Source organism: Scleropages formosus, chromosome 2 (assembly GCF_900964775.1).
Source record: "Scleropages formosus chromosome 2, fSclFor1.1, whole genome shotgun sequence".
NCBI classification, from domain to species: domain Eukaryota; kingdom Metazoa; phylum Chordata; class Actinopteri; order Osteoglossiformes; family Osteoglossidae; genus Scleropages; species Scleropages formosus.
The window spans coordinates 16,182,404-16,430,498 of NC_041807.1; the positions used below are offsets into that span (position 1 = coordinate 16,182,404).

General features: G+C 47.2%; 9 protein-coding genes across 14 annotated transcripts; 4 read left to right on the forward strand and 5 right to left on the reverse strand.

Annotated features, from left to right (window-relative positions):
• Positions 1-9,209: 9,209 nt before the first annotated feature.
• On the reverse strand, positions 9,210-16,206 carry pus7l (pseudouridine synthase 7 like). Of its 4 annotated transcripts, none has more exons than XM_018747049.2 (9): positions 14,563-16,206; positions 14,267-14,426; positions 12,692-12,887; positions 12,500-12,598; positions 12,295-12,376; positions 11,867-12,150; positions 11,559-11,612; positions 10,177-10,472; positions 9,210-9,466 (listed from the first exon to the last, which is right to left on the reverse strand). In XM_018747049.2, coding segments are annotated over exons 1-9 (2,004 nt in total). In that variant the 5' UTR covers positions 15,395-16,206; the 3' UTR covers positions 9,210-9,465. The 4 variants fall into 4 exon arrangements, with proteins under 4 accessions (XP_018602565.2, XP_018602568.2, XP_018602569.2 ...); XM_018747052.2 differs by lacking the exon at positions 9,210-9,466 and having other exon boundaries at positions 9,777-10,472; positions 14,563-15,521; positions 16,048-16,206; XM_018747053.2 differs by lacking the exon at positions 9,210-9,466 and having other exon boundaries at positions 9,777-10,472; positions 14,563-15,521; positions 16,135-16,192.
• Positions 16,207-16,335: 129 nt separating this feature from the next.
• On the forward strand, positions 16,336-25,188 carry irak4 (interleukin-1 receptor-associated kinase 4). The gene is made up of 12 exons (XM_018747479.2): positions 16,336-16,518; positions 17,368-17,529; positions 18,031-18,176; positions 18,315-18,479; positions 20,403-20,563; positions 22,042-22,106; positions 22,414-22,528; positions 22,643-22,752; positions 23,762-23,948; positions 24,068-24,130; positions 24,308-24,466; positions 25,021-25,188. Exons 2-12 carry the CDS (start codon positions 17,369-17,371, stop codon positions 25,090-25,092), a joined length of 1,404 nt encoding a protein of 467 aa, XP_018602995.2. The 5' UTR covers positions 16,336-16,518; position 17,368; the 3' UTR covers positions 25,093-25,188.
• Positions 25,189-25,329: 141 nt separating this feature from the next.
• On the reverse strand, positions 25,330-35,808 carry LOC108931601 (twinfilin-1-like). 2 transcript variants are annotated; one of them, XM_018747481.2, is made up of 10 exons: positions 35,676-35,808; positions 33,696-33,773; positions 33,203-33,381; positions 31,992-32,087; positions 31,435-31,539; positions 28,657-28,782; positions 28,321-28,471; positions 27,825-27,946; positions 26,196-26,406; positions 25,330-25,591 (listed from the first exon to the last, which is right to left on the reverse strand). In XM_018747481.2, exons 1-9 carry the CDS (start codon positions 35,698-35,700, stop codon positions 26,236-26,238), a joined length of 1,053 nt encoding a protein of 350 aa, XP_018602997.1. In that variant the 5' UTR covers positions 35,701-35,808; the 3' UTR covers positions 25,330-25,591; positions 26,196-26,235. The 2 variants fall into 2 exon arrangements, with proteins under 2 accessions (XP_018602997.1, XP_018602996.1); XM_018747480.2 differs by having other exon boundaries at positions 25,331-26,406.
• A 2,875-nt stretch (positions 35,809-38,683) lies between these two features.
• tmem117 (transmembrane protein 117) lies at positions 38,684-74,696 on the forward strand. The gene is made up of 8 exons (XM_029249724.1): positions 38,684-38,997; positions 40,284-40,589; positions 53,281-53,413; positions 62,723-62,822; positions 64,662-64,759; positions 68,919-69,078; positions 71,566-71,695; positions 73,007-74,696. Exons 2-8 carry the CDS (start codon positions 40,310-40,312, stop codon positions 73,666-73,668), a joined length of 1,563 nt encoding a protein of 520 aa, XP_029105557.1. The 5' UTR covers positions 38,684-38,997; positions 40,284-40,309; the 3' UTR covers positions 73,669-74,696.
• Positions 74,697-81,968: 7,272 nt separating this feature from the next.
• Positions 81,969-143,390, reverse strand: nell2b (neural EGFL like 2b). Its single transcript, XM_029249953.1, has 20 exons — positions 142,956-143,390; positions 142,520-142,648; positions 136,088-136,238; positions 134,367-134,540; positions 133,985-134,081; positions 131,867-131,939; positions 131,665-131,747; positions 131,175-131,303; positions 130,376-130,478; positions 127,973-128,064; positions 126,605-126,707; positions 125,944-126,072; positions 115,933-116,058; positions 103,065-103,187; positions 102,490-102,585; positions 89,635-89,775; positions 88,237-88,430; positions 85,932-86,108; positions 83,386-83,610; positions 81,969-82,463 (listed from the first exon to the last, which is right to left on the reverse strand). Exons 1-20 carry the CDS (start codon positions 143,005-143,007, stop codon positions 82,422-82,424), a joined length of 2,439 nt encoding a protein of 812 aa, XP_029105786.1. The 5' UTR covers positions 143,008-143,390; the 3' UTR covers positions 81,969-82,421.
• An 8,664-nt stretch (positions 143,391-152,054) lies between these two features.
• On the forward strand, positions 152,055-159,455 carry prl2 (prolactin 2; the record flags this gene model as incomplete). Its single annotated transcript, XM_018747155.1, has 5 exons — positions 152,055-152,082; positions 157,629-157,807; positions 158,077-158,184; positions 158,389-158,568; positions 159,258-159,455. Coding segments are annotated over 5 exons (693 nt in total), but the record flags the coding sequence as incomplete, so codon positions are not given.
• Positions 159,456-160,710: 1,255 nt separating this feature from the next.
• Positions 160,711-166,810, reverse strand: dbx2 (developing brain homeobox 2). Its single transcript, XM_029259700.1, has 5 exons — positions 166,522-166,810; positions 165,448-165,546; positions 162,133-162,317; positions 161,035-161,215; positions 160,711-160,877 (listed from the first exon to the last, which is right to left on the reverse strand). Exons 1-5 carry the CDS (start codon positions 166,808-166,810, stop codon positions 160,711-160,713), a joined length of 921 nt encoding a protein of 306 aa, XP_029115533.1.
• An 8,353-nt stretch (positions 166,811-175,163) lies between these two features.
• Positions 175,164-176,411, reverse strand: szl (sizzled). The gene is made up of 4 exons (XM_018747156.2): positions 176,131-176,411; positions 175,827-175,996; positions 175,623-175,715; positions 175,164-175,474 (listed from the first exon to the last, which is right to left on the reverse strand). The coding sequence occupies exons 1-4, from the start codon at positions 176,409-176,411 to the stop codon at positions 175,164-175,166; spliced, it is 855 nt and encodes a 284-aa protein (XP_018602672.2).
• A 13,872-nt stretch (positions 176,412-190,283) lies between these two features.
• LOC108931406 (NUAK family SNF1-like kinase 1) lies at positions 190,284-204,684 on the forward strand. 2 transcript variants are annotated; one of them, XM_029249533.1, is made up of 7 exons: positions 190,284-190,691; positions 196,505-196,625; positions 198,982-199,133; positions 199,856-199,921; positions 200,230-200,349; positions 201,945-202,077; positions 203,527-204,684. In XM_029249533.1, exons 1-7 carry the CDS (start codon positions 190,476-190,478, stop codon positions 204,591-204,593), a joined length of 1,875 nt encoding a protein of 624 aa, XP_029105366.1. In that variant the 5' UTR covers positions 190,284-190,475; the 3' UTR covers positions 204,594-204,684. The 2 variants fall into 2 exon arrangements, with proteins under 2 accessions (XP_029105366.1, XP_029105370.1); XM_029249537.1 differs by lacking the exon at positions 190,284-190,691 and adding an exon at positions 190,703-193,561.
• Positions 204,685-248,095: the final 43,411 nt, after the last annotated feature.

Sequence of the window (248,095 nt, forward strand, 5' to 3'; positions counted from 1 at the left end):
ATTGTTAAGGTTAATAAGTTTTCCTTGAAAAAATAAAATACGAAAACATTCGTTCGATTATTGAAGGCTCCCATGGTCAGTGTCTGATCATGTTTGAGAAAAATCTACCCAGAGTTAAATCATACTTTAAAAAAATGCATTTATTTATAATCTAAGAGGAAGAGTGCAGAAAATTCACTGGAAAATATAATTATTAATGACTCCTAAATAATCATTAATTCCTAAAAGAGTTTGAAAAGTAATCTATTACTTTTTCCTGCAGTCTAATTTAATTTGGTCAATAGGTGATCATACTACACCGATACTTTTCAAATTAAACATTGGGATGCCAACAGTGCACAAAAGGAACCGGACAAACTAAGCCACTTTGACATCTTAATGTGAATGAGCCTTAACTAAAAAGGCCAAGTTAGTTTTTTTATCCACAGCCATCAGAGTGTTAATGAAAAGGATGGAAAACGTCTTGTCATCCTGGCCTTAATGCTTAATACACACAGAATGGGGAATTCCTTTAGGAAACCTGTGCAGGAGCGTGACATCCGCCTTCTGTTTGCACGTTCTGGGCCCATGCTTCCTGCTACAGGTGATGAATGTTCCACTTAACATCACGACTCTTTGCTCTAAGCTAACAAAAGCATGCTAGCATGCAATCCTCACAGTCCTGAGACATGCTAACAAGAAACTGGATTTTATCTGTCACCCTCCAGGTCACGGTCAAGAAGATTTGCAGAAAATCTGCGGGGAAATTTCTACCCCCATTCCGGAGCATTCCGGAGTTCTATAATAACTGCCCTTGATGGACGTCCCCTCCATCGGGGTGGGGATCTGAAGCTCCGCGGCTGCTGTGCTTAGGTGACACCCAACCCAGCGACTCTACCATGCATGGTTTCAACACGTGGAGTCAACATGCACCGCGGTCTCCCACGCAACCCTAGTCAGTCCGGGCAGGAAGGCGACGCTCACTTTGCCTACACGTTGCAACGATTAGTCTCTCCACAAACACGAGAACATAAACAGTCCATTGTGGATCACAGTGTTCTGAACACAAGCAGAAGTCCAGCCGCATTCTGCGGAAATCCGTAGAAATTAATCGAAGTCACTGAGAGCTGTCCTGCACGTCACTCATATGGGTCACTCTCGAGAACTCTAAACCAAACCAGATGAGAAAACTGTCTCTTATGCTAATGAGAATCTTTAGCATTTTGGCTCACAAAGATGGCAGCCACGATGATTTAGCGAAAGTTAAAGGCCCTTTAATGTCTGTAAAATGCTTAATTCATTGTTTTTTTTCAACTTCCTTAAGACTTTTAGCAGGAGCCCTTTACAGTAATGAGAACCATTGGTGTTGTAGGGATTACAGAGAAAACTGAGATTTTCAAGGTATGAAAACAAAATATCATCTCACCTTATCTTCATCTTTAATTTTCACTTCTTAATGAATCATCGAGAAGGAATTGAGAAGAATAAACCTTATTTATACCTTGTCTATAACTGTGACAGGCACTTGAATAGATGTAACGCTGATGAGAAACATGTCCGAACGCCATCGTTTCACTTAAATTTTATTTTTATATTTTTATTGGTAATAGTGAATTCAGTCTTTTAACAATATGTATGAGTTATTTCACATTTTCAACTGGATTTTAATTTGTGTTGCTGTAAAGAAGTTATTAAAAAGTATATGCATTTGGTTATTGATATTTTAAATCTAGATACATTTAAGTAATATTTTTAATAAAAATGGTATACTATACAGGGGGGTGCGGTGGCGCAGTGGGTTGGACCACAGTCCTGCTCTCCGGTGGGTCTGGGGTTCGAGTCCTGCTGGGGGTGCCTTGTGCTGGACTGGCGTTCCGTCCTGGGTGTGTCCCCTCCCCCTCCGGCCTTACGCCCTGTGTTACCGGGTAGGCTCCGGTTCCCCATGACCCTGTATGGGACAAGCGGTTCTGAAAATGTGTGTGTGTGTGTGTGGGGTATACTATACATTTTAATATTTTTACCTCTAAAAATATGAGGTGTCATAATGTAAATACGTTTTCAAAATGGTGTTGATTGCCATCTCATTAAAGACTTAGTAACTGAACATATCACAGAGATCATTTATAATTGCTTCATGAGACTGTCCTATACAATCTCTGAGGATATTCTGGTCCAGTACATTTTCGACAAGGACCACCATATGCTGATCAACAGGTGGACGGAGACGCTTGAATCGAACCCCAAAGACAACTTCTTTACTCTAAACTTTGAGCGCTGTGCTCAATCTACCCAATGCCACCGACTGATGATTTCCTACCAGCCCCAACACTCAGGGCTGTTGGGTTTTCTGGCTGCAATAATCCACCCAGCTGGATGGAAAGAGCGAGCAGCAAGCAGACACCACCCGGGGTTTTTATGACCCTGGAAAGACACCAGACTTGAGAGTGGCACTTGTACACACCAGGCGTGGGAAACTAAGAATGATGAGAAATAGCCAGATTGGTAGACATGCTCTTAAATCATTCAACAGAAGGTAAAACCAGCCCCCCCTCCCAGAAGGACAGGCTCCATTATTCTTTCCTGCTCCACCAACTATAAAATCGAAGTTGCAATATAGTCACATAAAATTACATTGCCTCAGTGATGACTCCTGCCAAGGAGTGAAAAAGAAATAAACCATGATGAGTTTGGTATCTTGGAGCTGATCTGTTAGAATTAATTCTGCAGAAGGCAGGTGAGGTTTACATACAGCATCGCTTTCATAAATCCTTGGAAGAACATCGTACGCCAGTGAAGAGCACATACATCGGGGGTGAGGGTCAGAACACGCCCACTCATTGCCATGCAGTCTTCCCCTTTACCCCCAGCGAACATTCATGCTCTTTGACATAAGTACCACATCTTGATCTGATTTTGAACTGCAATAATCCCCAGCGGATAGAATGAGCTGAGAGTTCTATAAAAAAAATCTGTAAAATCCATTCGCAACAACTGCGCCTAACTGCGAATGCAGACTTAATTAGAAGACTCTTCATATTTCACAGTCTGTAAACAATCGTGAACTGGAGAACCCGCTTTCCATTCAAAGGCCTTGCTAAAAATGATTACAGGGGTTTCCTAACCACAATAAACTCTTCCCGCAGTGGTTCGGGGCTCTTCTTTGCAAGGATGCCCGTGCACGGATAACACGGCAGCCAATGCACTTTTGATGTTCTCTTTGATGGCATCTCATGGTAATCTGTTTGTGTTCCAAGGCCAGGAAACCGGGGACAAACATAACTCCTGTTAACAGTCCCTGCACCTTCCAGATCCCCAGCCGCGATCCTTCGCGAAGCCGGGTTAAACACTGTGGCTCTCTGTATCAGAAAACACATGTTCGAGAGTTGTCTGCCTCTCTATATCTCCACACCTGTCCTGAGTAGTGTGAGTTGGACAGCGATGCAGTGGTGTCCGTTACAAACAGAAGTTTCCTATCTGATGGTTTGGCAGAGACCAGCTCTGCAGTGACGAGATGTGGTGCTCCAACAGAAACTGGTCAGTTTTGGGATGTAGGTAGAGTAAACATGGGAATGAAGAACCTCTAGACAGTACCGCACTACGATACTGAATAACTGTGATCAAAGCGACATATGCATGAGATCATGTTTGAAGACAAGTGGACCACAATGTTGGTCGAGGGAGTGCTCTTTCCTGCAGATGACCCCTCCTACGAATGGTTTGACAATTAAGTAGAGGCGCAATCCCACCTCATGGACTGGATGAGAAAACATGGGAGATCACGAGAGAGGACCTTCAAGCTGGACCCTTTTTCCAGACACTCTTCAGATTGTGGCGATCTCTCTCACTGCCCAGAACTTCGTGTGGTGCAACTGCCGTGAACAGATCAAACGCAGGTATCAGCTGGTGCCCCGGACAGGTAGGATGATGCTCTGGCTTGGAATCCCAGGTGAAAACCTGGTGCTGGAGCACCTGTGACTGCTGCACCCACCTGGGTCCACTGGTCATGAAACAAAGCCCCCCTAAGTCCCAAACCCTGCAACCTTATGGTCAAAGTCAAGCTTGTCAACCATCAAATTATCTGATGCCTGGTAATAATCAAAAACTTGACCAGATCTTAAAGGCAACTGCTTAAACCTAAAAAAGATCATTAATTTGTCTGGATCTGTCAAAAATATAGAAGCTGCAGCTTCTTGTTGAATCAGTTTATCTTTTAGCACAGCGGGATATGATGTCGGGAGAGTGTGTGCTGTCCTACTTGGAGATCTGCAGCACAGAGGACCCCTCTACCCTGCGGCATTATGACTTATGAGTCCTCCTTTTTCCCATTCTGCTGAAAGCCACACGCACCATGTGCAGCTCTGGCAGGACCTCGCTGTGGAACGGTTTACGATGTGAACAAAATGACAAAACAGCACTCAGCAAAAACGTATAGAGGGAGCATATGGTTGCTATCATTGTCATGCTTTGCATGATATTTTTCAAGGACCTTCAAATAGTGTATGAAAAGATATATTTTTTGTCTCAAGAATGGGAGAACCGAGAGGGAAGCTATGCTGTAGGCCGGGGGGGTCGGACCTACCGGCGGCGAGGAACGTTGGTACGGATTCATCCGTTCTCATGCCACGACTCGCAAGCATTGGGGTGGTTCTCTGCAGTGCGGAATTAAGGTGGATATCAACATGCATTTGCCCGAAGATCTCTATGAACATGGGCAGTGTATATGTCACCTACAAGGTATTTACGTTTCAGGACCTGGGCAAGAATAAAACGTATGAACAGGTAAGCAGGCCTATGAGGACAAATGTTTTCATTGTGAGAAAACAATTAAGTCAGATGTTTTTGTATAAAACCACAAAGGATGGGGTTTCAATTCGACCCCGCTAGGAAGTCATATTCGTGAAATGGCTTATCTGTGATTAAAAGGGACTCTCGTTATTTGTCGTAGTATTTGGAAGAGCTGAACTTCCAGCACAGCCTTATTATTGTGCTACACAAAGGATCTTTCAAACCGGAATAGCAAGAGGCAACAGAATGTACACAGAGATTTCAGATGACTTCATATAATGTAATAAATTGCTTTGCCCTCTCTTTTAAGAGCGGCAACAAAACCGGGGAGTGAGAATTATGCATGCGAGTCATCAGGAATTTTGACTGTAGCCACCGGCTCAAGTTACAGTAAATCCAGCGCACAAAACGTAACCGAACCCGTCGAAGAATTAACCTCGCAACATTATGTCACACGTTCACATATCTGAAGTCAAGCGAGACACAGAACCGGAGGCGAAGAACATTCATTTTAAGGAAATAAGAATACCATAGAGTACCGAACCAAGCGACATGTTCTTACTGGTTCTCTGGGCAAAGCAAATAATTTCTTTTAGGTGAAAATTGTACCGTTCCAGCTCTGAAACACCTGTTTCCCTTTTGTCTCCACGTTTTGAAGCCATCATATTTTCCTCTCTTTTCTAAAGCTCTTTATCCTCCTTTGAAGGTTTTTGCCTGTCTTGAAGGACAACATCAGATCCCCATCTCAGAGCTCCTCACCTTATTTCTTTAAAGAACCAAAAAGCTTCCTGTCCTCTTTTCCACCACTTAAAAAAATATATAAAGTTTAAAAAAACACAAATAAAGTGCTCTTGCTCAAATGCACTCCCTTTCACGTGCTAAAGACAAGCGGAAGACGAGCAATAAAGGCGGAGACGTCTTGACTTCATTATTTATTTCCAAGCCCACCTGGTACAACTATTATTAGGATCCAAAACAATATGACTTCAAGCAGACTTTGAAGTGATAGGACTGAAGCACATTTGTTCACATACTTTGCAGCTGAAGTAGAACAAATACTGTAAATAAATACTGTCATAAGAATAAGGCGCGATGTTGGCGTTTGCTGAGAGCGATCGCTTTGATGTGTCAGTACGTTCGCGCACGATGGCTAACGTAACGCCGTAATCGTTCATGCGAGCTTTATCTCGTGTTTTCTGTGACCACACTGGAGGGGGGAAAACTACACCTGAGGTTACAGGCGTGACCTACGACCTTTGACCTGTGTTCAGATCAGAGGGACTAGCCTTCAGGCTCCGTGTGCAAACACTCCTTTTACCGGCGCTTGTTCAATAATCAGCCGTAGAGACAGCGTGTGTGTGTGTGTGTGTGCGTGTGTGTGTGTGCGCACACGCACAAAACCCTACCTGGCCTTTCTCCCTCACGGCTACGTCAGCGATAAGCACCATTGTGTGAGCGGATGTGTTTTGAGTGGCTCAGGGGTGTGAATCCCACGACCCTCACGAGGCTGTCAAAGGCCCGGCTGCGGGCGCCTTTCATCTCCGATCGCGGGGGTTACGCACCAGTCGGGCTTTGCCTAAGACCCTCTGAATGGCCTGGACTGCTAATGACCGGCATCCCAAACATCACTCCCAAGGATTTTTACTCATGTGTTTATCTCATTATGCTGCAAGGAGAAGCCGCGTAAAATGTTTCAGAGACAAACATGAACATGAGAGCATGCATAATAAGTGACTCTCTGTGTGTCGCACTGCGCAGGACACAATTACTGTAAATCAAACCAGTATGATACAGTATGATACATTCTAACCTCATGCTCCATCGTCACCATTTTCAGGATATTTCCATTATTAGCACCACGTTACTGCTGCCCTTAGCTATGTAGGAGACACTGAGGGCAAATGACAATACCGGTAGCACTTGACTTATGACATATGCGACTTGCAGCTACCGAGACTTATGACGACTGTCCGATATGACACGTTACATTACTTTACAGTAGACCTAATGGTGGCGATAATGATAATGGACGACAATGGACGATTCCCTCCATCTGCTGTACAGTAACATCAGCTGGCTGCATTGCTGCAAAGTACCGTATTTGTTATTCACTCAGCGTGTTTGTGTGCAACTCCGTTTTATTTGCAAAAATTTTTTATTTAAAGAATGTCTCGTTTGAGATTCCACTCAAGCCACGTTTTTTTAATGATGGCTTGCAAGTGAAAACATGAGTGTTCTGGCATTGCAAAGATTAACAGTGCAGCAAATAATAGTGCAGCATGAAATATACTCTACTGTGTTAATGTTTATCATAATTATAATGCAGCAACCCATGCTACGGATGGGCACCCCCTAGGTGTGGAATGGAAAGTGAACTGTAAACTGTGAACTGTCATTTGTACAATGGGATGCTGGGAAATGTAAACAGTTTTGCAGCTGTTGTGCAGCGTGACCATATGCTGCATTATTGAAAATGTGGGCTAGGGGTTCTGATTCTAGGGGTTAAGCATTTGTCTGAAAAAGCAATCATTCTCTTACTTATCTCTTGTTCTTGCCCAGTGTTCCAATAAATTCTTTGCTGCGGATGCCTGCTACATGTCCATTTACCCCATTGGAACCCAAAGCCATACTTACTAAAGTGGTGTCAGGGGTGGGATTAAGGGAACATATGTGTGAAATTTGTCCCAAGAGAACCCCTTCGTAAGTCAAGGAGCACCTGCAAAGGATTATTAATAGGTGTTTCTGTGGCAGGACGAGTCCATCCCTCCTTCCTCATCCTAAAAACACTAGCCTGTAAGCAGAAACCATGACTGTTACAGACTTTCCCTCAACACATCATCTCTGAGAGCCCCACTAGCCTTGCAAGTGGGAAAATGGGAAATGTTTAGGAGAACAATGTTCCTCCAAACATTCCTCTCCGCAGATATGGCCTGAGGGAACGGACGAGGGAACGAGCAGACGGGTTGCGTCTCAAGCCTACACCCATATACACAAGTTGAGCCAGAACTTACAGAGCTGGAGTACAGTGACACATCACAGCCTGCCAAAAGCAGAAACAACTTCTCTTGTTATTTTAACAGAAGACCAGGGTAATTTTCAAATGTAAAATTAGACATAAAATCTAATTTTACCGATATTCCCACCCACTGAGTGCAACGTACAGTAAATTTGCACCAGGAACAGAAAAAATTCTACAGCGTCCCAAATTCATTCAAAAAATATTAACGAATCCAACTGTAAACGAACAGCTAATTTCACATCCCTCTTTTATTTATTTGCGTATCACAAAAAAAGTCAGTGGTAACAGTAACAATTGCAACCCTTCACAATTTTCCAGTAGCTCAGCAGTAGATTCTTGGCAGATCGCTGCCGCCACCTATGGGCTGTAACGGGGCCTACAGTCTGCCGTGACACCACAGCACCATTGGCTCGAAAGTTCTTTAGATGTTCACTGTAGAAAAGACACCAAAAGGAACTGCCATTAAGACTGTATTGTGTAAAAAAAATGAAGACATTATTGCATATTACTGGGCATCTCTGGAAAGCCAATTCATATTCTGAAGCCTTCATCATGTCACAGCACCGCTACCCATCACGCCCCATGACCACTTGTCATCATTGAAAGACATGATCTCTCCATTCAGGCTGAGCCGAGCCCAAAACCACCACCTCTCCAGAGCATCGACTGCGTGCGAACACTTAGGGGGGGAGAAAGTGCCGTGTGTGATCTGAAAGAACGCAGACACTTCAAAGCGCATCGCGCGCAGGTGCGAGGGCCGCCGGACTGAGGGCCCCGTGATGCCGCCTCCATGAAACGCCATGCTCCTTTGAAGGGTCCTGGCACTGCAAAGCCAACGTGTTTACACCACAAACACAGCCCCAGTCTGTACGCGGCTCGCAGCGCACAACTGTGTTTTCCGTGAGCAAATCTGGTTCTTTTTCTTCCCTGACTCACACACAGGCAGAACAAAGGGCTCATTAATTCTGTGTATCAATCAGAACTGCTCCCTAGGCCAGAGCTCTCAGAGCTCTACTCTTCTGGCTGTTTGCTGCTCCTTAATCATTTTAATTATGTTGTTCTATATAAAATAAGCATGGTTTGTTAAGATCTTTACAGGCGTATGGCTTTGCGTCTTAACAAATTCCTTATGTTTGCCCAAGGTTATCGCACATAAATGCGTCCCCCGTCGGGCAGTCTATGATTAAAGTGTAAAAGAAATAAATTAATAAGAAACACGTTAAAAAGATGGGCAAAATTACATCATGACTTTGCAGGACTGTTGGTGATCACAGTCCTTTCTGAGACTTTCGTCCACAGTCACCCATGTTACTGTCATGTGTTTGTGCTTCTAGCTCTTCCAAGGTGGTGCTATTATACCGCACCCCCACCCCACCCAACGTGAATTCTGCAGGACCACCCATTTCCAAAGAGAAAGAGCACCTGGAACTGATCATCACTTCTTGCGGTACAAACAGCAGCCTGACAGGTATGTGGAGAATGCAAGATAGAATGCAAATGATTAATTTGCTGTGGATTCTGCCGGGGAGGTTCCACCCAAGAGCTAAAGAATGCACCGCATCCTGGAATGGCAAAGTAGCCCTGCCCTGCTTTCGGCAGCCTATGCAGACCTCCGGTCAAGTCCTTCATCCACAAAAAGCTCCACTTGCACGCATGCTGGCCAGTCAAGAGCCAATGAAGGACCTGGAGAGAATAAAGTTTGTGTTTGTGAGGCTTCATCCTCTGAAACTGTTCTTTTCCAAGAGTCAGTTTTCTGGTGGAGGGAATCCCATGTGTAACAGGTCACTCAATGTCTAATATTCTATCATCAATACTATTCTATAGCCTAGTCATTCCTAAAGATGAGATGCTTTTGGTAAACGTAATGCTGAGATTTATTTATTTGCACCATGAATGTTTATTATGGGTAACTCTTCTGGTTTTAATTTCTATTTGTTCTACTCTATTAATTTCCATTAAAAAAAAAAAAAAAAGGGGTAAAGGAAGCGTGGAATGTGAATTTGCCCAATACACCAGCATTATGCGTGACAGTATGATGTATCTTAAGTACATAAATGAGCATCTTAAAAATCATCAGATTATGTTGAAATTTGGCTCATATTCATTTTATACTAAAAGGAACAACAAGAAGAGCTGAAAAAAAAGATTTTGTTTATTGGCACCCTACTGGCCAGTTTCTTTTAAATGCAGAGATCAGTTGGGTATTTGGGTACATCACCCATAGAGGGTCGAGTACTGCAATACGTACTGCTAGGAGCGCTAACACAAGGTGTGTCCCTTAGTGAATTATTTCTGCAATTCTGTAATTTCTCCCTCAATTCTGTAATTACTTCACTCTGCAGAACATACAGGTTTTTTACAAACCAGAATAAATAAAAACATGCTGCGCATACTAGGCCACACATTTCATGATTTCCCGGAGACAGACGGTGGCGTAGCAGGAGGAGTCCAGGTCGAACGAGAGAGCGAGGCTGGGAGCGGCGGGGTCGTCCTCCAGGTCGCGCAGCTCCTGTGTGACATTTCGGGGGACAGCCAGCACGGGCCGGTAGCAACCTGGAACGTTTAGCTTCAGCGGCGTGACTCGGAAGCGGCAGTCGCGCAGGCCATCCGATGCCAATCTCTCCCTGTACCAGGCGCCCACCGCATTCTCCGGGTACTTCACCGTGTTCCCAGGCATAGGCAGAACCACCTGATAACACAAGGAGTGCGGTGACATCAGTCTGAACAGCTATTACTAATACTATTATTTATTATTTAGCATACACCTTTGTCCAAGGCAACAGTGCAGGATATACAGGTGGAGTTACTTACAATGGGGTTCCGTCTCTAATTCCACAGTCACAAATCACCTTATACTGCATTACTCTAAACCATTAGGATATATAAAATATATAAACTGTTGACATGTATGAATGGTACATTGTATAAAGGATTTTGTTCAACATATACTTTGTTATATGGTTTACATTTACATTTATTTATTTAGCAGACACTTTTCTCCCAAGTAACTTCCAATGAACTCTATGTAGCGTTATCAACCCACACACCTTATCCACCAAGGTGACTTACACTGCTAGATACACTACTTACACTGGGTCACTCATCTGTAGTTACCAGTTTCACACAACAGTCATGTTAAAATAATAGCAATATAGAATAATAACAACATAAATACAGTACTGTATAATTAATCATTAGTGTTATAATCATTTCATGCTGCATTATGAATCTGATTTGTTTCACTTTTTCATTTCTGCACCATCACAATACTCTTGTTTTCACTTGCTGACTGTTGGGAGAAAAAAGTAACTTGAATGGAATCCGAAACAAAAAGTTGTGTAAATAAAACACAGTTGCCGACAAACATACCGTGTCAATAAGAAATGTGGTGCCAATTATACAGCAGAGCATCTGTCGTTAGGTGTTACAACCAAACGTTGTAACCCAAAAAACAATAGTGTATAGTTGAAGGAACAGCCATTGTAAGGAAGGATTGTTGTAGGTCACATATTGTAATTTGAGGACTACCTGCACTGCATTAAGGCACTTACAGTGATTTACCATTTCCTATTTATACAGCAGGGTATTTTTATTGGGTCAGTTCAGGGTATGTACCTTAATCAACGGTGCTACAACAAAAGGGTGGACTGCAAGGCACCAGCTCAAATCACTTCCCTACCCGCTGGCCCACCTCGCATATTACGCCACGACCACTTTGCCAGACTAAGGTAACGAACGCAGTCAGAAAAGATTCACTCGAGGGCAGGGAACACACCTGTCGAAGAGAGAAGACATCATCGTTCTCTTCTGCCGCCGTCACAACATGAATCTATGAAACAGAAGGATGTCAGTTGAAAAAACACAGATGGAAAAAGGGTTTTTCTAAATTTACTGCTAATACAGTCATTTCAGCTGTGCTGTTTGTATGGTTACACACACACGCAATCAGGCATTTCCAGAGCAGAGCTATTTAAACACAAATGCAACACAAAAATCCAAAGATGCAAAGTAATAAAACCACTTCTTCATTACTGTCCTGTTAACCAACAGGTGCAGAGTGTTTTTAGGAGGCTGTCCTACTACCTGAGGTGGACTTTCATTCCCTCGCTCTCCCGGTGCTCTGCTGTCCAACACCAGGTCTCCCTGGACGACGCGATGGCCGAACTGCTGCAGCCTATAGGTGGTGCCCTCATTCCACAGTCGGCTGCAGTAGGCGTGCACGTAGAAGACGCGTGTGCTGTGGGGGAGACTAAGCCAAGCGCGGGTGCAGCCATCGGGCCCCGAACCGTACCGGTGTAGCGCTCGCAGGAGGAGCCGCTCCCTCGCCTTGTGCTCGGGCATCAGGGTCAGGCTCTCCTTGGCGTTACCTGGAAACGAGCACGAGAAGTGGCGTCAATATGGCGGGGGGCCAAGGAATCAACCCACGAATGGTCAACACTGTCAAACATGGTCATTGGGAGGTAGATTGAAAAGCAAGTCAAGGCCCTTTTCCATGCAGTCCTCCTGCTCACCGGTGTTCAGGAAATGGCGCTTGGCAACGTTCTGGGGGTCGTCCCCTTCCTCCGGGGTGAAGAAGAGTCTGACAGCCACATCCTGAGGAGCACATTCAACAGAAAAGACGTCACCTTCGCTATTGTGCCAACCGAGCCAACTGAACGAGAGCCTCGGGAGAAGCGGGAACGCGAAACGACACGTGTTTGATGTGGAAAGGTGTACCATTTCATGCTTGAGCAGTGCTAGTCCAACCAGGTCGGCTCGAACGCTCTGTCCGGTTCCGAATCTCTGTGGCCCGTAGTAATTCACAAAGCCGTTCGCCTGCAAAGAAACCCTCGCACCTCAGCAAAGCCTGTTATTGGGTCAAGAGCAGGTCTCAGCAGGGATCCAGAATGGGAACGATGGCCGAGTCACCTTCACGTTGTCCAAAGCCTCGAGGACGATCTGCTGTAAGGTGGATCTGCCATCACCATGGTGAACCCGCACATCCCTCACAACAAGATCAAAGTGATTCCCCAGCAACGCGCCCAGTCTGAGGGGCTCGGGCACGGGCCGGATGTGGGACAGCAGAATACCCTTCTTCTCAAACGTGGCGCTCATCTCCTCCAGCCTGCCAACGTTCACCACACACTCGTGAGACACCTAGCCAGCAGTACACACTTCTCACCCGTACGATTTACACTGTGAAATTTTGCCCCTTCGTACGGCCGGGAAAAGCAGGGTGTCAGGAAGACCTGAGTGGGATTAGGTGCCGAACTCCAGGGTACAAAAGCAGCTCCGAGGTAGAAACCTTTGAGATCCCAAAACCTGCTAACCAAGTAGCTGCAGTTGCGGTCAAACATACTGGCACCCGTTGTAATTTTCGCAAATATCTCACAATTTTCTCTAAAAATAAGTTGACCAAAACATCACGTTTCACTGTGGGGAAGGTGTCCTTTTATTTGAAGGTTTTGTTTTGTTCTGTGACCACAGACATGGTGTATTTTACCAAAAAGCTCTAATTTGGTCTCATCTGTCCACAGGACATTTTGCTGGACTTGTGTCAAACTGCAGTTGGGCTTTCCTATGTCTCTTACTCAATAGAGGGGTCCACATGGGTATCCTACCACATACAGAAAAGAACGCCGAACTTTTCAAAAGTACTCAGCAAGGTATCCATATCTAAGTCCCTCTGAAAACCTGAGGAGACACCTGAGAACAGCAGCTGGGAGGAGGGACCCTTAACACGGAGGTACAGGAAGGTCATCGATGTCTATAAGAAGCGCTGGGTTTTGACCGAAAGCTGTGCTACCAAATATTGAATATGAGGTGTCAATGATTTTCCCATTGCTATTTCTTTTTATTTTCTGATTTAAAGGGTACATTACATTTCCAATAAAAAATAAAGCTTTTGTAATATTAACAGTGAAGTAAAGAATTCCAGAGATAAAACACTTTGGTCAATGTCAAGTTATTTTTTTTTTTTTACAGATAATTGCAATTTATTGGCAAAAAAGGTGCCAATATTTTTGGCCACGATTGTGTAGGTGGCCCTCAGCTTACAACATACGTGACTAATAACAGCCCGGACTTACGACTGCTATCCCATCAACCTTATTTTCAAATCTCAACATCTAACGACGAACGCTCCATCTGCTTAATATTTAAAATGGCAAGAGGAAAAAGTGAGTGCTCTGCTGGTGCAGAAAAGAAAATGCAAATGAAAAAAAGTTACTGAAAAGAAGGAGAATAATAATATTAAAAGCGCAGCACGGAAATATAATTATAACACTTAATAATCGTGACTAATGTCTGAAATTAGTGAAACAATAAAACCCTGTTGTAGAATATAGCATTCATACATTTTCATTGTTTATACTGTATATCTTTACGGTTTAGGTGATACAGTACGACGGGACTGGAATGGAAGCCTGTCGTAGTGAAGTCCTCCTGTACATGTAAATGGAAAACACAGCGAAGGAGCCTTTGGGAATCGGCAGGTTGCTTCACCTTTGAGGGGAGACCTTCTTCACTACCATGGACTGGTAGGTAGTCGCACGCTTGTCTTTGATGCCAGCGTAGGTGAAGTCTGAGGGGAGCACACCCAGCCACGTGGCCATGTAGCTTATTGCTTCCAGGGTTTCCAGATTCTCTTTTCTCAGAGTGAAAGCTGGAGGATGGTTGGTGTGGAAAATATAGAGATAAAAGCTGATAGCAAGCGTTGCATCACATCCGAGTCAACAAGGTGGTTGTGCCAGTGAAAGGAGTAATCATGAGTTCCGATGATACTCAGCATGTCGTCTTACCTGCATACCTGACACCTTCATCCTCACGGTCAGCAGCTGTCCTCTTCCGAGTCTGCGTGCTCTTCTCTCGGAACCTCACCGTGATCGCCGTTCCCTGCGAGCCATCGCCATTGCTGCTGCTGAAGCTCTTGGTTTCCACCAACTTACCAAAGCACTTGCTGAGGAAATGATGCACCGCCTTCCTGTGCTCCTTGCTGTCGTCTTGCTTGAAAGTGAAGACTGAGCCGGGCACTTTGGCGTCTAGAAATCTGAAGAAGTTCTCAGACTCTTCCTGGGAAACCAGGCAGGAGAGCTCTTTGTAATTGGGATCCTCCTTCACCAGGATTTCGCTCTTGTTTGTTCTGGTCATTAAATGGGGGTAATGGTGGCGAACTGCCCGGTGAAGGCTGGCCCTTCGCCGTTTATCCGGAAAGGTGCCCAGCGACAGTTCTTCGCCTGCCCCGGACTTGGAGACGAACTCTTCCAGTTCTTCATTCACAGAATGTCCCAACACCAGTTCCAGGTCCAGGGGTTCTTCGCACACGAGCGTTGGGTCGGAGTCTCGACCGTCCACACGCGCCCCCGACGTTCTCTCCGCCACACAGTTGCGAGCTGCTACATCGCCGCTCCGGTCCTCGGTCTTCGGCCCACGGCAGCAAAGCCGCGCGCTGCTCTCAGGCGGCGGATAGCTTCTCTTCCCTAAATAATCTTCTGAATTCACCAGCTCTCCGTTGACATCGATTTCAGTCACCACAAAGTCGCTGGTGCAATTCTTTATGGTTCCGTAGAAGCCTTCGTGGGCCGAAATGTAGCAGAGCATCGAGCTGCCATCCGCCCTCGCTCCTTCTTCCATTTTATTATTCAGATCTTACCAGTTCATTAAACTTTTATTATGGAGGGATTTCAAAGCCTCAAAAACAAAATGTTCCAGACAAACACCCGTCCAGAATTCTGCAGCTGTGTGCACTCACCGTTCTCACCTAAGAGCACGAGCATGGTATGGAAAATACTTTATCAACTCATGATGAATAGCAAAAAACATGTAAAAACAACAACAACACACACTACATGATGATCATGATCATGGCAAGAATATCATCATATGTAACGTTAAGGAGCAAAGATCACGGGTGAAGCCATGAACAGAGATGCTGATCGGGTGTTTGGGGGAATCACGAGTTATAATATGGACGCAGGTTTATTAGCAGAATTATTCACGCGCGCATGATTTTCCGTTATATTTTTCCATCGTCTTTTTGCCGAGGACGGTCGGGTCGCGCGCCCGTCATCGCTTAAGTCAGGCGCGCGCAAGATGCGAGTGCGAAGTGCAGTGTCTTGTTCTGACTAGTATACGTATGTGGTTAAAACAGTTCGTATTGTGTTGTTGCATTTTTATTAATATATATTTCTTACTAAGACTAAGTTAGTAATAATACTCCAGTAACTTGGATCGTGATTTCAATTTGCCGAGTGAAGCAATTAAAATAAGAAATAAAGCATTATTACTGGGAGATGACCGAGATGATGCGCCGCCGTAATTTCTCGGTTTACTTCTGTTAAAATTCTTCATTGGCGTTTCCAACCATCGCTCACCATTTAAACCGTACACATGCGAACGAAATCGCGCACGCACCGCTTCAGCGTGGTCAGCAGCACGCCTCAAGACTTCCGCGTCACGTGTGTGTTATTGACGCAATTAAAGGGGACGTCCATGATTTTTTTTTTTTTTTTTTTCTTCACGACAAAAACTCTTAAAGGTGAATTATGTCTCATCGCGGCAGTGAACGCTTACAAAGCAGAGACCTTCCGCGTCACATGCGCATCGAACTACAATTAAAGGGGACGCCTGCAATTATTTTACCAGACAAAAAAACCTTGAAGGTTAATAATGAGTTTCTTAACTGAGGAAATTGCCAAATCTGGGAAAGTTGGGCTTCTATTTACTGCAGCATGGAAGTCGTAACACCGTCGTCAAAGGTGAGTCCGCGTTAGTGAACGGTTACGGTAAAAAATTGTGTGTCAGCTGAAGAAAACGAGGTTTTTAAGTTTTCAAAAAAATCGGGACGTTTCAATTTCACGTGAGGAAGTCAGAAAAAAATGGCCAGCAGCGAATCATGAAATACTGAAGAGAGGAGGAGCGAGGAGACGGAGTCACGGACGGTGGTGCACGATGAACACTCGCTCAGTTCTCCCGCCTCAGCTACATTTCAAAAATTTTGTCAAATGTGCGGTTAGCCGACACTTTCTCAAAGCAAAGTACGTTTTGAAAACTTTCGGTGAACGTTACGTGGTACTAACTTCGCAACAGACGTGATCATGTAGTTAGTTTCGAAGACAAGATGAATCATGTATGTCTTTGGATTGTGAGAGGAATCAGGAAACCCACACACAGACAACATCATGCAAACAACACAGACTGAGTTGGGATCGAACCCCTGTCCTCTCACACCACCCAGGCACTGTTTGCGCAGTCGCACCATCTCTACTAGCAACTGCCTTTCAGAATTGGTAGGAAAGTCAAATGTGATTGTGGTAGATGATTTGAAGCCAGTTTACGTAGCAGACAGGTTATCAGGGACACGTGGATCCGAAAAAGATGCGTTTTGAGACCCTTTCTGAATGTTGAGAGGGACTCAGCAGCTCTGAGTGACGGAGGGAGCTCTTTCCACCACATTGGAGCCAAAGCGAGAACCTGCGGGCTTTTGGTTTTAGATCTCTCTGGCGTGGGACCGCCGAGCAGCCTGAGGTTGCGTTGTCTGTGTTATTCAGGTGACGCCTTGATTTTTAACAGTGAAGTGAACTGATGTGAACTTGTTCTTATCCCAGGATGAGTGAAGCAGTCGCTCCATCAACCTTTGTGCGGAGCCTCGGCTATGGGACCCTACATCAGCTGGCTGACTTCTTGGACCCCCAAGACAGCTGGAAGAGGGTCCTCATGGAAATCAGAAAACCCACAGGAGAGCCAAGGTACAGCCAGCTCCACCTCAGGTAGGCTGCCTCAGCCAAACACATTTACAAGTATCTGATGCTTTTGTCCACCGCAACTTACAATGTTAAGGTGTCCAGAGTTATTCACTCATTTATACAGCTGGGTAATTTTACTGGAGCAATTTAGGGTAAATACCTTGCTCAAGGGTATTACAGCTGGAGGTGGGATTCAAACCGGGGTTCTTTATGTCCTAAGACATCAGCTCTAACCACAATGCCACCTGCTGCTCCATCATGAGTGTGGAGATGATTCATCAAACATGGCCAGAGTGTCAGAAGACTGGTAGTACAAGTGATGCTGAATGACAGCTCATTGTAGAGCTTTGGAGGACAAATGGAGAATGGTCCATCCTTTTGTGTGCTTGGACAGGTTCCTTGGAGGATGTTGGAAAAACCCTAATGTAAAACCTGAGAAGTGCAGCATGACAGCTGGGTGGAGTTCTTACTGAGAAACTGCTGTCAGCTGTTGCTTCAGTTTTGTCTTCCCACTGTTGTGTCCAGGAGGTTTGAGGGCGTCGTGGCCATGGGGAAAAGCCCCACAATTGCCCTGCTCTCCGACTGGGGCACCACCAACTGCACGGTGGGCCAGCTGGTGGACATCTTGGTAAGAAACCAGCTCCTGGCTCCAGCTCGTCTACTTCTGCCAGGTAGGTTAACTGTCTTTCTGAATGTTGCTGCTAATTAAATGTCCTGCTGGGACACTGTAGTTCCCTGTCCTCCTTCAGTCCACCCATCCATCTCCGTTAATGTTTGGTGCAATGTATAAATTATTTGGGCTTTTACAGATTTAGCTGTGGGGATCCCAGTTGTGCCATCTCCGAGTCCTGGATGGCAGGAAACAGTCGGACTGAGCAAACAGGTAACTGTCGCCATGGGCCGGGCGGAGGAGCGCCAGCTGGCGGACAGCACCAGAACTCAAGTGGAGGACAAAGAGTCACCCGATGACAGAGGTGTGTTACTCCAAAGTACCTGGAACTCAGCTGTGCAGTCAGGATAATGCATTTTATAAAAAGGTACTGGCAGGTGGGTTTTTAAAATTATTCCTTATAAATGTCTGCCTTCAAGATGCATGGAACTACAGGACTTGTTTTTAGAACAGGGGCATCGAGCCTTTTCCGGTCAAGGACCGGACCAGAGTTATGCTTGTGAACTGGTTCAAGATCTGCAAGTCGTACTTTAGTGATGTACTGAATCTTAAATGTATGAAATGAAAAATAATTTACTGTACTTTATTTAGATGTGTTCTGGGTGTGTGATTCAATACAATTTGTAGCATTTATGCTAGGAATAGTACATATAATTTGACAAGTGTTCTTGCAAGACACTTGTTGGACACCCCTGGACTGTTTCTGTCACTAGCTTAATTGGAGTTTTAAACCAGTTCAGCTGAACTGGTCATTTCAGGGGTTTGGCATGCAGCTGTGTGTTAAATAAAAACATGTTTGCGCTGTCAAAACAAGTACAAGTTAAAGTGCACCTAAACCACATGTACTATCAAGCTACATAAGATCTGTCCAATACAAAGTAACACCACATAATAATGACAGGTTTTATTATTTACAGGTGACTTCATTGCATATTTGGTTCTTGGAAGTGTGTGATGTAGATGAACTGTGTATTAATTACATTATACACTGCTCAAAAAAATTAAAGGAACACTTTGAAAGCACATCAGATCTCAATGGGGAAAAAAATCATGCTGGATATCTATACTGATATGGACTGGGTAATGTGTTAGGAACGAAAGGATGCCACATCGTTTGATGGAAATGAAAATTATCAACCTACAGAGGGCTGGATTCAAGGACACCCCAAAAATCAAAGTGAAAAAATGATGTGGCAGGCTAGTCCATTTTGCTGAAATTTCATTGCAGCAACTCAAAATGGTACTCAGTAGTTTGTATGGCCCCCACGTGCTTGTATGCATGCCTGACAACGTCGGGGCATGCTCCTAATGAGACGACGGATGGTGTCCTGGGGTATTCCCTCCCAGATCTGGACCAGGGCATCGCTGAGCTCCTGGACAGTCTGAGGTGCAACCCGGCGGCGTCGGATGGAGCGAAACATAATGTCCCAGAGGTGTTCTATTGGATTTAGGTCAGGCAAGCGTGGGGGCCATTCAATGGTATCAATTCCTTCATCCTCCAGGAACTGCCTGCATACCCTTGCCACATGAGGCCGGGCATTGTTGTGCACCAGGAGGAACCAGGACCCACTGCACCAGCGTAGGGTCTGACAATGGGTCCAAGGATTTCATCCCGATACCTAATGGCAGTCAGGGTGCCGTTGTCTAGCCTGTAGAGGTCTGTGTGTCCCTCCATGGATATGCCTCCTCAGACCATCACTGACCCACCACCAAACCGGTCATGCTGAACGATGTTACAGGCAGCATAACGTTCTCCACGGCTTCTCCAGACCCTTTCATGTCTGTCACATGTGTTCAGGGTGAACCTGCTCTCATCTATGAAAAGCACAGGGCGCCAGTGGTGGACCTGCCAATTCTGGTGTTCTATGGCAAATGCCAATCGAGCTCCACGGTGCCGGGCAGTGAGCATAGAGCCCGCTAGAGGACGTCGGGCCCTCAGGCCACCCTCACAAAGTCTGTTTCTGATTGTTTGGCCAGAGACATTCACACCAGTGGCCTGCTGGAGGTCATTTTGTAGGACTCTGGCAGTGCTCATCCTGTTCCTCTTTGCACAAAGGAGCAGATACCGGTGTATATTAATAATGAGAGCAATAGTCCTGCTGGTTTAGAAGTTGTCCTGTCAATGAATGTGACTCTGCCAGAAGGTGGCAGCATTTTTTCAAAATGCAGCGTAAGTGTTAGATTGTGTATTGCCCTGACTAGACTGTGCTGCCGTTCTGGTGCTCAGGCTTCCACAGGTTCTCCTTCCAAGAGCTGCTCCAGATGACTAGTAATTTTGATGATCGGTCTGCATCTGAGGGTGGAGGCAAGTTGGGGGAAGGTGGCTTTGGGACCGTGTACCGTGGAAACTTCAACAAAGTGGATGTGGCGGTGAAGAAACTGAACTCTGTAAGTTCCAGACCCTCCGCATCATCCTCGCCATGTGTTTGGTACTGACATTGAAATAATCCTGCGCCGAGTTCAGACAACGGGATGATTCAAAGCCAGATGTCTGGCTCTAATCTGTACCCATGAGTTCTGGACTTCAACTCTGGTCATAGCTGCTATATACGCTACTGGTCAAAAGTTTTATAACACCCCCATTTTTCCAGTTTTTATTGAAATGTAAGCAGTTCAAGTCCAGTGAATAACCTGAAATGGTACAAAAGTAAGCGGTAAACTGCCAGAGGTTTTAAATTTTTTTTTTTTTTTTTTAAAATCAAAAACTGAAAAATAATGTACATTTCAGAGTTATACAAAAAGGCCTTTTTCAGATAAGAAGTAATGGGTTACCAACTTAAAGCTATTCTGCAGCAATGGAAGTAAATTAAGCCTTGAAAGTTGATGCTAACAATTCCTACACATGTCCCAACTTTCGTTGATTACTTACAAACCCTCTGTCTGTATAAATGTAGTGTTGGAACAGACTGTTACTACACCCTCTTAAGCATTATTTGGACAGCATTGTACTGCAGGAAGTAGTATATTGCTCTCATAATGGCGAGAAAAAGGCAATTAACAAAGGAAGACAGACCACTATAATTCCTTTCAAATATATACACTACCAGTCAAAAGTTTTAGAACGCCTCCATTTTTCCAGTTTTTATTGAAATTTACGCAGTTTGTTTGGCTCAATGTACTCTGAAATTGAAGCAAAAACAAACAATGGGACATTTTTAAAAAAAAAAAAAAAAAAAAAAAATCATGGAATCCTTTTGTTTAACAAAATTTAATCTAAAATTTTTGACTCACAAGTAGCCACCTTTTGCAGATATAACAGCCGAACACACTCGTGGCATTCTTTCTACAACGGAATTCAAATATTGTTTGGAAAGTTCCATCCTTTTGCCTACTCGACAGCATACAAAAACCCTACATGATGAACCAAAGATTTCAAATTTTGATTCATCGGTCCATAAGACCTTCTTCCAGTCTTCAGTAATCCAGTGGCGGTGCTTCATGGCCCAGGCAAACCTCTTTTTCCTATTTTAGCAATGCTTTCTTACTGCCACTTGACCTGTCAAACCTGCAGCTTGAAGTCTTCTCTTCACAGCTGAAACTGAGACTTACTTTCTTCGACCGGAGAAAGCTTGAAGCTGTTGTCCTGTGAGCCACCTATCACGCAAGCTGTTGACTCTCAGAAACTTGTCTTCTGATTCTGTTGTGGCTTTAGCTCTGCCAGACCTCTTCCTGTCAGTTTCCAAGTGCCTTTTGATGGTGTAGGAAACTCTACTCACTGACACCTTGGCTTTCTTTGCAATTTCTCTAAAGGAAAGACCTATACTTTTAAGGGTTATGCCTTAATTTCATAACTTACACATGGTCACATTTACTTTTTTTTTTTTTTTTTTTTTTAAATATATACTCTGTGTGTACTTTCCTTTCAGATGGATGACATTTCCCCCCAGGACCTGAAAACTCAGTTCAATCAGGAAGTCCAGACTCTGCGGACGTATGCACCCACTTCCTGTTTCTTCTGCAGCGCAGAGTGCCGCTGTCCCTTGAAGGGGTTGGGGGGGAGAGTGAAAGCACTGCTTCCCTTTACTGAGGCTTTAACACATACTTGACACCTCAGCTCTCATTTTTGGTAACACCAAACATATGTGCAGATGTGGATCAAAAAAAAAAAAAAAAAAAACTTATTAACCATCAGTTTCAGCCTGATTTTTAAAATCTTAGCAGTTAATTTGGATGAGCAGAAGTTCACATCACAGCTTTGGGGGTCCTTCACTGACATATGCGACCAAACTCCTGTCCAGGCTGAAACACAAGAACCTTGTGGAGATGGTTGGCTTCTCCTGCGACGGCGATCACTTGTGCCTGGTGTATCCTTACATGTGCAACGGTTCGCTTTTGGACAGACTAGCTTGCCTTGTGAGTACAGACATGTTCCTCCACAAAATGAACAAAAACTACCTGTGGTGTGAGGCCGCCGAATACCGCGTTCACTCTATTATAATACATATCGATGTTGTATGTCCGTTGCAGGGTGACAGTCTTCCTCTGTCTTGGACCCGAAGGTGTTTGATTGCTGCTGGCACAGCAAGAGGCCTAGAGTACTTACATAGCAACCACCACATCCACAGAGATGTGAAAAGGTGTGTGTTCACTGGTAGCACTCCGCTTGCGTCTCTGGGATGGCCTGCATGGAAGCGGTTCAAGCTGTCCAGTCACAGAGCTGGATTTAAGCAGCAGATGAGCTCGATGGTTCCTCTGTGCCAGGACATGTGGAGTGGCTCAAAAAAAAGGGATCAGTTAACAGGATGCGGAGTAGATTTTGGACCACATTTTGGTAGATACTGTTCCAGCCCACATGCTGAATTTCAATGGCATTCTTTGCTCGCTGTACAAAATCCATGATTCTTCCCTGCTACGCATCAACTCTCACTCACACACACACACACACACACACACACACACATTTTCAGAACCGCTCGTCCCATACAGGGTCACGGGGAACCGGAGCCTACCCGGCAACTCAGGGCGTAAGGCTGGAGAGGGAGGGGACACACCCAGGACGGGACGCCAGTCTGTCACAAGGCACCCCAAGCGGGACTTGAACCCCAGACCCACCGGAGAGCAGGACTGTGGTCCAACCCACTGCGCCACCGCACCCCTCACACACATCAACTCAACATTACTAATTTATAGCCATCTTTGAAGCAATGTGAGGTTTAACTTTCACCAGTCATGGCTGGGCAGCGCTGCATGGCAGCAAGCAGATATTGGGCCTTTTTCAGGTGCTTTTGGCACTCTAGTGCCTGCTTTTCTTCTCAGCTGGCACCTGACCTCAGCGCTCAGCTGGTCTTGGGATGTGCTGTTGTTTGCACAACTCTTAATGCATGCAAAATTATTCATATCAGCTTTTTACTTCAAACACATTGGCATCAGCTCTTTTGACATGGCAGGCTTCCTGTGCCTGAAAGGGTTAGTGCACTCAGAGCAAACTGCCTGCTAGTCTGGCGATACCTCCTTTGTTGTAACAAAAGCTGAAACTGCAGAACAGCAATATTTCTGCACAATAGCCTGTAGCATTTGTTAGATGCCACTTTTTTAAAGGAGTTTCCTCATGTTAGTAGAATGTGACCCATTTTGGTTGGCTGGCAGCGCAAACATCCTCCTGGACGAGACTTTTGAGCCGAAGATCTCGGATTTTGGTCTGACGCGGGCCTCCGAGAAGAAGAGCGCCTCCACCGTCCTTACGGAGAAGATCGTGGGAACCACGGCGTACATGGCGCCCGAGGCGTTGCGGGGAGAGATCACCCCGAAGTCGGATGTCTTCAGCTTCGGTGTGGTACGTAGCCTGCTGTCACCACTTGAGGAAGCTGTAAGGCTTCAGCTCTGTCTGCTGTAGTTATGTCTGTCCTTCACCAGCAATTTTCTAGGGGTGTCCTCATTTTCTGACACTGGCAGGTACTGCTGGAAGTGCTGTCTGGACTTCCCCCAGTTGACAGCTCCCGTGACCCTCAGTTCCTAGTAAGTATGTATACATGTCCTTTCCTTCCCACTCATCTTTGCAGTCAGTTTGTATTAGGTTATGGTCCATGTGTCCATTTTCAACGGTCAAGAAGCAAACAAAATGGTTGTAATTCTAAATGTACTTCACAGCAGGCCTCTGCTCTGCACTGGCTCAGCGTTCGTCTTTTCTCATAGATGGAAATGAAAGAAGAAATTGAGGATGAGGAGCTGACGCTGGAGCACTTTGTGGATAAGAAGATGGGAGACTGGGGCCAGGCCTCTGTGGAAAAAATGTACTCAGTAGCCAAGGACTGTCTCAGTGAGAGGAAGAACAGGAGGCCGCAGATGGAGGAGGTGCGTGTCCTGCTGGCTGCGCTCATGGAATGAGTGACACCTTATGCGTTAATTATACCAGTGGTGTAAAATAGCCTCAGTGTTACTGCATTAGGCAGAAACCTGAATCTGGATTCAGTTGGAATCACACATGGACAAAATAACTTTGTTGTTCCACTTCACTAAATTAGGGATATTTTTGTTTTAACCACTACATATTTCCAGGTTTTCATTTAGGGAAGATTTAAATGCAAGATAGTAATTAATTTTGGATGCATAAAATATTTGTCCAGTGTAGGGATCCAGTGGTCTGCAGTCTATCCCAGAAGCATAGGGTGTGAAGCAGGCTATACCCTGGAGGGGACACTAGTCTTTCACTCACAATAAGGCCAATTTACCATTACCAATCCACCTGAATTGTATGTCTTTGCAAGCATTTCCCCCCCAACCATCACATAGGCTGAGCTGGATTTGAACCCACAGCCCAGGAACTGTTATCAGGGCTATATGCTGCACAACAGTGCCACTGCCTAATGGTTTTATAAAGATGGCAATTTCTGCTCTTTTTTGGACAGGTCTTGAGGGAGCTTGAAAACATTCTTACCACCATCTCACTGGATCAGTTGAGCTATGAGAAGAAAGTGTAGAAGACACCAAATGCTACCTAAGGGCAGCTTGTGCCCCTCTTCACAAATTCAAATAAAGCAAAGCACAGCTCTGCAAGGACAGGCCTTTGATTACTGTGAAACATACAAGGAAAAACTAGTATATAAATACCCCAGTATCACTGAACAGCAAAAACAGAAGGCATGGCAACAGATTCTTCACCAAACAGTACTATATGCACTCATGCGCTGTGATTTAAATTATTTATTTTTTCTTTTTTAAACAATTGATTTTTAGAAAAGAAAACATTTGTGACGGATCATATTTGGACAACAGAACCATGTAAATATGTAAGGTAGGAGGTCCCTAGAACAGAGTGGTTTGCCTCTGGTGAGTCAGTAGCCATGGATCCAGGCTGAGACCTGCTCTCCTACTCCACAGTACATGCATTGCTCCAGCACAGTGTGGGAGGCTGAAGCAGTGGTCCGCACACATATTGCATATGCGAAATGTGCCTGCCGTGTTAGAGGCGGGGCACTCCTAAAAAGAACAGACATTCTCTCAACCACAGGTGACGGATATCCATTGTCACACGTTTGAGGTACAAGGCCTTTTACAACACAACACAACACCTGTGTACAGCACATGGATAGAAAAATAAGCCTCTCGGCAGACAATGTGTGTAAACCATGGTTATTTTAAAAATGCACCTTTCTCCACCACTACAAAACAGTTAACAGGACAGCTGCTGGTAGCAAGGTTATGTTATTTTCTGCCTTTGTAGCTGTTCTGGTAAAGTTCAATAAATCTTGTAAAAACAAGATCGCCCTGTTTGTAGAAAACATCTAATTAGTTTCACTTCTTGTCTGTCGTTTTTATTCTCTTTAAGACACATTAAGCTTTTTGTTACACCTCACACCTCAGCGCTGACCACCTAAAATATTTTGCCCATCTTTCTAAATATTCTGAGAACATTCTTTTGTATCATAATGCATGTACATACTGTATTGCAACCTACAAGGATAAATTCACATACGTCTACACTTAGTGTTTCCTGTGTGCATAGTTCAATCTAACACTGATTTGGGGAAATTCAGAAGAGATTATAAGGGGGCTGCTTAATTTCAAAATGATGTCTTCTTACACTACTTGGAATGTTCCATTGCGGACCACGGCAGGGCTGTTCAGTCCTCTTCATCATCTCCCTCCCCGGGCCCTCGGATCATCCTTCGTCCGCCCCTCTTGCCAGCAGGGCCTTTGGGTTTAGCGAAGGCCTGCTTGTGCGCGTGTTGCTTGGGGTGGACTTCCTCGTACAGGAAGTCACTGGTCAGCTCATCACCGCTGTCGATCTCCAGCTAACGACACAGGGCAGCAGTACAAAGTTTTCTACAAGTCAGCTGCACTAAAATCATAAGGACATATGTCACATGCATTTTATTGAGTAAATTCCAAATTACTCTTGTACCCCATGTTATGAACATCCAAGTTACAAATTTTCAGAGATTCAGATATTTCCTAGTTTATTTATTAACAGGACTTTACTGAGTGTATTTTCTAAAATTTTTATGGGGGGACATGGTGGCTTTAGCCTGTGCCCACTATGTGGTGGGTCTGGGGTGCCTTGCAGTGGACTGGCTTCCCGTCCAGGGTGTGTGTCCCATCACCCTTCGGCCTTGCACCCTGTGTTGCCGGGTGGGCTCGCCGCAACCCCGCTTGGGACAAGCAGTTGTAGCAATTGCAAAAAAAAAATCTACTGCAGAGCAAAAATGGACAAAAATAGCCTGTATTTTCAATTTCTGCCATTACAGGGCAAACATTCAAACGCAAATGGCACTGTGGGGGGGGTGTCTCCCAAGGATTTCACACTATACAGGTGCATTTTGAATCAGCATATTTAATTTATTGTTGCCATATCCAAGAAACTATAACTATCTAGAAACTATACCGTGAGTAAATAGAAGACCATGTCTATTATGCTTTTTTGATTGAAAACTGAAAATGACCTGGCAGTGGTAGACATGTTTACATGATAAACTGGTCACTTCCTTGTGGCCAATTCTGTGACGTTTACCATGAAACAGATGCCAGAACTGAAAGTGAAACACTTTTTAATATGTTCTCTCCTCGCAATCCTCCGTTACACTGCAACTCTTCCTCCTTTCTCTACCGCACCGTGGTGCCGCAGCTCGGATGTGTAAAGCAGAACAAAGCAATGAATAGGAGACTGAACATTACGTATTTTTTATTTTCAGTCATTTTAAAGAAGACTCAACTTTAATGTTGCTTCATGCTACTAAAAAAAAAAAAAAAAAAAAAGTACCCTGTCTCACCACCTTGTGTTTCTGGAACAGGGTAACACTGACCCTGTATTGTATGAGCCGTTTATGAAAATAGAATAAAAAAAAAAGTCTTATGGTAAATTTTTAGTTCACTATAGCTTTATCTGATGTTTATCAGATGTGACCTAACCGTAAATAAATCGAGGTATTAAGCTGTATTGTTAAGCATTCGTTGATTGTGCCGTAGTGGATGGGCTTACAAACAATTCCAAGTTACAAACACACTTTGTCTAAACTGTTCGTAAAATGAGGTACAAGTCTATTAAGTCATTCCCCAAAATTATGAAGTATTTGATTCAATTTTAATTTTAATACATACTGAGACTCTTCTGTGTGTATTATATATATATATATATATATATATATATATATATATATAAAAAGGCAGTGCCTGTAAAATTTCTCAGAAAAAAAAGAAAGAGAATGCTCCTTACCTTTTTAGCAATATCCATGTGAAGATTATTTTCAACCATGTCAATTAGGGGGCTCTTGCAGCTGGAGTACAGCATCCTCTCTTTGATGCTGCATTTATACCCAGGCATGGAGTAGATGAAAACTGTGACATTGAATATGGACAAAAAAAAGTTACATCAAACAAGCGGCTGGGACCTACTGGGCAACACGCCCCCTGCGTGAAAAATCCCGATCGACCAGTCAAGAAACACCTGCTGCAAAGCCACCACCTCCCAGCCCTGTTTTGGGCCTTGAGGCAATCATTCTGCTGCAGTGACAGCACACAAAGGTGTTTCAGGAAACGAAACGTGTTCGGGGCCCTAACTTTTGCAGAGACATGAGTCACCGAGCTCAGATATGAGTCACGGCATTGCCCCGCTGAAAACCGGCAAACCTGCTAACTCGATAAAGAAGGTCAAAGCAGCACATTCAGGATAACAAGCGAAGTTTCCAAGGAAAGCGCCTCAAACTCCTTACCTGTCGATTCCAGGTAATCGCCCTCGTGGGAGTGCTTGTAAAGGAAAAAGTGGTAGCGAGCAGAGTCTTTCGGAATCCTTTTCGGCAAGTCTTTAATTTCCGTGGGAGCGGTGCTGGACAGCTTTATACTTTCCTTTGCAAAATCGATTTCCTGTCGATGAAGCACATAGTCAAAACATTAACATTCATTAAAATTTTGGATAAGCACTCTTTCCAAATTAAAATCATGGCAGTTTTTAAGAGGATATTATAGTTAGCTTGTCGTTTTTCTTTTCGACTGTTACGCTGCTATTGCCGTAGAATTGCTGGAAGGGAAGGGACTCTGCGTTTTCTTACAAGTTGCACGTAGTTGAGCTTCCTGTCCCTGAACTGCTCGATAGCGCGAATGGCCTCGTGGTCCATGGGGAAAGCCACACCCTGGAGGGTCTGCTGCTTGGTGTCCACACTGATGTCCGTTTGGACCTGAACGGGAAGACCGATGGAAGACGCACCCACACATAAGCACATTCTTCCGTGTGTGTGTGTGTGTGTGTGTGTGGGCTAAGGGTCATTCATTAGTTACTAGTTAGTGAATGAGTAGACCTCAGTCCAAAGAAATGTGCCGATTACCACGCTGGACAAAGTTTCTGTTTAACCGCATCCGTTCATGTATAGCGTCCTCCTCGAGAGTATAACAGGAAGGTCTCTGCCGACACCTGAACCAAGAACCCAGGCTGCCGAGCCCTGCTCTGCGTTCTACAGCGTGACGTGGGGCATCACCCAATCTAGGATGATGAGCAAAGGCAGGAAACAAAAATATGCAAGAAACGTGCAACAATGTTGATGTGCGAGACAGCGACGTCGCTTCGGTGACATCGCTGACGTTCTGACCAACATCTACACATCACGCAGTTTAGCACCGACTGATGCTTCACTGGGGGTCTCTGGCTTCAGCACTCAATTTTCTCCCACATTCTGGGCAGGAGAAGCCTAGTAATCCATCCTTTCTCCACTGGAGTGCAGCTCGCACGCACGCACACCGGCCCAATGACAAAAACACTACTTTCCCCTCCCGTTCAGCCGCCGCTTTTACTACAGCACCGTCTCTCTCTGCAGCTGCACATCGCAGAAGAAACGCAAAGGCTGCTTCCTGCTTCGCTCTTCTCTTTACACGTCGCTCGCCTGTAAGAGGACCTGTGGGCAGCCAGTACTTCCTTATATGGAATGGAAGATGGTTCCTGTTCATGTGAGACAGCGCGCACGCAGAGCCACCGTGCAATTTAGGATCACCAATCTACCCAAAACACGTCTTTGGAAGGCGGGGGGAAAAGCATACGAACGCGGGGAGATGCAGGGGAGATTTACTCTCAAGGGGCTTCTATACAAATATTTATTCCGCTTACAGTACGTTGGCTTTGGCTTCTTTTTCTACGGAATTACAATATATTTCCAGAACACATTTAAACCTACCACAGCACATCCCACAAGGTTTACGCGGCGACAGGGTTGCACACGGTTTTTGGCATTCCGCAGTGCGTCGGCAGCGGCGCGACGTCACACAAAGCCATTCATACACCGGTTCACCCGAAACACCTGTTTCTGAACTGCGGGGGAAGTCAGTGTGCAGTACGTAACGGCTACGTACTCAAGATCGCAGGTAGACACAGTATTACTGAGTCCATTTTACATTCATTGATGCTTTTCTCCAAAGCGACTTACACTCTTAAACTACTGGTAATTTTCTACCCATTTATACAGCTGGCTATTTTTTTTTTTTTTTTTTTTAAAGGAGAAATTTAAAGTAAGTACTTCACTCAAGGGTACTACAGCTGGAGGCGAGGCTTGACCCTACAACCTTTGGGTCCAAAGGCAGCGGCTCTAACCGCTACGCCACCCCCTATGTCAATGGAAGTGGCTGATATTTTAGCATAAATGGGTGTGAGGTTTGGAGCTCAGTTACACATATTTTTGCACCTTAAACCTAACGCTAATTATTTACGAGGATCAACTTAACGATGGGTTTTTTTTTAGGGTCGAATTGACTTCGTAAGGCACGAAGAGCTGTACTTCCTACATCACAGGCTGATGTTTCTGATGAAGTGCAGCGGAGTTTTGGGGAACAGACAAAGAAGCTTCAGGCTAACCTCCAAACCCGTGAGACAGAAAAGCAAAACGTGAGAATCATCTGCGCGTGAATCCAAAACGCCCACCTCTACGTACAAAAACGTAATTCCACCTCACGGCCAGCCTTCTAAACGTCTCTCTTCTGCGCTGTACTTTAAAGAGCGGTAATGGACTCTAGTACTCCCTCGTTCAAAGCGCACGCCATCGTCGAGGCTTCGCCCAACTACTTCCAGGTGTGCCGTGTCATGGATTTGTCTGCGCCGCTGCACCGATTATGCTGAAACCGGCATCGGCACCTCCCATGCGATTGATTGCTTCCTGTCAGCATAAGCTAGACGACGATGCTGACCTCCAGGTTTTCTGCGGGCTCCTCATCCAATACCTCTGAATCAGCCTCATTAATAACCCCTGCTTTCCTCCTTCCTCTAATTAAAGACATTAGAAGAGCTTCAAAGTACAGGGAGCAAGCGGGAATTGCTTTAACCCCGACAATGTACAAAATCAAAATTCATAACATCCTGTACGAGCGGCGCCGGGAAAATTAAGACGGTGATGACTGGTGTGTGTGGCTTCATTCAGCGCAGGCATAAATAAGATAAATACAGACTGTAAGTACCATAACTGTGAGTCATTATGATCAAATAAGCAAACAGTGCATTTATATGGAGGGGGGACGCGGTGGCGTGGTGGGTCCAGCCGGTGCCCGCTGTGTGGCGGGCCTGGGGTTCGAACCCTGCTTGGGGGTGCCTTGCTGTGGACTGGCGTCCCATCCTGGGTGTGTCCCCTCCCCCCCTCCGCCCTGCGTTGTCGGGCTAGGCTCCGGCTCGCCGCGATCCCAGTTTGAGCAAGCAGTTGTTGACGATGGATGGATGGATGGACGGGTGCATTTGTATGTATGAAAGTTAGTGTTAAATTGTATGCATGCGTGCAAGTGTGAGTGAATGAGTTTGTGTGAGAAGGCACGAGTGTGTGAGTGTGAGTGTGTGTATATATATACACATTCAGGGCTACCTCATTGAGCTTGATCTGTCTCAGCTCCTCCTCAGCGGCAGTCAAGGGCAGAGGAGCAGCCTGGGAGGTCAAGTACTTCTTATACCCATTCAAAGACACATCATCCTGAAAGCAGCAGACAGATGCCTTACAATTTAGGGCTTCTACACGACAGGACTACATTTTTCAGACTTTAGGCCTCTGAACTTGTTTGTAAAGTTACACTTTTTCATATTTTATGCATTACTGATTTGGGTATTTGTCATAATAGGGAGGAAATTACAGAGGGGTTATTTAAAGGTCCCGAAGCAGCAGCAAAGAATTTAAATGAAGTTTACGTCATAGTTCATGAAACAAAATCTAGTTCCTGCCCAGGTCTGTTCAACATTTAGTTAAGATATACAGTAACAAGGCAGAAGAGGCATCTAGTCAATAAACCTACCACAGTAAAAATAACCTACCACAGTAACCCACACGTTCTTTACACCTTATTATCACTTTGCTCTCTTAACGGGAAGCGTTACAAGGGAGACGCAGCAAAAAACAAACTTTAAAACACATGCTGTTATACGTCGTACCTTTACGGTACCAAAAATCTCATCTTTAATATGTCCACCACCGAATTCTTTTTTCAGGGTAGCCCTGGTAGCAGCATACAGCATCTTCTGCCGCACCTGCGGGAAAACAGGAACAGGAGACCATGGACCATTAGCATAATGGGCGGCGTTCGTCCGAGCGCTCCCCCCGTCACACAACGCAACAATGGAGCCGAGCGCTGGCCCTTACAACTGCCGCTGCCACCGTCAGTGGTTCGTTTAGGGAAATTTCGGAATAAATTAGCATTGCAAGCGCTGCCGGCACAGATGAACAATTGTTCCTCTTCATTTGCCTTTTTACAATCAGTTTCTCCAAATCTCTGCTCAGTCACACCACATATCAAAGCCCATGTCTAGTTTCTGGTCACATTCTGACTGTTAGTCCTGCCGAGCCCCAGATTTGTCTACCGTACCGGACACATTTCCCAAACTGTACAGAACATTTGTATGTTAGAGCTGCCGACTTGGGATCTGAAGGCTGATGGTACAAATCCCACCTACTGCTCTTGTGCCTCTGAGTAAGTTACTTACCCTAAATTTCCCCAGTAAAAATACCCAGCTATATAAATGTGTAAATAATTTTAAGTAGATTAACACTGCAACTCTCTGTGGAGAAAAATGGCAGATGAATGAATAAATGGGGGCGCAGTGGGTTGGACCGGGTCCTGCTCTCCGGTGGGTCTGGGGTTCAAGTCCCGCTTGGGGCGCCTTGCAATGGACTGGCGTCCCGTCCTGGGTGTGTCCCCTCCCCCTCCAGCCTTACGCCCTGAGTTGCCAGGTAGGCTCCGGTTCCCCGCGACCCCGTATGGGACAAGCGGTTCAGAAAATGTGTGTGAGAGTGTGAATAAATGCAAGCACGTACAAACTAATAAACGTAAACATGCTACAATGCCGAGCCCGATGCGCCTTCCAAAGGAGATTCGGTAATATGCAGGAGTCCGGCATGGGCAAGATCCTAGAAATACATCCCAGATCCTTTTCTGCTGGATCTCAGGAGGTTATTCCACTTCTGACGCTCATTTGTAGCTGAACGCAGGCCACGAGTTGCCAGGGTTGAGCCCCTCGGCTCCAGAGCAGGAATCCACCGACAAGTCTCATCTTGCTTCCTTCTCTGCCTGGATTACGCAACGTTCCACCTCAAGCGTAGGTTGTTCTGCGGATTGCCGGTCCTTCGCGCGACACCATTGACTTACAGGCGAATGGTCCGGGGACCAGGCCACAAAGATCCACTCGTATCCCTGGTTGTTGCTGGAGTCCAGCCTGTAGAGAATGTAGGAGGGCATGTCATCCTCCAGCAGAGGGAGGACACTCGCGTCATACTCCTGGTCCCACGTCTTGGCGGCCCTCTTTGTGCCGCCCAGGACCAGCTGCTCTGAAAGAAGAAGCATATTGTATAGACGCAGCATACTGCCGGAACCTTCGAGACAAACCTTGCACACGTGTTTCTTTTCCTTATGTATAAACTGCACTTACATCCAGCCATATTTTACAGGGTAAAAAAGTAAAGCGTGGAAAAAAAAACGAAATACTTCGAGTAAGAATGGTATGATTCTCACTGAATGTGTCAGAGCAGGAGTACAGGTGTGCGAGCAGCGTACAGAGAGGGTGAAGGCGGGAGAGGAAAAGCTGCCGTGATGTCAGGAATACCATCAACGAGGGGATTTCACGGAGAAAAACCATATTTACCATCTTCGATCACAATCTTGAGGACCCGATAATCCCCGTTCCTGGCTTTTGCGAAAATCTCTTTCAGTTCCTCGGCAGCTGTGAAGACATCATTGCAGCGTGAGGAACGCGTGCGCGCACACACACGGAAGTTCGGCCCGCAGGTGCCATCGCCGGCGCACCTGTGTGTACTGCGAGCGCTGTGTTGGAGGCGAGACGCCGGCGTGTTTTAACCCTCCAGGGCTTCTTGAAAAACACTCCTTTACATTTATCTAACGCTTCTCTCCAAAGCCACTTACAATGTTAAGCTACTTTACCATTACTTACCCATTTATACAGCTGGGTAACTTTACTGGAGCAATTTCGGGTAAGTACCTTGCTCAAGGGTACTATAGCTGGAGGTGAGACTCGAACCTGCAACCTCTGGGTCCAAAGGCAACAGCTGTAACCACTACAGCGGGATTTGAACTAACAACCTTCAGTTGCAAGGCACTGCCTATAACACTATGCCCCTTTACTCTAGTACTATATACCGCAATGTACAAACAGGGAGTAAATGACAGTCCGCCGCCATACAAGACCCCACGTGTTCAGAAGTGTTGACGTGATACTTATGATAAGAGCTGCGGAGAACAAGGTGAAGTAGGACGTGCAAAAACGTTAAGAGTGCACATCTGGTCGCGTCCACGAGGGGTTTGCGTTCGAGCCGAAACGAGCGAAGGCGCACTGAAACAGAAGCTCGGAGACGGGTCTCTCGCAGACCGAAGACGTGACGCCGACAAGCGATCGGAAACTGCAGGTTCTCCCTTCCATCTCGTAAAGTTCCCATTAGAAAACGAGCGACTTTCCCAGCGCCACTAACAGATCATAACTGTTCACAATATCCAGCAGAGCACAGCAGGGCCAGAATGATGTTCGAACCAACAACCCTGCTGGTGTCAGTAGACGTTTTCTTTCTTTTTCCGTTTCTTCCCTTGAAGAAACAACCTTGCCCGCTCCTTTTTGGCAGTCCAACCCATTCGCCGGGGATGTGTTCCAATTCCCCATCATGGGGAAAACTTGCACTGCGAAGGTTCTTGGTTCAGACCACGCTCCACTACTACTGCTGCTACAGTGACCTTAGATATTCACTCTGAATTATTACAGTAAAAAAAAAAATAAAAATCCAGCTGTGTAAATGGGTCATAGACTAAGCCACAATGTCAAAAGGAAGGCCAAAGTGACACCTATAATAATAATTATTATTATTATAATAGAAAAAAAACAAAGTTTGAAGGCATTCTGACCCCCACTCCCACTCAGCTGACACGATCCACCTTCTTTCGCAGAGCTCAGTCCCAACTGTCTCCGACTAGTACCAGTTTAGGCTGGACTAGAAGTAGAAGCAGAAGCAGAACACACAACCATCTGCCAGGATTTTTGCCTCGTCCATTATCGTGTCCTACGGGGGCCACCTTGGACCGGAACACAGGGGCAGGGCCACCTACCGTGACCTAGCGAGAGAGGGGAGAGTCCGGACACAGACAGACGTGTCCCTGAGTTGAGGTCGCGATCCTCATCCTGCGATCCGTCTGAGACTCTGACCTGCGCTCCTCCTCCTCCTCCTCCTCCTCCTCCTCCTGCCGCTGCGCTCCGATCCGATCGCCGGCGGCGGCGCCGGGAAGCCCGAGCAGCTCAGCTCGCCGACCAGGAGGAGTAACTTAGCGCGGACACACACTCGTATCACATTGATTGAATGTTTGCATGGATCCACACCGCGACAGCACTTCGGCGACGCTGCTGGGCACCGAACCATGATGATGATGATGATCCGCACACACCGACCGACCGACCGACCGACACCGACACATCGGATCCGCACCACACGACACGCGCCCCACTGATTAGTCTCACACACACAACGGGTAAACTAAAACACAAACGGGCGAACGAACGACGAACCCCCCGCGGGTGTGACCGAGTAGCCCGGCACGCTCCACCCCGCGATGGAGCAAAACCCACCTTGGATGCCCGTCTGGTGGGACATTGTGCTTCAATTTCGAGTTGCTTTTTTTTTTCTTTCGCACGGCCGCTCGCTGTCAGGAAGCAGGAGAAACGAGGAAACTACAGTAACCCGAGCGGGCTCCGGTTTGACGTCATCGCGCGCAGGCGGCGCCGCCCCGTGTCATGTGACCAGCCGTTACGCACGACCAGGAAGTGAACGGCGCGCGCTCACGTCCGCGTGATCTGATTGATGGAACGTTTAGCACGAAAGCTAAGAGACTCAGACTCGCCACAGTTTGGGGACCAAAAAGATAAAACCAAAAAACACACTAGATTTTTCCTAAAAGAGTAAATTTAATGTTTGGACATTGTGCATTTCGTTCATTAATTTACTGAAGCATAGTTTAATTCAGAATGAGAATGAGTTTTATTATTGGCCGGTGTGTGATATCTCCTGACGTACAATTTGTGGTTCTCGTTCCTCCAGTATTTACAAAGAAACAGCTGACACAGAATAAATAAATAACATTTTTACAGAGTATACAAACACAAGAGTATAAAGAGTAGAATAAATACTAAAAAAAAAAGTAAATAATTAAATGACAAAAAGTGATGGGATATTGTTGTACTGACAGGAGACCTATGGGGAGTGTAACTGTTCACGAGAGTGATGGCCTGACTGAGGAAAAAAACTGTTCTTGTATTTGGAGGTTCTGGCGGGCACTGCTCTATAACACCTGCCGGAGGGGAGAAGTGTAAAGAGTTTGTGCCCGGGGTGTGTGGGATCAGTGGCGATTTTGCTCTGCTTCCCCATTTTAGACTTGTACAGGACCTGAAGTGTAGGCAGGGCTGCACCAAAGACCCTCTCAGCCATCTTCACCGTCCTTTATAGCCTATTTCTGTCCGATTTGGTAGCCGAGCCAAACCTCACAGTTATAGCAGTGCACGGGACAGACTCAATGACAGCTAATTGGTAAAAAATGCATAGATGACGAGATGTGTAAAAACGAGAGAAAACGGGTTTCTAGTGTTCTTCGGCGTTTGTGTTTCATTGTCTAACGTGAGTGTTGACTTTTTGTGAATTTTCTGTTTGACCTCCTCTTCCAAGTACTGCAACCCTTTGAGTTCTATAATGTGCTTGTGTGCATTTGCCTCTGTTGTTGTCACCAGGTCCTCATCTACAGCAGTTTAAAACTACTGTATTGTAAAACTAGAAAAATAATATATATAAACTGCTGAGTATTGTAAGTTTGTGTTTTTGTGTCGATTTGCCTAATTTCTCCACTAGTATTAAATTATACAATATAGCCTGTAACATTGGGGGTCTACATTTACTGTCACTTGAAAGTAATGTGAATATTTTTTTTGTAGGCTACAGGAGATTTGCGAGAGTGACAGAAAATCAATTCAGTGATGCACAGCTGGGTGCTGCCAGTTAAATGGCATAGCTGAAAATGAAAGCGGTAAAAGCACTTCCACCTGTAGAGATGGATTAGTGGCAGTTAGTTTCCACTTCCCTCGGCTTACTGTACTCGAACATGAGAAAGTAAAGAGCCGAGGTCCTGCGCACAGCATCAGATGGCCTGCGTCATCACTCATATATACTCGCTCATATCTTCACAAACACAAGGCACATTGCTTAAAGCACTACTTGTCCATCATATATCCTGGGCTTCATAAAGCTAACGGGCTGCCTTAAAGTCCTAAGATAGTTTCAAGATGAATACTATCATGCTGAAAAACAGAAGAGTATAGAGTTTTAATGACACGATGGACAGCTAGGAAAACAAACACATAGATATTGTATATTATATTATCAAATCAGCCAGACCTCTCATTAAAAGCACAAATGAAGCCAGGCCTCTCATTAACAGCACATTTCAACCGCTACACCCCAACTAGACCGCTTAGCTCGTCTACTTCTGCTCACTTGGTGGTCCCGCGCACAAACGATAAAGCATGGAGGTTCTCGGTTCTGCCTCCGTTGTGGTGGAATGACCTTCCTTCTCACTCAGAACTGCTGAAACTCTGTGTACATTCAAGAGGGATCTGAAAACTCACCTTTTCTGGACTCACTTCACCCAAGATCTCTCAAGCTCATGTATGGTATAAATGTTCATGCACTGTGACTTTATGATCATGCCCAGATAAACCTTTACGCAGCTGCTACTCCGGCATTGCATGTAAATGTTTGTGCACCTTTTAAAATAATAAAAAAAAATTCTAGGAAGGTGATCGGGATTCGTCTACCCTGAGTTTTATGCACCTACTCGTGTGATGAACATCAGTGCATCAAGTGGAAAGTAACAAACTAGGTTTACTTAAGAATCAGATGTCTGCAGCTATGTCTCTTTCTCCTAATGTAATGTACAAATTGTGTTTTCGCTGAGATGTACGTCGCTTTGGAGAAAAGCGTCTACTAAATGAATAAATGTAAATGTAAATGATAGGACTACAATCATCATACTTTAAACACACCATGTTAATATCAGATTCTGTCAAAAAGAAAAAAAGAAGTAAATTGAAGAAGACAGCCAACAACCAGATGGGATGGACTCCACTGTAGCAAAAGTGGACACAGACCCCTTTCAATACTAAAGACACAACTAGAGGACAGAAATTTCTGGAGGCACTCCATTTATAGGTTGCTAGGACTTAATATCCACTCTGTGGCACTTAACAACAACAGCAGCCACTGTGTTGTATTATTTTCATCTTGTTCACATCATATTGAGAAAATTTTGTGGGTGTGTGCGTGTGTGTGCGTGTGTGTGTGTGTGTGTGTGTGTGTGTGTGTAAATACACAGAAGGCATCGCCCCTGCCCTTGCCTATGGGAAGCCCACTTTATTAGTTCCATCCCAGTGCATGGATGGTATGAGCCTGTCGGGCGGGAAGTGTTTGTGTGTGTGTGTGTGTGTGTGTGTGTGTGTGTATGTGTGCGTGTGGTTGTATGTGTGTGCTGCGTGGGGGTGCGTCTCCAGCCATCGCCGTGCTCCTCTGACAGGCTGCAGCAAGATGCTTTGGCCGTGCTGAGCAAGCAGCAGCAGCAGCAGCAGCAGCAAGAGCGGCAGGCAGCAACATCGCCTCCCTGCGACACGTCTGCCCCCGCCACAATGCCAGTCCCAAGGGGACCCGGGGGGACGCCGCTACCCCAGGGACAATCACATGGATAATCCCCTCATCCCTGTGCCGGGCGTGTCCTCCTGCCACGAGGCGATTAGGGCGCTGTGGGCTCTCTTGGTGTGATGAGGCTGCAGAGCGCCAATCGGGGTCTGTCTGGCGGTCCACGACGCGCACACTGAGCAGGGGGAGAGGCAGGCAGCGAGCAGCGCGCAGCAGGTCAGTGAGTGTGTGCGTGTGTTTGTGTTTGACGGCATTGCACATGCCGCTTCAGAAGAAGCTATCGCAGCAGCCGGTTCTGCAGGCCACTTCTGTATAATGCAGCGGTGTAATTCCACCATCGCAGCATCGTTGCTGTGGTTGCAGAGGAACGACATAGAGTGATGCCTGGATGCGGGAGGTGGAGCGACGTCTCTGCGGTCAGTGCTGCAGCTCGGAGGCTTGCGAGCACTTAGGCGATCGGGCACGGAGCATCTTCAGGAGGCAGCAGCCGTGTCTGAGTCCTCTTTGAATTCCACATGTCCTCCTGGAATTAACGAACTACATGGCAGGAGAGGTGCTATTTCTAAATTCTGCTCTCTGCATGTCTTCTGTTATTAGTCAGAGGACCAAAGCAGCTCTTAAGGTGGTCTGGGATAGACACTTGCAGGATGAGGTGGATCAGTGGATCAGTTTTCACTGAAACAATGCTTGTAGTATGCAAATCCACCCCGCTGACACACTCGCTGTTTCTAAGTCCCGATGTTGTTTGCGGAGTGACTGGTGCCAGAGTGACTGTGAGTCACCATCAGGAAGAAGCAGTGCTGCCGCCAGCTTTGCGTTTCAACGCTGTCACTTATCATTTCTTTGTCTTTCGCCAGAACTGAGCCTAGGGAATAAACTTTATGTCATTTCACATATCAGTCACACACAACTGAGATTAAATCAACACTCCATCGAAGGAGAAATGACATTGAGATAATCCGTACTTGTTGGCTCGAATGCTGTATGGACACCGAGAATTCTTGTGGCGGCGAAACGTTCGGAGGAGTTTGGCGGGAAGGGAAAGGGACCCGTGAGAGTAGGGTGGTGTTGAGGTACTCTCCTGTTCCCCCTCTCAACCCCCACCCCCACCAACACAAGTTTAAAAATACATCTGGCTGACCATGTGGAACGGAGCTTGGCCTTCGGCAGAGACCAGAGCTACACTGAAGAATCCTGCGGGGCGCTGACTGGTCCAAGGGGCAAACGGCTGGATTTGGAAGGCCCAGCCTATAAAATTAGTAGCTGCTGTGGACCACACCCTTCGTTTTGACCGGAGCTAAGAGCTCTTCACGGCTCTCCAGTGCTTTTGAAGAACCCTCACAGCATGTTCGAGGGCACTGGGAAATTACAGAGACGAGTAACCCATGAGCGCAGCTACACGGCGGCATACGTAATTTGAGATCAGCTGGTCTTTTATAGGCTATGGACCTTTCTTAGAAGTCTCCAGAGTGGACCGTAATGTCTCCTGTTTTGTCCTGCAGGTGGACTGTGGGCGAGGTGCTGCAGGATGGACATTGATACTCGCTTCCGCTACTATTTCCAGCACCCGTGGTCTCGGCTGCTGGTGGCCTATCTGGTGACTTTCTTCAACTTCCTCATCTTTGCTGAGGATCCCGTCTCCCACAGCCAGACAGAGGCACACATGATCGTGGTAGGCAACTGCTTCTCGTTCATCGTGAACAAGTACCCTGGCGGCGGGTGGAACGTCTTCAAAGTGCTGCTCTGGCTGATGGCCATCGTTGTCGGCTTGTTCGCTGGGAAGTTCTTCTTCCACCAGCGGCTTTTTGGTAAGGCCTGTTGTATTCACACAAGCGTATTTTCACGCAACACAGAAAATGGATAGACTCACAAAACAGAATTTCAGGACATATTTACTCAACTACTCAGTGTCAGTGATTCCATGCCTGGTAACTCTTGGTCCTTATTCCTGCGGTAACAAGTGTAGGAGTTAGGCAGTCTGCTGGGCTCCTGCCTCCCACCCAGTAAGGAAACTCCTGGCAGGATGTTTTTTCAGACTCCTGCAAGGCACCAACCCCTTTCTGTCACTAATATGAGTCACTGTGTGGGACATTTATATGGAGTTACGTAGGTCCAAATTCACTTGATGAGATGGTAATGACAGTAATTCACAAAGTCACCCACACAAGCACTTCTTCTAGAAGCTCTCAGTGATTCGCTCTGCGTACCCTGCAACTGGATCTGAAGCACACCTGATATTCGTGGTGCAGACGCCGTAATTTTGGATCGGTGCAGCATTTCCGCTGCAGTCTTTTTTCCTGCTCAAACATTTCTATTGACCGCCTTCTCTAAGTAACAAAATATTAGTTGAATTAGTTGAATTTGTTGAATCCTTCATTTACACCACAATTTTGTACTGGCAGAACAAATCCTAATCCATATTAATTTGCAAGTGCCAACATTTGTGATTCAGAATTAATTATAATCCTCAGATAGTCAGAGGATTTATCAAAGCCACCCAGGGGATCGGGCAAATGTAGACACAAGAGATATTTACAGCGTTACAAAACAAGTGCTGCTGCACACACCTTACCCATGAGTACCTATCTGGGTCAGGACATTTCAGCTGAGCTGCTCCAAAGCCCTGCCTCCTACACACGTCTAGATGACCCTAAGCAGGGCTTCAGCGGAAACCCCGGAGCACTCGTCGCGTAGCCAGGTAACGTCGGTGCAGAGGGCGACTGCTCCTGGCAGCACAAGGAGCAGATGGTGTATGTGGGCTCAAAAGACAGACGGGACCCAGAGCCGTCAGCTCGGTGGTTAATCGAGCACTTATGTAATGCTTAGAGTCAGCAGGTGATGGCTACAGGGAATGCCCGCGTCTGAGTCGCAGGAGAAATGTCCACTGACACATGTTGTTCGGTAGTACTAATGCACAGGTTTAGGGGCTCAGTCTGTGCCTCTTCCTCCTACAGTGCTGTGAAAAACGTTCTGATTTCCTCTTTTTCAATGGAAATGTCGAGGCAAGACTTCGCACGGAGCTGTTCGTGCTCGAAAACCTACAAATGTTGCCGAGCTAAAGCAGTTCCGCATGTCTGGAGTGGATCAAAATTGCTCCACAGCAACGTGGGACCCTGCTCAGCAGCTGCAGGAAATGTTTAGTTGCAGTCATTGCAGCTAAAGGTGGCACAACTAGTTATTGAGCGTGTAGGGGCAATTACTTTTTTTCACCGATGACTCTACATTTCATGCTCTTCCACATCAAGGAAATGACATAAAAACAATAGTAGAGTCACTCTTTTTCTCTTTGGCTCCATTCACGTACTGCTAGAACCGAGAAAAGAGGAGCTCATCAAATTTCTCAGCAAAATGCTGCAAAAAAATTGACAAATACTTTTCCACAGCTGTTTATATACACGGGACCACAGGTAGCACAGCCGTTGGAGCTCGAGGTCCCGGGTTTTGAATCCTGCTCCTGCTACTCTTGATTCGTAAAAACTGCCGAGCAGTACGACTCTTCATAGCTTCTCGCAGAAACCTTCATAAAGGCATCGCTTGAATAAATATGTGTAATTGATAAAGAAGCGCACCCTTCTTTACGTGTCTTTTGACGGTGTACCCTTCACGCCATGTCACGCATCTCTTCGGAAAGGCAAAGCGAAATGTAAACAAATGGTGATTTAATTTGCAAATGCTTTGCATCAGCACACTTGTGACAATGGGGAAAAGCCATGTCCTACAGGCCCTCGCTTCACGGATAACTACTCCCTCCTTCCCGCTGGCAACGTGCTTCCTGTTTTCAGGGGCCCCGAGTGCGGTGAGCTGTTTGCCCAGGCTTACCGTGTTTGCTCGCGGTTGGCCAGGTGCTCCGGGGAAGAACAAACTGCGTTAATGTGCAGCAGGCGACGCGGACACAGCGCTCGATATTTAGACGTACGGTGCAGCGGAGAGCCGGACTTGCGCTGATTTGTGCAGCCCTACCGTCTCCGCATCTTTTCTTGCCAAACAATTCCGTCCAAGCGCGTGTTTAAATTAAAGCCACCTTTTCTCTAATATCAACATTTTTAGCCGAGGGCTGTGGAAAAAGCTGAAAAGTTGTCTTCTGATGGATGCAAATGTAGCAGTAATTACATGCAGGAACTGTAATGTCAATCGATGCAATAAACATCTGACTGAGACGAGAGAAGTTTTCTTTGCCCGCAAGACTCGTGTAAAAACGGAGTCCCGGCGTTACACAAGTATTGATTTCTGTGGCTGATTCCGAAGTTATTCTTCCGTAGTGCCACCGAGATATTTTTTGCAAAGCTTCCTGCCGCTGGCTGAACGCAGCGTTTAACGGTGCGGACATTCGGCCGCGGGGCCGTGTCAGCCGTCATCGAGGCCGCAGCGGAGTCGCACCTTCGCTGCTCCTGCTGATGGCTTTTAAGATGAACAAATAAGTTAAATTCCTCTTCTGGGGAGAGTGAGTTGAAATTTGCCGTAGACACGCAAACGCACCCATATACAAGCGTTCGGTCACAGATACACGCAGAGGAGCCCTGAGACCCACAGACACACATAAAGACATATCGGGAAACACTGTGGCAGTTGGTCCAAATTATTCACGCTGTGCTCGTCTCCAGTTTGAGACAAACTAGGTACTTTGTGCAGAATTTTTTTAAGGGAGAGAAACTATTGGTGATGCAAACGGCCAAAAGCTCAGATTCTCAGCCCTCATTCTTGAAAACGGCATTTTTTTTTAAGGCAAAAATGTATTTCATTTGCACAAAAGGGAAAAGATGATTTTTGGAGTGTTTGGCTTCTACCCCCCGCTGTAACCTCAGGGATGCCATCTGGGGCCCAGTAAAACACACTCATCACCATATCCTCGGGCCATGCGCTGCATGCATTGATGTACAGCCACATACTGGGTCTGTAACACTGCCCTCAAACATCATTTAACCATTTTCCTGCCATTGCCTTTTCCAGGGCAGAGCACTTCACCGTTTCCATGTGACCTAACTCTGTTTAAGAGGAGTGTGTGATGCAGTGCAAGGTCTCTCCCCTCCCCTCCCCTCCTCTCCCTGGACTGGCCATAGGGGGAAGGTCAGATGTGCGTGTTGTCGGTCAGCATTCTTGCAATGAATGCGGTTTGTTCTCGTCTGGCACCGACATGCCCTGAGGGTCATCCCCGGTACGGACGCTGGTCCCCACGTGGCCGAGACCGAACCCTCGTGGTTTGAACAACACAGGCAAATTTTCCTGCCGCATGGGAAATCTGAAACCGGTCCTGCTGCCGTTTTCATCACTGCCCATTCCGGGCTGGCTTTAGCAGAAATTGTCCCCCTGTCCACCATGGTCGCTGTGGGGTGATGGACTGCCATGAATCATCTTTAAAATCAGAAGACACCTTGCCCAGCACCCTGCCTTGGGGTGTCACCATGGAAACACTTGCACTCGCTGAAGGTTTACACTTCCTGGAGTTCATACACGAATACTCCCCGCAAAGAGTTAATGGGCATAATGGAGATGCCTTTAGGGACTGAATATATACAGTGTATCTTTACTCGTAAATACAGTATTTTGCCTTACTGAGGTGACTATAAATTGTATTTGTTCCCTGCGTGTGTTTAGGATGTTTGCTTGCGGCTTTAATTTGCTCCATCTCCAATGGTGGTCTCATTTTGGATGGCTGGACGACTCAGGAAAGCAAACGACCTGTGGCTGGAAGAAAGAGCTTCTCCAGCAGGACGTCTTCTCATGGATCCCTCTCTCTAGTGCCTGTCCGGTTTTGAGCCAAGTCACCTGTCACTTGTCACCGATTGGTCGCATTTATTTGATACAAATACCTGCCGCGGAGTCATTTCATTCTCAACACTCGTATTAACAGCGAAATCGTTCCTCGGCCCCCTGTTTGTGTCCCTGTGGGCACAGTGTGTACGTTAAATTAACAGCTGCTTAGAAATACCTCTCTTGGTTACATGAACATTAATATTCAGGTGCAGTGCATAAGGCTCAGATAAACAGCAGAAGATGGAAATATAAAAACCAGAAAAAAAAAACTGACCGAAAAGAAAATTCTCCATTTATTTTGCTTGGAAAATTGTTTCAGTGCATCAAAAACAAACTTTTATGACTCAGTAAAGCTCTGTTTGTCATTTATACTCATATTTCAAGCTAATGACAGTGCACTGATACAACGGTAAACTGCTGTGCCTTTTTTTCAGAAGTCTATCCTTTTCACAGCAGCCGTATTACTCAGTCCAACAGTGTTTTTTGCCCCGAAACATGGTCATTTTACTTCCACCAGAAGTATTTTACCCACTGCATGCTACATCTTTAAATAGTATACTTCTTCCATAATAATTATTATAATAATTTCCTCTCGCATGGACTGTCCCAACCAGTCACAGGTATCAATTAAAGTTAATATAATATGGCAACTGAACTACAGATTTCACACAATAATAATAATAATAATAATAAATTATAGGAAAGTACAGGACAGGGCAATACTCTATTAATCCCTCCTGGTAAATTCACAGCAATATTAAGATACTTGCAATTATTTATGCATTTCTACAGCTGGGTAATTCTCCCCGTATCAATTCAGAGTAAGTTACTTGAAGGTACAGATGTTATCTACATTCAGCTACTGGTGTAATTTATACTGGTTCATATGGTGGTATAGCTTAATGGACTGCACTCGAGAATCACGTTTCTGCATCCAAATATCTCCTTCTGTTGGATGAAGAAGCTCTCTGAGATGTACGTCACTTTGGAGAAAAGCGTCCGCTACATGAATAAATGCTAATGTCAACGAAAGACTCTTTATATCATAAACAACCGCGAGCAAAACTACCGCAGTGCCTCCGCCCAGGGTCTGCCCTGCCTCGCACCTTACGCTTCCTGGATTGACTCTGATCCTCCGTTGGGTCAGTGGTTACTGATGGCAAAAGAATGAATTAGAAAAAAAAACATTACATTAAATGACAAGCTAGAAATAATTCTGTACTACATAAAATATGTCGGTGTTACTGTCATGCACACAAATGTGTTTTATTCTCATACTTATTTCAATTACTCTTCTGCATAAGAAATGGCACCATGGACCCCCCACAATGGAAATTCACCTATCGGGCTCATTTCGCAGAAGAAACGAGCCCCGCTGTGACAGATGGGTGCACTGAGTTGAAGCGCCGAAGCAAACAACGGGAAGCTGTAAATACCACCATCGCCCAGCGTCCGGGCAGCTGGCGTCGCTCTCAGAGCGCTTGTACCACACCGGCGCTCCGCTGTGGCTGCCAGGCGCTGGAGAGCTGCCTCATTGTTTGCTCGGAGCTCTTCTGGGACTCTGGGTCCTTGGAGGATGCTGTTATAACCGCCTCGTCTCAGGGATAACAAGCTGAGGTTGGAAACAGCTGACAGTTTCACATGTGTTTGGCAAATGACTAAGTGGCTCTACTGCTGCAAACAGATAAATGACTTGTCTGGGGAATAGACCTGCTGTGACACTGCGAGCAGACCTGGCCCGATCCTTGGTCTAGACATGGTCTGAAAGTGGAACCAGCTGAAAATCTGCACCGGAGATGAAACCAGGGCTGACGTGCGAGCTAATCTCGGACCGAAGCCAGAGTTACGTCAGCCGTCGTGCGCTCAACCTGTCATGGGGACCAGGACCAGGTCCGCCCTAGCGTTCAGACCAGGACCGGATGCTCGGGCTTCGACTCCGACCCGCCGGGTCCTCCGACAGCACCCGCGAACGCATCGACGCCTGGCAGGCGTCAGCCAACCCTTGAGGAAGCGCTCGCTCGCCAGGATGTAGAGGAGCGGGTCGAGGCAGCTGCTCAGGCTGCACGCGGCCTCGCAGAACTCGTAGCACACATAGAGCACCAGGACGTTGCCGGCCTCCACGTCCTTCTTCGCCCGCATCAGCACCAGCGTCACCACCATCACGTGGTAGGGGACGAACGAGACCACAAACACAACGATGGCCGCTGACAGCAACAGCAGCGGCTTGCCCGACCTCTGCCCTACAGCCCTGCTTTTGGGCAGGTTACGCAAAACCTTGATCGTCATGGTGTAGAACGTCAGCATGACCACGAACGGCAGCAGGAAGCCAACGAGGGTGCGCGTGATGAACGAAGTCCTAACGTAGACGGAGGGCGTCTTCGCGTGGTCCAGGCAGAGGGTCACGTCGCCGGACCGCTTCGCGACAAAGGTGAAGAAGATGTCAGGGAGGCAGCTGATGAAAAGGAGGACCCAAGTGCAGATGCAGCACAGCTTGGCCTTCCCAGCATCCCACCACTTCAAAGACCTAATGGGATGCACCGTGCCGGCGTAGCGGTCAAAGCTGACGAAGGTCAGGAAGATGATGCTGCCGTAGATGTTTATGTTGAAGGAAATGTTCTTGGCCTTGCAGAAGGTCTGCACGTCCCTCAGGCTGAGCTTCTGGATGTTGAAGTAGATGGTGAAAGGCAGGGTCAGGATCCACGCCAGGTCACAGAGCGCCAGGTTCAGCAGAAGTATGCTGCTCGTCGTCCGAGCTTTCCGGAGACAGGTGAAATTCACCAGCGCGGCGATGTTTCCCAGAATGCCCAAGGGCAGGGCGACAACGTAGAGCCCAAATAAGACGTAGCAGTACCACTGGACATCGGTGAAGTTACTGCAAAATCCCGCGGTCTGGTTTAGGTGCTTCGGCATCTGGTGGTCTGAAAGAGCCCAGAGGACATGAGCTATTTTTCACCGCTAAGGCGGAGCGTGTACCACGGTACCATGTGACATTTTACAAACCGGAGCAGCATTTTAGATTTTCATCGGTATGTAAATAAATAAAAATAAAAAATAAACGACAGTAGGCAGCTGCAACAGATAAATTTTGTCTGAAAGTACACGCTGCCTTTGTTTTTGCGCGACACAATGTGACTTTAGCAGCAGCTGCCTTTGGACCCGAAGGTTACAGGTTTGAATCCCACCTCTAGCTGTAGCGCCCTTGAGCAAGGTACTTACCTTAAAACTGCTCCAGTAAAATTACCCAGCTGTATAAATGGGTAAATCATTGTAAGCTGCATTGGAGAAAAGTGCCAACTAAATGAATAAATGTAATAATAAAACAGACCTGAGCCCTGACCTCCTGAGAGCAGTGTGTCACCTGCCATTGCAGGGCTTTCTCACAAATTACGCCCAGATGATTTACTCTGAATAATGACTCTTTAATTCCAAGGTCTCATTCAGATTCTCCCAATGATTTGGCCATGTGTACATTCAATTAGTACTGTCTGAGAGAACAGCACTGATATTTAATATTTACCTTTAGGGGAAAATGTACACCTCTGTGTCCAGACACTGACTTTTTAAGATAAGCATTTTACTGCTTCTATTTATGTGTTTATATATATATATATATATATTAAGATATAGTTCAGGCCTAAAAGCATACACCTAGTTCATAATATAGAAAAACTAAATCTGTATTTAAAAACAAATTCGGTTTTCAGTATTGTTTTGATATACAACTGGCCCTTCAAATGTTAGTGAAATAAATATGTAAATTTAAAATACTTGGCAATAATAATAATACTAATAATAATAATAGTAATAGTAATAATAATAATAATAACACAGCCAACAAGGGAATAAAATCCAGAGAGAAAAGGGTTAAAATAATAGGAAATTATATTTTGAAATATTTTGTGTTTCCTTTTTTGATCTACAAGTGCAGTGAAATTATTAACAGATTACCATTGTCAATTATCTTCCAGTGATCAGTAGTTAAACTACAGTCTTGACCAGTGTTTAGTGAAGGACTCCTTGGCAAACATTACAAATGTATTATTATTCTGAAAGGCACGTTTCGATCTCAAAATTTAACTTACGACAGACAATTCAAATGCAAACGTAACCCCCGTTGATGCAAAAAAAAGGATAAAAGATGGTTTCTCACCATTGATGGAGTCATTGGCCAGGCGGTGAACCATGGTTGCCCGTCACTTAAGCCCGTCCGCAGGACACTATGCAAATGCCACTTTCCAAGTGTCCCTGGTTCAGTCACCTGTTCAGAGCTCCACCTAACCTCATTCACACTTTTATTTACCGTAGTTACATCACTGCACCATCCACGGCACCATCCGCTATTTACCTCCACCACATACAGTCTTAACAAATGATCATGCATAATGGCTCCTGTGCCTCGTAAATCCGGGTATTTTTGTAACCCAGTCACTTCTCCAAATATTTTGTAAATACTGTAGGTCCTCACTGTAGGAACTGTACACCAGCAGGCCAAGCGGTGTCCAGCCACTAGATGGCGGCCTCACCAAGGGGAAAATCAGTCTACGTCCCTACCCTCGCCTGTAGTCATAGACTCCGGTAATGACCGAAAGAAAAAGATCGCTGATACAAGCGGCTGAAATGAGTTTTCTCCGCAGGGTGTTGGGACTCACTCTCCGTGACAGGGAGCGAGGAGTTCGGACATCCGGGAGGAACTCAGAGTAGAGCCGCTGCTCCTCCACATTGAGAGGAGCCAGTTGAGGTGGTTCGGGCATCTGGTAAGGATGCCCCCTGGGCGTCTCCCTTTGGAGGTACTGTATGCCAGGCACGGCCAACTGGGACGAGACCCCGAAGTCGGCCCAGGACCCGCTGGAGGGATTATATCTCCCAGTTGGCCTGAGAGTGGCTGGGGATACCCCAGGATGAGCTGGAAGAAGTTGTGATGGACAGGGACGTCTGGGCCTCTCTGTTCTAGAAGGACAAGCAGTCAAGAAAATGGATGGATGGATGGATGGATGGATGGATGAAGGGTGCAAAGGACTACTGGCTGCTTTCACAACTGCAATAAGAAGTTAATAATGTAAAAATGAAAACTCTATAGCTTACATTACGTAATGTTACCGTCCCCTATCTTTTTACACAGTACAGTGATTTTATATAAAACACACAGCGTACTGCTTCTTTGTCTCTGGGTAACGTGAAGCATTCCTGGAACCACTCTGAAGACAGACTAGAGCCATGCGAACAAGGTTTCCCTCCGATTTGGATCGTGTCCCACAGGCTCTGACATGAGCAAGATGTTGTGGGATCTGTGGGGATGCGCTCTGCACTTGAACGTGTGCGCGTGTGTGTAGCAACACTAGGCGTGAGAGTCACACATTGCAGGGCTCTCGGTTTTGGGAGGGCGATATAATTCAAACTTGTAGGCTGCATGATCTGAGATCACTGCGGCAGGTCCCACACACACCGCCGCGGAGGTGGGCTCTGCCGGCGCACACGCGTGACACCTGCCACTTGTGCACGTGCGGCAGCGTGGCTCTCGGAAAAACGAGGCCAATGAGCATTTGAGGGCTTGCTGGAGAGGGGTAAATATCTGCAGGTCTGTTGAGCCGCGTCTGCACCCAGAAGGGGCGTAAGGCAATTTCAAAGCGCTTGGCCTCCTGTAACGGGAAAATAAATGGACCAATCAAACGCTGTGTATTTGAGCAGAAAGGCGGCCTTGTCTCCGGGTTCGCAAGATTCATAACTCATACAGAGACTCTCTGCCCTGAGAGGGCGGTGGTCCGCAAAAACGCCGCAACAAAACTCGGTATCAGCGTCCACGTGTGCTGAGTAATGAAAGTTACCGTGTGCTCAACCACAGCAAGAGATACCGTGGTAAGAAACAAACACGTAACCTGAATTCTGCTCATTGAAACTCCTCGGAGGAGCCTGGAAGTTGCACTCTTCAGGAAGGTATTTTACCCGAATTCCTGTCGAACCAAAGGATTTCAATGATAATAATTTTAATACTTAATTTAGCTGACACTCTACCTCCAAAGGTTCTTACAGTGTGAACCTCCAATACAAAGCCGCTTACAATGATTTACCCATTTATACAGTTGGGTCATTTTTACTGGGGCAATTCAGGGTAAAAACCTTTCTCAAAGCTGCTACAGCAAAAACAGGGATTCAAACCCAGGTCCTTCGGCTGCAAGGCAATGCCTCTGCACCAGCAATAATTAAAACAGCAACACTAATGCCAAACTCACACCATAGTGAAAATGTAGTAAGGAACTGAAAACACATCATTGACATCTTTTACCATTAATTTCACGCGTCTCATTTACAACCCTAATCTTTTATTATCGAGGTGACACTAGGTGGCCTGGCGGTTAAAGGACTCATAGCCGGCGAGGTTAAACGTTTGCGTTTGCGATGCGGCGGTGCTGTTGCACCCTTCACGCTTTAGGTGCTCGCCCTGTGCCGCTTCGCTCGATACGAAGCCGAGCGAAAGTGTAAAATCGAAGCCGTGCAAGTCATGCTTGACAAGGGCATCTGCCAAGCAAATAATGAAAGGCAGTAATGAGCTGGCTTTTCGAAAGCGCTCTAATGCGGATGTTCTAGCGAGATGCGGAAATCTTTTCTGAGCAGCACTTCCCACCCGGGTTCTGCTCTCAGATGCACCCAACAAGGATTAACATATATAATATAAAAGCAGGCGACAGGTTTAAAAGAGGGTTTTTTACGGCTGCAAACAAGCTGTGAAATCGGGGGCCCCTGTGTGCCGCGGTCCCTCTCCGGAAAAGCGGCTCTTCTGTCGGAGCTCTGAGCCCAAATCCCACTTCTTACACCACTTAACCTTTAATGCACGTGTGGCCTAGTTCTTTATGCATATTAAATTATATGTCTGTGTAATTATACATTAATGGGTGTTAAACCGTCCATGGCCCAGCTAACTGGCTTTACCTTGCAGGTGTAATTAGATTAGATGTAGATGAGGTGTAACCACCGTTAAGCGCGCAGGACCGTCAAACGCTGCTGGGTCGTCCTCCTTCTTTTCGCCTCCGCTCTCCGGAGAGGGCCGGATAGCGTCTGTGAAAGGACGCGGTCGCTCACGAGAGAGAGGAGCGCCATTACCGATTCCGAGCAGGCCCTCCCGAATCAATCTCATGCTCCATCGGAGAGAAATTTCCCTGTAATTTGGTTCCAGACTAAACAGCACCCGGGTGGCGAGCGTCAAAGGAGTCCCGCCGTTCTGCTAAAGCGGGTTCGCCGCTGAAAACGTTCCCGACGCGAGTGATCGGGCCCCACTGAAAGGAGCTCTGCCCGCAAGAGGGGGTAACGGACGCCGTTCTGTGGACCGGATGTCAACCGGGGACCGCGGAGCACGCGCATATACCACGCACGCACACTCAGCAGACACACTGCAGAGAAACTTTTTGTTTGTCAAAATACACAACCTTGCATCCTGAGAATGCTGCCTGTTTGGGGGTCCGTGAACGCTGGCATTCCTTCTACGCTGGCACTGGGTTTGAGTGGCGGAGAGGACAGCAGACCTTTTATTATTGTTTGAAAAGACACAAGTACTTATGAAGACAAGAAGCAGACCCACACATTATTATTATTATTATTATTATTATTGATTCAGCTGACTCTTTTCTCCAAAGCAACTTACAATGTTAAGTCTTCTATACTAGGCTGCTTACAATTATTCACCTATTTATACATGTGGGTAACTTTTTTCTATATTAATTCAAGAGTTGTACAGCAGGAGGTAGGATTCAAACCAGGGTGTTTTGACTGAGAGGTGGCAGTGCTGAACACAATGCTACCTGCTGCCCCAAACCCCCCCCCCACTGCTTAACTGCTGTTTATTAACTGTACACCGCTAATAAACGTTCCACATGTAGAGTTCATCAGGCCAGGTGTAAGTGCTCCCCATATGATTTTGCCAATGTTTTATTTACTTTTGGGTGGCATGGTGGCACAGTGGGTAGTGCTGATGCCTTTGTACCACCTGGCCTTCGGGTTTGAAGCTGAATCAAAAAAGAACTCCCCTTAATGTGTGTGTGAGTGAAAGAGTATGTGATTGCTCTGTGATGGACTAGCATCCCACCCAGGGTGTACCTTGCCACACACCCTATGCCTCCAGGATACACTCTGGACCACCATGACTCTGAACTGCATGTATGGCTATTGGTACTGGATGGATGGATGGATGGATGGATACTTTACTTGTTTCTTGATGGCACAGAGCATGAAAGCACACGAAGAAAGGGTCTCCACCTTAAGGCTTTCAAGTCACTTCCTGTCATTTCCATTTTGAATGGAATCTCTTCTGATTGATATGTTTCATAGCGTTTTATGTTGAGCAGATTTTTTTTGATTCTGTTTTCTAGTGAACTCTTCGCACCAGCGTGACACAGACCTATGAACAAGGTTATAATGTTAAACAAGGTTACTAAAAATGATACAAAATTACAGATGTAACACATATCATTAACAACAGAGTGAGCCAGGTGGCAATGGTGGAGAGGAAAACAAAAACACTCCCCATCACAGCCAAAAGGAGAAAAATAAGCCTCTAGGGGTCCAACTACCAGAGGCTGCCCACCCCTCCTGGGCATAAAATACAGTCCATAGCAGCTGTAATTTGTTGTCCGAGCACAAGGATGCTGGTCCCGTATTCTAATAATGTATGATCCAGAATACAAGGGATGGACACATTTTGAATGCATCTGTGAAGAAAATTTCACACTCATAACAGGTTCATTTTTCCCCATGCCCTAGGTCGATATCTGCGTCTCAAAATGTTCAGAGAAGACCACGGCTCGTGGATGACCATGTTTTTCAGCACCATCCTCTTCCTCTTCATCTTCTCACACATTTATAACCTATTCCTCCTGATGGCTGGAGGTATGGTGTAAGTATCTCTCCGGACCTCTTTTTTTGTGTCTGAGGAACAATTATTGTTCATTTATCTGCCCGTCACGTCCGAACAGAAAGGCATTCTCCTTCTGATGCTTCGGCCAGCTGTCCTTTCCTCGTGAGCACCGTCCTGACAATCAGCGCTCAGGGACTTGATGTCCCTCTATTACTGAAAGGTTTAACATGCCGTGCTGTCATCTTGGCTCTAATGAGGCCCTAACTTGAGCCGCAATGGCTGACTCTTCACAGTTCTTCAGAAGAACAGGACTTAATCACAGTAGCGCAGGTGGAAGTTAAGATTATAGAATACGGCCCCCCGATCCCCTGCCTCCGAGTTTCCTGCTGGTTTGTTTTGGCTTTTTGAAGGTCAGCGACATATTCTACAATGACAAGTTACCAAAGTTGCAGAGACAAAGTGTTTCACTTTGGCGCCGTGCTGTTTCGCTGTTGACCGGGAAAGAAAAAGAAAAAAAAAAAACTGCGGTCACTGACTCAGTAACAAAAACAACAGGCCGAAGGGTATCAATCACTTAACACGGCCGCAACAAGGTGTGTTCGGTCGAGCTCATCCATCAGGGCGGAGCGATCCTGCCGCGTGCGGCCGATTCCACAGAAGCCATTACAGGAAAGAAAAGATGATGGTTCTGTACGCAGGGGAAGGGGATATACCTCCGTAATCATGCCATCAGTCACAGTGGTCACCGTAGCGACAGTGACATCCATCACGGGCACTCCTCGGGGCTGCTGGGAAATGCCATCCCTCACCCGGGGACAGCGGCTATGACGGGGGCACGGACGAGGTCCTCCAGGAGGGACAGTGTCCTCTCTTATGCAGAACAAGGGAACCTGTCCTCATAAACAAAATGTAAATACACACATTTCTCTAAACGTAGCACTAATGAACGGGCCTGCGTGTTCTGCAGTCGTCGTGGCGACATCCTTAGTGCTTTCTCACGTCCATCTGCGAACATTACCATTGCGGCAGACCCTACAACGTTGAATTATGGGTGGTGGAGTGGGGCTCTTCTGTACAATGCGAATGTGGAGTCTTTAAGGTGGTCAGACAGGTCGCTTTTTGAGCTAAAATGAACCGGCGCTAGATACCGCAGCAGGCGGCACGGCGCCTAGAGCTGTAAACTTGCCAGGCAACGCTCCAGGTTCGACTCGCCCCCCTGCTGTTGTGCCCTTGAGCATTTTAAGTACCCTGCACTGATGCAGTTATGGTACCCTGGTGTATAAATCATTGTAAGCAGCTTAGCATAAAAAGTTAAAAGTGTCCACTAAATAAATAATTATTGGAACCAGACGAGAAACTCTTTTTTGTTTTTTTTTTTAAATAAAATGCTGTCTATGACAGATAGGTGGCGCTGCTGCAGAGCGAGAGAGCACAGCGCTCCGGCACAGTCCGCTTCCATTGTCCTCGCCGTCTTCAGAAGCGATCCCCCGCGCACGCTCCCTCGGGCTTCGCGGGCCGTGCGCTGGATCGATGGCTGACCACGCCCCGCCCTCCCCGGGCTCTGCTTTTCCTCTCTGTCGCCACTAATTAGCTCCGACGTCAACGGCAGCGAAGGAACTCGAGTTCTGCCACGCGGCCGGGTACCGAACGAAACTGCCTGCTGCAGAGGTCCAGAAGGGGCGGGTGGCAAGCACAGAAAGGCCATGACTTACATTCAAAACACTAGTGTATTCTTCCTCACTAGTGTGCTTTTCTCTCACGTTGAGGGAGCGTTGTGTGCGTCTGCGTCGTTACGGTCAGCAACTGCGGTAATTATTACCAAGTCGTTAAAAGTCAATGGCTCTGATCATTATTACTGTTGAGGTGCGTTTAGCTTTTTCGCAATTTCATTATTATTAAATCCATTTTATCATTATGACTCACTCACTTTCATTAACCGCTTGTCCTAATCAGGGTCAAGGTGGTCCGGGGCCTATCCCGTTATCGCTGGGCATAGGGCGGGAGGGGGTTGGGTGGGTGTGCACCCTGGGCAAGACACCAGTGATTGTAGATTATCATAATTTACTTTTAATTACTCCTATATGTCTTTTATTGTACTACCCGATTACAGACTATTGTATTCCTTTTCATTAGTGCATATACGTCTCTGCTGGCCCGATGTGGAAATTTCTAGAAAGAAAGCACCTCTGCTACAGGTAAATTAAAGATTAGATGCAGAAGAGCCTCGATGTTCCTTGGTTTAGGTACGAGTGGATGAGAGCCTTTCGGGGAGTATAAAGAAGGCGAGGAGCTGTGTAGGCGTGTGATGGATCACACCTGGTGAGATGCTCCAGAACTGTAACAAACCATTTTCAGGCTTTATGTTGCCTAATTCTTGAAAGAAACTTTGAATCGCCTGAAAAAAAAAAGATCAATTCCAATGTGACTAATTACGTAAAGAACGTCTGTATCTGGACAGCCTTTTTTGTCCCCTGTGCATTCAGGAGGAGGGTGTGTCCATCACATCTGTCTGCCCACTGGTGGTCTCTAAAAGCCCCTCGCGCTGTAGCCCACGGGGCCCTCCTGCCGGAACCCCCGGCCCCCTGCCTCTCTTTGTTATCACCCCCACAACAGGGGGGCCGGCCGGCCGGTGTCTGAGTCTCCCGCCGGCACGCTCCACGCGGCCCTTATGCTGCCCTTCCACTCATTTGTATTCCTTTCTTTCCGCTGACCTTTCCGGTAGCAAGATGAGCCGAAGCGACAGCTCAGTGTAATCGGCGGGGGGGGGGAGGGGGGACATGTCACCGGTCCAGACTGATGTCAGCCATGCTACGTTTAAATTAATACGTTTAAGTAACGTAAGAGAGACCAAGCGGCTCCACTTTCAATCACGTGGCGGCTGGTGCTTTATGCAAAGGGGCAGCGCATCGTGAGTTTACTAAGGTGGACTTTAAGGGTCTGCAAACCCAGGCGAGGGGGGGTGGGGGCTCTCAAACAATGAAACCACGGAGCGGATCACAGAGGAACGGTAATAATCCACACTTGTTAACAGATCTCACATCTGGGCCATTTGCATTTTAATGTGACCATCGGAGCAGCCTGTTGTTGGCAAACCAGACGAGTGTGGCGGTTCAGCAGGAACCCCTCCCTCCACACACACACACACACACACACACACACACACACGCACACACGCAATGCTTTAGTCCCACCGCGAAATCCTGTTCTGACATCCCAAAATGCCATTAACGGAATAAATCACGTTCTAATTAGCCGCTGTTATTTAATTAAGGCCGCCCACTGCACGGGCCCCTCGTTAATCACGTCCGACTTGGAGGGGGTTGACGCTCCATGCTCGGCTGGGATTTGGGACCGCTGCTGGCGGGGGGGGGGATGCTTGGAGGCCGAATGCCTGTCGTCTCCACACCCAGGAGGCTGGGCGTGGGGAGGGGAGGACGCCCATCCCGCACTTGCACCTGCAGGCGAACGCGACCGCTAGAATCTCTGGAAACAGCAGGATTTGGGGCGCGTTTGACAGGCGGCTCTTTGTTCCTTTATCTCCACGTTGCCTGTTCCCACTATTCCCAGTGCACCGTGGCTTTGGGAAGCAACAACAAAAGCCTGCCTGAGCCACCGCGCCTCGTCTGCAGAAGGTCTGCGGTGTCACACGGACGAACGCTGGAGCTGTAGTTGCAACTCGGAGCATGCGCGAGGAAGAACTGCATGTGAGTGAATGCGTGCGCTTGTGTCACAGGACTTACGAGGTTACGGGTTCTCTTCCGACGACCTTGTCAGAAGTGGACGTTGTCGCTAGTTGCAAATCCACTGATACCGCATTATATAAATCATAAGGATATATAAATTATCACACATGAATGTTATGTTATCTAAGAGGGTTTTGTTAAAAGCGTCAGCGAAATTAATAAATATAAATGTTGTTTTTCCACTGATTTCACACAAGGGTACTACAGCTGGAGGTGAGACTCGAACCAGAAAGACTTGAATCACAAACAAGACGTTCAGTAAATAAAACATTTTTGTAAAGAAAACGCAATCGCCGATAGACACACTGACTGGGTCAATAGAAAATATGGTACTTTTTGGAAGTACAGTCAGCTGATGCTACCGTACAGCAGATGAAGTAATTGTTAGACGTTACGACCCAACATTGGGACTTGAATAAGCTTAATGGGAGGGCCGTCTTGAGTCCCGTTCATCGTAAATCCCATATGTCATCGGTGCAGGACAACCTGCATTTCCCAGGATGAGGGTACACCTGAAACTGTTGTACGGTTTCTTCGTAGATACCTGGCAGTCTTCGCCCGTCGCCCCAAGCCTCAGTGACGTTGCTCCAGCTGTGCGGCAAATGGGTTCGAGTAAAAGCTGAGCCTTAAACTCGGACTGTCACTTTGGTGTCACTGTAGTGGAGCGCAGCCACATTTGGCAGGACAGGAAGGGCGTCACGAAAACAGCCATCGTGGGTCATCGCATTTACTTTGAAAGAGTCCTGAAAATCAGCTGCACCGCAATTATTCTAAGTGGCTTCAACATTTCGTACTGCTGATCACCTAATACTTCAAAATAAACATTTCACACTTTTTAAACTAATAAAAATAGGAAACAAAAAAAATCACTAGCATAATCAGATTAAAATAATTAATGTGACGCAGTCCTGCGGTTGGGGTTCGGCAGATCACTGCTTTCCTAGGAGAGGAAGACGCTTTATTGTTCGCTGCTTCAAGGAGTTTGATTTGTCACCCAGACAAAAGGCCGTATTTCACAAGGCCGTCAGTGCTGAATGGGCCGTGTGACAGCAGGGAAAGATTTAATCAATTAGAGGCCCCTCTTCCTTGTGTTGATTGACCTATTCGGCGACATATGGAAAAACACAACGTCCATAAGTGACGTCCTTGCAACATAATATGAGGGAGCCGAGTTCTGAAGCCTCCTATATGGTTTTGTATGGCCTGGTGCATTAACCGCTTTCATATGCAAATCCAGTGCGGCACATGTTAATTGATGTTTTGTGCCAGAGCTGAGTTAATCAGAACCACCTGAGCCCCATAATTAGTAGAAGAAGGTGTGATCTCAATCTCGTACTGGCAGCTGAGGGCCGCGACCAGCGCTTCCAATCAGCCCCTTTAAACGGAACAGACTCAAACCAGTTGGAACAAGCGTGATATATGAGGACCTGTTTTCATTATGCCTTTTAAAATTTTTTTGCTTTAAAAACATGATTCCCCCCTCCCCCCTGAAGAATCTCACGTACACAACTTGCAGTGGAATTCATAAATCTCCCAAGACTGTAGCAGAGACTGATGCTCACATTGTTATTCATGATAGCCATATAGAAGCCCCCGCAGCGGTAGGGGGCATCAGGTGGGGGGTTGAGGTGTCTGTTGCAGAGAAGCTGCTCGCTGTGGGGGTAGCTGAAGGGTCCTGTCGCTTCAGGGGTTAAGGGGATGGAGGCTGATGGGAACCCCGCCCCATCCCTCTCCCCCCATCCCCAAGCAGTGGCCCACAGTAAACACTGCAAAACAGCAAAACACATGGCCAGCGCTTCATTAGAACCTGACCCTGAGGAGCAGTGAACACACAACCTGCAGGTACATTTTAATACATCATTACAAGCAGTGGCAAAATATTAAAATAAAAGTTACAGGTGCAGGTACTAGTACCTAGGAGATGATGTCAGGGAGATAGTTTTTCCCCAACAGATTTTTGGGCCATTGGGTGGCGCAGTCGTTGAAGCCCTCAGCCTAGCGTTCGAAGGATCTGGCTTCAAGATAGCACTGAGCGAGGTACTTACACTGAATTACTCCAGTAAAAATTACCCAGCTGTATAAATGGATAAATAATTAGCTTATTAGCTCATAATTAGCTTAGTGTAAGCTGCTTGGAGAAAAGTGTCAGACAATAAATAAATAAAAAAAATAACCTTTACCAAGGACTTCAAGGAGATCTATGTTTATCATGTGAGCAATGTTCAGATTTTTCAGTAAAACCCATCTGGAAGAATACTGCATCTCTGATACTTCAGCAAGGGACAATCTTCATATGTATAAAAATACTAACAGTTAGCCGGTGGACTAATGAAACGTCGTCCAGTATCGTGAGGATTTACGGTTATTTTTCATCCTAGCCATGACTGTGTTTTGCCATGGTGAACTCCATCATTAGGTCAGCTGGCTTGTAGGTCATTAAACTTTCATCCGTAATGAATAAGTCAAAAACTGCTGGCTTTCATCACAGCCCCAGGCCTCCTCCCCTTTATGCAGAAGAAAAAAGTCCAGACTCCGTTCTTTCTCGACGCAACATTTGTCCGATTAATTATCCAGGACTGCTGGTTGCGAGCCACGCCTCCTCTAATATGAATTATCAAGTGGATTTAGCAGCTCTGCAGTTTGATGAATCTCACAAGGTATCGATTATAATTCCGCCTCCTGTAAGCGACCCCTCCAGGGATCTTCGTGGAAACTGAGCTTGGCCCTAGACCGACAGCGTGTGACCGACGGTTTTTAGATATAAATCCGTTCTCCGATCAGACGGGATGATCCGTATCCCTATCGTCTCTCGATTTCATTATCAAACGCCTGCCTGGGTATTCCAGCCCATGGAATATTGATGATCTGACCACAGCACAGCTGTTAAGCAGCATTCTGAAGCACAACACCCACCCCCAACACGTGGGGCGGCACATGTAGGTCACGCTTAGCCGTCCTTAAAGGTGCTGGGAGAAAATGGCACTTTTAATATCCAACGTTAATAGAACTGCAGAGAGGGCGACTCTTTTTCCAGATATGGTAATGTTTCACGAAAGCACCGCAACGCGCTGCACGCGCTGTTCGACGGGGGTGCGAAATATTGTGTCGCGTAGCGCGTTTAAGCAGCGTTACTTTCCTTGGGTCTGTTACGCAAGAGGTTGTCTCAAAATGTACTTTAGGATACGCGGTTTGAAAACATTTCTCCCGAAGCTCCTGCATTTGTGCTGAATATTTTCTTTCTTCGAAAGAAAGGAGCGGTGATTGAACAGGTGAGACGGCGCACTAAGAACGCGGTAAAATAAACACTGGAAAAGAGGGCCGTCGTAAGGGGCCGCCACCGAAAGCCGCGCGAACGCATGTCTCTGCCTACCCGTACGCTTGTAAACAAGATGAGAGCGCGGTGCTGTGCTGAGGTTACACTAATAGAACAGCAGCTGACCTCTGGCCTCATGAGGTATTTCAAACAAGTTGTGGAGACCAGCACAAGGGCCCCTCGCCGAAGCTGCGTTTCCAGGGTACCCCTTCGGAGCAGCTCCGGCACGAGACTCTTCACGTTCTGCTGCAGGACTAGCGTGCCTCTCAGACGGCGCTCTAGAGGGGGAAAAAGAGAAATAACGGCTTTTTTTTAACGGAGTACGTCAAGTGCCGAGCGTCAAACTGGCAGCGAAACAGACAAAGTGAGCCATCCATGAAACTTTGGAGGCGCACAAGTGCGTTGCCATAGCTTCTCGCTCTGAACACAGATGGCGAAATGTACTTTGCGGTGAGCAAATCTGGATTATTCTGTTTTTCGGATTTTTTTTTCCCTTCTGAATTAGTATTACAGTTTGCACGAAGGGTGATGCTGAATATTTCATGAGAGGCCGTTCGGGCCTGATTTTGTGTGATGTGCGGAATATGTGTGGGCAGGTTCCTGCTGTGCCTCTGTCGTCTGAAAATGCAAAGCATTGTGGGGGAATGGCAACCTTTTGTTTTATTTAAACAGCTCTGCTGCTGTCACCCCACATATTAAACGGTCACATTTGCGGCTAAATGAGATTTGTACATTAACACCATACAAACACTGTAGCTATATTTCCGTTCAGTACCGCAGGGTGGTGAATTTAATAGCTATGAAGAGGCATAAAACCATCACCAAACGTGCACATTTAGAGGGGAACGCTGTTCTCTTCGGTTAATCCAAATGAAGCCATCCAGCTCGAACAAATGTTCGGATATACAGTCGGGACAAGCCGTAAAAAAACTCAGGATTCCAACATTCGGGTGCAAACGCCCTGCCCACGGTCGTCTCCATTTCCCCAGTCTGCTTCCATAGCGCCGCTAGAGACACCTTCCCCCCCAGGTCTTGTTCCGCTTTCATCTCGTTTGGGAGGCGAGGCCCGGAATCACACGTAGGATGTGACCCACTTTCCCCCGAACGTCGGCACCCTGAGACGAGAGCGCCGTACGCAGATGCCCCCCCCGCGACAGCCTCCTGTGGCCCCTGCAACACGCTGGGTGCAGACAGCCTGTATTAATGGATGTCATTTCTCCTAAGACTACACTGTTTCCGTTAAGTACCTCATAAATAATACACGCGCTATTATTTATTCACGGCTAGTAAATATTTCTGTCATTTCAGACACATGACAGAATAACACTGATGTACTGCAGGCGAGCTGACTCGGGGAAAAACAAGTTATGGAAATGAAACCGCAAGACAGACAACAAGGTATCTCTCCGTGTCCTTTGTGAGGGACGGCTGGCAAGTCCACTGTCCATTAGTGCTGGATTCGGAATACAGCGATGGGGCAGCAGGTGGTGGTGTGCTTTAGAGAAGTCTTGACTGCAGTTAAAGGGCCCAGATTTGCATCCCCACTCCTGCTATAATACCCTTGAAAAAGGTACCTACCCTGAAATGACATGGTCAGAATACACTGCTGTATAAATGGGTAAATAATTGTAGGGGGATTTGTACTGTACACCTAATATCTAATATTGTAAGACGCTTTGAGCAAAAGTGTAGGATAAATGGCAATATGTTAAAATTATGACAAAATTTGTATGAACGGGTAAATGTTTGAGTGCCTTAGTGTTGGTCACAGAAAAGCATCAGCACACTGACATTTACATGTACTCATTTAGCAGATGATTTCCTCCAAAGCTGAAGTACTTCTTTTCTAATTAAATGTATAGCGTTTAGACTTTTGCACTGAGTATCGCATGCAACCGAAGTGAGACAGCAGGGAGGGTCTTTGGTAGGAAAGAAACACTACCGCTTGGACACAAATAAACAGCCTGGTGGGTGTGAGAACTGCTATGTGGTTAAACCTGTGACATCTTGACCCTTGGCCACACACACACATATTTCTGATGACATTTGGTTTTAGTTATTTAATATTTCGTTAGATTGCAGTTTTCTGTTGTAAGGTGAGTAGGAAGTGTGAGGGAAGCAGTGGCGAAGTGACACCCACCGTACTCCCCACGTTCGCAGGCACAGTCTGAAACTGAGTTGTTCTGACAGCTACCATGAGTTGCTGACCATGTCCCCCCCCCCCCCCCCTTGTCCCCACCACAAACCACCTGCCCCATCCTACTTCTCCCTCTCTCTCTGTCTTGGGTGAAGCCCGTACATGGTGACCGAGTACATGGGGATCCGGAACGAAAGCTTCATGAAAATGGCTGCAGTGGGGACCTGGATGGGAGATTTTGTCACCGCATGGATGGTGAGACCTATCAGCCACTATCTATGCCCATCCCCCAAGGCCTCTCCCCAAGGCCATCCTGTCACATTCTGCTCTATGACCCCTATTGAGCTTGTTAAAAATGATTTGGGGCCAGCACTCCCACCAACAACCCCCCCCCCCCCACACACACACACACACCAGTGCAAATGTCTCAGACGTGTTCTTGATCTCTGACTTACTGTCCTCCTGGCTGCGAAGCAAATTTTGCAACATCAGAGCAAAATGCTGCACCATTTTCTAACAGCCGCCTTTCTCGGTCATTTTAGTCCCATAAATCACGGAAGAGCCAGGCGGCTTTAAGGGCCGTATGTCTCCGAACAGTCTTAATAGACTTCATCCGCCTGCCTCTGATCTAGGAGCACACGTGAAAACCGAATGATTGTATGATTGATGTCCTTTTTACTGAGAAAATAAATCTGGTACAGAATAAACAGCTTTGGAAGTGTTACAGCAAACAATCAATAGTGGCTTCCCCTCCCCAGAAGTTGAGTTCTTCTTTAGGGTGGTCAGGCCCCTTGTTCGATGAGTAGCTTAAGGTGCCGTCCATGGAGGCCATAAAAAAGAGCCTTGCTGGACCACCACTTTGGCCTCGATCGCCAGCAGAGGTGGCTTCAGCCTCACTATTCGTGGCCGGAACCACGCAGGGTCTGTGGCGACTGTGCATTAACATATCGCGCAGCTCGAGGAGACAAACAGAGCGGAGTCCTGACAGTGCACTCTAATTCAAAAGGCGCTGAGGAGGGCCTCTGCATCTCCAGCAGGGGTTGTCGAGGGGGCTGACGCGGGATACGCGGGCGTTAGATCGGCTGACGCGGAAGTAGCATGTTCTGCAGCTGTGTTTACCTGCTTTCAGGAGATGTGACCCACGCACGCCGCCGACCTTGCCTCGCGTACGTACGTCTCCTTGGAAAGTCCATAATTGTATACCGCACTCAAAATTCAGAATTCGCAACAATTCGTGCCGAAGGCTGAGAAAAAGCAGCCCGCTTTATTCACAACTTTGTCACCCGGCTGTCAAGAAACGGCAGCCAAGCATAAATTATAATCAAAAGGGCTGTGATTCTTTAATTGGATTTAGTTTCATTTCACTGTGTATTACAGACGTTCGAAGGCCGAACATTTTAATAATTTTGCCTGTTGGCATTTGACAGTAAAAGGCACAGAACAGTCTTATAGTGATTTTTAAGAAGTGAGTTAAACTGGGGGCTGCTCACCTATGAAAATGTATCCTGTAATTGGTTTTTATTACGTTCCTCCCAACATGCTCCATCCAGCAGGCTGTAATTACGACGAACAGTCTCGTGGGTGAACTGAGATATTAATCAAACTAAATTGTGTTTTTCGGAGTTCTGTTTGTGACACGCAGCGATGGGGGGTCCGTGCTGCTCTTGACTCTCCAAAGAATGATGACGCCCTTAAAGCTCGATCTGGCCACATTGTGAAATAACCACATTACTGACCATAAAGGTCTTTTGAAAAACTGACAATGAAAGATGAATAGGTTTGGTACATAAGCTAGGGACATTTTAAATGAAGGCAACATAATATAATGTTTCAAATATAAGAATATATATATATATATATATACACACACACACACACACACACACACACACACTATGTATAGTATCAAATCCTGGATTATCTCATCCTACAAAACATTTCCATTATTTTACTGACACATCACTGTGTTCCCTTTTTTAATGAAGTAAAAAAATACCAAACACTAATTTAGAATATTGAATATGTTAAAGTATAAAGTGTGCTGTATCTATCCTTCACCTCCATAAGGTCACTGAGATGCTCTGTGGTTCACAGGTGACTGACATGATGCTGCAAGATCAACATTACCCAGACTGGGGGAAGGCCGCCAGAAGTTTCTGGAAGCAGGGAAACAACAGGATTGTCCTCTTCTGGTGCGGCATTTCGGTCTCTCAGTGTGCCTGTGTTTGGTGTGTTATGTGTGGACATGTTGCACGTTAGCTTGTGGGTCAGAGCTAGCAGGCAGATGTGGAGATGCGCGGTCACCGGTGTGTCAGATTGTGTGCCTGTATGCCAGACACTGTGTGTCCATGTGGGCTTCCACACATTTGTGGCATTTGTGGGTACGTGTGCGTTACTGCGTAAAGCAGGCAGGACGCTGCGAGGATGTGGCTGTGACACGGACGTGCCCCCCGATGTCCCCGATAACAGTGTTAGTCACCCTTTCCCTGGCGTTACTACCTTAATTACCCAAACAGGGAGAGAAATCAATCACTGCCACAAGGTCAATGCGTCGGTCACACGCAGCTCCTCGCACCCGGAGAGCTCCACGGCTCCGTCTCACGCCTGTGAAGTAAATGCCAAACAGCAGAGGCAGTAAATTTAAAGGACATGATCTCTGTAGTGAGTCAGTGCAGAGTAAAAGAGTACCGTGTATCGTACACTGTAGGCAGAGGCTATCAGTTCTCAGCAACGCAACTGCTGTTGTACATTTTCCAAAGGTAAAACACATGAATTGTTGCCAATTCTAAGGTTCATACAAATGTCACAAAAGCTGGTAATTTTGGATTAGGTGGCAGATGTACTGCACAGGTTTACTGTAATTGAGGTTCTTTTTAACATACATAAAGGAAGGTGCCAAGAACCCCTGAAAAAAATGACATTTTTAGTCAAGGTGTTACAGCAACCAGTGTACGCTGGCCAAACCCTACAGCGAAATACTCTGGTCCAACATGATGCCTTTGCAGCTGTAAACGAGGGACGATAGGTGGCGTAGTGGTTTGAGCTGCGACTTCTGGATTTAGAGACTGCAGGTGCAAATCCCATGTCCAGTTGTAGTACCGCTGAGAAAGGTGTTGCCCTGAATTGCTCCAGTTAAAATTACTCAGCTGTGTGGTTGCAGGTAAATCATTGCAAGTAGCTTAACACTAAGTTGCTTTGGAGAAAAGCGTCAGATAGAAAGGTCAACCTTCCACGGGTCATTATTCGCGCCACTAAACTGCTCTTGCGCGTCCTCCTGGTTGAGGATGGAAGATGAAGGCAACACTCGTCGATTCAACTGCCCCCCATCCATCCACCAATCTTGCTGTCACGTTAAAATCACTTACCCACACTAAGCTAAATAAAATATAGATCTTACATAAACTTACTTTTGTCTGGACTGCAAACTGGGTTAGAACTTACAAGTGGGAAAGTAGGTCAGACTTATGACTGACCGAACCGTGCAGTTCAACAGTCTCCAAGTGTGCATTCATCTCACGGCATCCGACAACAAGGTAGGTTCCATGTGGAGAAAGTGGGACGCATTTATAGTTGCAGCACATGCAAATATAGATTCCTCTTCTTTACATGCACACCGCACCTTGACATTCACAAATTACTTGAGAGGCTCCTGTTGCATTTAGCTATTTTATGCATACTAAATCAAGCTTTGTCACTAAGAAATTTCATAGTTCATGCCGTTTAAAATTAATTTTCCATCCCTAATCTATGATTTAAAACCAGTTCTTAATCCTAAAAATTAGACTATAAAATGTACACCGCCACATTTCCTACTTTTACACTTAGGGACTAATGATTTAAAACATCACTGGTAATTATAACTATATATACGCACTACTAATGATATAATTTCTTGATTTTTACACATTCCATTTGTTTTTTTTTGGCAAGCAAAAGAATATTACATCTCATTTCAGTCAGCACATCACCCAGATAATGACGAGAAGTATTTATAGACAAATAAAGCCACACTCCATAAGCAATGGGTGGTAGAATGCAACCTGTCGTTGAATTCCAAAACAGGGGCAAGTAAATATGCATGAAACAATTTTTGTGTTTAAATTTCAATACAACAAGCTCTGTCTTCCTTCTTCAGTTGTCCTACTTTCTCCCGTGTTTCCATCTTAAGGCATAGTATAACCACAAGGTTGAAGGTTTAAATCCCACAGGCAAGTTGTATATAGTGATGTGAGCATTACGTTAAATTCAGTGCTTCAGTACATATCCAAAGGTATACACTCATCTAAAGTGCTTCGGATAAAAGCGGATACCAAACATTCAGTATAATACACTGATGATGTTATCCACCGGTCCAAGAAATCTCGAGAAAACATGCTCATGCTGGAGCTGGTGATTCTGCAATCACTTCTTCGGTGTAAAAAATGTTCAATAAAACAGGATGAAAAGCCCTGAAGATACACCCATTGGTTCCTTTCATCTCTGCTGTTTGAAAGCTGTGCTTGGGAAACTTTCTCTGCTGCACCGAAATGTTTTCAAGGTGCATTTTCACTTAGCGGTAATTTCTAAGACCTCCTAAGTTATTCAGTGAAAGCTGTCTGTGCCCAAGCACCATTTGAAATTGGGAAAGATTTGTCATCAGTTCATAAGACGCAAAGAGCTGTGACAGACTGGACTGGTGCATACCCGTGACAGCATGTACCCATCCTAGACTCCAGACCGCTGAGATCCATATTAGGATAAGCGGTTAGAGAGCGCGAGAGAGAGAGAGAATTTGAGAGTCAGAGATAAACACAAGCAAATATCCTGAGTAAATGTTTGTTTGTACAGAGGTGCCTGGTAGTATTGTGGTTAGGACTGTTGCCTTTCAACCTGAAGGCTTCCGTTTCAAATCCCACAAATGCTGCAGTCCCCTTAATCAAGGCACTTCACCTGAATAGATACACTAACAATATCCTGCTACTAAATGGGCAAGTCACTGTAAATATACCTAGTATACAACATAAACATATAAAACAGCATAAGGTATAACCACAAACAAACATGTCATGCAAGTTCAGATGACATTTAGACTCCCACCACTTCCTGTATTCCCCCGTTTGCTCACTTACATTTATTCATTTAGCTGATGCTTTTCTCCAAAGCAACTTACAATGTTAAGGTTACAATTACTTACCCATTTGTACAGCTGGGTAGATTTACACTTATCTATTTAGCAGACACTTTTCTCTAAAGTTACTTCCAATGAACTCTATGTAGTGTTATCAGCCTACACCCCTTACTCACCAAGGTGACTTAGACTGCTAGATACACTACTTACACTGGGTCACTCATCCATACATCAGTGGGACACACTCTCTCTGTCACTCACACACTATGGGGGAACCTGAACAGCATGTCTTTGGACTGTGGAAGGAAACCAGAGCGCCCAAAGCAAACGCCACACAGACTGAGCGGGGATCAAACCCAGATCCTCTCGCACCACCCAGGTGCTGTGAGACAGCTGTGCCACCCAATTTTAATTTCACCGGAGCAACTTAGGATAAGTACCTTGCTCAAGGGTACTACAGCCAGAGGCAGGGATCAAACCTGTAACGTTTGGATCCAAAGGCAGCAGCTCTAACTACTACACTAACAGCACCCTTCCATTCACCATGGGCAGCTAGCTGGTAAGATTCCGCCAGAGAGGCTCATGGGAAATGTAGTTTTGTGGACCACACCCCACCCACTTACTGAGGAGAGCACATCCCGCATGCCGTTTTACAGTCCGTCACATGGCGCGTAATTGATGCAATGTGAAGTGAGTTTGAGCCATCAGTAGCACGACTCTCGAGAGAAGCCAGTTAGGAGGGGAAGGGAAAGCCATAATTGAGACATTTTTACTGCTACAATTATATAACAAGCCCGGCGAATGAATTATTCATCATTATTCCTTGAAGAACCACTCCATCGGTGCATTTTTCTTGGAATAATTTCCTTCATTACATTCAGCAGAAAAAGTTTCGACCGAAAACTAATTAAAGTCAAAACTTTTATTTTGCCTCACCTAAGCAGAGAGGTCTCTTATATGAATTCGTAAATCGGTGTATTTTTATAGGAAAGGTTTCTTCCGGCAACTTACGTGTGTTTCTGAGTCAAGTTGCTTTAAGTGTGTCTTTATCTTTTATTTCTCTGCACCAGGAAACATGCGCATTATAAATAATAAGGCGTTTGACCATTGCGGGTAATTCTTGACATATGCTAAACTGAACATGTGCTTATCACGTTTTCATCCTTGTAGAAGACACAAAAAAAAAAAAAAGCGACGCCTTGGAGCTCTGAAAGGACACGCGTGTGTCTGTGTGTCCCTCGCAGGGCCGTCCTCATCTCCCTCACCTCGGTGGTGGTGCTCGTCATCAGCACCGACTGGATCAGCTGGGACAACCTGAACCGAGGCTTCCTGCCCAGCGACGAGGTCTCTCGAGCTTTCCTGGCCTCTTTCATCCTGGTCTTCGACCTCCTCATTGTCATGCAGGTGGGACTCCCCGATGGCCAATTAGGGAGCCTGTAGCAGGACGGCGGGGCGTGGTAACCCGCGAGCGCGACTCCGCCAAGTCGCGCGCGCCAAACTGGGGGAGCCGCTTTGGTCGCCCGCGGGCTGCAGCCCGCCAAGGCGCAGCTCGCGTTCCCACACCGCGGCCCACGTTCGTAACGGCGCCCGTCGCCCCCCTCGCCCGCTTTCGCGACTGACGCGCTGCTTTCTTGTCAAAACGCGCAATCCTCGACGCCTTGACTTCGAGGAAAAAACCGGAGTGGCTAGGGGTCTCTGCGGCTCATGCATATGCAAATATATTTGTCCCAGGAGAAAGTATGCAAAGCAGGGTTTTTAAGGGAAACCTTTTAAGTGAGAGCACCCAAGCCAAAAGACACGGCTCCGGAGGAGCTTGTATTCCAGCATGCAAATTAAATTAAAATTCTGTCAGCATGAGCTGCTGCTAATTCATAGGAAATTAATTATCCTGCTCCAGTGTATGCCACTTCTGAACTTTTGTATTTTTCAATATTTAATGAATATATATATATATTTTAAATAGCTTAATGTGGAAAAACGTACACTTCCCCTTAAGTTAATGTCCCTACCAGTCGACTTGTCTTCGTTTTCAGATAATCGCGATCCTATTAAAAACTCGAAAACACAAAACAAAAGATCAGCTCCCTTTGTCTCTACAGATCTGCTCTTAAGGAGCTTTAAACAGCAACAATAAGGTGACAGCAGCCAAGGTTTGAAAGCTGTTTTAATCCACTAGACAATGGGCTATTTTGAGCCGTTTCTGGATGCTTGGGAAATTTGTTTGAACTGTATTTTTGGCAACGTTTCCACGCAACGTGCATTGATAGATAGAGGAGGTAAAGTGGCGCGAAGATGAAAAGGGCCGCGTGGCAGCGTGCCTTCTCAGAAGATTCCCCGCAGTCGGGGAGACGTTGTAAGAGGTAGCCTTCGCGTTCCAAAGCCTTCGCCGTGAGTCGTTCGCGTCTGCAGAGGAACACGACTTCGGGTTTATCGGCCACGCCCGCGCTTCGTGTTTTGCAGCAGGCCGACGTGACGTGGACCGAGCGCGTACCGCCGTCACTCCGGCCTTCCTCTCTCTCGCGCATCTGCCCGGGTTCTCGCCCCCTCCCCTGTCCTGTCCTGTCCTCCACCCGCTGCACACGCACAATATCGAAATAATGCGGCAGGATTAGTCATCATATTCCACACCGCATCGCTCCAGATCGAGCCGGCATCCGCCTTAGGTGCGCAGGCCCAGTTTATTAGTGTTGTTTATGATTTCAATTAGCCCTTGCCATTAACCGTAGAAGGCCGTTCCAGCCGTCCGCCGGCCCCCGGGTGCAGTCAATAAAACTTCCTGTCCCCTGCGACGCAAACTGCTTCGTTCACCTTCATCTGCCTCGTGCGCAGCCTTTAATCTGCTTACGCATCTCTGCGGGAGGATTATTAATCTTTTAGTCGAAAACAAATCACCTTTTTTTAATTAATCACCCAGGCTCATGTGTCCTGCAACGGTATTTATACGCTGCAGCTGGTGTCACGTATGAATATGGGGGTAAAGGGCGGATTAGCTGACACTGCATACGTCTAAATATATAAACCCAAGTAGTGGGGCCATGTTGTAAACATGCTCGTTCAAAGCTCGCCCGTTTGCTCGCCGGAAGAATTTTCCACCGCCACTTATTTTTGAGAGGTTTATCTTTGCAGGCCGAGCCAGACCTAGCCTTGAGGTTTATGCGCAAAACTCCTCCCTGACGGCAGACACTGGAAATTGAAGACGAAATTGTATCTGTAAACATTTATCTGGAATATAACTCATGGCAAAGTGCAGAAATTAAGGTCCCCGTGCTGTACGCGTGTGCTTTTGAGAAAGAGGGAATGGGCATGTGGCGCAACTATAAATACGTTGTTTGATGTCAAAGTTATTTCTGAGATTGCCGGAAACGTATTTTGACTAGGCTCTCTGATAGTCCTCACACATTATTTAGGGGGTACTGGCACACGTTGCGGACACGCGACCCGGGTTTCAGCTCTAGAAGTTGTGTGCGACAGTGTTTTACGACATCGCGACAGATGCGCATGTGCGCGAAGGCACCGCGTGAACATACATCAATGAGACAGCACTAAATGTCAAACATGTCAACGCTGTGTAAATGTGATCTATGCCTCCTCGGCTGTAAACATGAGTGCCGCGTGGCTCTGAGCACTGAACAAGCAAACAGAGCGCTGCCTTATTTGTGTTCTTTATTACCCATGGTGCTTTGTTTAAATGTTAACATGACTGGCATCAGCATTGCATGTCTTGGTTTTAAAAAGACAGTCAAAGTCTTCTGTTGAATATACCCTACGTCTACCGTGTGGTCTGTCCTTCGTCCGCTGATCGAGGCTCTGAATTAGTATTACTGTGTTTTCAAGTGAACGGTCGGTATGGCTGCACTCATGTGAGAATGCGTGTTTTGGGATGAATTTCAGGACTGGGAGTTTCCACACTTCATGGGCGATCTCGACATGAACCTGCCGGGACTGTCCACCACGCAGGTCAAGGTGAGGCTGCCGGTGTGCAAGAGCATCTTCAAGGAGGAGTATCACATCCACATCACAGGTACTGCCCCAGGGCCGCCGTCCTCGGCGCGTTATCACATCACAGCTCCTTTTCAGGACGAAAGATCTCGTCATTTCCAAGGACGGAAGCAAAGGATGGAGATCTTCGCTGCGGTCTGTGTGTGTCAGCCTACATTTTTAAAATTCCGGACTGGGTGGTCTGTGTCCTAGTTTACCGCGTTCTCGGAGGACGCCCGCTTGCCACGTATTTGAAGTCACCATCTGATGAGCAGGTTTTAGCCAAAGTCCGATCTGGGTTGAGCGTAAACGTGTCCCCCAAACGCATTGTTGCATTTAAGCCAATCGCTACTTTATCAGGAGTTATTGTGTTTCAGGCTTGACAGCTGATGCAGAGAAAGTAATGCGCTTTTGTCCACTCTTCCATTCCTACATCGCTCAGCAGCCTAGGACAGGCTGTTAAATAAATCACTGGCATCGTACAGCAATCCAGCTTAACGGAAGCAGTGCTCCTGCTACTGCTTAGACTTAGAAGCTGATTAATGTGTGCCTTACTGCAACACATTTACCATATAGTTATCCACTTTGATAACTGTGATTTTGATGGAAATGCAGCGTAATAATAAATGACTAATAATACTGTTTAACTTTGAAAGTGTTGTTCTGCATCTCAGTGGTGAAGTAGTCTTCAAGAACAGATGCCTGGCCTGTAGCACAAAAAGATTGATAAGGCTGGCACCAGTATGGAGTGAAGTGGACCGGAGAGTGGAAACAGTGTCCTACGTCTCTAGGAAGTGCTGCAGAAGAGATGGGAAAACATGGCATCTCATTTCCAGATCAAACTTGTTAATCGTATGAGTCATGATCAGAAACTGAAAGTGCTCCTCAAGCTGTGAAGTATGTGACTTACGACAACCTGGACTGAGGCTGGCGGCCCCATCAACAGTATCGTATTGAGTCCCGACGTTCTGTATGATGACATCAACTGCGTGTTACTGTTTGGGTCTCAGTCAGTGTTTGGGTGTCCAGCAGCGACTGTGTTTTGCTTACAAAACTTTTTGTTTGTGACTCCCTTTGAGTTACTTTTTATTTAAAATTGCTAACAAGTGAAAAAGTAAGCTCTGGTGGTGCTCAAAAGAAAAATCTGAAGATAAGAGACCTAGAAATGACAGTGGAAACAACAGTGCAGCATGAAAATATACCGTACTCTTTATTATTACTTTTATTCTATATTTGTTTTTTTATAACATGAATAACGTTAAAACAAGATTACTGAAATAGAAACTGAGAACCACCTGCAGTAATTGTAGCCTTGCGTTTCTGTATACATTCATGCATTATCTCTCTCTGCCAGGTAAGTGGTTTAACTACGGGATCATCTTCCTGGTGTTGATCCTAGACCTGAATATGTGGAAGAACCAGATCTTCTACAAGCCCTATGAGTATGGGCAGTACGTGGGCCCCGGTGAGAAGATCTACACGGTGGAGGACCCTGACACGCTGGGTGATTTCAACCGCAGCACACTAACTTGGGCATGGCGCTCCACCAATGTTGACCCCTCCACCAACCGCACCTACGCCCAGCACGATATGTTCCTGCATAGTCGATTTGTGGGTGCCAGCCTGGATGTCAAGTGTCTGGCTTTCATCCCCAGCCTTGCCGCCTTTGTTCTCTTTGGCTTCTTCGTCTGGCTGCTGGGCCGTTTCCAGGACAGCGAGCAGGGCCCTCAGAACCAGGACCGCACATATGAGCGCATCAAGAGGAAGTCGCCGTCCGAGTACAGCAAAGAGATGGGCACCACGCCCGAGGAGGTCCGCGTCTCAATGGGCGAGGCTCTGAGGAGGAGCAACCCAATGCTCCTTACAGTGGAGCCCCCACACTTTGCATCCCTCTCCAGCAACTCTGTTTCTCCAATCTCCACGGAGACCCAGGAGACCCACCCGAGCATAGTCATCGACAGCGTGGCCCCCGAGGAGCCCGCCGTTTCCTTCGATGCCGGTAAATCGTCCCCCTGATGGGCAGAAAGAGAACCGGAGGGCTATCATCTAACACCTGACGGCAGCGAGATTCATCTGCTTTCAAGCCGTAGGTGTTCAATTCCTGATTCCCAGACCACTGTGAGCTCTGGAGGGTGCTTCTCTCCAGAGCGGGGATGTTCTGGACTTCGAGCTCAAACCCGACTCGAGGAGTTCGAGGGTGGGAAAGGAAAAGCTGTCGACCAAACAGAGGTCTGCAAAAACTCTACCGCCAGTTTTTGTTCTGTTTCAGCGTGTTTGTTTCGAAGGGATCTTTTTGCACCTTTTAGGGTTAAATTATCGTCCGTTATCCTACCTCGCCACAGGTACACATCTTGTTGGTGCTTTGTAGTTATATTTTATAAATCAATATATTTTTTCTTACCCCTGTGTTATGGTGCCTAAAGGAAGTATTTATACATGGTAGGAACATTAGCAGAACTGTTATTCAATGTATTGTAAGATTTTGTCAGATAACGCTGTGCCTTGACTTGTTATTTCCATGAAATGTCTCTTCTACTGTGTTATATAAGACCCACAATAATGTTTTGGGTTCTGGGTCGCTGCTGGCAAATCGCAAATTATGGTAAGAACACCCAGATGCCAGTTTTCCAATAATGCTTTACACATAAGCTGGTTTTCCACAAAAAATGGGCAAGTTTCTGATCTTCTACACACATGAGATGAAATTGCTCACATCCCTGAGATTATGGCCAGTAAAATATTTTGTGCAGTATCATTGTCATGCTTGTTTATTGCCTTGATGAAGCTCCACACTCAACACCCATGTATACATTTATTGCTGCCTGGTTGCTTATTAAACTGGTGGCTTCTTTTTTTCCTTGTCATCGGTGCATTTGCCTTCTTGAGACTGACATCCAATCTCATTCTGGTGGGTCAGCAACTCAGAATATTCTTTATTACTCCCTAAAACAGCTTCTTTTTTAATTTATTAAGTGTTCCTGCTGATAACTGATCAGATCATTGTGAACCTTTTCATTGTTATGCTACATTGTGCTTTGCAAAGTTTCCAGCTCCTTGTAACAGTGCAAATAAAGTGTTCACTGAAGTGTTTCCTGCCATCCTCCTTTATTACTGAGTACCCCATATTATTACATTGTCACACATCGTCTGAAGCCGCTTGTCCCACGTGGGGTTGCGGGGAGCTGGAGCCTAACCCGGCAACACAAGGAGTAAGGCTGGAGAGGGAGGGGACACACCCAGGATGGGACGCCAGTCCGTCGCAAGGCACCCCAAGTGGGACTGGAACCTCAAACTGCCGGAGAGCAGGACCCGGTCAAACTCACTGTGCCACCCCCCCCCCCCCCCCCATTATTAATACATTAAAATTAATATTAGGTACTGGTATTATTAACCCGGACACAGAAATGTAACAGCATGAACACTTAAGGGATCTTCATTATTCTTATGCCAGGTTGTACTGATTGAAATATGTAAGAATGTGAAGAAGGACTTTCTGCCACCGGAATAATTTATTGCGCTCTAATTCACATTGATTTATTTAGCTGATGCTTTTCTCCAAAGCAATTTACAATGTTAAACTACTTACAGCAATTTACTTGCAGTTTTCATATAGATGGGTAATTTTTGACTGCAGTAATTCAGGGTAAGTATATTGTTCAAGGGTTCTTCAGCAGGAGGTGGGATTCAAACCTGTGGATCCAAAGGCAGCAGCTCTAACCACTGCGCTATCAACTCCCCCAGCGGCACCAAAAGCTGAGAGCTATACGTGTAAAAATATTTTAATGTAACAAATCTGTAAATTATTTCCAATGGCAAACATTTGATCTTCCTGTAAATCACTGTACAGGAATTACAGTAAACCGGAAGTCAAACTGACCAGTGTTGCATTTCACACACTGGTTTACAGTGGTACTCAGCTTGTTATTTAATAGCCCACCTCTCACCTTTGTCAAAGGCAACTTACAGTCTCAGGTAAATAAGTTCCTTGCTATGCAAACCTATTTACATGGCAGGGTAATTTTTACTGTATCAGTTCAGAGTTAATACCTTGATCCAGGGCAGTACAGCAGGAGGTGGGATTCAAGCCCAGGTCCTCTGGGTGCTAGCCAGTGGACCTAAGCGCTATGCCTCCTGGTGGCCCACAGTCTACTTTCCAGATTCATTAATTGGGAGTCTCTTTGAGCAGTTAAATCAATATGGTTTACAGAAACTTCAAACAAGAGCGAGGCTTTAGGCTGAGCAAAAGCTTTTAACCCAGGAGCATGATGTACAGATGCAGAGCACTTACCACACAGGGACAATGCGGATGATTCTGGAGACATTTCAATCGATCAAAGACTCGAGATCAAAACCTGGAGCTGTGAAAGTACAGGGCTGGAGTGGCGGTCGCACACATCCCTTTGAACACCTGTCAGGATGCATCCTTGTGCAATGAGGAAACACCTAGAAGGCAGTAGGGGGTGAACAACATCTGAAGGAGCGCGGACTTTACTCTGACCTCATCTTGAGTCTTCAAGTTACTTTGCCTTGAAGGAGATGCTGTGAGGTCATATTTAAAGTCCATTTTTTAAAGCATGATGACTCTTTTGTAGTGTGGACAAGAGGGATGAGCAAGAAGATGAGGTTGCGGCACAGAGTATGGGCCGGCTGTGGAGCCAGCGGAGATGTTCGCTGTGTGTGTGGTCCATCGAGTTTGTACCACGCACACTGTGTGGGATGCTGTTCCAGAAGGTCCTCGTGTCTTCCGCCATCTCCTTCCGCTTCCAACCTTGGGTGAGACACAGAGACGCTCCCTGCTGCGGTACAGAGACTCGGCCCCTGGCTGAACTTCCCACGTGATCAAACGGCCGATTAAAGACAAACAGGGTCATGTCACACTGACGGGCAAAGTGCACGACCACACTGGCGCCGGGTGTGAATAACCAGACAGCAAGGGAGGCTCCATGAGTCCATCATACTGCAGTCACTTCTAAGTACTTTGTTACAGTAAAAATAACAAGAAAATACTTTTAAGGATCAGCAGGTGGTGTAAGGGTTAAAGCTTGAAAGACATGGGTTTGAATCCCTCTTCCACTGTAGTACACTTAAGCAAGGCACTGTAACCGACTTAGTAAAAACATCCTGGCAAATCATTTTAAGCTATTTTGGAGCAAAGCATCAGATAAAGAAATAAATGTAAAATGAAATCATGGTAAGGATGGCATGGTTGTGATGGGGGTTTTATCCTGGCTCAGTGTGTGTCGAGTTTGTGTGTTCTTAAGTTCTTTGGGGTTTCCTCCAAGTGGATTGGTGACTCTGCCGTGCCCTAGATGTGTACGTCTGAGTGAATGAGGCCGCGATTACCCTGATGTACTGTGTCCTATCCAGAGTGTACCCTGCCTCTCATCCTATGCTTCCAGGATAGGCTCTGGACCACTGTTATCCTGCCCTGGCCAAACTTTGGTGGGCAACTGTCGGAGGTTGAAAGTAAGAATTTATATTAATGTTCTCCCTTGTCACAAAAGCAGGGAGGAGGAAGAGAGAAAAAAAAAAAAAAAAAAAAAAAAAAAACTACAAGAAAAGAGTTCCAAGTGATTTTTTTTTTTTTGCTTTGAAAAGAACTGCTTTTCCTGGGTGTAACTTAATAGCAACATCACACATATTCCACTAACTGTACATCCCAGCACTGAGGCTCAGAAGGTTCCAGCAAGCTGTGACAAAAAAAAAAAAACCTGTAAATGGGTGACACAGCAACCACTCATGACACTTAAACCCAGAGGGCAACCCCAACAATGTTCTGCATTGAACTAGTTTCCTTCTGTCACTGATCACCCTGCTTCACTTCTCCTTCTCGTCAATCTAAGGAGGTATTTGTTGGTTCGGTGAAGAACAATAGTTAACAGCTGTAAATCAATTAAACAATCGACAGCCTTTGAGTCGCTGCCACCTTGTCACAGTCTATTTGAAACCTTCAGCAGAGATGCGGGGGCTTGAGACAAATCGTTACTAATAGGACTATCCGGGTAAGAGCAGCAAACAATGGATATTGACACCTGTGTTTAATTAAACAAACACAATGAAACATCCAAACTGCGATCAATGATGTAATCTGACTGTGAAGAAGGTTTGCTGAGCTGCTGCTTAGAAGATTAGTTTTATGTTTTCGCAAATCCCATCAGCTTTTGTCGTGTTGAAATGGTTGTTAAATTTTAAAAAAAACCTTTGGGACGATGTTCGATTGGTCTCCATCTGTTTTCTTTGTCAAGTTCTTCTTTTTGTGATGTTGTAGTACATAGACTTGTTACTCTTACGTACTTGGAAAAGAAATGTATTTTAACGGATGGTCCAAACCAGGAGTTCTCTCTGTTAATAGGTGGATGACTGAAGTGTTTAGATTTCTTCTGCTGGAAAAATTGTTTGACTTGTGTGATGACTCTAATGTCTGGACATCCTTCTGAAAGTTATTAGAAGGTGCTACATGGTCACACCTGTGATAAGTGGTACCCTTTTGACTTTGAATCCGGCTCTATATGTGTGGACATACTTGCAGTGCCTTGGTGTCTCTACTGTTTGTTATTATGACTGTGTGAAGTCAAACAGAAAATTAAAGAGTTTAAAAAAACAGAGAAATAAGCTGAAGCATCTCAAAATGCAAATATTTTAGTGGAAAATAATGCTTAGTAAAATCTGTAACCATATGGTTTAAATCTTTCTTGTAACAAGAAAGAATATTCTTAAAAAGAAAACTATTAAAGTTTAAAAATGATAGAGGCTGTAAGGTTATTTTACCTAAAATGTGCTGTACTCTTAATTGCAGATACATGTATAAAGTAGTGAATGGGTTAAAAAAAAAAAAAGCAAATATTTTGGAGGGAACTTTCTGATGCTATCAGCTGTAATGTCATATATATTGCAGTTACTGCATACACTGTCCATCTTTCCTTTACAGTAATTATATTCAGTTGATCTTAAAACCTTAAAGGGTTAAAAATGTAAAACAAAAAAACAAGCAAAGAAATATTTTGGAGGGAACAAGCTTAGTCTAATCTATTAGAGTTATATGTGTTACGGTTACTGTCCATACGTTTCCTTATATTCAGTCCATCTAACAGTAGCTATGAACATTTAGAATTTAGTTTTAACTGCAACAGTTGTAAAGTACGATGTCTCTGTTTTCCAGCTGTTTTTGGGGACTGAAGGTGGAAAATATCGTTGAGCTCTGGCTCACAACGTAGAAACGCGAGTTCGTTCCGCAGCAGTTGCGCGGCACCGGGCCGCCTCTGCTGTCGGTGTCCTGCCCTTGACATTCCGCTGCCGTGACAAAGCGACGATGCGACAGAGAAAGAATCCCAGGTTCTGCCAGTTACTGTGGCGGGGAGGGAAATGCGCAGGGGAACGACGGCGCTCCGTAAACTCATCTCGCTCCTACAAGTACGACGTGATGCCATCTGTCTTTGCCGCACATGGTGTGGAGATGTCAAGGAACGCTGAAGTGACCTCATAGGACAGTCATTAACAGAGCTGAGGAACTTCTGCCATCGTGTACGCCACATTTAAAGGTTTCCGATATGCGGTACGAACAACGGGTGTCGGCTTTGCCGGGACTTGAAAAGCAGAGCTTCGGCCGCGTACAAGACGCGAAGCCCTCGCTTTGTCTTTTGCTTGATTTTCTCGTCAATGTTTTTCTGTCCCTCTGACAAAAACAACAAAAAACCTTCAAGTTACGCAAGTTTTCTGCATAGATTTTCACATGTATTTACATAAAGGTCAAGAGCATGATATATTCATTTTATTCACTCTGAATAAGATTCTCTTGCTGAATAGCTTAAGCAGGCTTTTCATTCAGCTCTCCCGGGTGCTTTTGCTCAAAGCGCAGATGTTGCTTTAGGAGATCGCATGAAGGTCAACAAACTACAGGTTTAACAAAACAGGGTTTCAGCACATGAGCCCATATCCTCCACCTGTCTGTACCCAATGGCTTTTAACTGCTACCATCCTGGAAATTCTTGAAAGATGAAGATGTAGCGTTTTGGATATTCAACTTATCGCAGCCGTGGCTGTGAAAGAGTTTGGACCCCGCCGTCCCATCGGCTGAGCTGGGGATTAATTTTGCTCAGGACCTCCAATAATTTACAGTGCATTTATGAGGGGTCAAACCTCCTGCCCACGTCCCTATGTGTGTGTCACTGGCAGCCCGCCACCGTCGGCTGGGATTCATCCTGCCAGCACAATTCCACGCTGTACCCTTTCCAGGCGTATACTTATCACTCCAGGTGCTGGCCGCCAATATTTCTGCCGTCGTCCGGGGTTCCGAGCCTCAGCTGGCGAAACCAAGAGCCAAGATTCCTATCAGTGAGACCCTTCACCACGTACAGGCGTTTGTAGAATGTCCGCTGTGCTTTCCAACCAGAACTGACTTTTTTTTTTTAACTGCTAATTAATAAATTAAATGTTCTAGTGAGCCTTCCACAAGGAAATACATGTCACTGTAAACAGATTAACCAAATCACACCAGCGATTGAACTGCAGCTATTTACATTTCCAATTAAAATTAGAAAATATTATTGCCATGGGCACACAGTGACTGTACTTATTTTGGATAAATAAGACCAGTCTCACAATCTCAAAATATTTTTTTTTTCCCCACCACTGCGAACATGGTTATATATATTTTTTTTTTTTTTTTTTTTTTGTCACGGTGTCATTTAAATGGAATTTTCTGTAAGTTCCCCTGCGCTCTGTGAAATAAACAACAACGTAATGGAGATCTCCCGAGGTGGGCGCTGCAGACAGACTGTCCTCGGAAAGGGCATGGACACCAGCGCATAAAGTCCATAACAGCTGCTCGGAGACTGAGGGAGGGTGGACGGGGGGAGGGGTTTTTGGCCAGCGTGGCCGTGCACTACTGCAGTGCTGCGGACCCACTGCTGTGTACCCACCCCTCCCTACCACCATCCCACCACCCCACGGCCTCAGGGATGAGAGTGGAGAGGATGCTGGGGGCGGACTAAGAGCTTCAGAGGCACGTGCTTGGAATATCCTTCAAAATGAGATGTGTTGAAGAAAAAGCATGCTGGGAGATGGGACTCGTGGTGAGACAGGGGACGGTGACCAGAATCGAACCTCATCTGTACAGTTCAATTAACCGATCAGTGTCTTTGCAGATATTTTAATTTTTACACAAGTTACTGAGTGCCGTTGAGTGCCTTTTACATTATAGATGTATAGTTTGCATCATCTGCAGGTTTTATAAAGAAAATTTCTGACTCCAGAGGGCCTGGGTTCAGCTCCTAAGGTTCAAGCCCATGAATGATAGTAACATCTGAAATATGTAGGAGGCCAGTGATGCTCCATCCAGGAAACAAACTAGAAAAGGTCTCAGCAGTCTGAGGAAGAGGACTCCGTGGAGAATCCTGAGTGTTGTAAGCAACTGAGGTTTTGAACAGATGGTTCCCATTCAAAAATGTGAGAAGGTAGTTCAGTTCTGCTCACAGTGGTGTAGAACAGAATGATGTCAAGAACGAAGCTCAGCTGAACCCAGTTAACTCTGCCCCTCAATAAAACAAAAATGATTCCTAGCATCCAGCTAAACACATTACAAATGAAGCTCTGTGAAGATTTCGGTCTTGAATGAATAAGGTCTCGGGTGTCGGGCTGCTCTCTCCCAGTGTGTCATGTGCGGTCCTCATCGGTAACCTCTCATCGTGTCTCCAGGTTTTTCCACCGCACTGGACGCGGTACGCTGGAATCAGTTTCAGAGGTGGCTCAAGTGAAGCCTGATAACCACATGTGGACATAACTCCCACTTACCTTACAAGAGCAAGGAAAACTGCTTGGTTGGAAAATAATGACAGACATTTATCTGCAAAACATCAGCACGATGGTTAAGAACATGGACTAGTAACATGGAAATTTCTAGTTTGAATCCAAAATAGGGCTCTATGGTCATAATACTCAAGAAGATACTAAACTGTTCTAGTAAAGCTACCAGTTCCAATAATGTCCGAAATGAGTTGCTTTGGATAAAAGCAGCACAGAATTCAAACTTTGTTTACCTCATGTTTCACTTTGAAGCCTCTCTGGCAAAGGATGCACTTAAGGACAGCTGAGGCTCTTCCGAAAAGACCGACAGTCATCCTGTTAAACCTTTCACCGTAGTCAGTGCTCCTTCTTTTCAACTTAAGCACTTGACAAATAGCTCTGGTATTTTCAAATTCCACTCCGATATGCTTCGCGTCTGCGTTCACGAACGGTCACACTTGCCAGCAAACAACCAATAACGGCGCAAGACAATTACTACTGTAAATGGACATGTTTATTTCACCATTACACAATAACAAGCCACAGAATAAATTAAATGGGAAATAAACAAAGAGCTACCAAACAACAGAATGTGTGTTTCATAAAGAAGAGGAACTAAACGGATGGTGACTTTCACTACTGAGAACACCACGATCCATAGGAATGGAAAGAATTAAAAATCAGTAAACGGTCAACATCGAGTACAGTCATGCCAGTATAGGGTACTTTGTACAGAGACTTACAGAGTTTCTCCTTGATGTGTGTTTTTTTTCCCTCAACGCGAATGGCTACCTGAAGCAACGTCGACGGCCTCCTGCATCAGAGGCCTGGTGGTTCTCTGCCATCCGTTCGGTATGGCGCACGTCTGTATTTGGTATAAAGAGGTCTGTGGATTGGGAACGGAGTTGTCGCAGGGGACGCTGTACAAATGGGCCCCGATGCCCCCACCCCTCTGCCCCGCCCCGCCCCAGCGCAGCACGGCGTGGCGGCTATAGGCACATGGGGTCGACCGAGCAGCAGACATGTCCGTTCTGCAGGGAGAAAAAAAAAAGAGAGGAGTGGTGTCATGTCACGATGGACCGCCAGATGCCAGGGAGCAGCCCTACTGGAGCACATCTCTACCAAGTCTACTGTAAGAGCCCAATTCGACAGGGTACTGCTACCGCTGTGCGACTGCGGTGCAAAATTAAAGACCTCATACCGCATGTTCTGCAGAGGAAAAAAAAACCTGTATAAAATGGACAGGCATATCAGTAGTTCATCTGTACCGCTGCTTGGTCCTACTGGAGTGCCAAAGCATCAGACTGAGGAAATGTATTCCACAGCGGGTTATGTTTTCTCTGAGCAATAAAGCCCATCATTATGCCCACAGTGGATCCAAGGATTCCTACGAAATGAAAAGCAGTGGCAGTGGGTTTGCTTATGCGCCGCGTATTACAGCAGAAGCATAGGCTTGTGGCCGCGCGTGTTTTACGCACCATGCATTAGAGCAGAGACCCAAATCTCTAAGTGCACAGAATGGGCAGCACAGTGGTGCAGCGGGTAGCACTGGTGTAAACCTGCACCTGGACCGTGCCTTTGGATATGGACTCAATCCCTGGTCCGTCTGTGCATTGCTTCCACGTTCTCTCCCTGTTCGTGTGAGTTTCCTCTCGCATTAAAAAGACATTTGGGTTTGCGACTCTGAATTTCCCTTGTGTGCATTTCTGTGTGTGTCACACTGCTTTGGATGGGCGAATGACTGTAGAGAAAGTAGTGTATCACAGTGAGTCCAGCATTATAAGTCACTTTGGATTAAGGTACAAGCTAAATACCCACTCTACGGAAAAAATGACTTTCATACAGCGTGCTTTGCAGCAAAAAAGTGGAGCTACAGATTTATTTGCTTAATACATCATATGAAATACATCCACGTGCGGCGGCATGCGTGCGCGTTTGTATGCTCTTCCCCACCTTGCACTGGCAGAGAGTGCATTCCGTGCCATGCTTGATCCAAGAGGAGCCGCTGAAGCGGACCAGGCCGTGCTCGTCTGTGCATGTCTTGGTGATGTCATTGCGGATGGTGTCAGCCTGGCAGGGGTCGGTGACGCAGCGCGGGCAGCACTCACCCTCAGGGATCAACGTGAACTCACAGTCCACAGGAGGGCACGACAGGGGCCAGCAGTCCACCTCGCCTTGCTATGGCCGAGATGAGACAATGTGCTGTCAAGGGGGGCATGAGCAGCAGCTATTCCTGGTGATCACGGCAACTAGGCGCTCCTCTCTGTGTTCTCTGTCTTTAGAGGTTAACATCTTGGTCCCCTAAACAAACCCCCTGGTCACTCCAGCCGATAAAGATCAGTACTTTTCTTCACTGAGGACTCCAGGTACACACCTCAACAGATTTTGCTGGGTATTTCCATGAAGTCGGAAGGAAAGGGTTATGCACCCTGACCAGCATCGTAAAGTTTTGTGGAGCATTTACTTAGTACAGGGTGACCTGCATCAGTGACATATTTAATTCTCTACTAATACACCTTATGGCAGGAATGCAGCATGCCACCAAATCTGGAAATTTGACTGCCAGCTCACACTGCGCACCACGTGACTGTCAAGGAATTTCAAAACACTGAGGGAACAATAACAGGAGGCTCCACAGATTGAAAATGGTTGGAGTTACAGATCTGTTGCCGAATGTAGTTTACTGACAGTCTGCAGCACTGTCCAGTGCAGGTGTGTATGTGTGTGTGTGTGTGTGTGTGTGAAGGGCATGGTGTACATTCCGCCAGCCACCTGCCAGCAGGGTGGGTGCACTACACAAAGGGGCGGGTACCTGCTTCGTCTGCTGCATTCCGATTGGCTGGTATCATAGGATCGATAATGAGCTGAATTCCAATCCTGGGCGTTTCCTGGGCAACAGAGCTGCTGAACACCTTCCGTCGCAGATGCAGCTACTCTCGTCAAGGGCTTTTTCATCTATGTTGCCCTTGCAACTAATTCAGTTTATCTATCAGTGTTTGACTGCTGGCATTGTGTCTAAAGATTAAAATGGTTCAGTATTTCATTTGCCTATTACAGAGAAAGCTGCACTGTGAATGAAATCCAATTACAGAGCGAAGAAGAAAAAAGAAAACAATCTCTAAGGCTGCAGCTATTTGTTCGCAAACATAAATTCACCTCGTTCGGTCTGGAATAATGTGCAAATTCTATCAGCACTATGAGGAAAACGTAATCTTGCAATACATGCCAAAGCTTTTCTTGCTGCTCGCTGTAGCACGTATTCAGAGATAAAATCACTAACGGTGCTTAATATTCTAAGGTGTCAACTGCCTCAATGGCGCTTAGTTCATTCTCAAGGTAAAACAGAAGTGACAGAAGAAGTGAATTTAGCAGTGATTCTTTTAAAAAGCCTCTGCTTCAATACTGTTTCCAGTCATAAAGGTAAATGGCTTTTCTTCTTCAGGGTAAGTGAAAAAAAATTATATCGGTTGTGGGGGGGAGGGGGGGGGGGGAGTCCCTTAGAAAGTCAATACAACATTGCCTAAGTGAATGGCTTTTCATTGACGCTCAGTTTTTTTCCCCATGTGCTTCTGACAGTTTGCGAGACTGGGTTTAAGTTCATATATTTTCCTGCGCTTCGTTATACATCGCTTGTGTGACGACGCAGGCTTTTCTTTGAACCCGTTCTCCATCTTAGAGTGGGGGGGGGGGGGGGGGGGGGTATTTATTACACCTCGCAGGCAAATAAAGGTTCTGGCAAATAAAGGAGTTCAGGAACGCACATCACCACGGACAACACACCGATGTCCCAATCCCACCCGGCAATATGGTTCTCTTAAACTGCGGTTTGCGCTAAATACATCGCTGCAGCTCTCCTGAATCGTAATGCCGCCGCGGGTCTACATTCGCATTCCTCTCGGCCCGATGTGGCGGTTCCGTTTGATTTGCTAAAGAGGAGATAACCACTGCGAGTCTCCTGAGGGGAGAGGGAGAGAATCCGCCACGCAGATGATATAAGCGCTACAGAACAGGAAGCTGCGAAGAGAAAAAAACCCGACAAAACGCTGTTTGTCCCGGACGCTAAAAGCGCGGCACGAATACCAAGCTCAGAATTAGCATTTCATAAACATATGGCTTGGAAGGAAGAACGACTGAAAGGCAAACAGGACAGGGATCATGTAAGGCGAAGACTACAAGGATGATGTAATGCCTTGACAGGTTGAGGTTCCAGAAAACTCTTTGAGGGCCATTAAAAACAGTGGGATTGAGCGGGAACCATTCAAAGAGCAGCTCTGTTAACAGCTAATGTCTGGAAACAAGTTTTTAACTGCGTCCTTCACGGCACAGTAACACCTTACGACCAATTCGTCACCTCGAAGCGTTCCATGAAGTGGAACAAGATCCAAGGATCATGATACTTTGGCTACAGTGAGAACAGCAGTCCTTGGGTGGAGCCTCTCCTCGTCTCATTTGACCCCCACCCACCAGTGGGGCAGCACCCCCGTCCCACTCCCTCTCACCAGACACTGGCACTGCTGGCAGCTTTCCACCCAGGACGCCCCAGTGCTGTAGGCCAGGAGTCCATTCTGGTGGAGGCACTGGCTGCTGTGGCGCGGGTCGCACTCCGGGCAGCAGAACAAGTCCACGGTGGGATTGTCACAGTCGCACACCATCCTCCGACACATGACCAGCCCGCTCTACGGAGAAGAGAGGTGACAGCTGTCATGTACACGATCGGGCTGATCAGATCACAGCGAGAGAAGATTCATCTCGCCGTGACTCGGGCGGCACCGAAACGACTTTAAAGGTGAAACAGTGAGACAGAAAGGGTGGCAAACATTCAAGTCTTCAAGCAACAGACAGCAAAGCCACCTGCCAAGGTCCAGTCCAGCCAACGGACAGCGTTGTTCGAAGATTCACCAAAACAGATCACATCCCCAATCGTGTCCACATCTTCTTTTGTGGATACATATGGTAACCTTACTGCAACGGGTCTATAAGTTAACTTTCACTTTCTATCAATTTGCCATCAGTACACAGTCATCGAAAATGTGGCCCATGTGCGAATACTGCCGTTGACCTTGTGGTTCATGTCCTTCGTCACAGTGGCTTCAGAGAAGACGGAATCCTTCTTGGACAATTATACACTAATTTGATTTCCGGTCCCCTGTCACTCCAAACTTTTTTCACTTTTCTGTATAATTGAAAACGAATCACCTAACTGGAAATTATATGCTTTCCAACATGTCTGTGTTGAAGGTTTGCTAATCTAATGAATTATTTAATTTTCATCGCTCAAAGGATATTCATCAGGCACCTGCGACTAGAGAGATTACAGAGATAAAAAACAACTTATCAGATAATCAGTACCTTTTTAATGTTGTGTTCATGCCGCGATTTACATAATCGGAGATTAGCCTATATCTTCTTCCATTTCTTTTTTGCTGTATATATGTACGATGATATGATTTTGAGTGGCATATACCAAGAACACTGGTGGCATTCCATCCTAAATCTGGGGTTCTGCTCTCTATGTTAACTTGTAATTTTCACATTTTATTATACTGAAGCCATTTTTCTGAGAATTTGCAATAGCCTGTCCAACAATTCCACTAAATTAAGAAAATACATTAAAAGTAAAGATTATTATATTCCTTTCTTATCTTCTAAAATACAAGAATGTATGTTCTTTAAATTATTCAGCAATTGCAATGAATACAGATGCTCCCTGACTTACGATGGTTCGACTTCCGATTTTTCGACTTTACAGCGGTGAGCTGGTGATAAACATTTAGTAGAAACCATTCTTTGAATTTTCATTTGTTCCTGGGCAAGCGATATGTGCTGCGAAACTCTCTCGCGATGCTGGGCAGCGGCAGTGATCCGCATTTCTCGGTGGTCAGCTATAAAAATACCTCACTGTATCTACATTGTGTTTTGTGCATCCATAATATCACAGGAACGCCCATCTGTGTCTCCTGCTACTGGTGGGAAAAAGAAGTGGAGGGCAATTACTCCTGAGGAGAAACTCAAGATAATTGCCCAGCATGCCGGCAGCAAGCCCGTAATGGCCATCGCACGTATGCTAGGTTATAATGTTTGGTAGGTTAGATGTATTAAATGAATTTTCGACTTGCGATGGGTTTTGCGGAATGTAACCACATCGTAAGTCAAGGACCACCTGTATACATATTTTGTTCTTAAGCTTGTGTTAGGGAAAAATACAGGCCATTTACAGATGCAAGAAATAGTTTGTGAACACTTTGGGATTACGTGTACATTTGGTCCTCTAGCTGATGTTTTTCTTCAAAGCAACTAACAATGTTAAGCTACCTACAAGCATTTAGCCATTTACAGAATCGGGCAGTTTTTACTAAAGCAATTAAAGGTAAGTACCTTGTTCAAGTGCCCTGTACCTAGTTCAGCACTAATGTATCTGGTTAATATTCAGAACCAATAAATGAAAATATCAGATTTCATTAACATAAATGGACTTGCAAAGTTCAGCTAAATATTTTCATTAAAACAGATGTTTCTTAGCACAAATTCCATTTACTGCAGTTCGACAGCGAGCCTCTACTGTTTGGTGGGACTGCATTTAATTGAGTTATTCAAAGAACATCTCAGTGAACATCACCAGCACATTACTGTATTTATCCCCCCATCATCATGGTAAAGCACCTACATTGTGCTGACCCTCACGCCGTACCACACCTGTGCTACACCCAGCCAGACACAATAGCTACCTGCACCACCAAACACCAAGAACCCCCTGGTTCTACACCTTTTCACATGGATCAAAGCCACTTAGTGTCCAGCACTCACCTGACAAGAGCACACGGAGCACCTGTCGTTCTCTAGGACCCAGATTTGGCCATTGTGTTTGACCTTGTTGTCGTGGATACAGTCCCCGGTGCAGTTCTTCCCGTGAGGGCACCTGCAGTCGTACCCACCCTCCAGGTTGAAGCAGACCGTGTCGTTGGCACAGCTGTTCCTCCCAGTCCCGCATTCGTCAATATCTGCCATGGGGGGGTGTGGAATTGAGGGCTATTGCATGATGACATTCACATCATCCTGCCACTCTCATCTTCACTCACACAGCGTTAAATTGAAACGGATGGCTGTTACCCCCTGCAGTCTGCTCAGCTGCCAGCACAAACCACAACTGAGGAATTGTTTGTGAAGGGGAGCATTCCGGCCTCGTGGAAGATCCCTTTCCACTTAATATGACTTCTAAAACCAGAATGATAATTACCTTATGGGAAATGGGTCCACAGCGCTCGTGTCTTGGCCGTGCTATACTCATCTGCACAGAAGATTACTATCTTGTCAAATTTCTATTTGGTGTTTGCCAGTAGTGATATGCTTTTTATATACAGCATGACAAGCACAAAATAGGGACTTTCTCTGTTCATGAGTATTTTTATTGTTTTGATCAGCTGAAAGACTGACACATGCAAATAGAAGACATTCAGCCTCACTGGTGAGGAGAGCATCACACTGTGACTAACATTCCATAGGTCCAGGATGAGTGGCTTGACTATAGCACAGATCAAAATATGATTGAGCCTCAAATCTAACCCATCGCAGGATACCTCCCCAACTGTGGACACACTGAAAGGTTGCTCTTGTGCTTTGAATCTACTAGATCACCTACTAGTCGCTGGAATAGAACTGTTATCTTCAAGTACTGCTTGAATTCTGTTCCTCGTATCTATTCCTTGTATCTACAGTCCGCAAGTAAGACAGAAATTCACAAGTTCTAACTGAAGAAAAAACCTTCCTCAGGATATATTTATGTATCAAGACTAATTCCGAAGTTGACATACAACACCAACCAATAATACTGTATGTTCTTTACATTCACTTATTTAGCTGTTGCTTTTTTTAAAAGCAACTTAAAATGTTAAGCTACCTACAATTATTTTACTGCTTCATACATCTGGATAGTCCTTACTGTAGCAATTTCGGGTAAATACCTTCCTCAAAGGTATTAAAACAGGATACGGGATTCAAACCTGCAACCTCCACAGTCAAAGGCAGCAGTTATAACCACTACGCCACCTGCTGCCCACTTTCAAAGGTTGTTGTGACCACATAAACTGAGAACGTGGCAGTAAATGTGCGAGTTCTGTCCCACGGACCACGGATGGTGAGACATGCACCGGTGCGGTGGCAGAACTTTTCAGAGACGTGTCCGTGAAGAAATGAGAAGCGGCTCACCTTCACAGGACTCCCCATTGGCTGAGAACATCCCGTTGTCGTGGTAGCCATCACGACACTCGCAGTGGTACCAACCGGGCAGGTTGATACAGGTAGCTCGGCTATCGCACTCCACAAAGCCACTGGAGCACTCATCAATATCTGTTGCAAACAAACACACACAAAGAGAGACAAATGAGGAGCGTTTCCCAGAAGGGACACTGTTCTATTTTTGCTTTAGCTACCAGATGCACGTATCTGATACTTCAAGGAACTTTCTCCTTTTTACTTCTTGTTTTCCTGCTTTTGAGGCAGTCGCACCCCTGCTGTTGTAATGCTGATATTTGATGCAAACTTGTGTTGGCATGGAACACTGAGTATTGCGCTTACTGTGAGACTTTATCAATACTACATTACATGGTATCGACTCTCTCTTTACATAAACAGAGGGCATGGAAACATTCTGATAAGATCCCAGCTTCAGTGATTTGTCATGATAATGACACAGCAGTGAAAGGGGAAGTTCACAAGGGCAAGGCCTGCAAGTGATATTTTTACTGTAGAATGTCAGCGACATTCCAACTACACTGCTGAATAATACTTCCATTGCAATCGCTGCACCCAAACAACACAGGAAGTAGCATCCATCCACCACTGCCACAAAGTGGTACTTGTTGCTCATTAAACCACCTGCAGGTACCATTTCTGTGTTCCCTTGCAATTGCAGAAAAAGCGAGAGCACTGTCTTGCGTAATTGCCACCGCTCACGCACAGACTGAAGCATCCCGAGAGTGTGTTTGGACAGCAGTGAGCGAATGTTGGTCTCATGAGTGCCAGGCCATCTGCTGTGTTGCTGATTCCGCTCTGAGGAACGAAAGCTCAGAAGCTTCACCACCAATCCACCCACCACCAATCCACCATCTTCCACTAAGTCCCCACCAATCCACCCTCATCAATTCTCTGGTCAGTTTCCACCAGTCCATCATAATCAACCCGCAATCCTCAAATCAGCTCGGAGAAATCCACTTCCCACTCATCACTGTCCCACCAATTCACCATCATCAACCCATAACTCTCAACTCATTTTCCAGTAGTCCAACACCAACTCACCACCAAGGTACTAACTTCCAATCACTCCCTACCAGTCCACCATAATCGCCCCACAATCCTCTAAATCAGCGCCCATAAATCCACTACCTACCCATCACCATCTTACCAGTCCACCACAATCAGCAGATAATTCTCCACTTGGTTCGTACCCGTGCAACACCCACTCACTCGAAGCACTACTAGTCCCCATCAGTGCGTCGTAATCAACCCATAATCCTCCATTGGTGCCACAAATCCACTTCCCATCCACCAAGATCCCACCAATCCACTCATCGCCAATGTACCCATCCTCCAGTCAGTACCCCCAGTTTAGCTTTTTGAAAGACAAGGTCAAACTCTTCATCTACGACCTTGGATAGAAAAGGACAAGCTGGGTGACCTCTCCCAGGGAGTGCTTCTAAGTGGTGACGACGGGGTTAAACCCTCAATCGAGACTGAACTCTCGTGTTCACATTCTTGAAGACACAGGCCTGCAGTAGTTCCAACCTTAATGTCTTCTGCTAAACCAATTTCTGTGATAAACAATGTAATGGTAGGCAATTCCTTACAAGGACCAAAGTAAATTCAATATCATGTAAAACAACTGGATTTATGATGACAAAAAAATCTAATATCTGAGATAACAGATGAGAGGGACCCATCACATGATTGCAGGGTAAGGATAGATGTAACCCTCTAGGTTTTAGGGTGATTAAATGTCCCCATAAAGGCAATGATGGTTTCTTTATGATCCTCCGTGATGCATTAGCCAGGTCCTCATTACGAAAATGGCTCTTCTCAAAAGGCTGGGTTTACTCCACCACCCCTTCATCGGATCCCGTCAAACAGAAGAACGGATTCTTCACTGGGTTTGCAAGTAAGAGGATTAAGATCTATTGTCTAATGAGGTTTAGCTTTTTATTAATTTCGTGTGGATAAATAATTAATTACATGTCCAAGATACTGCTTAGAAGACACTTAGTCAGTGTGACTAATTTATACTACCTGCAGGCTTCTGCTACCCTCTCAGAGGGAGATGAAAAAATTTCCTATTTTTGTGTAGGATTATTTGGAAGACGGTGCATTAATTACAGCTGCAGTCCACATCCTACTTGCAAGGTGAAATGGGTTCATTTTATGGTGTCTCCAGGTTGCAAACTTCATTCGCTTTACTTGAACCAAAAGGCATTTAAAATCCTTTAAGGGGAAAACAACCAGGAGTAAAACTTCAATAGGAAAATAATATTCAGTAACAAGCAGTGTTGACGGTTGCTGAACTTCACAGCATTTTCCAAAATGGTGTCTGTATTTTTGCTCTGAAGCTGACATTTTTTTGTGTAGAAATATATATTTGTCTAAGGGATTTATGAGTCCTTTGGGAAATATTGACTTGGTTCATATTTACTAGTTGCCTTCAGGATATTCTCAGCTTGAATTGTCCTTGAACTCATTTATCAAGATTTTACATGGTCAGGATGCAAAACGAACACTGTTCTCCTTTCGCCCTTTGGCAAATGCCCTCTTATTTACATGCCCCTGTACGTACAGAAGGCATTCTGCATTTTAACTGACTAAACTTCAGGCACAAGAAGTTAAGGAGAACTGGGTCTCCCAAGGCAATACGTAGAAGTGAGATATAAAACTGCATTATGCAGATGCAGCTGACTGAGAGCAGGATGACTGAATGTACTGTACTCTGAGGAATTTCCATCTTCTTTCGGCCTCAGTAAACAGAACCCCCCCCCCCCACAACACCACCCTGACACTTTGCTTTCCACAACATGCAATTTCAGCTGACAGAACACACCAGCTTTGACTCTGCAAAGTGATGCACTTCCTGCATCAGGCATCATCTTGCCAGAATACGGTTTACTGAAACAATTTAAAACCATGACCCCCCCTCCCACCTCCACTCCCAAATGTCTTCAAAGAAATGGCACAATGAAAAAAGAGCAATTACTATTTATAAAATCCAGGCTGCCTTGGAATTATAAATATGCATAAGTGAGCTCCTCTCTATATTCTCATCCATGCTTAGCGCTTGCATAGATCTGATGAGAAATGGCAAGTGGTCCAAGTGTCCTCTTTAGCGTGAAGAGCAGATGCTTTGCAGAGGAGAGGTGGTGAGTCTGAACTTCTCTCGGTGCATTTAAAAAGACAGCCTTGTGTACTCTGCTCTGATTTCTCTGTCTAGGTCCTAAAGGCAATCAGGCGTTTGGGAAGCGCTGTACCCGGGAAGAGCGTTGTAAATCGTGCTGTCCAAAATTAAAAAAACAACAACACTAGCCCTGCATAACATTTTCTATTACGAGAACAAAAGCCTGGCACAGTGGGATTCAAAAATGAACATGAAGCCACAAGTTTGAAGAACTGGACTTTCAAACACAATATATCCTTGCATAATGGATATGAGTAAGTACTGCTGCTCTAACAATAAATAACTCTAAACACGGCTCTGCAGTAAGCAATTACTCTTTCTGTCACAGCAGTTTTAAGAACCCATTTAATGCTGGTTTCATTCATTTTTCATTCTCTAGTGTTTCTTCATGCAGAGTTGCACTGTGTTAAGTGTAGTTCTGCGGGCTGTAAATCCCTGTAGTATTTTGTCAAGAATAATTGTGACCTCAGTAAATTGAGCTCAAAATTTTCCACTTAATTCAGAAAAAAAGAATAAATACACTAGCAACCAAACTGACAATAAAAACAAAACAACAAGTATCACTTTTTTCAGAAGACTTTGTTATCATTTAACGGCATTTTCCCACCATCTTCTTGAAAAGAGTATCAATGTCTGCAGTACATGTTTGACTTTTCCTTGATGTAACATGATGACCGAACCATATGCTGCCAGTATCCAGTCAATACCTGCAGTGCTCCGTCACATGATGGTGATACGTGAAGACCAACATCTCAGTCTGGCTCCGCCCACTGGCTCCACCCACCCGCTACTGCACTTCCACACTAATTGACACACGCACATGGAAAAACACCGCCCACGTCAAGCTGACACCAAGCGCGGTTATACAGCACCTCCCGTTTGAAGCTGTAAAAATCTTTGTTGTGTCAGAATGCCGCCGCTCAAGCATGCCGATACCGTGTCTTCAAAGGTCACAAACAGACAGAATGTGCACCAAGCAGCGCTAAGCTGACTCCATCTTCACTACACAGGATCATGGGTAATTCTTCACAAAGTTTGGAAGAGGGAAAGAAACAAAACAAAAAAAAAAAAAAAAAAAAAAAACACACCAAAGACCAGGCTCCATAAGAAGATGTACAAAACCCATGACAGTGTGTGCTGTATCAAAGAGAATGACAAGCTAGTTATTCTTCCCACCCCTGGAATTCTTAGAAAACCAGAGAAGTTAGTGCGACATCATCCCACGGGTACCGCTGAACACACAGATACACGCATCTCTCACCTTCACACTCCTGCAACATGCAACTTGTAACTTACACTTTACACTGCCAGTCTTATGCAGGTTAGTTATGACTATAAAACATGTATGTCTGAACACAAGGGGGGTGTGGTGGAGCAGTGGGTTGGACTGGGTCCTGCTCTCTGGTGGGTCTTGGGTTCGTGTCCCGCTTGGGGTGCCTTGCGACGGACTGGCGTCCCGTCCTGGGTGTGTCCCCTCCCCCTCCGGCCTTACGCCCTGTGTTGCCGGGTAGACTCCGGTTCCCCGCGACCCCATATGGGACAAGTGGTTCAGAAAATGTGTGTGTGTGTGTGTGTCTGAACACAATCCTGAATATGATTTCAGTGCTACATTTTAATTTCTTTGAAAGCCATGTTTCTTGAAGGCATCTCTTACATTGCATTGGTATATTTCAATTTCATCCATCTAATCTAAATTGGTACTACACTGTGAAATTCAGTCATCATGAAATACTCGTGTTCCCTTTATACTGAAGGCTTTCAGAATCTAACATTACATAAACGGAATAATGTTACAGACAAGTTAAGAACTGAACTACACTCAGTAATTTGGTTTACTTCTCCTTCCACTGCTGAGCTGTTTAAACGCCTGTAAAATCTAAATGCGGCTTTTATATACTCCTGTTCAATTTTTAATGAGTATTCATATTTTCATTGTGGCATGGTGGCACAGCAGGTAGCGCTGCTGTTCAAGTGAAGATTCGAATCCAGCTCAGTCTGTGTAGAGTTTGCATGTTCCCTTCGTGTCTGTCCGGGTTTCCTCCCACAGTCCAAAGGCACGCACTTCAGGTAAATTGGGGATGCCGAATTGCTTAGGAGAAAAGCATCGGTTAAATGAACAAAAGTAATGTAAATGTGAGCAACACGGACAGCTCTGCAAGGTGGGAGGCAACAGGAGGCTTTCTCGGACTGGAACGGTGACACATGGACTATCTCTCTCCCAGACTCTCCCTCTGCTGAGCCAGGATGCCCCTTGCACACGCCTGTGCATTTTAAGTCCCCTGGTGGGAGTACTGATGACACACTGTAAATAAGAAAGCCCAGTAAAGAACCATACTGGGCCGTTGCTGTTCACTGGCGGCTCCTCAATCCCTTCGTTTACCTTACACATCACAAGAAATTCACTACCACGAAATATAAGCACACACTGCATGCTTTAAAGGATACTACATTTATAATAAAGGACAACCTTTGCGTCTTTTACACCTTCCCCACGCTTTCTGAAAGGCAGCGATTGCTGTTGACGATCGCTGTACCGTTGCGCTTGGTGACGCTTTAGTGCACGACTCAAACTGGCAAGTCAGCTCTCTTTTATTGCACAAAATAAATGCTAATTACTTCTCAAAAACTTTGTATCGGCCAAAAGTCCGTAACTGTAAAGTTTAAGTAGGGGACCAGCTGTCATCATAAGACTTGACTTATGTTTGCTGTTGCAAATTTCAAGCGCTTCTCAAACATACTGTCGTTCCAAAATAGCTGTTGAACCTGCAGCCTTTTGGTCCAGTGTTCCCTATTGCGTAGAAAATCCAAGTAGTCTCGTAGGAATCCAGGCATGTTAAAAATGTACTGTACTGGTCTAAGAACACAGCATTTATTGCATATTAGTAGATGGGAAAGCTAGCAAAGAATCAAGACCATTTCAATCGTAACACATATTTGGGCTTCTGCACCACATCCAAAAGGTTTCCTGCCTTCGAAGAGAACAGCAAACTAACTCCAATTGTCCGGGGGGTGGAGGCTGGTGTCGAGCACAAGGAAGCAAGCAAGACGGGAAAGGACACATGCCACGTTATAGGGCCTCTTATTCTGAGTGACGGTCTGGAAACAAAGACTCTGCAAAAATCCCTTGGTGAAGCGTAGAAAGAGGCCATTCCCCCGCTTATTACTCAGCACCTTCTCGGGTCTTTTCTTCCTCTAAGGGAAAGCAGGCATCAGCTACATTGGTGGGCTGCAACGCAGCTGTCCACAACTGTACCTTGTAGCTCAGCCATCGAAGAGCCACAGTCGATGAGTTCTAGGCTCCCCAGAATCAGCAATGAAAACAGGTCATTAACAAACAGACTAGCGATTACTCTTCAAACACCAAGGTGTTCTGTACCCAACCACAATTTTTCACCATTCGAGGCTGCGTTAACATATTAGTAAAGCACTTTCAAGGTTTTGCATAAGTCTTGTGATGTTTCATGACAGAGCAGTTAATTCTAACGCCGTCTAACATAGGTAGTCGACCCGTGCCAATGTTTCACAGCAAAAGGGGTTGAGAAACCACAGTACACTGGCGACTCCGTTTACAGAGGAAGTAGCAACTGTTGTTAATTTGTTCTGTCTGTAAATGCAAAGTCACTTTTACCCATATGCCACAATCACTGAAAGTTATACTAATAATACAAATGTCCCTCGATTTATTTCGGATTAGGTTCTCTAAGTCTTGGATATACTTATAATAAATAAAACTTAGTAAGACTCTGTGCTTTAATACTTTCATAACTTTGAGTTTCATTAAAATTCAAAATAAAATCATTGAAAATAACACCTTCTCTTTACAAAGTCCCATTTAGTTGGTCTTTGTTCAGTTCATCCCATAAACATATTCAGTGTTGCTCATCTTTCTGCCGATCACCAACACTCAAAACAATCTGTAAACACTGTAGGAGGGAGCTCAATTAAGATGCTCCTATATTTCTATAGTGACTGGGCATGTTTTAATAACATCTAGGCAGCTGGGCCAAAAAACAGGTTGCACTTGCTTTCCTGCAGACACAAATATTAGAAAATAAGTGAAGAAAATGAAAAAAACAAGTCAATAAACTGGAAAGCGTTTGTATCTTCAAAAGTTTGTGGAATTGAGTCAGTGACACAAGGATCCAGCACATTCTGAATAACAAAAATGTTCTGTACTGACTGTACTCAGAATTACTGGCACGTAGGTTAGACACTAAGCACTTTGCAAAGCAGCTATTTAAGCATAAATAACATTTAACATGTACAAAACTTTCTTGTTTCGAAGGTGAACACTCACAGCACGCTGTTAAAGTCACATTTGTAGTGTCGCAGTTGTACCGATGACTAATACAATGACAGGCATCGCTCCGAGAGTAAAGTGAGAGCTCTTCTCCTTCACCTCTGGGATGTGCCATTAAGCAGCAGACAATAATTAACTTCTGCAAACCGCTAGCACAGACGTACATAAGCCACGTACTTATACTGAAAGCCCAAGATTAAAGAAGGTATACTGCATTCTTTAAAGGATCTTAAATTTCTAATAAGGGACAACTAGCTGGAGTTGAGATAGCATGTGTGGCATCGGCTGAGATACTGATATGAAAAGAGGAAAACTTTGTGTTGCGGTGCTTTTTGCTATAATTTCTCAGTTTATCTATTATGCCTCCCCCCTTGTGACAATCAATTTAATTGTTCTGCACAGGTGCTGAATTACCTGGTCACAAAGTAAGTAACATTAACATTATGATCATGCAGCAAAGGGGTACAAATAATGGTACATGCTGACTTCTGTGATTGAAAAGTCACATACTCGGCATGATCAATTTATTGAACAGCATCAAGACATTACTGGATAGCAGGAAACTACATAGATTTTTGTATCATTTCAATTATACTTCCCAGAATACATTAACAAATCTTTTAAATTATATGGCAAGACTTAGATTTTTTTGGGTAAGTCATTAAAATATCTGATAACGGTTTCACTGGAAACAACACGAAACCAAGACTTTTGATTCTACATAATTAAAGGCTGGTTAGTGAGAGACACTATGAATCCCGAGACATCGATCCCGTTATTTTCCACTGTGCTAAAATGTATTACCCTGGAATATGACGAGCGCGTACAGGACAACGTACCCTGATCTTTAAAAGAGCTCAAAACACAAGTTCCATTGAGCAGACTAAAAAAAATTGTCACGGTGAAAAGTGTGACTTTATATGAATTCTATAATCACGGTTCAGAAACAAGAGTCATGAAAACCAGTGCACTTTAAACTCATTTTAACAGCAGAGTGCTATTTAAAGCACTGTAGCTTCACTCAGTTCATAAATCTCCTTCTCCCATTTTCTTGGACGTTTCTATCATGTAACTTTTGAGCTATGCTTTTCCAGCAGGAGTCAGATGCATATTTTAACCCACAGACCCTCGGTCTAACTGGGTGTCGTCGCCATAGCATGTGAGAATATTATTCAGCTCTTTCTTGCTCCATGACTTACCAGATACAGCTGGTTGATTTTACTATTCAAAACTCCAAACGGCCTTGAACAAATTCCTTTTTTTTATTAAGTGTGTAACTTTATGTACCCATATAACGTCACCATTAATTAATTTTTATTCCTTTAGCTGACGCTTTCCTCCAAAGCAGCTTACAGTGTTAAGCTACTTACACTCATTTACTCACACTGATTTAGTCATTTAAACAGCTGGGCGATTTTTTTGGACCAACTCTACGCTAGTACATTGATAAAAGGGCACAACAGCAGGAGGTGGAATTTGAACCCTGCTCCTCGTAAGGTGGCAGCTCTAAACACTACACTATCCCTGGATCACCATGCCATAAACACTATCAATTCTGTGGGCTCTACATAAACAATGAAATCCTTTGATGTGAAGGCAGAGAGGATTCAATGATGCTGCAAAGGCAGGAGTTATAATGACTCTTTCCTTAGCATTGGGCATCTGGTCATCTCAGCTGACTCCTATTTTCCCCAAAGGGTGAAACGCAGGAAAGGTACAAATCAGAGCTGGTTAATGAGGAGATGTGAAGAAACCTGTCAATGGAGCAGTCTGAGTCACCTTTGGAGCCATGTGGGTAACAAATTGGGGTGGAAGCACAGCAGAGGCCATCTGGGTGAGTAGCGATCCCGGAGTAACCCGAGCTTTTGCCTCCCATGCTGGCAGCTCCCTCCTGGCACGCTCAATGTTACACGGCTCCATCAGGTAGCCGGTCTGCGTGATGCTCCACCCGTCGGCCAGACCGTCCCTAATTGCGTTGGCTTTTCGAACCCGCAAGGGCGAGAAACCTGTCCCCTTTGTGACGAGAATCCCTGCCGCTAATTAGGGCCGCGGGAACAAACATGTCAGCACGTCCCGGCGACCTTGCTGCACTCTCTCTTTTGCTGCTCCGTGGACACTCTTTCTTTGCTTACTCATGGCACATGATGACAAACCTCGGAAAGCCTGGACAGCCTATTTCTCTGCCTACTGCAAAACAGAAGGGACCATATACAGGGAAATAAATATTGCCTATATGGAACATTGATCGTACAGTATCTATCAACCTCTGAGCCCACTGTCAACTGAGAGATTATTACAGAATATCACTTTCCGAGGCACCGCTGTTCAGAGTCAGGATATTCGGTGAAAACACAGTACTGGGACCCTGTATTCATTTTATCTTCAAAAATCCATTTACTGAGCCTTTGAATAACACTTTTGCTTATAATCCAGATTGCTTTCCCTAAAGTCACTCCCTGAAAAAGGTTAGCTGACTCATCACATTTAAATATAAAAAAAAGACATACAAAGATGAAAGATCTTCTTGCTGCCAGGTGAGCCTACTTTTCCTGTCTTTTCATGGTCAATGAAAACGGCATCTCAAAGATAACAGAGATCATCACTGATGGTCAGGAAATACAAGGGAGATCAAACAACTTGGTAGTACTGACATAAATGATTATTAGTCCTGCCTTAAACAAAAACTCCCGGCTGACCCTAAAGGATCGAACAGGTAAAAAAGTGCTTAGCACAAAGCGATGCCTGGCAAGCAAAATTCATCCGAACACAAACAATCCACTGACGCCCGTCACATCATCAAAAAATTATTCAGCAGTACGTTAAAACCTTGTTTTGTCAGTCATCCAGTTCCCTTGTTTCTTATTCCCAGCCGTGTACAGGTAAGCAATAAATAATTCATGTCACGTTATAGTTATTAGAACTCAGCGCTGTCACGGCAACATGGCACCCGTGTTCCGAAACGTGACTCTTTGTTTTAATGACCCGGCACACAGAGAACATGGAACCGCTTATTCCAAGGCCTGCTGTTCCTGTGCGTTAACTTAGCTCATGAAGGTTGTTGGGTTTTTTTTTCTCGCTCCACTGCACACCATTTTGAGATTTCTCTCAGTTTCTATCCAGCTGTCATTACTTGCCTGCCACGAATCCTCAGAATATCCTGCGGGGCATTCCTAAAAGGCCCTGGCAGCCTCCGCAGGCTAAGTACGGCTGGGAGCAGAAGAGTATGAAAGCTTTTCCGTGTTCGTTCGCCAGTATCGCTCGATCCCCCCAGCCTCCGCTCCCTGGAAGCAGCAGACTAACATTTCTCTCTCTCCCTGGAGAAGATACCCAGGGGCCACCACGTTTCATTGCGTATTCCTTCAGCGCACGATGAGCTGGAACGCAAGGGCTCATGTGATGCAGAGAGAGGACATATAATCAGTTTGCTCTCTTTCCAACCACCTTTGTTAATCTGAGTGCACCTGAAAAACACTGATATACTGCAATGTATTGCACTTTGATAAATGTTTGATAATATATGTCATGTCGTCAGCCGGCGCTATCAGTAAAACAGAGTACAGATGCAGTGCGTTGCAGTGTTTGAGTATGAGCACTGTGGACGATCAGGACAGCAAACAGCAGCAGGTCACACCTGCACGATCCCTCCGGTGCCAAGCCATCAGGGCTCTGCAGTGTTAATGAGAGGATCGCTGCGGTACGCCTCTTTTATGGTTTCGCTAGGAAACGACAACAGACGTTCACATAGATGCGTGCAATGCTCCTTGAGAATGCTAATAAAAAATTCCGTTTAACATAGCTGGTAAAAGGCATGCCTCGTAAAGCTCCTTATGTGCAATCAATAAATGGGCACGGAAAGAGACAAGAGCAGGAAAGAAAGGTGAATAAACTGAGAAGGCCAAACTCACATCACCCTGACCCTGTCAATACATCTCTTGGTATAGCTAAAAGCCAAATAGGGAACATTAGCTGAAACAAACAAAAATCAATATTAAAAGGAGGGCACTTTTAACCCAAGCCTTCTTCATTTGCTGTGCCTCTTCCTGGGTTAGCAGCTTCACCTACCCAAGGGAAGTGGAGGAATCTGAAAATAATGACTAAATACATACGGCATAATTCAGATTCACATTCAATGGGTAAGTGACTGCGTGTGTGTGTGTGTGTGTGTGTGTGTGTGTGTGTGTGTGTGTGTGAGAGAGCGGCAACCCTGTGACACTCCTGGCATCCCATACAGAGTGAACCCCCCCCTCAACCTTGCACCTAATGCTTCCGGGAATGGCTCTGGTAAACCGTGACCCTGCTCAGGACAGGCGTTTACTAAAATTAGAGGGATGAATAGATGGATGGATAATTCAGATTCTGTGCACCGAACCTGAGTGTTCTTCTCTGGACCGTGTTCTAGATGTCTCATGTAGTCTGTATATACTGGTACCACGCTACAAAGGTAGTACATATTGCACGGAGACCGAAGGTCAACTGCATTTATTAGAGTCACCTGCAGTGTGAGGGGCTGGCGAACTGCAAAAATCCACTTAAAAATCCTCTTAAAATCCAGTGCAATTCAATCTGGCAAATTCAAAATCCAATTACTAAAACCATTGGATTAAATGCAGCTCCATTTCCCGAAGCAAATCTAAACAGGGGGTAGGTGCAGGGGAAACACACGCATGTAACAAGCCGGCTGTCTGGTGAATACGAAAGGCTGAATATATGAGAAGAAAATGTGTCTGTGTTATTAAACAACACTTCACCGGTCCTGGGAGTCTGAGTCACCACGCTGCTGACTTCATATTCACAGATCAACTTTTCATCCGTGAGTATAACTGACATGAAAATTTATATATTCTGCAGCAACATTTTTTCTTTCAAACAAGGTCAAAATACATTAGAGTATAATTTCCACAACACAGTGTGTTTTGAAGCATAGCATTTTTAAGACAACTGAAACAGACTGCAGTTATATTAATTATATCAATAATTATATTAATCATATTAGCATAACGGTGGCTTATGATAGAAAATGAATATATTTTTAATATTTAAATGATAGATAACGTATAACGTATGCAATGCACAAAAAGGGTTAATGAATGAAACAGAAAACAAAATGCATTTTTGCTTCCCAGAGAATATATTTCTTTTACAAGTAACTTGCTCTCTGTGGTCAGTCTGAGCTGTTTCTCAGTTCCGAGATTTGATGGAACAACTTACATGTTACAGGTCTGTTACCACTGGTGACCTGTTGCGGTCATTGTAAACGCCCACAGCGGCCGAGGTACCTGCAGGGATGATGATGCATGGGGGACGGGGCTCAAATGCTGCGCTGCCTCACCTGTTTCACATCTCTTCCCGGTAAACCCCTGCTGGCAAATGCACGTGTCTGGAGAAACACAGGTGCCCCCGTTCTGGCATAGACCGTCACACAGGGCTGCGGAAATAACATTGAAACAAGGTCACATCCACCTCAGCGTGCTACAACCATTTGTGTTAAACCAACACTGACCCAACTATATACACAAAACAGATTCTCGCAATAGATTCTTTCTGACACCGCTGACGTATGATTTCTAGAGGCCATTATTAAGCTTTTGACAGCCAGTGAAGCCAAGAGTTCAATGATTAACAGCGATCATTGAAAGACCTATAATAGGACAAAACCGCTACGGGACCTAGTGTCCACTCTACCAAGTTAGCAAACACAGGACCCAGGGATCAGTCAAGAGTGAATGTAATGAGACCTACAAAAGAACATAACAGGTCACCGCATAAGGTCATGGGATCTAGTATCCAATCAACACAGAGACCAAGCGCAGCATGTAATTATTAGAAGAGACCTGAAATTTTTGGAAGGTCTTCATATTCAGAACCATTAACGGGAGTGTTGGGGGGTGGAGGGCTGGGGCTCACCTTTGCAGATTGTGCCATTGCCTGTGTAGCCTGGCTTGCATGAGCAGCTGTGGCCCCCCACAGTGTTGAAGCACAGCGCGTTCTCGTCGCAGGAGTGCTGTCCACTGGCGCACTCGTTGTGCTCTGCAGCGGGGAGGACAAACGTGTGACTAGTGTTACGTGACCTGGAGTCAACAGCATTTACTGCCACGCACATTTGCCAGGAACCATTCTGTCACAATAAAAAATAACGGTGACCTTTGGGTCAAGGGTCAACAGTAACGGAGGCCCCAGACTGGCCAGCCTGTTCACCGTAATGGGTTACTGTGAAGCCAGGCATGACCACTTGTAAGAACACTGTAACACAGGTGCCAACCACTGAGAAGCATCACCATGGCAACAAACAAATAACTCATCTCTTGGGGCAACGGGATCATTTCCAGAGACCTTTCACCCTGACATATACCCACACTGATTCCTATATCTGCAGGATTGGAAGCGGAAACCCTGTAGCAAAATATTTCCCGAGAATCTATAAACGCAAAGCGAAACAGCGTGCAAGGGCTGTGACGCAAATCTCATCCACGTGCGGCTCTGCTCATGCCTTCATTTCGACGGACAAAACCACCATTGTTGTCGAACATGAAAGATGAATCGCAAGGATATGCTTAACACTGAAAGTCTGAAAAATGCAGAGGCTTACACGTATTACTGCATGAAGAGTATGGGAAAGAAAATCAGCCCAGCTGCTATGTCATGACACACTTCGCAGAGGAGTTAAAACAGATGGGCTGCTATGTGATTTTCATAATTTCAACCATTTAGTTCAATTATTACATTTGGGCCTTTATTCACTATTAGAGCTTGAAGTACAGAACGCAAGAGGACTTTGTGACGGAAGGAATGTCGGTACTTTGATGCCAGGTTCATGTGACCGGCTGTACGGCGGTAATGCTATGGTGTCAGTCTAACGCTGCTCCCCGCCGACACACTGCATTAATGACAGAGCTCTCTGCGAGACCATCTTCACACGGCCTACAGCGTCATTTCCTCTTCGGCCTATTCTTGCTACACCGCCGCAACGAAACAAACGCATCCCGAGACCTACAGCAACCTCCACAGCGAAAATGTGCAGATCTTGTGAAACGGACACACGTTTTTCCCCCCTTTCCCTGCTGCAGCAGCACAGAAGGCTGGAAGTCAGGTCCAAATTACACAACGATTTGAGAGTGTGAATCATGGGAATGAAAATTCTCTTGGTCGAGTCTGTAAATATGAAGCCTAGCTGGGGTGAGGGGACTCCTCTGGACAGGACCCGCTGTCCTGACAACCTCCCAGCGGAGAGCAAGTTGTAGAGGCCCTTCGCGGTGCCGAGTGAGACGTTAGGGGAGCTGCAAAGTTAAAGTGGAAGTGAAGTTCGGCAAGGCCGGGCAAAGGGGACGAGGCCCTTCAACGCTAACTGCTTGTGACAGCGGACCTGGCTCCAGGCCACGCACAGCCACCGGGCCGTGACGGTGTAAACGACACCAATTAAATTCTGTAATTATAACTCTTAACACCCCAGTCCTGCAGAAGGTTGGCCAGCCGCTGGTGCCCCTTTCTGCCCAGCCCTGCGATGACTTATACGTATATACATTTATTGATTTAGCTGACACTTTTCTCAAAATACCCTTACAGTGTTAAGCTCCTTACACTGATTCACCCATTTATATAGCTGGGTAGTTTTTATTACAGCAATCCTGCTATAAGTACCCTGCTCAAGGATACTAAAGCAAGAGGTGGAATTCAAACGTGGGTCCATCGAGTCCAGAGGCAGCAGCTCTAACCACTGCACCACCTATGGCCTCTAAGTGGCACGGTTTTACTCATTACAGCCCACGCATGTAATGAGTCTAAAGGCACTTCCAAGAATGCAGATAAACAGAGGCCGAACCCGAAGCCCAAGACTCTAGTCCGAACTGCTCACACACTGCTAATTTCTACCGGCATATTTCTTTTAAACGTTTTCTTTTCGTTTAAGGGTACATTACACGCTACGCCTTGTTCCAACTATTTAGAGCCGCCAGCAGCGCTGCAACAGTCTACAGTGGGAAAGATCCTGTGCGTGACCTTGAGAAAACTCGCCGGACATCACTAATTTATGGAAATCAGCGCTGTTTCGACATGCTTTGGGACACTCTGCAGCTTTTACTCCATATCCAAGGTGAATGCAGTCTTTACACTGGCTGTCCTGAGAAGAAAACCCCTGTACCTGGGCTTTGCTTTCCAGATATAACAAAGTGAAACCCAAACACAATCTATTCCTTTGTCATAAATCTCCCGTCTTTCTGGATGGAAACTATTTATCCAAATCAAAGCCCCGATATTCTGTTCGATTCATGACGATATTGCGGTGAACCGCGTACAAGCCTGTAACTCTCTCTCGCATTCTTCGTTTCACAAAAGTAAAGCAGATTTCAATTTCAACCTCATCCAATACAACTGGGCTGAGGATGAAAAGAACAAAGTTGTGCGAAGGTCACCCAATGACCTGAGCGACATTGTGAAACCGCTCCATTTGGACAGGAAGGCAGGCTGAGATTGTCACGCTACAGGACGCCCTCCCGATGCACAAAAATCTGCCGTTATCTCTGCTGCCAGCAGACATGCTTCCAGCGGGTAAACAATCAATTATGCAAGCGCTGTTGTCAGCGGAGATGCCACCAGTCACCGTCGGGCAGGAACCACAGCGAAGCCACCAACACAGCAAACCGGCAGCCTGCGCATCACCTTTCATTACCAGAATGAGCTGGGAAATAAGATGCAAACCAGGCCGTCATCCGTGCAGCGTGTTCGGAGCAGAACGCACCTGTGAGGTAAGGCACAGGCGGGGAAGTGGAAGCCTTTGGTCCTGTCAGACGCAATTGGTGATCAATGATCGGGGCTGCACTGCGCTGCTGTATTTAGAAGCGTCAGCTCTGCAGAACAGTACATCAGCTTTCCGTGTTTAGGGTTGGGAGAATTCTCCTCCGTGCCGGAATTACCGAAACTCATGGGAAGATTTAAATCTAAGGCTGTCCGTGGCACTCTAACACATTTACACCTGTAATAATAATAACAACAACCACACTATTAATTTCTGTGGAGAAATTAAGCTGGGCTGATACTGCCTCCCATGCATTTTTGGACTGCAGGAAGAAAGCAGAGTACCCAGTCAAAACTCACACAGATAGAGCAAGGATCAAATCTGAGTGCTCTTGTCCCACCCATGGGCTGTGAGACAGCAGCATTACCCCCTGCAACTCTTTAGCATTAGACATTTTACATCGATTTACCAGCTGTAGAATTTTTCCTGGAGCAATTTCAGATTGAGTGCCATGCTCAAAGGCACAACAGCAGTAGTGGGGATTTGAACCTATGACCAATCCAGCCAAAGGCAGCAGGACCAACTACTACACTACCCACTGTCCCCTAAAGCAATGAATAAATCTATACAAATATATTTTGGGAATGTGATAAAAGGACACGGATGGGTCACTCACAGCCATTCAAAAACCTTAATCTAAAAGTTTACTGTGTCTCCCTCTTAATTTTAATCCCTAACCCAGTCATTTTTGATGAAGGTATGAAATGTGGGCTGATTACTCTTACATAGTTGGCAAAGAAATGCATTTTACATTTATTCATTTTACGGATGCTATAAGATTAAGATACCTTAATTTATCCATTCATACAGCTGGGTAACTTTACTGGAGCAATTTAGGGTAAATACCTTACTCATGTGTTCTACAGTTGGGATTCAAACCTGCATCCTTTGGACCAAAATGCAGCAGCAGCTCTAACCACTACACCGCCAGCTGCCCCTACTTCATTGCTTTGCACCTGCATAAGTTCCCTCTCTAAATGTATGCACACACGCAGAGGCCGAAACTGCTCGTCCCAAGCGGGGCGAAGTGGAGCCGAACCCGGCAACACAGGGCGCAAGGCTAGAGGGGGAGGGGACACTCCCAGGACAGGACGCCAGTCCGTCGCAGGGCACCCCAAGCAGACCCCAGACCCACCAGAGAGCAGAACCCGGCCAAGCTCGCCGCGCCGCCGTGTCCCTGCGGCCCCCTTTCTAAATGTATGAATGACCAAAGTGTTTAAATTTCTTCCTCTTGAAAAATTAACATTTGACCTGCATGACAATTCAAAGGAATTCCGGAATGTCTGGAGACCCATCTGAACTTCTTAGTGTCGTGTGATGAGACTGTGAACTACTGTAAGCTTTAGAGCTGTTTTAAAAACGTGGATGTATTTGGACTTCCTCGGTGTACAGTTTCTACCTCTATGTTGCCGTGACCCAATGCTACTGGACAAAAAAAACTTCATGGCAGGGACGGTGAGACTGTGAGAAAGAGACAGGAAGGAAGCGGAGGACGGAGAGAGACAGGAGGAGAAAGTGAAAGCAGGGAGCGAGAAAAGCAGAAAAAAACGAAAGCAAGGGAGGGCGTGGAAGAGAGGAAAATAAAACGAAAACGAGACAAAAATGAAAACGGGAGGGACAGGGAATGAGAGGAAACAAGAAAAGGAAAAAGAGGAAGTTAGAGAGGTTGAGAGCAGGAAAGGAGCTACAGGGAGACAAGCTGGCTCAGCCCTCTGTTGCCTCATCTTGTGGATGCTAAGGCTATGGACAGAAAGTCATCTCGCTAATCCTCCACGTCTCTGACCCGGAGGCCTCCAGGGCACAAGACGGGGCTTCTTATCACCAAATTAGTGCAGGCTCCCACCCCCATTGCCGCAGACCAGCCCTTTAATAACGTTCAAAGAACAACTCTGGGTTGACACGGCACCTTTCGTGGCTTAAGGCTAATCCTCTGAGGCCCGGTACATCACGACGCTGCTCCACAGACAGGGACACCTTCACCTCCCCATTCAAGGACACCAAGACGGACCGCAGTCGGTCAACATTGAGTAAAGATGCTCAGTCGGGTGACAAAAGTGCATTCGGCTGCAGTGCATCGTAAAGTGCACGTGGATTTTTGGGGAAAAAAAAACCCGAACTGTGGAAATACATACTGGAGATGCAGAAACTAGCGTGTCATTTTATTCAGTGCAGAAGGTGTCCGGTAGATGAACCGTGCCACCTGTGGGTACGGTCAATGTGGTGTCATCGCCACCGAATGCTGGAACGTCAAGAGCATTTGCATAAAAGTCACGTTATGGCTTGTCGTCTCCAGGGAGAATTATTATTCTGGTCACGCGTCATAAAATAGTGAATCGGAGACAGAGCATTAAATTAAGATTTTCCCTCATAAATAAAACACTTATACGGTGGTAGATTGGAGTAAATGAAGAAGTCAGCTTTCATTGCAGCGGACATGCACACGGAAATACACTGTTTTAACACATTAATTTCATTGCCAATGCGCTCCATGATTTGCTCCTTGCCATGGATACAGATTTGTCCATTTGGATACATATTCAAGGTGATGTTGATGTTCCAAGTCCAGTTCTCACTTGGCTTGTTCCATCCATCCATCCATCCATCCATCCATCCAGTTACCGTTGTCCAGTGCTGAGTTGTAGTGGTCTGGAGCCTATCCTGGAAGAATAGTGTGTGAGGCAAAGTACATATTTGTAAATAATTAAATCTAAATATCTATAGGAGGAAACTGGAACACGTGGAAGAAACAGACGTGGAGAGACCATGCAAACTCCACACAAACTGAATCAGATTCAAAGGAGCTGTGAGGTACTGGTGCTACTTGCTCTGCTACCTGACATTTATTTGTGCACGTATTCATTTATTAAATTACTGAAGTGACACTTTTAATCTTATTTAAATCACCTGGGACTTGAACTGGTAAACATAAGAACATGGCCCTTGAAAACATAATGATGTCCTTGGCTATGAAGCTCTGCACCTAAACTCACAATGAGCCAAAGAGTAACAGATGACTCCAGTTTATGTTCATAGTTGTAAATATACAGTTTAGAACAGACTATATTCACAAATACCTGTTTCCTCTTTAATCACTGCCCAGAAAGACCAGCAGCCATATTAACTCAACCCCAGAGGGAATTCAGATGCAAACAGTAATCTACTTTTAATTTTCACAGTCCCAGTGGATTTCAATTAAAGCATTAGGATTCAGTTTCTTTTTAAATAAGACAGCCATGATATATAGTTCGTACAATAGTGACTAGAGGGATCGTGTTCTGTGGCTGAGCCATTGGTGAGGCTGGGGTGCATGGTGAGGTGAAGTAATTCCACTGGGCTATATTTATATCCCAGCAGATGTCCAGTTGCCATTAATTATCAGTAGCCGGCGCATCTATTACACGGATGATAATGGGACTGGTGCTCTAAAAATGTACCAGGAAATGAAAACCATCCATTTTAGCCTCGTTAAGCCAAGAGGAGAAGTCAGAATTTTTAAACGTTGCAAAAAGCCCTGAGCAACACCCAATTAAAAAAATTAAAAACATAAAAAAGCTCGGCTTGCTTTAAAGTGCCTCCACTGCAGATTAGAACATTTATAAATTATCTGCCATTTGGACAGGTGATATAAAACAATCAGCCTCTTTGCTCTGCTAAGACCTGATTAGCGAAGGGAAAAAAATCTGAGTAACAGAACAAACTGAACAATAGCGGCTGAAATACCCCTGAAGCAACAGTGGAAATAAACACAGAGGACAGGAATACGTATGATGTGGAGTAACAGTGGCTGGAGGTCGTGTCCCTTGAAGTATTATATTTCCCATTTTCCCAATGCAGTGACATATCCAACTGAGTGTGAGACACAGGGCGGCAGCATTAGTGCCGTAGCAAAGTATAGCTTTTCAGTCTCCTTTCTAACGCGCAGATAGAACGAGCAACGTAAAACCGTATCGGCACTTGATTCATTCTTTATTTTAATGCACTTTATGCACATTTTTTTAATGCACTGGGCAAGTAAAATACGGTATGGATCATTTGTCTTAATGCCGTTGAGCTGGCTGTTCAATAAAATCATGCAGGGAATTAAACAACGATCACACACACTGTCTGAAACCGCTTTGCCCAAGTGGGGTGGCGGCGAACCGGAGCCCAACCCAGCAACACAGGGCGCAAGGCTGGAGGGGAGGAGACACACCCAGGACGGGACGTCAGTCCATAGCAAGACACCCCAAGCAGGACTTCCCTTTAAACAAAGATCGTTACGGTATAAACACAGAAGATTACTATATTTTACTGTTCCTTTCCCCACACACTTTTGACTGGCAACACAGCGCTGCTTTTGAACTCTTTGACTAAATTATACTTTTCCTATACTTTCTGAGCAATAGCCAAGTAAATAATGTCAGTTAGTTACAACACAATTCACTAGGTGTGTTATCTGCTGTCTGGGTGCCCTGTCATTCAAGCTGTTGTTGTTTGCTTATCCTTCCTAATATGTGAGAATCACTACACACTTTTTTTTTCACTTTAGCGCAGCAGTTCAGTTTGCCACCAAATGCAGCCTAATTCATACCCAAGCCAAACATCCTAAACTACAGAACACGAAAACAAAAATAGACATTAAAACATACCCAGAGTCACGTTATTGAAACAAAATTATAACAGCAGCACTTGTTACTGAAATGACGACCGAGAGTCATGTTTTTATAGTGTCAACAATTAAAAACAATAGACGTCTTCATACATCACGATATGGTTTCCAATAGGTCCTTTGTGGGTGATTAGTCCTCCCATTACCAGATAGTTTTCCATGAGATAAACCCCTCTCCAGCAAAGCCAGGAGACGAGAGAGAGATGAATTCGGAAAGGAAATTACTACATAATTAAAGGATGAAAGGGAAGCAGAGTGGAACATGAAAGATGAATTAATTCCTTGGGTAATGAGAACAGACACTAAATCTCAGCAAACAGGGAACACCCAGCAACACAATAAGAACAAAAAAAAAAAAAAAAAAAAAAAAAAACAAACAAAAACATAACAGAGAAAGACACCCTGGAACAACTGAAAGTTGTTTAGAATTACTCCCGGTATTAAAAGAGAGAATAAACTGAAAAAGCAAGAGTATGAGCTATACCACTACAGCGGCACAGTAAATAATATCAGAAATGTAATCTTAATCATAACAGTCGGCAGTATGAAAATTTTCAAGATGAATCATTTGAATGCAGTGGTAACAATGCGCCAGTAAAAATATCTGTGTTTTCTCCATCTCTCAGTGTTAATGGAAACTGGCTCAGCATTAATGGCTTTTTCAGGTTAATACTGTTATCCCGCTGCGAGTCACTGTGCACAGCAATCATTAACTAATCAGGGAGGTGAAACCCGCCTTTATTTCCCTGCAGAACTGAAGAACTTCAGTGTGAGTCGATGAAAATCATCACTATGCTGCGTATTGTACCAGGACGGCAGAGCTTTTACCAGATGTGTAGTGACATGTTTTACAGAGCCTGGCGAAGGAGGCAGATCACACTGACATTATACAGATATTTGGCCACTCTGAAATATTGAAATAATTTTTATTTTCGCTCTCCTTTTAAATTGTGCACAAATGGAAAAAAACTGACATTAAAATATCAACATCATGACCCCTGTGTCCTCTATTGTACGTAGTCCATGGCAGGGAAAGCTGGTAGTGTAGTGGCTAGAGCTGCTTCCTTTAGACTTGAAGTTTGCTGGTTTGATCTCCAGCTGTAAGAGCACTTACCCTAAATTGCTCCAGTAAAATTACCCAGCTGTATAAATGGGTAAAAGTATCTTAACATTGTAACTTGCTTTGGAGAAAAGCATCAGCTAAATGGATAAACATAGAGCCATTCAAAAATGTAAACCAGAGTAGTCTTTATTCCAAAGAGCATAAGAATTTGCAAGTGAAATTTGATAGAAAAGGGAATGTTGCATCTGTGGAAAAAGCATAATGAAGAAAGCTGCTCCCACAAAACAATTACAATGAAATTGTGAAATACACTACGCCAGCTGTTTATTCTTCATTTACTCGTGCTCGCTCGGTTTCATTAACCGCCTTTCCTTGCCAAGGTCGCTGAGATCTACAGCCTGTGTAGGAATCACTGGGTGGTAGGATAGGGTGGTACACCCTGGATGGGATGCCAGTCGTTTGCAGACTGTTTATTCCTTTTTTCCTTAACTATTCCATCTATTGCCATCCAACTTCGCCTTTTTGGGAAGTGTCTCGATGACAGGCTGCACTAAAACTTACCGTTAGCGTGGAGGTCATTTGCAATCCTCTCTCTCTCGAGAACACTTGATATTTAATTCATATTGTTTCATAATGTGAAAAATGACAGGGGAGCTGTTGAGAGCCAGAGGCTGTTGAGCGTCATCACACAAGCAAGAGACCATAACCATGTACGATGAGGGGCACTGCAACAGCTCAGACACAAGAACGCTGCAATTTATTCAGCGATGGAGGCACTGGAACACTTTGGGCAAAGTCATTAAACTGTTTCAGGTTTAATCACAACAAAGGAATGTGCGTGGCTACGACTGCCGGGCACTTTTTACAGCGATCTATGGAAACGCTTTGCGTCATGATTTGATTTTCTCTGCTTGCGTTTTCATCTTCGCACGACATCAGAGAAACTGTAAAACAGGCTTTCAAGTATTAAGTTATTTACAAACGATGCCGAAAATAATAATAACAAAACATTAAAATAGATCTTTCGCATCTGCTTGCATTAATTTGCTTTGTATTATTTTGCTGTTTTAGATATCCAATCGTGTTTAAAGAAATGAAAGTTATGACGCTTGTGCTTTCTGCACAAAGGCAGAAATGTGATTAACCGGTAGCTCTGGGTAAAGGACACCCTGAGTGTTTCACCCTTAAAGAAACTGCTTAAACAAACAAGAGCAACAAGACTACGCACACTCGACAGTGACCACAGCAAAATGATGAACAGCAAACATTAAGGCAACATAATCAAAAGGAGATTCATGTTAATTCGACATACACACACCTTGTCTGAACAACTTGCCCCATACAGTGTCGCAGGGAGCCAAAGCTTAACCCGGCAACACAGGGCAAAGGAAACACCCAGGACGGGATGCCAATCCATCACAAGACACCCCAAGCGGGACTCGAACCCCAGACACACTGGAGAGCAGGACCCTGTCCAACTCACTGCACCACCGCTCCCCCCATATGTTAGTTTTAATAGGATTTAAAACTTAAAACAGAAGCTGATGTATAGGTTAGCACATGTGCGCACGCACACACAAACAGGTGGTCGAAGCGAAGGAGACGAACAACAACACACATTCCGTCTATTCATCCTGGGCCATCCTGTAATCAGACGTTGTCCGATGACGTTTTTCTCTCAGAGGCAGGGAATCTGACAATGAGGTGCGGCACTCCTGTTACTGGAAGTACTCTGCTCATGTGTAGCCAAAACAGGTTTCTGCACGACCAAAGCCTGGCTGCCATTAGAAATTAAAATGGCATCACAGCAAACAAAGAGCAAACATCTAATTCATAACTGAATAAAACTGCAAAGGTGAAAGGTGGGCTTTGTTTGTTTCATATTCTCGAACTTTTCGATTATCACCCCATAAGACCTTTAGAAAGATGCTTTCTCCGTAATGGGTTCGTGGCTGAAACCAAAAGGTATCCCCACCTTGTGAACACTGATCAGGAAAATGACGAAAGATTGAAGGTGTGCGTTACTCAGGTTGGTCTCTTGCCATAATTGATCTTTCCCCGTGAAAGCTCGGCTGAAATGTCAGGGCAAAATCTCTCCACAGCTGAACGAGTTCATGTTCCGAATAATAAAGGTAATTAAATTTCTCTACGACGGTGAAAAATTGCTTGAAAGTTTCCCTTCATGCTCAGATACCCGGTGCTTAAGAATGGCTAGAAGATGCCCGATGTGCTGTTTACTCCAGATCGAATGTGTGAATCAAGGACGCACTCTGACCCACATATAAAGTAGTTGCGATACTGCTGACAGCGCCATATGGTTGAAAATAAACACAGGAAGCCTTCTTAAAGAACGCTGTAGTGGTACTGACCCACATTTCATCTCACATTGCACCTAATACCTACTTCCACACATGTTCCATTGCACCACAGATGCACAGCTTAACATCGCTGTGAGATGTCACCTTCAGCAACATAATAAACGCCCACCAAATGGGTACATGTGTGCCAAATGTGTTACATCTGTTATTTTTCATGGTGCATATCATAACCGTATTTACATTTCATCTTCACCTAAGCATTTCACGAGAACATGAAAGTTCATGATTGGTACAGGTGGTCCTCGAGTTATCGTGTGCTCGACTTACGACTGCCGCCCATTAGCTTTATTGCATGTTTTTTGAGTGCCGACATGCGGTCACAATGTCAAACGGCGACCGCTCCATCTGTACGATAACATGTGCTGGCTGCTCTGCCATGTATCTTACTGCTCGAGTCTCAGTCAGTGTCTGAGGATCCAGCAGTGATTGCCTTTTGTTCACAAAATTTTTCGTTTGCGATTCTTTCCAAGCTACTTTTTATTTAAAATGACTAACAAACGAAAAAAAATTGTTTTATGGTGGTGCTCAGCATAAAAAGCAGAAGACAAAAGATTTAAAAATGAAGGGGAAAACAATAGTGCAGAAAGAAAATACAATTATAATGTGTTTTTACAATATTACTATTCTATATTATTATTTTAATAAGAAAAATTTGCGAAATTAGTGAAAAACAAAGCCCAATTATCCAATGTAGTATTCATGCACGTCAACTGTTCATATATCCTTATGGTTAATTTAATATAAGAGGATTTTAGACTTAAGACGAAGCTGACAGGGTCGTCGGAGCGGAACCCTGTTGTTCGTCGAGGATCACCTGCATGTGGACGCACTCCAGTCCACGCTGTGTGCTCCTATTGTCACAGAAACGAGGCATTGTGGATATGGAAGTTCCTTTACGGAGCAAAAGCAGACACCTTCTATCATAAATCTTATTTGTTTGGAGAACGTTTTGGGCACAAGCTTTGCTAGCAGTAGTAACTAATGTTCAGCAGTGTCGTGAAAATCAATACTTCCGGTTATACCACTTGACTTTGGCCTCCGCTGATTAGAGTCTAATTAAACACAATGTACAGTGAGCGTTCGCCGTCCCCTTCAAAACACTCTTCTTCTGTTTCCGAATGCTGATCGGAAGAGAATCAACTGGAATGCATTACACTCTGACACCAATTTATGAACACAGCCAATCCATTTCATGAGTTTGCCACTCTAAGATATTCCCTTATTTATTACTGCAACCTCAGATAGTGATGGTAATTACCTTTATGAAATTCAAGCAAATTATGCCTAGATTACACCGTGACGCTTACTTATGTTACGCAATAAGCAAGGAGAGTGGCATAGTGTTGGTAATATGGAGACCAAATGCAGATTTGGCAGTAAAAGATGTAAAAGTGGGTGGCATAAGTAGGTCTGAATCTAGCTCTGTCCCTGTGGAGTTTGAACATTTTCCAAAAGATTCCTCCAGGTGCTCTGGTTTCCTCGCGCAATCCAAAGACATGTTTCATTCACATTTATTCATTTGGCAGATGCTTTTCTCCAAAGGCAATCTACAATTCAGAGTTAAGGCTCCTTGGTGACTCCACACTGTCTGCAGTGTTTGAATGTGTGTGCGACTACCCTGCCATGGACTGGTGCCCCATTTGCGACATATGATTCCTGCCTGTCTCCCACCCTGTGCTTAAGGGATAGGTTCCAGATAACTGGGACCCTAATGACAAAAGGTTAACACAGGTGAGGTAATGAATGAGTCATTTAAAGATGGTGAGTGATGGGAAGTCACCTGATTGTTCAAACCTGCTGCCAAGTGCTCCCCTGTTCCTGCAGACAACGTCCACCTCGTCGAAACTGACGTGGGATGGAGTGCTGGTGGTACAAAACAGCAGGTCGGCACTCACCTGTGCAAGAATAGTCGTCTATGCGGATGTAGCCTGCGTGGCAGATGCACATGAAGGACCCAGGGGTGTTGACACAAACGGTGTTCTCTCTGCAGTAGTGTCTCCCCTCTGCACACTCATCAATGTCTACAAAGAGACAGAAACAAGATGTACAGCAGGTGGCGCAGTGCTAAACCATCAGGATGTGACCTGTTGCTTCACCTCTCAGGCGGGGCTTCCATCTTCCGAGATCGGACGGACATACGCTCAACATTTTATCTTCACTTTTTTATGCTTAGTTTTCTGCGGTTTGTTCCCTGAAAACACACACACACACATTTTCAGAACCGCTTGGCCCATACAGGGTCGCGGGGAACCGGAGCCTACCCGGGAACACAGGGCGCAAGGCCAGAGGGGGAGGGGACACACCCAGAACGGGACGCCAGTCCATCGCAAGGCACCCCAAGTGGGACTCGAACCCCAGACCCACCGGAGAGCAGGACTATGGTCCAACCCACTGCGTCACTGCACCCCCTTCCCTCAAAACAATTTTCGATATATATTTTTTCTTATTTGATTGCATCCACAAAGGTTTCCTCTGTTTCAAACATGAAGGGTTTAATGAATTTTTTTTGCATAGCTGATATTGTGCAGGCAACCAAAATTCACTAATATTTATTACACTATGTATTATTCCTTTAAGGATGCATTTACCGGCCTGACTTTACGGAGGAGCTGCAGCATGTCCTGGTCCCAGACATAAACGTGTGGGGGTCCTGCTGTGCCTCCAAAAGGCATATAACACACTGGGCTCCACGTGCACCTTGAAGGACCTACATTTCCAGCTTAATTATCTTTTCTGCAAGTGCAGCACCATGTCGAATCTCAGACTACCCATCTTTTTAATTTATTTCCACTCCATCCACTCACAGTCACTCGTGTCCTTTGTAGCCTCCCCATAACAATCCTTCGCACCGAGTCTTTCCATAAACCCTCTCTCTGCTTTTTTCCGCACGAAATCACGTGCCCCAACCTCATGATGCTCCCTTCCTCCCTACTTCCCTCCCACTCATAAATGGTCGGGAAGAATCTATAAATGCAACAACTCAAAAAAAAACCCATATAGTAAAGCCTGCACCACAGGCAAGCAACTCCATTAATTATGAAAGTCCAATTTGGAACAAAGGGAGCAAAAGGCTTGTTGAGTGCAGCACACCTATGGTGGTAACCTTGAATGGGCCTCGAATGACACTTATCCCGCATTCAGAGGAAGGGGAAAGCTCTAAGTTGATTTAGAGGCTATTAGGCACAGGCCCCACATGTCAACTGCGCTGACACTCTGTTGCGCTGGCCGAAACAATATATTATAAAGCGTTGCTGCCAAGATTACGGGTTTTGTGGATTGAATGGGGCCGGCGTGGAGGTAAAAGTGATTTCCATCTCCATTAGCCAACTCCATTTCCCTGATTGCCCTGTCACACAGAAGCACGTGGCGGTGGCGGGTCGCCATTAAAAGCCTGAGAAATCAATGTCTGCTTTCATCTGCAGATAAAATGATCCGAGAAGGGTCTGTCGCTTTCGACGATAAGGCCACAGAGACGGACTTCTTCCCTGCCTACGAAGACGAAATCAAACATCGCTACTCCTGTGAAGTTCAACCAACCCACAACAGACGTGGGATTCTTTCAAGGACAAAAAAGGGCAATGGGGTGAGATTCCCTCTGAAAAGTGTAGTTGACATGGCATAACAGCAGTCATGGGCTATAAAAAGCGCACACTCAATCTTAGCCCTGCGAGAAATATTCTCTACAAAATATTGTGCTGTTTTGAGGGTTCAGATATGACGTTCAGCACCTGTCGCATCCAGAAAGATGCACAAGGAAGCGGAGAACAGCAGGCTCCTCTGCTTACTTTGAGAAAGTGCAAAGGTGAAGAGGGCTGTGGACAATTGCTAGGTTGGGAGACAACAGAGGAGGGACACGCATCTCCCCGCCAAAGAGCCGTCTGGACAGGAGGCGATAAAACTGCCTTTCCGCCTGGACAGGCCTTCAAAATACATTGACCACACGAGTCTGCCAATATCAGCCCTGCATAAATCCGTTTTATACAGCAGCTTATTTATTCAAATGGTTTTTTCATCAGGGGAGCAAATGCCTGAAACTTCAGTTCCCCTCGCGCACTGAAACTGAGAGCCGGGTCTGAGGAAATTAACTGGAGGGTGATTGAAACAATTAGCTGCTTGTGTGGATTCAATTCTGTTTGCTAGCATTGTCACTCCCCAGATCACTGTGCATCCAAAGCTGGTTCACACAAATATTATGCGGTTACGTCCACTTCCGTCTTTTGCAGTCGGTACGGGGATGGCCCGCGTCCATGTCAGGACCATACGGAGAGGGTTCATGTCATGGCCGGTTCCGGAAGGAAGCGGCGGACCCAAGCGCGGAGTGGAACAAGGGCTTTATTACAGGAAATCCGAGAAACGTCGTCACAAGGCAGGCAAAAGGTCTCTGAGGCGCAAACGTCTTTGAAGGGGCAATCCAAGAAACGAGGTCGGTGAGCAGGTGAGAGGTCGATGACCATAAAGAGGCAACGATGACTAGGGAGGAGGGCAAAAGAATCTGGAAGGAGTTTGGGTTTAGCAAGAAGGTCTCGATACGCAAGGCTGAACAAGGTTCCGCGTCAGCTCCTGCTCTCACACAGCCTTTTATGCGTCAGTCTGTGCCGTGCCCCAGGTATTCTGCGTTGCTCCGGTGGCGCGGGCGTGGCAGTTTATTAGTAGCGAAACCCGGTACGCTGGCGTAAAACACAAGTCAACAACCCATGTACGCAGTAAGTCTCATATAGATGCCGCCAAAAAAACCACTTTCATCCAAGATTATTCATTTGGAGCAGTCGCTCAACACAACAACAACAAAGAATAAACAACATAACGAACACTCATGAGAACATTTAAGAATATGGACGCAATAAATTCATTTAACATCCTAGAGATACAATTATGCACATTATAAGGCAACATGGGACATCAACATCCTATCATATTGGTGACCTCATCCAATCACAACCATTGACTGATATCAGTCTAACATCAATGACTGTCCATTGTGAAACATTTGTTAGTAACACTACACAGCACCTTTAACAGCATAGCGTCCACTTGCTTTGCAGGTTATCATAGGCAAAGATCTTGGGGAAATACCTTGATATTTCATGTCATGAACATCCGTGAGCCAAATTACCAAACTGTCTCTGTACAGTGCATCGTATCTAACATGTTATGCCTGCAGGGTAGACTGGAGAGCAGGCCCTGGCCAAACCCACTACACCCCCTATTTGATAAACAAGTAAATGGAAAATGTAACTTAAATTAAAACACATTAGTATTGTCTCGGGGGGTGCGGTGTTGCAGTGAGTTTGGCCTGTGCCTGCTCTCTGGTGGGTCTGGGGTTCAAGTCCTGTTTGGGGTGCCTTGTGATGGACTGGCGTCTCGACCTGGGCGTGTCCCTCCCCCTCCAGCCTTGAGTCCTGTGTTGCCGGGTTAGGCTCCGGCTTGCCGCGACCCCGCTCGGGACAAGCGGCTTCAGTCAATGTGTGTGTGTGTGTGTGTGTGTGTGTGTGTGTGTAGTATTATCTCATGATCATCTTTATACTTCCTGTTTCCTACCTAGTTGTGTAATGTGCGCCAGCAAAAACAGCAGCACTGGACAAACTGAGTGTGCTGCGACAATCGTGTCTACATTTAAAGCGCTTGGTCTATTGTGAAATGCACATTCTGTCATTTCAGAGATTCTGACCTGACACCTCACTCTTGGGGTTAACAGTCTAGTATGGTAACGGGACCCTTAAAACACCTGCTGGAGTGAAGATTGATGGAGGACAGTGCGGCAAAAAGGGATGGAGGGAAGGCAGCCCCTGCAGTGCTCTGACAGCAAACTGTCTCACAGCCGGCCGATCTGAACACTCCCTCCCAGGAACAGCTAGCTGCACAAGGACATCCAGCGTGTTTGGGTAGGAGAGAGCACTTTGCAACAGAATTTCACCTATCTGACTCCCCAGCAGCGCGGGGGGGTTGGAAAGCAGGGGACAGCCAATCGCTAATGAGTGGAAATTCTGCTAAATAAGGTCTTGTGCTCTCCTGCAGCAAGGAGGGGAGCTCTGCCAGCAACATAATTGCCAGTCCTTCCCTTTTAATCTGGAAAAAGCGTCTGTGCCGCAGCGGCTGCGTACCGTGCCATGCCTGATCCATTAACCTCTCTGCCCCGAAGCTGGATGCCGCTCCTTGCAAACGTCTCCTAATGAAGCATCAACCGCCTTCCTATTCAAACCCTTAAAAAAACAAGGTGGCAACAAATGAAAAGGGGCTTAGTGCCATCTGATTCACGGAAACGCCCGTTTACTTGAGCACATTTCAGGTGTACCGCAGGCTCTTTAGCCATAATTTATCAACCTCCGGACCACGAAACCACAAAAGATTGCCCACAAGCTTCCTTGTAAATCCGACAAACGCGTAGAGGAATCTCATAAACACCCCACGAGGTGCCACGTGGCTCTCTGTGGACCCCATATGCTGTGGAAAACACCATCTGAGAAGCGTTTACTTGCGATATCCACACTGTACGACGTCTACTTCATTTGTCATTATTATTTCCTTTTTTTCTCCTCCATCCCCGAGAGCCCTTGACTGTGCTTGGTCTGGGGGGACTCGGGCGTGAGGCTGAATGGAACAAACGTGCCATGTCTGCTGCGGTAATTGACGAAATCAGGATGCGCTTTCCTCCTTTTGCAGCAATCCCAGGAGTTGTAATTTAGAGTTGCTGCAGCGCTCCGTGCTGGATTTTGGATTGCTAACGGCTTTTTTAAGGAGCCAAAAAAGCAATAATAATCAGATAACATCACTGGTTTGGGACATTACGGAGTTGGGTGGTTTGCTGACGACAGTTTGAGCTTTGCTGGTGGGTCTTTAAACTTCTGGCAGTGAAGCACCGACAAGAGACTATACGGTTTCTATAGTAATTTCATTAAAATCACATACTTTGCAAAATTCACTCGGACAAGATCAGTAATTTTACGCACGAAGATGTTAATGTCACTAAACACCCGAGCTCTTTATTGCATGTAGTAAACCTTGTGCTGCAAAGGATGGGAAAGTTCTCTGGATCACCAAGGAGATTACAAAACATAGCTAATGGGAAGAAACTGCTAAGAAGAAAAACTGAAGGTCCACCAGTTTTTAGAAAAAAGAGAAAAACAAGAAAACAGTCTGTTGCAGTCTGGGAAGCGAGGTTCTCTCATTATGTGGTATTCAGAGGTGATAAATCACAGGAATGTCTGGAGAGATCTTACAGAAGCAAAGGTGAGGATAATAGGTTCAATGAACTCGCTGTGCTCAGGAACCAAATGGACTACGACAAGCTAAATTCATATTAATGCATTTCTGTACGCACGGTAAACTGGGTTTTACTCCACGTAGTGCCAGGAACAAAAGTACATTTTACGTTCGTAACGAGAGGACGAATCCATCCTCGCTTTACGAAGCATCGGCCTTGCTTACACGTCACAGAAAGCATTAAATCCGAGTACAAGCAGAAGGATTGGATTCTAAGCTGACTGCTCCCCGGAGACTGAATTTATCTTGGTGATTAATAAGGGGGGGCGCTGTCTCGGAAATACGGCCCGGCAAGGTTCGGATATAGCCTTGGCGCGGGTATTTGCACCAGGCAGCGGGAGAAGTTATCTCCTGCAGCAGAGCTGTGACACGCACATCTGGGTATGTATCACACACTGTACATATCTGCAGTGTTTTATTCCCCTGGGCTTCGGGGCAAACGGAGAACTGTCTCCACAGCAGTCTGGGACACACAAGCACAACTTGGGGGGGGATAGCTCCCATAAGCCAGTGTCAGAGACTTTTGATGGATGGAAAAAGTCTTTCAGAGTATGAAAAAAAGCATTTAAAGTCAAGGTAGAAGTCGTTTTAACCGGTTATCGTGGCGACATCCTCTACACACTCTATGCCTTTTACCAAGTTCTTGTTACACCGGCGTAAAGAAATGTAACAGCTGGGAAAGAGCAGCATAAAACGTTAGAGAACCGAGCAGAACCACTTACCGAAAAATGGAAGTAAACAATCTATATACACAACTTCTCTGCACTGGAATAACAGGCACTTAGAAAAGACTCTACCTCATGTGTACATTTCAACAGTATCAAAATAACAGTTACAACTGCCCATGCAAACACAGGAAAGGTGGGCTACAGTATATACTGTTCTTTTTCCTCTTCAAAAGGAACACCGGTGGAAAAAATGTAATAACCCAATCCATCTAGCAAGGACCTGTATGAATCACCAGCCAACTCTGCTGACAACGACGGCCTAAAAATAAAGCCAGGTCCTTTGGATCCCATTTGCAAGAATTTTTCCCTTCAAAAGACGAGGGTTCTTTGAAATGCCGTCACACGCCCACCTCTTTCGATGAGAGCGCCATCGCCGTTGCCGGCGGTAATGAGATTTACTTATTATTGTTTTCCTGGAGTGCTGCAAGCTTGTTATTGAGCAACTTGTAAAAAAAAAAAAATAAATAAAAAAGGAGCTGAACGCTTGATCGGACAGACAATGCACCATTACGTTATTTACGGATGTGCGAGATGGATGGCTGCTTGAGATATTCAAAGGGGATGTTTTGACGGGATCAAAACAACCACTAAACCCTTTTCTGGCTCATGCCGCAGCCCTTGCTACTGCTGTTGTCTTTTGTTTCTAAAAAGCACACAAGCACTGCTTAATAGCAAGAAACTGCTTATTTAAAGCATCCGCTTAAGATAAAAATTGTCTGAGAAATTAAAACAGCCATAACAGAAGACTGACCGAACGCTGCACGGTTCTCAGGACCATTCACCCAGTCCCCCGATGACACATTTAGATCATTGGAAATGTAAATCAGCGCAGTATATCTGGTACCCAGGACCAAATGTCAAGTAAGCATTACAGCTTCATGAAGCAGCTGATCACACACACCCAAACACACAGTGCCATCGCTTTATGCGAGGCTGAGAATGTAACGCTCTCTGTGTCCCTGCGCCCTGTCCACTCCATCCCAGGTCAATGAAGACATTTAGTACAAAGGTAAATACTGGGCACTGTGCTGGAAAATATACCATGCGCTTCATGGAACAAGGAACCGTGCAGTAGTCCTCTTTCTGCCTCCCAGAGCAGCGCTTTTTACCGGGAGAGCAGTATCCCCCAGAGGACGTCACACCACGGCCTTTATAAAACATTCATAGCAAAGTGATTTCATAGCCTATTTTCAGCCCAGCGATGACTTAAGACTTCTGGAAAAGGTAAAATGCTTCCTTCCTTCTGGAATGTTGTCACACAGACACGTGTCTACCCTGCTCCCACCGTCAACCCCCCTCAGACTCACAGATAAAACACAATCTTTTCTCAGTGCTGACAGTATTAATTATGCATCCAAAACCAAGCGCTGATTTGTATACTATCATCATGCAGTTGAGGTTTGAAACGAAACACCAGCTGCTGCCTGTCACTTTGTCTCGGTTTCTTCCCTCTTTTTGAGCTGCTGAGGCATGGCGGCGACCATCCTTTGGCAGTACCTGTAAACCGTGGCAGTGGCGACCGTACCTGGTTTCAGCTGAGAGCCTTTCAGACAAAGACACAGACAGATGCTGATCTGCAGCATCCTCCATTGTTCAGGTAATTATCTGCGCAAAGGAAATGCTCTGACTTCATCGGTGACGAATCCCAGACCCCTTGACAAACGCTCCCGTAGATGTGTGGGCGCATACGTGCGTGTGTGTGTGTGTGTGTGTGTGTGTGTGTGTGTGTGTGTGTGTGAGAGAGAGAGAACATACAGGCCTTTCTGACCTTGTGCAAGTACTTCTGCCCCACAAATATAGTAAACTCTGCAAAATAAACTCTCTAAGGATGACCCCACGAGGTTAAAAAAAAGCTCAGGTAAATTTTACAAGAGCAAAAACGCTAGCAACTCATTGTTTTAAAGTGACAGCCAGAGTGAAGTCCCCAAAATAAAAGATTAGTTGGAGTTTAGCAAAAATAAAATTTCTGTGTCAGCAATAAAATGGTTTCTAAAAATCCTCATCGGCCTCCACTGTTTCCAGCAACCCACCACCACCCTGTCTCCACCTCTCTCCTGTCCCGCGGTGTCCCGAATAGGGGAGCTCAACAACCTTAACTGGCAGAAGGTGCAAGGCCTTCAGAAGACTCTAAGCCCAGATGGAAAGTGTTTGCCCAAGCAAATCACAATCCCAGTTCAACACTTCTAACTCTTGTTGGTGCAACTGCTGATGGGGTGTGTGTGTGTATGTGTGTGTGTGTGTTAAGGAATAATACACAATCTGGGCCCAATTCACACACACACACACACACACACACACACACACACACACACACACACACACACACCATCTGAAACTGCTTGTCCCATCAGGGTCATGGGGAGCCAGAGCCTAACCTGGCAACACAGGGCGCAGGGCGGGAGGGGACACACCCAGGACAAGACACCAGTCCGTCACAAGGCACCCCAAGCAGGACTCAAACCCCAGACCCACCGGAGAGCAGGACCTGGTTCAACCCACTGCCCCCCCCCCCCCCCCCCCCCCCCCCAAGGCCCAGTTCTTGTTACTTAGCCAAAGGACTCAGCAAAAAAAAAAAAAGGGACAACGTGATTTGAAAACACGGTCCGTTTCAGCTCATTTCTGTGACGTGCGAGCCTGACAAAAAGCGCTTTGCACCAAAAAGGAATTTTCACATGAAAACCCTCCATTTCATATAAGGGGAAGTTTTATGACCTTAAATTACCACGCTGGTGTTCCCGAGACTCGCCTGACTGCATTTCACATTTAATTCTGTTTATGAGTTTTCCTCTTATACATTTCATTCAGCTCCCAAGACATTACTGCGGCTGTCCCCATTCAGGCCTTGATGGAAAGACAACGAAGGGGGTGAAGGGACAAGTGAGGAGTACTTTCAGTTCACATTCCTCCATACCTCAGATTAAATCGAGAACACATTAATCTGGATGAGTGTTTGTTTATCTGCTTTTACTCACAGTAAGCCTCATCATGATCATCCAGGACTGAAGTTGAGGCTCATGGTCAGTGAAGGCCAAGCTGCTTTGGAATGCTTTAACTTTTAAAACGCTTAAACAGCAGTGAAATAAAAGCCTTGGTGTTCCTTTTTCTTACTGCGCTCCTCCGTGGCGAACGCGAGCATCGTGCGTGATAAACAGATGAACAAATCAAAGAGATGGCGATGACTAATGCCGCGCATCGGCAGAGACAAGGTCGCCGAGCGTCACGACGAGCGGTGCGGGAGGGGGCTCTACCTGGAACGCCAGCGATGGCGGAGGCTGATAGCATTTTCAATTATGTACAGTCTCATGGGCGGGAAACGCTCCGCACTAGGTGCAGAAAACAGGCCCGGTGGCAAAAACGGACTGCGTTTCACACCGCCCACTGCCACCGGTTTAGTCCGTTTCAGTAGATCCACAACAACAGCAACAGGTTCGTTACGCAGGACACGAACATGTCTGAAGTGATCACCGGCAGAGCTGTCTTGCTGTTGTCTACCGCAGGTGTAAATGACCTCGTCACGGGACCGAACCACTTTCCAAGGAAGCATCCACACAGACTTTGAACCTTTTATGAGAGCTATCGCCCTGAAAGTGCTGACAGCTCATTTTCATTTTAGGTTTTCAGTGATAAAAGAGATGTGCATGTGTAAAGTTGATCAGCCCGCAAAGAGGTGCGCTTCACGCGAACATGGTGAAAACAGGACAAATCCAGCAGCTTTAAGTCTCACCTTAGAGAGTTAAATCTCTCTATGCAGGAGTCTGTCGAAGTGCTTATGGCTATGTTCTTACTTCCCAGCCCTGCTGTCAATAACACAAAACAGCAGTGACTCTTCACCTGCCCCCTTGCTTGTCTCTCCTCCTTGGTTACCATCATTGGCCCCCCGTACTGTCACCTTCCTTGGCAAGAAAGCACTGGGGTTACCTTCACAATAGGCCTCATCGTCGCGGAGGGAGCGGAAGCCATCCCGGCACCGGCAGCGGGGTCCTGTCTCCAAGCTTATGCATTCCGAATGCTCCGCACAGCAATGACCCTCTGCACAGAAGTCATGACCTGGCAGGTAGCAAAAAGTGGCAGAGCCCGCTGTGAACAATCTGAGGTGACAGCACAAAAAAAAAAAAAAAATGGCACCGAGAAAGAAATTATTACAACAGTATGTATCCATTAAGTTCAGTCTATCCTGAATTTTCTATCCTCCGTGGGGTGTAATTAACACAACAGCTCAGCATAACAACAGATGCCATAGCAACTTTAGGAGGAAATTACTTTATAAAAATAGGACACAAAAAATAGGAATGAATGTCAGAGGTGTGCTGGTTTCTGCTGCCTGCCACCATTGTTTATGTCCCTAATGAGCACCGGCGGAGTCCCGGGGGGAGCTTGTTAGCTGCAAAGGAGGCAGTGATAGATCACAAGAGCTGGTGAGCCACACTGAGCTTGGTTCTAATGCCCCCCTTTCATCCACTCAAGGGTGGGAAGCTGTAAGCGGGCTGCTTCTCTCACCACCCCCCATCCCATTCTCAGGCACCCCCAACCCAGTGCAGACCACCTGAACAAACCATCTTTGAGCGATCAATCATCATACCCCTGCAGACGTTACAGCACCGGTCCGGGAGGGTCATCTGCTCCGACTCTGCACAGTTCAGCTCCGGGCAGATAGAGGGCGCCACTCGGTGCATGGTCCTGTCCTGTCCACAGAAAGAGCAAGGCTTAACAGAGTGCAAGTACAGCCTGCTGCAAATTCTGTGTCTCAGCTCCTCCTTCAGGATTTCTCATGAAAAACTTACACCACTGTCTGTGAATTACAAAGGCAGATTCATTAATTAACACTCTATGTATTTATATACTTACAGCAGAATAACAAATTAAAGCAACTGCTCATCTCCTAAAGAGCCGAAGTCATTAGTTTGTCAATCTAATATTTATTTTTTATAGCGTTCTCGCATCTACACACTCTGTTAACACACACTGTGGATGCATTTGTCACACTTGCCTGCAGTTAAGGAGAAGATGAAACCACATAGCTCTAGATAATGTGTTTCTAACCTCATGCCACTCATGTTAATTGAGAGGGTAGGGAATGTGATTTTTCTTAAGGAACTTGAGGAGACGAGCAGCAGTCACAGGCAGGGGGTCTGTTTAGGAGGCAGCCAGGCAGATAGTCTCCTATACTTGGATAATGACTAATTTTACTGCAGAGATACCAACACCTCCCGATTAAGTGTGTGATGTGCGTTTCTCTGGCAGAAAAGGTCCGGAGCGATAGCAACATGAGATCAGAACTATCGACTGGTTGATGCCGTACAGATGAGGGAGGGAGGGCAAGAGTCAGTCGCCCATAATTAGACCATGACTCACTGTCGTCTGATCAACTCAAGCTGAGCGCTGGTGTTACACCATCAACCAGCGCTCTGCAAGTGCCTTGTGGGTAGATGAGAACTGAGAGCTGTTAACGAGTCCAGACCAGCATCGCCAGGACACGCGGGTCCCCCCCCCAAAAAAATTCCCAGCGCTTAACACATACAGAAGGGCTGGCTGTATCGTGAAGGAAAGCCCTCCTTCACAGCACAGTGTGGGCAGAGCGCGGAGACTGCTGTGGGTGATTCATTATTTAGAAACACAGGAATAGAAACTTTCACATGATTATGCGGGCGTAACTTCACTCTCTCTTGCGTGATATGGGGGCCCCGGCAACACGCCGACACACGAGAGCAGCTCTAACACCGTGGATAAGAGAAAGAGCTCCTGTGTCACTTGCAGAGCCGCTGCTCGGTTCCTCACTCATTAAACGGAGGGTTAGAACTGGTGTTTGGTGTGTTGTCATATCGAAGGTGTATTAATGAGGACTTAATGCATGGGGCTCCCTCCCCTCGTTTTTCAGGCGATTTTTTTGCATTTACTGTCACATGGGTCCAAGAGCAATTACACCGTGATTTCATTAAGGATCACTTACCCTGCACTCAAACAGTAAACACTTTCCGGAGGAATCACGCAGCGCCTGCTTCTCGCCCTCCACGTACACCCGCTTTCTGAATAAACACACCGCTGGAAGGGAAACAAACAAGTTCGTTAAGCGAGCAGCATGTAATTTCCAGGAGACACAAGTTGCTGCCGTTGCGTCGGCAAGACACTTGCATCCGCACCACACTGCACTGCACCTGCCTGACTATGTCCCCCTTCACAGGGTGATGGCGCTGCAGTGCGTGCACTTCTGTTCTGGGCAAGACACAGCAGTTGAGGTTGCAAAACACAGCGGCCATCTGTTTCCCCACTTTCTTGGCATGGGACGATTAAGCGGAAAGATGAAGTAACACCGTGAAATACCAGGCGCCCTTCATGCCGGACAGGTGTAATCGATATGTAATGACAAAACAGAGTCAGAGAAGGAAGGTGTGTTTCACGAGCAGGGAGCGCATAGCTCATAAAAAGTGGCCAAGTCAAAGACGGTTAAGGATTAATAATTCCTCGCTGTCTGATAACTCTCCTATGGAAAATTGCAGATTAATTTATCATTTTCAAATGCAAGAAATTAGAACTGAAGCATGCCACTCCAGAAGCAGAGCCCGATTAATTAGCTGCCCGTTTAGCTGACCTTTAGCAAGTCGCTGACAACAGGCACAGGGCGCTGAGAAAGAATGGGGTGGGGGGTGGAGCTACAGGATTATTGGGGAGAAGCAATGGCAGATTAGACCACTTACACAGCTTTAAAGCCCCCAGGAATGACACTCCCCCCACGCCCACATCCCCGACTTCCCAAGCTACCAAACACGACTGAATAAACAGCGACTGCCTCTCCGCCAAAGCACAATGGGACTGTGAGAGATTAATATGGTCGCACTGAGGACGAGTCCAGAATTCTCGCTGCTGCCTAGCTTTCGTACAAAAACACAAACGTACCCACGAGCATGTGTGAGGGCATTAAACATACAAAGAGTAGAATTAAAATCGAAAAGCTGCTTGGGGGACAAAAAACATTGGAACAGCCACAACTGGGGGAATTAGAGACGTGTCGTGTCCTCAGAAAATCCACAGAAGAACAGAACTTGCGAGTTCCAGGATGCCACGCTGTATGCAATAAAGCCAACTTTGCTTCAGGCCGGGCATCTTGTTATTGGCAGACAAAAACCAATTATCCTCTTATTGTTTACAGTATTTGAGGCTTATTTCCAAAGTAATAATATTACTGACATGCACATTTTTTTTCCCCACTTCATGAATGATATCAGTGTAATCATATTTAAGAGGGTTGTGGCAATTTCAGGCATTTCTGGGAACTATTTCAGCAGAAGGGAATATTCATTAAATTACCTCAACTCAAAATTCTCTTTTTCCGCAAGGTTAATATATATACAAAAACTTGTATATGTAGCGGGCAAGTGACACGCCTGAAGACTTATTCAGGTACGAAAAGGTCCCATTTCATGTCGTACATCCTTTCATTATCCAATTGAAATTCAGTGGTAGTGAGAGGGCTGCTGGGACAAAAGCAAGGCTGCCTGTGCAGCTGGGTGATTAAACAGAATTATTAATAGGAAAAGAACACATTTCAGGTTTTAGGCACTAACTGTCTATTGATAATAGAAAATAAATACACATAAGTCTTAATGTTGCTTCTCAGATCATCTTTTGTCGGAGACAATGTACATTTATTGGCCTTCGGCATATAGTTTTGTCTGGAATACAAATGCGGGTTTAGCTCCAGGACAGAGAGAAGCGGAGAGACCGCCATCCCTGGGAAGAGCTGAGCCAGGAGACAGCCTGGCGAATTTCATTACTTAGATCTTGTTTCTCTCATCCTGAGTTTGTCATTCACGATACTGTCATGAAGCAGAGCATTATGTAATACATATACATGATGCATGCAAATACGGACGTCTTGGGAGATGCTTCGTGAAGCGCCTAGCAACACCGAGAGGAGGTCAGTTGTCAAGCAGTGGTGTTGGAAATGTGCTTTGGGTGATGAGTGTTGCAGGAGAACAGAAATCCTGCAGAGACAGAAGGCTAGGCTGCGTGGAAAGATACAGAGAGGCAGAGACACAGACAGACTGCGAGGCCGAGTGGAAAAAGGCAGATGGACAGACAGAGAGGGTGGTTTTGTAATAAGATAGAGACAGATAGACAGGGAACCTGTGTGAAAAAATACAGACAGATAGACAGGGAGACAGTGAGAAAAAATACAGACAGGCAAACAGGGTTTGTAATAAGATAGAGACAGATAGACAGGCGGAAGTGTGGAAGGATGCGGAGACATACAGACGAGCAGAGAAAGACAGATAAGGAGACTGTATGGAAAAATATAAACAGGGACTGGAAGACTGCATGGAGATATCAGGTAAAGGACAGCTTGTCTACTCACGCTGGCACTCCTGGCAGCATCGGCCAGGCACGTACGCGGGGGCGGAGTCAGGAGGGCAGACAGGCGGGACACAGGAGATGGGCTCACAGAGAGCTGTGCCGTTCTAAAGGAGAAAGCCCAGAATCACGCCACTGACACACAATCAGCAGCATAGTACGAAGCATGTGCGTGAGTCCACACACAAGACTGTTAAGCAAAGCATTTCATCTGAACTGCCTGTGACTGTGTGACAATACACATGGTAGTACCTCAATAACAATAATGAACTGGAAAACAGGTTATGCTGGTCCGTGGAGGAGAAACATGAGGCAAGTAAGGCAACAACCTGCTACATCTGAGCCATTCACCGAGTAGAGAAGGCAGGCACAAAAGAATTATTTAGCTCTGGGCATCCTGCAATATTTGCAGTGATATTTAGCCTCTGGTAACTACCTTGACTTAGTGCTCAATTTCAGTGTCATCCCCTCAAACCAGTTCCCGATTTGCTCTGTAATTCATATTCTAGTGCACACAAACACCCATAAACTTGTCCATGACTTCCCAGAACCAACAAGGAGTCAAGCTCTGCTGCTCGAAATGTTTTGTCTGCTCTGCACAAGTTTCCTTTCCACTTCCAGGGTGTCTGGCCAGAACACAGCCCTGCTAATCCTGCCCGCTGATTCCGAAAAGCTTGGACACTGTCCAGCAATTAGAGAGGAATAAATGTGGGAACAAGCAACAGGGACCATTGAAAAGAAGGGGAAGAAGCAAAACTGCTCTGTGACCCCCTGCCCAGCATCCCTACATAGATGACCCTTACTGAACATGTGCAGTTCTTGCAGCCATCTGTCCAGGATTCATCCTCCCTGTACAGGACCCCCTTGACACTGCAGGTCCGCTCACAATAGCATCTGTCCAGGCCGTTCATCTTCTCCTCGGCCTTGGACAGCTGAAGAACACAAAGAGCAACGGGGGTGGGAGGGTAAAGAGAGGGAGGGAAGCTCTTATACCAGAACGCTCAGCCATTGTGTAAAGCAATCACATTATCATGAACCCACAGCAGCCTAGCAGTGGATGACCAGAAGGCCGCTGGGTCTTTCCCACACAGCGTAATCCTGTAAGAGCCACAGACAGACTATCCATGTCTTTCACAGAAAGCATCAGCTTTCACAGATGTACTCTTGTACTGTAAAAGTGAAAAAACGAGGCAGTGGTTTTGAATTTGGCATGTTTTTCATGCAGTGCTGGAGAGGGACAAACAGAACCTCTAACCAAAACATTTTCATCCTAGTGAACAGATAACACAATACCTTGCTGGATGTTTTAGCCAAGATGTCCTGCAGTTCCATTATCTTCTGCACAAGTCCATGGAAGTCGTTGCAAGTGGGACAGGCTGCAAGTGAGAATACAGCGACCGCTGTCTGTCAAAGCGGGCTATCAGCAACCGTTTAATCCCATCAAAGACCCTGAAACATTTGCAGAATTTAATGTGGCAGAGCAAGGCAAACTTACTGCGATTCAGGTCTGGACATTGTGAGATGTATCCCTGGGGCATAACAAGAAGCTGAACATCCTGCATTACTCCCTGAAAATTTCAAAAAAGACAGAATGTGTAATACCTTTTGTGGTAAATTAGCCTCAATCCATCACGGGTGTCTACAAAACACTGGCTACCAGGTTCAATGGCAACACACGTAATGTACAGTACCTGTCCGAATGAGCCGTACTGTGATGCAGGTGGATCTGAAGAATGATCCTAATTGCTACTCTAGCAAGTGAACAACTCGACGCAGCTATCCTACCAACGTCTGCGAGTGGACAGCTCCACGGTGCTTGTCAACCGCAGGCAGCAAGAGGATAGCTCCACATCGAAAATTTTTCCATTATTTTTTAACAGAGTGCATTTAGTGCAGATCTCTCCAGGACATCTCATATTTTATACTTTTATTTATATATGATTTCTCACCGCATCTTAATGCAGGGATGCACTGTTCCAGACTATATGCTGGAAGCAAGGGCAGTGAAGAAGAATGGTGTTCTGTCCACACCCTGGATGGGACACCAGTCCATCGCAGGGCAATCGCACACAATCGCTGATTCAGTCATACTCTAAGTGCAATTTATTGCCACCCATTCACTTGAAACACGTCTGTGAACTGTTTTAAGAAACTGACGTGAACACAGGGAGTACGTATGGACTCCACATAGAGTGGGCTGGATTCTAACCCATGGGTGGATGCACTGCCCAGACACGGTGAGGACACCGGCACCACCCGTTGTGCCACCAATGCTGCCAACCTTTTTTAATTTTCTATAAATTCTTGCATTTGCTGGAAAATCCAGTAAACAATCACAAGATGGACAAAGTCTTAAACAGTCATTTTATTGGGTGGCTTCAGCTCACCAAACTTAAAAGCACTTCATCTTACCTTATGAGACAACATTTGTTCCACATACACAATTATTTGGTACTATTGTGTCCAGCGCACATGTTGCAATTATATTTAGCAGCATCACATATTCATTCAGTAGCCATGGAAACCAGAAGTACGTCTAGTTTGTCCCTTACAAAAAGATAGTAAACTTGTTAGATTGGTTGCCTAAGTGGTTTTGCAAATTCAAACGTACGAAAAAAGTTCCAGTCAGGGTTGACTACTCCATGTTAAGTCAACATGACAGAAAAAAAAGCTTTGTCTCCTGTGTAATCAAGATATTATATTAGTACATTAAAACGTACTGACACGAGGATACAGAATCTCGACAATGATTCTACCACGCCACAAGTATCATTTTGACTTGTATCATGTATGAGGCTCTGTGATTGCTGAAGTAACCACAGCGGGAATAAAATGCCTCTATTCCGGGAAAACAATCACTGCAGAAAAACTTGCTGTGAAACAGTGAATTCCCATCTTGCACGTGATACCGAACTGCTACAGCTGTGTGATATTAGCAGAAAGGTGCTAATGGAGGATTCTCTCAAACTTCATTCTATACTCCCCCCCCCAACTCTAATTACTAATCATAGGTCTGGCGAGGAAAGAGGAGAGCGGGACATCCATAGTGAGTGTCTACATGACCTCCAGGTGTCTTCGGCTCCCAATTAATACCAGAGGCTTTTAACAGTCTAGAGGGAAGTGAGGGGATTTCCTATTATTTCTCACAGCTAGCCACAGAGTAACACACCCGTCTGTTGCATTCAGAAAGGTATTAACAGCCTATTAGTGGCCCTCACTATCCAAGGCATCAGTCTGCGGGAGCAATTTAATCAAAGGCACGTCTGGATTTATGCTCGCAAAACGCTGTGAGGATACCAGGATCTTGAGACCTGAGCTGCATGTCTTTATCTACTTTTTGCATCCGCCCCCTCCCCTGATGCTCTCGTTTGGGACCAAATAAGAGAATCAAATGAGAACGCAGACGAAGAGATACATCATCATGGATGAGTCACAAAACTCAAGCAATTATGCTCCAGTGATATTAAAGTTTTCCATCTCCTTTCACAACACAAGTGCCATAGGGTAAACACATGTGGGGTGAGACAAACGTGCTCTTAATGATATTAAGCCAGTTATCCTGAGCATTAACTCATTGCAAAGAATCTGGTGTCTACAGAAGAGCAATTCGCACCTTAAAGAGGCCGTGCGCACTGTTTCTCTGGCCGAGCCAGATCGAAGTCTCCTCTGGAAAGTCCATTGACGGGGGCTCAACCACTCTCTCGTAAATCCTGCAATAACACAAGAAAGGCAGGACGGACAATAAGTGGGCTCTATAGCACAATTCATGAAGACCACCTAGAATCCTGTGGCTACCATCCCGTGACACAGGCCAAAGAGAATTGCGCTGCTCCGTTGAATGAATACATGTTCAAATAATGTTCAGTGAATAGACTGTGTGTAGAAACACCCACTTGATATCCATTCAGTGGGACAGGGTTAGGATTCCTTTTCATGTCCTTGAGGAACAATCAGCAACTGCCTCAGTCTCCCAACATCTTCAGTCAAGAACCTACCTGTTACAGTCCACATGCAGCAGGATGTGGGAGGCGCTGAGGGCTACAGAGACCTTGTGCCACTGGTCATCTGCCAGAGTGTACGGGAAAACCTCCGTGTGCGGCTGCTGGCCTTGCGTACGGTAGTGGAGACGAATCTCGTTACGCTGGCCACTGCTCTCCAGCTCCAGGAACCTAGGTAAGGGACGAGGGAAGACAGGAAGGAATTCACGTGGCCTGAAAAAATCATAGCTGCGCCGCTTTTCCACTCTCTCGTATCTAGGATGCTCTTGCGATATGTTAAACCAATCCTGAGCCAGGCACTTTGACCTAAATTATTCCACCAAAATCCATACATTCAGCAAATAATTTGACAGTGATCCATGGTGTGTTGAGCTTCCTAAGAATCACCACAGATGAAAAAGAAGCGAGGCTTGGAACACCACAGGAAATCCAGACGGCCCAGTAAGTCAGCAGGGTGCTGCACTCAGAGGAAGGAGCCTGTAGCTGAGAATTTGGAGCAGTGCAGCGTGAGATGGCACTGATGTGAAAAGGTGCCAAGACGGAGGAGCAAGTGTCAACAAAGCCTTTTAAACACACACTTTATCAGAAGAGCATTTCAAAGGCTTCCTCCCATCACGCCCATTACAATGTGAGCTTGTAGTGTTGGTCTGTGGGCCACGTCCTTCAAGCACCCAAGTAAAGCCAATAAATGGGTAAAACTGATCCCTAAAACTCAATTTTGCATAACACCACCTGTCAAGCTTGTCAGCTGGATATGCCGATAGCCCCTGTGCTTCACCAACTGTGGCGTGGGCTAACCGAGTTAAATGTGACACTCTGAGCAGAACCTAGCAATCCTCAGAAGTGAACCAACCAATCCAACGATCCCCAGTGGCAGGAATCACTTATGCAAGCTGGCACATTATGCCCTGGCTCTGAACAAACAGATCTACACAATGAATCTGCAAATTAAAGCACTGCTTCCACTTCAAAGCTTGGAAATTTATTGCATACCAATGTGCAGCAAAAACAATGCTATGCATGATGTGTAGTTATTGTAAATCATCGTCTCATATCAGCCTATTGGTTACATGACTGACTTACTGATACAAAACTGATCAAACCTTCTGACCAGCAGTGTGTTTCTTTGCCTGTAGTGTATTCGCTACAACCTGGCAGTGTAGAGCTAGCACCAAAAGCATCCTGTCCTTACAGCCGACATAATCAATATAATCTGCACTTTGTAAATGTCACTGGGCATTTCTGCTTTGTACCCTTGCAGGTGACTGTTAACACCATGTGAACGTGCCTTCCTGTCCTTTTTAAAAAATGTATGACAAGAAGCCCTAAACAAGGTTGCTAGGGTCTCAGCATCCTCTGGGGTGATGGGGGTAGCAGGTCACCTGTATTGGTTGGGGTGCTACTCACAGGGTGCCTTAGACAGCGCTGTTATGATTAAGGTGTGACACTTTACCACTGCACAAGGGCAATGTCAATACATCCCATAACCTTACTCTAACCAGCCTCGTGACTCTGACACTCAGCCAATTGTGCATTGTCAAATAAAGCACTTATTAATTACATAGCTGCATACATCTTCATAGGCTCTAACCCTCTCCAACAAGTCAAAGTTAAAACTGAAAAACTATGCTATTACACCAAGTATAACCATTGCAACACTAACAGCTGTCAAATACAAAGCACGTGAAGAAATGTGTGACAAGACGGCACGGACGTGCCTCTGCTCTGAACGATGGATGGACAGGATGACGCCGGAGTTGAGCGTCTCCTGCTTCACAGTGGCCAGGACCGTGAACTCCTTCTTATTCCTCAGCTTCTGGAGGATCCTCTCAGTGGCATCAGCTGAGGACTTGACATCCCTCGCAGTGTCTGTGGAGAAAGCGGACACCTGTCAGAGAAAATCCGCAACGCAAAGATACACCCTCACAAATTAAAGCCAGCGCAACTGAGAGTTGCAAGAAACGCAATAAAGCCAAGTTACTCCTGGAAGAACACAGCAATGAAAAATATTACACTAAAACAATGACTCCAGAAAGATAGCGTGGTATGAAAAGTGAAAAAAAACAACACATTCAAATGAACAAGAGCAAGCTAAAAAACACAAGAAATAATTCACGCACGAAGAGCAACAAATTGTATCAAAAGGTAATAAAGCACAGCTGTAATTCTATTTGCACGATACTATAAGAGCAAATATTCACTAGCTGATAAACAAACCAAGGCCTCAATTTTGTAGCAGAACCAGGAATACAGACACAAACGTACGAGCAAGTGAAACAAACTGCCTTGTGCTTTATAAGATCTACTCCAATAAATATGTTTCAATTTGTGGCCTTAAATCGTATAGCTATTGAACAGCTTAAATGAACATTTTATCAGGAATCTAAATTACAAAGGCTGTTATATGAAAAAAGAGCTGGAGCAAAAGAGGGAGGCTAGAGTTCTCAGATGTATTTTGCTTTTGTTCCATCGCTAGCTGCGCTGCCCTCACTCGCTCGATGTAGACATCTATGGTATTTTAATGGCTCAATCAATAAATGATGAAGTTCCTCAGAGGCGAACACATCAAAATGTTCTTTCATAGCAACGGGTCGCCTTGCGAGATGCCACGACACAGTTTCAATGCCATATGTCGCCTTCATACAAACATTTCTGTTCTGGCCAATAATCGCAGCCAATTAGCACGAGGAAAACAATGCTGTACACATTTACTGACAAATGCACAAACTGCGGATAGCAAAGGCACAATTGTGAGCTGACCCGGGCACAACGTGGCACTGTTGCTCGGTATGTGGAAGGAGCCCTTCTGGTTTAGGAGGCGGAAGGCGATTCGCGGAGAATGTGTTAGGATCAATGTGCCTCTGGAAGCTCCTTGGGGAGGCACATTTTGAAGTATCCCCACTGAAAAACATGAAAGCTGTCTGGCTTCAAATCCAACAGGCGGAAGGCACAGGATGACCTCGCTTGCCACCAGCATCTCTAGCCTGCCAATACCATTTCCTTTTCCAAAAACTACTAACACCGTAGAAATTGGGGGACCGTGCGCCGCCTTAGAGTGAATATGCGATCAGATGACGACAAAGAAGCAACATCCTCCCGAATAATATTTACTGCTATGTTTCTGTCTATGCAACAGGAATAATTTTCACTGCAACCTAGTTTCAGATGTACAAAGTCGCAGTTTTAAATCCGCTCGTCATAATCCATTCATACTTAATCTTTTCTCCGACTGACACTGATTTATATCAGAGCGTAACTTCTTCTTAAAACCAATAATCCAACGAAACGCGTTGCACGGAACTGTCCATCACTTCCACAGGCAGCAGGATGAAGGTATCAGGTGGTCACTGGCAGTAACATGACCCGTTCCTGTCGGGAGCCAAATCAATGTCCGGCCAAATCAATTCCTGACCCGGTGCCGCCACTCAGCTTTTTATTGGCTGGCGCCTGTGCGGTGGGGCGACCACCTGCTCTCTCCAGCCATTCACACCTGTGTGTCTGGCACACTAGGGGAAAGCCACACCCACTTCCCCCAAATGACGTTGGCTGGGCAGCCGACTCCATCTAAAACTATATGCACGTGGCGCTGCTAAAAACAGCGGCGCATGAGCATGCTAAGTTATAACTAAAAATACACGTTGCGGTGTTGATCTGATAATCCAGGGGATTGGTTCCCTTATATCTGAGAAACGCAGCTTTCGCCATCGGGGCTGTATAATCCTGTCATTCAGGACAAACACTTTTAATAGTTTAACATGAGGCAGAGGTTTCTACAACTCACGATTACCACTAATCTCGCCTCCCGAACGTTACCTCGTTTTCACCTTGCTTTTATTCTTTGTGCGATGATCTGAGACTCAAATGCCAGTATGACGTCCACCTCTGTGTTGTTCTCAAAAAGAGTTCTGGATCTTGGGAATCGCACAAGACATTTGCGTTTCCTCTCATTTTGAAAGAAATATCTAGCTCCGTGAAAGGCTACTCAGTGGTTACTCTGGGACTTTGCAGGGGGTTATACTGGGCCCTTCAGTATGTGTGGAAGAAATCCAAAGAGCACTGCCAGGAGTCCCAGAAGAGGAATAACCTTGTTTCATCTCAGGTTCGCAACGTCCGCCTCAAGGCCTGTAGACCCCTCATCAGTAGTAGAAGGGAAACCACTGCAGAGGAGCACACAAAAAAACTAGAATAAAGTTTAAAAGCTAAACTTAGCGCTTTTGACATCTTTCGTGGAATCTGCACGTCTGTTTTGCAACAATACAGTTTTCTCGTGTGCGTAACTCAAAAGAAGAAGCCTAGAGTTCATCTCCAGGAATGTCGGAGCTTTCCTGTTATGCTGTTGGGAGAGTAAAGGAAGGAGTAAATAATAACAAGGAACTAAACAATGAACTACCTGGAGTAAACGAACGCTACGCCTTCAACTTGCCTTCGCGTCTGAAATGGAGGACCAACACTGTGCTTTTCCCAACGCACACACTCAGAAAGTGAGCGGCGCAAGGTGTCTGTGTTTGGGTGGGCCTCTCCTGCACAACCTTGCCCCATTCGCAGGGATTATGGTAATGCAAGACCCAGAGGTGGCCCATAACCTTCCGCTGCCCTCGGTGCTTATGCAGTCAGCACCCTTAGGACTAATGCTGCAGCACAGCTGAATAGCACAAACGATATATATCCTGTTCCAAGGGCACCTCCAGACTGCTGACGTGCCACTTTGCTCCCTGACTCTCTGATCCGGTCTTCTGTGACTGACATGCAGAGGGGCTGGCGGCTGGAGAAGTCATAAAAGTGCAAACACGCCGAACCTTCCGGATGCAGCACAATGCCTGCGGCATCACCGGAAAGAAACGCTAGGCTTAAATGCGAATGGCATCTGGAGACACTCCTCCCTTTCATCACCTGGATGTTACGAGGAGAACAACAGGTCTTCGACACCAGCAAGACATATGGAGAAACGTCTACAACCCGCGTGGTCACTGCAGTGTCTCTGGGACCCTGAATGAATGGCCATCACATTCCCCCTGTCCGTCTGGCACACAGATAATGAGCAATCAGAATAAGACGAACACAGAGCTTACTAGGGTCTCTCGGGCAGCAGAGGTAACCAGCCTGCCTGAATCAATCAGCACAGGAGGTAGTCCAGGCAACGATCTGTCCTGCCGTGTAGGTGATCAAACAGGTCCAAAAATAGCCAAAATGTAAGCGCAGTCAGGGTGTCGCACACTGCATTTAAGTCACGCCACGATGGACAGCAGAGCTCCCTCCATCGGGTTCGCCGAACTGCACCTGCGTAGGAGACCGGCCTCCTTCAGCAACGTCTGCAAGAGGTGAGCAGCGCTGCTTCCAGAGAACACCCCAGGGCTTCTCTTTAATAAATACTTGCTGGCCATCAGCACTGAATGCATATGAAAAAATGCCATCCCACAACCACTGCTGGTGAACAGCGATAATTCCCGTTCAGCACGGAGCGCCAGACTCATTGGTGATCCCTGGGACGAAGCCACTCTCTTGAATGGTTGCACCACCTGTCCCAATTAGACATCACTGGTCATGCTGGGCAGAATCCAGTTTTATCATTCACCCACAGTCTACTCCTTAACGCCCCCCCACTGTGGCCTTAACAGGCACCTTTACGAGAAACGTGTTTCTGCAGGACACCAGCAGCTGTGGGGCAGGGAGAAGGTGGATGGGGACTGCGCTTTCTCTGCATGCCTCTTCATCATCGACGTACCCAGTGGGAATGGCCCGGAACTCATTCGGGCTCCTGTCTAATGACTGCAGCCAAGCCAGGTCTGGCCATTATTGCAATCATACATCTCAGCTTGTATCGTTTCTCTCCCAGCAGCTATTCTGGGATGTCATCTGGAGAGATGGCAAACAAATGTGGCGATGGGAGTAATGCTCCGCCGAAGCATCCCGTGGCACAGGTGGCTGTGGCTGTGGCTTCGGCCCATCGCATCACGAGCAGGCCGCGGGCAGCTCCGCGGTTTACAGCCCCTCAGAACGTCCAGAGATGAGCCGCGGCCGGCTCCGTGTTCCAAGCAGCAGCCCATGCGATGGAAGCAATTGCAGGCAACGGTTTGTCAGTCCCGTCGCTCCTTCAACGGCAGCACACACGATGCAAAACACCCAGGAAGCAGCGGGAACAGAGCCGTGAATATTTTAGACATCCGTTGCAAGTGAGTAAAAAGTTAAATTTGCACAACTTCATCTGTAAACACCGATCATATTTAGGCTAGTAAAATAAAGCAAAACACAGAAATCTAAATATATACTGCAGCTATGGACTAATGCACTTTAATCTCCAGCCAAGGCCAGGAAGGGCTAAATCACCCTGGGAAACTGTTTTCCAATGCTTGCAAATTGCAGCACCAAAGAGACAAAGAAAATTGGATTGGCAGCCCCCCTCCCCCCCATTGCTTCCCGCAGCAGCCCTGAACAAGCACCACGGACTAATGTGTCTTGGGACAGAGGATGCCACCCCAAACTCTGAAGACCGTTTCCCAACGGCCACGGGGTCTCAGCCACCGGGGGACCAACAAGGCACATCAATGCATTTGCACATTTTCCTCCATTCGTATTCAGTGTGTGCCCCTCACAGGGTGACTGACGGCGTCTTTTACATAATTCTTTGTGTGTGTGTGTCTGCCCCTTTGTGGAGGCCCGGCCCATTGTGTCGGCAGTTGGCAGCCTCGGAGCAACAGGCTAATTCTGAGAGGAGAAACACAATTATACGGTAAGATCCAACTGCGCAAATGCAGTTACGCTCTGAGACGACAGCTGTCTGAGTTTCTTGCTGTGCAACAGAGCAAAAAGTGAAAGGAAAGCAGAAACCATTGTGCTCTTTTTTTGTAAATATGCCACGAAAACAATAATTAACGCCGAAAGAATTTCGCCGCCATCTCTGCCTCCACGTCGCAAATTTGGGCATCGGCGAGGAGCAGCGCAATCAGGTGGAAAGATGTCACTGCAATGACACAGCACACGATAACATGCCATGTTTATAGGCAATAATAACGACCGAGCGCACCATGTCAATTGACAGAGGACCATTCCCACAGTGGGGGCCAACTTTTTTTGGGTTCGTTCCTTTGTCCTTATAGGCCAGCTACAAGCTAAATTAATTTCACCACCGTAAAAAGTATGAGCTCCCCAGTGGATGCACTGTTCTCGTTATTGTACGTGTAATTTACTGAGCCAGTCATAAATACACGATTAGCAAAGTCTATATGCATTTGGGTTAAAGTGGATTAAATTTTTTTTTTTTAAAATAAATATGGGCATGAGCATCTTTCACTGAGAGAGCTGCTTAAAAAAAAAAATGACAGATGGGGTTATTTTTAAGCAAGCATTTCAGAGAAACTTGGTTCATGCAAGGCCTGCGAGAAGATCCGTTCCCGTTAATGGTGTGCACAGCCTTTCAGTTTACCGGATTTGCGTTGTGGAAAACTCTGACCAATCTTTGTTGGGGTATTTAGATTAAGTGGATATAAAACATTATTCCAACATTACAACATGGTAGGGATGCTGTGGCTAAAACGTTCTGTAAACACAAAAGCAAAGACTGATCTTGAAAATGAATAAATAAACACACAAACTTCATATATATATATTATATACAGTATATACTGTAATTATAACATGTATTGCATTATTTCTTTCAGAAAACGTTTCAAATTGGTTCATGTGTGCCCTTATAGCTGTTCCCTTACAATCTGACTGCTCCAGGTTCAAATCCCATCTCCTGCTGTACTACCCTCGACCAAGATACTTACCCTGAAATACAGTAAAAAAATACCCTGTCGTATACAGTAAATTGGTAAAGCAATGATTGTTATGTTTTGGGCAAGGAGTCAGCTAAATAAAAGATAACGTGATAAAAACACTTATCATTACGACATCAAGTTTGACACATGCTCTGTGTGTGCGCTCGCAGAAGCGCTGCGGTACGGCGGCTCCTCCAGCTACCGTGCGCGCGCCTCCAGCATGATAAAGTGAGAGAGCGGTCGGGGAGACGAGGGCGCGCGCGCGCCCGCCCGCCTCCGCCGGACGGAATGTGTCGCGCGGCACGCGTGCAATCGCGAATAACAATGGTGCGGTGCGACCGCGGTGGGTCCACCTGAGAGGAGAAGCGCTGCCGCCGGAGCTCAGCCTCTTACCCTGGAAGAGAAAAGCCCTGGTGTCGTTGTGGAAGCCGGGCACCTGCGAGACTCCCGCAAACGCGTCCCCGAGGCGCAGCTCGCCGAACACGTCCACGCGCAAGGCTGGGTCCACCCCGAACCCTAAAACTTCAACACACACACACACACACACAGGAAAAGGATGCCGGAGGAAAGGACACAGGACACACACCTCAGTGCGCAAACGAAACACACACCCTACTAGTTAGTACTATTCCTCTTACTGCTCACTAATAGGAACTCACATTTCTGTGGCAAACTAAAAACAACAGCGTTTTTTAAAGCTATGCAATAATGCATATGAGAGAGTGCGCTGTGTCTACAAGCTATGACTAAATACTGCGGAAAAGACAAACCCAGGTATCCGTCAGGCTACGCGAACGCGCAGCATCGTGTCCACACACAGCCGCCTTACCTGCAACAATACGAAATACAAAGAGCACGAAAGAAAGTTTTAACAATCCCATCGTGGAAGCGACGCACTTTAGTCCATCTTTCTTCTGTTTAAAAAAAAAAAAAAAAACAAGTAACAGTGATAACACCGGCAGCGCCGTGAGAAAAAGAAATGAATGAATCACGCGCGAGCGCTACGCGGTCACACGAGCGCGGCTTCAGACTCGTGCATCCCCGAATAACTAGCCGCGCGGCGCGTCGTCTCAAACTTCAGCACGGCGCAGTCGGTGTGCGGGGAAAGTAGTGCTACAAAAAGAGGGAATTTATTCCATTGAGCGGGAATCCGCGGCAGATGGAAGGCGACGCCCGCGTGCGAAGCGCAACGCTCTGTCGCGTTGCTGTGGTGTGGCGAAGCGGCGCTCGCAGCGACCAGCGGACACTGAGGCGCGCGCGCCGCCCCGCTCTCACCTCGCGCAGCTCCGCGCGACGCCGAGCCCCCCCAAACTGCCCCCTTCACACAAGCACCTCACACACGGCCCGCCGCTCAATAGTCCTTAGTGGAGGTGTGTACAAATACTGGGGATACATTATGCTTGTTGAACATTAACAAAACTCATTTTCCATGCTTGAAAATGGTCCACAGAGTGATGTGTTGCTGCATCTATTACGATAAATAATCGCGCAAACTGAACGTGGCACATCACGCCGTCGTTGCCTATGTTCGTACAGTCTGTGAAGCGAATTCTGCTGTACACCGCAGCTCGGTGTGGTGTGGTAAAAAATGTTGCTTAATAAAGTGTTCATTTCATTAACTGCTGCTAAATGTTGGCGGTGTTCACTGGAGATTAACTAAGCAGCTGTAGCGCAGACAACGACCATCCCACAGCAACATAAAACACCGCGCAGTTTTAACTGCTGCACTTGTGCCTCTGTCGCGCTACTTCGCTATTAATCATCACTATTGTGTGTTTTGTTTTTAAGCGGCCCGATTTAAATGGAAACAAATATGAACAATGTGTCCCTCAGATCTGCACGCAAGCCAAATTTGCTTCCCTGGCTAATTGTGTAACTCAATTGAGTACTATTGGCAATACTATGGTAGGCCTACTGCTAATAGCTACTTCAACTTGCTAGTACAGTTTGGTTCCCCAACACCAACCGTGTTGTTACATAGCAAAAATCTTCAACATCTGTCGAAAATATAACTCCCTCTCTCGTAGTTTACCAGGAATCAACCAGTAACAATAAGAATATACTGTATGACCTCTGGGTCTCGACCGTACTTAGACCTGGGTCTCTACTGTGGCGTCATAAGGGCCTGTCCTACCCCTGAAAGTTCTGCTTGTAATCTAAAGAGCAGTTTACTTACTTAAACTACCTTTGTTTTACGGCGTTGCCAACAAGGACTGACTGGCAGACCTGTTGTTATGCGTAAGCTGCGTTCGCCCTAGAACGCCATGACACGTGATCATTGCCTGTTATGGAAATGCATGGATCGTTGAGTTGACATCATCTGGATGACAGAGAAGGGAATGTTGACACTGCAAACATTAGGGACCTGTGGAGGGTCTTAATAGTAGTAAATAATGAAATCAATACACTGTGGGAATTCCTGCTCAGCCGACATATTGCGCTGTTATTTGCTGCCGTATTTCATCAGCGCAGCTTTAATGAGAGGGGGGTTGCGAGGTCAACGGTCATGGGTTCGCGAGGCTCTTCTGAGGTGACGTAGCAGTGCAGCGTCAAGCGTCATTTTTAATGCAGCTGTCAATTAAATCTCAGCAGACCTGCTGCAAGCCGTTTGACCGAGTCAAGTATAAAATGAAACGGCCTGCTTATGCGAGGATCTAAGCATTGCTTCTGCGGCGTCGCCACTTCCTCTGGTTAGGAGAAGATTTATGATTGTCTCCACTTAATAGTATAAAACACTCGGTGCTTGCGTTAAGGAAACATCTGTTACCTGCTGATGAGTATTCTCGAGGAGAAACGCGCATCATTGGTATTCAGTCGCAAACGGCTCCAATCTGTTCTTTCAGATTGTTCCGCGTTTCCGCAAGGAGACCCCCCCTTGCACCCCTCCTGGAAGACAAATGAGGAGTGTGGCTAACCTTTCACCTCCCACACACCTTCAGTGCACTGCTCCCCGTATCATAGCCAAAAGGCCCCTGACAAGGGCCATGTTTTTACATCCCACTCTAGATTAAGCGAAATAGCCCCACAGTCTATTTGTGTTCTCACTGTGACTTTAGATTTAGCGAACTAATGACTTTATTTAAAGATTTTTTCCCTCCCTCCGGTGTTTGTTTTTTCCCCTGCGAAATGTATTGCGTATCGACCTTCAACAAATATCACTGTGATCTCCGTCCCTGGAGAGTTCTTATATCTTTGTTAGGATGTGATCAATCTTAGTCTCCCGGGTACTTCATACTCAGCAGCCAAGGAGTCGTGTGAATAGTTCAGTTCCACAGCTCATCCGGAGCAGAGAAAATCACATGCCACTGTGCTGTGTATACAGATGCAGTCAACAAAATATGCTCAGGATAAATCTGCTCTGATTTAATCTCGCTTTTGCAGCAATGCCAGCACAAAGCAAATGCTGATACATTAGTAGGTTTTGCAAAGAAGTAGGCAGTTTTATAAAAGTACGTGATACAGGAATTCTAGTCAGTTTTGATGCATTTTTGGGAACATAAAATTATGACCACTATTATAGTATTTAAAATGATGTCTCTTTTAAGTAGCTCCTTCAACCATCTGATGATTCCATGCATGTAGACATAATATTTTAAGATGTGGCGGCTACTCTGGCTAGAAGCATCTTCAGAATGAGAACAACAGAGCACACAAGATACTGTAACTTAGACGTGTAGGAAATAAGAATGGAGAGAAAGCAGTAAACTTGCATTGATCTGTTTTTTTTTGCAGCTCATTTTGTTAATTTGCTGCCAAGAACTGGTTGAGCTGCCTATTCAAAAGAACATTTGAAAGTTTGTCGTTCTGAAGTTCAGCAAATATCTAGCAATGAAAAGGAATAATACTGTAACAGTGGTAAGAATCTGAAAAAGGTACTGCAGCATAGTCCAAATAGCAACCAAAACTGTTCATCCGCTTTTCCTTTCTTGGACCAAACACAGCTCAGTGTCACTGTTGGTGTCAAGAAAAGCACACAGGTGACGGTCTTATCAGACCATGTCGCAGCTGGTAGCAGCCTTATTTCGATAAGAAACAGAGTTCAATCACTTGCACCACTCGTCTCGGTGTTTAAAGGCACGTCCTGACTATGGCCTTTACAGCCCGAGCAGAATGAAGCTTTCTCAAATTCATTTAGAACCTTTGCTGCAGGGTTTAGGAGATTCTAGATGAGTTACATCGTTTTCCTGTTACCGAACCATTGCAGCGTTAGAAATATTTCACACATTTAGAGCATCTCCAACCCGAACAACAGAACATAATCATCAGAAGTGACAACGATATTCACACGTGACGTATCTGTTAAGTATTTTAGAAAAATACAGTTTTTTAAGTAGTCTATCTTTCATATTTTGACACCATTTTCTCAGTTGTACATGCTGCATTTTGTTCGTACTGAATTGTTTGCAAAAAAAGAATAAAACAGGCGCTCATGAATTACTTTCTCCTGGCATTAACAAGCAGGCTCATAGTGTCAAACGCTGGCAAACAGCGTCATATTAGACTCCCGGTAAATCAAAGAAGCAATTACGAGTGGAATATTCTTTTCTAGTATAAGATGATTGCTTTCTTTACGCACTACAGGTCACTTTGCAAATGTAATATTGCAGCTGATCAACTTTCACACTTAGCTGCTTTGTAAGGGGGTTTGGTGCAGTGAGCAAGTTGACACACCAGGCCAGCCGTTCCAACCCTGGAACGCAGGGATGGCGGTTCACAGCACACACACGTGCTTTAGGGTTTCCACCGAGGAGCAGGAGATGATGTTCAGACACGGATCTTACATGCCGTGCTTTGGATGAGCGCTCCTGCGCTGAAACTTATTTAGAAGCCACGGGTTATTAGGAATCATGTCCAGTAGGTTCAGCATTGGAAAAATACAGAACCCGTGCGGTTTGGACAAGCGTTGAATCCCTGAGGAGCAGAAAATAAGAGTGTGTTTTGTCTTTGTAACAGGCAAGTTCATTAGTGCCACTCATTGACTTTCATCCACGAACCGGTGTATTAAGTGGGCTGTCCCAAGGAAGAAATGTCAAAATCAGAAAGTACTTCCACGTTTCCCCATGCGGCGACCACAAGTAACAATAATAAGATGCCTGTGTCCATTTGCTGAGTGATGGGAGCTGTGCGGAGCAGCTCCTACAACTTGCGCTGCCGTGGGTGTGTGGTCACCGAGGTCATTCTTACACTCCCACACAGAAGTGAATATTACATCTGCTGCTTTGCAGTAATTCTGAAAAGGTAAAAAAAAAGAGGTGTTGATATCAATGAGGGTAGAGCAGTGCACAAATGTTGCAGAGACCCTGCAATAATTAGTTACCATGACGAATGAAACCCTTAGCAACGAGATGTCCTCAATTAAGAACCTACACTTGGAGACGTGTTTCGGTATGTCTGGAATAGACGCTGTTAACCTATATTAGCTCTGGGTGTTTTTAAGTGCAAAACTGGGGGCAAAATGGGAAAGGTTTTGCTATTACGCTGACCCTGTTAGCGGAGGCAAGACGGAAGGAGGAAGCGTGGAAGATGCAGCGTGACTTATTGCTTTCCTCGTGATCCCTAAGCCTCTGAAATTACACAAATGAAGGCTTTATGGAAGAGAAAACAAGATCGATGCCAGCTTTGAAGATAACGCTGTATCACCGGTGTTTTTATGATGCATGCAGCTGAGTTCAGACAGCATCCACAGAAGTGTAAAAGGAACTCATGGTCTGTTTAAATTAGCACAGAAGGATCACGGACATAAATCCTTTATAATGTATAATTGCAGGTGGACCAGGCTGAGAAAAATACTTTGCAGAGAGGGTATGATCCAACAGCATGGAAACAGCAATGGCATCATTGTTGTGCGGGTTGCTCGGGACCATTAATGTCTATTACATCCAGGGGGACAGCTGTGCCTCTCACATCTGGCTTAGAGGAATTGGTGCGACAGTCGATGCATAATTAATACCCAGCGTCGCGTGGATCGGGGCTTGGGGAGTGTAATTACATTTTGCTGCCTGCAGGTTATTTCTCAAAGTGCCTTCAGCAAAGTAAAATAATTTCCTCACAAGGGCCTGTCAGGAGACATGGGTGTACATTGTTTGGACAAAGACACCACCGAGCCCCGCTTCCGAGGAAGGGCAAACACCAGGGCCTGGCGCTCAATCAAACCGGTAAACACATGCAAATGTTTGCCGCCTTCCCACAATGCACCGCGCACGCAACGGCGAGGTTAAATCTTATGAAATGCGCAAGGTCAAATAATCCAGCTCCCCTTCAGGGTTCTGGTACCTCGATGGAAATGAGCTTTTTGCAATAAACGTTCCTGTCTCCTCTCGCTTTCTGTCTCCAGGCGAAGGGTGGAGACGGATGGCCGGGTAGGAGGTCGGACCGCATGATTTGCACATGGATGGGATCAGCGCAAGAGCCAGAGCCTCACAGGCCACACCGCTGGAAAAAACTCTCAACAGTTCTCTAAAGTCAGAGTCAGAGTCGTTTACTTGTCATCTGCACAGTTGCACTGGGTACACTGGGCAGTGAAATGCTCGTGATGAGGCTCACATTCAGACATTGACAGTACAAGCACATATTAGACAAGAATGGTTGAGATGAAGGGGGTGCTGTGGCGTGGTGGTGCAGTAGTGCAGTGGGTTGGATCGGATCCTACTCTCTGGCGGGTCTGGGGTTTGAATCCCGCTTGGGGTGCCTTGCGATGGACTGGCGTCCCGTCCTGGGTGTGTCCCCTCCCCCTCCAGCCTTACGCCCTGTGTTGCTGGGTTCAGCTCTGGTTCCCCGCGACCCCGTACGGGACAAGCGGTTTAGACTGTGTGCGTGTAGGTGTGGGGTTGAGATGATGCTACAATGTAGTAGATAAATGAAAATGAAAATGAAAACAGTGGTGGGCAAATGGCAAAGTGTATCTTGCATTATGAGTCACCTTGGTGAATAAGGTGTGTGGGCTGATAACACTATGTAGAGTTTATTGGAAATTGCTTTGGAGAAAAGTGTCTGCTAAATAAATAAATGTAAATGTGAGCGTTAATCCATCAGCAATATGGGTAAATACATTGTACACGTATAATGCACTACAAGTTCATATGCAGCAATCCGTTATTGAGAGCTGCTTTTAGGTTATGTTGCCAAAGTATGAATACTGCACCTGTGAACAAAATTGTCCCTAAACTGCACAAGCGCGACCACAGAAAACCCATGCGTTATCATTTCCACTAGCTGTAACCTTCTTCACCTGCCCTTAATTTGCAAAGAACTTATGAAGCTTGATTATCCTCCCCATGCCGATAAAAAATACACACACACACACACATTTTCAGAACCGCTTGTCCCATACAGGGTCACGGGGGAACCGGAGCCTACCCGGCAACACAGGGCGTAAGGCCGGAGGGGGAGGGGACACACCCAGGACGGGACGCCAGTCCGCCGCAAGGCACCCCAAGCGGGATTCGAACCCCAGACCCACTGGAGAGCAGGACTGTGGTCCAACCCACTGCGCCACCGCACCCCCTGCCCGATAAAAAATATCTGAGAACAATTTCAGTCTTGATTTAACAGAAGTAAGCAATCTATGTCAGTGTTTAATACTACTGCATATGGGCACAATGAAGACTCAACCCTGTGCAATTATTCTGTATGAAATCAGGCATTACGCCTTTTAACTGCAGGAATGGAAACCTGCCTCCACTCTGCTGTGAGAAAGATGTGCTGGACTTCTAGCCTGCAGGCAAATGCAAGTGTAAATGTGTCTGAATTTCTCTGGGGGACTGCTGTTGAAATGATCTTTAAAGCTCCATCACTGCTTATTAACAGAACACACACACGCACGCACACCGTCTGAACTGCTTGTCCCATACGGGGTCGCGGGGAGCTGGAGCCTAGCCCGGCAACAGAGGGCGTAAGGCTGGAGGGGGAGGGGACACACCCAGGATGGGACGCCAGTCTGTCACAAGGCACCCCAAGTGGGATTTGAACCCCAGACCCACCTGAGAGCAGGACCCAGTCCAACCCACTGCACCACCACACCCCCTATAGAGAACAAACAGGGGAAAAAAAAAAACACAGACGCGAACATATATATATTATTCTGAATAATGTGACAATCAATCAATCAATCAATCAATCAATCAATCAATCAATCAATAAGCATATGTTAATAAGTAGTAATAACAAGAATTTCATTGTTTCTATAATTAATACATTTTAAAATAATCATTGTAATTATTACTTTTGGAAAAACTGCAAGTTATTCATAACATACAACCTTTGGAAGCAATTCTGGAACCCAAATTTTCAACATAGAACGAGACATATATAGTAGAGCCGCTTTTCCGGACGTGTTTCGTGCGCCACCTACTGTGCAGGGAATAAAGTGCAGACCGGCCGTGCGAAGCGGCTGCGCTGCAATGAGGGGGCGCTCTTGGTCTGCTTTCCAAACGCTTTATCTTTTCCTGTAATTTATGAACTACAGGATTAGGCAGCAAAATGTGCTTGAACCAGATGTAGAGGTGTACACACTCTCTACACTATCGATATTTAATGTACAGTGTGAGTGAACACGTCCGTCTCATTCTTTAAAATAATGCGCATTGAAAATAAAAAGTGAATTGTTTTAAGAAGGCGTATTAAATACATACATACATACACACTGAAACCGCTTGTCCCGAGTGGGGTCGCAGCAAGCTGGAGCCTAACCCAGCAACACAGGGTGCAAGGCTGGAGGGTGAGGAGACACCCCAAGCAGGACTCGAACCCCAGACCCACCAGAGAGCAAGACCCGGACAAATCTGCTACTTCACCGCACCCCCACTGTCAGATTTTTTTGATGATTAAATATTATTCTCATTGATGGTGTTTATTTGACTGCTTCATATAAAAGGGGACAGCCTTTATACTTCAAATTATAATTTATTACGTGAAGGTCTTCCCCTTGTGGGGCGGCACAGCGGGTTTGGCCAGTGTCCTCTCTGTGGCGGGTCTAGGGTTTGAGTCCTCCTTGAGGTTCCTTGTGGCGGAGTGGCATCCTGTCCTGGGTGCGTCCTCTCCCCCCGTCAGCCTTGTGCCCTGTGTTGCCGGGTTAGGCTCCGGCTCACCGCGACCCTCCTTGGAACAAGTGAGTGTAGACATTGGTTGGTTTTCCCCTCTTATATGAAGCAATCAAATAAACCCCATCTATATTTTGCTACCCATCACCATTTTAACATGGACTTCAATTACCATTAAAGAATTAAATAATTATTAAAGACCATGTTAAAATACTGACGTACATAAATTATGCTCATACATGCACACATGAAACGTCATACTTAATCACACATGTTAAATACTACAAGCACTCCTCTATAGACACATATGAACATATAATCAAGGTCAAGTTATGGTTGCCTTCTTCTGAACAGTTGCAAATATTCTCCACGTAAGCAATGTGACATATCACTCATGTGACTTGCTGTTAATGTGACTTACCAGATAACTGATGACTGGGCCCCAGGGCTGACCTGTACGCCACGTGTGAACCAGTCTGTGGTGACGTTCAGATCTCTGAAGAGATCTGAGAGCCAAGAGTGGTCAAAAATATCTCTTGTCTAGAGTTGTCTTGTGGATCATCAAAGGAGAGCAGGTGACCAGGTGGCTGCGGTTCAGAACCATGTAACATACAGTCTCTAATATTGAAATAAATCAAAATAACATCACATTTTTTAAAGTCTCCCGTTTACCCTTTTTGTTGAAGTAGAAACACTCCTCCATCTAGGATGCCCATAGGCGGTCATGGGTGATATGATGCCGATGTGGTTAAAGCTCCGGGTGTATGAGCTCTCAGCCTCAGCATCACACCAATATCTACAGACTGCGGCCCTGAAATAATTTCTCATAAAGTTTGCTTATTCTGTGTTTGGCCCTGTATTGCAAAATTTGAACACGGCAATCCGAACCTTTATCCAGACATTCGGATAAAGCTTTATGCAGCTACTCGTATGATAAAAATTGGTTCATATGGAAAAAACAAACAAACTGTACTTAAGAATCACACATCTGCATCTAAGTCCCTCTTTCTGCTAATGCAATGCACAAACTGTATTCTCTATGAAATGTACGTCACTTTGGAGAAAAGCGTCTGATAAATGAATGCATGTAAATGTAAATGCAAATGTAAATGTAATCGAGCGTTAACGTCCACAGCAAAATACAAGAAAAAAGTCAGAGCTAATGATGTGAGGTCATTTTAATCCTCTCACATGTGCCTCGGTTAATCATGTGCAATTTAATTTTGGTGCTGCCACGTGATTTCTTAGCTTTTGGTGCCGCAAGCACGAAAAGGTCAAACGATTCAGTCGGTGAACTCGAGTGGGTTGACTTGAAAGCTTGTACTGCATCCAGACACGCTGTCTATTCCTCCAAGGCACATACAATCTGGTCTTAATGGCAGTGATGGATTAAAAGTACTTCTGGATGCTGCTATGGCACAGTATATCACACACACACGCACACACAGACACACTGACTGAAACTGTTTGTCCCAAGTGGGGGGGTCACGGCGAACTAGAGCCTAACCCGGCAACACAGGGCGCAGGGCTGGAGGGGTGGGGAAACACCCAGGATGGGACACCAGTCCATCACATGGCATCCCAAGCAGGACCCAAACCCCAGACCCAGCAGAGAGCAGGACCTGGCCAAATCCGCTGTGCCACCATGCCCCTGGTATAGTATATGCTCCATGGATATAGCTTATTTCGGGACAGACTGCAGATGATAGCTAAAACAAATCACAAACATAGAAAAACTTGGTTTTGTGCAGCATGTCACATCCACGCTCACATCTCAGATGACAGCACCTGACTCTGCTCCAGCACCTGATTAATCGCTCACCCTTTAAAAGACCCTCCTCAGCTTCCATACCTGTGCGGAATCTCGTCAGGGACAACCGCCCTTCCTTGTGACTCTTTGCTCATACACATCTCCAGTTCTCAGTTCACGTTCTCCGGTTTTGACCCCTTGCTTTCTTTCTCGACCATGTCCACGGATCTTCGTTTCAATTCCGATCGCTGTCCGACCGACTCTTCGCCTTGTCTCCTGACCTCGCCCATGGATTCCCGTTCTGACCCTTCGCCTGTCCCCGATACCGAGAACTTGCCTGGTCCTCTGACTCCAGATGAACGACTCCGCACTTGGGTCTTTCTGTCCCGGTTCTCTCGGCCTGGCGTGACACAGCACTGATTGACAGGGCTTTCTTACTTTTTTTTTTAACAAAAAAGACAGAGCTGGGTCACAGCTGCAGAAGCAGAACCACTATATCATTTTTTTTCCCCGTTTTAGAAATGGGAACAATTACCATGCCAGTAACCTGGCTTCAGGAAATAAAATCAGTTATGCAAACTGCATAAATTTTACTAACACACAGACAAATGTCGGCATTATCATTTCCTTTTTTAAACTTATGAACTTTCTGGGCATTTTAAAGATTCTCTGCCTTTTGAGGAAAAATTAAAACGAAAGGGTTCATAGACCAAGCAGCAATGGCTAAGAAATAATGATGGATACAAGAATAAAAAAGTGCTTGATGATTTTCTTCATTACTTGGAACACTGCTCGTTATTCTGTCTTGCAGTTTACAAGTAAGACTAATGACTAAGGTTCAGGCCAAAAGTTTAAAAAACAGATGACTGTTTAAGATATACAGTAGACATCAGAAGTCTACACACTGTTACTGAAGTTTCAGCTGCTGTGGACATAAAGGACAAAATATAAATCATGCTGTTCCTTACTAAATCTTTAATAAGATTTTGTAACCAACATCATTTAAGGGAAAATCAACACTCATGTTTAGTCAGAAGAATTTTAAGACTTTCAGTTCCTTGGTTGCATAATTGTTCAGACCCTCTAATGACAGGGATTGCAGATTTGTTAATTCAGATTTGACCACTTTCATTCTGAATCATCTACACATATAATATTGCCTTCACCTGACATCACCTAAATTGATTTGGATTAGACAATATCGCATGTTCCTGAAGGGTTTCCTGGATGTTTCTTTGTTTCATGATGAGCATGATCCACAAGGGGCTAACAAAGGATCTTTTGGATCTTATTTTTGAAAGGTACAGATCTCAACTTTAAGAAATTATTATTTTATATCAATACTGGAGGTATTCAACAGGCATGAAAAAGCGACCGATCCCACGTTTATGATGGGAAGGAGCAAGTCTGCGATTGACAGTCGCGTGTTTCCGACTGGCACAGCTGACGGCTCGACTCTTGGATGTGATGTGAAGGAATGTCTCTCACAAGAGGACAGTTTTTGCAGGAGGAAGGGGCGATGGAGCAGGTACAATGTGGTGATTCCACAACTTCTCTCAGTGCTGGAGGCATCACTCCACTTACCCTTGAGCCATATCAGCGTTAAATGCCTTTGCTTGCAATGAGTCACTCGCATTAAACAGTTGATCAGCTCCTTCACTCCCCCTACAATATTTTTTCCTGCTTGGGTACTTGCAGAATGTAAACCTGCCTATCTGAAACATTACTTTTAGGAAACAGTTTGATTTGGTGCCACAACATAGCCATGAATCAGAGCCATTTATACCTCTTCTATTACAATGTAAGACATAACACCTAAATCCTGAACCATGATGTAAAAAGCACTGCATAGGAATGATTCCTCACAGAAGGCAGTCCAAACCTCACATTGTATGCTCATAGGAAGGTCTCCAGACCACCCTGTCCCCAGACTGGATGGATGGATGGACGGATGGATGGATGGATGGATGGATGGCTGGATGACATAAAAATGGGACTGTTATCTAATTTGATTGCCTACCTTCTCATAACACACATCCACACCTGCTTGTTTTTCTGTCTACCTGACTCCATGATCTGGTTTACTATACTGCCCATATTGTCACCTGTCACATTCGGTTCGATCAAGAGGCTAAACTATGCTCTGCGATAACTGGGACTGTGTAAAATGCATGAAATGAGACGAGTTCATGCTCATTATACTCGCTTTGACCTATTACGGTCACGCATGGTTAAATCATCCGCATAAACGTTAAGCACATAGTGCGTCAAACCGTTGTCTTTTTGGAAGACTGGCAATTTCAGTTTTATAAAACGATTGCTAAATGTTTTCAGCAACAAAGTGCATTGTTGTAAATAACCTTTTTTATTATGACAATTGTTGCACTTTTACTGTTACCGTAGTGATATGAATGTTTTTAAAATCACTTACATATTCAACCGTTTTATATGAAATATGTGCACTTCGTTGAGGAACTAGCTTGTTGGGTCTGCGTCGTTCTTTTACAAAGTGGCTCACAGTTTTTCTTGGTCGGATCTGGATCACTGAGTCTCCCCCAGCGTACTGGGCTGGAACCCCCTTTGTCATCCTGTCATCCCTGGTGCATGCGGCCCTCCACTGGCTAGCTGTCATCTGGCAGGCACACGTGTGGCTGGGGGGCGTCCAATGTTTCCATACGCCAGCGGGTGCTGCAATCTACCTGTGCAATGGGGAATTGGTTGAGTGTGCGTGAGTAGGGTGGGGGAGGGACCCACGGTTTTGAGGGCTGTCAGGTCTCCATACGCTCACGAGAAGACCTTTCGGGATTTAAAGGTCAGCTGTCTGGCACATGCCACCCTCCCCGACAACGTGACCGGGCAGAAAGAGCGTTTGTCCGGCAGCATCCTCAGACGTGCCGTCCTCTCGGAGTGACTCTTGCTTTGTCCGTCAGATCATGCTCATTATGTACCCACTCAAAAGTTTACTCGTCTGTCCTCAAGCTGTGTGCTCACGTTCCCCCGACAGAATTACTAACATTTCAGTTGCTCCATACACGGTACCACCCAAAATAGCCAAAGATTTCCAGGCAGATTTAACAGACTATGGCACAGGGATGTACCTTCACATTATCATGTACTGTAATAGAGGGGTTAAAAAATAAATAAATGTCACAAACTCCTTAGTACCCAAGTTATTCCCCTAAATAGGTGTTAAAATGAATCTTTTCACGGCTGTTGCATGCGTTTACGAAAACATCACCATACATTGAAGGAGCTCACTGAAGGCATCCTCAGGCTTCTTGACCTCTGACCTCTTGAATCTAGATGTGACAGAACATCCATTGTGTAGCCTTTGCTGTCTCTGGACAAGGGACAGGGATCTCAGGTGGCATAGGTGGGCCCTGGAGACCCGTAGCGTGAAGAGGTCAGTTTGTATCCTACTGACTGCTCAGTTTTGACTGTACAGTGGTTGGTGCGATTGAGAGTAGGCGTAACTGACAGTCTGTGAGTCTGAGAATTGACTCAGCGGTAAAACGTGATGCCAGACATTTAGCCCGAGGTATCCCAAATATAAATGCCAACGTAGATGTCATCATGTCATACACACCTACAAACACACACACACAGATGTATAATATAAAGCATTGGTGCCTCTCAGGTCCCGGGCTATGGGTTTGAATGTGGAATCGGTTCTCACGCTGTTTAGAGGGACGTTGAATGTTCTCCTCATGTTTGCATGGGAATCCTCTGGTTTCCTCCCACAGATCAAAGACATGAGCTTCAGTTGAATTGGTGACTCCAAATTTCCCTTTTTGTGCATAAGAGTGTGTGTGTGTGTGTTACATTGCTGTGTTGTGTGGATGAGTGTGTCTAGTACTGTGAATAGCGAATAGCCTTTTACATAGGCATTGGCTGAATATGAAATAATAATAATAATAATAATAATAATAATAATAATAATAGGTATGTTAATCTTCATAGGTAGGTTTGTCATGATGGGTTTTCCTGAGTTTGTTGTAAGCACACATCCTCAGGAAGGGAATTATTATATTTAATAACAGAGACTTCAACTGCCTAGCCCAGCACTGCTAGAGCTCTCAACTCTTTCCGCTCTATGGGTGCGTCAAAACTACGTTTACATGTGCAGTGTCAATAATATTCCCAAATTAACCATTTGTTATATGTTATTACAAGGTTAATATTCTCTAGATAAAAATGTGACAAGAAGTATTTTTTGATATTACGGGTGAAGCTGTGGCACGGGAAAGTTGTTGAGAGTCAGATTAGGGAGTGGCGGAGCATCTTCAGATTTCTCGTCCAGTCTGCTGACGCCGTCCTGTTCCGCCTGATTTGACACCGTCTGCTCTGGGGTGTACAGATAGACGTGCATCATGATCCAGTTCGGGGGGGGTGGGGGGGCAGATGACGAATACAAGCTCACGCAAACTTCGCCTGTCTCCCGGCCCAACCCCTTCCTCCATGTGCACATTTAATGATCGCGCTCGTCGCCGACGTCGGACAGACGTGCCTGCTCTCAACTTGGGGTATCTAAAAAGCGGCTGAAACACAGAGGACCGAGAGCAGCGAGGACCTACGGAAACTCTCAGGATGTCCAAGAACGTGCGGCCAGGTATTTCCTCTCCGACGCGATGAACTTCTGGGATGGGAGAGAATGATGAAGATCGAGGAGCGGAACCAGTCCATTAACAGCTTATTAACCTGTGTGCCTCCGCAGGGTCTCTGTTTGTCCTTCTGCTGATGTGCTTGGACCTGCACACCCTTGTGGAGTCCGCTCCCATTTGTGCCCATGGACACACGGGCTGCCACTCACCCACTCTGTCCGACCTGTTTGATCGGGTGATCCAGCACTCGGCCAGGATGCATGGCCTCTCCAGCGACCTGCACTCCGATTTTGTGAGTCCCCCTCCCTTTGCCCGATCACTTTCAGAGTGCTTCAAGTGCAGCCAGCAGACACACTGAATGTGATACTTGCTCTGTTTTACTGACACTTAACAACCGCAACGTTTCTGCCACATAACGTGCTCTGACCTCTGTTTGTTTCAAACTTATTCCATTTCAACATTCTTCTAGTATTATCAGAGTTCACTATGTTCTCTCCTTCTTAAATTTCCTTCTCTTTCTAAACCCTTCTCATCCTTTACTTGGCTCTCTCTTCACCAAAGGAGCAGTACTTTCTACCCAGCAGAAACCAAATTGGCAGAATCAATAGAAAATGTCACACTGCCTACATACTAACACCCAACGGCAAAGAGAATGCTCAGCGGCTGGCGGTGAGTTAGGGTGTCAAGTCCTCCTGTCTGTTTCTGGAAGTCATACTGCATGCTGTTTGGCCCCGACCTCCAACCCCGTCATCACCCATCCTTTGGATGCCTTCATCCGCAGCATAAAACTCTACTTGTCAACCCATCTCCACGGCCTTCTTTCTCCTATGGGCCCTCCAAGCTTAACAAAAATCCCCCCCCTCCTTGTCCCAGAGGGAAGAGCTGACCGAGGTGATCCTGAAGCTTCTGGCGGCCTGGAGGGATCCCCTGTCACAGTTCCACCGGAGCATGGCGCGGCATGAGGACTTCACCAGCATCAGTGGGAACAAGGCTCTGGAGATGAGCGACATGGTGCACCAACTGAAGAACGGGGTGGAGAAGGTCGCTGAGAAAGTAAGGCCTGAACTGTAACCTTCCCTGTGCTTTAGCTCTACATACCTTCCTTTCATAAAGAATAGCAATAATAACTCTGGATCTCATTCTCTAGCAAAATATCAGCTTTTCTCAAAATTTTCCTCAATTGATTTGGTCTTGCTGTCCAACAGTCTCATCATTAAACATTTAAAATGCTTATCCTCTGGGTTTGTTAACATTCTTGATGAGGAATGTCATGATTCTGCAAGGCAGATGATGCTAAAACAAAACACAGGGCATTTAATTCAGTTAAATTCATGAAATATGCAGGAATCACTCTGGCATAACATCAAATTATTAAGAAATGTTATAGCCTAGTGGCATATGAGTTAAACACTAGTCAAAGTAGCTCCAGGATGTGAACTATAACAAGTATGACCAAGTTGGAAACATCATTACAAGTCTTCTTTGTAACTGACATGTGCCAGCAGAAAGTCAGAGTTTAACCTGTTAATGGATGGATGGATGGATGGATGGATGGACGGATGGACGGATGGATGGATGGACAGATAGATGGATGCATGTAGAAGTCCATCCTGAGAACCACTGTCCTGTCTGGTGCTGAGCTCTAGATCATATTCTGTGAGTTTGTGCCTTCATCACATTTGACAAGGAGATGGGGTTTGTGGCAATGTTCACCTCCTTGTTTTCCCACCCAACCCTGACAGATGCAGCTCCTGGGCATGATCAGCAACTCCTTGATGAGCCTGTCCTCCACTGAGGCCCTGGCACCCCACTCGGCCAGCAGCGAGGCACGCTCCATGAGCGACTACGAGCTACTCTACTGTTTCAGGAGGGACTCCAACAAAGTCCAGAACTACTTGAAGATCCTCAAGTGCAGGATTGTCGCAGAGCATGGTTGCTAGGCATGTGACATCTGCCAGTAGAATAGAACGTAGAGAACCGTTGGCGGTTGCGAACGTTGAGGGACAAGGGGAGAAGCGTGTACTCCGTGGTGGCGTCTGTCTCGGTTTGGGTACGGTTTTCTTGAAATTCCAGGGTCGAGGACCAGGCTTCCAAATTTCAGTTTCCAGACTTTATGACCATGGTGCTACTGTGTGAGTGAGCTAACCACTGAATGAAAAGAAGAACTTGAGATGAAATGTAGCTCTTTCATTGCAAGCCAGTGTATTTTCATGTAACAGTCATACAATGTTGGAAATGCAGTTTTCAAATAAACTCCGTTCTTTCTCCAGCAGTATGCATTATTTGCTTTATTATTCCATTTTATTGTGCTGCGGTTATGAAAAATTCAAGCAGCGTGCAGAGCTTGGGTTTCAAAATGAGATTAGTTCTGGTCCTTTCTAATTTAAGAACTCATCTCTGACTGTGTGGAGCCCGAGCTAGTTTTTGCCACAGGTTACACCAAAAATGAGACTGTCTTGCTATTTCCTAGCATCTGAAATTACATCAGCCACATTCTTCTTTTCAGTCTCTTTTCATCTGTTTCTTCTCAAAGAATTTTCATTCCGATTATGGAAAACAGCCATTACTTTCATTATTTTCATTCGTTTGACTCTGAACCACTGGGACTCAAAAGCAAATACATTACAGTTTATTGCTTTGCCCATGCAATCTTAACACTACTGCTGTTAAAAAAACATAATTCTGAGTGATGTGACTGTACACTTGAGCTTGTATTAAAAACTGTTGAATGTTTATTGTGACAGCAGTTAAAGGCAGTTGCTGTCAGGACGGGTTTTACAGTATTGATTCTAATTAATGCATTTCAAGCTGTCCATTCAGGTAATCATTATGACACTTTGATTGTCTTTTACCATGTTAATAACATCAGCAATTCAAGCATTTTTCTGCTGTTGTTACAGGACAGTCCATCCATGCTTTTTTCAGAATATTTTGCAGATTATTTCAAAAAAGTAACAAAGTCTTTTAGAAACAGCACTGAAAAATTTAATCGTAGTATTTCTGGTAGCAAATGACTCTGAGGTCCATATAATAGGAACAGTAGTATTATGAAACTGAACAAACAATTTGGAAATGTTAAAAAATAAAAAATGTTTAACAAACTACCTATACTCTCTAATAAAAGCAATATTTTTTTACATTTATCCACATATGAAAATACTGAGAGTACTCTATGATATGACTTTTTTTAAGACGTTACCTGTTCTCAGTCTTAATTGCGAAACCTTGGTCGACATTCGCCAGATGATGTTTCGGGTGGGGACAGTCTGAGAAACTGTTGAGCTGTGTCCAGAGCTCTCGTGTGGTCTCCTCTCGATGAACGCACAGTTCATAGTTCGTCATGTAGTCAGCGAGTGTGCCCCCTGCGAAGATGGGCGGTGCCAGGCATGAGGGCGGAGCTTCCTGCCTTTCTTGGTCAAAGCTGCTAACTCCAGCTGTAGGTCAAGACCTCTCTTTGAGGACACGGTACCCTTAGAGGTACAAGTCCCTTCGATCTCGCACTCTGTCCCAGTGTCAGACCTCCTGTGACGGACAGCTGTGGCTCGACACCGCCTCCCTGCGCCTCCCGGTCCTCCTGCTCCTCCTCGGTGCCTGGATCACTCCTCAGTGACATCTCCTCCGTCAGAGATCTTAGGCAGAGCACTTCCTTCTCTTTCGAGTTTCTCCACTTCATCCTCCGGTTCTGGAACCAGATCTTCACCTTCCGGTGAAGAAGAGAGCAGAAGTGAGCTTTCTAAAAGGGGAGGGGGGCTGCTTTGCCTTATATCTCACTATGAAAAGTGACAATTTCACAGAAGACACAAAAAGTGAAAAGACCTCAAAAGTGTGCATGCATAGGGTTCGTTTCAACGCGCATAACCGACTCAGAACATAACTTAAGGAGGTCGTGCAGCGGTTCGATCTGCCTCATTCAGATCTGAAGGTCACAGGTTTGAATCCCCACTCCTGCTCCAGTGCCCTCGAGCAAGATTCTTACCCTAAATAGCTCCAGTTATCTGGTGTATAAACTGCGGGGGAATTATTGGGAAAATTCAGCTTTTGATCTTTTGCCTTCTATAGGTCAGGCCTGCTTAAATGACTTATAGGATGAGGAAATTTCCAGATCTGCAGCGAGAGAAAACAAGAACATGCTACAGTGCGAAAGTAAACAAAGGCAGGAGTGCTTGGTAAATGTCCATATTCCTACTAGATTTCCCTTCATGGCTTGGGTTATAATTCATTTTCACATCGCCGATTATACGGATCACCACCCCAAAAAAGCCGAGATCATCAACGCATAATCGTCATTCAGGTCGCACGCCCCTAATTCTGAGTGGTGGGTGAAGCCCCTTCCAGCAGGCCTGAGAAAGAGGTCAGGGTGCGAGAGCAGAAGAGGGCTCCGGGGTGCGCCACGGGCTGCTGGGCGCTGGTGAGGTATGCCGTGCGTATGAGCTGCGTGCTGCTCTCGCTTCGATTGGCAGCTGCAGATATGGGCCGACAAGCCTGGCGTGTTACGGTGCCGACGTGCAGCTGCTCATCTTCGATATTGGGAGCGACACGTTGCGGGCGACGTAAAGCGCCGCCGTGTCAGAGGGCTACGGTGACGGCGAGGGGGGCTTGACGATGATCCGATCGTACCTGGGACTCTTTCAACCCGAGATCTGCTGACAGCTTGTTTCTGTCTGCTTTGCTGATGTACTTCTGCCTCTCAAAGGTCCTCTCCAATGCCCTCCGCTGGTCATCCGAGAAGACGGCGCGCCGCAGGATCCCCCTGCGGGACTTGGGGCTCGCTTCCGGGGACCACAGCGCCAGGCCTTTTCCCTCTGCAGGTTTGAGGCTCATAGTTAACATCCACAAACAACTTTATTTAGATCAGCTCCACAGCGTTACCCCAAAAACCCATTTTTCTTGCATAGATTTAAGTAGAAACCCAATGTTTCACAGCTGTTAATTTTTTTTCCAATCCTGTATTAACTGGATTGTGAAAAATATTTTGATGATCACAGTACTAGTATATAGTCTCCTATTCACGTAATTCATTTGCGAATTGTAATAAATCAAAGTCGTAGTTACCAATGCTTTTAAAGGTATTTTTTTAGCGTTACTGAGCCCCAAAACTGACACTCATTTATAGTCAAATCAAATCCCATTAAATTCTACCTATTTGTTCGATATTTAGTAATATTTATCATAACACTACATCACAAGACAGTTTCCCTTTATTACTTACTCTATAATACTGTATATGTACCTGCCTGTGCTTGTTCAGCTCTTTCAGAGTTACGTACCATACACTTAACACTCACAAACAAAACATATATAATGTATGGTACTCGATGTAAGTAACTCAAACAGACAAAAACAAACAAAGACAAAAGAAATCAGTGAAAAGACACACACACACACACACACTGACTAAAACCGCTTGTCCCAAGGGGGGGTCGCAGCGAGCCAGAGCCTAACCCAGCAACACAGGGTGCAAGGCTGGAGGAGAAGGGGACACACACTTGGACGGGACTCCAGTCCGTCGCAAGGCACCCCAAGCGGGACTCGACCCCCCGACCTGCCAGAAAGCAGGCCCCGGTCAAACCCGCTGCACCACCGCACCCCCAAGTCCAAACTGAGCCATGATCACTGATGTAATAGCAGGTAGTACAAAGGCTAGCGGTGGGTGAGAACTCAGTGCAGCACAATCCAAACTAGCTGTTAAGAAGAGCACATCGTGACTGGTCTCCGGTCTGGACGGCATGATGGTGCAGCGGGTAGCCCTGCTGTCTCATGGTGTCTGGGTTGTGCAACTGGACATGGGTTTGGTCCCTGCTCAGTCTCTGAGGACTCTGGATGTTTTCCCAATGAAGACACTCGTTTCATGTGAATTAATGACCCACAACTGCCCGAATATGTATGTACGTGTGTTACATTGCTCTGCTCTATAAACGTGTGAATCATTATAGGGAGTTTACTGCAGAGTATCTAGCGCTGTAAGCCACCTTGGATACAGGTGTCAGCTAAATACTACATAATAATCACTGTGAGTTGCTTTGGAGAAAAGCAGCATAAATAAATTAATCAATGTAATAAAGAGTCGCGCTGCTCAGCTTTCAGGAGGCACACAAAATCCGAACCCGTTGCTCGTGAAGGTGGAGAAAAGCCCCGTAAACCAGAGCGGGGATGTTAAATGCCATCACAAGCCTCGTAAAGCTGAACGCTCGCAACTCGATTTGGCGTGTCACCGGGTATATAATTGGACTGCGTATATAATTTATAGCGCGTACTCTTTGAGATGCAAAGATCGGTGCAGCCCAACCACGAAGCAGGCTTCTCCTCCCTGAGACTGCTCCCCGTACAATTGAAATCTTTCAGAGGAGCTGAAGAGCAGCCTTCTCTGTAGTGTGCTGAAGGAAATCCCACGGTGCCCCACTCACAGGTGCACAAACAACAAAAGTCAAGTGGGACAATTAGCCGTGCCGGCCGCTGAATGGCTTATTAATCTGTCCGACAAATCTGCAGCAGGAAGGCACAGGGACCACCGCGAAGAAGCACGCAAGCAGGTTAGTCACGCTCCCCGGCCCTTCGTTTCCATTCAATGGCTCCACTTAAACGCGTGATTAATAGGTCAGCGCCCCCCCCCCCACCTCCACCACCTCCGCCACCCCCACCACCCCCAGCGCTCCCATCACTCCCCACCCCCCAGCGAATGAGGCCATTATGTAGCGCCGTCCCTCCGAAAGCGCATCGCCCGGATCTCTCCAGCACGCAGGAAGGCCGAGCAGCGCGGGAAGTCGAGCCGAGGCAAGTCAATAAAAGTCGCTCTCATTGATTGCTCTCCGATGCCATCGAGGGGATCTTAAATGCTCTGGCGATGAGAGCAGAGGCCTGGAGACGTGCTGTGTTTTTCTGACCACACAATGGGACCCCCACCCACCCCTGCGCGTCCGCATAGGGCCGCCCCTCCGCCGCAGAATGTCCTCAGCGTTGGCGTCACCGATGAAAAATCGCGAGGGGGTCGCGTGTGGTTGAGTAAAGTGAATGCGGCGATTGGTCACGGGGCAACGCCCCCCCACCCCACCCCACCGCATTGTGCTGCTGCTCGGCGCTGTGGGAAAGTGCCGGACTGCTAATCAGTGTCCGGGGACTTGGGGATCAACTGGCTTCTACACCCCCCCCAGCAGGGGTCCCTTGTCAAGCATCACCAGCCTAGACAACACTAGAAAGGGCACAGGTCTCTTCATAAAATCTCATCCAACATATATAGCTCATAAACGTTCAAACAATCAGGCAGCAATGAGGTTCACAGCTTTCAACGCCAATGCGGCACTGAGAGCGAGCTGATAAATGGCACGAGCTCAACGGCTTCTTTCCGCCAAAAGCCGGAATCGCTGTGCCGCTAATCTCATTAAGAGGGTCATCAGCCCTTTCGGCGTACATGCAAATTAAGCAGTTCACTGTAGTCTTTGTTTCCAAATTAATGTTGCTCCATAAGCTCCGCATTTGGCAGATGCCCCTGTGAAGGCCTTCCCAGGGTCCATTCTGAGGACCGCAGCGAGGACTCGACTGACGGGAGAATGGTGCCCAATGGCCATGAGCATTCCAATGGTGATGATGTTAATTGTAAACTATTCTGGCAGAAAGAAGGAGGTGGAGAGGTGGAGTGGGGGGGGGTAGGTGGGGGAAGGGGGGTGGGGACAAGGTCTTTATGTTATTAAAGGCAACCCCTGTGTGTGTGTGTGCGTGTGTGTGTGTGTGTGTGTGTGTCGCCGCCAACATCCATCGCCACTAACACCACCATGTGATCGATTGCGGTGAAAGTGCTGAATAACAGCGCTGTGGTTTTATAGAGAATTAGCTACTTGGCATTGCATCTGTAATTAGCTCCTCGGTGCGCATGAAATCCCGTCGCTCTGCCTTTCAAGGGAGGAACTGAAGCATCGCTGATGAGGCATAAAAACTTACTTGAAAAAGACGCGGGGGAAGCCGAGGGGGGGCCGGACCCACCGCAGCAGGCCAGGCGGATCTGGGCATCCCTCCGGAAGAGCTCGGACCACAGGGCTGCTGGAGGGGGCAAGCTGTCAGCGAAGAGCAGGCGGAGCGGTGCGCTGAGATCTTACTCAAGCCCTGCCCGCGCGAGGACCGCTGAGGAACACGCGTTACAGGGAACTGCCGGTGTTGCCGATTAATACAAGAAACATCTTACGTCTCCAGCTTTTTCCTATGTATTCCCAACTAACATTCAGAAAAAAAAAGTTTAAAAATCATAAATAGTTGAAATAACAATAAATAATAATTGATTATGAATAATTGATCGTTAAAATGTAAAATCTATTATTTGTTGTTATTAAAAAAGAAATATGTAATCATAGTGATAAATACTGATTTAATTTAGGACAAAATCTATTAGCTACTCAACAGGTGGTTGTGGCATCAAGGAGACTTCAACGAACGCCAATAAAAGGAAGGTTGTTTGTTACAGATACGAACGTTCTTTAGTCCAGATACCGACATATATTTTTATGTTCTGTCCGCATTTTCACATCTCAGTAGGAATACTGGAGACAGTCACAGATTCCATGGCTTTTGGACCGGAATATTCCGGGCTCTTGAACAGCGATAACGATGGGATTTGAATCCCGTGATTTCTGCGGCGCTTCACTCGGTGAACAACACCGCAAATTCATGAGCCAAACTAACTTCTCTTGGAACATTTTCTCTTAAAAGTCAGGTATCATATAGCCATGCCTGTAAAGCGAAAGCGTGCTCCACGTCACACTTTAAATTTCTCAGAAGGACGCGTGTGTGCCTCTCTCTTGTTTCCCAGACTGATTTACATGAGAAAATGAGAAGGCGGCAATCTGATGCTACCTTGGCCGTGCATCAGAAAAACGTAACGCAGCTTCGGGATGCAGAAAACACCAACGGTGAGAATGTCGTGCCAGATACTTTGGCTGTCAATAATTCACGAAACGGCAGAGGTCATGCGGGATGCTCCGGCCTCCTGCGGTGCGGTGTCAACGCAGACAGGTGTCCTACCTGGCTGGGGCCGCTTAGCCGCCGCTCCGTCCTTCGCGGGGACGCGGTCCTTGTCCGTGGGGACGTCGAACCCACAGCGCTGCACTGCCACGAGCGGCCCGAGGATGGCGGGCCCCGTGACCCGCGGGGCCGCGAACGCTCCCGGAGCGGCGCTCGCGGACAGCCGGTGGGCCGAGGGACACGCCGGGGTGCGCAGCAGGTTCTCGATAAGGAAACTCTTCCCCGAACTGCCGAACCCCGAGTACGCGGGCCTAGCCGTCTCCCTCTTCCGACTCAGAAACGGGATCATGCTGTCCGGGCTACAGAGGGGTTGCTGCGCTCCAACTTCTCCTGGGAACCTGAGACCGCCTCGAGTCTCATCCGTGCCTTTGGGGAGCTTGCGATTCCCTCTTGGTTAGAAAAACTTAATAAAATCCAAGACAAGGCCCCCCCACCTCTCCTCTTTAGGTTTTCTCAGTGCTCTAGGTGCTCTCTGATTGGCTCAGAGGCACTAATGTGATTTTCAATTCAGATACGAAGTGGGCTATTCTGATGGGCGGAAGGTGTGTCCGACTCATTCATTATGTCAGCCTGCCTATAAAATGATAGACACCGGAGACAATAGACTGCAGGCCAAAGTTTAACTTGTGGACCAAACAGACTGCTTCGGCAGTAAATAGTTCTCGCTTTTCTGAACATATCTTAAGGGTCTCTTTTGAATCGGGCTGAAGTTTTGATAGCTTTGCTTAGCGGACTATTGTAAGCGACTTTCTGCTTACTTTCAACCTACCAACATAGGGCTTAGCGTTAATTCTTACATGAGCGTTTTGGAGTAGTGCGGTCCCTTTTAACTCCTAAGCCATCGAAATTCATTATGAAAAGTTAAAATGTCTTCTATCTGCCCCTTACAACATGTTTTTATCTAATTCTATTAGCTAGATTAGGGGACCTGCCTCAAGCACTCAACCAGTTGTTCAAGTCACTGATTACGAGTGGAAATAGATTTATTTTCTCATCTATTGTCTCCTCTTATGTGATATTACAAAAGTAGAGTCTTCACATGCATAAAATTATTATGCCAAGTCCAGCTCTGGGCATAGAAAGAATTACTAATACTGGTGAGATTTTCCATGTATGTGTTTTTTTCAGCAAAGGGAAGGAAATGGCCACATCTCTGAACAACTATTTGTTAGAGGCAAAGAAAATTTCCTCAGAGCAAAAATCGTTGCAACAGCCAATATGCTACAGGCTTCAGTTTTTACAAATTTTGGAAAGTGACATCTTTTAGCAGAGTATCCTTAAAAATCCCCAAAATATTTGTGCAACTAATAATATTTTCCTGTTAATTCAAACTACGGCATGTCGGCATTAATGGGAACTTACCAGTATTCACATTTGTTCAATAACAATTAACGGGAGATTAAAGTGAAGAGATTCATTAAAATAAAATTTTACTCTTAAATGTTTTGCTTCAAGTCCTCTATTTCATCTTTTCAAATCTCAAACCTACGTTCTGACATCCGTATGCGAAAAGAGCTGTTTTTAAACCTAATGCATTTGTTCTTTTTATAAGTGCTTTGGGGCTGCTCTGTCAAAATAATGATCCGTTTTTAAACAGGTTCAGATTACATGTTTCGCTGGGAGTGAAGTGTACTGCCACGCTTTGGTTTTATTTTTAACAACTCAGAAAAACAAGAAAGAAGTTGTGACTGGACAAAGTGCCTTTACAATTCTGGGGGCCGAGACTGGTTAAACCAGCTTTATTTTTTCAATACTGATAATTCTAAGCATCATCTTTGTGTGTGCATTCTGGATAAACGACTGAATAGGGGAATGTGAACATCTTTAAGTAACTCTTTGCATCGAAATGTGTGTGTATTGTACTAAAAGTCAGATGTTTTTAATTGTTTTGGAGATAAGAAATGATAAACCCAATAAGATGAAGGTGATTTCCTCGTATGATTCAAAAATCTCTGGGTCTTCATTTGCTGTATGCAATAAACCCAGTTTCAGGTTAATTCCTTCCAGTCTTATTATGCTTCTTAATTTGGTCGAGGATTAAATAAATTCTCTGAAATAACGGATCAAAGCAGAGCCTGAAAAGGTTGATATATGTCGTTTTCCTTTTACCTGAATATGTGAGAGGTTTTACCACCTACAATGGGTGCTCCACATATCTTCAAGACGCTCAGAATTCATTTTACGGAGTCAGATATTCGGTTTATTGTGTTACATTAAGCAAGCCACAACAGGTGGTCTTTAGAATGAAGGCAAGAAAAACCTGAGCTCTGAACACAGAAATTACATAAGGCTTTATACCACTAATCTTGTACTGTGAAATAGAGAAATGAATAAATTCCATGTTCCGGAAATACAGGCAGTATTGTGAATAATGCACACTGTAGGATGTGGAATAAGTGGAAAAAATAATCTTAGAGTTAGTCAAGTTACATTTACAGTATGGAACATAAATGTTTACATGTAGGGGGGGGTGTGGTGGCGCAGTGGGTTGGACCACAGTCCTGCTTTCCGGTGGGTCTGGGGTTCGAGTCCCGCTTGGGGTGCCTTGCAACGGACTGGCGTCCCGTCCTGGGTGTGTCCCCTCCCCCTTCGGCCTTACGCCCTGTGTTACCGGGTAGGCTCCGGTTCCCCGTGACCCCGTATGGGACAAGCGGTTCTGCAAATGTGTGTGTGTGTGTGTGTGTGTTTACATGTATCTCAGAAAAATAATATTATTACTAGGAAGGTGATCAGGAATTGTGGACATTCTGAAAGTTTTATGCAGCTACTCGTGTGATGAAAATTGGTTCATATGGTGGAAAGAAACAAACTAACTGCACTTAAGAATCACATGTCTAAGTCCCTCTTTCTGCTAATGTAATGTACACATTGTATTCTCTGTGAGATGTGTGTCGCTTTGGAGAAAAGCATCCGCTAAATAATAAATGTACATGTAGTCATTGCCTAGAGAACACTGAGGTTCTCAGTGTGTGCAGTTTCTCTGGGGATGAATGAAGTTCTCGTTCGTTCGTTCGTTCGTTCGTTCGTTCGTTCACATTGATAGGATACAACTTTGACCATAAATTAATTGCTCTTGCTGTTGCATTATTTTGCCATTTCTCACAGCACTGAAGTTGCTAGTTATCCAAAGGGTGCTGGAAAAGCCGCCGTTGTGGCCCTCCACAGAGAGCCCTCGGGACCTTCAACTCAAGTTCACACATGCTGGGTTCCAGAATGGGCGCCCTTGAAGAGGATGAGCATCGACGCTGTCTGACGGCGAGAACTTGTTTGCTTCCAGCACGTGATGCTTTTGCAAGGGCTGCCTGTCACCCCTGGGGGGCCGCGGCGGCTGCGTGACGTCGCTCAGTCCGGAGCTGTCACCTTCTGCAAGCGATGGCTTTGTGCGCCCGACGCAGTGACGAACACGTCAGCCCCCTGTCTCCCATAACCCTTCACAAGCCGCGGCATGAAACCATCAGCAACGAGATCCTTTCCACCGCCGAGTGACGCGCATCGGTGAGCGCGCACTTACGCTGCATACTCTCGAGGGGAGGGGCAGATGCGAAGGCCTGGACCGCGTCGCTCTTGGGGTCACGCGTGCACGTGAGATGAGCTCGCACTTATAGGGCAGCAGGCCTCAGATTGACCCGCATGGGCCTCCAGCTGTGGGTGCGCCATTTCAGGAAACGTGCCCTCAAGGAACCTTCGTCCAGGTCCCTCACGAGGGCATTGTCAACATTTAAAAACGGGCGTTTTAATCGCAAACAGCTGGTAAAAGAAAATTTGCTTGACCCTTTACACACCCCTTACATGCAAACTGTACAAATTGTTTGAACTTTAAAGGATCCTTGTTTTTTCTTGGCTCGTGCTCGCTTTGAAATTTTTTCTTATTCATTTTTAACCGTTTATTGCATCGTTATTTATTTGTCATTACTAAATTCTGTTTATTAGTCCTTATTTTTCCTTCAGGTTTTTCGTTGACAATTCTTCATTATATCATTCACCAAATGGTATTCCTCTTTGAATGGTTCTTTCCGTATGCCTGTGATACGGCCTGCTGTCAAAGCTTTTGTAAGACAGTACCGTGCTGGTTAAATTCCACTTAATTTGAACTGGGTGAAGGAGACCTCGAATGTCTCCGTGTGGTGCAAGGAGAAGCGAGAGTTTGGAGAAGAGTAAAAAGGCAGTAGAGAAGGGGAGCACATCTGTGATGGACAATATCTGGCAAAAAAATATCACAAACCAACATTTTAAGCCTTTTCGTGCCTTTTTTACTGAAAACCTCCGAAAGAATCTCGAACTGGGAAAAGATCAGTTCCAACATCATGCAGTGATTCTGAGCGGTTTTGGACCTGGAATCACGCGATTGTTTGTTTGCGGTCTTTGGCAAAGACCTCTTTTGGAAGCAGACTTTGCACCAGAGGCAAAGTAATTGCGGCGAGGTCCTCGACTGGGCTCTCTGCTAATTATCTGTGTCTGACATGGGGAGATGTAACATGAATTAGCCCACAGCCGATCCATGCGTACCCCACTGGCTGATGACCCCCACATCAATAACGTGGGGCACTGAAAAGTAACATCAGTAAACAAGCATATCCGCCAGGGGGCACGGGTAGGGGCTCCAGGGGGGCCAGTTAGGGAGGACGGATAACGGAATGGGCATGGAAATGAGCCCAGGAGTGATGGCCCATTGTCCAAACCGAGGAGAGGCTAAGGGTGCTTGTCGTCAAATTTGAGCACCCCCCCTCGACCACTAGACTAGCAAAGAGGCTTCTGAACCTCTTAAGAGTCTTTGCTCTGCGTTCCCGTAGCTGTCCTCATGCGTACATTGGACGCTTTCCACTTCCTGCCAGCGGCCCCCTGCTTGCCATGGTGGACGGCTTTGTCCAGCGTGTGGGGGGGCATCTGTTCACCAGGACAGCCTGCTGAGAAGAGTGAGAAGCCACCATTCAGCCCCAAACAAGCATGCCAAACAAGGGCTGGTCCGCACAAAGTCCCCGGACCTTCACATCCATGTGGGCTCTGTCCTGTTTCCTGGACGATGCGTGATGCACGTTAAGCGGAAACATCGCAGAACTGCACCCAAAGCATATAATTCATATGTAATGTAGTATATAATATAATCCAGAGATGCACGGGTTGCTGAACACAAGCAAAGTATACCGTTTCAAAGCTGCCGGTAAAGCAAAAACTGAGTCAATCGTGAGCAAGATGTTTCCAAGTACGCATGTAGCCCTTTTCAACAGATAAATTCAGCCTCCCAGACGGTATTGTCACAGAACGAGATATCGACTCGTCATTAAAAACATGGTGCATGTGAGAAGAAATGCGGTAACGTGCTCCGCGGCGATAAAGCAGTTGCAGGAAAACGATCCGCGAGGACAGGTTGTGAATATGGACGTCTTTGATGTACTTTTTAATGGGGGGAGAATGGGGGGCCTCCATTATAGGCCTACAATGGGGCAAAGTGACCCACCTCTTTGCACACCAGCTGAAAGGACCCGCTTTTATAGCGAAGGGGGAAAAAAAAAAAAAAGAGATACCAAGCCACTGCTTACTCACTTGGTATTCTAGTTCTGGCACTTAATATTGTGAATAGCCGGGCCGGAGCCTATGAATTAAAGAACAATCAAGTCGCTCTCTGCCAAGCAGGCGTTTTGTGCGGCCGACCCCGCGGCGGAGCAGAAGCCCCAAAAGCGTAGGCCGCCATTGTGCTTCTATAGAGTCCTAATGAGCTTCGGGGATTGCGGTGAATGGCGGAGCCCCATTCACACTTTGTTCCAGAGAGGGGCCTCCATCCACATTCAACGTGCGGACAAAGGGCATCGGGGAACAGGGAACGGGGTGGGGGGCTGCCTGCAAAGGCCCGTATTACCATGACAGTGGGCAGCGCGCGGGTCCCGGCGACACAGAGGGGAAAACGCCACAAAGGGCCCCTCGCACGGAACACATCCCCAGCCGGGCTTATGAATACGTCAGGGGGCCTCGTACTGGTGTCTGGTTTTGCTTCCGTAATTAGCAAAGAGGGCTTATCTCCAAGAGTCAATTGGATCACCTCTTTAGCCATGTGCATGTATGAGCTACAATGCTGGCGACACTCTGCACATGAGGCCGAAACACGGGCAGATGTGAATCGAGGACGTGTACTTAAACAAGGCCCAACAAGGCGACAAGCTTTCGACATGGATGTCATAGTGATGAACGCCGGCCAAAACAAACTGGGCCAGCTCGGCATAGGGTGGCCATTGACTCCGTGTCAAGGAGACCACTTTGAAGCTTTCGAAATTACCCTTAGGACGGGAAACCTTTCATCCATCAATTACTTGCCGAGCCTATCCCGAGAGCTCGTTGGTTTGCTTTCCCAATACAAAGAATTGGAGACCCCCGCTTTGGATGATGAAGCGCTGGTCGATATTTTATGCTAATTACAACGCTACCGTAAGATCAAGTCAGGAAAAGCTTATTGATTAATTGATTTGATAAAGGCTTCCGGTTTAAAGGAAACTCTGAAATCTCGTCTTGCTCCTAGCGTTCCTGACGTGAAGCTGATGACCACTCCAGCGCAGTAAAAACACAGGTCAGCCTCTGATAGAGCAGTTCCTGTTTCTGTTCAGGGTAAATTAGCACTGTCACATATCACGGGAAGAGGGCAGAAGGCTTAAAGTAGGTAACTCGATGGGCCGGATCTTGTAACGACAGCGAAATCTCTCCTCGCAGCTTACTTTCGTGATCGGTGGACACTGCCACCATGTGGTACCTTTTGCAAATACATGACTTCCGTGCAGTATTTGCTTACTTTTTCACATGAACAGATTCTTTAATAGATTCGGTACATAGGGTTCAATTTGCGCATCAGTCCACAAACCTAGTGTTACACAATGCTGAGCAACCTGGACTGAACAGCAGAATCTACAGATTTAATTTTCAGTAATTTAAAATGTGCATGACTTTTAATCTAGTGCAAGGTTAATAATAAGATACAAAATACTGTACGCTGGGGGCTGGAAGTCTGTCACCAACTACTGTATCACAATTAGTTTATTCAGAACCGAAGACAAAGCTATAATGAACAAAAAAGTTTATGCCATTTACATCAACCCATGTCCAATCCTGCCTGGAAACAGTGTTTGAGGGAGGGTACCAGGACTTTCCCTTTATTGTCTTTTATTAGCTTGAAATGTGACATTTGTCAGCATCTGGGCACTTTGACTTGGCTTCATTTTGTATACAATCAATAAAGCACTTTCCTTAAAAATGTACCACTATTTATTTGATGGGGGTGTGGTGGTGCAGTGGGTTTGGACTATGCCTGCTCTCTGGTGGGTCTGGGGTTCGAATCTTGCTTGGGGTGCCCTGCGACAGACTGGCATCCCGCCCTCGGTGTGTTCCCTCTGCCCCGTGCTGCCGGGCTAGGCTCCAGCTCGCCGCGGCCCTGCTTGGGACAAGCGGCTTCAGCAAATGTGTATGTGTCTGTGCGCGTATTTATTTGATGGGTAGATTCAGTAGCATTCTTGGACATGGCGATAATAAAATAATATTCTTTAAGACTCAAACATTTCCGTTAACACTGAAGTACATTAAAATTAGTTTAACACTACTCAAACTGAAAATATTTTATCTCCCAAATTAAATGTTGATGTGCAGCATTCATCATCTTGATTTTTTATCTGACACTCAGAGACACCACTCGCTCTTTACCAATGACTATAAATGGAATTGCAGGTGATTTTCATCGCGAGACCAGTTTTTGCACTGGTTCAAGAATTGTATGCAGGTTAAAATAAATACTGCATACTGCATACTGGTTAAAATAAATTAACACTAAATAAATTTAAAAATTCCTAATCAATATTTGCAACATGACAAGCCACTATGTAACTTTTTATTTATCATTGCCTTTTCTAGAACTTTCACAGAACCTAAGTTGTGCATTAATCAAAGTGCCTGTGCTATTCAACTTTCCATTGACTGTGACAGCGGTAAAAGTGACTTGGGATTCACAAACACAGTTACGGACCAATTTTCTGTCCTAGCTGTGTTTGTGAGGTGATGGGAGATGTGAATTTGTGTAATATAATTACTATGTCAGACGTGGGAGGAATCGAAATGGACGTTTATTGAAAAGGTGTCATCTCCCCCCACTCGAGCAACTGACTTCTCTGATCACTGTCACATTAACTATTGTTTTCTCTTGGCATGTTCATTTTAAGCTTGTTTTTTTAGCTTTGTTCTGACTGTCTTCATTGTCATTATACACCAAGGTAAGACCAACAAAAACTGCTTAATTAATATTTTATTAACACTACTGCCACGTGTACCTCTCTCTCTCTCTCTCTCTCTCTCTCTCTCACACACACACACACACACACACACACACACAGTCTGAACACAAAACATTTTAAATACACAGTACGAATACAATAAAGATTCTGCTCTTCACAGAGTATACGGGTACGTACGCTTTTCCGAGTGCGTTCCATGTCGGCCCTGTTCTATATTACTTTGCAGGGAGTGCTGCTGCAGGCAGCCAGCAGGTGTCGCCACAGTGCACAGTGAAGAATCCAGCTCCATTTCAATGCATGTGAAGGTGTCCACCCAAAGCCTCCGTTTTCCTCCCCTGGGGGAGACTGGATGTATTTTCGGTGGCAAAGGCTTCTCGCCGATCAGCACTGGTGATGCTTCCATTTGCGTGAGGCCGCCACGAGGTTCACGTCCTTCTTGTGCCAGGGGAAGAGGAGGGCTAGGGCCAGGGTGCCATCGGGCCGCACCCTGCCGGTCACCAGGTAGAGCTGGGCTCGGCCGGGCCGCACCAGAGCCTGAGCGCAATGCGGGTTGATCAGCAGCCACTGCTCCAGCATGGTTCTGGTGTCGTACAGAAGGAGGGGGCCTTGGCGCACAAACTCCAGCCGCCCCTCCACCTCGAACTCCGTCTCGGTTGAAGCGAAGCGCCGGCGAGCCAGCTTGGCTTTCACAGCTGCAGGAGACGTAGATGAAGAGAAACGTTAGGCGTGAGAACTCCCGTCTACACCGTCCCTCCCGCCGCAATTCATCCTAGCGAACTCGTGCACATGCGACGTCGAGCACTTTCGCCGTGCGGCCAGAGGCGGGCGTGAGGCATCTACCGAAGTCGTTCAGGCAGATGGCGTCCATTGTGGATTTCAGAGAGGGAAACTCCTCCGTGGCAGGGCAGTCCTGGCAGGTAGCCCGAGGCAGACCTGAAGGAGGGCAGGATGAGATAGGAAATGTTCAACCGCAGGCACGCTCCCTTCTCTCACAGCTCACAAACAGTCTAAAACACTCATCTTTCAGCGGGACAGGACACCCACCTTTGAGGACAATGTTACCATGTGTGATCGTGGCTGACAGGCACATGTCGTCGTGGCCTGGGAAGCGGTCGCAGTCCAGAACATCTGGCCAGGCCTGTCCTTGACAGGCCAGCACTGGGGCGCAGCCGTCCCTCACGGCCGCGCAGAGGCTGCGGCACGGCTGGATGAACCTGTGGGCATCGGGGGGCACATCGCGCAGCTGGAACGGGAAGCTTGCGCACACAGGATACACACGTACAAACACAGCTCCAGCACTGAGCGCACACGGCAGCAAAGCTGGGAAAGACGAGATGAGCAGACTCACGTGTCGAGGCAGATGGGGGCAAGGAGGGAGCAGAGGAAGACCCTGGCCTGAGGGTGGCAGCCTGTCTCCAGCAGTGGCCTCCAGCGCTCCGAATGTGGCACCACCTGGGTCTCCAGGCTGCTCTGGCCCAGGTAGTTGGGCAGCCGCATCTCAGAGTATCCTACGTCCTGGCAGATGCCCATGTGGCGGGGAATGGGCACGCAGCGTGTGAACTGGCCAAAGTCGAAGGCCAGGCCCTGAACTGGAACCAGGACGAGGACGATACGAACGAGCTGAAGCATGGTGTCTCCGGGTAGGTCCGATCCTCCGGGGAAGGCGCGGGATGCTGGTATGGCCGCTGCAGGGACAGCGTGTGCCCCCCAATGAGGAGCCCTCGTTTATATAGAGCCGGCAGAGACCAAGAGAGCCCCCGCCTGTCAATACCCAATCAAAGCAGCGGAGACGGTGGGGTTCCTCTGCAGACATTGGAGGGGGATGCGCTGCACAGGGGAGTGCTAAATTTTTAACTAGTCCCAGACCATATCCAAAATGAAAAAAATCTATTTTACTGCCTCTTTTTCCTGTGTAACCCACAAATTCATGTTGACCTGAAAGGAGACTTTGCTTTCACCAGGTTGCCATATAAGGGCAAAAATGAGTACCGTTAGAATAAATTTGCAGCTATAAGGTACATTGGGGTTTTTTGCTTGATATTACTGTTCTTCTTTGCACAGTCAGCCAGTCAGTTTCTTCACACTGGTGACAGAAAGGATCCCAGTGTCAGCTGTACTAGATTAATATAAATGATACACATGCACAACACGGTAATCAATAAATAATTCATAACCTCCTGATGTCAAACAGTTTCCTACACAGCTTGGGAAAAAAAATCATTTTTGCTCATTCTTTTCATATGGTTTGGGAATATGTACACACTGAGGTGTGTAGAGCCTGGAAGGGAGTCCTTAGGGAAAGCCATTAGAGACGGGGATATGTGCCAATCAGACAGACTCCTGGTCTCCATGTTGATGGTCCCTTTCATGTTTGGCCTCCTTTGCAAATTTAACATCCTCTGAAGAAGGGCCTCCAATTAGAGAGCGAGTCCCATTAGCCCAGAGTCGTCTGCATCGGTCCGCTCCGCTCCCTTGGCTTTGATGTAGTGGCCTTGCGCTCGATTTCCCATCCAGGGGGGAGGAGAGAGCAGCAGCCGGTCTTCGGTAACCACCGGGCAGCCAGCGCCACAGCGAGCCCCTTGACTAACACACCTCCGGGTGATGGATCCCTGCCCTTGATGAATTGGATATCTAGAGCCAGTGTAATTTGAAAAATGTGAAATTACACATTAGAAACCCACTGCTTAGAAACACTTAAATATATATATATATTTACGTATATACTTATATAATACACGCAACACAGAGACAACAGCAGTTACCGGAAACATACATGCAACGCAACCTTTATTTGTCTATTTATTTATTGTAAGTTACTTTTGTATAGCAGGTTCAACGCAAACTTTGTGACGTCCGTTGGGAAAAAATAATCACTCAATGTTATTTCACTTTGTGGTAATTCTGGCACATATTACGTTACGTAGCTGTATATGGGGCGGGAGGGGGGTAGCGCTGGTTCCAATCGGTTCAGACGTGGGTGAAAATCCGACTCTGTCTGTGTCGACTTCATATGAGAAAAGCGTCGGGTAAATAAGAATGAATAACTGTAACATATAAAGAGTTGCAGAAATGTACTTTTCCGTCCTTGGTTACCGGTTCCGAGCCGTCGGTCTTGAAATAATGGGTTGCGGGACACGAGAGCCAAAGGTGAGACTGCCGAGCTGGACGAGGGCATTTCCAGACGTTCGATCGGGCCGGCGCTACTGGGTCGGTAGGGAGGAGAGGCCTCGCGCCGCAATTAGGAAGGAGACGGGGGAATCTCGACAGGGACTAACTAGACTATTAGTATCGCAGACCAATTTGTCCAAACAATAGAGCCACGCGACTAATGCTGCCCCCAGCCTCCCCACCCCGTCTCACATTATCTTCAGGACGCTGTTATTCTCTTTAATGGCACCCGATTCACCAACCCCCCACTGCGAAGAGAGGAGACTGTTTGTATTGTTAATATGGTCCGAGCTTTTGTTACTTAATAACAAGGGTAAGGACACTGAACACGCTTTTTCCATAATACATATAAACAAATTAAATGTGCCTCTGAGAGCTAAGCATTTCGGGCAGCTGGAAGCGTAGTGGTTAGAGCTGCTGCCTTTGGACCCAACAGCTGCAGGTTTGCTTCCCACTTTCAGCTGTCACACCCTTGAGCAACATGTTCACCCTGAAATTACTCCAGTAAAAATTACCCAGCCATATAAATGGGTAAATAATTGCAAGTAACATTGTAAGCTCCTTTGGAGAAAAGTGTCAGATACATGTAAATGCCTGCAACTTCATTACCCCCCCCCAAGTCACACCTGGCGCATCTTAATCCGCCGCACATGATCCGAGCAACACGCCCACAGCCTGACATATACAGCTGGGAAGGGTTGAGCGCCGTGGCTTCAAACTTCCTCGAAAATGCTCCGATACAAACTTCTCCCGGGAAAATCAATATGAAACGAATGAAATTAACATAAATATTCTCCTCCCTGTCAAAAACTTGTTAGGATCAGTGCAGAATATAAAGAATAAATAGCCCATTGTGTGTGAGGTCTGCGAGGAGGCAAAATATGAGCGTGTCCTTAGGACATGGAGATGGAGTCTTGCTGTCCCCGGTCTAGTTTCTTTTGTTTTCGTCAGAGTTCTTCTCTCCTTTCGTCTCACTGACGACCTGTTGACAGACGAGCTACTTGTCTGCCTCAAAGATGAATCGCTGTCATTACTTTACCTTGGGCAATGTTGCCGGAGAAACCGTCTCAGTCTTTCGGGAAGGCATGTGCCAACGGGTACGCATAAATAAAACAAAAATAAACAGGTAAAGAAATTCATCAGTCTCAGTAAATCAAAGCTCAATCAATCATTAAAATGCTAAGTTCAGAACAGTCCACACACTAGTGATACTGTGTATCGGGACAATAACATTGGCTAAAAGAAAATAAATATGACAACCCCTCGCTTTCCTTAATACTTCCAAAGCAGCTCCGTTGCTCAGGGAGCGTAAGGGTCGCACCTCCCGAGGCATCAAAGAGTAGACGGAGCACGTGTGTGAAAAATGGTTCGCGCCCCGTCACGTGTGACAAAGCTGCATTTGCATAACTCATACGTAGATGTCAGGTATTTAAGAAGCAAGGATCAGAGGGATAGATTCTCTGAGAAAAAGGAGCACGCTCAGACTGAGCATCGCTAGCGCGGGGGTTATAGACACCGGTGTGGCTCGGAGCAACTCGGTAGCACCCAAATCCCACCTCAACGACCCCCCCCAGGCTGCTGCTTTTCGTGGGAGGCTAATCGCAGGCAGACAGAAATTCCCGTCCCTCCTCATCGGGTTGTCTCCCAACCGGCTCCCCTCCCAAAAACTTCCACCCCCCTGGGCTCCGGAGAGGCTGCCAGTCAAAACTGTGTCGACGAGTTTTGTGGATGACCTGATCTCTGAGCTGACCGTCTCTTAGTTGAGCTCTGACGTCGGTCCGTCCTCACTTTAACACCACCTGTTGTGTTATTCTTATTTTGTAAACTGTTTCTAGACACCTATGCATGTAATTTTTTTTTTTTTACTTCAAACTTTATTTAAGAAAGTTATCAATAATACACGCAACCAAAACAATACATTAAAAATCCACAGTCAAACAAACCCGACACCATTTTCCTACAGCTGGTCAATAAAATTACTAAAGAACCATTACATAAAATACATTGTGAAGACAAAGTGTTTCCCGTAACAATCCCCTTTCTGGCTTCAAAAAAAATATAACTGACCCATGTGTTCCCCACACCAACGTACCCGCAAAAGGACTGTCCCCCAATAGCAGCTCAACCAAAGTCATCATATCATAATACATGCTTCCTTCAAAACACATAAAATATTTCTAAATTACGGTGTAAAACATGATCATACCCATAAAAACAGACAAATAAATACAAAACAGACATACACATGAGTAGTTATGAACATAAAAACTCAAAGTGCACCTATGCATGTAATACACACAAAAACACATAAGCCCTGGCGGGGAAAAAAAACCCTAAGCTCACTCATTCATTCACTCACTTTCCTTTACCGTTTGTCCTGGTCAGGGTAACAGCGGTGCAGAGCCCATCCCAGAATCAATCACTGGGCACAACACCCTTCGGGGCCAGTCGCAGTCCAGTCTATTGCAGAAACGTATTTAGAAGTGAGAGGACGAACGGATTGAAGTGAGATGATGAGTGAAGTGAGGTGGTGCAGGGTGTGGTGGGACATCAAGAAAGCTCAGCACCACAGTTATTAAGATGTTATCCACCCCCCCTGGGAGCATGAGGACTCACTACAAAGACTGATGGCTGCTGGTAGAAATGATCTCCATGGAGGGAAATAGATGCAGCACTCTTCTCAACAGGCTCAAATCCAGGTCATCAACAAAAAAGTAGATGGTGTTGTAAGGAACCCACAATATTATTGAGACCAGAGCACTGGCTTTCAAAGTGTTTTGGGCAGAGGACCACTTTGGCACAAAGGATACAACAGACAACCTATGGCCTACAGCCAGCACTTCATAAAAAATCAGCAATAAAATTATGACATATTTTTTAGCAAATGAATTAATGTGATTTATATTTATTAATTATGCAACTTTTCCACAAAAAAACTGATATTTTGTGAGGTTATTCATTAACTGAAAAGTTTATGTGATGAGTGCAGCCAAAAGCTAGAGGAGGCTGATGGGTCGGACTCAGTCAGTGAGGTGGGCTTCGATGGGCCTTCCATTGACCACTTTGATTTTGGCATCCTGTTGAACAAGCTTACAAAGCTGGAGGAGTTACACGTAGTGTATGGAGTTAAGGGCTGTGGTATGAACTTTGAGTGGAATCTGTTTGAATTCACCCATCGTGACTGTCAGGCTTTAGCTGAAGCTTTAAAATCTTGTAAATCATTGAAGGTAAGGTTCATTCCGCTATTAAACAATGTTTGTTGTTTAACTGTGGGCTACTATTTGTCATTTTACTAAAATCAATTATTGTTCTTGTATTTCTGTTAAGTGTTTGACTGTGGCTATGGGGTGCGGTGGCGCAGTGGGTTGGACCGCAGTCCTACTCTCCGGTGGGTCTGGGGTTTGAGTCCTGCTTGGGGTGCCTTGCGACGGACTGGCGTCCCGTCCTGGGTGCGTCCCCTTCCCCCTCCGGCCTTACGCCCTGTGTTGCCGGGTAGGCTCCGGTTCCCCATGACCCCGTAAGGGACAAGCGGTTCTGAAAATGTGTGTGTGTGTGTGTGTGTGCAGTTGCTATTGGGAGATATCTTCAGTTTCATGTCAGGCTTGATATTTAGTCAAATCATTTTAATGTGGGTCAATAGATCGGATTTGATAACAGTAAACTAACTTTCACTGTGACAAAGCATTATGTGACAACCCGCATTACTGTGTGTTTGGGTTGTAAGATTTGTTTATTGTAAATAGTTGGATTATGGGTAAATTGTAAATAACGTGTTCAACCACTGGGGGCACTTCTGGGGGGAAATGATAGGGTGACTGTGTTTGCCAGTAGGAATGAAGAGAGCCTGGAGATAATAAGCAGACTGGGAAGGCTGCCTAGAAGCACAGGTTGGCGGAAATGGGGTCCTCAGTCAAGAGCATTGTTTCTTTGTGTGCTGTTGTTCAAATAAAATGTTTGAAATGAAAGCTGCCTGTGTATCTTTATTCACCCCATCCAAACTCACGGTGCTGCGTGCTACAATAAAGATGTTTAGTGCAGGTGAAAGCACAGGTTCAGTGTCAGATTTTTATTAAAAATAAAAACAATATGAATTTTAAACCTATTTTACAGCAACAAAAGCGGAGTGTTGCTGCAACTGCAAATCGGAGCGCCTTGAAGGAGCGATGAGCAAAGGTGGTTCGATGGCACGACCCTCATGCTATTGCAAAATTTGCTAAGCACAGGTTTAGTGTGAGTGAAAAGAAGGCATTTTTAAATTGTAAAATCATGTAAGTCCATAATGAACTCATGTATTTGACAAATTTGAACATTACTTCGCACGGACGTGACAACTCGGCTCTTGCGGACCACTTGCTTTGCGGAGGACAGGTGGTTCACGGTCACACTTGGGAACCACTGGACCAGAGAATCTCAGCTGGATACTACAGAGGGGACATGAAGTTCAGACAAAGTTTTTCCTGGCTACACACAGGCCAGAGACTCACCCCTGCAAAAGGAGCCTAGGAAAGTGCATTAAAGGGGAAACTAAATTGATTGTGCTGCCATTGTGTGGTTACAGTGAGAACTACACTTTAACACACAATTCACCTTGAATTCTACAGCAGAGCCATTACTTGTGAAACACACACACACACACACTTTCTGACCCACTTGTCCCATACAGGGTCGCGGGGAACCGGAGCCTAACCCGGCAACACAAGGCGTAAGGCTGGAGGGGGAGGGGACACACCCAGGACGGGACGCCAGTCCGTCGCAAGGCACCCCAAGCGGGACTTGAACCCCAGACCCACCGGAGAGCAGGACCCAGTCCAACCCACTGCACTACCCACTTGTGAAACATTACAGTAATTTGTTTGTCTATAAGGGGAACTTGCAAAGGCAGGAGTTAGTACCTGGAATTGTAGCCTTACTTGTTCTTGTAGCCTAACTTTGTGTTTGTAGTTTGCCCTGGGTACAGAAGTTCCTGATTTATTACCCGCTAAGTAGTAGAATTGTAATTTCCTTAAGAGTTGGTCAAGCAGAAGTACCAGCTTTTTTTCCAGATTGATTTACAGTGATTTACCCATTTATGTAGTTGAGGAATTTCTGGGGGGAAGAGTGGCACAGTGAGAGGTGCTGCTGCCTGAATGATGCAAGAGAATGTGAGTTTGATCCCCACTCAGTCTCTGTGGAGTTTGCATGTTCTCCCCGTGTTCATCTGGACTTCCTCCCATAGTCCAAAGGCATGCAGTTTGAGTGAATTGGTGAAGCTAAATCGGTTAAATGCGGTGTTTGTCCCAAGCCCACGTTGATGTGAGGAATGTCATTCGGTTGCAAAATCTCTGCTCCAATGACACTTGGATGAAAAATTTACTGGTCGATCTACGTCCCTACCCTCACCTGTAGTCATAGACTCCGGGTAATGACCGAAAGAATGAGATTGTGGATACAAGCGGCTGAAATCAGTTTTCTCCGCAGGGTGCTGGGACTCACTCTCCGTGATAGGGTGAAGAGTTCAGACATCCGGGAGGAACTCAGAGTAGAGCTGCTACTCCTCCACATTGAGAGGAACCAGTTGAGGTGGTTCGGCCATCTGAGAAGGATGCCCCCTGGGCGCCTCCCTTTGGGGGTATACCAGACACGCCCAACTGCGACAAGGCCCCGAGGTCGGCCCAGGACCCGCTGGAGGGATTATACCTCACAGTTGATCCGGGAGCGGCTGGGGATCCCCCGGGTTGAGCTGGAGGAAGTTGCAAGGGACAGGGGCGTCTGGGCTTCTCTGTTCTCCCTATTGCCACCACGACTCTAGAAGGACAAGTGGGCAAGAAGATGGATGGATGGCTGGCTGATGGATGGCTCTCAACTGAATATTTTTCATTTGGCTTAAGTGTACTATTGCATGGTCTTGCTGTCCTTTTTGGTAATAAATACCTTTTATTTTATATGAAATACTATATTGTAGACCCCTCCCTGCACCGGCAGTTTGTTGGTCTTGAAGTAGTTATGGAGGTGACTGCTGCCAGTTGCTTCCAGGGGTTTTGAATACATGAATGAAAAGTCAAAGGAATCGCTGTTCTACAGTTCTTTATTCTTCAGATGTTTGTCAAAACTGTGCATTTCCTCCCAAATTATTCCCATGTCTTAGTTTGACATTTTTCCAGGCCGTTCTTCTCTTTAACAAATAGTGTCTCATATCCTTTGAAGCATATGGATCTCATATTGCAGCACTGGCTTCACAGAAACTGACACATTAATTAAGAAGAAGAATTGAATGAAGGAATGATCATGAAGAAAATGTTTGGATTCCTTTCCATGGATGCAGCTCAGGAGCAAGGTCCATGGCCAGTTTGTTGCTCTGTTCTGTTCAGAAGATGTAAAGCAGATTTATTTTGTGTTTTTTTTCCTTAAAGGCCATGACATGCAGCCATTAACATGGGTGGAAGCCACTAGTTGCACAGCAGTTATGAATACTCATTTGTAAGGCCATGGGTGTAAATGCTGCACCCTATTCTCCTGTCATTGCTCCAGAAATATATCCAGCTGTATTAATATATAACATCTCGAAGTATCCTCATCTGTCAGATAGTTGGTAGCATAGTGGTTAGAGCTGCTGTCTTGGGCGCCAAAGGTTGCAGATTTGATTCCCACCTGTAATAACTTTGAGAAAGGTACTTACCTTAAATTACTCCAATAGAAATGCCCAGCTGTGTAAATAAGTAATTAATTCTAATTAGCTTAACATTATAAGTCACTTCTGGAGAGAAGTTTGACAGAAGTGTAAATGGGTTAGATAGCAATTCAAGGAATAATGAATGTACTTCTCCCTCTTACCACAAGAGGGCAATCAAACACAGTTTACAGGACACCCCAATGCAAACATGCAGAACTATGAGTAAAACATACTAACTTCCAAAATAAACTGTCACTACATTTCTTGATTGCTGTATCTAACAATTTGGGGGAAAAGAAAACAGTCTTGCTTTTGCATTGTTATCAGGAGAAAACAAGCAGACAAACTTAAACACATGTCAGCATGTCTTTTGTCCTCAGCTTCCTCTGCTGATCGCCGGATAAGTTCATAGTGACAGAGACCCAAAGAAAAACAAGCAAGGATGGGGGCACGTCCTGCCCGGCATCGCAGTGAGGTTAGTGACAGTACTGGGTCTTGACACACATCATACTGGACAACCTGGGTATGCCACCGAAGGATTGAAGGCCTTCGGGTTCCATGGGCTTCCTGCTCTATCTCAGAACCAGGACCGATGACTGTGACCACAGTAAGTGCAAACACACATTTTTCTGAACTGCTTGTCCCATATGGGGTCACAGAGAACCAGAGCCCAATCCGGCAACTCAGGGCATAAGGCTGGAGGGGGAGGGGACACACCCATGACGGGACGCCAGTCTGTCACAAGGCACCCCAAGTGGGACTCGAACCGCAGACCCACCGGAGAGAAGGACCCGGTCCAACCCACTGCACCATCGCGCCCCCTATGTAAGTGCAAAAAAATATCAGCCAAAAAGTTATAAGGGGTAAGAAGGCATGCAGGACAATAAGGCAAAATAAAAAAACCAAATGAAATACGCTGACTCCTCAACATACAAACACCACTGGAACCGGACGTCTTTTCATAATTCACAGTGTTTGTAACTCAAAAGCCACTTTTATCTTCTAAGTCACACTCAAAGAAAGCTTAATAATGCAGACTTCCCTCAATTCATTTGACAGTTAGGATCTGTAAAAGTCTTGGATAGTGCCACAGTACCGTTGAAAATACAAATCCACAAATGTCCTAAATCTCTGGGAATGTATTTTTCAATTTTAGTAGTTAAAATTGGACACCCCCAAGTTTTGGTGCCCGTAGGCCATCCCCTAGGTTCAACCGAGTTATAAAACACCATGTTTTCTAGTGTTTCACTAATGACCATGAGCACGCACACACACAAACACACACAGTCTGAAACCGCTTGTCCCATACGGGGTCGCGGGGAACCGGAGCCTAACCCGGCAACACAAGGCGCAAGGCTGGAGGGGGAGGGGACACACCCAGGACGGGACGCCAGTCCATCACAAGGCACCCCAAGCGGGACTCAAACCCCAGACCCACCGGACAGCAGGACCCGGTCAAACCCACTGCATGACCGCATCCCCCAGGACCACGAGCTTCGTGTACAAACTGTACATTCTCTGCTACCAGTAGAAATGTTAGGAAATGTATGTTAATATAACACATTTTAAAAATAAAAAAACTTTAAAAAAAAAACTAAAGGTGCCTTTGAAGTAGTGGTTAGAGCTGCCGCCTTTGGACCCAAAGGTTGCAGGATTGAATCCCACCTCCAGGTGTGGCAAACTTGAGCAAGGTACTTAACCTGAATTGTTCCAGTAAAATTACCCGGCTGTATAAAAGGGTAAATAAATGTAGGTAGATTAAGAGTGTAAATCACCTGGTAGAAATGCATTGGCTAAATGAATATATGTAAACATCTGAGTCTGAGCCGCCCAATAACTGTGCTTGCATGGTGGGAACAGAGGTGCTTCAGGGTGACATGATGAAGGAGCGAACCCGAGGTCTTTCCACGGAGTTGTTTAACAACTCAGAGCCTCATTAAGCTGCTCAGTGCCCCCAGATACTTGGATTGTCCATTAGCGGCCTGCTGAGACGCGCTTCACTGGAGCTGTCGGTCTGAGGGTGCGCACTCCCCCCGGGGGGGGCAGTAAAGACATCCTGGCGAAGGGGACGAGGACCAGGAGCTTCTCATTACTTAAACCGGAACGTTTCGACATAGCCCCGAACTCGGACAGCACGACAGAAATGCTAGATGAAGCAGATAGAGCATAATTTATTTCCCCAGTAGCCCGGAGCACATTGTAAGCACACAATTAGAGTGCGTATATGGCTAGACAAGGGTTTCTTCAGCGAAGGGCCTAAGGATGGGACCTGTCTCAAGGGTGCAACAGCAGTGTCCCTCCACAGACTGCAGATTCAATTAAAGATAAGTGTAATGGGATCACGTGGTCACAGATGCTCCGGAGCAGAACTTCTGAAAACAACACACTGCGGATTCTACGTGGCCCCGTATGGATTTCACACACACACACACACCTTCAGAGCCGCTTGTCCCATATGGGGTCACGGGGAACCGGAGCCTACCCAGCAACACAGGGCATAAGGCCGGAGGGGGAGGGGACACACCCAGGACGGGACGCCAGTCCGTCACAAGGTACCCCAAGCAGGACTCGAACCCCAGACCCACCGGACAGCAGGACTGTGGTCCAACCCACTGCGCCACCACACCCCCTGGGCAGAATAAAACATAAAACTATTAAACATTTACATTTATTCATTTAGCAGATGCTTTTCTCCAAAGCGACGTACGTCTCGTAGAAAACACAATCAGGAGAAAGAGATAGTTGCAGATGTGTGACTCTTAAGTACAGTTAGTTTGTTTCCTTCACCATATGCACTAACGTTAATCACGCAAGTAGCTGCATGAAACTTTACCAGAATATCGCCGATTCCTAATCACCTTCCTAGTAGTTTTTTTTGAGATCCATATAAACATTTACATTACATTGCAGGAGTGGCTCTGTAAAGGACTGATCCGAGAATCATCACAAACATGCATACCTTACGTGAACTTGAGAGATCATGGGCGAAGTGAGTTCGGAAGAGATGAGTTTTAAGACCCTCTTTAAATGTGGACAGAGATTCAGCAGCTCTGAGTGAGAGGGGGAGGTCGTTCCACCACAATGGAGCCAGAACCGAGAACCTCCGTGCTTTACCTTTTGTTGCCGGGACCACCAAGTGGACAGATGTGGAAGAGCGTAGCAGTCTGTTGGGGTGTAGCGAATGATCAAGTCTTGTAGATAGCGGGGAGCAACGCGTGTGGAGATGTCTGACGCACCAGGTGGAAAGGAGAAGAAGAGCTGGGTATCATCAGCATAGCAGTGGTATTTGAATCCATGCGAGGCTATGACCGGACCGAGGGAGGAGGTGTAGATCGAGAAAAGAAGAGGACCCAGTACTGAGACCTGTGGGACACCGGTTGAGAGAGGCAGAGGAGAAGAACAGGAGCCCCGCCAGACCGTTTGATAGGGTCTGTCAGATAGGTAGGACTCAAACCATCTTAGTTCTGCTCCTTTGATCCCAAACTGACTAAAAGTGAAGAGAGGAAATATAAATTATTAAATACAACAGTTAACATTTATATAGAATAGAATATTAAACAGGGGGGTGCGGTGGCGCAGTGGGTTGGACCACAGTCCTGCTCTCCGGTGGGTCTGGGGTTCGAGTCCCGCTGGGGGTGCCTTGCGACGGACTGGCGTCCTGTCCTGGGTGTGTCCCCTCCCCCTCTGGCCTTACGCCCTGTGTTACCGGGTAGGCTCCGGTTCCCTGCGACCCCATATGGGACAAGCGGTTCTGAAAATGTGTGTGTGTGTGTGTGTGTGTGAATATTAAACATTTGTATACAGGGGGCGTGGTCGCACAGTGGGTTGGACCGGGTCCTGCTCTCCAGTGGGTCTGGGGTTCGAGTCCCGCTTGGGGTGCCTTGCGACAGATTAGCGTCCCGTCCTGGATGTGTCCCCTCCCCCTCCAGCCTTTTGCCCTGAGTTGCTGGGTAAGGCTCCGGTTCCCCGCGACCCCGTGTGGGACAAGCAGTTCAGAAAATGTGTGTGTGTGTGTGTATTTGTATACAAAATAAACACACACACACACACACACATTTTCAGAACCGCTTGTCCCTTACGGGGTCACGGGGAACCGGAGCCTACCCGGCACATTACATATAAAATACATATTATATGTGCATTCTGCATTGTTTTGCATATATATATAAGATATGCATAGTTTTATTGCATGTTTTAATACATAATTAAAATCAATGTAAACCACTACGCTGCTTGTGGCATAGTGATTTACACTGATTTTTATTCATTTGACAGATGATTTTTCTCCCTCAAAAGACCATCTAGCAATTAGCTCACACTTATATTCAAGACAACCTACAGTGAAGGCTTAGAGGGGACTTGAACCCACATCCAGTCTCACAACCCAATTGCACTGGTGCTGCACCACTGTGCTGCCTGTAACCACTGCTTTTCAGGAGACCTGGGTTTGAATCCCTGCACCGCTGGGTTAAAAATGACCAGACTGTAGTGGGTTCATCACTGTTAAGTACTTTAACAATCATATCATAAGTTTATGTGCGTATGAATACTGTATACATATTTACCGTATATTTACCAGTTTAAAGGAAAATATTGTATGTTTTTGTTTAACATGATGGAGGGAGAGAGAGCCTCCGGGTGCTTTAACAGAGCGCCAGTCAGTGCGCGTCCACTCCCTTGTTCTGTGAACGGAGGGGACCAGGCAGCCCCACATCCTGCCTGCGCGGAAGGCGTGCCGCCACTATTGCTGCGGTTTACACTACAGCACGGTACAGTACAGTGTTTTCTTACGTAGACTGACTCGGAGTTGCACCGTCGCGGAAGGAGCGCGGAACAACGAGAGCCTCACCGCCCCCCCCCTCCGTTCCCCAAGCCCCATTGCTCCGGGCGGCTTCTGCGCTGGGAGAAAGAGACGCGGACTCAGCGGGAGAGGGAGGGGCCGCGCGCGGCCAGAGCCCCGCCCACCGTCTCGCGCAGCTCACATTCCTGCTCGGGAGCGCCGCGCGCCAGACGGAGCGAGGGAGAGCGGAGCCGCGGGCGCAGCGCGAATATAATGGCCACGGCGGCAGAGAGGAGCTGTGCGCTCCGCAGCTGTGGGCACCGCACGCATCCGAGCACGCAGCGGCCGTGGAGCGCGCACGGCGCGGACAGCGCGCCGCGGGACGAGCCCGCGCCCGGCTCGCGGACAAAATGAGGGTGACGTCGCAGAGACGCGGGGACGCCGGCTTCGTGGCTGCTTCGTCGGGAGGCGGCGGCGGCGCGGGAGACGCTCTTCACTGCGCTCTTGTTGTTGGGAACGCGGCGGCACGCGCCTGAGCCGCAGCGCGCGGACGGACACACGCACACAGGAGAGGAGAGGAGAGGAGAGGAGAGGAGAGAGGAGAGGAGAGGGTGGGGATGCTCGCAGCGCCCCGAACACGTCACGCCGTGTCATTTCTTTCAGCCGTAGTTCCTCCGAATTTCACGCGCTGCCGTCCGGTCCACGCGGGGGGTCGCGGCCCCGGCCGGCGTCGCCGAAAGCGAAACTTGCTGAGACTCGGGCCCTTCTTCTAACTACTAGTCCGAGCTTGTGCGCTCTAGAGCTAGTTTAGGTGAAACAGTCACGTGGTAGATGCAAGAGTGACTGACTGACACTCGGCTCACTGACTGACTGACTGACTGACTGACGGAGACCGCGGCGCTCTTTCTCTCTCTCTCTCTCACTCACTCACTCACTCACTCATTCACTCACTCCACGTGTCCCGTATTTATATTAAAGTAATCGTTCATAATCCTCCTCTCCGTATTTATTTATTTATTGACATTATTGATAGTAAGTTAGTATCGCTGTTGTAGCGGGCGACGCTCGCAAATCAAGGCCGCCCGCATCCGTGAGGATGGAGCCCGGCGCCTGCTGTGTCCCCGGACCCGGGTTCGAGGCCGAGTCGCCCCCGCGCGTGGGGGCAGGTCCGCCCGAGGGCAGAGGTGGCTCCGGGGTCAAGAAGCACCACCACAAACACAACCTGAAGCACCGCTACGAGCTGCTCGAGACCCTGGGCAGGGGTACCTACGGCAAGGTGAAGAAGGCCATCGAGAGACACTCGGGCCGCGAGGTAAGGCCGCCCGCCCGCCCGCGCGCTCGCGGTCCTCTGCTGCCGGCCAGCGGGTGGCGCGGTGGTTGGGGCGTTATCATCTTGCGCCGCGTATGCCGCTCCTGCTCTAGGCGTTCTCGGCGTAGCTTCTTACCGGGAAGCGGAACGAACGGTGAGAACGCCCTGCTGCGTAAATGGGTAAAATCGGCGTAAAGCTCGTGATCCGGCGCTGCGGGCCTTCTTGAAGAAAGCGGTCGGGTAAACGAACGTTAGTCTCCGAGGCAACGGTGTATTAATTGCATTTAGTCTTATAGCTGCAGCTTTTCTCCACTTCTGATGTTGCGCTGATTTACCCATTTGTGCTGGAGCGATTTAAGGTAAGCACCTTGATCAGGGGCACTACGGCAGCGGGCGGGATTCGAACCCGGTTCCTTGGGTCCAAAGGCTGCGATCGCTGCGCTGCCTGACCCCCCCCTTGAGGGTCTGTCCCTGGCTGCGGCGCGGTTCCATGCGCCGTACGGCACGCGTGTGTTTGACGCTGAAATTCATCTGTTGACAAGTTGGGTCCCTTTTGCTTGCGCGATTTTATGATGATGATCGGAAGCAGCCGCGGGGAGCGTCGCCTAACGGACGGAGGTCAGCGAGGGTCGTGGTGCGGACCGTGTTGCTTTCGTCGCGTTCAAACCGCATGTACGTGGAAGGCGTGAAGGATGGACCGAGAGCCAAGTCAGACCTAGGAAACGCACACGCTTGGAACACACTCATAGGGTCCTGCGATACCTTCGCGCCCATCTCCCTATGCGCCGCGTCGGGGTCTTTATTGTCACGTACGTCACGCCCGACCTACCAGCGCTGCTTTGTCAGTGTTGTGGTAAAAATTGCCACGGTAAGTTGAGTGATAGTTCCACGTGTTGCAGAATTTGAAACCTGCGCGCTTATCTGGCGGAACGGCAAGAACTTTCCGCGAGCGAAGCGCGGAGCGAGTCGGCTCATCGCGTCCTCCCCTTCGCCGCCGCCTCTCTGGTCCCAGGTCGATTTGGTTACCTTTCCCTCTAGGCGTGTTACCATTGCTGGAAGATGCGGTGTTTATGTTTACTTTGCTTTACCACGTTGCGGTAGACCTGTTAGGGAGTAATTTATGGAGAGTGACGTCGGTTGGGGAAATGTCAAACTCGATGGGCGCGATCGGGCAGAACTCGCGGTGCTAAAATTAACAAGGTGGGAGGTGGAGCCGCGGTGCGTCGGGACGCCGTTCGGAGCCTCGTCCGCATTTAGAACGCGGCATCGGGTCGAGAACGCCGCGGTCCGCTGGTGCACCCTGTCCTTGTTTGACATGCAGGGGATGATGATATATCGGCGTTTTAAGAGGACGCCGGAGGACCGTGTGTCTGGGGAGGGGGGGGTGTCAGAGTGACTCGGGTTCACAGGCATCCGTATCAGCTTTGCGTAACTAACCATCTGCAATGGACCGGTGTCCCATCCAGGGTATACCCTGCTTGGCCTCGTGCCAGCAGCTTCCGGGATAGCCTCTGGACCACCGTGACCCGGACGGTCAGCGAGAGGAGGAGAGCGAGCGAGGTTCGACCGACGGGTTGCTGCACGTGTGAAGCCTGTAGCCCCAACGTGCTGCGGGAGTGATTCAGGAACCAGGATGCCCCCGTCAGCTGGCACTCGACGTCCCGCCAGTGCGACGGCAGAGATTGCGACTGTCCAACAGGAACCGCGCTTCTTGTGTCCTCTGGGCAACTTTTGGTTCGTCTTTTTTCCGTCTGCAAGGAGGTCGCCGGTAAACCGGGTGACGTCAGCATTTGAATTGCCCCTCCAGGGGGCTGACTGCCGCTGGCTCTTCCCCCTGTGTCGTGTTCAGTGACGCCCGCGGTGTCTCTTTGTCACCGGCGTCACGGTGGCACCACGATTGGATGAATGTGGCACGCGCACCTGGGGCTGTCTGCTGGTGAACCCTCTGAATCCCAGAGCCGGGTGCGACTGGTGAAGTCAGTGCTGAACATACGGGGTGCTCACCTGTGTTGTGTGTGTGTGGGTGGGAGAGAGACATGAACCTCACATTTGTCCAAGAGTGGAAAACACAGTGAAGTACCACAGTATTAAATGTACTGGCTCGGTAGTTACGCATGTGACATCAAGGCTAGATATGTGTGGGGTCAGCTGTCTGGAGGGACTCTTAACACCATATCGCTTACGGTTGGGCAATGTTTGAGTCGTTGCTCTGATGTGTTCCTGTTTTTGCGTGTGTGTGTGTAAGGTCATCTTGGAGTGGAAATGAAAAGGGCATGAAACTTTAATATCCAGTGGACGCGAAGATCCTCAAGGTTCTTTCTTCTGACTTTGATGTGGTGGAATGTATTCCCTCTGTCACTCAGAGCTGCTGAGTCCTTCTCACCATTCAAGAAATGTCTCAAAACAAAACTTCTCGCACCCGCTTTCCTCCTGATCACCTGTCTGCCCAGTAAACTCGCGCAACAATATCAAAAAAAAAAAAAAAAAATGCCCCCGTCATTTCTATACGCAGGTACTTGTGTAAAGTGCAGCGCAAAAACCGTGGCATTGGTCTAATTGATTGTACTTTAAGAATCGCATGTCTGCATCATTATTTTTGTCTGTTGGTGAAATCCATCGCTGTTTACTTTGAGTTCGATGTCACTATGGAGAAACGCACCTGCTGTTAAATAAATAAATGTGAATGTAAGCATGGGGGGAGGCGGGGGGGCGGGGGGGTCCCGCTACACGTTTCACCGTGGCAGCACTTAACTGATTGTTTCGTGACCAGAGACGGAGGAGGGACGACGGAGCTATAGATCCTGGTTAACGCGTTTTGTTGGCTTCATCGCACCGCCTGTCTGAGGAGGGCTGCTGTAGAAAACTCCGGAAAGGTATTAATAATAATTACTAGAAAACAAGGGCTGTGAGTGCGCAGCGACGGTGTAAATCCTTAAATGAGGCTCGGCGTGCACGAGCGCGTCGCCTTCTCGGAGGGTGTGCGGAAGACCATCGGACTCGGACGGTTTGTAATTCTCCGGAGATGAGCCGAGAAGGCGCACCGGGCTTGTCGGCGCGCGTGTCGGCCAGCAGGGGGCCTTCCGGCCGGAGCGCCGGACTCCGGCGACGTGGCATGTGCCGGACCGCATGCAAAGCCGCACCTGGCAGCGAAGGCGGACGCCGAGGACGCGCCGTCGGGCCGCGCCAGCTGGCACGCGGATCAAACGCGAGGCGCCCTGCGATGCGGGAAGGTGGGGCCCGGGGCCGGGAGGCCACCGCAGGCCCGAGACGCTGCTATCCTTATGAGCTCGCGAGTCCAGTAAATTGGCACTACGGGGGTTGCGCCCACTCTCATCCGGAAGCGGACGTTTGCTTGTCCTTCGATGGACTGGCATCCGGTCCCAGGTGCGCCCTGCCTCGTGCCCTACGCTTCCGGGCTCGACTCTGGGCCGCCGCCACCCTGCGTCGAACAAGTGGTTAATGCTCACGGTGGAATCTCAGCGATGATGTGGATGGATGGAAATCTACCGAGGGAGTCCAGGTGGAGCGCGTGTTCACCGGCCCGGTTCCTTAACCGCTCTTCTTAATTCTGAAGCGTAGAGTCGGTCCCTCGCCATCCCGCTTTGGTCCGCCGAGGCCTGCATAGAACGAGAGGGTGAGCGGGGGGTGCTGTCGTAGTCTTTCTCTAACTAGCAGAGCTTCGGTTGTTTACCACTTTCCCTTTACTTAAGCACCCCCCGCCCCCCATCTGTATGTGCCCATTGTTAATCTCTCTCTGCCCCTCTGTCTCCTTTTCCAGCTCCTCAAATTAGTTCCAGAGGCTCATCTATAAGTGATTACACAGATTGCTCTGTGTGTGTGTGTGTGTGTCCATGTATAGAGCAGAAATTGTTCCCGCGGTGCTGTCTTGGCTGAGTGTAGCTGTGTGGAGATGACAGTGTATGGGCATATGAATGTGTTTCAATAAGACACACACGCACACGGGCATGATCAAATCCAGGCCAGCCAGATCCGATGATCTTCCGCTTCCGTTTATCCCCCGGACGCAAACCGTCAGAACCGAGGACGTCTCTTCTAGCCGAAACCCCCCGGTCCTAATCGGTCCGTGACCGAACGCGGAGCGTGACGGTCGGCGGTCGACGGGACGCGAGCCTCTGCTTCCTCTTCCTCTTCCTCCCAAAGGCCCGGCTCACGCGGGAGGCCGGCAGCCCGTTTCCCGTCGCGGGCTCGGCTCGTACCGACCGCCTCTCCCCCGCCCCGTTTAGGGCCCGGTCTCGGTTACCGCGGTTACCCAGCCTACGGACGCCGCACGCTCTGAGGGACATATGGAGCCAATAGTCTGTAGCGGCGCTGATGAATGTGGTGCGTGCGCTACACGTCTGACCGCGGGCTCACAAAAAAAAAAAAAAGTGGAGCTATTTGTAACACCCCAGGAGAAACTCCCTTGGAACCCGCGCTGCTGTTCGACTACCCAGCATGCTAAGTTTACCGTTAGTCGCAGCTCCGCCTGAACTAACGAGAGAGACGGTAATAGAGTAAGAGATCCCGTCTTAATTCTGCAGGTCAGCAGGGGGAGTAGCGGTCAGGGCCTTTGGCCTCGGAAGTCCCGGGTTTGAACCCCACCTCCCGCTCTAGTACCCTTGATCAAGGTACTTACCCTACCCTATATGGTAAAAATTACCCAGCTGAATAAATGTGAAGGCTGCCTTTAGGCAACGCGCGCACGGGTGATCCTCGACTTGGGACGTACGCGACTCGCGACGAGCCGGACGTTTGACGGCCGTTCCGTTAACTTTTACGTTTCTTGCGTCGTTCTCGAGTCCCGGTGTTCGGACAGTCGCTTCTAAAGACGATCGTAGTAACATCTAGTGGCCGCGCCACATTCCTTATCGACCTGGCGAGCGCGCGTCGGCAAGTGCGTTTTATTTACGCAAATGTTTATTTACGGAATGCCTTGTTTGTAAATTTTTCTTTAAAATGGCAAGCGGTGAAGTGAGCGTTCTGGCATTGCAGGAAAGAAAAAGCGAAACTGGAAATAATAATGTCCTTTAAATTATTGTTGCATATTAGTATTTTAGCGCTAATGAAAGTATGTAACGAAACCTTATTATACAGCACAGCATTTGTGCATGTTAACTTTTTATATATTTTTATGCTTTATATAATACGGTATAAGGGGACAGCTGGGAGCATAGTGGTTAGAGGTGCTGCTTTTGGACCCAAAGGTTGCAGGTTTGATTCCCGCCTCCAGCTGTAGTAGCCTTGACCAGGGTACTTAACTCTGAATCACTCCACTGTACCATTGTGTAAGTAATTGTAGGTAGCTTGATGCTGTAAGACGCTTAAATGCTTGTAAATGCATGTTTGTGACTTGTGCCGAAGCCATCGGTCGTTCACCTGTAAAGTTGGCAATCGGTGTCAAGTAGTGTGTTGTGCGCAGTGCTGACAGGTCGTGTGACTGCCGGTCCCCAGGGTGCAAAGCTCCCCATCTCTGGGGGTGCGTCGAGGGCTTTACCGGTAGCGCGGTGCCTACGGGTCCTATCCAGGGCCGGAGTCCGCTCGGCAGCCTGCCGTCGTCACGGCGACACGCTGGCGCTCGCGGTCCGCCCGTTCGGACAGCGTAAGGGACGGGTTCTACCGGCAGCGGTGGCATGGCGCGACCCTTAATTAACGCGCCACGTGCTTGAGGTTTTGCGACGGAGACCCTTCATTTTCTCCAGCAGGGAAGCCGCAAGCGACGGGACGGGATGGGACGGGACAGGCGAGCGACTGCATACGGCGACCGCGTGCCAGGCGCGTCGGAACGCTCTGACGCTTCTCCTCTCTCGCTCCCCCAGGTGGCCATCAAGTCCATCCGCAAGGAGAGGATCAAGGACGAGCAGGACATGGTGCACATCCGCCGCGAGATCGAGATCATGTCCTCGCTCAAGCACCCCCACATCATCGCCATCTACGAAGGTCGGTGCGCCTCGGCCGCCTGGACCGTGACCGATCGGAGTTGCGCGCGGCGCAGGGAGCGGCTACGCGCTCGAATGCCCGAACGTGTGGAGAGCGCCGGAATGTGCTTTAAATTGCCTCGTCGGGAAGGGTCAGTCTGAGGGTGTCTTTGGTCTGCCTCGGGTGGGTGCGTGTGCGTGAGTGCAGAGCGGGGGGTTTCTGGGGGGTGGGGGGGTGGTGGTCCACACATCAAAGGGGTCTCTTCTTCTAGGGCCTCGTCTTGATCTCGTAGCCAGACATGTGTTGACATTTATGGCAGCCTGGCTGGGAATGGTCTCCTGCCCCCCCCCCCCCCCACCCCCTGGTGAGATGGAGGGAGGGTTGTGTGGCGGTAGGGGGCGGGGCGGGGTATGCCCCGCACCCAGAGCGACGTCCCGTCTCGTCGTTTCTGTACGCCGTAAATCCGGCTCGCGGATCTTGCGGAGCGAGCGCGTTCCTCGGGTCGCTCTTCGAGCGTGGGGCTCCGAGGGTCCGAGTCGGCGCGGTACGGCGTCGGCACCGCAAGCGAAACGCATGCGCCGCTGAGCGCACCGCAGCTGGAGCGCTCCCTTGGACCCTGGGTTTTGGAATTCGGGGGGGGGGGGGGGCGATGAAGGAACTCCCCTTGAAATGAGGCTTTGAATTCATTCTGTTGTTTCCCATCTTGGCATTTTTTTTAAAAAAAATTATTTTTCATCATTTTATTTTTATTGCTTTACTGCTTCAGTTTCTCAGAGGTCCAATAGCCTGTGATACTCTGAGTTGGACCCGTCCAAGAAAGCGTGTCAGTCCACAGCCTTATTACCACTTGACCCTCCCGGCAAAGAAGGAACGCGTGTAGCGCGTCTTCCTGTTTGCCCTCCGCCGATGCGCCCTGCCGCTCAAGGGTTTTTAACCGTTACCCCGTCGCTGGGCTCAGCCGCACTTTCCTTTCTCGGAGCGCTCGCGAATGGCTCGAGCGGAGGGAGCTGCGAAAACGAAGGAAACGACGCGGTCTCGCTCGTCGTCTCCTCCGGGGCGTTTCGGCCGGACGGCCGCCGAACTTTCGCCCCGTCGGGACGCGGAAGAGACCCGGCCTCTCGCTTCCTCCGCGCTTCTCGGCTCGTTTCTCAGTCGCTCGCTGTAAAAAAGCAGATCCTTCTTATGCGCAGAAATGCCGCGTCTCCTCGCTTCCGCTGCACGTTCTGTCTCCTGGGATCCCTGGGGCAACGGCGAGCGTCGCTCCGTGCACCGCGCGTGTTGAGTTTAACCCGCATTTGACACGCGGGACGGTGTTCCGCGGGCAGACGGCAGGCGTCGGTATTCGGAATCTAGAATTATTTTCGGAAGAATCGATCCCGAAGAACGCGTGCGGGTCGATGGTGGACAGCAGATAAGTCGATGTGTAAATTTACATTTCGCTCGTTTCTCTGACGCTTTTTGCCGAAGGGCCTTAGTGTTGATCTACCTACGGTTATTTACCCATTTATACAGCTGGGTAACTTTACTGGAGCAATTTAGGGTAAGTACCTTGCTCAAGGCTACTATGGTGTGCGGAAGGCGTGGGGATCGAACCTGTGACTTGGGGTCTAAAGCCAGCGGCTCTAACCGCTACACCACCGGTTGTCCCCAGACTGAGGAGTAAAGAGGATTTGTTCCGTCTTTATTGTTGCTTACGTCGGAAGTTTACTCAAATCTCGAGTCGCTCGGGTGTCTTGATGGGCTTCGTATGTTTCCTGCGGAGTTCTTTCCCCGCAAAGATGCCTCTCTGAGTCTAGGTCGCGTTTCAGCGCGGAGTCAACGCGGTACTTCGCCGCGGGCCGTCGGGTAACGTCCGAAAGCCGTAAGAAGGGCTCCGACGTGCGCCGGTTGTAGTGCCCTGGAGCAGCTCCGACGTACCGGGAAAGCGGCGCGAGCGGACGCGAGTCTGCGACGGGGAAGTGACCTGGTGGAGGAGGGTTCGAGCCGCGACGGGTTTGCGCTCGCCGCGACTCGCTCGGCCCCGGGCTTCAGCCGCACCGACGTCGCGGACCCCGGTCGGAACAGCTGCCGCCGGATCATCGTTTCTCCGTTTAGTCATAATCGTGAGTCAAGCCGTGTCGGTGTGGAAAGTGCCGTTTTGTTACGAGGGGAGGAGCGTTCGGGCTCAGGAAGTCGCGGCACAGGGAGCCCGTCCGCGGTCCCTCCGCCTTTCAACGTGGGCGTCCGCGGCCGATGGGCGCGCGAGCGCCGTGGGTTCGATCGGTGACGCGAAACGGACGTGCGAATCGCCTCGCGCCGGCCGGAGCTCCCTCAAACGCGCGGCCAGAGCGCTCGGCCTAGCCCGTTTAACCCCCTCGCCCTCCTCTCTCCCCCGCAGTGTTCGAGAACAAGGACAAGATCGTGATCGTTATGGAGTACGCCAGCAAGGGCGAGCTGTACGACTACATCAGCGAGCGACGGCGGCTCGGCGAGCGCGAGACGCGCCGCTTCTTCAGGCAGATCGTCTCCGCCGTGCACCACTGTCACAAGGTGAGCGCCGAAGGGCCGACCCTCAAAGTCCGTGGCGGCCCGCGTCGGCGGTTCGGGCTCCGAACGACGGCTCCCCCCTCCTGGCCCTCGCTCTTGCTAGTTAGACCCAGACCCAGAGGGAGATGGGCTCGCTCCTTCCCCGCGCGGCTGGAGAGCGGCTGACGTCACCTCGGCAGTCATCGGGGCGTGGAAGCGTGCGCGGGGGATGAGCGCGCCATCGAAACGAGCGCTAATACGTATGCTTGACTGCCACCATTTACTGCGGCGCGCATGTGCTCCTGCCCACGGTGAACCAGTTAACAGCAGTGTTCGCGACCGCAGTCATTAGGAGCTCCTCTGAACCGGCCGTGTTTCCGGTCTCCGGTCCCACGTGTTAATGATTGGGTTTTTTTTTTTTTTTGTTTTAAAAACAAAAAAAAAGCAGTCACAATGCAGTTTGCCCATTCGCCAGATGACTTGCGAGAGCACTGTTTACTTTCACATGTAATTAAAAACGGCACGGGCCATGAGGCGCGCATGCGGTCGAAGCGGAACCCTTGTCGATGACATCACAAAGACCGCAGCGGCGGGCGTTCTCGAATGGAACGCAGATTGTCGGCGGTTCGCCGGCTGAACGCCGGGGGGCATTTGCTCGGCCGCGTCGCTCTGCTGGGGGGGGGGCCCACCGAGTCGTTGCGGTGTCTCGCGAGTTCTGACCATCGGGTTCGTTGTGCTCTTTGCAGAACGGCATCGTGCACAGGGATCTGAAACTGGAAAACGTGCTGCTGGACGAAAACTGCAACATTAAGGTAAGATCGGCGGCGGCCCGCTTTTGCGCCAGCTGGCTGGAACTCGGCCTTCCTGCCCAGACCGCTGGCGTTCCTGTCCTGCGGGGTGCGGGCGTGGGCAGGAAATGCGGGCGGGGCGGTGGTAGCGGGTGTGCCACGAGAAGGTGCCGCTGCACGCAGGGTGCAGTACGGGAACAGGGCGTCCACACTCAGGATGTGCTGGCACCGCAGGCCGCGGCTGACCCGCAGTCCGTCCTTGCGTGGGCGGAGCTTGCGGAAGTTGACGCCGGAGTTCACGGGAAGCCTCTCCGTTTTCCTTTCCCCTGCAGATCGCCGATTTTGGCCTCTCCAACCGCTACCACGGAGACAAGCTCCTGCAGACGTTCTGCGGCAGCCCGCTCTACGCCTCTCCCGAGATCGTCAACGGGAGGCCGTACCGCGGTCCGGAGGTACGTTTACGCTACTTCGTTTAGCAGGCGCTTTTCTCCAAAGAAACTTCCAACGAACTCTGTGGTGTTATCAGGCCGCACACCTTATTCACCGCGGTGACTTACGCTGCTAGATACACCACTCACAATGGGTCACTCATCCACGCACCAGTGGAGCACACTCTCTCTGTCACAGCATGTCTTTGGACTGCGGGAGGAAACCAGAGCACCCCGAGGAAACGCACGCAGACACGGGGAGAACATGCAAACTCCACACAGACTGAGCGGGGGTCGAACCCATGTCCTCTCGCACCACCCAGGCGCTGTAGGACAGCAGCGCTACTCGCTGTGCCAGGCGCGTGAGGTTGAGTGCCGCGTACACCCGCAGAACCGCCGGTCTGTTTGTAGAAGGACCGGTGCGTAAAACGGGCCTTCCGATAGCGGGTAGTACTGGAACAGAGATGTGCGCCGAGTAGCGGGGCCAAGCGGCGGATGACCTAAGTGCCCAGGAATGGTGACTTCCATTGAACGGCAGCGCTAATTCTTCAGATATTTTCGCATTACGTAATTTTTCCGAGCGCACCTATTGTTGAGGGCCTTTCTGTTTCCCTGTGAAAGTTATTTTTGGAGAAAAGTCACACGGTCCGCTTGAATTGATTTGCCATAATTTACTAAGGGGCTGAAAAAACAGCAGATAGTTATCAGAATTAGAGGTCTGGCGGGGAGGGGGGGGAACCCGCAAATTACAGATAACGCTGGAAATCAAAACAAGGCGCAGCACAATAGGCCCCACCCTGCCGTTCCTGCAACTCCCCGAAAAGATGACAAATTCGAGGAAGCCCCCGCTGCGAGCGCTCCATCCCGAAGGATGTTCTCACACACGCAACCCTTGGCCGGGCTTCCCGAGCCCTGGCCTTCGGCGTGCCTGATGAGGCCCCTCGGGTGGGGATGACCCCAGAGGGGGAGTTGCTCGCCGGGCGCTGGGGCTGTCTGGTTACCACACGGTCGGTGCTTTTCCCTTACTTTCTCTTTTATTCCCTTAAGAGACACTTCTGTCGAGTGACGCACAGTGATTGCTAACTATTATTTAGATTACCGCTTTATCCAAGGTGGTTTACCGTGTTATGCACTGCACTGCACTGCACTGCACTGCACTGCACTGCACTAAACTCACTACGGTCATTCGCACATAAAGCGGAGCGGTGGAGCACGCACACTATGGGCAAAGTGGACGTTCCCCAGTTCACCTGAACACGCGTTTGGGCTGTGGGACGAAACCAGAGCACCCAGGCGAAATTCAGGAGAGCGTGCAAACTCCGCACGGTCGACCGGATTTGTACCTGTGTCTGAATGCGGCTCGGGAGCCGTGAAGCGCCAGCGCCGCCCATCCAGTAGGCACGTTTAGGTGGAGCGTTCAGTCCGCCGAGTACCCGGAATCCCTCAGAGTCGAGGTTTCGGGCCGTCACCTGGTTTGTCGCGTTATGGGTGTTTGGCGATGTGTCGTGTAGAAGCCGGCAGAAGGATGGCGTCTCGGCGTCGAAATGTGCCGAGCGATTCGCTCCCAACCTACAAGGCGCTTGATGACGCGGCGTGACGTGCGTGTGGCGTGTTTGCAGGTGGACAGCTGGGCCTTGGGCGTGCTCCTCTACACGCTCGTCTACGGGACCATGCCGTTCGATGGGGGGAATCACAAGAACCTCATCCGCCAGATCAGCAACGGGGAGTACCGGGAGCCCACGCAGTCGTCAGGTACGGACCCCGCGCGCCTCCGCAGCGCGGCAGCTCGTCGCCCGCGACCACGAAACCCGCTACCGCCGCTTCGCCCCACATCCTGGATTAGCGATTAAAACTTTTGGGCTTCGTTTTTGGCTCGGATGCGTGTGGTTTTCGCCGCGTTGTTTTCGGTCAGTTGCAGCCATTCTTCGGCGGCATAATCGTTTTCAGATCTCTCCCCAAACTTATTGCTTCCAAGTTTTTTGATTCCTCGCTGGAACACGTTTCCTGTCGAGCGCTTGTAAAAACGCACCATGACGGGAGCAATTGGGTACGGATGGGTTTCTTCTAGAATGAGAACAAGGCTCCGAACGGAGAGCGCGGGAGGCCTGTGGATACGGACTAGGGCCACGGCGCAGAAAGAACACGCGCGGATACAGGAGGCCAACCCACAGTGGGCTCTTGAACCTTCTGCCACCCGCTAAAATTCAGAAGGGAAAAACCTAAGCGGCAAACCCCACGCAGAACGCCGGAGCGGCTCCGTCGTAGAGCTCCGTGTCGGTAAGGACGAGAAGCGCCGGAGCGCCTCGCTTTAAAGAAGGAACGGGCAGAGGCAGAGGGTGGTCGTCCGCACGCCTGACGCCAGGAGCAGCCTCCGGGCGAGCCGCTCCTGTTTGAATGCGTCTCAGGGTTTCGCAACTCTGAACTGTGCGAGTTTAAGTGTAGTCTTTAAATATTCATACCCCATGATGCGCCAAAAAATCTACTTTGAGGTGCTTCCGTTCATGTCCCTACTCTGGCTTTCGAAGCATTTCTTTGCATTCATGCGGACCAGGTTTGGATTTTGCAGACCGGAGTCGCCACCATGCACTCTTCTTCAGTTATGGTTCGCATTGTGCCGCGTTAAGTTCTCGACTTCCATCAGCCCTTATTCGCTAGTTCGGCCTTTTATAATCTCGGTGATCGCGGCCCCGTACGGACTGTCCGAACCGTGTCCGCTTGTCCGCCGAGTGTCCCTTCACGCACGTTGTTTTCATCGATTTCTTTTGTCTTTACTCTTCCGACTGTTTGCATTAAAGGCTGAATTAATGCATCGACACTATCATATGAACGTATGTCTTCCGTGAGCATTTTGTCCGGCGCACGGTGCATAACGGCTATGAAAGAGCTGAACGAGCGCGGGTAGTATAATGTAGAGTAATTAATGAAGGGAAGCTGCCTTTTTGTGTCGCGAAAACTGTTTGGAATTGTGTCTTTTAATGGAATTTGGTGCTTTCGTCATGAACGGGTGTCAGTTTTGGGGCTCGGGAACGCTTAATTACCATTGAAACTAATTGCATCGTCACTTAGGGAAGTCACCTCACTGAGGGTTTTTCAGAAGCAAATTGCTTTCGTAAGGGGGGCGGGAGGGGGGGCACTGGCCTGTGTTCTACTATTGTCCTTTACAAGCTCCCGCAAGGTGACGTTTTCATCCCGTCTCCACAGACGCACGTGGTCTCATCCGCTGGATGCTGATGGTAAACCCGGAGCGGCGCGCCACGGTGGAGGATATTGCCAACCACTGGTGGGTCAACTGGGGCTGGAAGACGAGCGTGTGCGACTGCGAAGCGCAGCGGGACGCCGGCTCTCCGATGCTGGCCCGACTCCTCGACTGGCAAAACCGCAGCGAGCCCCGCGCCGCCAGAAGCGCCCGCCCCGACCCGCCTCGGCCCGCGTTCGTCCGACAGCGCTCGAAGAAGTCCAAGAAGGAGAACGACGCAGGCGTGTCCCCGGGGGGAGAGGATGACAAACCGGGGCTGAAGAGGCCGAAGGGAATCCTGAAGACCAGGCCGGGCGGAGACCAGTGCTCCCGCAGCCTGGGCGAGCTGGAGCCGGGGGCGGGCCTGCGCGCGCGGGACGCCGAGCCGTGCTCCAGCCCCGAGCGGGACGAAGATGAGGGAGAAGAGGAAGAGGTGGCCTTGGCTGGTGGTTCGCCTGCGAAAATGGTGCCCACCCTCCCGAAGAAGGGCATCCTGAAGAACAGCCAGCAGCGGGAATCGGGCTACTACTCTTCCCCCGAGCGCAGCGAGTCTGCTGAGCTCCTGGGGGGCACCGCGCTCACCCTAGCGGCTAGCTCGCCGTCTAAGAGGATGACCGGCAGGAAGGGTATCCTCAAACGCAACGGAAAGTACTCCACCTACAGCGGTCTGCCTGCCGCGGGGGTCCCCGGGGAGCCTCCCGCGGGGGACTCGGGCCTTTCCCGTAGCCAGAGCCGGCCCTCCAGCATAGCGGGCGACGACGGCGGCGGCGTTTCCAGCACGTCCTTCGGCGGGCCGGACTGGCCCCCCGCCGCCCCTCGGCCCAGCATCAGGGCTTGCGTCTCGGCCGAGAACCTGCTCCAGATGTCCGGCTTCAGGGGCCTCCAGGCCGCGCCGTCCCTCCACGGAGGCAAGCTGAACCGTGGGGCCCGGGGATCCCCGGGCGACAATGGCAGCTTTTCCCTGCTGGGTGACCTGGAAGACATGACCCAGGTGTACCAGCAGGCCCTGGACATCGGCAGCAGCCTGGCCTAGCGGACGGCGGAGGCGACGAGGGGCGGCTGGGGTGTGTGCGCGCGCGAGTGCGTCTGTGTGCGTGCACGTGCTCGTGACGCACGCAGTTGGTGTATAGCTGGCTTGTTCCAAGCGGGATGAAAGGAGAGAATTGCACCAGTCTCTCTCTCTCACGCGCACACACACACACAGGCACACGCGCACACACCCTCCAGCAGACGCCCCTGTGTAAAACGGCAGCCCTCAGCCTGCCTCCCAGCAGAGAGACGTTAGCCGTGTCCAAATGTTTACATGTGCAGAAGAGCGCAGTGGGAGGACGGAGGAAGCGCGCGTGCGCCGAGAGCCGCGCCGAGTTTACCGACGCGCCTTAGGATTCGCGGGGTGCGTGCTTCTGCCGTCTCCTTCCCAACAGCCGAACCAGGGTCTCGCTTCTTTGCTATTTATTGTTCCGCTGCTTATATTGGATGATGTGGAACTGGCGTCCTTGGGTTTACCGGACTCGTCCTGAGCCCAGTGCTCCCAGTCCTCTTGTGGAACCGACATATATGATCGTTATTTAACCGCATATCAGATTTGCCAGAACAGCTTCGCCTGTAATACGTGAGGCCGTGCGTGACTTGAAAAGGACAAATCTGTGTCCCATATATACAAGGTGTGTGGCATGAGGGGCGTGTGTGACCTCTGTAGGAAGTGCCTTTTCGCCCTATCTGATAGCGTACGTCATTTCCTGGGAGCGGAGAGGGATGCCGGGTTCGTTCCATGAATGTCGAGGCCCGGGACCGAGAGGACGCGTGACTTGCCGGGCGTCTGTTGTTGCAGAGGACCGTGGACGGGATGAGAGTTAAAGTGAAGCTGAGGGTAGGTAGGGACCGTGATGAGATCGGGTGGCCCCGAGCGGCGGCGGCGGCATCCCGATGCGCCGCGGCTCACGTGACGCCTTCGGCCCAGTCGTACCGCGCTGGGTTCTGCGAACAGATGGAGATGCACAAAGAAAAAAAAAAAAAAACTGTTCTCGTTTGTCACACGCCTGGAATGCCGTAGACAAAAACAAACTGCTTCCCCTTAAATTCTTTTTTTTTGGTTTATTTAAGGGGGCCAAACGTTGCGGGGGGCTGCCTGCTATGTGGAAACACTCGTCATGTTTCGGGAGTTGTTTAACCCCCTTTAAAAGGGGGAGTGGGGGGGGGGGGTGCGTTTTGGAAAGCGATTAAGGGAGCCAGGAGGGGAAACATGGTAACCGGTTCCGCCATTTGGCCCGTCACTGTCGAGAGTTACCGTTTATTCCGGGAAGGGACAGCGGGGCCAGTTGGATGTGCTTCACAGGGCTGGCAGGGCTGCGTTTGCACCGGGCGTCTCGGAGCTGCGCCGCTACGCAAAGCGTGTTTCCGACTCCGGTCGCGTCTGTGTGCAAGCGTTCAACGAATGTATTTCGGGAGGATAAAGAATGTTTGTTTTTTTTTTTTTCCGCAGAAGGGCGGAGAGCGAAGGACGGCTGAGCTGAGAGACGCGGTGGCCGCGTGTGCCGATTGACCCGTCCGTCGGAGGGGGACGCGTCGGTAGCCCGTTGGGCCCTCGGGTCGCCCCCTTCGCCCGGACGGGACGATTTGACGTCGATAAGGCTAGAGAGAGCGCGATGTACGTAGGGTGAGGGATGCGAGTGTGTTGCGCAGGAAGAGTTCGGAAAGTCAGGTTTTAGAAGCCAAAGAGGGAGCAGAGCTTTAATTTGGGCAACCAAAGGGCTGGCCTGCGAGTGCCGGTCACGAGGCGCTTGCGGAAGGGCAGCGTCAACCGAGCGATTGTATTTTAAAAATACACCAAAGAGCTAAGGGTATAGCGTGCTGTTTTTATAACCCCCCGCCTGGGGGGGGGGGCTCAGGAGTCTGAGGGACTGGCCATCTGGCCCAAAGACTGTTTTCGTGGTTCCCGGCACAGCGCCGCTGGTGGCCAGCCACGTGGAAGGTGTTTCTCCAGGACAGAGGTGAGTTCCAGGGAGCTTCGTGCCGCCGAGGTGCCCGGCGGAGGCGATCGAGGCGTCCGAACCGCAGGGCCCCGCGCGCGTCATCCGGCTGTCCCCTATTGGTGGTTCCGCTCTGAAACGCCACGCACGTAAAAGGGCCTGTTGGAGGGAGCCGGCGTGAGTTGGGCGCTGTTTGGTAAGGTCGGTCTGTGTCGCGAGGTCTTGGGTTCAAAAAAAAAAGAAAAAAAAAAAAGATGACAAACATAAAACACACACACAAAAAAAAAAAAAAACACTCCTGGTGTCTTGTATTTGGTTTTGTATTGTTCTTAACTGGATTTACAGTGATGAAATTATACTATGTTAGTATTTGTTTTAATAGTGCTTCTGTTTTTGATTCTACAAAATATAGAAACTTTGTATTGCTTTATTTTATGGCAGGAGTCGAGTTTTCTGGAGTTTGTCTGGTTTATCTGGAGGCAGAGAAGCCAGCGGACCCCCCCCCCAACCCCCCCCGGTGTAATTTGGGAGATGATATGGGTGGAGGAACCCTTAATTATGCCCTCCCCCATGCGTTGACTGAGCTTCACACCTGAAGCAGTCATAAAGAGCCATTCAGACGTGCTCACAGAGACGATGAATGGCAGGTAACCGAATTCCAGGGGCCGGAGGTGACGTGTCCGTCCGACTCGCCCCTGGTATCGTAGAGCCGCTCGGTTGGGGCGGGTTTTGTTCAAACAAAAAAAGAAACTCGCTCTCTGCCGTACTGGAAATAACAGGTGCATGTTCCGTAGGAGGAAGTCTAATATTAGGAAAACTTGACTGGATATTGTTATGGTAACAATAGTAATACTATGTTATTTAAAGTATTCTGTATTTTGTTACAGTTCATTAATATCATTGTTAATGCCATGACTATTATTTTTGGTATCAATTTGTAAACCTGGTCCGCTGAGGGGTTTCTGAATTCAGCCTTCAGCGTTACTATAATGTTTAGGTATTATAATAATAATGATATTATCATTGTTTTTTTATTTTTCTATTTATTGGTGGTAAAGCCATGTCATTCGATGTAATGCTACCCTGTTCATATTATAACTAAACACCATGTCTAGGTGTAAGTTTTAAATAAAAAAAAAAAAAAAAAAGTGGCAGGATTGAAGGCAGTTCAGTTTTTGTATTGTAATAGGTTTAATCCATACTCTTATAATATGACAACGGCCTTGACTGGTGTTTAAGGCTATTATATCACTGAATAGGGTGTGTTACCCTGGTAAGCCCGAGTTCTTCGCTGCGAAAGACCGGTTTCCATCATGACGGTGCCACTGTAGTACTGATTCAAATAAATGGATCATTTCATCTCCGCTCATGTCTTTCTTCCTATTGTCTTGTATTCATTTTGTTACTGCTTTTTTTTATTAATCTGCTGAATTGCCTACCAAAACATGTAATTTTAACTTTTTTTTTTTTTTTTTTACCGGACTGCTTCTTCTAATGGAATGCTTACAACGCCTGGTTCTTGGGTACTATTGCAGGGCCCCTTGTGGGATTCAAACCAACAACATTTGGGCTCCGATTCTCACTGTCTTCATCCGCTGCTCTCCTTGCTGCTCTTGGAGGAATCCAGGGCAGTATTTTCTTGGCTTACAGCTAAAAGTTAAAGTAAAACATTTTACCAGCCTCTCAGACAGACCGCATGGCTGACCTCAATTTTTAATGATTTTTTTTTTCTTATTATTTTTTTTAACTGCTTGAAAAATCTGCCTCTCTTTTAACCTTCCAATGAAATACAGCTGTCAGACCCCCGCTGCCCCTGCTGGAGATGGAATTCGTTTGTTTGGGGGACACCCCTGATTCTGCGAGTTGGAGGTGGAGGGGGTTCAAAACCCAGCCTGTCGCCTTGTCTTCGCGGCAGCCGCCCTCTGCGACAGCCTGGGAGAAAGGGGTGCCAACATAACAAGGGTGGGGGACACATCCCAAAGCATCAAAAGCAGCTTTTAAGTTTTCCGTTACGTTCCTTTCGTGCGAGGAGGGGGGGGGGGGGAATCGGACAAAGAGCGATGCGAAGAGTGTTGGGAATACGGGGCCCAAACGCGGGGAGGAAGGTTGAGTCATGTTTTATGAGATTTGGGGTGGGGATGGCGAGGTAAGGACGGCGAAGGGCTTAAACGAGGCGCGCTTCCGCGATCCGAACGTCAGGACAGGCCGCGCACGCCGCCAAACGCTCTTCCTCGTGTTTGGCTCCGGGGCCAGGTAAGACGCCCCGCACCCACGGCCGGGAGGCTGTCGGAAGTCGATCCGTCCATCCGTAGCAGGAAAGGAAACGCTCAAAGCGGGATCTGGAGACTTGAGCCCGTGGAGTCCGGGATAAGTGCGGATCTCCAGCCTTAGCGGTGTTATTTCTAAGGAACACGAGTAGAGTTTTTCCTGCATTTTCGAATGTCTTTGTGAATGAGTATGAACCCAAACCCGTGCCACCGTTCCCCCCAACTCCAGCCGTCCACCCCGGCCTCCTGTCCGCGACGCTATTTTTAGCCCCGGAGCAGCTATTCTGGATTGGTGCGCTCTCTGGCCGGAGCTGCGTCGACACGGCCGCCCCGCGGTGCTTTCAGGAATGCCTGGCCTGCGCTCAAACCGCGGCGGGGCCAGAGCTCGGGGTTGCCAGGCCCGGCCTCTGATTACAGGCGCTCGCTTCTAAATAAGAGCTGGAGTCCAGGCGAGGTGGGGGAGGGGACCCGGGGGCCCGGGGCGGGGGAAAACGGAGAAAGTGCACGTGTCTTCTTTTTCTTTTTTCCTCCAGCTCTTCTTATGTTCCACTGGGTGTGTGTGAGAGCGAGAGTTTATGTCTGCATGTATGGGTTGGTGTGTGCGCGCATGTGCTGTGTTGCTTTGTCTGCATGTCTGGGTGGGTGCGTGATTATCTTTGCATGTCTGAGTGTGGGTAAGCGTGTGTGTGGTCCACGCAATGAAAATAACTGGCGCTAATGGGAAGTTTCTCTTTTTTCATCTCCGGACCACCTCGTCGCTTTCAACAGACAGGGTTCTGGTGTATGGGGTCAATGTCCGGCCCACCTGTCGGTGATGGCGGAGCTCCTCCTGTGCGCGGTGCTCAAAAATCCTAGACTCCAGTAAACCAGAACAAGGGTGTTAGTGTACACTTTCTCTGGGGTTTCAAGGTGAGGAAGACTCCCGGGAGGAGCTCTGCTAGCGCACACACGCAAAACTTTAGGCCGACACTGATAACATATTACGCTGCACTCTATACATCTAGAATGTCCTGCTTTCTACTGCATTGCTTGCTTTGTATTCAAGGGTAACGCTATGAAGGTACAGCATAGCAGACAAAGTCTCACTCTCAAAAATGCCCTGCACTAAATCATCAGGCTTCATTTACATCATTTCCATTAATTGATTTAGCAAATTATTTACCCATTTATACAGCAAGGTAATGTTTACTGGAACAATGGAGGGTGAGCATGTAATTTGAGGGTACTGCAATAGGAGGTGGGATTTGAACCTGCAACCTCTAAGTCTGAGGTGGCAGCTGACACTGCTACACCGAGGAGAATTAGGCCCCACGCTCCAGAGTGCAGAGGAACATCCTTCTGGTTAAAGGAAGGTTCTGAATTCCCAGTGAGCCACACGATGAGTGTCTCACCATTTCCTTTTGTGGATGTTATTGTAAACAAGTGACACCAAAGCCAGTTTGGGTTTATTATAGGGATTTGATGAGTTTAGGCATTTCTCCGGTAATTTCAGAACCAAATGTTTTTTTAAAAAAAAAAAGGCATGCTGCAGGCACGGGGTGGGCCGTGTGACAGCACGGCAACAGGTGACGGCGACACGACGACAACAGGAAGAAGGGTGTGGCTCAGGGGGGAAGGCGGACGGACATTGTGGCATTTGGATGGCCCGTCTTAATTAAGCCTCTCTTTCAGTCTCGCTCCTCTTCCCGCGGCGCGAACGCGCTTGGCCGAGACTCAGAAGTGCAGCGTTTTTGCCTCCCGGGACCTCTTCCTGGCTGCACGCCGTCCGGGCAATGCTGGTTTTAGCTCATCCTTCAATTTGGTTTTGTTCAGAGGCCCTCCCCTCCCCCTTTAAGTATAAATGCAGTGAAATTCGCTGAATGCTTATCCAGCTGGCGCTCATTCCTCTGGTTTCCACTTGTGTCTGCTTTGCCTTTTTCTGGGTCACAATTCCTGGGATCGCAGTCTCATACCGCTGCCTTCTAACTTGCTCTTCCTTGTCCGCTTCCTTCCTTTCAAACGAAGTTAAATGTTGTGAACTGGAAGAATAACACGCAGCTGGTGCACACATGCGTTCAGAAAGATAGGTGATTGCATGGGTGATTCCCATTCAGATGTGTAGCTGCTCTCGTCCCTGCACGTTTTACAGTGCCGTGGCTCTGTGTAATGCCGAGACTCCGGTGTACTGCATCCAGAGCTCAAGCGTTTGTTTCTCTTGTCCCTTATGACCTTATTGTCCACAAAAACACAGAATGTGGGGATGTCGCGGGGAGAAAAGGGAACCACCGTAAGAATTGGTGGGACGGGAGTGCTGTAGGGAATTTTTGGAAAAAGTAGGAAATGTTGGAAAAGGGCTGGGAGTGTCACGTCCACGACCGCACCCTGACGCGAGCACCTGGCAGTAATCAGCACAGTGGGGTATAAAGGGCACCTTACCACTGCTCCAAGGTTGCGGAATCTTGTAAGAGACAAGTCCCCCCCCCCCCCCCCCCCCCCCCCGGCACTCTCATCTTCCTCTCGACCTTACTTGTCCTGTTTCTTGCCTCTCTCCTCCTCTCTTACCTTCCCGACTCTTCATCTCCCATGGCTACGACCCTTTGCTTTGTCCTTCTGACCACATCTCCGGATCCTCTTTGTTACGACATTCGTGGATCGGATTGGACCTTTGCCTGCCCCCGACTGTGAGACCTACTTCGCCCCTTCAGTGTTTAATAAACGATCAAGCAATTGGGTCCTACATCCCCTGTTCCGACTCTGCTCAGTTACAGGGAGGTAGGAAATGTTGGGAAGGAACAGGGCTGTAGGAAATGTTGAGAAGGAATAGAACTAGAGAAAATGTTGGAAAAGGGAAGGGCTGGAGGAGTTGTTGGGGAAGAGTTGCAGGAAATGTTGGGAAGGAACAGGACTTGGGAAAATGTTGGAAAAGGGCAGGGCTGTAGGAAATGTTGGGAAGCACTGGAGGAGATGTTGGGGAAAAGTTGCAGAAAATGTTGGGAAGGAACAGGACTGGAGAAAATGCTGGAAAAAGGCAAGGCTGTAGGAAATGTTGGGAAGGGAGCGGCGCTGTTGGAAATGTTAGTGAAGGTGTTATTGCTGCATGAACTCTTGCTGATGGTTTGACTATTTTAGGAAATGCTGGCGTACAATAGAAAATGCTGGAAAGGGGTGAGTTTGGCATGAAACTGTGGGAAGATTATTGTGTTGTGTGACAGGCTTCTGTGTCACCTACTTCTTGTACTTTGTTGCTTTATCCTCAGGTCACTACATCGCTAACTCATCCCTCCATGGCCCCAACCTTCAGCCACCATGATTCACAGTCCTATTAAGCAGACTGATGTCCATTAATGTTGGGTCCCACTCGGTCAGATCCACCCTGGTAATCATAACTCTCTCACTTAATGTCCTCCCCTGTGCTTGAACAAAGCACTTATTCATAGTGACCTGGGGACAGTCAACAATGTGGTCAACCACAACTAAGACACACCCCCTGTAAGAGTGAAAGACAGTGACAGATGTGAGTTAATGACAGCCATGCAAAGGATGAAAAAATGAAAGCTGTGAAGATATCTTGGGGTAGCTGACCCTGTGGCAGGTTGGGGAAGAGCTGTCTGGATGTACCACCAGGGTGGTCCCCTAATGTCAACTCCAAATGGCTAGAAGGGCTGCTCCCATCAAAGGCAGTCAAGACCTCATAAAACAGTATGCAGCATATGGTAATGAAGTGTTAACTACTGAGGTAATTTCTTGACATTTTAGATCTATTTACCCACCCACAGCACTAGATATTTGTGCCTCTGTGTTTGTACCACAGATGCTAAGGAACCTATGACTTAGGGTGCCACCACCTGGATGATAGCTGCTTTGAGCTTCAGCAAAGACATTCATATCTGTTTGTCATCCTTCAGAAAAAGAGAGAAGTATCAGAGCCGCTCTTAGTGCGGCATCTGTGTGTTTATTTGCTGAATTTAAATAGGGGACACCCTCGATATGACATCTGGTTTCCGATGCCATTCAAGAATGGGGAGAGGAGGCTGTCGGAGGTATAGAGTTTCGGGAAACTTCAGACGAGCTCTGGATTGAGCGCGCTGCAGACGGCAGTCGTTACTGAGCGGCGCTTTGCCGTTGAGCGCTGATAGCAATCTTCATGAGCTGCTGCATTTTGAGGGGTACCAAGCCATTGCTTAATGTCAACAGGTAAGCTATCCCTTAACTATTTCCTTCCAGGACTGGTGCCCATCTGGACCGCTTTACTGGCTTTCCCTTTTCTAATTTGCGATGAAATGTTGGGGGAAAACAAATGAAAAGATGGCCCTTTGAAAGCAGATACTCTGTAGCACCCCCTCCCCCCATTCTGTTCCCGTGCTCTCCCTTTTGGGCCGCCCGATGAAAGACTACCCTCTATCCCCATCGCACGCAACCCTCCAAACCTGTCTGGGGAAATGGGGAGGGAGGGGGTGAAAATGAAAGCGATTAAGGTGGACCATGGGGGTGAGGGAAGTATCACAGAAGAGGAAGTTCTTGGGCAGGAAACTAAAATAAGAAAAGCTCAAAGAGAAGAGAAGAGTGAAAGGGGGAGAAAACACGAGAGATGGAGGGTCAGGGGAGGGGGGGTCTTTTCATCTTTCCTCTGGACAGCTGAAGGATATTAGAAGCTTCAAACAGTTAAAAGTGCCTGGGGTGGGATGGGGAGTTGGGGTAGAACGGTAGTGGGACTGGACCCAGAATGGGGGCAGGGGTGCCTGTGAGGGATTGAGAACAATAGTTTAGGGTTAAGTCAAAGTCCAGTTCGAAATGAGCCAAAATGAAAAAGGTCCACCAAACATTTGAAACATTGAAGTCAGACCTTAAACTCCTATAAAATTCAGCATATTTTCAACTTCTCCTTATTTAAGAGCACTGGGATAGGTCACATGTCACTGATAAATGCTGGAAACTGTCCCATGGTGCAACGAAACGTCCACACATGACCCTGATAGACATTCCAAGTCCCTGATATCAGCACTTAAGCATGAAGCAACACGCCCTTGTGGTGTTAATGGGAGTCTTGCGTGGAGTGCAGCAAGGGGTGATGGGTCCCTCGCTACCATGGGGCTTCCCACTAATGGAAAATCCCAGGGCCTGTGCGGCATTCTGGCTCCCGGGTTCCCCCGGCTGGACGAAGGCCCCTCCGCTAACAGGACGACTCAAATTCCTTACATTCTGCTCCCCAATACCGAGACACTCCTGCACCTCCCGTGCTGAAGTTCAGAAGAGGGGAGTCATGGGGTCCAGGGAAGTTGAGGTGGGCTGGGGGGAGTCTGTCGAAGGCCCCACCGAACATGATATTGTATCTGTAGCTAATCCTCATTTCCTCCACCACTGCCCCCCTCTGCATACCTCGCTCCTCTTGTTCTACTGAGGAGAGCGGTAGTTGGGCAGATAAGGCCTGATGAGTCTGAATCACGGAGCTCCATGTCTGGACTTTCCGTTTCCTTCAGTTTAGGTTGCCCTGATCTGAACAGCTTCAAAAGCAGCACGCACCCACACACACTTTCTGAACCGCTTGTCCCATACGGGGTCGCGGGGAACCGGAGCCTACCGGGCAACACAGGGCATAAGGCCAGAGGGGAAAGCGACACACCCAGGACGGGACGCCAGTCCGCCGCAAGGCACCCCAAGCGGGACTCAAACCCCAGACCCACTGGAGAGCAGGACCTGGTCCAACCCACTGCGCCACCGCACCCCCACTCAGCATTCACCCATGTACTATTAAGTGTCACAGCGTGTGCTGAGGGTCATACACTTTCCTTGCATAGCAATTCAGAAGACACGTGTTAGGGCCTCAGGGTTGACTCTCAACTACATCAGAAACCAACATTAATGTCGACGGTATTGATGTTGTTGGGACTTTGGATCAACTCTTCGCGACCACATAAATAGAGACATAAAATGTCTCGAGAAATTTCTGTCCCCTGCTTGTTTCCTTAGTGCTGAAAGGGGAGTGTCCATTGTTGCTGTGATTGATTCGATCCATCTGGCTGTTGGTCAGCCTATTCTTCCTCTTTCAACTCTCTTTTAGAGCTAGTCTTTTAGAGCAAATCTGGTGTTCTCGTAATGTCTCCAAAGTACAACAACCCCAGTTCCATCATTTTTGCTTCTAATGAGAGTTCCGGCCTGATTTGCTTCACAATCCATCTATTTTCCAGAACTTCAAAGGAGTCCAACTTTCATGTTGATATGGCTCGATAGAAACTACCACTATCATTCAGCAATTTAAACGTGAACCCTTCTTACCGCCCACTTCGAAACACAGCAGAGTTGAAGGAGAAGCTCTTGGGTATCATCCATCTTTGATTTCCCTTCAACAATTATGTTTCATTCATGTAAGTGCAGCTCAGAAAAAAAGGTCATTTCCTGCAGCTGGAGGGGAGCAAAGGGTTAAGGAGAAACCCACTGACCGATATAAACAAGCCCCTCATTGAGTTGTGTTCCTTCATTTCTGAGCCCTGAGTCACGCCGTTTGCTTGTGAGTGGGACGACCCTCACGCAGGCTTTTGGCCTCACGCTATTCAGTGAAACCATCACCTCCCCTGCCTCCCTCCCTCCTTCCTACGGCCTAGGCGCTGTTAAAAAACGAGGGGGAGGGTGATGTTGAACAACATTGCTCTTTTTTTTTGTTGCAGAAAGCACAGTGAAAGTTTACTTAGCGAGCCTATGTGGGGATGGCATCTGGGGTGAGCTCAGATGAGCAATTATCCTCCATTTCTCACAGCAGCAGCTCCTCCTGTGGAAACCTGCCTTGCTTCCCTGTCTAAAAACAAGGGTGCGTGTAAAGCAAGACTGAATCCTTTCCAATGTCATCGCGCTGGAATGTGTTATTTTTACTACACCTATTTTTACCACGTCGCTGCATTTACAGTTGGCATGAAGATTTGTGGAAAATGTGGCTTTAATCGACACAGGTAGAAAGTTTTACTTAAAGAATCCGAGTATTAAAAGTGCATAGGTTCTGGGAGTGAATGTGTTGGAGCGAAATCCAAATGAATCCTAAATAAGCGTCGGTTCATCTTCAGTGGTTTATTTGGCCATTAAAGAAATAGCTCTGCACCGTCTGGTTAAACGCATCAGCTAAACTATACGACACAACAGTAACACGCACCATCACCGAATTAACCGCTAAAGCTCGTACGCAAAATATATGTGACTCTTCCCTACCATAACTACCGAACACAGGTTGGACATCCACCATGGGACAGGGATCGTTACGGCGGCCCGTGAACATGCTCACGGTCAAGGAGGATGGTGCCAGAGTTTCCATGCTTTCCCAAAGCCTTGCTCCCTTGGTGGTAAGATGAGTACAAACCGTGTTCTGTATGGGGCTGTTTTCAGCACCCCCGTTTTTTCACCACGAACCAGTTCCACACTCCATTAATTCACTCTTGTGCACTCCGGCAGCCTGCATCCATGTGTTTGGCCTCCCTCTGCTTCATACTACGCAAGTCTTTTACAGGTCACCCCTCCAGCTGGCCAGAGAACCGTACTGTTCGGTTTTACTTCTGCACCGCGCTTCCCAGCAACAACACAAGAGACCAGACATTGCTGTGTTGACGCTATGAATAGCTTCATCAAAACAAATAAATCACAGTCGCCAGAATGACTTGGAGTGGAAATATTACTAAGAGATACTGTGGAGAAAGCTAAATATGTAACAGCGTTTGTGTGTGCATGCGCGTGCGTGTGTCCGTGTGTTTGGAACTAAGCAACGCGCAAACAGTCTGAGTTTGTTAAAACTTTTATGTATGGAAGCGCACACGGCCTGTCTGCCACGGATTAACAATAAGTCAGTAAATCACCGTTCTTAAAGCGCGGATGTTTGCTCTCGGCTCAGAGATCCTAATCCTGGCCAGTTCTTCGGGCAGTTCAGAAGCGTGCAGAATTTGACTGCCTCCGGTGTCCTCGGACGCACCAGACCCCCAACTCTCCAGGTTAACCTGAGATCCCGCTCATGGAGATGGATGGAGCTGGAGGAAAGCAAGTCTCCCCGAAAAGCAGAAGCAATCTACAGTGTAGATAACCATTTTAGGCTACATTACAGCACAGTGCAGGCATGCTGGACAGGAGATGGGAGGCCATTCTGATAAGGGCAGCAAGTCAGCTCTCCCCCAGAGCAGAGGCTGTTTCTGCAGGGTACCTGGATTGAGTGTGCAGCCACACTGAGAGCAGCAGCAAGGGCAACGTGGGATGGGCAACGTTGCTGCACTCATAATCAGATCAAGAGAAAGAAAATGCTTGAGAAAATGCTGAGAGAGGCGGATTGTGGCTCAAACACTGGAGCTGTTGGGTTGACTGTTCCCGTGCCAGGGCGCTCGAGAGGCCTGCGTGCTCCAACACGTGGCCCAGTGGCTGTTCGGGGTATTGCCAGCACAGCTCATCGCCCTTCAACCTAGCCCTTTGTTCCTCACATTGCCACAAAAGCAGAAAAATCAGCACTTGGGATGGAGAGACAAAGGAGAAGGAATGCATTTTTATTGGCTTGGCGTGCCCATACCAGTAGCGTAAATGAGGCACAGAGCATGCTCTCGTAGTCTGCGTCGCAGCACTCTGTTTAGCTGTTGATCATCCTAGAATTGTACCATTAGCAAGGAATTATGGGTTTACTTTGGCCAGTAATCCTACTCATCCACCGTAAACACCGTAATGGTGGTGTACTTTAGATATTAGACATGCTGCTGCCACTGCTCTCCGTATGCCACACCCAGGCGGCCCTCTCAGTTAGTATGTCGGGTCATTCTTATGTTTGTCTGTGGATGCTCATGTCTTCTGGGAAAACTTCTAGTGTTTTTATGAAGCCCGTGCCCAACATTCAAAACAAAAGACCACTGATATCCAATATTTCTGGTTCTCCTTTAGATGAAAACAAAGAATTGGTTGAGTCTAGGCAACAAGGGGCACGACAGCTCTTTGTACACTACAGTGCAGAGAACACAAGGTAAAGGTCATTCACACATTCACCTTTCCATCTCTGCAGTCACCTTGTAGCACAGGAGAAAGCAAGCAGACTGCAGAATTTTCAGAGCTGCTCACTGCCTCCCTAATCTTTAGTGGTGCTGACAAACAGGGGTTCAATCAGGAGATCCCTCAAGTGCTCCCCCGCCCCCCATTTGGAGAGCACCTGCTCCATCGTCCCTGAACCGGCCTCTGGGCTGTCTTCGCTTCCCCAGGCGAGTTCACTGCAAGGCCAGCGCTGCAGAGGAGGTCGCACATCTGCACCAGGGAACGTGGTTGTGATTTGGGCTAATCAGGCAGAGACACCCGGAGGACTCCCCCACACCTTCCCCCGAAACATTTCAGGGATTACAGGTCCAAAAAGGACTCATTTTTCTCCCAAACCGATGTCCATCCGGAGAGTGCCTCCACTTGCTGGGGTTTACATAAGCACATTGAGACAAAGGAATTTCACATATTTCACAGATGGATGTGTTTTTTAGGAGGCTGAGTCTGGTATCATTGCCAGGCCCCCTACCCATCCATGACCTCGGCCTGTGCATTGGAGACGCCGGCATCCGTGGCATTCGAACGGAAACAAAGAGTTTGTTGATCTAGTACTTCCCCAGACTTTTAGAATCCTGCAAGCACACATGTTTGGGCCTCAAAATCAGTGGGAAGGAGCAGTGGCAGACTGCAGCTTTAAAAAAAAAAAAGGGCAAGTTCAAATCTCAGGAACGAAACTGCTGTTTTGACGTCTAATATGGTACCCAAACTGTATTTGGCCAATGTAGAAGAGTTATTTCCTTCAGGATGATAAATATTCTATCTGTCTATCTGTCTATGATACCCTTTTTGAGCTCCATCTATTTGGATTAAAAAAGGCACCTATTGTGTTGCAGACATGTTCCTTGCTTCTGGACGTGCGTGAGACGTACAAATTACCCTGCTGTCACAGATGGCAGCTTGCTGTACTGATGCGACCGCACTTACATAACAACGAACCCACCTCACACCATCTTTTGTTCAAATCCGCAAGGCATGCACACATTTTTGAGAATAGCGTTACAGTCTTATGTAAGTCCTGGGCATTGTTTGCACACTGTTTGTGTGTTTGTGTGTTTACCGGCGTGAATATTTGATGAGTATCTTCCTTACATCTGCTCTTGTTTAGGGGCGACTCCCCATGTTGCCTTGGAGAGTGATATCATGTTGGCGGTATTTTCCTGTCGTTAGGCATTATGAAACAATGGCACTCGTCAGTCAAATGGCCTGCTTGCTTTGCCAGTGTGCCTGTTATAATTCCTGTTAGCAGAAAAATAATGGGGTTTGTGGGGAGGGTGTTGGCAACAGATGCCCACTACCTTCAGGTCTTACAGAAAAATTTTTCTTATGAAACACAAGACATCAGCCTAGTCAGTGGCTGTGTTTCTCTGAATAAAGTCCAAAGGATTCTAAGAACTGGTGGAAATAGTACAAGGCTAGGGGTTACCAAAAGAGTAGAATGTCAAGACATCTGGGTTGATGATTGATTCCCCTGAGCAAGATCTACAAAAGCCTTTATCTCCTACGTTCATTGATTAACTAAGTTTTTCCTACACATAGGACAAGGTATTAATTTTTCTCCTGTTTCTGCATTGTCCTTTTACCTTTGGCCCGGTTGAGTGGTGAAGGAATCGTTGATCTAAAACCAAGGGTTTCTTTACAGGCTCAAATGGCGACTTGTAAGAATGTCCAAAGACATTTTTAAGCTGACAGTGCAAAAGGCAAGGATCATACATAACGTCTTGGTGTTCTACAGGATGTGGATGAGCTGAGGGGAACACGTCAACATTCTGTTCTGATTTCAGGCCATATGTTCAACAGTGACAAAGCAGCGTCACCAGCCATAAATCATCTTCTACTTATGATCTTGGGCAAACCTCTTCTCTGCAAACATATGTGAACTTTTCTTACAAAGCCCCTTCTTCCTATTTCTTCCCCATCCAAGTCCCCAGCTTGCTTGCCCACAGTTTGGTGTGCTCCAATGTGGCTTGTGGCCTTCTCTGCTTTTGAGATTCGTCATTGGGCCCTGGGGGCCACACATGGGGATGACAAGGGGCACGCAACTGCTCCCTAACCAAGACCGTGTGATCTACGTGGAGAAGGGAGGACTGTGACGTCAACCAGACTGGGGGCTTCCCTGGAAACTTCCAGAATAGCATGACTCTGTAAAGACAGGAACATCAGCTGTGAAGCAGACCCCCACAGAGCCAGATCCCAACAGCTTGCTCCATATCCAGGCACCCTAACCCCATGGGGTTTCAGAAAGGTGAGAAAAACCAAGTAAAAGAAGTCATTTGTGGTCCAATGCCCAAACATACACTCAGAGGAAATACACACTAAATTAGTCTTGTGGTCCCCTGGCTTTTATTGGACAATAAATACCTGTGCCGCTGGGCGGGGCAGGAGGACAGCAGCTGTGTGCCAGGTGCAGGGAAGCCCACTGTGGACCTTTTGCGTTTGCTCAGACAGCCTCTAGCTGTACGCGGCCCATTCAACCTCCATAGCGTGCCAGTGTGCTTCATCTCCAGCCAGAAATGCAGCCAATCTGGACTTGATCTCAGTCGAGTGCTGCTTTACAGGGGCCCGTTAAAAACAAAGCGCCGAATCACACCGGTACTCAGTGGACTTGCTCCGGCCCGGTGCTTTGATGTCCACCCCGCGACGCATGCCAGAGCCTTTCGACGGGCCGCCACCCCAGCACACGGGACCGCACCCTTCCCGGTAACAAAAGAATGATTGCCATCTGTGCTTCATATAACCTGGGCAAACTGCAACATAAAACGTCTTTCAGACTGCGCTTATTGGATTCAGGGGCTTTTAAAGAGGTCTGCCAACACACGTGCTGCTGAAACACTCTGATTTATGCTTTAAAAAAACACCAGCTCCTTAAAAAAAGCAGGTGCAGCGCAAAATTAGTTCTCTGATGGATTGTTCAGTTGATGCTAATTATGGGATGCATATTTTCCCTCAGACTTGGTCGGTCCGGCAATCTGGACCTTCCATTTCCTCAAGCGAAACATTACTGCGGGCAGCGTAAATGGAAACACCTTCTGAATGGAGCCTGCATCGACTGCACCTTCCACACATCGTTTTTACATCAGCTGCGGGGGCAGATGAGAGTCCGACCTGTTACATTTCAGACACCTCTTTTTGGCCTGTTTTTTAAGAGCCATGTCTAGTCATTCTGGTTATTGATTTCCTTTGCAGGCTCCTGTATTTAAAAAAGTGACAATGTGCAGCGGGATACTTTGCTGAAGCACTTGACTCATGGGCACAAGAGCATGCTTCGTTCTTTGACCATGATTAGCTTTGTAGCTTCTTATCCTTTATTGAAACAGCTGGTTTGGCGTGAGCTTATAAAACGATGCTTTTTTCATTATAAGGAAGGTGGTGTGATGTCCATGGCTCCTCAGACAACATGAATGAGCTGGAGATAGGTTAGTGGAAGCTACCTTTTGGGTGTTCTCTATGTCCTCAGCCCTATAAAGTCTTGGGGAAGCATGTACTTGGGACCCATGGAGGGGAGAGGCAAGTCTTGGTCACAAAATGAGGCTCCTGTGCACCCAAAACACATCTAATTCACTGCCAGTTCTTACATGAGGTCTAAATCTGATCATTTCCCCAGTGAGCAGAACACATAGTGACTGTCATCACTGGATTTGAAACAAGGGTCTTGCTGACTGTGCCCCATTGTAGGTGGACTACATCTTTCTAATGGCTTTAATTGCTCTTCTGTTGAGGTTTAATGAGGCACGACCTTAGCCCAAATGCCTTGGTGCTTATGTGTAGAAGAGCCCCAAAACCTGTCTCATCCCCCATCCTGCATACATGCACTTTGCTGCTGTTCCTTTGCACGATGTTAGTTATTTTACGCCTTATGCTGAAAGAATCCATTTTATGCTTTTAGAGTGCAGTTGCATAAAATCTGGTACTCAAAGGCAAAGTGATACGTGTCTTTTTTCATGAATGACTGGTGAGAAAGAGAAGCTTGCAAAGACCCTCAGCGTCTGCGATATGACTTACGTCTCACTTGGTGGTCTCTAACACTGCCATTTAGCCTTTGCCCCTTCATGAAAGTCATTCACATGTTTAACCGTTCGACAAAGCAAGCAGTGGTCTCATTAATGTGTGAAATGCTTTTATTGTGTATTGACCATAGCTGGTAGTAATGATTTCAGTTGTAATATTAAGCTGAGATCATATGTGTTTAGGGTCCATTGTGTGTGACTAGGTTACCTTGGCTGAACTTTGTCTACCGAGTTTTCAGCCACCTGCCATCAGGGTGAGCTATCAAGAAGGGATCCTCTCATCGTTGCCTTTTGTGCTCTTGTACCTTCATTGTATTCAGTGTACTTGCCAGAAGGAAACAACATGCTAAAGGCATATACAAATAGCGGACCCTGGATATCGCCCTCATGGACACTCCAGTGCACCTCCAGCAACTCTATAAAGATGTGTCTTAGGTGGTAGCCCAAGAGAGCATGCTGGGCGAATATCACAACTGGATGTGACACTAAGGAATCAGGAAGAGTCCGCAGTGATTCAACCTTCTCCTTTGGGCTACCCAGTTCTCCAAGGAGAAAGTCAGCCAAAGTAATTGATTTTATCCTTCTTGGGGGGGGAAAAAATGAGCCCTATTCTCACTTTACATGTGCCTAGGTATCACTCAGTGGATTAGAACTCTATCCCTCCTTCAATTTGGGTTTATTGCTGACCTGGAATGTGTGGCATGCTGCGGGCTGAGCAGGAGCCGCAAGCAGGAGCTCGCAAGCCTCCGTTGTGTCCCTTACTGGGGGCAGGTGGGGTAGGGGGGCCTGCCAGAGCATTCAACGGCACAAAGGCTAGCACCTGCACAGGCAGGCACTTCCATCTGCTGAGGTGGCATGAAGCCAGTTTACCAAAACTGCTTTCATTACCCCATATCCTTGCCAAAACTAAGACACCGTGGTAAATTCCACAAGCCTGGAGGGTAAACACAATCTTCAGTTCCCCTCTATTCCCAAAGATCACAGAGTTGCCTTCTTCTTTGATAAGAGGGGTACTCTCACGCCACCAGGATTACTAAAATGTATATCACCCAGTTCTGTTGAACAAACATTTTTTCCCTTTCCTAGATGCACAGTCCATGTGTTCGGGAATGGTTCAATTGGCTGGGGAGATGGAATTCAAGATTCTGCAAGCAGAGGATTGTGGTAGTATCCATTACTTGTCTCCAATACAAACACTCTGCCACTTTTTTAACTTTCACACATACCAGCATCCAGAATTTGTTTTGAAATTCATTATAAATATGGACATGCAACACTGCAACCCTGTATAAGAAGGAAAAAATTGCTTTTACTTTCTGGAAAGGTCAGGTATTTTGGAGTATCAAGGTCACTACTGTAGATGTTTGACTAGTCTGTTGTAGCAGGTGCAGACAATCTACCTACCAACCAACCAACCAGTAGAAAGGGGTTTGAAACAGAAGCAACCAGAAGGACTGAGATGAAGCACTCCATTGTCTTTCACAAGCAACAACAATTTGACCAGCATGGTTCCCCATATCTTTGGTCCACCCTCTCCTGGACTGTGAAGGATTCTTCCAGACCCTTAGTTACTTGGGCAGGGAAAAAAGAGGAAACAAGCACATGGTGAACATTTTTGATGCTCAAACCACAGTAATGACAGATCAGCGCCAAATGAAAAGCCAGGTCTCACAAAACAATCCCCATATTGCTTTTCTTTGTTGTTCCCCAGTGCCGGCCATCCCACATTCTTTGGCTTGTGGCCTCAGTCATGCACCTTTTTTACAGGAAAAAAAACCATTTATTTCCTTTGTCCGAAGGTACAACAGCAGAAACTCCCATGGGAGCTGAATTTTTTAGAGTCTCAGACCAATGAAATTAGTGTGTGAGGAATCTGCATGAACAGTCGCTGGTCGTCTTCTAAAACAAGCTAATCTCTTCTCTCAGGAAGAGAGGCTGCCACTCGCAGAACCAGAAGGACATCAGTTTTTCTCCATGCTCACACTGGGACTGCAAAAACGCTGCGGGGTAGATGACAAACACACTGGAGTGCTTAAATAACCGGAAAGAATATGATGGCAATAAAATATATTGTCCCGTCTCTGCCGGAAAATCACATATAAGAACAATTATAAACACTGCTGCAGACAACGAGGCAAGACGCACTCATGGAGCAGCTGGAGCGATGTTTATAACTTCCCTTATAACTCATTCTCACAATTTCAGATCCGATAGCCACTTGTGGCACGCCCAGGCTGGGGAAAAGGGGGATAGTGAGGCGGAGTGATTTTACCCCACCTGTCGGTAATAATCGACCCTGTTCTACCCCGTCTTCCCAAACAGTAGGGGAGACTGACTCAGGAGTTCCAGACAGATGCCAGACCTGAGAACTTGAGGAAAGGCAAACCTCAGACCCTGAAGTCTCCACGCCCCGCGCCAAAAGCGCAAGACGGCAAGAACGCAAGAGAGCACTCCTACCCAGTTCACAGTTCCCCTTCGCTGACCCGCCACACGTATACATAAAAAGACAAATCCTCACCTACCGAACGCGTCCTGCGTGTTTGTGCCACACCACTTAACACTCTTTTCCAGATCTGGAGATAATTTCCCTTTTGTCAGTGGTGAATAAACAAGATTCTTCCCATTCCACTGAAGCTCAATGGGTTATTTGTGGGCCCTGCAGGCACTGTGAGAACCTAATAGGATTCCCTGCTACAGTCAACATTAGATATCAATCAACAGGCTATTGTCTCGCTCTGTAAGGAATCCATGGCATCCCTGATGGTGGGCTTTCTTCTGCCATCTCACCAGTCACCTGTAAAACAAGGTGCGGAATGTCGGCGCCCGACCCAGAATGATGCACAGGAACAAGGATACAGACAAGGAAGGGAAAAGTGGATCTGTGGCAGTCAGTGGAGGTGTAGGTCTCAGGTGCAGAGATAATATCCCATTACCATTCTCGCTGTGGTCTTCCCAGTACTGCGGGGGATGCTGAGAGGGCCAAACCAAGAGCGGCACAGGATGGCACATGATACAGTGAGGCACACGTACCTCGGTTACCTGTTAAACTGAGAACAGTGTATGAAATTTTATATGATTCAATATAACTGGAAATTAATGACAGAACCATTGTAGTGTTACGGATTTAAGATAAAAGGTACTTTTTCTTTTGGGTTTTTAAGAAATGCATTGGTATTGTATTTCTTACAACACTTTTAAAGTTTTAGGGTTTAAAGTCCAAAGTTTTATTCTTAATGGGGTTATTTATCTTTTTTTGAGCCTCTGATGTTTTCACTTTGGAGAAATGAATCAATGTGTTATTAAAACAGATGAGTGAATAATCTCTGTAGGATGCCATGATTTGAGAAGCTTTTTAATGGTAATACGATGATCGTGATGCGGATGTGTATTGTCGTGTTGTAGTGTTTCATATTTTGAGTGTTTTAGGAGCTGGGCTCCCTGCTGGGGCGGCTCCAGGATGGATGGGTCCTTGCGTGCCTCGGGGGACCCACCACACAATGCCCCCAAAACTTGCAAGGCCCTCATGGGTCCCAGACGTGCCAAATGGCGTTCATTCAACATTCACGCCAAGGGCCTCCAAGAGCACAGAGAAATACCTTTCCCTTTTTTGCACATTTACATTACAGCCAAGCCAGCAAGTCTAAGCATCAGACCATTTTCAGAATTTTATACTTGTAAGCCGGTTTCCAGAGGAATCAAATAATGTTTTCAAATCAGGTCAGTCCTTCATCTCATGAAATAGACGTTTTGAGTGGTATTTGGCAAGCTCGAAATTTTTTTGGTTTTAACGCCAGGCACAGTACCGCAAACCTTGGACCCCGAGGCAGCGTGAAATAGCACTGCGTGACCGCGTGATGCCACTTATCTGTTCAGCAGCTTCATTAGACCAGACCTTGGCGCGAATCTATACACTCGCTTGCCATATAGAAGCGTGCGCTGAAATGCTTTCGGTATTACATCTTACACGGAACCGAGTCAGCTCTCCCCTGCGCCACACCACCTCATAAAAGGCACTGACTTCATTCCCACCGGCTCCTATTTGCGCTCGGCGCGGCTCTGTGAGGGGCGCTCCTCTCTGTACGAGAGTTTGCGCTCCCTCCCTCCAGCTGAGCCAGCGGGTGCCAGCGGGTGCCAGCGGGTCACGGGGACCGGCACTGCCAACAGCAACACGCAGCGAGGCCTGCTGCTTTCGGCACGTCTGACGATAATCTTCTCATTTACAAATTTTAATTTGGACACTATTTCAGCTTTGGGGGGTCGTTGTGTGCAGTCAAGCAAAAACTGGGTTAATTATTTTAATATGGCCAGCGGAGTGCATTTTCTTTTCTCTAACCCTTAGTTTTACTTTACCGAGCTTTCCGTGTGGAGAAGTGCGCTGGATTTAACCCTGTGGGGGGATTTTTCGGGATCCAGTCATCGATTCTTGCCTTTGGTTTTATTTCATCTTGGCAAATGGATGTTTGTGAATTTCTGGAGAATGACTTGTTTCCTGGTGGTACTGTTGCGCATTCTCCAGAACTCTGTGTGTGTGCGCGTGAGCATCAGAAATAGTTTGCAAGTGCAAAAACATGCCAAGTGACACGATGTCAGCTTTGAATAAGAACCCCATTAGAAGAACCAGTCGTGTCTCAAGCAGGACAGGGTCCATTCGCTCAGGCATCAGGGATCAGAAACTTTGTCCTGAACTGCCATGCATCTTCTCCCCAAGTCTCATCTACCCATGGAAACCCCAGCCCTCCGCTGATTCCTGCTCTCCCACTCTTGGATGGCCAGCACAATGCCATCCAGTTTGCCTTCCTGTTCTGCCAGTCATTGCACTGCTGATCCAGTACATACCAGTCATGTAGTACTCATTCAGAAATGTTGCGGTGGAGGCATCACAGATAGCAGTAAGGCCCATTGTTCATGACTAAATGTGGCCACGTCACATAGAAAGGCTTTCGCGGCGAAGACTAAACACGGCCTCTAGACAATAGACGAGGGAAAAGCAGGCGAGCCTGTGCACGACCGGCTGACTGTGTAATCCTCTGTCTGTGCGTCTGTGTGTGTTGCCCTGGGTCTGGGATCGAGTGCGGTCGGCCCGGGGGGAATCTTCAGGGCTCGTGTCACTCAGACCTCTGATGCATCGGCCATCCTCGTACACGTGGGTGGCATGTTGTGCCGGGAGGGGTTAAACCGAGGTCACCGGCTAGTGGCTCCCCAGGGGAAACAAGAGGAGACACATGGAGAGAGAGAGAGAGAGAGAGAGAGAGAGAGAGAGAGGCAGTTGGTGCTGGGTTCTGGGCCAAGTTTCAGGAGAAGAAGTTGGAATCTGTCACATGGGGATATGAGTTCAACTTCCCTTCCCCCTACAGCTGGGAACATCCATGGCCAGACACATGTCTGAGTGAACTGCTGACGAGGACGTCTGCAAGCGGTCGGCCTCTCCCCGGGCAGCTCCCGCACAGCCAGGGCCCCAACCCGGTGGCCCGCAAGGGCCATAAATCTGAAGGTGGGTGGCGTACATTTGTTCAGGTGGCCCCTTCTGTCACTGTGAGGGAGTGAGCCGGAGGAGGCCAGCTCCGCTCGCAAGGCACCACCCAACGGGATTCACAGCTCCGGGTCTGAGTCACATGCCGCTTCTCTCTCCATATCCTCTGACTCAAATTCTTCGAAAAAGCACATCACTGGAGACATGTTTTGTAATTTCCTAAAAGGGGGAAAGTGGCAGTTGTTATTTGCACACACAAAAAGATGAGCATGCATTTCCTTGAGATAAACCGGAAACATATATTCATCATTGCGCTTTTCGTTGTTGTGAAACAAAGCAAAAACTCATGAGCCGCTTCAAACCGGCACTGCTTGCAGTCGCCTCATGGCCTTGAATCCCTGTGAATGACTGAGATGGTCATTGATTATGCAATCTAAAGCGTGATATTTAAAGAACGCTTTTAAATATGGACTGAAAAACACAATGTTTTTAAAGACTTTTATAACTCATCATTAGTTTCGAATTATGGTTCTCAACTAGCACATCTCCATCACAGGCCACCAGTCCAGAGGATGAATGATATTTTATTTCAATATTTTATAGCATGTCATCTAATACTGGGCATTAGCGTGAGCAGTAACAATAAGGGTGATGACAACTCTTAGAATCCAAAAAGATTCAGGCACAAACAATATATTCCTCATTTATTGAGTACGTAATAAATATGGGTTTTGGTGCAGGCTTTATAACACAAGAGTGCATATCAGTTTTGAGAAGTAACACTATAGTAAACTATTCAGCTGAGATGTAATTTTACACACACACATTAGCTGAAACTGCTTATCCCGAGTGGGGTTGCGGCGAGCCGGAGCCTAACCCGGCAACACAGGGCGTAGGGCTAGAGGACACACCCAGGACAGGACACCAGTCCTTCGCAAGGCACCCGAAGCAGGACTCGAACCCCAGACTTGCGAGAGAGCGGGACCTGGCCAAACCTGCTGCGCCACCATGCCCTCGGATGCAATTTTAGTTTAAACGAAATTTGTCCGCCTACTGACTCATATTTAAAAGCAGAAATACCGATGTTAAAGCTAGGAGTAATAAATACATTTAGCCAGGTACATTTAATCAGTTTCTCTTCGGTTTCCCTGTCTGGTCTGAATAGAATTAATTGAGTTCAGAAAATGTGTGTGTGTGTGTGTGTGTGTGAAATATAAATACAGTTATGTAAAGTGTTTAGCTTGCTGTTTTGTTTGCTAATAATTCATGCTGCCTATTGCTGTATGTAATAACTTTATTAACTTTACTATGTATCCTCTGACCAACTGAAGTCAAACTGACTGAAGGCGTTTTTTGCGACTGGGAAAATGTAACTGAATATTTTATTAAGTGAGTGAACATTCGCTGGTTTATCTTTAAGAATTCTGGTAGAAAATCCCCAAAAATCCACCTGGAGACAAAATAGTTACTATTTGTGTGGTGTAAATAATACAAAAAAACCAATGCAGTTGCGGTCAATATCAAAATGCATTTTTGATATTAGTGTTATCGATTACTTTGGCATTGGTCTGCCTGTCACTGGACTAAGCGTTCAATTAAACCACATAGTCCTTCAAAATGGAGCTTCAGAAAACCTTGGCAGGCAAGGGCCTGCAGATCTGCTAAGTGGGTCAAGGAGGAAGGACTCGGGTCCAGCCCACTAACCTCCATGACTTGTTTATTTGAGCGAAGAGAGGCCTGGCGAGAGGCTGCTACAGCTGCTGCGATGGCCACAGCTGTGCACTCCAACACAGCGTCTCTGTGTGGCCGGTGAGGCGATGCCGGCTGCCAAGTGCACTCGTTTGTCACGTAAATCCCGATCAACTGTACGCGCTTTTTTATTTATGGATACATAACTTCCGTCTCCAGTCTAGTAGACGCGAGATTCTGTCTTGTGGAGGCCTCCTTGGAGCGGGGAGTGGTAGAGGGAATGCGTGTCTTGTTTTGATTCATAGAATGAAAATCCATGTTTCAACTGTTGGGAAGAGCACGCAACACGACTTCAAGATAAATAGCAGAAAATGTGCTCGCGGTGTAGTTCCTGTAGACTTCCTCCAGGCAGAACCACCTTCAGGTGCTTTGCAGACAGCAGTGAAAGGCAAACAGATGGTGTGTGTGTGTGTGTGTGTGTGTGTGTGTGTGTGTGTATAACGCTTTAGCTGGAGCAACTGCATTTAAGCTCATTTATATGTGATAAATACAACAGTACATGTATGAGAGATATAATGTATGCGCTGACGTGACTGAACATACGCATTACAGGAGATTTACAGCTTTTCGGAGCCTGCGACTCTTCCCACAGAGCACTTCCAAAGCAAACCACTTGCAGGGGTCGCAGAAGGTCGCCATCCCACAGCCTGAAAGGAATAAACGAAGGAAGGAGGCCACGACTGAGGGCAAACACAGAGCAACCGGTGGTGATTAATATGGGACTCGCACACGGAGAACACCTGGGCTAAGGCGTCGAGTAGGGGAGCATCGGAAGCAGCGATTCATACACGCACGAGGCAGACGGACACGTCGTCCGACATCGGCCTGGCTCGCAGGGCCACTTCCTGCTTCTCGGGTCCACTTACCTCTGGCCCCAAGCCTAGCCGCTGTAGATGTGTCTCCAAGGTGTCCCTGCCAGGCCTCCGCGGCTCGTAGCAACGTCCTTCTACTCCGAAGCTGAGTAAGCTGTCAAAATGCTGCTCATTTGGTGTGAACCAAGGCCCTGTCATTTGTGGTATTCGCTAGGTACTGCCATGATATGACAAATTACCCACAGTGCATCAGGGCTTCCAGACAACCGTTTAACAGAACATTTCAGATACGGGCTGGCTTGCCTGCCAAGTTCCACACATGCTTACATTTCTCCCCTACAAGCACGGCTGTTGTGTTGGCGGTGAGGGAGGAAGCCGGCTCCCTTCTGTCGAAGTGCACTAATTAACACCGATACACACTGCCGCAGAGTCACTGACCCGCAAACCGTAGCGCAGTGCATCTTCTTGGAAGCAGATGAGGCACATGTTGCCGCGTATACGTATAAGTAGAGTTTCCATCAGTTGAAGAAGACTGATGTTGCATGTGTAAAAGTACTACTTTCAGATGTATTCCGAAGCCCCCTTTCCTTACCCCCAGGCACAGGTGTGGGAGTTTGAAGGAGATCTGGAGGGTATCTGACCAGCTGTGCGAAAGCAGGAAAGTGTCTCCATTGAGCCAATCGATCATTTATGCTTTCGGTGAGTAATGAGGCGAGATCAAAGCCAACCTGCCCACATTCTGAGGGGCGTCCAACACTCTCCAACAGACTGGCGAGCAGAGAACATCAGGAGCAAGGCACTGGGGAGGACTGGTGGAGCTTGGCAAGAAATGCAAACCAAGAACATCAGCATGTTCTCATACCATGCCTCACTTCTGTCGGAGAACTCCATTTTGACATTGGTGGGGCATTCTCTAGCCCATCAGTGACTTTCCATGTCTAGATATAGAAGCATCATGTAGAAAAAATAATGACCTCAAGTGGTATTCTATCAAATCAGCAAGTAGTGTACAGCCTAGAGCCTTAACCTTCACTCCAAAAATCTGGATTTCATAATGTAATCTTGATCAAGGTAGGTAGTAGAGTACATTTCTTCATTTGGCTGATGCTTTTCTCCAAAGCAACTCACAATGTTAATCTACTTATAGTTATTATCTGTTCATACAGCAGGATAATTTTACCGGAGCAACTTTAAGGCAAGTACCTTGCTCAAGGGTACTACAGCTGGAGATGAAAGTCGAACCTACGACCTTTGGTCCGAATGCAGCAGCTCTAACCACTACGCTACCAGGTAAGTGCCATCATGTCAAATTCGACTCATTATGACCATTTGCATGGTTTTCATGGTAAGGGAGGGACAATAAGGAAAATGGTTTTCCATTGCCGTCTTCCGCACATGGGCAGAAGATGTGAACTCAGCTCCACTCTGAGCTGGATTTAAAATCTATACCCAACCAAGCAGCTTAGGAGCTATGAGGCACCAGCTTTACTCACTGTTTCTCCATGCCCCTTTTGTCAAGGGACTTACCCTGAATTGAGACAGGAAACACACCCAGATGTAAATATAAAAATACCCAGCCGCAAATATCCAAAGCGTTAAAACAGGGCAATTTGGGGCACCTACAACACACCTTCAGGAGGAAAACCACACGAAAATGAGGAGAACATTTGACCGAACCAATGCCCATTTGCACAGTCCAGGCACTGTGAGACACCTTGTCAACTTGTTTGGTGAGTGTGAATTCCTTAACATTGTTCTCATTGATTTATTTTGTCTTTACTGTTACACTTTGTTTTGTTTTTTGTGTTAAAGGTTGAATTATATGCAAACACTGAAAATCAAATCTAAGTATGTTTTGTGTGTGTTAAGTGTACGGTCCACATTAGCTACGAAAGAGCTGCATGAGCGCAGGAGCCTTACGGTATTATAGAGTAATTAATGAAGGGGAACAGTTTTGTTTTGCGTAATAACTACTGCAGTAATTGTTTTCATTTTAACTGGATTTGAGGATATTTTAGCACAAATGGAGGTGTTTTTGGGTCTCAAAAAACTCTCAACTATTGAAATCAATGGCAATTACATGTTCACGTTATGAGAAGGCTTTATCAGGAATGATTTACCTTCGTAAGATGGAGGAGGATTCTTCGTGTTGATGGCGACATCATAAGTTATAGAACTGATGTCATGACTCGAACGGTTGGACTGCTGCATGGTGGCAAAAGACTTCTGCTCTTTTGCATGCCCTGGCTCTCAAACCCGCATGCATGAGAACTAAATCTGCAGCAGCTGATCAGGACACCCCTCATTAAAGGGCAACTCGATAAAGATGGCAGATATCCCATTGCCACGTGGGCAAGATCAAGCCTCTAGCCCTTGCATACTTGGGCTGAAGTGACGGATGTAACGCATTCCAAGCCTGCAGGGTGCCCCTACCAGCACCAGTCCTCTCCACTTTCCTACAATAACAAACCTGCTGCCACTCAGGAAAGCCGCCTCTCGGGCCTCGACTGGTCGAAAACAAAACTCTCCGCTTCCGCCACTTCCTGAGGCCAGGGGGAAATTGGCAGGGCCCACCCAAAAAGCCAGACGTTGGGTGGAGTTTGGCCCTCAAGGGTCACACTCAAGTGCTGAAGACAGTCTTCACCTCGTTGCAGAAAGAGCTTTGGGCTTGGGGTTATTTTTCAGATACCATCAGGACACTATTTCTCATGTATGTTTTTGTACCGGAATGTGTGTGTGTGTGTGCGTGTTTGGTTTGCTGAGGAAAGAGTTGAAGAACAGACCTTGAAATCAGCTGAACCTTGTCTTTTAAAAGTAAAAATAAGTCCCACGGTATTTCTTTTCAATCGGCGGCACTAAACCGATGGCCAGTGAGATGCCTGAGGCAGGTAAATAACATCCTTGAACAGAGAAATAAAAAAAACGCAGCTTATCATCCCCATCATGAAGGAGTGTCCTTGCTGTGGCCCAGGAAGCAGATGGTGTCAAGTGCGCAGAGCTTGTCGGAGCGAAGCTTCCCGACACCCGCTTGTCACTGAACACCAACCTGAGCACCTTGCTGGTAGACAAAGTGAGGCAAAGAGAGACTACTTCATACATGCACTTGTCTTCCATGTGCAGCTGTGAGAAAAAAAAGGTTGTGGAGCATTTGGAATCACCTGGATTTCTGCAAGAATGGCTCCCAAATTCTTGGAATGTCACCTCACTGGCGGGGAAGGAGCCTGAGCTGGTGCGGGAAGTTGAGAGATACCGTCTAGATATAGTCGGGCTCACTTCCACTCACAGCTTGGGTTCTGGAACCACTCTTCTCGACCAAGGGTGGACTCTCCACTATTCTGGCGTTGCCCAAGGTGAGAGGCGGCGGGCTGGTGTGGGCTTATTAATAGCCCCCCAGTTCAGCCGCCATGTGTTGGAGTCTACCCCGGTGAATGAGAGGGTCGTCTCCCTACGCCTTCGGGTCAGGGAACGGACTCTCACTGTCGTTTGTGCTTATGCGCCTAGCGGCAGTGTAGAGTACCCGGCCTTTTTGGAGTCCCTGGGGGGCTTGCTGGAAAGCGCTCCCACTGGGGACTCTGTCGTTCTACTGGGGGACTTTAACGCCCACGTGGGCAGCGACAGTGATACCTGGAGGGGCGTGATTGGGAGGAACGGCCTCCCTGATCTGAACCCGAGCGGTGAGTTGTTATTGGATTTCTGTGCTAGTCGCGGTTTATCCATAACGAACACCATGTTCATGCATAAGGGTGTCCATCAGTGCACTTGGCACCAGGACACCCTAGGTCGGAGGTCGATGATCGACTTTGTAGTCGTTTCTTCTGACCTTCGGCCATATGTCTTGGACACTCGGGTGAAGAGAGGGGCTGAGCTGTCAACTGATCACCACCTGGTGGCGAGTTGGATTCGATGGCGGGGGAAAAAGCTGGACAGACCTGGCAGGCCCAAACGCATAGTGAGGGTCTGTTGGGAACGTTTGGCAGAGGCCCCTGTCAGAGAGGTCTTCAACTCCCACCTCCGACAGAGCTTCAACCAGGTCCCAAGGGAGACTGGGGACATTGAGTCTGAATGGACTATGTTCCACGCTTCCATTGTCAGGGCGGCGGTTCGGAGCTGCGGCCATAAGGTCTCTGGCGCCTGTCGCGGCGGCAATCCCCGAACACGGTGGTGGACACCGGAGGTAAGGGATGCCGTCAAGCTGAAGAAGGAGTTCTATTGGGCCTGGCTGGCTCATGGGACTCCTGAAGCAGCTGACAGGTACCGACGGGCCAAACGGAACGCGGCTCTGGCAGTCGCCGCGGCAAAAACTCGGGCTTGGGAGGAGTTCGGTGAGGCCATGGAGGAAGACTTTCGGTCGGCCTCAAAGAGATTCTGGCAAACCGTCCGGCGACTCAGAGGGGGGAAGCGGTGTTCCACGAACACTGTTTACAGTGGAAGTGGTGCGCTGCTGACCTCAGCTGAGGATGTTCTCGGGCGGTGGAAAGAGTACTTTGAGGATCTCCTCAATCTCTCCGACACGCCTTCCGTAGAGGAAGCTGAGGCTGGGGACTTGGAGGGGGACTCGTCCATTACCCTGGCTGAAGTTGCTGAGGTAGTCAAAAAACTCCTCGGTGGCAAGGCTCCGGGGGTGGATGAGATCCGCCCCGAGTTTCTCAAGTCTCTGGATGTTGTGGGGCTGTCTTGGCTGACACGCCTCTGCAGCATCGCGTGGAGTTCGGGAACGGTGCCTCTGGACTGGCAGACCGGGGTGGTGGTCCCTCTTTTTAAGAAGGGGGACCGGAGATTGTGTTCCAACTACAGGGGGATCACACTCCTTAGCCTCCCTGGGAAAGTCTATGCCAGGGTACTGGAAAGGAGAATCCGACCGATAGTCGAACCTCGGATTCAGGAGGAGCAATGCGGTTTTCGCCCTGGCCGTGGAACACTGGACCAGCTCTATACCCTCACTAGGGTGTTGGAGGGTTCGTGGGAGTTTGCCCAACCAGTCCATATGTGTTTTGTGGACCTGGAGAAGGCATTCGACCGTGTCCCTCGTGGCATCCTGTGGGGGGTGACTTCGGGATTATGGGGTTCAGGGGCTCGTTGCTACGGGCTGTTCGTTCCCTGTATGACCGGAGCAGGAGCTTGGTTCGCATTGCCGGCAGTAAGTCAGACCTGTTCCGGGTGCATGTTGGACTCCGCCAGGGCTGCCCTTTGTCACCGATTCTGTTCATTATTTTATGGACAGAATTTCTAGGCGCAGTCAGGGAACGGAGGGTGTCTGTTTTGGTGGCCGCGAGATCTCGTCTCTGCTTTTTGCGGACGATGTGGTCCTGTTGGCTTCATCAAGTCAAGACTTGCAGCGTGCACTGGGGGGTTTGCAGCCGAGTGCGAAGCGGCGGGGATGAGAATCAGCACCTCCAAATCCGAGGCCATGGTTCTCAGTCGGAAAAAGGTGGATTGCTCCCTCCGGGTTAGGGGGGAGTTGCTCCCTCAAGTGGAGGAGTTTAAGTATCTCGGGGTCTTGTTCACGAGTGAGGGAAAAATGGAGCGGCAGGTCGACAGACGGATCGGTGCGGCGTCTGCAGTAATGCGGTCATTGTACCGGTCTGTTGTGGTGAAGAGGGAGCTGAGTCGTAAGGCGAAGCTCTCAATTTACCGGTCGATCTACGTTCCTACCCTCACCTATGGTCATGAACTCTGGATCATGACCGAAAGAATGAGATCGCGGATACAAGCGGCAGAAATGAGTTTCCTCCGCAGAGTGGCTGGGCGCACCCTTAGGGATAGGGTGAGGAGCTCAGTCACCCGGGAGGAGCTCGGAGTAGAGCCGCTGCTCCTCCGCATCGAGAGGAGCCAGTTGAGGTGGCTCGGGCATCTGTTCCGGATGCCTCCTGGACGCCTCCCTGGGGAGGTGCTCCGGGCTTGTCCCACTGGGAGGAGGCCTCGGGGCAGACCCAGGACACGTTGGAGAGACTATGTCTCCCGGCTGGCCTGGGAACGCCTTGGGGTTCCCCCAGAGGAACTGGAGGAGGTGTGCGGGGAGAGGGAGGTCTGGAGTGCTCTGCTCGGACTGCTGCCCCCGCGACCCGGCCCCGGATAAAAGCGGAGGAAGATGAAGATGAAGATGAAGATGAAGATGACTTGGATCACATTTTAGGAGCCGTCCATGCAGAAATCCGGATAATTCCAAAGGGTCCACAAACTTTGATTACACCTGTACGTGGAAAACGCACTTCTGAAAGAAGCTTGCTTTCACCTCTCCCGACACCCTGCTCCCTCTCTCCCTTCCAACTGAGAAGGTTCTTGAAGCAAAATTTGACTGAAACCTTCACTAAGCTGTTTCTGAAGCTGTGCTGAAACAGTTGCTGTTCTCGGTCCGTTACTCGCTTCCTCTCGGTCTTTCCGTGTTTTTCTCAATTCCCCCCCCCCCCCCCAGCTCGTCCACTTCCCCACTCTGGGTTGCATGTCCCCCCTGCCCCCTCCAAGGTGCTGCTGCCGGTCCAGGATTGATGTTTCTCTCTCCCCAGCGGACGGTGGCTAGCAGAGTACATTACTGCTGCTTGACTTCATTAGACTGGAATGCACACACACCACACTCTCCCTCCCCACCCCACCTTCATTTCTCTTTTTGTTTTAATTCCTCTCTTCCAGGCATCTGATCCTCTGAACCCCAGACACGTGAGATCCAAGTGCATTCCAACCCCCCAGACAGCAGGACTTTGAACTCGGTTCCTGGAGATCAGATGAGTGGCGCTCAGTGAGCTGTGAAATGTTCCACTGTAGTGGTGGTCCGTACCTGGACAATGTGAAGGGCAAAGGTAGCGGACCCCTTCTGACTTGAAAGGTGGTATCTACTGACCTATTTTGGGAGATATGTGCATGATTTATGAGGAGGTCTCTGTTAGGACTCATTCTGCATTGTTGTGTTCTTGTTCACCAGCCGTCTGAGCACCAGCAATGTTTGACTCTCTACTTTGTACCTATGGAACATGATCCATCCCAACACCGCACTGTTCCTCCAGCAAGAGTACTGTGCTCCTCCCCATCTGGCCCCCTGCTTATCCCCCTCACAAAGGATCCAAGAACTAAAGCCTGTCAGGTATCCGTTTTGGCTCTGATGTCCTGAAACGAGCTGCCTTTCCACCTCAGAGCTACTGATTCCCTTCCAAAACTCAATAAATGTCCCAAAACTCATCTCCTTTGGAGCCACTTCCCTCCCAAGTTTCAGATACCTTCATAAGTGAGTCCTTCACCACCTTTCATGTTTTATCGAGCCATTTTCCTATTTGTAGTTCATCTTTAGGAGCAGTTCCTAGGATACTTGTGACAGGATACAATAAACGTACTGACTCACATGGGGCAACATGGTGCTCACTGGACAGGATACAGTTACTCAATTAGCTGACACGTCCCTCCAAAGCCACTCACATTGTTTTACCCATTTATAAAGGTTAGTAACTTTTAATGTAGTAGTTTAGGGGTGTTCTTTGCTCAAGGGTACGACAGTAGGAGGTGTGGTTCAAACGAGGGATCTTGTAGACCGGAACCAGCAGCTTTAACCACTATGCTACCTACTGCCACTGGTGCATTGATGTCACTAGTGTCATAAGAACTTATCAGGAATGGGAGAAGAGAAGAGTAGTAGTCAAGTAGTAATCAGTGGAGTGACGCACAAAACACTGCAGGGGCCACACACACACACACACACACACATTTTCTGAACTGCTTGTCCCATGAGGGGTCACGGAGCCTACCCGGCAACACAGGGCATAGGGCCGGAGGGGGAGGGGACACACCCAGGGTGGGACACCAGTCCATCACAAGGCACCTCAAGCGGGACTCAAACCCCAGACCCACTGGAGAGCAGGACCCGGTCCAACCCGCCACTCCACCACACCCCCCCATCTGCAGGGGCCACATTAGGCTTATTTCAACATTGTTACACTATTGGGTGTGGAGCTACTTACACTTATTTACCCATTGATACAGCTGAATAATTTAGAGCAAGTACCTCACTCAGAGGTGCCAAAGCAGATAGAGGAATTCAAACTCGGAACTGTCAACTCTAAAGGCGGCAGTTCTAACCACTATGCCACCTGCTGCTTTGCGAAGAATGCTGCCCTCTTTGCTGTAACGGTTCCCCTTGTTTTTTCATGTTAGCCACAGAATCTCTGCAAACTCCCACTGGCTTTATAACTGCAGGTGGGTGGGTGTTTTTACTCTACAGTGTGAAGCTTATCGCCATACAAGGACAAGGAAAAAAGTGAAGTCAGCAACAAAGATTTGCATGAAATCCCGCTGGAGTTAAAGGAAGAACACCCCCACCCCCACCCCCGAAAAACCTCACTTGTGTGGGCTTCCTCTGGCACGTCAGCTGGATCCGACCTCCGACGCCCCTCACGCAGAGGTGTTGGAATTGACACGGCACTGCGACCTCCCTCAGGATACGCCACCCTCAGAGTTTGGCCACGCCCACACAGTGATGTCACCAGCGGAGGTGTGATGGCACACACTATGGAGGTCACAAATGGCAAGGGCCGAAGCATGGAGGAGGAAAGAAACAGGGGTGGGACACGAGAAGGACTGCTGCCTTTACGCTGATTCATTTAGCTGATGTGTTTCTCCAAAACAGCTTACAGCGATTCACCCATTTACATAGCAGGCCAGTTTTTACTGGAGTAATTCCAGGTAAGTACCTTGCACAGGGGTACTGGACCCAACAACCTTCTGAACCAAAGGCAGCAGCTCTAACCAGAACCGTATCTGCTACCTCTTTAGGTTCATTTAAACAGCTCATTGTTTTATTTCAGTGTTTTAATCTGAAATTGGGCAATTTGTCCATGAACTTGTTTTGGATAAATAAATGAACAAATGAATGAATGAATGAATGAATGAATGAATGAAGCTTTAATAATCCCAGAGGCAAATACTACTTGGTTGCAGCAGCATACAACGTACAATACACACACACACACACACACACACACACACGCACAAGACATATACATACATAGGCACACACAGAAGTAACTAAATGCATAAATAAGTAAAAAATAAATGTTAGCAAGTGAAATAGGTAGAAAAACAAAGATACAATAGCTGGGTATTGCGATATAGGCTTTTTGCTATTCTCCAGGAGACACTGTAGACAAGCCCAGCTTTGAGATCCCATTCCAAGAATTATTATGTTCAAGTCGAGAGAGAACTCGCTGGTGGGAACTGTATAACCTTTTAAATGTCATGCTTTTCGTGCTCACTAAACCATGCACAACACGCCTGATGCTGATGGCAGGTCCAATCGCGGAGGAGCAGATAACCGAAAATATTTGCACCGAGAAAGCTGCCGCCCCTCCGCCCACCCCTGTCCAAGGCAGGACAGATGTTTTGTGTGTCTTTACACAAGAGGACCAGTCAGGGCTCAAAGAGCGGAGAAGATGCTTATCGGCCAGCCCCGCTTGACGGGAAACATGGGCCGGTTCAGACAAGCAGCGTTTCGCCACAGGTACACGGCGGCCTCGGTTTCCACAGCATTACATAAGTGCCGTCAGGCCGTTACAGGAGACAGAGGCCCGCTGCTCTACATGCGTGAAGACGTGACAAAACACAGCGGGGGAGCGTCAACTGAGGCATAAATCGAGAGTGAAATCAGATTTGAAAGGAGCCCCTGTCGGAGAGGGCTGCCGGGCTTGCCAGGTGCGCGCTGGTCCAGGTGGGCTCGGGACCAGGTGTGCCGCCACAGGTTCTGCACCCCTCACCCTAACCACAAAGAGAGGGTTAATGACAAGTCTGCCGGCTCGCTCTCGCTGTCTCGCACACATACGCATTTTCTTACACTTCAAAAAAAGTCCCCGCAAAGGGAATAAAACTGAAAAAAGAGCCGGTGGCATGTTCCCTTAAGGTCAAACGGCTTTTTTTTCGCATTGCTCATCGTTACGAAAACGAATCGCCCCGTTGCTGTTTTGGTAATTAAAATTTGTTTTTATCGACTTGAGCGAAATTTTTTGGAGGTGTAAGGAGTCATTTATTTCTTTTAAGCGTGACTCCCATAATGACGGCGTTATAAACAAACGCGTACGCACACACACTGTCGTAAACAGGCGCGAACGTGAGACACACGCTGACACATGCAGCGCTTCCCAGCAGTGAACATCCTCACCCTCCCCGCCTCTCACGGTCACCCGTTGAACCTCAAACACTCATCTTCCCGTGACCCGAGAAGGGCCAAAAAGTGCCCCTCGAAGCCCCAGGGGGTAAAAAGCGGAGAAAGCCACGTGCATTCCGAGTGCCGTCCTGCAGGTTTGAAATTCAACTAAAGTCAAGTTTAATAGTTGACAACGACGCAAGTGAAGAGGTTAACGTCATCGTGTCGGGCGGCGGGGTGAGCTCATCCTTTGCAGGAGCGCAAAGTTGGGGCCATCAAACGTCACAGATGTCCTTCTGCAGCATGGAAGGAATGGGCAGCCCCAGGACACACTCTTACAAACGACTCAAATGTCCCGTGTTGTATAAACGTAATGTTGCCCAAACATATTTTTTTTCCACCGCATTCTTTTGCGCTGGCATATGCACCTCTGCGTTTCATCTCCTGCTTCTGCAATAAGTGAAGACATACCAAGACCCTGTTTCAAGGTCCATGGACAAGCCGGTTGGGACAATATACGTGTCACTCCGACACCTTCATACGTGTGCTGAGAGTAATGGAAAAGCATTGTCATCTTTTCTTCCTCTGCATTCAGGTTGCCTTTGCAAACATCATACGCTACCTGGTCACGTCCGACCTCTGGGTATCCCATCCAGGGATGCCCGTCGCTCTGTTGTCACCCATGAGGGTCCTCTGTCCTACAGTGACATCCTTTTGACCCTGTTTCCCTCGCTCAACACACTGGATGTCACCGGTACCCTGGTACCCATCTCTACGGAGGTGGCGCTGGGAGCTCCAGGAGGGTGGGGGGGGGGCGTCAGTCTTACATAACCGCTTACGTGTGGGACCGCAGAGACTATCCACATTTTAGGGCCTCCCCCGTTGCTCTCATATGCAAGGAGGGTTGGCATTACCGCTCCCGAAATAGGATAATTAGAGGCCAAGGGCTCAACGGCCCTGTGTTTGTCATCATGTTTGTTTTTCAGTCTATCTGGTTACAGAATGTTCACGGCACTGACCTGGGGGTAAACATTTACATCGTTTCATTTTTTTTTCCTTCCCTCCAATTTTTAGGGTGCACAGGAGGGCTCGGACTGGGATGTTTAACCACTGGAAACCAACTAATGCGCTGACTTCGGGGGGGGGGGGGTCCTTAGCAACGGGTGAGCGCTTTCTGATCAGCTGACAAGTCGGAGAGCCAACTTTGCTGTGATTTCAGACCGGTCCAAAGGCTTAGGTTTTAGTAAAGTAAGGTTCCTAGATAAAACGTGAAAAAACAATAGCGCTGGAATGTGCGGTTTAGCGAGCCTGTTATTAGATTTCAGTTCTGCACGCCAAAGATGTACCCAAATCCAGAGGTGGTTGGCGATGCAGATTAGTTAATTATACCGGGAATTCAAAGGCAACATCAAAAGTAAATAAGAGCACAAACAAGAACATTTGACTTGAGGATGAGAGTATTTGTGTGGGTAGATCATACAGCACTGAAACAGAAAAAATAAGAAATAATAGTCAGTTTTTACATTCCTGGTGAGTACACAGATTAATGCGTGATGCGCAATGATTTAATTATAATGTTTCCAAAGCCACGGAATGAGGAAGAAATCGAAGGTCCGACACTTTGAAGCGCATACCGAAACAGCGAAATTGAAGTATTAATAAGCACTTTTCTTAACGGCTGCATGATGAAGACACCTCAGGTAGGAATGCTCAAGTGCTGCTCGGTGGAGATCTGAGGTGAAGAAAAGATGATTATAATGAGGTCAAACACAGCTTTAATTAGAAGGATGAGCAAACTCGCGTCAGGCTCACGGCGCTTTCGTGAAATGAGCGTAAATTGGTCTCCTGAATAAAGGATTGTAGGGAAGCCTCCCCGCAGTTAGCTAATGGCCCGACTCTCGGAGACCCCGAAAGGAAACTATTCATCAACCCCCTCCGGTCCCATATTCCACAGACCCCCCAACAGTCCCTTAGAGAGGCAAACAGAAGGGGCTCATGCCGAAGTATTTATCGTGATCATATCAAGGCAGGGTGATTCATCACCGACTTAATCGCTCGATGAAGGGGCAAGAAACAGCACTGGTTTGATTAAAGTGTGCCGGTGTTGGGTTCGAGCCGGCTCGCATGCCGACTCGCTGCGCGACGGCCAAAACAACGAAGGGGGCTGTGACGGCGAGGAAAACTTCCGATTCCCGGAAGCGAGGCTTGTTCTATAATGAGGCAAACCCATGCAATCACCTAGGAGGGCCGAAATTCGGCAGCGCCAACTTTCGCTGCGAAAGTAAAAAATAAATTAATTTTTCCAAGTTTTGCAATGTCAAGCCTTGCTTAAAAATGAACGGTGTTATTAGAAAACTGAAGAACATCTGGCAGCTGATGTACAATGTGAACATTGTGTGACACATCACCGCAGCATGCCTGTCATTGCAGTTTTGCAGATTACTTTTTCTATGAAACAAGCACACACACACTTTCTGAACCACTTGTCCCATGTGGGGTTACAGGGAACTGGAGCCCAACCCAGCAGCTCAGGGCATAAGGCTGGAGAGGGAGGGGACGCACCCAGGACGGGATGCCAGTCCGTCGCAAGGCACCCCCGGTGGGACTCGAACCCTAGACCCACCGGAAAGGAGGACCCAGTCCAACCCATCGCTGCACCGCCACCATGCCTCCCATGTGAAACAAGCGGTCAATAGTATATAGTGTATAGTATATAGTACATCGTATCTCCTTGTCCCCTTAACCAGCTTCAGTCTTGAAAATAAGTTCAGTTTTCAGTCCATTTTCAGTTCCCAAAGTATGCATTTGTTCTCTGTGCACATGCAATGCTCACGTAGGTGTTACTGTAAATAATGACAAATTAACCTATTTTAGGTGGGGGGTGTGGTGGCGCAGTCCTGCTCTCCAGTGGGTCTGGGGTTCAAGTCCCGCTTGGGGTGCCTTGTGACGGACTGGCGTCCCGTCCTGGGTGTGTCCCCTCCCCCTCCGGCCTTACGCTCTGTGTTGCCGTGTTAGGCTCTGGTTCCCTGTGACCCCGTATGGGACAAGTGGTTCTGGAAATGGGGGCCCTATTTTATTTATAAATTCAAATTTTGTCTCCATGAACATCCATCCAACTATTTCACTAACCGCTTGTCCCAATCAGGATCACAGAGGTCTAAAGGCTACCTTGGAATAGGTCGGTATCTAAAATAAAAACAATTTTTAGTCATATATATGCATATATATGTATGTGTGTGCTTAGGGGGTGCGGTGGCGCAGTGGGTTGGCCTATGGTCCTGCTTTCCAGTGGGTTTGGGGTTCGAGACCTGCTTGGGATGCCTTGCGATGGACTGGCGTCCTGTCCTGGGTGTGTCCCCTCCCCCTCCGGCCTTATGCCCTGTGTTACCGGGTAGGCTCTGGTTCCCTGTGACCCTGTATGGGACAAGTGGTTCTGAAAGTGTGTGTGTGCATGTGTGTGTGTGTGTGTACCTTTATCAATTCAGAGAGAGAAGTCTAGGCTGTGCCAGATTGATTCTGACCTTGGGGCACCAAGAAGCCTATTGCTGGCTCTGCCTGGATGATAGAGGTTGAAGAGGTATGCTACCTGGGATAGCTGGTAGTATAGTGGTTAGTGCTACTGCCTTTAAACCCACAGGTTGTAGGTTCAATCCCCAGCTCTGGCTGTAGTACCCTTGTGCAAGGTACTTATCCTAAAATTGATCTAGTAAATTACCTGGCTGTGTAAATGATTGTGACCTTGATGTTCTAAGTTGCTTTGGAGAAATGTGTCAGGTAAATGAATTAATATAAATACATGGTCCTCAGTCTCTCCACATCTCCAATGAGACTGTAGGGTGGTGCTGTCTTATTTATTTTGTTAATCCGCAATGACACTTTGGGATCATGGGTGTTGCTCAACAGCATCACGGAGACAGAGCACCTGCCACAGGTCAGAACGCTCTGCCGACCCGTTTCAAAAGCAGACGCGCGCAAAAGCTTGCGTTAAATTTACGGCTCAGTGTCCTCGCAATGCGCTAAGGCCTGCTTTCGCAGCCGAGGGAAAAGCTGCACGGAGGGCAGGAGGGACAGCGAGTCGCTATAATTAGCCCTGGAATAAACCCCTAATGGTCTGTAATGTACTGTTTCCTCATATTAACTGCAATTAGCAGACAAAGTACTCGGCCATTTATGATCTTGTAAAAATATGTTTTGGAACATTGCTCTTTGGTAAACGACCGCTGCTCCTCGTTGGCATCGCGAACAAAAGAGGGTCGAGTCAAGGGAAGGAAATGGCGGGTTGGGAGGCACCGACGGAACGGTTTCAGGTCACTTTCTCGGAAAGAGCCGCATTCCTTGTGTTCATTAGCTGAAGGGGAGAACGGACCGCGGAGCAAATTAAATGTTCGCGTCAGTTTCTGGTTTTTACAGAAACACAAAAGCCTGGAGCTCACTGCACGTTGTTGGGGGGAGTGGATGGGGGGGGGGGTCGATGGACTGACTTCCAGACGGATGGAAACTTAGTGGCCACACTTTCAACAACAAATCCTGGCCTGCTTTTGGCAGGAGTTTCACCCCAGAATGATCTTACTGTTTCTCGTTACCCCCGTTTCGACATACGGAAAAGGTTAGACACTCAAGCTTGTGTTAAAGAAGCAGTAATCACTGCTGCAGTCCTCCCAGCACAGGGGAAAGGAAGAGCTTTGTCAAAAGAAAAAATCAAGTGTTGCAATGTATGCGGGCCTTTCATAGAGAAAGGTGATTTATTATTATCATTATTATTAGTAGTAGTAGTAGTAGTAGTATAATTAGTACCATTATTACTATTATTATTATTATTAGTATTGCAACTGGGTTGTTTTTACCGTGTCAATACAGGGTAAGTGCATTGCTCAGTGGTACTGCAGCACAAGTAGGGATGCAAAGGCAGGTGTCTCCGATGTGGGGGGGCTGATGTTCAGAGGGGCTGCTTTCGGGCCCAAAGTTCATGGGTTCGAGTCCCACCTCCTGCTGCGGTAGCCTTGAGCAAGGTACCTACCCTAAATTGCTCCACTAAAAATTACCCAGCTGTATAAATGAGTAAATCATTGTAAGATGCTGTAGAGAAAAGTGTCAGATAAATATAAGGTGGTGTCTTTGACCACTGTGCAGCTGGCTGCTCTATATCTAACCACATAATTGCTGCTGACCGGCCTTTTTTAAAAACAAGTCCTGCTCACCTTTCAGAATTGCCTTCTCTCATCTGCTCAGTGCATGCTCCGAAAGTAGGTAGAGCGTTTTCGTTCACTTTTCTTCCGCATGGAAGAAAATAAAAAACACAACGAAAAGATCTAACGGCAAGCAAATTTCTCCAGGTGTGCGTGAAGTGAGTCATCTGCCTAAAACCCGAAAGGTCCTGGATCCGCGGAATATTTCCGAAGCTTCTCGAAGCAGAAACACCTGGACATCTCCGCAATGGAGGCCGGTGTGGAAACAGCCTCCAAACACCCATCTGAGTAGCAATTAGTACATAAAGGCCCGCCGTCCATTGGGCCTGGGCCCCTGCAGTGCTTTGAAGTGGTCCACGGGTGCCGACGTGCTTCCCTGGCAGGGAGGTCATCGAACCGGCAGCCCACCCCACAGGAACTCGCCCGCCCCGAGGATTAGCTTGCTATGATTTACCGCCGTTCTCGCGAGCCTCAGGAATGCTATGGATGACGGATCTGTTTTCCTACATTGTTTCACCTGCTCTAAATGGAACCACATGCGGAAGGGCCTCCGGCCGTAATCGGAGGCACATGGAACCCGGCTTGGAGTGGGGCTGGGGGAGGACTCCCCAATCGAGGGGACCGAGGACAGGGGCATGAGGTGGGCGAGGGGTGTGCTGCCCTGTCTCAGGGTCTGGAGAAGCCAAGAGACCCAGAGGTGGACACAAGATCAGAGAGCGTTGCGAGGTGTTCACCAAGAATTCATCTGATATCCAGCACAGAGGGGAGCCCGCTGGGAAAGGGTGTGGTGCTGCACTAAACCGCAAGGAAAAAGGGGAAACAAGCTGTCATTGCTGGATCATATTCTTTACCTTACAAAGACAGGTTTACACACTCAGTTTTACTTCCTAGCATCCTCATTTTTCTGATCATCACAAAGCCTTGGTCTTGTGCACTAACACCTCCGTTCTGGGGTCGGTTTTGCCAGAAGTTCTTGGCACGCTGAAGACGTGCTAATTTCGGCAGCGGTGTCATGTGCTAATTTAGGCCGAGCGCCGACCCTCCAATTAGAAATGGGTTAATGGGTTAACCTGCCTTCTCTTCTCTCCAACCTCAAGTCTGATTTCTTCAGAGAGTTGACCTTGCAGGAGTTGACGACCTGGAAACTAAATTTATCCCGAGGCTTTTACTTGAAAAGATTGCACATTTTTCTCTCAGTCCCTCTTGAATTCTATGTAGGTCGCGAGAAATGCGGGTCACCTTCGGCGCTCTCCTGTGACCCACCTGCACGTCGAACTGCGGCCTCCATCGGTCCGACTCACTACCGGAGCCTAATGGGGTCCCAAATTACTGCTGACACCTGCCGTAAACACATCCGTCCAGCCTTTATAAACACAGGGCGGACTGGTGAGTCGCTCGATTACAGTACAAACACTTTGGGACCGTTCTGGCGCTCTGTGATCGGTGGAGCTGCTGGGCTCATTTAGTGAGATTAACCTCGAGGAGACCGATTGTACTTTGTTATGCTGCGAGGTGCACGGTCCACGGCGTATTGGAAACAGTGGGGTTTTTTTTTTGCATGTATAGCACCACGTACTGTAGGCCTCACCCGCCATCATGCATTCATTAAGAGCAAAAAAAAAAAAGAAAAAAACCCTCAACTAGCTGGATCCTTTTTTGTGCAACCCTGACGCCTGGTGGCTAAAGATGGAAGAGCAAAAGGTGCCGATAAGGAGTAGCATCCCCGACGTTGCGTTGTCTCCTGCAATGACATTTAAAAAAAATGTAACGTGGATTCAGGTCTACATAGCGGAGAACACAGAACCGGAAGCGTTCCCGAAACGAATGACGGACACGGAGCTTTCCTTCAGGCACGCTTTGAAACCATGAGTACCAGACTAAAGGGTGGCATCGAATGCCAGTGGAGCCAAAGCACTTGCTGTCCAACTAGTGCAACAGCTGTGAAATATTTATGAAGGTCGCTTCTCCAAAATACCACTGCTTTTCCCACAGTTTTGCACATGATGAACTGCGCTCAGAAATGTCACGGTTAAGCCTGTAATCCAATCAGGCCTTGCAGATAGCTACCTGTAAAGGTCGGTGTGTGGTTTCCTCCTGCGGACGGCCGGTGTGACGCAGGCAGGTGGGCTCCTACGTGTCACTCCCTTACACCTCTGCCAGTACTCCAGATACCCATTGCGTCTTGGTGCACTATTTATTTCAGCAACTTTGCAATCTGCATTGGGGCAAAGAGCCTGAGTCTGCATTTCAAACTGCTGGAGTCCACACACACACACACACACACACACAGAGAATTTAAATTGATTGCTGTTATTTCTCTGTTTTAGAGACAGGATGAGTCAATCCATTAAGGCACCACGTTAGTCATGTTTCTTCAGCGCCTGGGAGAGCAGGCGATGCGTGAAACAGTGGTGAAAATGCCATTTGCCTGAATGTGGATCTCCTGGCTGCTGTTCTCCTCTGGGTTGCGAAACACGTGCAGTCTGATGGCACAGCTTACGCTTCCCGCTGTGCACTCGGCTATATGTCCAAAAAAAAAAAAAAATAAAAATAAAAATAAATAAATAAAAGCACAACCCTCCACTTCTCACAAACCTCTGCAGTGAACTGAGCTTTTCTCATTCGTGTTTTTACAGTCCACACTTATTGATCTGACCCCCCTGCATGTGTGTGTGTGTGTGTGTGTGTGTGTGTGTGTGTGTGTGTGTGTGTGTACTATATAATAAATTAAAAAAATGGTTAGAAGGTAATCAGGATTAATCTATCCTGAGTTTCATGCACCTACTCATGTGATGAACATCGGTGCATAAAGTGGAAAGAAAAAGTTGGTTTACTTAAGAATCACATGTGTGCAACTATGTCTCTCTTTCTCCTAATGTAATGCACAAATTGTATTTCCTGTGAGATGTACGTTGCTTTGGAGAAAAGTGTCTGCTAAATGAAAAATGT

What these genes read in the sequence shown, in the direction of transcription:
- LOC108931601 (XM_018747481.2), bottom strand. Translation starts at nt 35,700, where the DNA reads ATGTCCCACCAGACGGGCATCCAAG. An exon ending in CCACCAGACGGGCATCCAAG is followed by an intron (nt 33,774 to 35,675) that starts GTGGGTTTTGCT and finishes ATGTCTTCACAG; the next exon opens with CTGCCGAGGAACTGAAAGAG. An exon ending in CGATTACCTGGAATCGACAG is followed by an intron (nt 27,947 to 28,320) that starts GTAAGGAGTTTG and finishes TCAATGTCACAG; the next exon opens with TTTTCATCTACTCCATGCCT.
- szl (XM_018747156.2), bottom strand. Translation starts at nt 176,411, where the DNA reads ATGCTTCAGCTCGTTCGTATCGTCCTCGTCCTGGTTCCAGTTCAGGGC. An exon ending in GCCCCCATCTGCCTCGACAC is followed by an intron (nt 175,997 to 176,130) that starts GTGAGTCTGCTC and finishes CGATGCCCACAG; the next exon opens with GTTCATCCAGCCGTGCCGCA. An exon ending in CATCTGCCTGAACGACTTCG is followed by an intron (nt 175,475 to 175,622) that starts GTAGATGCCTCA and finishes CGTCTCCTGCAG; the next exon opens with CTGTGAAAGCCAAGCTGGCT.
- dbx2 (XM_029259700.1), bottom strand. Translation starts at nt 166,810, where the DNA reads ATGATCCCGTTTCTGAGTCGGAAGAGGGAGACGGCTAGGCCCGCGTAC. An exon ending in TCGGGTTGAAAGAGTCCCAG is followed by an intron (nt 161,216 to 162,132) that starts GTACGATCGGAT and finishes CTTCACCGGAAG; the next exon opens with GTGAAGATCTGGTTCCAGAA. An exon ending in ACAGCTGTCCGTCACAGGAG is followed by an intron (nt 160,878 to 161,034) that starts GTCTGACACTGG and finishes CCATCTTCGCAG; the next exon opens with GGGGCACACTCGCTGACTAC.
- LOC108931406 (XM_029249533.1), top strand. Translation starts at nt 190,476, where the DNA reads ATGGAGCCCGGCGCCTGCTGTGTCCCCGGACCCGGGTTCGAGGCCGAG. An exon ending in GGCCGTACCGCGGTCCGGAG is followed by an intron (nt 200,350 to 201,944) that starts GTACGTTTACGC and finishes GCGTGTTTGCAG; the next exon opens with GTGGACAGCTGGGCCTTGGG. An exon ending in GGAGCCCACGCAGTCGTCAG is followed by an intron (nt 202,078 to 203,526) that starts GTACGGACCCCG and finishes CCGTCTCCACAG; the next exon opens with ACGCACGTGGTCTCATCCGC.
- pus7l (XM_018747049.2), bottom strand. Translation starts at nt 15,394, where the DNA reads ATGGAAGAAGGAGCGAGGGCGGATGGCAGCTCGATGCTCTGCTACATT. An exon ending in GCGCCATTTCCTGAACACCG is followed by an intron (nt 12,151 to 12,294) that starts GTGAGCAGGAGG and finishes GCTCGTTTCCAG; the next exon opens with GTAACGCCAAGGAGAGCCTG. An exon ending in ATGTCTTCTCTCTTCGACAG is followed by an intron (nt 10,473 to 11,558) that starts GTGTGTTCCCTG and finishes TTGTGTTATCAG; the next exon opens with GTGGTTCTGCCTATGCCTGG.
- nell2b (XM_029249953.1), bottom strand. Translation starts at nt 143,007, where the DNA reads ATGGGATTGTTAAAACTTTCTTTCGTGCTCTTTGTATTTCGTATTGTT. An exon ending in AGACGACTATTCTTGCACAG is followed by an intron (nt 103,188 to 115,932) that starts GTGAGTGCCGAC and finishes TCCCCGCTGCAG; the next exon opens with AGCACAACGAGTGCGCCAGT. An exon ending in GCCAGCAGTGCCAGTGTCTG is followed by an intron (nt 83,611 to 85,931) that starts GTGAGAGGGAGT and finishes TCTCGGCCATAG; the next exon opens with CAAGGCGAGGTGGACTGCTG.
- irak4 (XM_018747479.2), top strand. Translation starts at nt 17,369, where the DNA reads ATGAGTGAAGCAGTCGCTCCATCAACCTTTGTGCGGAGCCTCGGCTAT. An exon ending in GAAGTCCAGACTCTGCGGAC is followed by an intron (nt 22,107 to 22,413) that starts GTATGCACCCAC and finishes ACTCCTGTCCAG; the next exon opens with GCTGAAACACAAGAACCTTG. An exon ending in GGAGGCCGCAGATGGAGGAG is followed by an intron (nt 24,467 to 25,020) that starts GTGCGTGTCCTG and finishes TTTTTTGGACAG; the next exon opens with GTCTTGAGGGAGCTTGAAAA.
- tmem117 (XM_029249724.1), top strand. Translation starts at nt 40,310, where the DNA reads ATGGACATTGATACTCGCTTCCGCTACTATTTCCAGCACCCGTGGTCT. An exon ending in CTTCCACCAGCGGCTTTTTG is followed by an intron (nt 40,590 to 53,280) that starts GTAAGGCCTGTT and finishes CCCATGCCCTAG; the next exon opens with GTCGATATCTGCGTCTCAAA. An exon ending in GTATCACATCCACATCACAG is followed by an intron (nt 71,696 to 73,006) that starts GTACTGCCCCAG and finishes TCTCTCTGCCAG; the next exon opens with GTAAGTGGTTTAACTACGGG.